Genomic DNA, 240,976 nt, shown 5'->3' on the forward strand with positions numbered 1-240,976 from the left:
CACGGTATGAAATATATAAGGTCAAGTTGGAGCGAAGTCTGCCCTGAGGGCTGGGAACAGGTTGAACAACTCTGGTGATATTGTTCTGTTCCTTTCCTGTGTGATGGGGACTTAATGGAAACCTGCCACTCCCTTTAAGTAAACAGCTCACAGGAAGACAGCAAAGAAAAATCCAGTGTTAGATCAGTACAGGAGCTGATCAGGCACTTAGTGCCTACAGTCCATGCAACAAGTATGACAAGATGGCTTATATTTATACTAGTCAATTACCTGGCATTAGGTAAGTTTTGGACTTAAACCTTCATTTGAAATTGAGCACAAAGCCTTAGAAACCAGAATTAATAAAGGCCTGTCTCTTCATGCTCCTGTTATCATACATTTATGAAAACAGTCAGAGGGAAAGGCGTAAATTTTGACATAGACAGGGGCAGCCCTTCTCCAGAAGGGGATTATGTCAGCAGTGTCAGCCCAGTTCAAAACAGGTCTGGGATAATTTTTCTTGGATTTGGTTTGCATATGTTTGTTCCTGCTGCGTTTGCTTAAATGGTTCGGTGAAATAAAACTTAACTTGAAGTTGACACATTTTGTTACGTTCTCTGTGTGAAACTGTTTAGTTTGGATCAATGTCAGAAGTAGAATAGCAGCCATTGTGGGAAGTGTTTTTTTATGGGTTGATGTTCGGTAGGGAGCCTTGACTTCCATCCTGTGGCTTGTTCTACTGAACATGGCTCAAACTCAAAATACAGTGACAAAGGACAGCCCCCAAAAGCTTGTGGATATCCAAACAGAGCAAAGCATTTGCATCCAGTTTCAAAGAATGGATGAAAATTTCACATTAACCACTGTTGATTCATGAATGCAGATCAAATGCAACCCTAGGTTGATTAGGAGGGAGATCAAGGGTTAGATTGTTCTGTTATTTACAATATTATTTTCTGTCAAGTTCTAATTGGAGCCGGTTATGGAGGATAGTCACTTCCATGAGCGCCACTTGTCAGCTGGATGCAAACCTGCACTCTTCTCTGCTCCCAGTGCCCCCTGTTGGCTGTTGCCCTTGCAGGGTGGGACTTCATTGGTTCAGCCCTCCAGCTAAGTCACCTGGTTAATAGGTGACTGGATGACCCCTTCTGGGGTAACAAAGTTCAACATATGGTTGGCCCTCAACAGGGTCTTTGGCCCCAATTCTGGGCCTGTTTAAACTCCAGCCCCTTTCTCAGGCTTTCAGTAGAGAGTCTTGTCCCCTTTTGGGACTTAGGTCACTTTCTCCGGGCCCAGTAGGGGAACTCAGCCCACCCACTATTCCAGGTCCCAACCCAGGGACCCTATGACAGCAGCCATGTACTGCTTCCCTTAATAGTTGCTGCTGATATTCTCCCTGGGCTGTTTCCCACTCAGTCCCGTCACTTTCACCAGTTACCTTAGGGTTACAGTCCTTGAGTTCTCTCTATCTAATCCCTGGTCGATCAGGGTCTCTCCCAGGTCTCCTTGCCTGGAGAGTTTCTCTGTTTTCCAGCCCTTCCTCACCCTTCTGGTTCCAGCCAGCAACTCATGTACTCAAGCTCTGAAGCTGCTTTTAACTGAGCCTGCTGCACTCTGAGTGGCCACTTCCCTGCAGCCTTTCTCGGCAGGCCTGGAGGACCCACCTTCAATGCTCCTTTCCTGGGGTGGGGTGCAATAGGGCCACAAGGCCTCCAGCAAAGGCCCTCAAAGGGCCTGGTACACCCCATCACACAGGCTGAATAATGACTAGCATTCTTCAGGAAATACAATTGCTATGTTTTTCTTTTTTGATCCATTGTAGCCCCATATATAAGAAATATTAACTTAATCCATATGTACATAAATAAATAGGTAAAGCAGGGAGATATCTTACCTTTGGAGAATAAGGCTAGGATGAAGATTTTGAAGGGTTAGGAATGATTGAAGTGTTGTAAATAATTATAATTATGCTTCTTTCAGAGGGTATTTTGCAAGTGCATCCATTTGATTGCCCATTTTGCTGGTAATACAGAATGCTCCAGTGCTGGGTTATTACCAGCTGAAGGCTGTTGGATGCCTTATATGAAATGAGCTGGTGATCTCAGTCCAGGGGAGCTGCAAGGATTTATTGCAGCAGTTAGTGGTGGCAAAGTGATTTGAAGATGGAAATGCTGTATAAGTGCAAACTATAAATATAGGTTCCTCCGGGGGCAAGTGTCTTTGCCACAAAACTCCCCATCACAGCTGGTGCGAGTTAGTACCCTTGTTAACAGTCTAAGTAGAGAGGCCAAGCATGGAGTTGGGAATGGGGAGTGAATTATCCTCACTCCCTCTCAGGAGTTGGGGCTGAGTCCCACTGCAGGGGAGATGTGATGGCGTTTGCCCTACTGCTCCCTGTGCTGCATTGTGAATTACTTGGCCTACGCACAAAGAGACGATGTTAGTTTTCAAGGCTCTCAAACCAGGACCATCAACAGCACTAAATTTACCCACAACTTCTAAACCAACGAGAGAAGACCTAGTCCTAGATGCATGCAGTCCATTTGAGAGCTCCAGGATGAGAGCCCAGCTACCCTCACCAGTAGCACTGAAAGGCCCCTCTCTGTTTCTTTGGGAACAGGTCTGACAGCCAGCCAGGAGACATGCAGTTATTGGGATGTGATGAGCAACCTGAGTATTGCAGATGCTAATCCTCGCCTGATGAGCGTGCGCCCAGTGACTGACTGGAGAGAGCCCTCTATCGTCAGAATTGATGTCAGCTTACATGCCACCCTGGACTTGGTGAGGGACTCTGTCAGTGCCTGGGTGAAAATTCCTGCATCTTCTTGCCTCAACTCAGGGACCTGCACTGATGCAGCTACACCGCTTGTTGGCCACTGATACTGCGCCAGTGCTATTCCCAAGTGCGGAAGCGGCCTTAATTTCTCTGTGCAACAGATCCTTCTTTTCACCAGCCTGTGTGAACACTCATAACTTTTTCTCTAACACCATTCAGCCACTCCCATTAGCTGCTGGTATCTCAACTTCCTTTTAGGTCTCACTTACCTGTATCTAGCAGTCATTACCCATGCAGGAAATTTTCTGCATCTTTATTAGAGACACAATAGATATGAACTCAGTTCTTTCTCTTCCTCTAGGATGAGAAGTTACAAATCCTTACGTCTCTAGTGAGATTCCAAATGGTGAGGATCATGTTTTTAATTTACCATGTCACTTTATCACACCCACTAAATGTGAATCTTCCCCTAACAATCCATTTCTTTTTTCAGAGCTGGAAAAATCAGTTCCTCACTTGGGATCCCCAAAACTTCTGTGGAATCTCTAAGATCTTCATCCCTGTGGACTCTGTATGGAAGCCTGACCTCTTTGTCTCTGAAATGTAAATTCTCAGTATTAAGTTGAGGAGTGGGGTCCCCTTTCTTTCAGTGTCAAATTGGGGATGAGGCTGTGAATGGCTGGTGAATTATGTGTGTGAGTAACATGCAGTAATTTATTGGGACTCTCGTCAGCTTTTGTATGAATGAAACTACACAAAAATAAACTGCAAGGCATTGCTCTTCTCAACCAGCATTACATACTGCAACTTACTGCTGTGCATTAACTAACAGAACACAACAAATTCATCCTTTCCCCTCTTCCTTCAGTTGCTAGTCGCTATCATTTTAGGCAGCAAAATCGATTATTTGATATGAGTCAAGGAAGTGTCTAAACACTCGTCATTATTACATATGCATGGACCAAAGGCTGTGTTAACTGTCTAGAAGCCCAATGATCTATTCCTTCCCACCTCTCTGTCTCCATTGGCAAAGACCTCTGCGCTCTTCAAGGAGCCAGTGTTGATATTTCCAATGCATTTTTTCTTCTTTAGGACTGAAGATCCTCAATCCCCCACAGTTCCTTTCATGTCCCTCTCCAGTGACGGCACCATCAACCAATGGAAACCAATCAGGATAGTGAGCACTTGCAGCTTGGATATCTACAAGTTTCCATTTGACACCCAGAAGTGCAATCTGACATTTGGTCCCTATGTGCATACAGGTACGTGCAGGGTTGGTGCAGGATGCTGGGGGCTCCATTTAGCATCAGTAACATGGGAAGGGCTGGTGAACAAAGTTGTCACCCTTGGAGACTATTTAGCAGAAATCTAACTGTCATAGAGCACTTATAAATAGCTCCCTGGAGAACTTGTAGACAATTCCTAAAAGGGGTGAGGATTTTGTTCAGTCCCTTCCGAACCAACCCAGAGGATGCTCTTCTTGAAGACACAAAAGTGCTTTGCCCAAACTGGGAATTCATCATGGGCTGACTCAATAGGTGTGGGGCTTCCATTGAGATACACACGCAGCTTGATAAAATGTTCTGCATGAGTCAGCTTTTAGTCTCGCTCAGCACCTTAATTGCCACCTTCCCATTCTTCTGCTAATGGTTTAGGGCCAGATGGTGTCCAATCCTTGCATGAACGTGTGTGGGGGAAAAGGTGCAATGGGCTCCTGTGTGGGTGCCAGGCACAACTGCTTGCCACACTGAAGAAAGCATAGGGACTTCTCCTTCCTGGCACCCTCCAGGGGTGAAGGGCCCTCAAAGATGGAGGGGAGGAGCCATTCCCCTCCCCATCAACAGGTAGACACTGGGACCATCATACTGTACTGTCCTAAGTGTTCCAACATCTCCTTCATGCTGGGGAACTCTGGGATCCCAACAGGAGCTCCCCCTGGCAGTGCTGCTCCTCCTTGTCCAGCATGGCCCTGTGACTCTGGCCCTATCTGCCCTTTAATCTCGCAATGCCATGCTGACTGTGAGAGAGCAGGATGGTGCCAATGCTGTAAGGCTATTTGAGGAGTGACTGCTGGGTGATTGAGCCCTCCACTCATTGACTGAACGTGCCATCTTGGACACCTGCCCATCACGATCCCTGTGGAATATCCCTGCAGGAATGTGCGATGAGATTTTAACTCACACACCTAGGTGATCACTGAGCACATGCCTGTAATGGTTTTTGTCATTGGAAGGAGCCCTTCCAAATGCATCAAAGCAGAAATGAATCATATTCCCTGGGAATGGATTAACCCATATCATTCTCCTTTCTAACTTAAAATAGTTCAGGACATAGTGGTGGTGCCCAAGTCCAACTCCTCTGCAGTTACACAAGCTTCCCAGGAGAATTATGCGAAAAGCGAATGGCTCCTCGGGAAAGTGGATGTTCTGAGCAATAATGTATCCACTGAGGAGAAAGAATGGAGTCAAGTCACATATCAGGTAGGACTGGAAACAACACACACCGCACATGTAGCCTATAGCTAGGGAATTTGATCCCAGATTATAATATATATTTAATAATCTAGTTAGCACAACTGTTGTCTATCCAGCATTAGTCTACTCAAAATCCATCCTACTCCTAATCTAGCCTTTCCACTTGACTTTCTTCTTATAGAGGGAGGAGCTAGGGGAAATCTGTGTATCACAATCACTTTGGAACACAAAGCTGTGTAAAGGAAACTACACAGATTTCCTTATATCACATGGTTATTTCCTTTCTTGGCTCGTTGATGTTAGAAAACATCTTATTGCAATAGATTTTTTATAACTTGCTGGCTTGATGCAAGAATAGGACTGTTTGGCCTTAAAGTCCCACCACAATGATACACACCATTTTATAAATAAAGTTTTTTCAAACTTGTCACCCAAGAAATATTTTTGCCAAATCCCTTGTCCAGCCTTGGTCATCCTTCATCTTGACCAGGGGGTGGACAAATTTTTTGGCCTGAGGGCCACATCGAGGAATAGAAATTGTATGGCGGGCCATGAATGCTCACAAAATTGGGGTTCGGGTGCAGGAGGGGGTGCGGGCTCTGGGGTGGGGCTGGGGATGAGGAGTTCAGGGTGTAGGAGAGTGCTCCGTGTTGGGATCGAGGGGTTCGGAGGATCAGGGCTGGGACAGGATTGTGGGAAGGGGAGCAGGTTCTGGCTGGGGGGGTGGGCTTTGGGGTGGGGCTGGGGATGAGAGGTTTGGGGTGCAGGAGAGTGCTCTGTGCTGGGATCGAGGGGTTCGGAGGGCAGGAGGAGGATCAGGGCTGGGGCAGGGTTGCGGGAAGGGGAGCAGGTTCCGGCTGGGGGAGTGGGCTTTGGGGTGGGGCTGGGGATGAGAGGTTTGGGGTGCAGGAGAGTGCTCTGTGCTGGGATCGAGGGGTTTGGAGAGCGGGAGGGGGATCAGGGCTGGGGCAGAGGGTTGGAGCATGGGGAGAGGCTCAAGGGTGCAGGCTCCGAGCAGTACTTACCTCAAGCGGCTCCCGGAAGCAGTGGCATGTCCCTTCTTCGGCTCCTACGCGTGGAGCAGCCCCTGACCCTCGGAGTGGGGCCATGTCGTGCTGGAGCGGGGCCAAGCCGCGTGATGTGGCCCCCGACCTGGTTCCCCAGAGGGAGCTTGTGGGCTGGCTTAAAATGGCTCGCAGGCTGTAGTTTGCCCACCTCTGATCTTGACTGTTCCAGGCACCTAATCCCTGGCTTTCCACCTCTTGCCTCACCATCTCCAGTCTCTGCTTGACGTTTCCAGTCTCTTTCACTTCTCCAGTCACAGCAATCATCATTGGTTCCCTTTAATTGACCACCTGTCTTTCACTGCATCAAGTATGAGCCACTCACTCTTTCCTTCAAGGCCTTGTATTATTGTCTCCCTCTGGTTTAACCTACATCTCTGCTTTCAGTGCGGTATAGTCTTCCTCCCTTTTTGCTTACTTCATTGCCTGCTTCTGCTCTCAGCTTTGGGCCTACTGTGTTGCTGCGCCTCACTCTGGGAATAACATTGCACCTCCTTTCTTCCCCCTTTCTCTTCTCCTTCAGACACTCCTTTATACTCACTTTGCCCAGGAATCCTTCCTAACCCGATGTCCTCACAACATCATCTCAACAGCTTCTTGTGCTGAAATGTGCCTTTGTGGTTTGTTTTTGTCTATTAGATAGTACATTCTCCAGGGCAGGAATCCTGCCTTATTTGCCTTCTAAAGCACAAGGTAAAAAAGATACATTTCTGGGGCTATATAAATAAACAACAACAACAAAGAGAGACCCAAGCAAAGTCCCGTTCAGGTAGAATGTGTCCATCTTTCTGTTAGAAGAGTGAGGCGGAACGTTTTAGTGCACTGCTCACAAGTGCTGCTCTTTAACAGATAACCATACGGAGGGTACCAATCCTCTATGTCATCAATCTCATAGTCCCTGCCGGTTTCCTGGTGCTTGTGGATGTTGCCAGCATGTTCATACCGATGGAAGGAGGCGAGCGGCTGGGGTTTAAAATAACAGTTGTTCTGGGATTCTCTGTGCTCTTGCTGATATTGAACGATTTGCTTCCCAATTCAGAAGTCACGCCAATCTTGGGTAAGAGCTGCACAGTCTGTCATTACTATTGTGGTTATTCATACTGAAATAGCACCTAAAGCTCAGGCCCCTATTGGACTATGAAACTGTACAAACACATTGTAAGAAACAGCCCCTGAACCCAGAAGTTTACAATCTCAAACCAGGCAAAGAGGGAGGGCGGGGGACACAGAGGCACAGAGCGGAGACATGATTTGTCTAAGGTCACGCAGTAGCTTGGTGCCAAAGGTGGGATTTGAATTCAGGTTTCTGGAATCCCAGTCCACTGTCCTATCAACTGGCCCCCACAAAAAATGTCATGAAGTGCCCTAGGGATCTTGCAGTGCAGATCTAGTTTACCGTTCAGTACTTTTGATGGCCACTATACAAAACTCTAAGATACACAGATACATTGGGTGGGATCCAAGAAGTGAGGTTGCAACACTGAGCGTCGCAGGGCCTAACCTTCAGGTGCCTAGAAAAATCACCGGGACAGCACTACAGTCCTCACAGTTGAGGCTCCTGATGCAGTGAATGGGGAGAGAGAGGCACCAAAGAGCACAGTTCTCAAAAGCCAACACGCTAGAGGCAGAGCCACCTAAGCCAGCCAATGGGAGATGGTGACAACAGGAGTGTGTGCTAAGCCCCAGAGATCCGTACCTTCCTGCAGCCCAGGTTTAGGTGCCTAGCTCTGCTTAGCCATCCGCGTTCAGGAAGCAGCTTCCTGGAGCCAGACAGCTCAGGCGTCTAAGGAGTTGCTTGCAGGAATGAGTTAGGCACCTGCCTTGTGCCACCCAAAGTGGTCAGAGACGGAGGAGATGAGGCTGATGAAGATGACAACTTTTAGCCCAGTGGTTAGTGCACTCACTTGGGATGTGGGAGACCCAGGTTCAATCCCCCCTCTTTGCCAAAAGTGGAGAGAGGATTTGACCGGGGGTCTCAACTCTCAGGAGTATGTTGTAACCACTGAACTATGGGATAGTCTGAGGTGGGATGCCCGCCATCTCTCTGCTGCAGCTGCTCCACTGTGGCTAAATTATTAAATAATGAAGGCATGATTGGAGCAGGGGTCTGGACCTGGGCTCTCCCATCTCCCAAGTGGGTGCCCTTACCTCTAGACTACAGAGTCATTCCCCCACACATTCACTCTCTCTCTCTCTCTCTGGCCCAATGACTGTTCCACTGTGCATACCTACTTAAACAGTCACTGGGCTAGAAAGACAGAGAGAGTAAGTGACTCCATAGCTCAGTGATTAGAGCACTCAAAGAGGTGAGAGACCCCACTGTTCAGATCCTTTCTCCCCCTTAAAAGGGTGGGGGATTGAACCTGGGTCTTGCACATCCCCGGTGAGTGCTCTAACCACTAGGATAAAAGTTATAAGGCAGGCTGCTCCTCTTCTCCCCCCTCCCCTTGGATTTTAAATAGGACCTGATCTGGTATGCACTCTCTGAACACCTACTGGCTCAGGCCCCACATGCATGTTAGGCAGAGGAGGAGCCCCCATCTTTAACTGGCTGATGGATTGCTCTGGGGATTTGCTGGGAGATAGGCATCCGGATGGCTAGAGGGAGGCAGCAGTGCACAAACTCAGAGGCAGAACCAGAGGTGCTGAGGGAACTTTTATCCTGAAAACGTAAGTGCCAAGTGAGTTAGGCACCTACAGGCTTTGGTGGGAGTTTTGTGAATCGCAACGGAGCCAAGGCTGGGACTTTGGCACTTAAGTGCCTTTGTGGATCTGGGCCATTGTGGGTAGGTGACATTCATGATCAAGAAGATGTGCTTATTTTATTGCGATTATTTCCAGGTGTTTTCTGTGCTGTGTGCCTGGTGATCATGATAATCAGCATTGTCGATTCCATCTTTATCTCCTACATGCTGCATCTCTCAGCAGTGCGACCGGATGTGCCCCAGTGGCTGAAGATCTGGGTACTGAAGCATTTGGCTTTCATACTTCGCATTGACACAGGAGAAGTTAGTGAAAGCAATGTTGCGGGAGTCAGGAACACAAACAAAGGTATCCACTGGAGTTAATCCAACAGGGCCAAGCTGGGCACTTAACTCCCGTAGGCTCCTTTGTGCATCTCAGCCATTGACCAGGACTCTCCCCCTCCCAGGATGACTCTGGACTGCAGTTAGTTGTAGATAATGTTTTTTGAATGAGGGCAATGTGTGTTTCCTGCCGGGGGGGGGGGGGGGGGGGGGGGGGGGGGGGCTACTCATTACTTTCCCTCGTTACTAGGAACAATTCTCCCAACCCCTAGATGGCAGCAGAGTCCAGCAGATTAAACAACCAACATTGGTTTTAGCAACAGTACGATATTTTCACAAAGAACATGCCCAGAGATCCAATCTGGTGAGCTCTTGCTGATTTTGTATAGAAAAGAAACAGTGAGATCCAGGTAAGAAGTGACTCGCATGAAATGAGTGAACTCACTTCAGTAGGTAGGCTCTGAAATGGGAGGCAGATTTCATTCACCAGTAACCCGCTGCATAAATGCAGGTTATTAATTGATTAGTTGATTTTGATTTTCATCAACAACAACAGGTGGCTGTGCAGACTAATGGTTAAAGCACAGGCCTGGGCTTGGGGCATCCATTCCTAACTCTGCCACTGTCCTGCTGAGGGCAAGTCACTGAACCACTTTCTTCTTCGGAAGAGAATCAACATTTCCCAAACCATCTCTAATATATTGGAAATAACTGTCCCCCATCAACATCTTAACATACAATTATTTTTCTGGTTGTGATTGTAGCTACTTCTGTGGTGGAAAAAGAAGCAGACATACAAACCAGGAGGTGCTTACAAAAAGAACATGACAGTGCGGAAATTAAACTGCTGAAGAAGGTGCTCCTGGAGCTCTTAATGATCCGTCGTCACATGATCATGAGTAAGAGAGAAGAGGAGGCCAAATCAGAGTGGAATATGGTGGCCTTTGTCCTTGACAGATTCATCCTGATTTGCTACCTCCTAACAGTATTCATTATTTTGATAACAGTTGTGGTAGTTTGGGCTTTCTAAGCTGTTTAACAGGCCATACTTGTAATTTGGGAAAGGCGCTCCTTTTTCTGTGATGTGTCTATAAATCCAAAGTAGATACGTAAATCTGAGATGAACTTGTAAACAGAAGGGTGATAGCTCATTAGCTCTGATTACTGCCCGGAGCTACCTGTGGGTCTCACAGGTTTCCATTCCGGTTTCTAGAGGGTCTTACTATAACAGGCCACAACAACCTCCTCTTGTCTGCTGTGCACCTGGGAAAACACAGCTCCTGTTCCAGTCTAGCTTCAGTTACTACCCAACACAAATAAGTAACCTGGCAGAGGATATCCCAACACTGGCACAGTGATCAAAGCCAACTTCAGCTCTTGGAATGCCTAGCTCAGCCTGGCCCTCCATATGAATGGTGACCTCTTCTCTGTTAGTCTATGCAATGGGGCAGCTATCCCAGCAAAGCTCCAGGAAACCTCTGGTAGTAAGGGACAACACCAGGAACCCTTGAAGCTGGCGGATATGCTGGAGTTCTGGCCACTCCAGGCACTTTTTCCTGGGTCAGTGGAGGTCCATTCCTCACTAACAACGTGTCCCAGAAAGCGTTTCCCTTCAGCACAGCTGGCACATTGCAGGGTGGAGCTTTAGGTTTGCTCCTGGAAACCGCTCTAATACATTACTTGCCCATTCCAGTGCTGTACAAAAGTTCCTGTTCAGATCAGCATGTCGTCCAAGTAAACGGACACCTGAATAGTGGGTTGCTCCATTAACAGCTCAAATGTAGCTGGTGCATTATGTCATCCAAACAGCATGACACAACTCCCACAGGCCCTGTCCCTTGGTAAAGGTGGTCTTCACATGGGGTGACTTTCCCCCCTCACCTTGCCAGCATCCACTCTGTTGGTCCAGTGAAGAGAACCATTTGGATTCTGCTCACGTCTCCAGCATATCGTCAATGTGGGGCATTGGATCTGAGTCCTTGTGGGTCACCTCATTCAAATGTGGGTAATCGACACAGATCTGTGTTGTGCTGTCTTTCTTGCCCACCAGTGCCATGGGGGATAGATAGTCAAGGACTTCTGGATGGTTCAGTAATTCCTGCAGTCGCCATCTCATGAATCTTCCATTCAGTTTCCTCTCAGTGGACCATAGGCAAGTGATGTGGGCCTTCCTTAATAGGTCAGGTATTACCTGTGTTGATCTCATGCTTAACTAGGCTGGTTTGATCCAAATCATCTGCCCCCTTGGGGAATACCCCCTATAATTTCACAACAACTGCCATAAAATCACCCTCTGACTTTGTGTCAGTCGGGCTCCTGCACACTGATGCATCTCCTCTAACACACCTGTCAGAACCCCCAGGGCCTCTGTTCCTGGATGGCATCTATCCTCCTTCCTAACTGTATTAAACTCACATGAAATAGCTGACCCTCAGTTCCAACAGTCAGATACCCAACTAGACCTGCAAAGAGACTGTTAAAGATTCAGACAGTCCAAACCCAGACTCCGAACTGCAGCTACCCACCTTTCCTGGGCCACCTTCATCTCTCCAATTCTAGTTTTCTGCAAGACCTGACCAAGTACTGGGGCCACCTCCCCCATTTCGTTCTTTCACTGCCAACTGGATGGGCCCAATCTCTTTCTTCAGGAAGTATCCCCATTTGTCCAAAACTGCAGGCTAAACGATACTCACAGATGACCCTGTATCAATTAACCCCTTACAGTAAACACCAGTATACCCTGCTTCTATTGGCCTGCATAGGGGGTCATTTCATCACCATCCCATCCTCACATCAATGGAGCAACACAGGATCCCAAATAAATGAGGTGAGATCATATTATCAAAAATCCAATAAACATTTTAATGCAGGCAGTGCCCCCTCAAGACACTTGGAAGCTCCACCCCAAAAGAATGCTTTGTTACCCTTTGCATTCCCCAGCCGCTCTCAAACCACACCCATCTATTTGCCCAAACAGTGGGGGAGGTGAAGCCCTGTATAATACCTTTTGAGTTTTATGTTCCATTGACATCTCTGCTCCAATTTCCATAAAACCAATGACAGCTTTAAAAAGAGAGGACGTGTGATTCCATGAACAGAGAGAGGAGGGGCCTGGAGAGGTCCCATGGGTTCTATTCCCTATGGTCTTTGTCTGAATTGTTGTATGTTGTTGGGCAAAGCACCTAGGATAAAATTTTCAAGTGTGGCTAAGTGACTTTAGAGCTTAAGGGTTTCAGACCATTCAAAATGTATCTGTCTTTGCCTCCAAATCCCTATCTGTAGCAAGGGCATTAATGATACTTATCTAATTAAAGGTTTTTAACATGGATTATGATAATTGGAAGCCATGTAAATTGTAAATGCAAAGTAGTGTTGTGGCTGTGAAGGGGAACACTCACTGCTAGTGCCACCCACGGGTCAGGTTGGGGGTGGCAGGTTGTCTTCCTCTGGAGCGTTCCCCTTTCTTATTACAATTCCACCTTACCATGGTCTGTCCTTTCAGTGACTCAGCCCTCCGGCCAGGTCACACTTTCAAGTTCACCCTTTTCGGGGTACATATAAAGAGTCTGATTATAGGGAATGCTTCAAAATTCAGTGAGAATTCAGGGATTCCTTCTTGGACTGGGGTCTTGTGGTCCATAACCCTTGTACCTTCAGGGTCTTCTCCCAGTTAGGTTCCCCACCGAGGGATAGACTTATATCATTGTCCGTCTTTGGGTCTGGTAGGGGAGCCTGGGCCCATCCTCTCCATCAAGCTCCAATCCAGGGCCCAATGATAGGTAGCTAAATCCTGCACCTTGGGGTCCTATACTGCTACCTCGCTGATCACTTCTACATCTCACGTCCATTTTTTGTAGGCTAGGTCAGATCACTATAGCCTGGCCACAGGCAGCACAAGCCCCTTGTGGTGCTCCTTCTCATTAGTTCATAGTGCAAGTCAGTTTACCTCCACTGTCTGCTACCCTCCTGAGCTGGACTGTTCTTCTTTTGAGCTCCTCCAAGACATGCATGCTTTGCAGGTGTGCAGGGTTGGGCTGCTTGGGCCCAGAGCAGCTACTGAACCCCTTTCTTACTGGTGTGGGGTTTGTTTACCCAGTCACAGTGGCATTTTCACAAAAGAAATTTGGGATTAAATAGTTTCCCACTCTATTGCGTTATAAAATTCATTCTTGGTCAGAGGAACCAAACAATATAGGCCTCAAATAAAGCAAAACCTTTAAGTCCATTTGTATTCAGTAAAGCACTGAAAGAATTATTTAACTTAAAGACCGAAGTCTACGTGACTTAAACACATGTTTAAAGTGTATTGAAGACCCATTGATTTAAGTATGTGCTTAAGTGCTTTGCTTCTCTCTCTCTCACCAAGAGAAATTGGTCTAATTAAAGATATTACCTCAGCCACTTTGTCTTGCTAAACAGGAATGGACTTAAGCATGTGATTGAAATTAAATATGAGCATACGTGTTTTGCTAATTCAGGGCAATACTTGTTACTGTCGCTCACGCTGTAGCACAAGGATAAGGCATTCCTTCAGAATATGAAATTGGTGAAGATGTAACCCTGAAACTAAATGTGAAATACTAGCCTACCTGGACTTTTAAGCCATAGACATTGTACACTGATCATGCTCAGTTCATTTCTTGTTCCTTAAGCTGTCGGTTATTTATGATCACTCCCACACTTCCCTTAGTTTTCTGCAGTTTATGCACCGCCCATCAAAATAAGCAGCAATTGTCTGGACTCTGAGGGACTTCTGGCCAAAGTAACAGAGCCAATACCAAGTCATTGAGAAACATATCGAGGACTCACTATGTACTATAATTGTCAGAGTAAAGATCTATATTGTAACATGACTTTGGGGTGAAGAGAGGCTGCTGGAAAGGAGAGCTGCATATGATCAGCATATAATCTGGCCCCAAAATGAAATGAATACTTTGATTTGATTGTTAGTAAGAATGGTAATATGGAACAAGGGCATGAAGGCAGGATGGCTGATGGAAATGAATGTATAATAATGGAAATTATCACGTGAGGTGGAAGTAAACTCAAAGAGCTTAATATGGTCAAATCGGGGGGAATGGATAATTTCCATCTCAGAATACTGAAGGAACTGGCACATGAGATTGCTAGTCCATTAGCAAGGACTTTTAATATATCAATGTATTTGGGTGTAGTACCATATGACCAAAGAATGGCTAACATCATACCTATATTTAAGAAAAGGGGAAAAAAGGGGATCTTGGCAATTACAGACCTGTTAGTCTAACTTCAGTAGTATGCAAGACTTTGGAACACATTATGAAGAAAAGAATAATTAAATTCATGGAGGTAAACGGAAAAGGGGATGTAATGCAATATAGGTTTATCAAAGGTAGATTGTGCCAGACTAACCTGATTTCCTTCTTTGAGAAAATAACTGATTTCTTTAGATAAGAGAAATGTGGTAGACCTGATATACTTGGATTTCAGTAAAGCATTTGACACAGTATCACATGGGAAATTATTAGTTAAATTAGATAAGATAGGGCTTAGTACAAGAATTGTAAGATGAATGAGGAACTACAAAAGGAGAGACAGCAACAGGTTTTGCTGAAAGGTGAATATCAGACTGGAGGGAGATTACTAGAGGAGTTCCTAAAGAATTGGTCCTGGGACCAATCTTGTTCAATAGTTTTATTAATATCATTGGCACAAAAAGTAAGAGCGCGCTAATGAAATTTACTGATGATACAAAGTTGGGAGGCATCGTCAATACAGATCTGAATATTGTACAGGAAGATCTGGATGATCTTGAAGATGGGAGCAAAAGAAATGGAATGAAATTCAATAGTACAAAGTGTAAGGGTTTTTAGGGTCTAATAATAAGAATTTCTACTACAAGCTGGGGGCTTATCAGTTGTAAGTGACAGAGGAGGAGAAAGAACTAGGTATGTTGGTCGATTGCAGGATGATAAGGAGGCATGAACCACCAATGTGATGTGGCTGCAAAAAAGGCAATCCTAGGATGCATCAGGCAAGGCATTTCCATTAGAGAGAGAGGAAGTATTAATCCCATTGTACAAGACCTCATCTGGAATACTGTGTACAGTTCTGAGCACCTGTGTTCAAGAAACATGAATTCAAACTGGACTAGGTGCAGAGAAGAGTTAGTAGGATGATCAGGAGAATAGAGTGCGTATCTTATGACAGGAGACTAGAAGAGCTTGGCTTGTTTCGTCTAGCAAAAAGAAGACAGAGAGGATATGATTACTTTCTATAAAGAAATTGGGGGAGTGGAGGGAGGGAGTAAACACCGGGGAGGATGAAGGACGTTGGTCTAATTTTCAATGTTGGATTTAGGATGTGAGTGTTGGGTGGTGTTGGTGGTCTGTGATACATGAGAGGTCAGATTGGATGATTTGGTGGTCCCTTCTGACCTTAAACTCTATGACTAAGCAAAGCAACAGCCCCAACTAGTGTGCCATCTATTGGTCAAGCCTCACAGGCAGTAGGCCTTTTTTCAAGTGGGATATTCCTTTACTAATAAGTATTATTTCCCATCTTCCCGCCACACCATCACAGTAAAAGGTGTTGACTGTGAATATCAAATAGAAGAGAAAATGGGAAGATGAGAAAAATTTAGTCTAAAAAAATCCTACTGGGATAGAGCTGGTTAAAAACTACAAAAGTTATTCATGTGAATTTCAGCAAAATTCATCATGTTTTATAACAGTCCATTTTTTTGAATTTTGCATAAAATTGTTTAATCAAAATTAGAATTTTTAGAAAAATATTGCTGCACAAAAAAATCCCACCATGTGACTAAACTGACTAATCAAAATTATCAGTGCAAAAAACAAAACAAAACACTCCCCCCCCCAAAAACAAAAATCTACTAATGATAAATGAACCAAAAAACAACCCTCCCTCTAAAAATGATTCCCTAAAAGATTTTGTCAAAATTTTTTGAAAAGTGAAGTATTTTGAAGCAACTGGAATGTTTCCACAAAAAAAAGTGTTTGTTTAAATGTGGCTGTTTTTTGTTCTTTAGGTAACTAAACAGATTTAGACACTGATTTTCACTTTAATGGACCTATTCACAGTGCATAAAGTTAAGCACATGTATAAGGCTTCGAAAGATAAGGCTTCGAAAGATTAGTTTGAAAAATTCATCCAGATTTACTAGCTTTGTGTTAATATTCTTTTTCATTTATTTATTATTTAAAGTTTTGTGGAGCCAATTGTCTGTTTGGAAAATAACAATTAGACTTCAGTGCAGTTGGTCCTATCCCACACGCCAGCCCCTTGAAATAGGAACTTATTACCACTTATAAATGAAGAGGGAAGGGGGAATGGAGAGATGCCAAAGCAGGACTAAATGAGAAAAAGGAAATGTATTTAATTAGTGTTCTCTGTAAAACTTTACAAATGTACAGCATAGTGCAAAAATGCAGTCTCAATGCATCAACTTCAAGTAAAGTTAACAAAGTGTAAAAAGCCAGGAAATACAGTCACACTTCCTTGCAGGGGAGATTTCAGAAAAATGTTCCTAGGGGTTCCTTTCTACCATGAATTTCCAATCTAATGCCTAGAATAGAACAAGAGGTCTAAAGAAAAAGAGGGACTCTTCCCAGAGTAGCAGCTGGCAGTAGTCGCAGTATAATGTTTGGCAGTATGAAGGCTAGAATCTAACTGTTTATATAAGAGCTTGTTTGGAATTGCTCATTCTTTTGGATTGTGTTTAGTCTATTCCTATTTGCAAGTAGCTATCCTAATATGGTTCATTTTCCTACCACGAATGGATTCTGATTCAGAAAGGTACTTAAGCACGTGCCTAACTTTAAGCATGTGATATCCCATCAACTTCATTGGGATTACTCAGGTGGTTTAAATCAAGCATGTGCTTAATTACTTCACTGAATAAGGGCTTTAGACTGCCACACACACAAAGACCAATTTCAATGGAAGTTGTGTGTAAAGATCCAGGCGATTAAATAGTCCTTGAATAAGGAACCGTCAGTTTGTCAGGTGGAACAAGCTTCCAGCCAATTTTAAGTTTTCTAATAAAAGAAAATAAGTAAACGGAATAAAAATCAACTCAATAAATTTCAGCTCAGTTCATTGCTGAAAATGAGACACAGATAATCAAAGAACCATCTTTACTTCTCAGTATAAATGAATCATACCTGGTCCAACTGGGTATATTTTCTAAATACCAAACTAGTGGGGACTGCCATGGGCTTCCCTGAGTCACAAGCACAGAAATACCAGATGGAATTTATGGAAATGCTGCTACATCACCATTTCTTAAAGGACTGTACCTTGTGGGGTAGTGGATAGAGGTACTCAGTGAAACTCACAATGGTAGCACCCACAGTATTAAGTTAGATGGCCAAAATTTTGTTAACCAGCACAATGTTTCTCAACTCTTGAGCTCTTTATTTATTGATAAATCGATGGAGGAAATGGCTCTGAGGGAAAGTCCATTTAAAATTTGGTGTGTTTTTCCCATTTAGGAGAATTTGACAGCCGTTATACTTTATCTCAATAAATATTTTGGGATGGATTCCACTTGACCATTCAAATTGCTCAGACACATGGTTCGGTACCATGAATCGTCATGGCAGTAAGAGTAGGCAGGGTTCTTCTTTCATTTGACATTGGCATGGCTTATGCCTTTCCTTTCTGTTTCAGCTTGAAGGCCTAAGTTAGGTCTGAATTACTAGATATTTGGGTCAGTAATTCCTCTAGGGAAATGCAACTTATTTAGAAAATTCTGAAATATCTGATACACAGTAAATTTCCGATTCTCCATACTAAATCCCTTGTGTAACACTAGAACTACGGTATGAAAAACAAAGCTCTGCTTTGTTGAGAAACTTAGTCTTCAGAAACCACATGAAAGAGAAGGTTGATTCGAGGTTTGGAGGCTGGTTTAGGTTGGACAAAGAATAGAAGAAAAGCTAGTGGGCAGAGTACACTGTACCTCTCAGCCCTCCTCCCCCCCAAACAGGTATTTGCACTGAAAGTCTCACTCAATCAGGATCCCATTAAAGAAATCTGGGTCCTCTCATTTGCGTATATGAATAAAGCAACAGGCTAGCAAAATCTTATTCAGGGGACTCAGAATAACCTCCAGGTCAATGCGAACACACAGCAGATTAGACTGGATAAGCATGCAAGGTATTGAAACGCCACTGAAAACCAAAATTATATCCAGCCCTTTGTCCTATTTTATCTACTATTCTATATAGGTTATTATACTGCTCTCATCACAGTAGTATCTGAGCGCCTTCCAGAATTGCATTAAGAGATGTGACTAACATCTGTCACATCTGGTTCATTCTGTCTCATCCTCTTCCCAGGGGGAGAATTCTGTGTGCAGTGGAGTGTTGTGGTTTGGTAGGTTTTAAAAAAAAAAATTAAATGTCCATGCTGCTCAGTGCTGATGTTGGAGAAGGCAGGTCAAAGAAGTGCATCTTGCACTTGGAACGGAAGATGGTTTATGATGGTCCTTAGTTTCTATGGGAGTTTCTTTCACAATCTAGGATGGGCCTTCAGAAAAAGTACTATCTCCTGCACAGATTGACATCAACTGAGGGATGTGAAAATTCAGGATATCCTGCTTAAACTGTGAGGATAAGGGAGAGATACGAGTATATCTCATCAAATCAAAAGAAGGAAATGGGTAAAAAAGAAAACACTTTTAGGGGGTGGACCAGTTGCAGGACTGATTTCCTGTAACTAGGCATTCACAAGGCCCCATGCATATACACACTGCTCTTTGCTGCTCCATTGGAATCCATGCATCTGTCTTTATATTACATTAGCCAGTGCGGATTTATTTTTCAATGTCCATGACATAGTTTTATCATTTACTCTACTGTTAAAATCTTAGACGCTTTTCTTACAGAGTATAACAAATGAAGAAGATTAACTGCTTTTGTGAGTAAAGGAAATAACAAACCCTTGCTCCCCACGGGAGTGAGCAATGATTGCAGTTTGTTGCTTGGAAGAAGACTGCCCATTGTAAAATTTGTCTTGGGTAAACACTGGAAAACATTGGGCAGTGCAAACAGTTATGGTGGCTGAGTTTTCCATCAATTCAAAAAAAAAAAAAAAAAAAAGCAACCACTCTTTTGTGTGTTTCTAAGTCACTGTTGTTTCTTTACATTCAAAACTGTAGATGTTTTGTAAGGGAGTAAAAGGCACAATTGTCTTGTAAAGCTAAATAGATCACTAGTTACTTTCAGTTGGAGAGTTCAGGTTTAATGGGATATCTCCTTGGAGACCCACAGAGGACAGATAGGAAGCCATATTTTCAGATGGAATATAAAGAGCTGAACTTTCAGGTAGGTTTACAATGTTGCTCCCGAAGCCTGCTTCACACTCAATGGGAAACTGCTGGGTGCATTCAAGAATGACATCTTTCCCTAGGAATGAAGATAGAAAATGGAAAACATGGTTACCGACAGGCAAACTACTGGTCTTTATTAGCTAAGCGCTGGATCCTAGGAAGTGTTGAATTCCAATAGGAATTGAGGGAGTTCAGGACTTTGCCGGAAGTGCTTGGAAACTTTCAGGACTGGAACTGGGACAGCCCAAAAGCCCATTAAAGTCAGTGGGAGTCTTTCCATTGGCTTCAGCTGACTTTGGGTCGTACTTCAATAGCTGAGATGTGTGGGAATAAGGAAATGGAAAAAGAGGCAAATGGCCTGAGGCCTTTGAGGACTGGGTAAGAACAGCTCCTCTCCCCCACTTATACATGTGCTTTTAGCTTTTTTCCACCTCCACCACTGGAGGCACCCACCAGTTCCAATTTCTCCCTTATTTCACCCCTACTATCCTCACACTGCTACCTGTACAATAAGGACCTTGCAAAGAAGAGACTAGAATCACCAGGCCTTACCAGTACAGACATGCATGTTTCATGCAATATCACCTACAGTGCCAAGGAATTCTGTCTTCAATACATCTGTTTTTTAATTAATTTGTTGCTCATGGAAGCTCCTCGGCTGAGACTAAAGTCACTGGTCTATACCCAACCGCTTTGATACATGGTGGGGGACACTACCAGAAAACCGGAAGGCTCTGTTTAGAGCAGGGGAACAGACGGATTTAATACGTCCTAGCTAACGTATTTCAATTAACATATTTCACGCACCACTGGGCACCTACCATGGGGTCATGGCTGACCAGCTAATACATTTTTAAAACCCTGTCTACACTAGGTCCTAAGTGGTGTTTTAAACACATTTTAAAAACCTCTTTCTACTCTAGACAGAGCGTAAGGCCTTGTTTACACGGGGAAGATTTTTCAATATAACATAAGGTGTGAATTTAAACCAATATAGTTATACTGGTATAGCCGCTCTATGTGGACACCAATTCTGTTCGAAGAGTGCCTTTACTTTGGTTTAACTTATGATATTAGGGAAGGAATTTAAACTAAATTGAAAAAAACGCCACTCTAATTCCAGAATATGAGTGTCCACATGAGGGGGTTATACTGGTATAATTATATCAATATACTTGCCCAGGCAGACAAGTCCTATGATAGAAAGAAATGGTACAGCACAGACAGCAGTAATGCAAGCATTGTGACACTGCTGAACCAATGTGACTCAATCATAGTCTGGAAAGACCGGCTCCAGGGGTAAAACAGAACTTAATTTCCATACCCATTCAGACGTTGGCCTCTCTGCTGAGACTGCTAACAAGGGTTTAAATGAGTGGTATTTATTTTAAAAATAGGGACATATCTCTAGTAGATCAAGAGGACAGGGGAGATTGAGACTATCAACATTTCACCTAGGTCACCACATAGCAATTAGATGGCAATGAACAATCAAAAGGAGACTGGCTACATTCTGAAAGACACCATAGATGTTTGCAGTGTTATTGTAGCCCTGTTGGTTCCAGGATACTAGAGAGACAAGATGGGTAAATATCTTTTACTGGACCAAATTCTGTTGGTGAGAGAGAGAAGCTTACACAGAGCTCTTCTTCAGTTGGTCCAATAAAAGATATTACTTCACCCATCTCGTCTCACCATAGATGTTAGCAGGAATAGCTAGAGATTGGTCATATTTAAATCTTGGCACATCTCCAGTACAGCCTGCTCCATATAGAAGCTATCTTAAACAGTTACTCTTAAAAAGATCATTGAGTAATAATCACTAAACTGAAACACAAAAGTTGCACTACTATAACAAGCCTCTGGTCTGCTAAAGGATCAGTACTGGACATTTCATCTAGCCATTAAAAATGCTTAACCATTAGTTTCATTACTGAATTCCCATTCCTATGTTTGCATGAACAGCTATTGCTGGTACCTGAGCAGGTGGTGTTAAAGTGAGGATTTAACACTTTGGGAGACGGCTCATTTACATTCTTCTCCAGATCCACTGTGAGTTGCTGCATCTTGATGCAAAAATACAAACTACAATGTACAATTATACAAAGACAGGGAGATGGTTAGAACTAGGCTGTTTGTGAAGATCAGTGCTTTATTCATATAGCAAATGATAACACATAGTATTTATACCAGTAATAGAAATTATCATCACTGTCCTCCTAGTCCATTGGGCTGGCCTCTGTTCTAATAAGCAACACAAGAGGAATTGTTAGTAAATTGCCATGCTCCAGTCTACGTAAACCTTAGGTTATCTCAGATTTGGCTTCCGCACCTGGAGAGCTACCCAGCACCAAATATGAGATGTCCTTGGGGAAGCTTTAAATAAAAAAATTACCTGTGGTTGCTTTCTCTCTCCTCTGCCTCTCTATTCCACGTGGAACATGGGGCCAACCTGTGATTGCTACTTACAGCCAATTGGGGTGGGAAAGTGGGATTACCTTGCCCAATCCCACTCTTTTCAGGCTAACTTTGGAAGATGAAAAATGAGGGGTTAAAATTCCTGTGCAACCAAGCATGACTAGCTGGGTTCATATAGCCAGCTGCTAAGATAACATCTCTTAATCACACTATACCATCTAACTAAGGGTCCTTATCTAAAGCCAAATACAACATGCCATCAAACAGAGGTTTTTCAAATTTCTAACTTAACAAAAAAACAAACAATTCCAAGAGTCCTCTCACATTTTCTAAGTTGCGAGGCTGGAAGGTGCCAAGAGAAGAGTTAAAGTTGTTGGAGGCCTAACTTTGAATTTCTTCTCTTTTGGAGCCATCCTGCGAGGTGAATAATGCCCTGTTAACTCCTACTGACTTCACTGCTCAGCAACCCACAGAACAGTAGATCGGGGGGGTTGATGTATCCCCGGATCTCTTCTATGTGCTTGAAGGTGCTTTGAGTAGATTTTGTACTTGCTTGCACTGTCACTCTGGCCATAAAGCTGGTTATATGACTATATGCTCTTTTGTACGCTCAGGGCGTCACCCTAGGAGGCTGCCTGAGGTACTGGAAAATCCGGTTGAGCTGAAGAATTGAATTACTAAGTACACAGCCTTCTTCTGCGTTTGGCTGAATGGAGAAAGCAACCTAGGAGTAGCTGTTGGTCTTTGCTCTTATACAGAGTCCTCCATTTTGAAAGCAAGCTCCCACTCCTGTTGAGCCTTTGCATTACCAACTGGGCCTCCAGAGGCTCTATTTCCCTCCTGACAGCCAGGGGGAAAAAATTTACCTCAGAAAATGGCCAATTATGAAAGAAAAAACAAAAGCCAGCCAACGATGTTGATGTTATGATGATGGAATATTGCCACCTTAGCAGCACTGACACAGAGGAGCGAAATCCTGCCCTCTGGCCCTCTGAGGAGACAAAACAACCTGACTTGCAACTCTGCAGATAAAACTTGTCTGGAGGGTGATATTGTAGCTCTGAAATGCTGCCCCTGGTCTCAAGTTAGGAGAAGAAACCCCAGTAGTGAAACCCAACATCCTCTGACTGTTACATTTCCATCTGTGTGTAATATTACTTTACTGATATTAGCCCCAATGTCAAATTCCAGTCTCACCCTGCCTAATCACATTCCCCCACAGTTTCAACTGTATATATACTCTTCATTTTCTTTCCTAAATGGTTGTGTTACGTGGCTGTGTGCTTTTAAACAATGGCATTATTACACCGCAGGGAGGGCTACATTTCACACATATATTTTGTGAAGCACTTTCACACACATGGCACTATATGCATTTGAGATATTATTTTTCTTCCTTTTAGAATATGTTGTAATTAAATCAGTTTTCCAAACTAAAAGTTAATTAACAGGGGTGAAGGGTCAACAGAAAGACTGGTACTTGGGCAGCTGGTTTCAACTGAAGACCATATAAAAGGCAACTCAGATTCTAGCACATTGCATTTTCATTATCCCAACCAGTCCTCCAAATAAGCTCAGATTTCTTTTGAGTGGGAAATAGAGGTCCAAGTCTATTTTGGATCACATGGGAAGAGTATTGGTGCTCTCAGTTTCATCCCTGGTGAATGCTTACCCACTGGAAAATTCTCCTCCTCCTCCCCATAAAACAATTATTCATTCTCCACTAATGTACCAGCTCTGTTCACAAGAAATGCTGTTTCATATCTGTAGTATTGTTTTCATACAGACACAAATACGCATCCCTTACCGGTGAAAAATTGGCTTCCATGTCAGTCAGATTCCACTCACTCACTGAAAGATTTGGATTAAAGACCTATTGGAAATGAGACATTTATTTTCCTGGTAAAAAGTAAAAGGATTCTACAATGGCTTTATGATTCATATTCTTTTCTGAAGGACTGTCCTAAGACTTTGTAGTTTAGGGCAAGATTTTCAGAAGAGGCTAGCATTCAGCTGCTCCCAATGTGACACTCAATTTAGGATGCTAAGCTCTTTTGAAAATCAGGCCATTAATACTACGTTCTGATTCACTCAGAGAGAGAAGAAAGAAGTTGTATTATTAGCAGAAAAACTCCTACCAAGGAACAATAAGAAGAATAAACAATGATCACTGAATCTTTCCATTAAAATCAAAGGATTTTAATGGAAAGGTTCTATCACCTCTCAAGATTTGGCCCTGAGAGAATAAAGGTGTCCTATTTTGATCTCCATTCTTAATTATCCAAACATGTTTATTATAAGGATAAATATGAAGCATCTAAGAGATCAACTCTTCCCTATATATGGAGCTATTTGAACACTGGTATAAAACAAAATATACAAGGTATGGATGAAACCTAATTGCCAATTTGCAATTAAAAATGTCCCAGGAGTTCCAGACAGGTGAAGACCTTGGTAGGGATAACATGGCCTCAGCAGCACTTCTAAGAACTAGAAGAAAAGGTGAAGATGTAATAGGTCCAAACATAATCTAATTGGACGAGGTGGGACCATACAGGATGCAGAATACTATGAAAAATATTAACTGGACTACTAGAGAATAGTATTAAAACTATTTTTATGTAAGAGTGAGAGTGTTAAAACTATTTTAGATCTTATGACCTTGTCTTAGCCGAATGGATTGTGTTGTGTGATCCCAGGGTATAAGACCTAAGTATATTTGCCTTCACAAGAAATAAAAATGCCTGACAAAGTCTGAAGCTGCTCAAACTTACTGTTACGAGAATACTCTACAGAGGAGATGTCTGTATATACCTAGATAGTTAATAGAGAAGATGCCAGTAGATGGTGCACAAGCATATGCTACATTGTTCACAGTTTTTCTAGGAACGATCCAAGTGATCGTCACACCCAAAAGTGTGCTCTTAACACTCACATCCAAAACGCTGGCAGGTTCCAGATTATACTGCTGGCTTCTCAGCAGCAGCTGCAGGCCTTCTAAACTCAACTCCGTGCCATCCATTGGGTCAGAAATTTCTGTTCTGAGGAAAGAGAAAAGGAAAATGTGTCATCGATAGGAAATAGACACGTTTATATAGAAAATACAATTTATTAACTTCCCAAGGTAAAGCATATGCCCAAATTTTACCTGGCAACCCTACGGGCCATACTCAGCCCTTAGTTATACGAGCTTTTATGGACTAACCCCAGAAGCATGACCCACCAGAATGGGGAGAAGACTAGTGTGACACTAAGCAGTGGAGCCTGCTGTATATCTTCTCAGGGGCCCATGTGTCTGGGAATATATTAATTGGTCACATCTTCTCCGGGGCTCCCAGAGACTGGGCTCCTATGGAGTCTCTGGCAGAATTAAAGCTATCCTCCCTGGAGGAAATTCTGAGGGAGGAGCAGGTGGTTATACCTCTCTCCCCTCCTCCCTCTCCCCCCGGATGGATCCCCTCTAGATCTGAAGTCGGAACGTTGCACACCTTTCTATACCAGGCTCAGTTAATCTGATCCAAGAAGCTTTAACTCCTGTGATTAAATGGTATTTAGGGAAAGAGCCCATTATAGAAGGAGTTTTACAAGCTAACAGAAGAGTGACACCCTGCTAGGGAGGGAATCATAAAAAGCAGCCAAAATCAGGAACTGCTTCACTCCACACCTGCCCTCCTATCTTCTCTTTCCCTTTAGATGATACCCCTCCTAATTATCCTCTCCCTCAAAAAAAATTATGGCATTTACATGACATTGGCTACCATCAAATTGTTCACTCTGCTGGTGTCTTCTACTCCTTCCCCCACCGTGAGTGCCTGTCTTGTCTGTTTAGATTGTAAGCTCTTCAGGGCAGAGACCGTCTGTGTTTGAACAGGGCCTACCAGAATGAAGCCCCATTCTCGGTCAGCTCCCAGGCACCAATACACATGATTTGTAAGAATAATAATAATATAGCTGATGAATTATTATTAACCCTTATGCAAAAGTTCTGTAGAATACAATAGGGTTTAAAATCAACAGGGTTCTAGAGAAATCACTCTACAAACCTACAACATGTAAAAGAACATGAGTTCTTTTTATAGACATTTGTAATTATCCCTTAGAATTCTATAGCAGGGATTTGATTTTCTATTAAATTCTATAAAATTGTGTTTCCCCCCACCATTTTCTCTTAAATTCTATCAGACTTTTCCATAAGAGACCATACAGAAAGTTCCAGGTTTGCAGCCATTCCTGCCCTGTCAGCAGGCGCCATAAACAAGATTTCCATGGATGCCACCATAAACAGATGCCCGAACCCTTATATGGTCACCTTTGGGGAAAAAAAAAACCAGCCTGAATTATTAGTTTGTGTCAGTGTGCCCATGTGTATACCATATAAAAGGGAAGACAAATAGGCTGCAATATATTCTAATTAGAGGGAAAATGAACCAAACAGATTACAAGAGGGAACAAAATTCCAGTAGTGAGTTGAAATAAGGGGACATTCTACATGGCAAGAAAGCACATAGACCAAATGGCATAATTAGGTTAGGTATCCATTTTGTGGCAGGCAAAAAATATTGAGAGGAATGATAGGATAGTTTTGTCTCTAAAATGTCTTCATTGTACATTGTATCTACATTGTAGAGTAGACTCATGCATCATTAGGGTCTGAGCAGTGGAGTCATACTACAATCTTTACCGATATTTAAGAGGGTAAACATCTTCACTGAAAACATTCTGAGCCAAATTCTAACCTTGATTTTATATTGGTGGCTAATGTAATCTCCAACGGCAGCCTTATCTGAGAGCTAATTTGGGACTATACATTAAGAGGAACTATGGAGTTGGCAGGATGTGTTAAAATATGATCAATACAAGGACAGGGTGAGTGTCCTCAGAGGTATCAGATTTTATGTAGACCCTTGTTTGCAGCAGTGGGTCCGATTTCTCTCTCTGAGGCTCCACTGAAGTCAGCGAGTTACAACTGGGATTCACTTAGCCTTCTCTCTTCCCCTTTCCCATGAGAGTTTTCATCCAGCCCAACATGTGGTAAGAACTTTCTTCTCTGGGGCTGCCCAAGTCTTCTCAGATTCACTCAAAACCCGTGTGCCTTTCTGTTCATTTCTTACTGCTCTGTCTACCATGTGGTGGTCAGATGTGACAGGCAGGGCAGTTCTCCTTCTGCTGGTTGGACATGCTTTGTGTTTCCTGACATATCATCCTTACAGCTGAGATTCAAGCCAGAGACCCTTATGGACCATATACAGCAGCTCTTTCAAGAGAGCTACGCAGGATGTCCCCTCTGGCTGAGCCAGGAAGAGTTGTGCTAAAATGCCTTCTCAGCAGGGTACCGGTCTCTGTGTATCTTACAGGTCCTAGTATATTTATCTGCAGTGGCTCCAAGATTCTCAGTGATCCTTCAGAGTTCAGGAGCAGAACTGCATTCGTCTATACCTGGACCTCTTGTGTTCATTAACACACAGCTCTTTGTTCTCCATCCCCATTAACAATTTGGCTTGTCACGTCATTGTTTCAAAATGTGTTTCAAAATCCAGTTATTTATAATGTAAAAACTACTTTTGAGTAACAGTGCCTAGATTTTAATAATCTCTTCCAAATAAAGGATAAAAGACCAATGAATAAATCTTTGGTCCCTGGCATGACAGGCTTGAGCTTTAGTCAAAGATGGTCAGGAATTAAAACACTCAGTCTGACTGAAGACTTGTGGCTACCCACAAACACACTCTGAGGCAAGAGTCAGTGGATGAAGTGATCTTCCCAAAAACATATGGGCTGAGAGCATGGTATCCAAAGAAATAACCTGAATAATGACCTAGGTTGGATCAGTTATTGACTTGTGAGCATTGACTTGTGTGCCAGAGCATGAAGAGATGTTCCCGGCCATCAGGAATGTGATAGATGAGGAGATGAAAGGAGTGCAAACTGAAGGGGGAAGAACCCACATGAGTTCACGGAGCTGGAGAAGGGAGGAAAAAAGAGGAGGACATAACTGGCAGCTCTTTGCTAACGAAACATTCTTCCCGTGATCTAAACCTGTGTCTGATGGCGGTTTCTTATCATCTCTTATCAGATATATTCCCCAGTATGACACAAGAGGATACAATGGGCACAGCATGCTGTGTGAAGCCAGTGCCAGGTTCCACTGGTTTTAGCACTGTACGTTGGCCCTTAGGCCCTTTGCAGCATGGAACTTGCATCACTACAAATGTTATTAGCAGACACGATGTTAGCCAGCCACAAGCCACGTGTAATTGGGTTGCTACCTCTGAGGTACAAAAAAAAACAGGACACCCGGGATAATCCTGAGCCATCAAACTGGACAGCCGGCAGCGTGTACTGAGCTGCCTGACCGTTCTTCCAGGATAATCCTGGGAAAACCTGGACTGGTGGCAACCCTCATGTGCAATGCAGTTGAATGTGCATAGCTGCTGTCCTCCCCTCACCTGTCTAGAGGTGCCCTTCTGCCTCTTCTTTCGGGTTGCTGTGAACTTGCAGACTGTGGCGCCCCGCAGCTCCCTTTGCCTTCTAAAACAGACTGAACCATTGCGACTGGTAACACAGGGGGTTCAGCACAGGCACTACAACCAGGCAGAGAGACATCTGGCTCAGATGTGGCTTTCACTCCAGGGCTAACTGGTTCTTCCTTGATCAGCATGTGGCATTTTCCCCTGAACCAAAGAAAAGTTTCAGCACCACACTCACACATACGTGCCCCAAGGGCTTTGCTATTCGCATGAATAGGAAGGGCAATAGTGGCAAAGGGGCTGTTTCTGTTTTTGATCCAACTGCCATGCAGTGTTTATCCCTCACTGTGGCCAGCTGCACACATGAACTCTGTCTACACCCAAGTTTAATATTTTAACTTTGGGCCTACTGAAGTCAGTAGAAAGACTCCCATTGACTTCAGTGGGCTTCGGAATAAGGACTGGCTTTTCTCAGAGATTTTTCCTTCTTGTGCATGCACATGGCTCTTCTTATTGCCTCTGCCAGGAGAAAATGGGGTGGCCTCTTTTAATCAGCAAGAACTGTCAAAGGCACAACCGCATGCAACACGTGCTGTGCCAGAAGGAAAACACCAACTGGGAAGTCTTAGATTTCAACTGTCAGATCAAGGGAAGGGCACTGACATTTCATTTAACCTCACACACATGTGGGAAATACTACAGGGCAACCACCCTGGTGGTCCTGACCAGTGCTGCCGCCCTGGCTATGTGGCTTTTTCTGTGAGACTGTGTGTTTTACATTTCAGTTCTATATCAGACACTGAGACCACACCGCTAAATGGATTAAAGGAATCCTGGATTATGCTGGAGTCTGCTGCGTTATTGATATTGTGTTAACCTCCCATCGGGAATGCTGCTGCTACTGCATGTTACCTAGAAGCAAGCGTGATCAAGGTGCAGCACATTTCCTGGAGATGTAGGACCAGCTAGAAAGAAATCTTGGTTCAAGGTGCACGAGAGGGTCATTAACATCAGCGGGTCATTAATCTCCAGGGCGTGTCCTGCATTAAGGTTGTTATTAATTATAATTATTATTATTGTTATTATAGTTGAAAATAGGCATATTGGGCCAAATTTTCTGCTGGCATAATTCCATTCGCTTCAACAGAGTTATGCCAGAGGTGAGTATGTCCCATCAGGTATTTTACATATGCGGAGAAGGTGGCAGCCATATGGTACATCTATTTATCACGCTCTTTGGACCACCTCACCTGCACTCTGCCCATATCCTCAGCACTCAGTCTAACATTCCCACCCCTTGGGAAGCTTCAAACAATAGTCCTGTTTCTTTAAATTAACCTGCCAGAGAAATATTTCCCTCTTCTCCTCCCTACTGTGTAACTTCCTCCAATCTAACCCCCGTCTGAGGCCCAGGATGTGGGCAAGATTCAGACACAGCCCAAAGACAGGTTTTCTATAAGTAAAAGTGGCCCTGTTCATTATCTTGCAGCCCTGCAGGATTAGAAACAGGGGTGTAGGTTTTCAAAACTGACTAAAGGATTGAGACACCCATTCTCATTAAAATTCCCACTAGGTCGTCCAAATCCCATAGCTGCCTTGAAAGTCTCAGACAGAAATGTTATCCCATTGGGAATGGAAGATTTCCCCTTTTCCAATGGGGCCAGCCTTCAATTCTAGCCCTTAAAGGATATAAGCCATTAGACTTTCAAATAGTGACATTTTATGAGTAAAAAACTGCTATGTGCCATTTTTAGAAGTTTTTTATAAGCCCTGCACAGCTGGACTCACAGTAACTAAGGTGATTAGCTCTACAGGCAGAGGGATACAAAACCGAACACTGATAAAAAGTGATCAGACTCCACAACTTGCTGCTGTAACACATCTGGCACGTACGACATATGTGATGGGGTGGGATGTTACAAAGGATTCATCAGCACAAATTTGGGATCGTCTGCAGAAATCACACATGGCGAGCACCCATCAAAAGCTCATGCTAATAAAATCTTTATCATGCACCACACCATCATGTATTCATTATATCTCTGACTTGTTATGAGACTTCTCTACAAAAGAGCTATCCCTATATATGTAGATAGTTTATTAATAAAGTGCCAGTAGATGGCACTCAAGAATAAGCAGCATTGTTATATACTGAAAACTGGTTTTAGGGAGCAGATCTTACCTGGAGCACTTAACATGCTTCTAACTAATTTTAGGGATAGCACAGTTCAATCAACATGCATAGGTCTTTTCTAGAGAGTAGCTGCCTTGTCTATTAGCTAGAGAGATTGATTACATAGCTTTCACCATTCCATTCCGTTTGCATGGACATAATTATAGCTTATAATTTCGTCACTGTAATATAAAGCCTCTGAATATCTAAAATGGACACACGTAAGAGATAAGCTATATAGTCTAACTCTGAAATATCTCTGTGTATTTGAATGTTGTAACTTTCTGGAATCTTTGCACGTTGACCTAAAAGTTCTAGAGCACTTATGGCAGTCTTCTCTATTTTCTGGTTATAAGGATGATGTTCAGTTTAGTTCTTCCTCATTTAGTTTTTCCTCATCAAAACCAAATAGAAGCTCTCGCTTTCTTTTTCACTCTGTCTCAAAATAAAACCAACAAATCCAGATATCTTACTCTCTGATTAAGACTGAGACTTCCATTTTCTTGAGGAGAAAGTATCAGTAAAATGTTCTGGATAACTTTTCAAGGAAGTGTGTGGTAGCTCCCAGCACAAAACCGACGACTGATTATTGCAATTTGTGCGCATGCAGGGTCACAACCTGTTTTTTAAAATTACCCACATATGGCAAGTTGCAAACCAGATAAAACACACAGCCACTCTGTAAATATGTGAGGCATGTAGTATTCACCGAGATGCATACGCCATAGTAGAATTAGGCCTACACAATATTCTGATGTAGTTATTTGTGTCCTGGCACAGAGTTCTAAGGGTGTCTCTCGCTTTTGAGTGAGGTATGTAATTCTCAGCTCAAGGAGACATACCCACTCTAGCTTTTTATGGAGCTAATGTGCTAAAAAGAGAGTACAGCCGCAGTGGTGAGAGGGGCTAGCCACCCGAGTATGTGTCTAGTGTCTTGGATAGGTCATGCTGCCATGGCTAGACTATTTTTAACACACTAGCTAGCGTGGGTATGTCTCCCTGAGCTAGGAATTATACCCAGAGCCCAAAGTACAGACACACCCTTAGTTTACGATCACAATAACGTTCTTTACCTGTCATCCTCTGGAGGAGATTGAAGCGACACGACATTTGGTGGTGATGCTTCAGTAACATCCGATATGACTGGCCCTCCAGCAATAGCAGGACTGGTTAAGCACGAGGCAGGTTCTGTAGATGGCTGCAAAAGAAAATACAAAATGATCAGTTTGTGAGACAGCAAGAAGAATTAAAGAAGTTTGTCAGGTCAGTTATACATTGGCTCAGCAAGGGGCAGAGATGGGTTACTTGCTTGTGACAGGGATTCTGGCTCATCTCCACCAAACTCCTTGAACTCCCACACATTGCCTTGTGAGACTCAGCAGCTCGGGACAGCATGAGGCAGTCGATTTCCTGGAGCACCCCCTGAGGTGGTGCAGCTACACCACTCCTACAGGGGAGAGGGGGGCAGCTAAGTGGCAAAATCTAGTCCCTACTACTGGGCATAGCCCCACTGAATTCAATGGAACTACATTTGGTACTAAGCACTATCTCTGGTAGTAAGAGTTTACAGGATTGGGCCCTATGGGCAAATTCCCGCTTCTGTCACTCATGGGAGCAATTCTCTTGCAGTCAATGAGGTGGATGGTGGAATACTCACGTGAGGAAAGTGTATACAGCATCGTAATCACCTCAACCCCTCCCCCACCCACAGGCCTACTACAGTACACCTATGAAATAACTATGCCAATTGGAATGACAGCTCCAGAGGGATTTTAATGTAGGCAGAATGGGATTAGAACATATTTAAATTTTCCAAGACCCCTTAACTTCCCCTTGGTTGAAGGATCCATGAGACCTTTAAATCATTGCAAGCAACCAGGACCTTATTTTTATGTCCCAACAACTCAGTGTAACCCTTTCTCTCTCCAGTTACGTATAGTCTTTGCTTACAGCACCCAGTGCCTGGGAATTCACCTTGTTTAAACAAATGGCATCTATGGCATCTGTTCTGCGCTGGGCAGGGTAATCAAAGCAATCACAGGAGTTATGATGCTATGGATTACGCAGGGCTGTTGTCTTCTCAGCTGGCCAGGAGGCCTCTGTTTCTAGCTGCTCTCTGAACGGCTCCTGCCTTGGAGAGCTAGGAAGAGGCTACGGGCTGCATGTCTATATTGTGACAGACCCAGACCAGTGGGGTACAGGAGTCTGGTAGAGGGCAAATATCCTGGTCACTGGATGAGTAGTTTTCTGTTCCCTGAGTGACCAAAGCAGGGGCTGCACTAGAGTAATCAGGAACCTGCTAGAACCAGTTAAGGCAAGCAGATTAATTAGGACACCTGGAGCCAATTAAGAGGAAGCTGCTAGAATCAATTAAGGCAGGCTAATCAGGGCACCTGGATTTTTAAAAGGAGCTCACTTCAGTTTGTGGTGCGAGTGTGAGGATCTGGGAGCAAGAGGCGCAAGGAGTTGAGAGTGAGCTGCTGGAGGCCTGAGGAGCACAAGCGTTATCAGACACCAGGAGGAAGGGCCTGTGGTAAGAATAAGGAAGGTGTTTGGAGGAGGCCATGGGGAAGTAGCCCAGGGAGTTGTAGCTGTCATGCAGCTGTTCCAGGAGGCACTATAGACAGCTGCAGTCCACAGGGCCCTGGGCTGGAACCCAGAGCAGAGGGCGAGACCGGGTTCCCCCCAAACCTCCCACTTGACCTGGACTGTGGGTTCTTCCAGAGGAGAAGGTCTCTGGGCTGTTCCCAACCCACATGGTGAATCTCTGAGGCAAGAAAATCTGCCAATAAGAGCAGGACCCACCAAGATAGAGGAGGAACTTTGTCACAATATGTAGAGACGTTTTAGGTGGGATCTTTATACTCAGAGTCCAGAGGTGGGATTTTGGGACTCGTGCTCCTTAGTCATTTAGGTGCCACCCCAGGCTGTTAAGGATGGAGTCCCAGCTGGGAGGACCCTAACCATAGAGAAGTAGCCCAGAATATAGTCCCCCCCAAGCCACCCATGGCCAAACACCTGGCTAGAATGACACCGGGTTGTGCTCCAGCTCTATCACCCTCCCTGATCCCATGGGCCTGTGAGTAGTAACCAGGAAATAGCAGCCAGAATCTCTCTCCCCTACTCCAGTCAGAGCCCCCTTCACACTCTCAACCAGTCAGGGAACAGCAGGGAAGGGCAGCCAGAGAGCGGGGTGGGCCCTCTTTCACTGCGGAGTAGTAAATATTCAGATAAATAAAATGTAACTTTGCAAATCTCTCTCTTCACAATGCATTTTTGCCACATTGGGTCACTTTTAAACATTTACTCTCATTTAAAAGAGTTACCTGTGCTAATAGGTGAAATTTCTGTGCATGAACTTTCTCACAATGACACCATGACAAAAAGAAGGAATGAAACAAGGGTCCGTGTTTGAAAGCGAACCTACCGACTGAATGAAATAGGAATCATGAAGAGGGTCCACAGACAAATGTCGGCTGAACTTGGACACTTGTGGCGCTGAGCTTCCATCATCTAACATCAGAGGTCTGTGGCGAGAAGGAGAAAAGATATTTTATCTCAGCCTTGTATTAACTGTCTGCCACCTAAGTATGAGTGCAAGAAACATCTGAACCAGTGGCTGGTATCAGCTGGCAGCTTCTCAACGTGTGTGTCTTATTTTCTTCTGTTGTCAGGTGCTTTCCTGCCTTGGGTCATGGACGGTAAAGTGAAAAGATACAGTGTAAGAGCAGCTTTGGATAGATCATCAAGCACATGGGACCTTTCATGTCCATGCAGAGAACTAGGGTCGCCCAGAGGGGGGGCAAGTGGGGCAATTTGCCTCAGGCCTCCGGCCCCGCAGGTGCTCCCACGAGAGTTTTTCGGGGCCCTTGGAGCGGGGTCCTTCACTCGCTCTGGGGGCCCTGGAAAACTCTTGAGGGGCCTGGGCCCCTGGAGCTTCTTCTGCTCCGGGTCTTCGGTGGCAATTCAGCGGCAGGGGGTCCTTCCGCGCCGGGACCCACCACCGAAATGCCCTGAAGACCCGCGGCGGGGGTCCTTCCACTCTGGGACCCACCGCCGAAGTGCCGGGTTTCAGTGGCGGGGGCCCCTGCTGCTGAAGACCCCAGGACCCCTGAATCCTCTGGGCGGCCCTGCAGAGGACACAGGACCTTGGTTTTCCAGGTCTTATCTGAAAGATCCACACACGGTAAATGACACAGAACTCTATTTATAGCCCACAGAAGACAGAAAATCTGAAACACTCCTACCAGGATTAGAAGTTGCAGTTCCACAGAGGTCTAAGTCCAGTACTTCAAACCTGAGGCTTGGACCACCAAAGCATCCATCCTACTGATTTTCTTTTGCAGAGGTTGCAATATTTATGCTTTTAATAATTTAAATTAAGCGTTGGGAGGGGTTATATGACTAATACTAGAGAAAACCTATTACCTCAGCCACACTATTAAAGGGAAGTTCATTCTCAGTGAAAGCCCTGTCAAGCTACCAGGTTCCAGTGAGACACAATCATCCAGTAGAGACTTCCCAAGAGCAGCTTTCGTCTTTTCACCAGAGGTTTAAAAAGAAAATCTTTTCTCCATTTCATCTTTGTGAGAATTTCTGCAATTTGCCTATTAGATCCAGTTGTCTCTTCTACATTCTGTGCTCTGTTTTGGAGTCTCACCCCCATTCTGCCCAGACATGCAACATAACCCAATGCTCAAGTATTTCAATAAACCAAATTTCAGCTCAGTTAGACTGGAGTCTAAATTTCATGGCAATCCAATCAGTATTACATACATATTTCACTAGAAAGGTAGAAGTCTGATCAGAAATAAGGTATTTATTAATGAATGGAATAGAGAAAATGAATAGAATACATGGGAATGCAACTTTCCAGATAAACCGCAACCTGAATTTTGGAGGACTGGGGGTTAATGCCAAGTGCTGTTTCCCCATCCTCCGTTAAGCTTCCATTCTATACGATGCACAGTACCTCGGCCCCCGAGTCCAGATGACACTCAGGAATTATTTAAAAAGTGACAAGTGATTATGGATCTCTCGATTTTGCAAGGGGTGGGGGAAATGAAATACCTTAACAGGGCTTGATTAGTACAAAATGCTGAGCCCCCATTATCTGAAAATCAGGTCCCTTTAAGGGGTCTCAAGTTGGGACCTTGAAAACGGAGGCAATCAAAACCACTAGACCCTTTTGAAAATTTTGGCTATAATTGATCTCTCTTGGGTACTAAGATATGGCCTTCATCACCATAATACTTGAGCACCTCACACTTATTTAGCCTCACATTACCACTATGAAATAGGGAAGTGTTACCCCCATTTTGCAGATGGGGAACTGAGGCACAGAGAAATTAAGTAACTTGCTTAAGGCCACACAGGATGTTTGTGGCAGAGCTAGGAACCAAGTCCCTGTCCACTACCCTAACAACAGGGCCATCCATCCTTCCTCCCCTAAGAGCCTCTGTGCCTTTCTTTAGATTGCAAGTACCATGGGGCAGGGAATGTCTTTGTTCTGTCTTATACGGTGCTGATCACATTGTCAGTGCTTGATAATAGTAACAAATAATAAATGAGAAAAAGGGCAATGAACAGCTGGAAGTCCGACTGGAAAGATTTCTTAGGTGGAGTCCAGTTGGTTTACTCTGGAAAGAACAATGGGGAACGTTTTGAATTGGTAGACGGGAAACTGACTGTTTCAGGAAACCTTAGCACATTATTTTTTAAAAAGCAGCCAAGCATATTAATCGCCTCGAAAAACAGAACCTGATGCTGAATGGCAGACAGCTGAGCTTGCAAGGGGTTACAAATCCTCCTAACAATGAACTGACCTATAGGTCTAACGTTATAGGTTAGCCCGTTCTTTCTGCATCCTCTTTCCATTGAGTTTCCTCATCATTGCTAATATTTAAAACAAAAACAAACAAACAAACAGCAAAACCCAACATTTGCCTGGCTTCTCCCTCTAATTTTCTTGTTTTAAAGAGAAATTGGCTCTAGTTCTGCTAGATCAGCTGATTGGCTAGTCAAGTGGAGCTCAGAAACACAGGAGGCCTATACGGTTACACCCATTACATCTAGCAATAACAAGTGTGTCTTTATCTCTGTGCATTTCCATGCACTATCTAAACTTTGTAAGTTTTGTAAGTAAAATTATTTTCAAACCAGAGAGGACTACCATCTTCTAGAGGTTATGGTCAGTGCCATAGGCGCTGACTCCATGGGTGCTCCGGTGCTGGAAAAAAATTGGTGGGTGCTCAGCACCCACTGGAGCTCCCCTGTGGCCCTGCCCTGCCCCCCTGCTCCAGCTCGCCTCTGCCTCCTCCGCGAGCGCACCACCGCATCCTGCTTCTCCCTCCTCCCTCCCAGCGCTTGCGCCACGAAACAGCTGATTCGTGGGGCAGGGAAGGAGTGGGGAAGAGGGGGAATGCGGCGCACTGGGGGAAGAGGCGGGGCTGGATCGGGGGCGGAGTTAGGGCTGGGACTTTGGGGATGGGGTTGGAATGGGGGCGGGGCAGGGGCGGGGATGGGAGGGGGCACAGGCACCCACCGGTGCCTGAGAAAGTTGGCACCTATGGTCAGTGCCTGACTTCAATAATGCTACAGCCTCTGTGGTTTGCCTAGGCTTGGTGTAGAATAGGCAATTAGTTTCCCAGACCTGAAGAAGAGCTCTGTGCAAGTTTGAAAGCTTGTCTCTTTCACCAATAGCAGTTGGTCCAATAAAAGACATTACCTCACCCATCTTGTCCCTCTAATATCCCGGGCCCAACATGCCCACCACTACACTGCATACAACATGGAAGCAGGCAGACAGTGCTTACCTCAGGGCTCAATATTTTATTCATTCTTGGACAGACTCCATGACCTTACTGCTAGCTAACTGCAGCTCGAACCCTTCATCGGAGAGATCGCCTGAGTGACTGAGCTGCACTGCCAGGACTTGGGCAGCAGCTGTCCAATGCTTATGCCCACATCTGCAGTCATTCCTGTGCCTGCCTTGTTCCCAACTTGCTCCACCACTGTTCCTGCTCTGCTCCAGCCCTGCTTCCCAACTTGGCTCCGGACCCTTGGGTCCTGGTCCTTGGCTCCGGCTCCTGGATCTTGACTCTGATCACAAGGCCAGTCCATGACACATTCAAAGACAATGTCCTTTCTTAACAAGATGCTTTCATTTAAGAACCACAGCAAGCTACAAAGCAGAGAGCAGAGCCCTTTCCCATGTGCTTGGTATTCTCCTGGCCATGAGCCAGAAAAGATCATTCCTAGTTCCTTCAATTCATCCTAATACACAGAAGTGCTTCCTCTTCTGTCTGAATGCTGTCACTGCAGCTACCATAGGCCATAAATAGAGATGAGTTCAAACTGGAAGACCGGATTTACCTACCCATGAACGTGGAGAAGTTTGTATTTGGGTCTGGATCCAAACTTGACAACTCAGGCCCAGCTCTAATCTTACACAGACTTTACATAGAGGCAGAGAGCATAGACGTGCAAGTTACAGAAGCTCTCAATAAGGGGTGAGTTCTCATAACACTCATAGCCAAGAATTGATACACCAGATTCTCCTCTCACTTACTCCCCCGATACGGTGGTGTACCTTAACTGACTTCAGAGGAGCTACTCCAGATTTATACTGGTTTAAGTGAGAGTGAAATCAGGCCACATCTATCATATTAGCCCATCACTGTGGTAGCCAAGCACTTTGAATGAAATTCACCTGTGCGCCGAGGGCCAGCACGCAGCCCGTTTAAGACCTCAAGATAAAGCCTGAATTTGACCCTCTGCGCAGGGGCGAATTTTACCCTAACAACATAGGCTTATTCCCAAGCATCTATTACAATAATAAAGAGCAAGTCTCACAAGATGTACATGCCATCAATGACTTCCACACAACAGTAATTTACCCTTAAGATTATAGTTGTAGAAGCAGCATCCTAAGTGCAACCTGCACTATTTGATATGCATCCAAGTCCAGCGCCTCTATTTTAATTAATTGATTATTGTAGTTAGCTAGGGCCCAATTCTGCTCCCGTTGATTTCAAATGGGAAAACGTGCATTGGCTTCAAAGGGAGCTGGATCAGGCCTGCAGTTAGTTCGGTTGGCCCTCTTTCAGCTCACTCGGTATTATTAAAATAAAGGTCAGAGCAAGCTGACATGGTGGTTCTCTAAAGGCCACTGAATGAGGAGTGTCAGCAGGTCTGACTCAGCAGTTCTGCCCCATTCATTTGTTATCGCCATGGTGCCCGAGTCAGGTGACTTCCCACCCCACTCTGAGCTGGGCTGGTGTTTTTAATGAAGTGTGAGCATTATCCGTCCGTGTGCGCGCCACACCAGGGTACGTACAGTTTTCTCTTTATCCCAGCGCCGCTGGGGTTTGATTGGAGCTGGCCGAACAGAAACTGAATCAGCTGTTAGGGGAGATCAAAGTCAGGTGTTAATCAGCCGTGGTCCAGCATTCCACACTCCAGAGCACCTTTCTTATCACGTACATTCCCCCATTTTACTGAAACCCCAAAGATATGGGATCTGCCATGCAGAATATACAATCATAGAAATGATGGGCTGGAAGGGTCCTGTGCTGAGGTAGGACCAAGCAGACCATCCCTGGCAGGTGTTTGTCAAACCTGTTCTCTACAGCCTCCAATGACGAGGATTCCACAACGTCCCTTGGAAGCCTGTTCCAGAACTGAAACTACCCTTCGAGTTAGACAGTGTTTCCTAGTATGGGGTGGAATATCCGAATCAGAATGTATGAAATGACCTCATGGACCTGATTTTCAGGTAGAGTTTCCGTGCATGGAACTGTGCACATTCTTTCACTGCCAGGTGCGCATGAACAGGACTAGCTAGTTCACCATGTGCATACACAGTCCCCAACTAACCCCATCATACCTGGTGTATGCGTGCAAGCAAGCACATAATTCCGTGTGCATCAATGCATACAGATCTGCTTGGCCAGAATCAATCTCTATATAAGGTAACGGGCTATTTACAGATTAAAAGGCAATATCCTACGGGTGGTCCTGGACTGGGTGTCTCAGCTACTTCTGCTGGATTTTTAACCCTGTTTTGCTCAAGACACTAACCATAACGCAAGAATGTGTTCGTAGTGAGAAATCCTTCATCAGAGGACGGTTGACTCAAGCCTAATGCAACACTTTCACCGCAGGCCAGGTACAAATTGTGTATTAGCGTCATGTCTTGCATCCATCGCGCGCCTGTTTCTTGCAGTACAAGAAAGAGAGCAGCGAAAATGCATCTACAGTGTGTGTGGGGCTTCTACCATGCCATCGTGTTACAATCAGAACGTGACTCCTCTTTGGTGGAGAGGGAATGACTGTGGGCTTCGCTGTGCCATTTACATGCAGCCCCATGGTGGGGGCTTTGTGGAGCCTCCCCTCCCCTGGGGAAGCTCCAGGAGGAATTCATAGATTTTAAGGCCAGAAGGGACCATTGTGATCATCCAGTCCAACCTCCTCAATAACTCAGACCCTAGAATTTCACCCAATAATTCCCTCTACCAGCCAGATAACTCTGGAGAACTCATCATGGAGCTGCCTGGCAGACTGGAGAGCAGCCACCTGTACACTCCCTGGTGCAACGGGCCAGTTCTGCTGTCCAGCGTGGAGGAGGGACAGCTGATCGGTGCACCTCAGAAATTACACTGAGAGACACAGAGACTGCGGCTGTGTCTGCATGCACAAGGGATGGGGAGGCTCTTTGCATCCTTTCACAGCCTTCTCACTGATGCATCAGGGCTCCATCTGGGTCTGGATTCTTTGCAATCTATGGGAAAACGTGACCTTCCCATCTCTTGGACTGTGCATAAAATGTCATGTGAACCACTCAACAGAAAAGTTGATGCAGGTTTTAAATGAGAAGTCCGAGAAGGAAAAGCACAGCATTGCAGTGCAGCGACTGCAGTTAGAAACCATACAGTTCTGCCTATCTGAGGAGATAACACTGCTGCAGCATCTGTGATAGTCCCTGTTCTTAGCATTGACTTCAGCGGGGGCAGGCTCAAGGATCTTACGCTTCGGGCTAGGTAGTGCAACCTTTTCTCCCCTTGGTGAGTCCCGCCTCGCTCACCAGCCTCAGTGGCATTACTTGTGTGTGTGAGCACTCACCAATGGGAGGAAGGGTTGCATGACCTAGGGAATGTACAGGCTTCGTGACAATTTTACTGTGACTTGCACAAAGACCTGGGGAGAAATTTGGGCAAGCCCAAAAGTCTGTAGTCGACACCCATAGCCCAAGGCATTAATGATGAGGACTATCTCCATACAAAATAGCAAATGCATCAAATGACCCATCTTGCTCCCATTGAAACCAGTGAGAGCTTTGCCCTCGATTTCAATGTAAGCAGGATCAGACTCAAAGTGCCCATGACTCCCCTACATACAGTGCGGCCTAAAGTCACTGTGGTCACTAAGGAGCAATACAAATTCATCTGCTTAAGGATTTTACCCTTCTTTATACATGGGCACAGAGCTAGACACTGAGTCTGAGCTCCCCTAATGCTATCCTAGGGCTGCCTGGCTGTAAAACCAGTTATGGCCAAAGGTGATACAATTCTCCGCCTGTCACGCAGAGCTCCTATTAGCACTCAGGAGAACCATGTGCAGTGCAATTAGGAAAGAGGGAAAATACATACATGGCAATGACAGAGACTGAACAAAATATAATGTAGGCTCTGGACTTAACTACATCTTTCTGATAGTCTGCATAACACAGTTCAATACAACTTTACGGTTATCTGAGCCGAGCTGGGCTGATCGCTACCTTGTTGATCACTTTCTGTTGCTGAGAATGATTCTGCCTGAGAGATACAACTTCCCGCCACAGGACTTCATTCTGTCTGAAAGGGAAACAGAAACATCACACAGGCATCCCCAACCACAGGCCTGGCGTTCGCTGCCGTGGCCGACTGTGTGAGATGTTTATCTTTTCTTAAAACCCCAGATGCTGGAGACGTGATTATCTGAGCGTCTCAACCTTCATATTATATATATTTAAAATAAGTAGTTGGCCTTCCTGGTTGCAGAGAAAGCTTGAAAATACAACCCCCAAAAGGTTCAACAAACGTAAGGCAAATAAAAAGAATCCAAAATCATTTGTGATTTCTGACTGGTTTGCGTTGGCAATACTATACTTCTTTCCACTTCAACTGAAATGGCACTCCTGTAAATTCAATCCCTCCCAACCCCAATGAGACGATATTTCAAAGGCACCTCTCAAATTGGGTCTGCAAATCAAATTGTCCACCTACACACATAGCTTGTATGCACAGGTTTTATGTGAGCAGTTTTATAGGCTTTCTTGAAAATTTGGCCTAAAGGGTCTTCTTTTTAACGCTATGAACTAGTGAATCCAGCACGGAGGCTCCATCCTTAGCGGATGCTTCTGTGCCTTCATTGTGCAGTGGTCTCAGAACAGCCATAATTCTCAGTGCCTTAGAACTTGGCACAAGACAAGTTATAGACAGAGCTGGTCAAGTAATTCACTGGGTAAAAATAGCCAGCGAATAAAGCCCTATTTGCCCACCACTCATTTGTGACTGTATTCTGATACCATTATTTGTAGGGGTTTGTGGAATAGTTTGGAAGTACAATTTTTCAGCCTGTGGGCTGTTTGCAGTCTGTTCATGTTGACTATTCACTTCTCATTATTTGTGGCATGTGATTTTAATTCACTGAATGCAATTTTTAAATTCCTTTTATAAAATTCAAAATGGAAAGGAAGACCAAAACCCAATACTTCATTGGACATAAAACAAATGTTTATAGCACAGAGGGGATTCATTTTAAAGATCGTATTGGATGTGCATGATATAATTCCCAGAGGTCCATAGGTCTTACAAATACTCCCCAGGGTTTGCAACTATGTCACGAAGCAAACACGTAGGAGCAATGTGAATGCGATCAACTCACTGCTTCATGTCCTGCATTTGACACTCCATGTTCTCCTGCTGACTTCTCAGAATCTGGACTTCATAGAGCAACCTGCTGAGATCCTCCTGGCGCATCTTCGTTTCCTCGCTTTTCACAACAGAGACCTGAGAAGAGCACGTGAGGCAGCATTTACTACCGCGAGACGTTATGCACAGGGATGAGAGCTTTGCAATGGTTTCTAAGCAGGAGTATCAGCTACAGCCTGGGCTATTAAGTGATGATATATTGGAACAGGAGACACCCTTTTAAGAGTCCGGGTCATAGCTAGGGGCAGTGGAAAGTAAACAGAGGCTGAAGAGCATGAAAAATTCTTTAATAGTGAGGTCTATTAGGCTAGGGACTAGCATCCTAGTAGCTGTGGTGAAAGACCCATCACTGGAGTTATTTAAAACTGAACTGGACAAAAATGGTACTTTAAGGATCAATCCAGCACTAGCACTAAGGAGATGTACTAGATGATCTACCCAGGCCTTCTACATCCCTAATGTCAGCCATTCTAGGAAGTGAGGTTAGCTAACGGTGCAAGCTTTCTAGCAGCCTTCCATCACCCTGCCCGTTCCTCTAATGACACAATTAGACCCCATGCACATCAGCGCCCCAGGAGAGGAGGTGCAGCTCTCAGTCAATTCCCACCTTCCTTTTGATGTGTTCCAAGAGGTGTTCGTGGCCTTGTAGGAAATAAAGATGCTGGAACTCAGTGTCATCACGTTCAGGCTTGACAAGGCCACCCTGCTCTATATTTACCACTTTCCTGAAGCCATCTAAATGTAAACAGAACTGGTGAGAACCATGTAGATCATATAGATTGGGAAAAACAAAGAATCCCAATGTTTGAATTAGCCTTCCCCCCCATTACCCACTGATTTTCAAGTGTAGTTTCCTTTCCCCTGCTCCTAATTTCTGCCTGAGCGTTGTCCTAGATATTGCAAATATGCTGCAAGGAGCGAACCCTTCATTGGTTAGCTCACATGGTCCTTAACACGCCAGTGGCAGAGATGGGCCAGAGATGCTAATTTGTCTAGCCAAACATGCCTCAAACCCCAAACTGGAGGCACCTGATGCTGAGATGGTAGTACAGTCTCTACAACCAATTCAACCCGGCACCTCTGCTGAATGGGGCTGCTAATTAGTGCCAGTTGTAATGATGGTGACCCTTGTTTGTCACCAACTTGCCCATTAGCACTCATTCCACATGGGCTACTGAACAGATCTATGGATAGAAACAATTTTTTAACCTAGGCTGCATTTAAACTGCTGGCCTACAGGTGAAAGGGCCATTTCTAATCCTCATGTAAACATCCACAGCCCACCTTTACCTTGTAACGCTTTTGTGAAAAATAAAAATGTAATTAAGGCTGGAGTTCATCACCAGGCAGAGGGCAAAGCACCTCTGACATTCTATTTAAGTCCTCAAAATAGGTCATACGCAGTGCCTAGGTGTTGTGCTGGCCTCGGCACAGGGGTGAATTTCACCCCCCTAAATCCAGCACCTACTACTGGGATATTTTGTTACCCAAAAAACACTCTAACGACACAGATCACATGTTCTGTAGTTGCTTGAGGATTTTTAGGAATGGGACATGTGAAATGCTGTTGAAACTTCAACTGGTGCTTCAAAATATTAATACCTTGCAGATGTATTAAAAATAAAGAAAGCACGTGATAGTGTTGCCCCTAGCAGCTAGTCACTGTTTGAGGCCCTGTGGGTGTTGCAGCTGGAAGTTGAAATTGAAGATAAGCTGTGCAGTTTTGTTTATTTACACAGAATGAACCTTTACGCTTGGCAGTTCATAACCCTGGCACTTCTGGGCTTGCTTAGTCACTTATGAAAGTAAAACAATTGCTTGAGCCACGGTACCTCTTTCATTGCAAATTAAGCACTGCATATACCCTTCCCCAAAATGATATTCGGCAAGGCCCCTGGGCAGATTCATGCACTCCTTTTGACTTAGGTCGGGCTTATGCTTACAATTATGTTAACTATAGGGTGAGTTCACCCTAGAGTCTCTGAATCCCATGACAAGGTTTCACCCAGCTGATAACAATAATTTACCTGCCATAGTGAAAAATACTCAATACATCTTAAAATCTATTTTTCTTTCCCCCCCATGAACTGTTCTTCATAGTTTTGGCAAGCCTGGAAGTAACTAAATACTAGGAAGGGCTAGACCAGTTCTTACAAAATCTCCACTCTGATTTTTTGACAAGAGAGATTTAGTAGGAGATTTTCAAAGGTAAAAATTAGTTAGGTGCCATTGACTTTCAGCAAAAGTTGGACACCTAGCTGCCCTTTGTGCCTCTGAAAATCTTTCCTTGGATGCTTGTGTTCACTTATCTAAACCACTTATCTAAACCATACCTGGGACTCTCGGATATTGGCCTAAACTATGAACTATGCCATAATATGCTATATAACAGGGATCGGCAACCTTTCAGAAGTGGTGTGCCGAGTCTTCATTTATTCACTCTAATTTAAGGTTTCGCGTGCCAGTAATACATTTTAACGTTTTTAGAAGGTCTCTTTCTATAAGTCTATAATATATAACTAAATTATTGTTGTCTGTAAAGTAAATAAGGGTTTTTAAATGTTTAAGAAGCTTCATTTAAAATTAAATTAAAATGCAGAGCCCCCCGGACCGGTGGCCAGGACCCAGGCAGTGTGAGTGCCACTGAAATTCAGCTCACGTGCCGCCTTCAGCACGCGTGCCATAGGTTGCCTACCCCTGCCATAGAGCATAGAAGAAAATGTATTACGTGACCAGTCAAGGGCCATATAAAAACTGGTTTTCTAACAAAAATGACCTCCTACTGATGACGGATGAGAACTGTTCTCAGTACAACCAAACCCTGGGCATGGGTGAAGATTGTGCTTTTAAGATTCTGCTACTGGGCAAGAATTTCAATAGGGTTTCTGAAAATTCTGATATAACATGTTATATAAAGCAAATGACAAATTATGTGTCATCAGACTGACTGTAAGCCGAAAACTTTGGAATGGAAACTTTGTTTACAATTAAAGTAATCTGTGTGCTCTAATATAAATACAGCACAAGGAAATCTCACTCCTGCATTCTGGTAACAAGCCTTTTTCATGACCTATGAATTCATCAGAAGCCTTTAATCAATCTGCAGCCTTCTATAACAATTCTTTATCCATATTGCACAACTTTCTGCCTTTACAAGGGAAGGCCTTCATTTAGACACATAATTCAGGCCAAACACAGTTGGCACCATCTCATTTATATTATTGTACATTAGTTGCTGCAGAAATGCTAAATCTTAATATGAAGGGTAAGGCAAAATTATTTAAGAAAAAGAATTTAATCCATATCATTTTTCTTGTGCCCTTCACTGTGAGCCTCTGTGGAACGCGGAGTCTCATATCTGGGTCTTGGCTCTTATACTTAAATTTATCTGTTATTCTTATGCTTATTTTATTCCCTTCTTTCCCAGATGATGTCTCTATTATAGTGCACTCAGGCACCGGAGTTTTACTTACACATGTTCAGCTGCCGGACGAAGCTGGCCATGTTGTTGTGTTTGAAATACTTAGGCAGCACCTCCTTGGCAAACTGACCTTGATCGAAAACGTGGAAGCTGGTGCCATTCTGCAGAGAAGACAGGAAGAAAAGAAAAAATTCACACAGTAATTCTGGAATCCCCAGAGGCATGTGCAAGCCAATGAAATGGGAGATGGCCAGATGGAGTTAATTACTTAGAGCCATGACTGTCAAGGTGATCAGATACAATGAGGTTGAGATGCAATGGTGGCGAGTATGGGGTAGCAGTGTGATCCAGTGGATAGGATACTGAACTCAGGAAACCTGAGCTCTATTCTGGGCTCTGCCACTGGCTTGCAGGATGACCCTGGGCAAGTCACTTCCCTGCTCTGTGCCTCAGTTTCCCCAGCTGCAAAATGGAGATAATGATATGGACTTCCTTTCTAAAGTGCTTTGACATGGACTGAGGGAAAGTTATGCATGGTAGCTATACCTAGACAGATTGCTTCCATGGGACTTTGACTTTAAGGCTTCCTTTCTGTGCAGACGTGAGTATGGCAAAGCCATGCATGCTGGGATGCAAAGTTGAGTGTATGTGCCAGCCAGCGAGAAGGTGGAGGAAGAAACCAGGGTGCCATTTTAGACTTGATTCTGACTCAAAGAGGAACTGGTTGCAAATCAGAAGGTTGAAGACAGCTTGGGTGAAAATGATCATGAAATGATAAATTTCATGATTTTTAGGAAAGGAGCCGCAGAATAGGGACAATAGATTTCCAAAAGGCAGACTTAAACTCAGAGAACTGGTAAGTAAGGCCCCATGGGGGAAAAAATCTAATGGAAAAAGGAGTTCAGGAGAGCAGGGAGTTTTTCAAAGAGACAATATTAAAGGTGCAACAGCAAACTATCCCATGCAAAGGAAAGATAGCAAGAATAGTAAGAGGCCAATATGGCTTCATCAGATTAAAGAATATTTAGGTAAATTGGATATATGCAAGTCAGCAGGGCCTGATGAAATTCATCCTAGGGCATTGAAGGGACTAGCTGAAGTGATCTCAGAACCGTTAGAGATTACCTTCAAGAACTTGGTGAGGTGTCAGAAGACTGGAGAAAGACAAACATATTGCCTATCTTTAAAAAGGAAAACAAAGAGGACCCAGGGAATTATAGACCAGTCAGCCTAACTTCAATACCTGGAAGGATACTGGAGCAAATGATTAAACAATCAATTTGTAAGGACCTAGAGGATAATAAAGACTGACCAGCATGGATTTGTCAAGAAAAAAATCATGCAAAACCAACCTAATTTCCTTTTTTGACAGGGTTACTGGCCTAATGGATGCAGGGAAACAGTAGACATGATATTTATTGATTTCAGTAAGGCATTTGACACAGTGCCACATGACATTCTCATATGCAAATTAGGGAAATATGGTATAGATGAAATTACTATAAGGTGGGTGCATAACTGATTGAAACACCATATTCAAAGTATAGTTATCAATGCTTTGCTACTAAAATAGGGAGACTTATCTAATTGGGTCCTATAAGGGTCTTTCTGGTACTATTCAATAATGACTTGGACAATGGAGTGGAGAATATGCTTCTAAAATTTGTGGGGGAGGGGTTGCAAGCACTTTGGAAGACAGGATTTGAATTGAAAATGACCTTTACAAATTGGTCTGAAATCAACAAGATTAAAAGACAAGTGCAAAGTACTACACTCAGGAAAGAAAAATCAAACGCACAGCTACAAAATGGGGACTAACTGGCTGGGCGGTAGTAGCGACAGTAGAGAGCAACAAAAATGATAAAAGATTTAGAAAACCTGACTTGTGAAGAAAGGTTAAAAAAACGGGGTATGTTTAGTCTTGAAAAGACTGGTGGGGGGAGGGGGAGAAATCTGATAGGCTTTAACTATGTTAATGTCTGTCATAAAGAGGACGGGAATCAATTGCTCACCATGTCCACTGAAGGTAGGACAAAAAGCAATGGGCTTAATCTGCAGAAAAGGAGATTTAGGTTAGATATTAAGAAAAACTTTCTAACTACCTGAGTAGTTAAGCCCTGGAATAGGCTTCGAAGGGAGGTTGCAGAATCCCCATCATTGGAGGTTTTTAAGAACAGGTGGGGCAAACACCTGTCAGGGATGGTCTAGGTTTACTTGGTCCTGCCTCAGCCGAGTGGGCTGGCCTAGATGACCTCATGGTCCCTTCTAGCCCTACATTTCTATGGAAAGAGGGTGCAACGCCTCCACCAGAGTATTGCAGTGAAGTTACGGTAGGTCTACACTATAATCAGAGGTGTGGCAGCACTACATGTAGCCATGCCCAAACTATCTTTGTACTAGCGAGCTTGAATACAAAAGCAATGAAGCAACAGTGCCCGGGACTAGCCACTCAAGTACATACCCAGTGTTAGAGGTGGTCTTCTATAGCCCGTGCTGCCAAAGCTTCAGCGCTATTGTTATTCAAGCTAACTAGATTACGGTGCAGTCATACCTTCGATTGCATGCCCTTATCAGCAGGGCCACTAACTGGGCTGGGATGGACAGTCTCGTCTTTGACATAGTGTTCACCAGCTGCCAAATGGGGAATGTCACACCCCACCGCCCAGTTCTATCAGGAGGGTGGATGCTGAGTGGAGGGAAGGATGCAGGACATTTTTACGCTGCGTTGGACTGTTTTCCAGCTGGAGAACACATTCTGATGAACACCCCTGCATTATTCTTGTCCTCGCTTCTACACTGGACCCACGCATATAGGCCGAACACACTCAATTTTGGGGTAGGCCAGAAGCATAGCACTATACCAGAGATGGGGAAATGATCTGCTATTTAGACAAACAGGTTTACTTGGTCCTGTCTCAGCGCAGGGGGCTGGGTGAGGTGAGCTCCTGCGATTCTCTTCCGGTCCTACATTTCTATGATACTACATCTAACCCTAGATCTCCATGCCCCCATGCTCTTTGTTTTGATTATGCTTCAAGACAACCGTTGATAAGCCACGAATAGTATCCATGCAATGAAGACAGGGGAAGCTAAAACACGGGGAGTGGACTGGGATTCTCTGCTGTGAAAGCAATATGCACACAGTCCTTCATGCTGATGTGGCTGCAGTTTTCCACTGCGGTGTTCAGTATTACCATTAATGGTATCACCTGGGCTTCCTTGTCACAGCCAAACCTATTTTCAACAGAATTATTAACAACCATGATTGGGTCTTTTGATTTTTACACAACAACAATATGCAGAACCCATGTGGACACAGTTGGGTCCCAAATAACCATTTTTACTGACATGCAAGCCTCTCTACATACACAGTGCTGGCTGGACTGGCTGGTTTTTGGCACCTTCTAAAACACAGAACAAGTAAGTGCCACTAGAGGGCTCACAACTGATTTGAAGAGATGCTGCCTTATTTTCTTATATGCTACATATTGTCACTCAAAGGTGGGATACTGCCAAACCCTACTGCCCTAGTCATTTTCCTTATGATTTCTTTGCTGCGGTGGCAGATCTCGGTGTGTGAATGGGGCCTCTCGATCCAGCCTCTTCCATTTGCTATTGCAGTTAAGTCATAACAACAGCTGATTCAAGACTGCAAAGAAAATGCATGTTTGGAAACATGCAATCAAATTCTGACTGGCGGTTCGGCTCAGCCATGTTTGAGCCCCTTATTATTGTCTATTTGCAAATATTTATATAGATGTTTTTTTGTGCAGACAAATATTTGGGAAATGGCTTTCCTTTATTAAAATATAACAGTATTCAAGCATGGACAAGTGTATTCGCTATTCATCATTACTTATTCCTGCTGCTATCCGGTTAAGGACCAGAAGCAATACCATGTGACTTCAGTGAGACATCCGGTACCATGAATAATGTGTAGTGAAAACGAACAATTCGCTAATAATCTATAGGCTGAAATGATTCATAGCAACTTCTCTGTTGATACCTATTAATAGGTTAGCAGAAGCCAGAATTCACTAACATATCCAAAGGTGAAAATTTCAATTTCACTCATTCACATGCTTAATTAAACACACCCTATTTAAAATCCTCTTGATGCTCTTACAGGCTGTAATCACTGACGTGATTGCGATATCACGGATTCAGCACTCTGTCGTCACAGTAAAATAGGTGGGCTAGAAAGGAGCGGGGGGGAGATCAAAAATAATAATGAACCATATGCAAGTGGGTCTGGAAAATTACAAAAAAAAGTGTAAAGAAAAAGCGACTATTTATAGATTAAAAATTTCTCCCCATTATGAAAGCCCTTCTTTAAAGTGAATTATGTATAAACCCTATGATAAAATGAAGTAAGGAAATGGGCCTATAACACAGGATTCATGTGGTGGTTAATGAACAAAATATAACTTTCTGTTTAGAGATAGAAATGCAGCTTACATCCCATCCCATGCATTCGGAATGAAAACTGTGCTGAACAATGTTCCCGTGGCTAAAAACATGACAAAGAGGCTGACATCAAAATATTTTTTTTTAAAGTATGCTTTAATTATAGTTCCTTTTGTGGAAAGTGAGTGTATAAACACAACATACTGGATAATTCTCTGCTGAAAAATAAATCATGTCTATTTGTAACAACTGTTAATAGTTGTGTACAATACGATTTCAAAATGCTAGACAGTCAAACGACGTTAGTCCTTTAATTGCACTTAGCGTTTAAAAGCCCCAAATGATAAACAGTAAGAAACATCACAAAAATAAAACAAACCTATTAAAAATAAAAATAGCCAAACTGCCAATAGATATGCATGTCGCCGTGTCCACATACATACTAGTTCAAGTGCTTAGTAAAAGTGACTAGTGATTTGGGGGTCCAACTTGAGACCCTTTAAAGGAGTTTGATTTTCAGAGGGTTGGCACTTATTTTCAGAAAATCAGGCCCATTTAAGGTGTCAAGCTGGACACCAAAAAAATCAAGGACCCCCTCCTCCCCCCCAAAATCATTAGTCACCTGGAAAATCTTGGCCTGTCTTTAACACAAACAAGCATAATATTCAGTGTGTCTATAAAAGTCTCTCTAAAGAACATTTGCTCTTTTTCAGCTAACGCTGGCAAGGTACTTTGAAAATGTAAAGTGCTAGATAAATGCTACAGAGTTTCATCTTTTAGACGCTATGGACTTGTTTCTGTCCTGCTGTCCCGTGCAGTTTAAGTGACCTCCGGTATTAGCTTTACTTACAGTGCTCCAGCAAATTAGATGGTTTGTTTCAGGATCTTCCACCAGCGTCCACAGTTTAGTCAGGAATGCTGGCACATTACTGGAGTATCCATCCATTGCCAGGGAACTGGGTGAATCTTGCATCGTTTTTCAATGTTTTAGTTACACTAACTCCATCTCTTTCAATATGCCTGTCTCACCGTGCGTGTGGGTAACGGAGACTGAACCATTTAGTTTCATCCAGGTCCAGCTGAGAGTAGGCCCCCACTCAGTCACATCAGCCGTGCTGTTCGCACTCTTAAAAACTCAGCACAATGCAACGGCATCACCAGCCCCAGAGAACAATGCACAGAATTAAAATGCACTGCAGCTGATCGCACAATGCTGTGAATAAACATGCAGCGTCATGCAAAGAGAACACACGCTGTACACCTTAGGCTGGGAGGTTAGCAGATCACTGGAATGAATTAAGAAAACACCTGGCTGGCATGTTTGCAGGATGCCAGGAAGCACCGACACTGGATTGTGAAGGGACAGAGTTTAAACATTAGTTAGGAGCTCCTTGTTTTGAACATTGGCAGCCCCAGATGGGCAAAATCAAGGCTGGTTTTAAGCATGCCAAACCTTAGTCGGGCTGGGCAAAACCAAAGCGGAGTCCCAGGTTATTTGAATCCCAGAGTTCAACGAGCTTTGGATAAACAGCTCTGGATTGGGTGAAAATAGATGATGAAAATAGATAAGCCCCAGGTGCCACAATCTGCTTGATTATTATTCCAGGTGTTTCACCCACTGCGAGTTACGAGCAGTTGGATTCATTTCTCCCAGACTCTGAAGCCCTTATTCATGTTGGGGGGCACTTACTCACGCGAGTACTCTCGTTGGCTTCCATCGGACACGACTTGTTGCTCACTCAGGTAAGTAAAAGCACCACAATCTTGCCCTTTATTTGTTGTGTTAACACAGTCCACTACACGTCGTTTCCTGGGCACTTGATGACAATGTAATCAGAGCCCAGGATCATTTCAAACCAAATCAAGCTTTAAAAAATCTCTCTCCAATATGCACCAGGGATCTCTGACACATTTGACTGATAAACACACCCACACTCACACACACACACACACACTCACACACACACACACACACACCCACACTCACACACACACCAGCTCACGTAGAAGTGGGATTGTGGGATATTTTGTTGAAGTGAGAAGTAACTATCACTCCTGAAAGGCTGACAGCTCCCTTGTGAAAAGACTGAGGAGAACATGAGTGTCATGTCATTAGCATTAGTGCTTTTCCAAAGTGATGCCAGTGGGATAACGAAGGCACAGTTAGATCAGAAATGGTTTTCTTTGAGGTCTTTGCATGAGATACTCAAACCATCATCTGGAAATTGCATTTCAGCGCAAGGAAAAGAATGCTCAGCCAGGAAGATTAATCAGGCATATGTGTTACTATTTTAAGGGTTGTTTCCCTGCCTTTATTTTACATTAGAAATTCAGGCCCTGTCTAGGATGGAAGGTTTGCTGAATGGAGAACTAGTGAAGTGCTGGCACAAGAGCCAAGACAGGGAACATTGGGAATGAGTTTTTAGTCACACTCTTTAAAACGCTTCGGTTTTTGTACATTTTTGCTAGCACCTATTTAACTTAAATGACTAATTAACGTTTTGGATAAATAAAGCCTTTGTTAACGATTCAACAGCCTCACCCCTTCATTTAAGGTGTTCTACAGCACCTAAAACTATGAGGCCCCAACCTGGTTGTCCTGTGGGTGATACCACAATGTAAGTGGTAAATAAATAAATCATCATCATCATCCCCAAGGTCCTCCAGAAATACCCAGAAAGAGCAAACATGACATTCCTGATGTTTCTAAGCTAATTAAAAAGCCGGGGGGGGGGAACCCATAAATATCATGCTGTCTTTATATGTAATAAAGAAACAAACAAATAAACAAAAAAAGCACTAGCCCCTTTCTTTTAAAACCCTTTGCAGATCGTCTTTACGTCTAAATGCTCCGTTTCTACAGCAGTCGGGCTGGGATTGGAGAGAGAACGTTTCTGTGTGTGTCTGTATGTGAGTGCGTAAGTAGCATGGAAACAACAAAAAGAGTTTGCGATAGCCCGAACCAATCCCCCAGGTTCACCCGCCCTGCTTGGAAACACGTCTGTAACGTGGCAGAGTCTGCGGCTCCAGAATAGGCCTTATCAGCCATCAGCAGACCCCCATATAATTTGAAATGGACAATCCGTGAAAAGACAATCATCCTCAACTTTGAGGGATTCCTGATGATGATGATGATGTAGTGTGGGATGTGGTTTTTGAGGCATTATCCTAAAATCTCTGAAACGCCATTCACTTGGAATCTTTGCATCCACATGTTTTTTCCAAACTTGCTTCTAGTCAAAACAGGTACGTCACTGAACTACTGTCGGCTTCCAGGGGTGACGTTCTTTGGTAATCTTGAGAGTGTATCGTTTCAGCCTGGGGCAGTGTACGAGGAAGGTATCTACCACTTCCTGACTAACCACACAGTAACAATGAATCTCTGTTAGATTGACACACTTCCTTGCCAGGTCTATTAGCGAGGAGTTCAAATCGTCCGAGGGGGTCGTGTGGATAACCAGCCTGTTTAAGGTCCTGCTGTAACTGCTGGTGACAAACCTAACGTGGTTCACCATGTACGTAAAAGTATTCAGTTGTAAAGTACCTACGGGTATATTGGGCTTTAGGATCTGGGGTATCTTCCGGGCAGGGACTGTGTGATCAAACTCCAGGTCTACACAGAGTTGAGGATGCTTCTGGACCACGGCAGCCCAAAGCTCTTCAGTGATGACTGGAATATATTTGTCCAAGCGCTCACAAAAAATATCTAAGTGTGTGAAAGCCCCTCTCTCTGGCTTGATCAGTTCTGCAAACACATCATTAGACAGGCTGGCATAGTAGACTCCCAAGGTAGACAACTTAGGACATACATTCAGAACCTCTCTGATGGTTTCTGGCTTCACGTTGCAAACCAGAGTGCGGTTGTTGATGAACAAGCTGCGCAGGTTTGGGCTGCTGGTGGCTATGAGTCCAACAAGCCCATCATCCAGGGTGAACGGCATTCTCCGGAAATCAATATGCTGAAGGTCTATTTGGTTTTCTCTCTGGCATATATTTCGTATGCTCTGCAGGATGTCCTGGCCAGAGTAGAAATAAGGGTTCTCCCCTTTGCACATGATGCACAGCTTCTGCAGCTTGTGGTTCTGCCTGGCCAACAGGTCTAGAATGTGGGTGACGTTCTTCCGATTTATTTCCTTGGACTGATCAAACACAATCTTCAGGTGTTTGATCTGGCTCAGGAACTGGTGTAAACTCTGCAGCATGCCCTCCTCGTTCTCCGAATCACAACTGGAAGAGCGTTATAAACACAGTTAGCGGTTTTGCTGGAGCTGCGACACGTGAGCACAATGTCTATACTTTGAATCGCTGTCCTTTATTATTTACTTATTATTTATCTCCTCCACTGCCTTAGAGATTTGTTCTTACTTGGTTTAGAGGCTCAAGTGCTGGGCTGGGAGTCAGGGGACCTGGGTTTTACTCCCAAGCCAGCCACTGACTTGCTGTGTGATGCTGGACAAGTGACTTCCATGCTCTATGCCTCTGTTTCTCCTCTCAACCATTATCTGTCTAGTCTATTTAGGTTATACGATCTTCAGGATGGACTCTCTCTCACTATGTGTTTATACCGTATATGGCACAATGGAGCCCCAATCTCTGGCTGGTCCACTAGGTGCTATTGTAATACAAATAATAGATAACAATACAGTTAGTTACGGGGCTTGGTCACTATGTACAGACCGAGGAGGTGAGTTCCAGTCTCATACACTAGAGCTCAGATCACCAGCTTCAACAGCACCATGATAATCATTCCAGTGACCTTGGCTGAAGCGTTCCCTTTGCACCTGAATGCAGCCTAGTGTTATAGAGCACAGGTGTGGAATTCAGGAGACCAGCTCTGCCTGCTGTCCCAGGGCAAGTCTTTTCCCCTTTCTGGGCTTCTGTTTCCCACTCTTTAAAATGGGGATAACGACACTGGCCGCCTTTGTAAACACCATGAGATCGGTGGACGAAAAGTGCTATATCAAAGCTAGGTGAGGATTATGATGATGGTATCTCCTTGACACTTTTCAAAGCACATCTAATGCCACGACTTATCCCTTTCCTTGACTTATGATTCTTAATGTGTACTTTAAAAAACAACAACCGTCTAACCCTATTTTCTCTACCACATACACAGCCGCTACTTGTAGGAGGTACTGTTACTTACATAGTTGCATAGATTATAAAGCCTGAAGGGACCATTGTGATCATCTAGTCCAGTGGCTCTCAACCTTTCCAGATGACTGTACCCCTTTCAGGAGTTTGATTTGTCTTAAGTACCCCCAAGTTTCACCTCACTTCAAAAATACTTACTTACAAAGTCAGACATAAAAATACAAGTGTCACAACCACACTGTTACTGAAAAACTGCTCACTCTCTCACTTTTACCATGTAATTATAAAATAAATCAATTGGAATATAAATATTGTACTTACATTTCAACATGCAGTATATACAGCAGTATAAACAAACAGGGGCGCTGGAACAATATGTACAGTGGGGGAGCTGAGAGCCATTAAACCAAACTAAATCCCGTATACAATGGAAACCACTTCAAGGGAGGGAGTGCGGCAGCACCCCTAATACCACTAGTTCCACCACCTCTGTAAACAAGTCTTTGTCCATATGAAATTTTACTTTGTACTGACTTTGCGAGTGCTTTTTATGTAGCCTGTTGTAAAACTAGGCAAATATCTAGATGAGTTGATGCACACCCTGGAAGACCTCTGCATACCCTTGGTTGAGAACCACTGATCTAGTCTGACCTGTATAACACAGGCCACAGGGCTTCCCTGTATTAATTCCTAATTGAACTAGAGCAGATCTTTTAGAAAAACATCCAATCTTGATTTTAAAATTGCTAGTGCTGGAGATTCCACCACCTCTCTTGGTAAGTTGTTCCAATGGTTTATAAGTAGTCACATCTATAGGCTGTCATCAGCAATGTGATTTTTGAATGAAGAACAGTGGTGCTTTAAGATAAACAAGTTGTACTGCGAGATTTATACGAGATGCTGTATGGTTGACTGCACAGATACCTACAAACAGTAGAAACTACCTCCTCTCACCTGATCTCTGTGAAATGCCACACGGAGCTAGTGGAAACAGCTGCAGCCCAATGTTTGCACACTTGGAAGGCTGTGTATCTATCTCGGAGTGACAGGTAGTAAAATATATGGACAAGGATTTCTTCCGGGATGTAGTTCCAAAATTCTGATGTTGGAGCAGGCATCTTTCTGACCCAACAGGCAGCAGCACTGAGAACCACCTTCCAGACAGCAAATAATTCCCTAGACTCCCTGTTGCAGAAAAAGGAAACACATCAACCCAGCCCTAGTTTGATATAATGCTATTACAGTAGGTCAGAATTTTTTCTTACATTTTGAAAATTTCACCATAATTTTGACATTTGTAAAACAAACATCCAGGTGGCAAAGTTTGCAGACGATACAAAATTACTCAAGATAGTTAAGTCCAAAGCGGACTGCAAAGAGTTACAAAGGGATCTCACTAAACTGGGTGACTGGGAAACAAAATAGCAGATGAAATTCAGTGTTGATAAATGGAAAGTACATTGGAAAACATAATCACAACTATACATATAAAATGATGGATTCTAAATTAGCTGCTACCACTCAAGAAAGAGATCTTGGGAGACCTTGTGGATAGTTCTCTGAAAACTTCCACTCAATTTACAGCAGCAGTCAAAAAATCTAACAGTGTTAAGAACCATTAGGAAAGGGATAGATAATAAGACAGAAAATATCATAATGCCACTATATAAATCCATGGTACGTCCACACCTGGAACACTGGTTGCAGTTCTGGTCACCCCATCTCAAAAAAGATATATTGGAATTGGAAAAGGTACAGAAAAGGGCAACAAAAATGATTAAGGGGATGGAAGAGCTTCCATACGAGTGGGGCTGTTCAGCTTGGAAAAGAGATGACTAAAGGGGGACATGAGAGAGGTCTATAAAATCAGGAACGGTGTGGAGAAATAGTGTTATGTACCTCTTCGTGTAACAGAAGACCCAGGGGTCGCCCAGTTAATAGGCAGCAAGGTTTAAAACAAACAAAGGAAATACTTCTCCACACAACGCAGAGCTTGGGGATGCTGTAAAGGCCAAAAGTAGATCTGGGTTCCAAAAACAATTAGATAAGTTCATGGAGGATAGGCCCATCCATAGCTATTAGCCAAGATGGTCAGGGATGCAAACCCATGATCTGGGTGAAGCCTCTGACTGCCAGAAGCTGGGATTGGATGGCAGGGGAGGGATCATTGGATAAATTGCCCTGTTCTGTTCATTCCCTCTAGGGCACCTGGCACTGGCCACTATTGGAAGACAGGATACTGGGCTAGATACTGTTGGTCTGACCCAATATGGCCATTCTTATTTTCTTAAACACAAAAAAAGGAAGTTTAGACAAACTTTGGCCAATTTCCTTCCCCACCCACTCCATTTTCTGACCAAACATAGAAGCTAGTTGAAATTTTTTGTGAATTCCAAATGTCAAAATTCTGGAAAAAAAAGTGAAACATTTCAAACAATATGATTCTTTTCCTCATTACCAGCTCTAAACACAATTAACTTTATATAATGCATTATTTAAAAATAACAATTTTCTACACTGATATTCAAACAGATGGAGGGATTTAGCTCAAACCTGGGGGGAGGGAGGAGAGAAGAAACCCTTGTTTTGGGGACAAGGCCAAGCATGACAAATGTAACCCAAAAGTTGAACTATCCAGTGTATGGCAAGACAAAGAGTTATAATGAAAACTAATTTGTGATTTTGACCACAGCAATTATTAGCTGCAGTTGCTAATATAAGAGATGGCAGTTTGGTATAAGGATTTTATTGTGATGATCACACTAACCAGACATTCATGTACGTGTGTTGCATATTGACATGGGACCTTTTCATTGAATTATGTTTCTGTGTAAATTATGATGCAAGAGAATGAATGCATGGGAAGTACACTGAAATGTAAAGCACAAAACCACACAGACATCTCTGCAATATTATTTCTCAGTCCTGCTTGGAGTATGCTCTGTATCCAGCCACTGTACTGCTACACAAATAAAATTACCTGCTGTAAGTTTTTATTTGACTCTTTTCAACTTTCTCAAGAACAAAGTGGTGGACTTTAAAATGAGAGGCTAAAGTCATGAAAATTGCAGGTTATTTCCCTTTGAGATTACAGCAGCAGAATTGCCAATTCTCGTGATTTTATCGTGAGTCTTGCGATATTTGATTCTTTTCTTGATGCTCCAGCTCCTGGAGTCATGTTGTTATTTTGTGAGAAATTCAGCTTTCATGTGAACAAAAAGGGAAATTTCTAGTCTTAAAAGTTCAAAAACTAGAAGCCAGAGAGAGATCCCAAAATATATATACACATTTTTTAAAAAATCTTGTAATTTTTAAACCACTCATGATTATTTTATGCTTGAGGGTGACAATACTGCAGCAGCCGTGCTCTCTTGTCAGATATCCCACCTGCTTATGCCCTGCCTCTCACCCCATTACTGACTGCCCAGCAATGCGCTCCTGCTTCCTGCCTGGGAGATGCCTTCTTGCTTTCCGTGTTTCCTGCATATGTCTTCTTTATCATCTCTGACAGCTCACCCTCAGCAATCCTACTTTTATCTCAGATTTAATAAACTTTCTCATTATTCCAGCACTTGCCTAAGTACTAAACTACTCATCATCACTCCTCCCCTATACACAACTGTTGTGATTTTATCATGAGTGGTGGTTTTGTTAAAGCCCCAGCTCCTGGAGTCATGTGAAAAATCTCAGTTTTCATTCAAAACATTTCTACACCCCCCATCCCCCATGATTGCACAGAAAAGCTTGAAAGCCTGATCTAGGTGCCCCCTAGAGACTCAGAAACCAGAAAGCAAAGGGGGAAAAAACCCCAAGTATATTCTTTTTATATAATCTCATTTTTTTGGGGGGGGGGAGGAGGGGCTGACTCATGACTTTTGAACTTTTGGGATTGGCAATACCGTCTACTTGTTACGTTCCTGCAGAGCCTAAAGGGTTAATGGCCTGATCTCGGAAAGGCTCCGCCTGGTGGATGTGCATTTGCTCCGGAGTGCCATTAACCCCCCCATCCCACCCAGAGGAGCCAATGTCTGTTCCGGGCTGTGCAGCGCTCACAGCTGCTGGGCGGCCTCCCTGCCTCGCCCCCTAGGGCCGCCGTGGGGGTAAGCGAAGCCGATCAGAGGGGGCGGATCTCCCCAGCCCAGCTGGCCCCAGCCGGAGCAGGGGAAGCAGGCGCTGCCGGGCTGCATTAGCGCCCGGCGGACCTAGCAAAACCCGGAGCCGCTGCAATGGCAGCTTCTCCCTGCAGGGCTGGAGAACAAGGATCCCCCCGAACGTGCATTTATCCCGCCCCTCCACGAGCGGCGAGGGGGTCGATACAGCTCCCCAGGGGGCATTGCGTGGCTAAGGCCCATCCTGGCTTCAGTTCCTCCCCGGGGAAGGAGCACCGCCTACCCGTCCCCGTGCAGCTGTTCTTCCTCTCGGCCTCGGTCACAACTGCTCCGGAGCCTGGGCGGCCCCGCCTCGCTGCCCCCGCCGCTCCCTTGCGGGGGTGGAGCGGCGGAGGGGGGCGGTCTCGCGTGGGAAGGAAATCTCCCGTCCCTGGCCCCGCGGGGAGAGCAGTGCTGTGTTACAGGCTTTGCCCAACATATTCCGGACACTTCCCCGCCCACAATCTCGCCACAGCCCCGTGAGTCACCCGCCGGCCGGCCCCGGAGGAGGAGAGCCCTGGCTGGGCTAAAGTAGTGACACTTCACTGGCGAAGGAAGGAGTGGCCAGGACTGGACCCGTCTCAGCCTTTCTGTGAATCATAGACTATCAGAGCTGGAAGGGACCTCAGGAGGTCATCTAGTCCCACCCCCTGCTCAAAGGCCTTGGCTACACTTGCGAGTTGCAGCGCTGTAAAGGCTCCCCCAGCGCTGTAACTCACGCCCCGTCCACACCGGCATTTGCAGCGCTGTATCTCCGTGGTTGCAGCGCTGCATGTACTCCACCTCTCCGAGAGGAATAGCGAGTGCAGCGCTGCGGTACCAGTGTGGCCGCCCAATGCACTGTGAATGGCCTCCAGAAGTATTTGGCAGTATCCCACAATGCCTGTTCTAGCCACTCTGGTCATCAGTTCAAACTCTACTGCCCTGGCCTCAGGTAACCAACCATGTGACCGACCCTTTACATTCCCCGGGAATTTTAAAAATCCCCTTCCTGTTTGCTCAGCCCGGCGTAGTGTGGAGTGCTAACAGCGAATCTTTCCAGGTGACCATGCCTCCACGCGCCAAGCGAGCCCTAGCATGGAGCAATGGCGAGTTGCTGGACCTCATCAGTGTTTGGGGAGAGGAAGCTGTCCAGTCCCAGCTGCGCTCCAGCCATAGGAATTACGATACCTTCGGGAAGGTATCAAAGGACATGATGGAAAGGGGCCATGACCGGGACACCCTGCAGTGCAGGATTAAAGTCAAGGAGCTGTGGAGTGCCTACCGCAAAGCCCACGATGCAAACGGCCACTCGGGTGCTCCCCGCGCGACCTGCCAATTCTACAAAGAGCTGGATGCAATTCTTGGGGTTAACCCCACCTCTACTCCGAGCACCACCATGGACACTTCAGAGCCGGTGGGGGGGGGGGGGGGAGGAGGAGGAAAACGGGAGTGGTGGTGGTGGGCCGGATGGAGACACCCCGGAATCCCTGGAGCCATGCAGCCAGGAGCTCTTCTTGAGCCAGGAAGAAGGTAGCCAGTCGCAGTGGCTGATACTTGGTGGAGGACAAACAGAAGAGCAGGTTCCCAGTAAACGTGGGTTTTTTTGTTTTTTTGGGGGGAAGGAATTTTTCCGGTGCGGGCTCTTTGGGAGAGGAGGGTTAGGCATGCATGCCTAGATGTGGAATAGTGCATTGATGTGGTTTATCACATCGCGGTAATCGGCCTCGGTATTCTCATTGAATGTCTCATCCAGAACGTGTGCAATGCGCTTGCGCAGGTTTATCGGGAGAGCCACCGTGGTCCTTGTCCCAGCCAGGCTAACGTGTCTGTGCCACTGTGCCGCGAGGGGCGGGGGGACCACTGCTGCACACAGGCAAGCTGCATATGGGCCAGGGCAGAAGCCGCATTGCAGTAGAAGACCCTCCGTTGCTTCCCAGGTCACCCTCAGCAGCGATATATAGTCCAGGACAAACTCCTGTGGAAAATGTTGGGACAGTGTTCAGTATAGGGGACCCCTGAAGCTGTTGGCTCTCCCCAAGGCACAGAAACCCAGAGGACAGTGCAGCCCTGAAACAATCAGTCCCCCTTACTCACCATTTTGAGGCTCCCGTGGGATATGTGTGCTCTGTTTCGGATGGGAAAATTATGCTATTGTGTAGACCTTGTGTGTTTTCTACTCCTTAAGTGCGGGGGGAATCATTACTCTGTCTGGTATAAACAATGCTGCCTCTGTTAAATGTTGCATTTTGCCTATACAGCTGCATCAACCTTGAGACCTCAGCCGTCCCTCTTATCGCCTGCTCAGAGACTGCAAAGACTCAGGAAGAGACTGTGAAAAAGCGAAGAAGACATGCTGCAAGAAGTGATGCGACAATCTATTAAAGAGAATGAGAAAGCACAGAACTGGAGGGAGAGAGAAAGCAGGATCCGCCAGGAAAACGCAGCGCACTGGCGGCAAAGCACTGATAGTCTCATAAGCATCCTGGAGCGCCAAGCAGACGCCATCCAGGAGCTGGTAGCCATGCAGAAAGAGGAGCAGTACTGCAAACGCCACCCCTCCCTACAGTCCTTGGCCCAAAACTCTTTCCATTGTGCCCCACTGTCACCTCCAACCCATTTTCCCCAACTTCCATGTTCTTCACGCCACCCGCTGCCTCCAACACCAGTATCTTCACAACCCAGCCCTGAAAACCACGACCCTTACCCTCTGCACCCAACCCCCATCACCATGCAGTATAGCTGTCCTGAAGTGCAGCACTCACTGCACAGCACACCAGACAGGACATAGGCAAATCTGTGATTGTACCATTCCCCACTCCACCCCATTGTTTCTTTTCAATAAATAATTTTTTTTTCCTTTTCAATAAATGGATTCTTTGGCTTTGAAAACATTCTTTAGTATTGCATAAAGTAAAAGACTCCTTAGTCCAGGCAATAAACAGGCACTGCAAGTCTGCTTGTCTGCTTAGCAGACACTGATTCCTAAAGATTAGAACTACTGCACTTCACGCCCGTGCAGGGCACCAGATATCACTGCTGGTTTTCAGCCTCAAATTGCTCCCTCAAGGCATCCCTAATCCTTGCAGCCCTGCGCTGAGCCCCTGTAATAGCCCTGCTCTCTGGCTGTGCAAATTCAGCCTCCAGGTGTTGAACCTCAGAGGTCCATGCCTGAGTGAAGCTTTCACCCTTCCCTTCACAAATATTATGGAGGGCACAGCACGCGGATATAACCGCGGGGATGCTGTTTTCGGCCAAGTCCAGCTTCCCATACAGAGATCGCCAGCGGCTCTTTAAACGGCCAAAGGCACACTCCACAGTCATTCGGCACCGGCTCAGCCTGTAGTTGAACCGTTCCTTGCTGCTGTCAAGGCTCCCTGTGTAGGGTTTCATGAGCCATGGCATTAACGGGTAAGCGGAATCTCCAAGGATCACAATGGGCATTTCAACTTCCCCACCGTGATCTTCTGCTCTGGGAAAAAAGTCCCGGCCTGCATCTTCCTGAACAGCCAAGAGTTCCGAAAGATGCGTGCGTCATGCGCCTTTCCGGGCCAGCCTGTGTTAATGTCAATGAAACGCCCACGGTGATCCACAAGCGCCTGGAGAACCATAGGGAAATACCTCTTCCGATTAACGTACTCGGATCCTAGGTGGGGTGGTGCCAGAATAGGAATGTGCGTCCCTTCTATCGCCCCTCCACAGTTAGGGAACCCCATTTGTGCAAAGCCATCCACTATTTCCTGCACGTTACCCAGAGTCACGGTTCTTCTGAGTAGGATGTGATTAATGGCATTGCAAACTTGCATCAACACGATTCCAATGGTAGACTTTCCCACTCCAAACTGGTTTGCGACCGACTGGTCGCTGTCTGGAGTTGCCAGCTTCCAGATTGCAATAGCCACCCACTTCTCCACTGGCAGGGCAGCTCTCAGTCTCGTGTCCTTGCACCACAGGGTGGGGGCAAGCTCCTCACACAGTCCCATGAAAGTGGCTTTTCTCATCCGAAAGTTCTGCAGCCACTGCTCGTCATCCCAGACTTCCATGACGATGTGATCCCACCACTCGGTGCTTGTTTCCCGAGCCCAAAAGCGGCGTTCCACGGTGCTGAGCATGTCCGTGAATGCCACAAGCAATTTCGTGTCGTACGCGTTACGCAGCTTGATAGCATCGTCGGACTCCTTATCCTCACTGTCACTTTGGATCTTAAGGAATAGTTCGACAGCCAAACGTGACGTGCTGGCGAGACTCGTCAGCATACGCCTCGGCAGTTCGGACTCCATTTCCCGCAGACAGATCATGCTGCACAGAAACAGTTGAAAGATGGCGCCAAAGGTGGACGGAAACAAAGGGCTTTCTGGGATGCGAAGCGATGCATCACGGGGCATTGGGACAGGACCCAGAATCACCTGCACCCACTCCCCCTTCCCACAACCCACGGCGCCAGAATGGGAAAAGGTGCTCTGTGGGATAGCTGCCCATAATGCACCGTTCCCAATAGCACTGCAATTGCCGCAAATGTGGCCACGACAGTGCGCTGGGCAGCTGTCAGTGTGGACAGACTGCAGCACTTTCCCTACTCAGCTGCACGAAGTCAGGTTTAACTCACAGCGCTGTACAGCTGCAAGTGTAGCCAAGGCCAAAAAGAAGAGCTCTGCGGCGCTGGGAAAGCGTCTCTCTTTCACCTACAGAAGCTGGTCCAACAAAAGAGATCTCACCCACCTGGTCTCGCTCATAATCTGGAACATATGTGACTTCATCGGTGCGTGCCTCAGTTTCCCCCTCTGAAAAACAGCAGTCATTCATTAAATCAGTCAGCTGAAGCTCTGCTATCTGATACTTTTTCAAGGAGCTGCCTGGTCCTCTTAGCCCCTGACTATCTGAACTCACACGACAGACGTTGCACAAGCAGTTTTTAGAACTGGGGTCCTGCTGTATTGTTGCCTTCACAGGGCTGCTATATAAGAATAGGTTTCAGAGTAGCGGCCGTGTTGGTCTGTATCAGCAAAAAGAACGAGAGGTCCTTGTGGCACCTTAGAGACTAACACATTTATTTGGGCATAAGCTTTCGTGGGCTAAAGCCCACTTCATCAGATAGTGTCTGTTAAGCACTTTGAGATCATCGGACGGAAGGTACTAGAAAAAGACAAATCATAACTGTAGTTCTGAAAAGGAAGTGGCAAGCTCTGGATCAACTAATTAAAGACTCAGACATTAACTAGTGTCTTCTTTCCTCTCTTTTTTTCTTGTCTTTTCACACAGAATTTTACCTGCTCAGCAGAACTCGCTGAAGAGAAAGTTGATGTTTGACATTTGTCACCAACACTCCTATTGAAAATTCACCTTTAGTTATCAGGTGGAAATAATAGGCCAGTCAAGTCTGCACTCATTCATGAACCCAGCTGTCTTAGTGTCTTACGCATAAAGCACAGAACTCCTGAGTTCTCTATCCAGCTGTGACACTCATCTGTGAAATAGGGATAATAATACTTACCCACCCCTCATAGGAAGCGCACGCCCCAATCCTGAAACTGGATCCACATTTGGCATTCCTCAGTGCCCTTATGTAGCTTTCAGGATCAGGGTTTTACATTGTAAAGTGCTTTGAGCAACTCAGATGGCGGCTGCTGTAGAACTGCAAGGTTCTGCTATTCCAAATGATCTTTTTGTACCAAGAGGGAGTGTACTTCCTGGAATGGGGTTACTCTATGGAAGGCGGGTCTCAAGAAATCCAGTCAAGGAATACAGGCATACTAGGAATCCCCTCACCTTGTATTAGCACAACGTCCTACACCATGGGCTTAACCCTTTCAAAAACCAGGTGATTTTTATGCTTAGTCTTAATCTCCAAACCAAGGCTGCTGGTGCTGCCAGGCTAACCTACCCTATGGACAGAAAGTTCTGAGACAAGAACTTGCACCATCTTTCTATGATCTGAGGCTAAATAACATAAGTTGCCGCCTATCCTTCAAGTACAGTTTTTAAAAGATAGACATGTGAAGAAAAGATCAGACCGGACTGTTACCTCATATTAGACAACAGCAGAGGAGCCCTCGATGAGCCAGAGAAGATGGGAGTGTACCTGGGCTCACTTTTACAAGGTTCCCTCTTGGGCTTAATTGGGGTAGATTAAGAGGAGGACTTAGTTCACCTGTGGGGTGTTTGGATTCTGCTTGCAGGAGCTCAGGAAGTTTTCCCCTGCAGAATTTTTCTCTGGCAGGCTTTTCCCTACAGGTTCCTTTTCCTTAGCAGAGAAAGCTGTTTGTTCTTCTGTTGTTTATTTGAAAGTATGTTTCACTAGGGATGCTTTGTGACAGATTGTATGAAAGAACTTCCCTGCAGCACAGGCTGGTTGCAATCTTGGCACTAATGAGTTCAAAATAAATTTAAATTTTAAATAAATTAAATTAATGGCAATATCCTATCTTCTAGAACTTGAAGAGACCTTGAAAGGTCATCAAGTCCAGTCCCCTGCCTTCACTAGCAGGACCAAGTACTGATTTTGCCCCAGATTCCTAAGTGGCCCCCTCAAGGATTGAACTCATAACCCTGGGTTTAGTAGGCCAATGCTCAAACCACTAAGCTATTCCTGCAAAATGCTCTGTGTTTGTACAGCTTTGTGCCCAAGATCGGGACCTTATTTCCCTGCCAGTCTAGCTATTATGAGTAGGGCACTCCAGGCTTGGAAGCCAAAAGATTCCTCCACATTCTATGTGAATTCTCTGCTTTTTACTTTCCAACAGTGCATTTTAAGAGATCTGCCCACTTCATCTTAAGCAATGCCGACGTTCGGCTCTTCCCAAGAAGTTTAACGAATACCTAAAATAGGGCTGGTCAAATATTCTCCATCAAAACTGTTTTTATTGATGGAAAATTGGGATTTTGATTAAAGTAGATTTTTGGTGAAAGTGCTTTCTGGAGGAAATTGATTTTTCTCTCAATAATATGAACAAAAACTTTCCAATTTTGGACTGAAATATTTCAGGGTTTTTAAGAAATTTTTGCCAAAAAGTCAAGATTTTCAGTGGAACCTGCCCCCCATTTTCTGACCAGCTCTACTTACAAGCAAACGTGACTTCTAAAGTTCAACCATCACTTCAGTGATAAGAATAAATGCCACGAGGCCCCCTGAATGTTGTATGTTCCGGTGTGACTCAGATCAGTATAGCACATCCCTCGGCCTACGCCACTTCCCGCAGCCCCCATTGGCCTGGAGCGGCGAACCATGGCCAGTGGGAGCCGCAATCGGCCGAACCTGCGGACGCGGCAGGTAAACAAACCGGCCTGGCCCGCCAGGGGCTTTCCCTGAACAAACGGCGGACCGGCTTTGAGAACCACTGCCCTAAGAGATTCACCCAACACCGCCCGGGAGGTCTGTGGCAGAGCAAAGAACACTGGAGACCCAACTTTGGTTCCTTACTTTGCCACAAACCTCCTATGTGATGTTAAGTGAATCGCTGTCTACCCTTCAGTTTCAGGTGTGATTATAGCACATACTCCCATTAGCTTTAATCTAGCTAACGAGGGGGGAAATAGCAGAGAAGATATGTCAGCATGGGTTTCAGCGCAAGCTACCTGCCAGATTACAAGACCGCTGAAGACTGGGGTTCCTGGCCCGTCAGGATCTGTGCTGCCATGTCTTCACTGCTGTTATTACCTACACGCACTAGAGTAAAGTACGCCTCCCTGTGCTAGTTACATCTTAACCTGCAGTGCAGCTGTATCCTTGGGGTATGCCCAGCTCCAGACGGCAATCGCTGGGCATATCTGAGCTAAACGGCATAGCTAGGCTTTAATCTAGCTAGCTCAGGCACCAGACTCGGCAGCGGGGCTGGCCCCGTGAGTATCACGTAGGGATCTGAGGGAGTTTGAACAGCCTGCGCTGAAGCTTGCACTGCCACAGCTTCACCAGTTTGGGACCTGAGCTCGCGAGATGAAAGCAAGTTGTGGTATGTCGCAGTCGCACCCTGTGACAGCAGCCTGGATGTACACGCAAGTCTCAGTTCCCCATGGGTACAATGGGGATAATAGTACTTCCCAACCTCACAGGGTGTTGTGAGGTGCTCAGTAAAGGGGGTGGGGGATAAATACCTGAGATAAAAGCCATAGTAAACGGGCATGAGCTTTTCTCCTTGTCCGTTACATGCACAAATTTAAACAGCTGCTAGCTTATCCGTCCTTTATCCTTCAAAAGGAGCCCAAGTAGCGCATTCTTACCAGTTCCTCGGCCTTTGCACTACGGGCCTTTCCGGTCACTAGGGATGATCCAAAATGTTCCCTGGTCCTTTGCTCCCCTCCACTGGCAACTGTTTTTATACGTGGATTGCTGAGTCTCACAGCTCTTTTCCTGGGGCTGGCTCTCTGGGCTGGCTCTCTTTCACTGCGCTCCTGGTCTGCACAGATCTACCAAGCCGCCCTCTCCTTTCAGAAAGAAAAGATGAGGTCCCTGATCGCCACCAGATTAATTTCTCTGACTTCCTGGGTTAAGGGAAGTCTATCTTCATCTCCGTTAGCAGGTGTTTCACAGATACTGAATCCCTGCTAGGCATCTGATGTCTTGGGCAGTCATTGTTTAAATGATATCTAGCCTAGGGCAAGGAAAAGTATTCAAATAGAACTTCCTGCTTCAGTTACTATGGGATCAGTATCTTGCCCGCCAAGTTCCCGTATATCGTTTCAGTCTGTACTAACAGTCTTATTCCTACAGGAGCGAGTTCTCTGCAAAAGCCAACCTGCTGGCCAGAAACTGTTGCCCTTATCACACAAGTAGCCGAAGGCTGGACTAGTCGGGGGCCTGGTCTTGCAAGGTACTGAGCCCCCTCTGCTCCCATTCAAGCCACCAGGCAATAGGCGCTGAAGGCACTTTGCAAGAAACGCTCCACGCCTTACCGGATTTGGAGCCTACTAAGGCAAAAAGAATTTAGCCCCTCCTTAGCAAACTATCCTCTTGTATCCTGTCATTGCCTCAGGCTGGAGTTCTCATGTAGACCCAGACTTAAGGTCAGAAGGGATCGTCATGATCATCTAGTCTGACCTCCTGCACATTGCAGGCGACAGAACCTCGCCCAGCCCCTCCTGTCATAGACCCCTCACCTCTTTCGTTATAAATCAAGCACTGCCAACTGGTGATTTTATCCTGTGTCTTGAGGTATTTGGTGCTGCTCTGAAAGCGAAGACCCAGCTGCTGAGGTTATATGAGGACATTAGAATCTCAGCGTTCATGCTAAAAGAAGAGGAAGCTCCTAGTCCTTGTGAATTTAGGGAAAAGCCCAACAACCAGCAAGCAAATAACCAACATGTATTTTTTTTTTTTAAAATCTCATGATTTTTAAGCCACTCCTGATTTTTTGGGGTCTGAATCCCAATTTTTGAATCATGGGGTTGGCACTACAGCAACACTACAGCCTTGCCTTCGAATGAAGAGGCCAACGAAGCTCCTCTATCATGACATTGAGAACAATCCATCGGGTGCTCAACACCCATCTTCTGCTGCCTGGTTCCTTAGTGCTCCAGTGTGTGTGTGCAGGAGGAGAAGAAAGAGGGGACTACTTAAAACAACTGTATGCAGAGAGAGAGACTACAGGATTCTCTCCCGAATCCCATGTGCACTCCTATCCCACTGTGACTGGAGTCCCAGGGGAGCCAACTGAGGTCACTCAATTAGGGTGAACTGCAAAGAATGGGGCAGACAATCCCCAAAACAGCTTCTATAATACCTCACTGGTTACCCAGAAGCCAACAACCCAGTTGTCTTAAAGTAACCCAGCCTTAGGCCTCCACCCCAACACCAAAGTCAAATATGATGAGGATTACTGAAAATCTTATGTATCATATAAGAAAGTTCTACCAATCCCAAAGGATCAGACACATTACCTCCCAGGTTAATGAATACTCCAGATCTTACCCAAATATACGCTTACAGCCAATTCTCATTAACTAAACTAAAATTTATTAAAAAAGAAAAGAGAGAGTGTATTGGTTAAAAGATCCGTATACATACAGACATGAGTACAGTTCTTGAGATTAGATTCATAGTAAAGATGGTGAGCTTTGTAGTTGCAAAGAGTTATTTCAGAAATAGTCCATAGCTTATAGTTCAATGTTCATAGGGTGATTCCAGATTAGGACTAGAGATCTCAATCTTGGGTTTAAGATTCCCTTACATGAAGCATCAAGCACATCTGAGATAAAAAGGATCAGGACCCTAGACATTCTTATACAGTTTCAGGTCTTCTTTGACAGCTCGGAGTCCTCAGGCGAACAATAGGCAATTTTGGAAACTTTGGAGTAGACCTGTTTCCTAAGCATCACCGGTAATTAGCTGCACAGATTAACATATGGAAATGTAGCCATTAGGCAGTCTATCACAAACTTTAAACAGACATATAAACAATGACATTATTTCACTCAAGATTCATCTAAATGTTAATATTCCTTTTTGATTTCTGAATATAGTGACAGACAGGAACTGTCTGTTTACATGGCTAACATTTTGTTGACAAATCACTTTTTAGTGAAAAATTTCATTGAAAATAGGTGTGCACCTTTTTCAATATTTTCCTCAAAACATCAATAACCAGTTTAATACAAAAATTGCAGGAGGATTTTAAAAAAACTCAAGAAAAATTAAAACAAAAATAAGGGGTCAGCATCAAAAAAGTTGTTGAAAATAAAACAACTTCAACAACTGGAATTTCTTTCCCCAAAATGGACTTGCATTTCTCACAGTCCTGGTAATTTTTTGTGGCTCTTCAAAGAGGGCATGATTGGGCCCTAGAGCAGGACTAGCGGATGCCCTTTTCTACAGTTCCCTTGTGTGATTTGTATGTTATATTTTTATGAGGAACATAAATGATTATACGTTGGTGCACACAGTTCTGCATTCACTGTGAGGCATGGAAAGCCATTTCACATCAGAGCAAAGAGATCTTAAACTGACAACCCTAAACCCACGTGATTGGTTCACTGAGTCATCTGATGAAAGCAGACAATTCCTTCTTTCACACTCAGTTACAGCCTTCTACTGCTAACCCAGGCACATAGGACTGGCAAGTGCTCTGGCCAATAACATTGATTCCTAAATCTGAAGGGGAGGTACAACCCCAGCACACAGGAAAATGTACTTTCTCAGACATACAGAGTTTGATCTGAGCCTCAAAGTCTTACCATCATGCCAGATCTACCCTTTTCTGTCTTGTAATCCTAATACCAGTAGCAAGGACTTTAAGGAATTTAACACTGCTAAATTGGGGGGCTGGTTTCTCGCCTTCAGCTGCCTCTCAGTAAAGCCACATGACCAGGAGGAATTTTTAGTGACTCTTTCCCTGCTGCTGTGCTCAGAGGCGGAAGTGAAGGGCATCTGAAAGCGTGAGAAGGGGTGTCTGGACAAGGTAAATTACTATGAGTTCTAGGAGGGTGGTTTTTTGGTGGGCGTGACATTTAATGTGGTTTTGCTCTGATCAATCAGCTGTGCTTGCTGTAGAGAAAAATCTGCTGCCAAGAAAGTTCTGGCTTCAGAGAGCTTTCCCTTTCGCCCCCCAAATTCCATCAACGTGAAACTTGCCACACGAGACCCCAAACCAAATGGGGAATTTGTTTTTACAAACGTGTTGAATTTAAAATTAGCTCAATTTTCCCCCTATGAAATCATAAATTAAAATATAAAACCAAAACCAAATCAAAACAAGTACTTTTCCAGGGTCTCCCGCCCGTCGGCTAACTTGCTGGCCTTGGGAAAAAAAGAGAGTTTCATCTTTTGGAACAAATATTTTGTGATCTATCAGTCTGACACGGGGACTCGAATCTTTCTGGTGCTGTCTCTGTTGTCTATAAAATATAGGGCCAAATCAGCTGCTGGTGTAAGTGGGTGAAATGCTATGGAAGTCAATTGAGTGGCACTCATTTACAGCCGCAGGGAATTTGGTCCAGAGATGAAGCGTGACAGGCAGGTATTGCACAGGTGTGATATTGACCAACTGACCTTTTCAGTCAAGGAAAATCAATGCTGGTGAAAATGGGCCAAATTAACAGCCCCGGATCTTGTCCGTTCTACAGAACTGGCATTGAATGAGCAAATCCAGTGCAAACGTCTCGGAGCAGCCCCAGAACCTGTTTAACGTGTGTCCACCAGCTGTTTGTAGCAAGAGGTGGGGCTCAGTCTCCAGGAATCAGTTCTTTGCTTCCTCCTGGCAGGCCAGCAATGCTAGCTGCGGGGTGGCTTTCTGAGACAGGCACTGGTTTACTAGGAACTAAGCCGAGACTCCCCAAACTCATTTCACGGTGGCCCTTGAATTCACAGAGATTTTTTAAAGTCAATGTGTGTTACTGAAGGAAGTCTCCACCCTATTTCCACACTATATTTTTTCACATATTAGTAAGCCAAATCCCACTGATTTTAATAAGCCATTCTGCACTGTTTTGCTGATCCTAACAGGTTTGCTGGAACTGTAACTATGGCTACCTTTCCCTTCCTGAATCTGTGTATTAACAAGACAGGATTAAAAATATTTTCATTGGCGGAGCTCCTAGAAAATGAAATGCCACTCACTGTTCATACCAGCTGTTGGGGTACTATGCCATTTGCTGGGATTATGGAAAGTTAGGATTATTACATTGTGCGAAAGCTATTAACAGGGCATCCTGCTACAGGGAATATTCTGCCGCATAGCAGGAATACTACCCCAAATGAATGACTTCACTCTCAGATCAAAGGGAGAACTATGATGTTTCTGTTTGCATTTTAATCAGGGACCATCTTTTTGTTCTGTTTGTACAGCACCTAGCACAATGGGGTCCTGGTCCAGGACTAGATGCTACAATAGTACAACAATAGTAAAGGCAAATAAGCTAGTTTGATACATAATTTACTGTCCTGAAACACAGTGTGACAAAATTCAGGTCAAAAATCATGTGTTATAATAACTGGAATGGGTCTCTATTGAAACTGACTAAAGCAGAGAACTGAGTCCCTGCTAGCATCATTTCAATTCGGTAACTAACTTGGATATTTAAACTAAAAATGACAGCCGGTGTTCGTTTTTTTCATAAGTATGAACTGACAGGTGACAGATGCAAAAGGTAAGAGATGAGGCAGGAAAGATGATGAATTACATATTGTACAGGTGTACCTACCGGGTGGGATTTTCAAAGCGCTCAGCTTTGGCTTGACTTCTATTTGCGCTCAGTGGCGGAAGTCTAAATGACATTACTGAGAGCACAGGTGGGCCAACACGGAACGCTTTTGAGAAACCCACCTATGCTTGTTAATAAGTTTTCTGGCCATGGAAGTGTGTTCCGTGAAAAAGATGCAAGGGGATGACAAAGTGCCGCTTACCTTCAGAGTTGTTTTTCTCGTGTACAGTGTAATTCCCAGTACCCAGTTTTCTTTATGTTGCCTCTCAGCACAAGTCAGCTGGTGGGATTTTTAAACTTTCTCCTAGGTTGAACTCAGCCTAAGAGAAAGTTTAAAAATCCCACCAGCTGACACGTGCTGAGAGCCAACATAAAGAAAACTGGGTACGTGTTCTGTCGATGACAGCGGAAAGCGCCAAGATTAGAATATTTTTGATTAACTGTAAAACTGCTGAAAAATGCATTTTTCAGGGCACAAAACAACTTGCAAATTCCAGCTGAATTCCACAGATAGCTTGGGCTGGAAAAAATATATGATTAAAAAAAAAGGTCAACAGATCTGGTTTCAACCATTTCAAATGAAATGTTTTGACTTTTTGTTTTTAAAGAGTGGTTCATTAAAATGTGTTTCATTTTTAAAAGTGAAACCAAAAAGTAAAAAAACACCCAGAAGAAAACACCAAACTGATTTTTTTTTTGGGTTGAACTAAATCGGTTGACTCAGCATGAATTTTTTTTCAGTTTGGAAACGAACCCCAAACAACTTCCGTTTCAGTTTAAATTGAACCATTCACTCTCTCCCCCCCCCCCCCCCGCCAGTTCAGCCCCGAACCAAAAAATCTATTGCTTGTTCAACTCTAGTCAGGATACCACATACCCCTTCGGCATCTTGTTTTTGTTTGGGGTTTTTTTTTTTAGTTTTTTTTTGTTCATGTGGAAGGTGACCTATTTCTCTGCACTTTAAATCACACTCTTCTTTTCTCTCCCCTTCCATATACCTAGTTGCCTAAGAAACTGTCTCTCTTTGGGTGACATTTTCAAAAGCACCTAAGTGACTTAGGAACACAAGTCCTTGGGATTTAGACTCCTAAATCACTCTGGCAGTTCTGAAATGTCCATCCTACATACACATAGATATGCACCTCTAGACAGATCAATAGATATTTCAGCACAAATCTCAGGACCAGGAACGCCACCAGCTTTTCTGCTGCCCTAGGCAGCGGAAGGTCCCGCCCCGAAATGTCACCACCCACAGAGGCAGCGGAGGGTCCCGCCACTGAAATACTGCCGCGGTCGCCGCCCTCCAAATTGTAGTGTCCTAGGCGACCACCTAGGTCGCCTAATGGGTTGCGCCGGCCCTGCTCAGGACTGGTTGTTATTTATATTTCAGCAATGTATGAAGGCCCCAGTTGGGGACCCTTGTACAAACACATGCTAAGAGATGGTCCTTGCCCTCCTTGCCTTGGAGAGCGTATGTATCCTACTGATTAGTGTGTGGTACATTCCCCTCCCACCCCATGCACCCAAGCCAGAGAGGATAAGATGCTCTTACAGCCCCCAGCTAGCAAACCTGGCTCTTTAGCGTCTCTATATTCATGCTCCCAGCTCTGGAGTCCCAGGTTCTATCCCTGGTGTGTTAGAAAAAGTTAAACTAGTAGCTACAAAAAAAAAAAAGTTCAGTGTGCCTCAATCAGGTTATTATTAGATACACATTCTCCAGTAGCTGAGGTTTCCTTTCTGCATTGGCAGGGGCTGGACTAGATGATCTGATAGGAATTTTCCATCCCTAGCACCTATGATTTGGGGATTGTTTTGCCTGGAAGTTTTGGTGCATGTTTTTGTCTTTGGTATTAATGTTAGAATTAGCCAACCAAGCTATAGTAGTGATATGAATAAGGTGTGGGACTAAACCGTCTTATCATTTGACTATATACGAGACCTACCAGCCATCTCTGGGGAAGACTGATAGAACATAATGCAAAAGGAACGTTTCTAAGTATCCTGGTGATGCTGATCAAAACACACCAGTGTGGAGACAGGATCCCAAACTACAATTACACCCATTTATAAAAGGGTCTGTGCAAAAGGAGGGAGCCTGTTGTGTCATTCGGGATTGATCCAGACCCCCGCTGATGTGGAGGCAGTATTTCCACTGACCTCAGTTGGGGATGGAGCAGGACTCAACATGCCAATACCTGGAACATCCAATTCTGCCAGGTGTCACGAGGCTGATGTGATGAAGCTATGAATTGGCCACTTTATCTACTCTTCTGACTGCCAAGTTTTCTTCATTTTAACTGACACAGGTTCACTTAGGAGACCGTGCCTGACAATGATGGAGAGATATCAAATTTCCTCTCTGCATGGGGTTGATATTATCTGTTTGGTGTTTATAAAAACATTGCTGATAGTTGTGGTTTGTTCTTCAGCAGTTAAGCCATGCAGTCTGCAACTCGTTCCTATTCCAGGTCATGCAATTGTTCATGGCTTAAATTGGTTTTGCTTTGGAGAGGAGTCCTTTGTATTTATATTTAAGAAGCACCTTCATAGAAGCCCACCTTCTGAGAGCTTGACTGACTCTTGGGCCTCCCACCACAGCTTGCCGCCGTTGAATGGCTTTCCCAGCAAGGCACGTTGTAAAGCTAGGACCGTGGCAAGAAGCATATGTAGAGTTACAAAATGCAAACCTAGTGCCAGTCTCACAGGGAATTTCAGGACTATTTTAAGGGGATTGTTTTGCATGACCTTTTATCAGACATTTCTCTAATTGAAACTGTTCGGTGGTAAATGATTTAAGATATAAGAATGTCACAACAGAGGAGCAGGGAATGAGATTGGAAAGTAGTAAATTCCCATCCTCCTCCCATTCCAGTAGTTCAGCCATGCTGAAAGAGAACTCAGTTCAGTTTCATCCCCTGGGCAAAGTTGACGCGGGCTCTCCAAACTGGGTGACTTGGTGGGTTAGCCAAGCCTAGCAGTGTTTGCCTTCAGGACGCAGAGTGCTATATTCACTGAGCCAGACTCCAACAGTGTGAGCTCAGGACACTGCATGATGCTGATGAAGGTTTCTCATGGTGGAGATGAGAGTACAAAGAACCAAATCCAGCCTCCTCTTTGCAGTATCTAAAGCCTTGAAGTGAAATCCTGCTCCCAATGAAATCAATGACCATCCTGCCCAGTGCCTTCAATGGAGCCAGGATTTTACATTTGGATTTTTATTTTTTTGTGCAGAAGAAAGGAGCTGGGTTCAACCACCTCTCATGCTCATTAGACCTGATCATTAGAGGCCTGATGGGTGAATTCTCAGCAGGTTCTCACCTTTGAACTCAAGGTGTCTCTGAACTAGAAATCTTCAGTGTAGGATATTGAATGACTCTTTCTTTAGTGCACAATATTCAATAGCTCAGTGGTTTGTGCATTGGCCTGCTAAACTCAGGGTTGTGAGTTCAATCCTTGAGGGGGCCATTTAGGGAACTGGGGTAAAAATCTGTCTGGGGATTGGCCCTGCTTAGTGTTTTTTCTCTTATAGCAAAACCACCTATGACTAACATCCTTGTTACAAGCTTTGCTGTGCTTTGTGTGTGTCATGACTGCCAGAACAGACCGTACTCACATACCTGGCATTTTAGGTGCTGAGGATGGCAGACAGTTCTGATCTCTGGATTGGCAGCGCTTATCTATTCCTCCAGTCGACATCTGAGAAGATTGTCCTGCCCTCTCTTTATGGAAGCTCCCACCAGAAATCTAGCGTATTCAAGGCCCTCAAGTTGGCTTTAGCAGGTATGTGTCATTGCAGTGAATACAAATGGAAACATCACAATGTCTTATTTCTTTACTTGCTCCATTAATTTTTAAGGGCTTTGGTGCTTGGGGAAAGGTGACAGATTCACAACACAGGGAATTTTTTAGGAATCTAACTGCAATTTCATGGGTCATGTCTCATCCTTTCCTATTAATTTCATTGAAAACTGTAGACTTCTTAGGGCTTTTACAGAGAAATTCAAGCCATGATCCTGCAAGGCTTGAATTCAAGCACTGAGGCAATCAGAATCCTTGTACGCGCTGGATGACTTACTGTCCAATACAGGGCCGGTGCAACCACTAGGCGAACTAGGCGGCCGCCTAGAGCGCCTAGTGGTTGAGGGCGCCTAAAAGCCTGCTCAGGCGAGGAGGTGGAGTGGAGGTGAGCTGGGGCGCGGGGAGGGCCGCCTGCAGTAATGGGGGGGGGGACGCACAGGGGAACTGCTCCCCGCCCCAGATCACCTCCTCTCTCCCTCCTCTGCTGAGCACACAGCCCCCGCTCTAATTCTCCTCCAATCGGCGCCGCAAGTCTGGGAGGGGAGGAGAATTAGAGCGGCACCGGCGTGCTCAACGGAGGAAGCGGAGCGGAGGTGAGCTGGGGGGGGGTTCCCCGGGTGGGGTTAGCTGCCACAGAGGTGGGGGGGTTCCCTGGGCAGGGGGGGCGGCGGGTTCCCCGGGTGAGAGGTGGGTGGGCTGGGTTAGCTGCCACGGCAGGCGGGGTTAGCTGCTGTGAGGGGGGCTCCTCTGGTGGGGGGGTGGGGGCGTGGTTAGCTGCCGCGAGGGGGCAGGGTTAGTGGGGCGGGGGTGGCGCAAGGTGGAAGTTTCGCCTAGGGCGTGAAACTTCCTTGCACCGGCCCTGGTCTAATAGTAAAGTGAATCCTTCTCTCTCCTTTTCATTGCAGCACTAGGTAAAACTGATGTCACACTGGTTAAATCAGAATTCTGCACTGATAGCACCAGGCATAGACATGTGCACTCTGGATAGATTATTAATAAATTATTTGTGCTACAATAGCACCCAGAGGGCCCAAACGAGATTGGTTGCCATTGCGTTATGTTTTGTATAGACACATAGGAAGAAATTGGAAACTCTTCAGGGAAGGGACTATCTAATAGACAAGAGACAACGGGTGGGAGAAAGGAAGCATTCGTCTCATTTCACAGATGGGAAATTAGTGCACTGAGAGATTAGGACTCCAATGGGGCTACTCACATGCTTAAAATTAAGCATCTGCTCACAAGTGTTTTGCTGGAGCAGGATCAGAAAGCAGAGCACCTTGCAGGATTGAGCCGTAAGGGTTGTGGCTGAGTGGGGAATGGAACCCAGCTCCAATCCAGTGCTTAAGCCACAAAACCATCCTTCCGCTCATATGACCACCCTTCCCAGTATCTTAGCTGTCGATATACCAGAGGGAAGAGATCGCCACTATTCTCAGGTTCCAAATCATTATCTCTGACACTTGGATCACAAAGTTAGCAAATTGCTTAGAGTCCAGATTTTTTTTTTTTTTTTGAACAATCATTGAAACCAAGACAGGACAATTTTAGCCCCGTCCAACGTCAGGGGAGTTTCAACAGAGAGGAATTTGGTCCAGTCTAACTTTTCCTTGCCGTAGACCAGAGCAGCTGGCTACAACCGCTGACCCGACTTTTTATTCCTGGGTTCACAATTGCAGCCCAGTGATGAAACCTCACTTACCCTGCATTAGAAAACGAGACTTGTCAAGGGTGGGAAATTCTGGATATGGGAAAAAATTACCAGTGAAAAAACACCTGGGGCAAATGACCGATAATTTGCTATTGGCTTCCTCTTATCAAACATATTGAGCCGAATCCCTTATTGGTGTAAACAGGCACAGTTACATTGGCTTCGGTGGAGTTGAGCCCTTTTACCCCAACACAGGATTGGCGCTACCAACGGCAGAAGCATCTCAGCTGTGATCCTTCGCAACCTCTTGACTCCCTGGGTAACAACAATTTAAACCAGCTGTCACATTTGTTTTCTCTCCCCAGAACGAACATCTTAGTGTCAATCATTTACTGTACAACCAACTCTCCAGTGTGTCCTTTAACTGGGTTTCTATAACTACAACCTGCCTTTTCTCACCAATCTAACAATCTCGGGCCAGATTCATTGGCGGGCTCCAAATGCTTTGTGCTTCTCCAGCAACACAGAGCAGCAAACAACCTGGCTTGATTGCCTGGTTAGGCCAGGTTTGTGGCTTAACTAAGGCGGGGCAAAGCATCCAGATTGTACTGGCTATATATGTGAACAAGAGCTCTGCCCATTTCTGTATTAACCGCACTACATTCTGCACTGCACAGCCAGACCTAAAGAGGCAATGAGACCTGGGTATTCAGAGCAGATAAGCACAAAGTCATCTCCTACGCAACCGCCATAAAGATAACTTGTACGCAGTTCATGACGACTCTCGTGTTTGTACAGTACCTGCTTACCCAGATCAAACTCTTGGGCAAACTTCAGTTGAATCAACCTCTTTGTACTCTTGATAAATGGAATGAGAAGGCAGAGATACGGGGCAAAGGGCATTTATTTATCAGTAATAACAGCAAATTCAAATGCCTCTCTCCCCAAATGCCCAGTCTTACATCTGTTCCAAACTTGGCCTTGTGATGCAACCTGAAATGCATAAAGGATCTCCATGGTAGATCACAGCAGGGCAAAAGCCTCGTTCTACACATAAAACAAAGAGATCCTAAAGGTGCCGGGGTGAACTGGAGTGCTCTGGACTAATGAGGCAAAAACAGATCCACTTTGACATAGGACATAGGCTGTTGACCCGAGACCCGGCACAGATATTTGTTATCTCGATATAGCTGATTGAAATCAATTGAGAGGTGGGCGAGGGAGGGAGTTGACTTTGGCTAACTACATTGAGGTAAAAAATATCCTTGCCTTGTCTCCATTAGGATTTTACATCGAGTTAACAGACACATCTGTTTGCAGTAAAGACAAAGCCTCAGACAGAGAGGTTTTAGATATAGGGTTTAGATATAGGGTTTATCTTCAGAGCTGCCTCAGGGATCTGGACACAGTTCCAAAATCTCAGCCACTATGTATGAAGACAAACAAGAGAGAGAACAAGAGGATAAAAGGATAATTTCACAGAAGGTGCACGACTGAAACCTTAGTAAGGGTTGGTCTACACTAGAAACTTTTGCCAATATAGCAGTGTCACTTCGGTGGGTGATTTTTAATGACATTTCTATACTGGCAATAGCCCTAGAGTGGACATGGTTATTCTGACAAAGTCTTTTTGCTGGTATAGCTTATTTTGTTCAGGGAACTGGTGTACACTAGACTGGTGATGCCAGTCATATCGAATAGCAATACTGGCAAACCCTTCCTAGTGTAGACAAAGCTGAAGGAGGATTGGGGTTGCAAGCAGGAAGCTGACAGGTAAAATGGTCTGTGGGATCTCACCTATACCTTTATCTCCACAGCAGTCTGGCCATATGAGAGAGGAACACTCCCTCTTTAAGCTCCTCTGAGGTCAAGTCTACCTGCCCCGTAGTTAGAGCTTAAAGTTAATTCATCAGTTTAGCATAGTTAGTTTCTCCCGTTGGGCTTGTGACACCAGCAGAATTACCTGTTGCTGACACCCAGTGCAGCTGTCTATGGATGGTTTAACTGCAAATAGGACAAACTGAGCACATAGCATTGTTACACTTGATTTCCTGGCTGATTGCAGCGCCTCTGTTTTCAGCAATTTTATTTCTCCCACTGCTGACCCCTGCTGTTAGGACTGGGTAATTGTGCTGGTGGAGACAAAGCACCAGAGGGCACCCTGCATTCTACATTAGATATAATGAATGGTCTTTTCCTGTTGCAGGGAGTCAAATAACTCCCCTGTCTGTGAACTGCAATATTAATGGATCGCTAACAGATTCAGCTGTGGGATAATTTGGACTGAATACTTCAGTTCACATGGGTTGCATGCATAGTACATGGTCAGTTAAAGCTTACCTCTTTCCTCCCACTTTCAAATACAAGCTCCCCAACCCAGAATAATTAATAATACAGTCAAACAAAAACACAGAGAAAGGCCGTCGAGGCACAGGTCTGTCACCAAAAGTTCGAGGAGACATACAGTGAGTCCCCACCCAGGCAGAGTTCATGTTGACAATCTGTTTCATGGCAAGAAACTGACACTGCCTGCCATTCTGTGCCAGATTCCACAGGCAGTCTGCATGGCGTCGACATGCTCAAAGTGCACTGCAGTGAGCCGCATCTGATTATCCAGCTTAAATTCTGCGTACGAGAGAACTGCCGCAAATTCCTTCAGAGCTACCGGGCCGGGCTGTTCCGGGAGTCTCTCCAGAAGCACCTCCAAGTCACTCTGTCAATGACAGCCGTACCTGTTCAAGTGGAGCTGAAGGCTGGCAGCGAGCAGCTGGACCACATGCTGAACGAGGAGGAGCGCTGTTTGGACTGTATCTACAAAGAAAAGGTACATTAGAAGGAAGGATGGTCCGGTGGTTAGGGCCCTAGGCTGGGACACAGAAGACCTGGCTTCAAGTCCCTGTTTTGCCATTTATTTCCTGTGTGATCCCGGGCAAGTCACTTAAGGCCAAATATATAAAGATTCTTAGGACCTAAAGATGCAGGTAGGTGCCTAGTGGGATTTTCAGCAGTGCCTAAGTGCCTAACTCCCATTGAAATCAGTGGGAGTTTAGTGACATTTTTCAAAAGTTAGGTGCTTTTGAAAATGCCACAAGGCACTTAAATACCTTTAAAAATCTAGCTGTTAGCCTCTCTTGTGCCTCAGTTTCCCATCTGGACAATGGGGATAATAGCACTGCCCAACCACACAAGGGTGCCATGAGGTAAATACAGGAAAGGCTGTGAGGAGCTCAGACTTTATGGCAATGAGGGCCAGGTAAGTACTGAAGATAAATAAATGACAGGCAGAATATTAAATATTTTGCATGGAATACTTGGCACTTCTCTAGATCCCAGGGTCTCAAAGTGCTGAACAAGCATCTATTAAAGCTCAGCACTGCTGTAAGGCAGGAAATTCTAGTATACCCTGTGTATGGAGGGTAAACTGAGGCACAAACAAGGCTGAATTGTCACATAAGTGAATCAGTAAGAAAGCCCAGCAGTGCCGTGTTACACTCGTGAGACCATCTTTCCCGATGTTGCTTTTGCCTCCCCTACATCTCTTTTGAAAGTAGCGTTTGGAGCAACTCCTAAAAACTGGGGCAAGCACAACCACTATAAATCACAGGTTGTCAGCATGGTTTGAACTGGGACCTTCAGCACCAGGACCCAGACCTCTAAAACCTGAGCTGGTAACAGTAGTAGGCTGCTATCCTTGATGTGGACCCCATCCAGTTGAGAGAGATGCAAGTTTTACATGCGTCATACCAGCAACTGGCTTTAATGGTCTGGCAAATTATTGCTCAGCCTTCCTGAATAGTTTCCAAACCTTGCTAATGATAATAGAGGCTGCTGTCTTGGGATCTTCTTAGCTCACTAGAGTATAGAGCCTTTGAAATAGATTAAATAATTGTATTCAGTCTCCTATTCCTTGCCTCTGTGCTTCCTTTAGATGCTTGTTTCACCTGGAATTTAATTTGGACTAGCTCAAAATGGTAGCTACTAAACATTTTCACTATCCCAAAAACCAGATACCTATTGTACCTATGGGGGGTGGGGGAGGAGGCGCGTGGGATACATCTCTGGATTGCTTTTTTGCAAGGAAATGAAAGGCAAACATGTCATTATGGGAGATAACAAGAGGCTATATTATGCATCTTGTCAGTTTTTGCCTGCTGCTCCTTTCCTGGTCTTTTTGCTGAATTCGCAGACAAGCCAAGAAAAGATGGACTCATTCTCTGCTCGCAAACCTGACTCGAACTGACTCAATTGGTGTAAATCTGAAAAACCCAGCAGCAGAGCATGCGCTCACCTGTGTGTTTGTACCTACATGGTACAACGGACCATTAGCTAAAAGGAAAGACTCGTGTAGTGACTAATCTTCACTCTAATGTGTAGCCTAGTGGTTGAAGTAGGGCACTGGGAGTCCGAACTCCTGGTTAACTCTGGTTTTTTTGCCAGAGTGCCACACTGTTTCATTGACAAGTTTCAGAGTAACAGCAAACTAGACACAATCAACTCCGGTTTGAATAAGGACTGGGAATGGCTGAGCCATTACAAACGTTGACTATCTCCCCTTGTAAGTACTCTCACACTTCTTATCACACTGTCTGTACTCGGCTAGCTTGATTATCACTTCAAAAGTTTTTTTTTTTTTTTTTTTTTTTTAATTAATTGGCCTCTCAGAGTTGGTAAGACAACTCCCACCTGTTTATGCTCTCTGTATGTGTGTATATATATCTCCTCATTATATGTTCCATTCTATATGCATCCGAAGAAGTGGGCTGTAGTCCACGAAAGCTTATGCTCTAATAAATTTGTTAGTCTCTAAGGTGCCACAAGTACTCCTGTTCTTCTTTTTACTGTTTCATTATAATACATACAGGAAGCACTTTGGGCTAGACCAGACAATATGATTCAGTCAGTAATAAGTAGCTGCTGCCCTTAATGATTTTTAAAATAAAATAGAATATTTCAGCTATTATATTATGTCCTATTATGACAATAGGTGGTTGAGGTCCTGAAGAAAATGAAAGAGAACTGAAGAACAGTTCTGCAGAGTACAAAAGCTTGTTTCTCCCACCAACAGAAGTTGGTCCAATAAAAGATATTCCCTCACCTTCCTCGTCTGTCTCATATCCTGGGACCAACATGGCTACTATCACACTGCGAACAACGTATCATGACATGTCAGTAGTAGTAGTGATTTCTGACACGGTATGAAATAATGGAAAATTAACAAAAAATAATATACAAATGAAAAAGTAAATTAAAATAAATTTGGAAATGAAATTTTGCCATTTTGAAACAAAAGTTTGCCTCAATCACAATTATTTGGAAATTCTGTTTCACGAGAAATTTCAAAAAATGTTTGTTTTCGTTCCGGTTCAGAACAAAAAATAAATTTTGAAGTGTCGACATTACCCATGAAACAAATTCTGAGATGCAGCCCGCTCTATTCCTGGCCTGTTTTCCCAGGTCTGCCACTTATTCTTTGAGCCAGATCCTCAACTATTGCAAGTCAACGTAGACTTTCAGTGGAGACTGGAGTTCTGGTGCTCCTAGAATAGCTTCCCTCCACTTTATGATTTATTTATTGAACCTGTGTGGGTGGAAAAATAGGATAGGGGAAAGTTTGGGGAGAAAAGAGCCTTTTAAAAATGAAGATTATTTAGTGCAAATTCATAGACTGTAAACCCATAAGGGACTATTAGATCATCTAGTCTGTCCTCCAGTATATCAGGCCATAGATTTCATCCAGTTACAACTGTATTGAGCCCAGTAACTTGTGTTAGGCAAAGCATGTCTTTCAGAAAGGCATCCGGTGTTGATCTGACAACTTCATGAGAAGGAGACTGCACCACCAATGACTGGCAGTGTTTGCCTTACAGCCCGACCGCCTGAGGGACGAGGAAATTGCCGAGCTGGAGGAATCTTTCAGGAGCCTGACTTGTCGACAGGAGAGCAACAACACGGCCCCTTCAAACAACTGCACCTCTTTGAACTCCTCATCTCTGCCTTATTGTTCAGGGGGGAGCTCTCTGCCCTCAGGAGCCACCTTCATCTTTCAGGAACAACAATTTGGTGAGTGGAATGCGTTACCTAGGGAGGTGGTGGAATCTCCTTCCTTGGAGGTTTTTAAGGCCCGGCTTGACAAAGCCCTGTCTGGGATGATTTAGTTGGGAATTGGTCCTGCTTTGAGCAGGGGGTTGGACTAGATGACCTCCTGAGGTCCCTTCCAACCCTGATATTCTATGATTCTATGAGTGGTTCGAACCAAGCTGTCAGAAACTTAAAGCCGTGGGTCTTTCGCTCTTCAAACCCCAGAAAGGAGAAAGCTTAGAGAACCAAGGCCGGGTCCCGGATGAGTCAAGAATAGAATTGCCCAGATTATGATCATAGGAATGTAGGAGTTGCCATACTGGGTCAGACCCAGGCAGTCCCCAGTTTCTGTATGCGGCCAGACCAGGCGCTGCAGGGTATGTCTACATTGTAGTCAGGAGGTATGATTGTAGCCATACCTGGCTAGCTTTGATGGAGCTAGCTTGTTAAAAACAGCAGCATGGGCCGGCCACTCGAGGACAGTCCAACCCAGGACATATTGGGCAGCTAGCTTGTGCCATCGCATCTACACTGCTCTTGTTATTTCAGCTAACTCATGCTGCAATCACAGCTCCTGACTGCTGCCTAGACATACCCTCAGAGGAAGGCACAAGAAACCCCACAGTAGGCAGTTGTGGGATATAATTTACCCTGAGGGAAAGGTTCTTCCCAACCCCATTAATGAGAGGCTGGTTTATAGTCATAGAGTTAAAGGCCAGAAGAGACCACTAGGTCATCTAACCTGACCTGTACAGGGGTGGCTCTATGTATTTTGCCACCCCAAGCACGGCAGTCAGGCGGACCAAATTGCCGCCAAACCCGTGGGACCGGCGGACCTCCCGCAGGCATGCCGCCGAAGGCAGCCTGACTGCCGCCCTCATGGTGACTGGCAGGCCACTCCCCGCGGCTTGCCGCCCCAGGCACACGCTTGGTGCACTGGTGTCTGGAGCTGCCCCTGCCTGTGTACCACATGTCAGCAGCCGCACACTAAATCCAATAACTGCAATGAGACCAAAGTATCACAGCCCACAGGAGACCAGACTATTCCGTGCTACAGGCAGAGAACAGTGCCCAAGGCCCCCACAATAGGAGGGAAATGATTCAGTGAGAGGTACCCAGATAATCCCGGCAAATGACCTACACATCCACACTGCAGAGGAAGGTGAAAATCCACCAGTCACTGTCCATCTGAGTTGGGGGAAAATTCCTTCCCAGTCTCCCAGATAGTGATCAGCTGGACCCTGAGCAAATGCACAGGAATCAGGCAGCCAAGCACCTAAGAGACAGAGTGAGAGAGAGAGAATGCTTGTGCCACCTTGGAGCCCTGGCCCGTGCCAGCCAGTGTCCCATCTCCAGCCATGGCCTTCCCTGATGCTTATGCCCTGAAGCAGGAGGGTTTATAGCCCACCCAGACTCTTGGGTGCTTTAAACTCCTCACTGCTGTAACTCCGGGTCACACTTGCAGCAGCAGAAAAAGACTGAACGAAAAACAGACTGGGTTTTCCTCTGCAACACGCAAGTGAGGTCAGTCAGGGGCCTATTTTAGCTCTGGGAATAGGAATAAATCACCCCCGTGAGCGACATAAATTACCCTGACATAAGCGCCAGTGTGGACAGCTTCTCCCCTCGCATGGGCTGGAGTAGGTTAGCCAATGGAGAAGCTCTCTCCCATCGCCTTAGAGCAGCTACATTCGAGAGCTTATAGGGGCGCAGCTGTAAACGCTCTAGTGTAGCCGTGCCCTGAATGGCAAAGTAAGAGGAAGATGCTTCCATTTTCAGAGACAAACCCATGCATGAAGTTAGGGCCCCTGAAAATGAGGGACTAATGGCACTGATTGGGCAGATAACCATCCAGGTTTCCCCTCACAGCTCTGCCACTGTACCCCAACTGTTGCAGCACAGCTGTTCCAGTCTAGGCCCTCTCCGGAGCAGAGAGATTTTTGAATGGTCTCAAACTGCAATATGGGTTTGTGGGGTGCACAGCAGAGCCCACCTGGGTCATTGTTCATTGTATGATTTAGCCCCATATAAGGATTTTACAGGTAAAAAGCAGGGTGGGATCTGCCCTCCCTGATTCACTATTTCAGGAGTCAACAGCTATAGAAGGAAGCTGAGAGTGTTTAGAAAAGGAACAGAGAAAAAGATCAGAAATAAGAGCCTGAGGGTTTTAAAAGGGCAAGGGCTGAGAGCAAAAGGTAAAGGGGAACATCTAAGAGAAAAGAAAACCCCATCAAACAAACGTATAGTTCCGCTCCAGTGGGAGACAGCTTAACAATATGTGTAGCCAGGACTGGCCTCACGGGGGCGCTCTAAACACATGGCTGCCTTGGACATCAAGCTGGAAAGGTCTTTATCAAGTACAAACTCCCTCCCGTACATAGGTCACTATCCTCTAGTCTTGATAGCGGGTGCTAGATGCCCGAAACCAGAAGATGGCACATTTTAACAGTCACAAATAATTATTAATAATTGCCACTTAGTGAAGATAGCACTGTCCTTTGGAATGAATGGATGCGGAATGTTCATTAGTATAAATTGTGGACTCAAACCCTTCCCTGCTCAGCAGTCTTTGTAAAACATGAACCCTGCTCTCCTCACATAGTCACTACCTGTAGATCTAAGTTACCTAGGACATGACCTCTGATATTCCCAGACAGGGCGAGGGGAGAAGCGATTCTCAACGGTAATGACTCCTCTGCTGATAGTGAAACACTTATACTTCATTTAAAATCAACATTCAGGATGAATCAGAAACATATACAAATTATATCAGGTCTGCTAATAATGCCACAAACAGCAGCATCCCTTTATATTTTCTATTACAATCAAAGGGACAAATGAAAGGCTGCTAAGAAATGCTAAGAGCAAATTATACACCGCGCTTATAGAGATCCCCATGATCACAGATACTGAATGGTGGATTAGCACTAATGTAAGAATCTGTTATGAACAAACTTCTATGGCAATGATTTCAAAATCTGAAATGTATAACTGGAATCAGCTGGCTTTTTACCCTGGCGGGTATGGGGAAGTTGGTCACAGTATCAGCATTGTGGATTGATTAATGCAGATCAGTTCAGCTGTCATGGCTTCGCTTTCCCCATAGATGCTGATTTGGATGCATTTTCAGTGAGCACAGATCTCTGTGCATAACGCCCTCTTCATGCAGAATTTCCCCCTTTAAATTTAACACTGTCAGGGTGTGGTACGAGGGGGAGGGATAGCTCAGTGGTTTGAGCATTGGCCTGCTAAACCCAGGGCTGTGAGTTCAATCCTTGAGGGGGCCACTTAGGGATCTGGGGCAAAAATCAGTACTTGGTCCTGCTAGTGAAGGCAGGGGGCTGGACTCAATGACCTTTCAAGGTCCATTCCAGTTCTAGGAGATAGGATAGCTCTATTTATTTATTCTATTTTATTTATAGTGCTGTCCCAGGAGCAAGTTAATAAAAACTCCAGCTAACAAAGGGTGGGTACAACTCTAGGATAGAGTTTAATACATTACACCCATGCTAAGTTTTGTCCTTTGGGGGCATTCACCATACTGAGGTCTCTGCTTCACAAAATATTACGTAGACTTTAACATGGCCTTGTGTTGTGCCAGTGCAGTGATGAACTGGGACCCCAACTTGTTAAGCACTTCGTGTTCCCTTTAAGCCAACAGAACACTCACGCCAGATGACCATCAAAAATTTGCCAAGCTCGTGTCGAAGAAATGGAAGCAGGTGGGTAGGTCTTTGCAGAAGAATTGCCGTGCCCTTCGGGATCCTGTCATTGACAACTTGGCCCACGAATATGACCGAGAGGGATTGTATGAGCAAGCGTACCAGCTCCTTCTCAAGTTTATCCAGTCGGAGGGCAAGAGAGCCACATTACAGAGGCTGATTGCAGCCCTGGAGGAAAACAGTCTCATAACCTTAGCAGAGGAACTCCTGGGCCTCCACCCTAGTGAAAACGACACGTCATAGACCAGGGATGGAGATGCCAGTGGAACTTGGATCTTGCCTGTTTCAGACAGTTTCCAAGACTCTTGCCGGCCTCCCAGGAATGCCAAGCTCAGTTAACCACTATGGTATCCTACTAGCGGAGAATGCCCAAGGAAAAGCCGCTGTGCATTTACAAAGCCAGCCTGGGTACTGAATTACTACAGCGCTGACCCACTTCACTGCCAGGAGACAGTGCTGTTTACAGGCTGGGGAGAATAGCTTCCAACTGGCTCCCAGTCACTACCCCCTCGGGCAACATGTTGCAATGCACCTAACAATGCCACAGCCCATGCCTACGGACTGTGTCAACATGGGGAATGTTAAAGAGCAACTGCGGTCTCAGGAAAGTCCTTTGGGAAACATTCTCCAGGTGCTTAGAAATAATTCTGCTCATTGAATATAGTACACACTTGGAGGGGTATTCCCCCCACACACCTTTATTCTTCACAAATAAGGACATTTTATGAAAACAGTAACTCCCCCGCTAAAAAGCTCGTCTACTCTTTCCTTTCTCTTCCCACCTGAAGGCATCTTCGTTACTCGAAGAAAGTTTCAATTCTCCATGCAGCAAACAGCTGCAATGGAACAAACTGCAGGTGGTAAATGAGCAGGAAGAGCAGATGAACTCTTCTTAAAGGTGTACTGCAACGTCAAAACCAACTCAAGCCCCTACCCACGTGCTGAGTGATGCCGCTAAGCAGGTTGCAAGGTCCATTCATCACACCACTGGCTCTCTTTAAAAACTGGCCTTGGCTTGGCTAGAGAGGCCCCAGAATGCAGCACTCTGGGACATCATATACCAGGAGAGTAAGGATTTGCACGGCATCTTTCTTGGGCATGCTGAGATTCTGAGACAGCCAGGAACCAGTGGTGCCCACCTCACATACTCCGGATTTCAAGTGTAAAGTTTGGGAAAGTACAACAAAGGAAGTAGGGTCAACTTCTGCTCTCAGTTAGATCATGACAACCCTCACTGGCTTCAGTAGGTGTGCCCAGGCTGTAACAAGAGCCGAGTTTGTGCCTTAGCCTATAAGGAAATACACAGCCACATATAAGTGAGCCTAAGTAGACACGTATCATGTAAACATCATCATCCAGCTTGCTTTCCTGCGGCAGGTTTCTTGTGGCATCCTGGCCAGTTTTCACTTATCTGTAGGCCTTTTCTTGACTCCATCTAGCCTTCCCCCTCTGGAAATGGTCCCGGAATAGCAGACAGTCCCTTGGGGGACATTTCAGATTTTGCGGGGAGGGTGGATCTGCCAGTGCGTGTACTCATGTCAAGTTACTTGCTCTCCCTCTCAAGGGCAGTGCTTCTCCAACGGGCAAGAGCGGACGTCCTTTTAAACCATTTCATGTTTCATCCTATTCCTATAAAGCACTTCTGTAGCCTTTGGCTGAGACAAAGAAATTCCCTGATCAGGAAGCCTCAGCCCTGGGATCCAGATGTAGGTTCAAATCCAGATGTAGAGTTCACAGGAATACCGCTCCCGCCTGCTAGAATGATACTATGTTTGTCACGGTGGCATCCGAGTGCCTACAACAGGGGTGGCCAACCTGAGCAGGAGCCGAATTTACCAATGTACATTGCCAAAGAGCCCCAGTAATATATCAGCAGCCCCCCATCAGCTCTCCCACCCCACTCCCAGCGCCTCCCACCCACCAGCAGCCCCACCGATCAGCACCTCCCCATCCCTCTCTGCATCTCCCCATCAGCTGTTTCGTGGCATGCAGGAGGCTCAGGGGGGAGGAGCGAGGGCACGGCAGGCTCAGGGGAGGGGGCGGGAAGAGGTGGAGTGGGGGCAGGGCCTGGGGCAGAGCCAGGGATTGAGCAGTGAGCCCCCCCTCCCCCGGCACATTGGAAAGTTGGCGCCTGTAGCTCCAGCCCCGGAGTCGGTGCCTATACAAGGAGCCGTATATTAATTTCTGAAGAGCCGCATGTGGCTCCGGAGAGACAGGTTGGCCACCCCTGGCCTAGAACAAGCTGAGCCTGACCACTCAATTGGAACCTGAGACAGTTTGCCTTTGGATCCGATTCCAAATTCCCCAGGTCATGAGTGTTCACGCGCAGGGTTTGCTAATCCCAAGAGGATATGTGAAGTATAAAATCTGGATATGGGATTTTAGGGTACGATGCTGCTCCCATTCTTTTGCGATTGGCTTCAAAGGGAGCAGGACTGGAACCTCATTGTGGGCCCATCTCCACTAAGCCAGTCAGCAGTCCTGCTGGTCCCTGGCAGGAGAACTGATGTTACAACAAGCCATTTGACGAAGGGCATTTTAACGAGCACAAACTGGAAAATCATTTTTTTTTATATCTATTTTGCAATTGCATTTTACACTAATGGTTCTTAGAAGACAAGACAATATACATGCTGTCCTGTCACTTTTTAATCTAACATTCCTAAGCTATTAGTCGGTAGTCTTACTTAACTGCATACACAGTCTTCTACTCAGATCAGCGCTAGCCCCTCTGGAGAGAAAAACCTTGCCAAGACTCTGCAGTCAAAAAATCTACCATTCTATTCCTCAGAGTCCACCTTAAGTCTGATTTTTTTCATTGCTGTTGCCATTTTACATCCATGGATGGAGCATGCATTAATTTATCATCCCTGTGCTTTTTATTCCTCTGTCAGTGCTAGTCATGTGTGTTCCCTCTTACTCACAGATTTCCTCTCAAAAGTGCATTAGTGTTAGAATTCTTGGCAGCGCATGTAGGATAACATCATTTTTAATAGCATTCACAGGTGTCCTCTTTCAGAGAGGTGAAGTAAGAGGGTTTTCCAGTGGCATGACATAATGGTGCTGTCAGGAGTATGCACAGTGGGTTAGGATCCCTGGGAATGGCTGTATGTCCTAGCATCTTTTCATCAATCATTCCTTCTAGAATCAGCTGACATGCCCTAGACTTGGTGAATTCTGGCCTCAAACCAACACCTGCTTAACCTCCTATCCCACAGCTGTTCTGACTATATGACTTTTAGTACCATCTGGCACTTTGAGCCAAATTCAGACCTAGTGTCAGCAGATGCAACTCTCATGGAAGTCTCTAGGACAAATTCAGCATGTGATGTAATGGTACAGAGTAAGCTGCATTAATTTGGCATTCAGTAGCAGTCCAGTTCTGATCTCACCTCTGTTTTATACCAGTGTGACTTCACTGAAGTCTGTGGAATTACTCCTGATTTACAGGGATGTGCAAAAAGAGTGCAACTTACACAATGAAGGGGAAGAAGAAGTGGCGGCGGAAGGAAAAGAAATTAACAGAAATATGTAGAATACAAGAGTGGGGCTGCTTTACCTCATTCTACAGTATGATGAGTGGAACTGGAGAATGAGGGTCCAGTTTCAGGAGGGACCTAGTTTGGTGAGGCTCCAGGGACTCAGCAATATAAGCTGGGGCCAGGCTGCTACTACACACACACACACACACACACACTAGATCCTCAACATGCAAGGCTGGCCTGTCAACAAGGGTAGTAAAATTCTATTTCCTGTAACTCTGCCTGTCTGCCATGTCACCTTATTGCTAATGAGACACACATCTTCCTGCAAGATGTTTTTCCTGGTGAACTTCCTTCTTCTCCTTTGGGGTGTTAGGTACACACATTTTTTTTTGCACACACTTAAATACCAATTAGGCACAAGTGGGAGGCACAAGTGGGATGCTTCTTTACCACTTACACCAGTCATCTAACGACCACTTGTGCGATGTACTACACCATAGTTGGCATCACTACTGAATTTTTCCCTGCACCTTGACACTGGTCCTATATGTTAAAGGGGAATCTGTGAAGATGTACCTGTGATTTCCTTCAAGGTAAAACATGCTATTATTTTGAATGCCACAGAATGTTAAACACAAATAAAGGCACTAATCAGCTACACAAAAACAAAATAAATGGACAAAATATTAAGCAAACAACAGAGATGAGGCCAAAATAAATTTCCAGGGAAAACTCCAATAGGGCTTTTTTTGTGATACAGATTGTTTTTGTAGTGTTTGCAATGTCTCAAATTTGAAACAGGCTCTTTTCAGTCTGGCAGAGGGAAGACGAGATTGATCCAAACGGGGCTTTAAATGACTTGTTTTGGCATAACTGAGCTAAAGCGTTTACATGGCTGTTAAAGAGGAGGATGAAGTTTTAAATGGCCACCATGTCCACTCTGGCATAAAAGCGTAACTTTTATATGCAGTGTAGTTGTAGCCGTGTGGGTCCCATGATATTAGACAGACAAGGAGGGTGAGGTAATATCTTTTATTGATATTACCTCACCCCCTTGTCTAACTAGATTTATGACTTAAGTAAATCCAACTTTGTTTAAAGGTGTAATGAAAGAGAATATCAATTGGGGAGACAAGGTGGATGAGGTAAATATCTTTTATTGGACCTGCTGCTGGTGAAAGAGACACGCTTTCAAGCTTACAGGGATCAGAGCTTAATGTAAGCTCAAAAGATTGTCTCTCTAATATCCTGGGATCTACACAGCTACAACACCACTGCAAATATCAAATTGGTCATCAGAGGTGTGATTTTCAGAAATCAGTGAGAGTTTGGCATTCAGCACTGCTGAAAAATCACACCCAAGATTAATTCTTCCACTTGAAGGAGAACAGACACTACGGTGGGTGCTTTAGAAACCATGGTAGATGACAGAAAGATACTCCATTCCGGCCTCAGTCCGAGCCCATGCCACGTACTCATGATGGACCGATTTATAATCCAAGAGCTGCGAACAATTCCAAGAATAATGAAAAGTTTTCAGTGTTGCCAATCCCAAGTATTCAGAAATCATGAGTCAGGACCCAGAAATCATGAGATTTTAAAAATAATAAATTTGGAGTTCTTTTTATTTGACATCGGGTATGTGCATTTTTAGGGTTTTATATTTTTCAACCTTATCTCTGCAGTCATGAGGGCTAGAAACTTAAGGTTTGGAGGTTGTGTCCCCCCCCCCCCCACTCCCCAATGTATGCTGAAATTCTGGTATACTCACATGATTCTGGGTCTGGGGCTTTAAGAAAAACACCAAATATGAGACTTGTGATAAAATTGAGAGAGTTGGCAACACTGGGTTTTATAGCCAGGGAGTCACAGAACCATGTAGAAACAATACAGAAGTCAGAGGAAAACATGGCTGAGAACAAGACACATCTTGCACTGTTACTGAGAGGTAGGTTTACAGTTGAGGGCTTATTCAAACAATCAGAATCAGGATGCTCAGATTTTGAACTACCCAGAGCTGAGGCCCTGTTAGAAAGAGGTGAGGGATTCTCTCTTAGACATTACCTGTGCCACTCACCTCAGAGCTGCCTCCTGCCTCAGCATTTAGGTGACAGAAATTGGAAGGGTCACCTTGAGATTCCATGGGCCTTCTTGCTAGGATGCACTAGTCTCTCTCCAGCTTCAAAGGGGAGCCCAGAATATTTGAACCTCAATCCCCACCCCATCAACACCCTCACACACATTTCACTTAAAATTTGAGGAAAAAAATAGATACCATGAACGTGACAATGAAAAGCATGTGAATCCTCTCAAACCGCTTGTTTACTTGGATTGGAAACTCTCTTATAAAAATGTGTCTTTGAAAGGATTGTAATGTTTTGTGCATCAACCCACTAAGACATTAGAAAGACACTGGAGAGGGAAAGAACAGGGTTTCTTCACCGTGAGCCAGGCCCCCAGAGGTTATGACTTCAGTGGAGCTACTGCTTTAGGATCTGGACCTGTGTCTTTTGTTTAAAAATGGACCCACATTTTGGGCAAGTTGAGGTCTGGATCCAAGCTTTGTCGGTTTTCCCTGTCTCTACTAAGGGCTAAACCATGGTTGAAGTTTCCAAGCCAACCAAGTGGATGAGTCACGCAACACTTAGTCAATTGAGTAAGAGCTGTGTGGCTCAATCCCCTCGTCAGGTTTGAAAATCTCAAACTGAAGCTCTGGATTCCGCGGAACCAGCTCCAGATCGAGATGAACAGTTTGCAGCTCCAGTGCTGAGGGATTTCAGCGCTGCAGCATATGCACCCAATTTACAGCCTTTAACCTCAATAGTATTTGTCTTTTATATCGGAAAGTATTCTGTTCTATTTTTTCTGACTTCTTCTATAAAGAAACATGTATTTTTGGTGAATATTGTTTGCATATATCAGATACTATTTTTACAATGTCTTTAGAAAAAGTAGTAAATTAGTTTGGCTTTCTTTGCCTCTGTTTTCATTTCTTACTCAATAAAACCTATTAAAAAGAGGAATATAATCAAGTATGGGAGGTTGCAACAGTAAAAAGGAATGAGGGCACCATGGGAAGCTCTGAGCGAATAACTGCCTTCACCAGCTCTGACAACTTATCCACCTGAAAGATCCTGGAGATACTTAGATTGTCAGCTCTTTGGGACAGGAACTTTTTGTTCTAGGTTAGCACCGCACCTAGTACAATGGGGTCCTGGTCCGTGACTAGGGCTCCGAGGCACTGTGGTGATACAAATAATAATAATAATGAGAATCCTGCTGTCCAGAAACAGGGACGTGCAAAGCCCATGTGGTTTGGGTTCTGGTGACAGCTGTGCAGACATCAATGATTTTTGGTTTGCAGGTTGCTTCTCCCGCACCCCAGTTAAATGCTCTGGTTTCACATCACAACCAAGCTTCACCACCAAGTTCCATAGAGGTTCCACCTATAACACTGATGGGCCTGTCAGCAAATATGACCAGAAGTTGAGGTTTGTTACAAAACTTGAAGACAGGCAAAGTTCCCTTAGTTTCAGTGCCATGATGTAAGTTGTGAGCTACTTACATGGCCCTCATTGACCACAGTATCTGAGCACTTCACAAACGTTAATGAACTTATCCCTGAGAGGTAGGGAATGATCATCTCGGTTTTACAGATGAGAAACTAAGGCATGAGGGGATTAAGTGGCTTCCCCAAGGTCACACAGGAAGTCTTGGCAGAACCAGGAACTGAACCCAGGGTGAAATCCTGTTCCCTGGAAGGTTTACAATTGACTTAAGTGGAGTCAGGATTTTTCCACAGTCCAATACCTTAGCCACAAGACCATCCTTCTTCCACGTATCGCCCTGTTCTAATACTAACCCCATGGATCAATGTATCAGGGGAGGATCTCAGAGTTCAGGGCTCTCTGCCCCAGAGGATTCAGGGGCCCTGGGGCCTTCGGCGGCAGGGGGCCCCCACTACTGAATTGCCACCGAAGACCCAGCACTTCAGCAGCGGGTCCCGGGGTGGAAGGACCCCCCACTGCGGGTCTTCAGGGCACTTCAGTGGTGGGTCCCGGAGCAGAAGGACCCCCCCGCCGCCGAATTGCCACCAAAGACCCGGAGCGGAAGAAGCTCCGGGGGCTCGGGCCCCACGAGAGTTTTCCGGGGCCCCCGGAGCGAGTGAAGGACCCCACTCCAGGGCCCCTGAAAAACTCTCGTGGGGGCCCCTGCGGGGCCTGGGGCAAATTTCCCCACTTGCTCCCCCCTCTGGGTGGCCCTGGTGATGGACGAGAGTGACACATCAACCAAATCTGATCATGAGCAGTTCCGGTTCTCTTTTAGTGGGGTAGGTCTTTGCTCATTTAAAAGCTTCCCATGCCAGACTGAGCCTTCTGCCAACCGTGTCCAGTGACCCTTGAGGGACAAGATGCCATACAGTGGGTTGGAGAACCAGTGTCAGCTCTAAGAATACCCTGTACAGCCCAGCACATGTGATGGGAAACAGTAAATCTGCGAACAGCTAATAAACCCAAATTCTCCTCATTCGTTCCAGTGGGGCTTCTAAACAAGTCCAGCAGTGTGTCAATGTTAGCACGCTCGCCACGTGCTGAGTAACTGAGCACCGCAAAACTCCTTTGTCTATCAAAAGCTCTGGGTGGATCTATTGCCCCTTTGGCCAACAGGCAGTGCTCCTCTGGGTCCTCCATCTGCAGAATGCCTCGGAAAAGCCATGTGCTATTATTTATCTGTACCGCAGTAGCACCAAGGTCCCCCTACCTGAGATTGAGGCCCCCCATGCTGCTAGAAGCTATATGCTCACATTACAAAAATATGACAGTCTCTGCCTCAGAGCATGTGACAATAGACAGCTGAAGAAAACAGACACATCGGAGAGAGGAACAAGGTACAAGGGAAACAATGAATAGGTAGCAGTGTCAGGAGAGAGAGGTCCACCCCGGCCACTGTTCTTCTCCTTACCTTCCAGTCCCTACTGCATGGGTCGCGAAACAGCAGCAGCAGCTACCCACAGAGGAGAGGTAAGACTTAGGAGACTCCCTGTTTATCTTCATCCTGTGGAAGGAAGCAAAGGGACAGGGAGGCCCCAAAACTCACAGGAGGGGAGGAGCAGTGAGTCTATGGCATGCTTCCGTGCAGGGCCGGCTCTAGGTTTTTTGCTGCCCCAAGCAAAAACAATTTTGACTGCCCCCCACCCCAGCCCTGGGCTCTTCCCCCCCCCCCCACCCGCACCCTCTGTCACCACAACCCTGGGATCTCCCCCCCTCCCGCCCCAACTCTGGGCTTCCCGCCACCAGTGCTGACTCCGCCCCCTCCCCCCTCGCCTCCAGCCGGTCCAGCGCTGGCAGGGTTGGGGTAAGCAGCGGGGCTCCCGGGGTAAGCAGCAGGGCTCCCGGGCCGTGCCTCAACCCAGGGTCCCTCCAGCCAGGGTTCCCGCCTCCAGGACTGGCCGGGACCGGGGAGGACAGAGCCGGGGGACCGCCCCAGCAGGGAGCTGAGGAGCCGGGGCAGGGCAGCCCCAGAGGGAGCGGAGCCCCGGAGAGCAGGACGCGGGCAACACACAGCAGCGCCCCGTCCTCTATGGCCCCGCTCCTTCTGCTGCTCCTGGCCGCCCTGCCGCAGTCCCTGGGCGGCTCTGGCCGCTTCACCCAGCCCCGGCTGCGGCGCTGGGGGTGCGGCCACCTTGCGGCACATGCAGGCAGCTCCGTGTGCCCCGAGGGGCGGCCCCCAGCTGAGTGTCCCGCGCTCGGAGCCCGCCCAGCCATAATGTGCGGGTGCTGCTCCCCGACGCGAACCGCAGTGGCCCCAGGGCGCCTCCGGTGCAGGACGGACTGCTGCTGCCAGGGCCGGCTCTAGACTTTTGCCGCCCAAGCGCCAAAAAAAAAAAAAAAAAAAGAGGCTGGCTGGAATGCCGCCCCTGAAAATGTGCTGCCCCAAGCACCTGCTTGGTTTGCTGGTGCCTGGAGCTGGCCCTGCTTCCGTGTCCACTCTGGGTGGCTGGGGCCCAGACGGAGCATTGTAAAAGTAGCAGCAGAGCTAGGGAGCTGCTGCTCCGTGTGGTAGGTAGTGCCTTGTTCCACAAGTGGCTGGCTTCAGGCTGGAAATGCAATGCAGTATCCAGCCAGCTATCAGACTCCAGGGCAGACTCCCAGCATGGCTGTCTATGTCCCCTGGGGCAAAATGAAAATTAGGCACAGCCCTGTCTCTGACTCACAGCTCAGTTCTGCTCCCCCTGGGATCAGTGGGAAGTTTTCCGTTCATTTCCCTGGGGAAAGAATAAGGCCAGGAATGCTAAAGCCTGGGGGAGGGGTGCATTGGTCACATTACTTGTTAATAAGCTGTTCTGTTTCAAGGGACTAAATACTAGCTGAAGTTGCTCAGTTGTACCTGTCCATATTAGAAAGTTTTATGGTATATCACTTTTACACCTGTGTGGTCAGTATTGCTGGTGAAAATGCTTTGGTTGAAATTATTATTACTATTTTATTTATTTATTTATTTTACCAAAAATTGCTTTTTTGGACAATATGAAAATTTTCTGTTTTGTCAAAAATGAAAAAGTAATACTATTAATAAATACTTCTCGGACTCCCTAGCTCTTCTATAGCACTTTTCATCAGTAAATCTCAAAGCACTTCACACAGGAAGTCAGTATTCTTATCCCCATTTTACAGATGGGGAAACTGAGGCACAAGGCGGCACTGTAACTCGCCCATGGTTATTCAGCAGGCCAGTGACTACATGAATTTAGATGCCATTCTAAATTAATGTTTTTGTTTTAATTCCATTTGATGCAAATCAAAAGGGAAAATGGGTTTTCATGTTTTTTGGTCCCTCATTTGATTTAGTCCCCCAGATTTTTTTTCCCACTGGAGAAACCAAAACCAAACATCAATTTTTTCCCCTTTTTTCATTTGAAGCCAGTTGAATCTAAATGAAAATTTTAAGTTAGAAATTCTATACAAAAATATTTGGACAAAAAAAATAAGTCTGTGAAAAATGTTGAACAACCTGAACATGGCTTTGTTGCCTTCAAAATTTTCATGGAAAATAATTGCTGTTTTTTGACCAGACCCGGTGTTCAGTAAAGTGCTTCGCTTGACTTGAGCACAGAGGGAAGGATTAAGTGGTAATAAGAAATCACCACTCTGGTCCCATGTTTTAATCTCCAGCAATTTACATTTTCTGCCCCTTTTATATGAGGCATTAACGCTATTGTTCTAAGAAACATACATGCAATGCCTTCCAGACCTGACAACAGGCTGTGTGATCCATCACTGTACGTACAGTCAAGCAGCCAACCCCTGTTCAGTGCTAGCAAACATCTGCACTCAGAGCTCTCTCTAACTTCCCAAAGCCTGTGTGCTGAGACATCTGCCTAAATCACATGACAAGCATTTGGAAAACTGAGCTCCTTTCCCTAATGCAGTTGCCCCTTTCACCACTACAGTAAGAAAGTGTTTGGAAAGAAGAGACAGAGTGTTGTCACAAGCCACATTAGCACACATACATGCATGGAGGAACTTCTGTGGCTTCTGTAACAAAAATGCCCCCAAATGCAGGAGACTCGGCATTGCTTTGCTCGGCAAGGATTTCCTCAGTTTCAGTTAGAGGCTAAGGAATGTCTCCACTAACTGTCTCCAGATGTGCCTACTTGGCAACCCACTGATGAAACGTTACTGAGGGGACACAGGATCTACACTATCAAATTGGATGTAAGTATCTCGTATTTATGTTTGATCAGGGGGACATGTTATACTAAAGGCAACGCGAACTGGAGACTCTCTTATAGTCAAGCTTTTATTTTAGTCAATCCTACAGTTTTTTGTTCTTCATAAAAGAAACTATGCAGCTCATTTTACTGTGATTTAATATGTACCAGAGCCAGTTAAAATGAACGGTCTCTGGCCAGCTTTGCATATAGGCTTGTGCTTTACTTCACAATAGCAGCATCTTTGCATGTTTTTAGATGTTGTTTTTTATGCAAGACGTTAGGTCTTCTTTATGGGGAGTCTTAGAGTTGCAAGAAGGGCTGTTACATTCCAAATGTAATCGTGTAAAAATATGGGCATGTTATGCTTACAAGACCCTCTTTTTTGGGTTGCACTCACAATTTTTATGCAGCCCTCTTTATCAGAGTTTCAGTGGTGCAATCTTTGGAGCTCAATCCATGTACACATAATTTTGCAAACTGTATCATTGTAAATGTATCTAGATTTCATTAGAATTTAACAGAACGTCACATGTGACCATTTAAACAGCTTTTTTGTCAGACTGTGATACTCTTACTCACACTGTATTTTACTTCATGACCATCCCATTCAAAATGATGGGGCATACTCCCAGAGTAAAGTACTATTATATATCTATTTAGGGACATTGCAATATTCGCATCACAAACTGTAATAGCATTGTAGATCGTTATGGAAGATGCTAATGCGAGAACTTTAAATGAATTTTAGTTGCTGTTCGCCAATGGCAGATCATCAAAAGAAGCCAGATTTATCATTTCATGGGTGATCGGGGAAAGAGGGAGAAGGAAAGAAAGCAAGTGATGCAGATTGTTGGGGGAGAAACAGAGGTTTAGCAGATGTCTCTTATTTTGAGTATCAAGAACACCCATACACTTATGTTCACTATACTATAAACGCTGTAGCATTATTCTGGAGCTTAGGGGGCATGTGGGTCAAAGTTTTCAAAAACAGGAAGCTAAAGGCAGGCTCCTAATTCCATATTAAGCTGTGTGGCAAGGCACCTCCTTCGTTTCGCCAGACTTAGCACTTCTGCCCCTGGCGATGGTGGGCCTGGGGTAATCAGCCCCACTCAGGACAGGGTTTGCCTCCCTCCTTCTGTGCTTCCTTGGTCCCTGAGGGTTGGCCTAAGGGGTGACCCTCCACCAAACAAAAAGGAAACAGTCTCAAACACAAAACCCCAGGGGGTACCTTTCGCTGCCTGCTCGCTGGTGCAGGGTGTCATCCTGTTGGTTGCCCTGGGGTGTCAGCCCTTCCCCTAGCAGGCATTCAGGTTTGGCTGTTTCCCCTATGGAAGGAGCACAGCCTCTCAGCCTGGAGTAACTTATTTCCCTGCCGCCTCTAGCCTGGCAGCTGCTTGTCTCTGTCTCTTCCTCTTTTCTCTGCCCAGAGGAGGGGATTTTAAAGGCCTCAGGCAGCCCTTAATTGCATTCAGGGGTCCCTAACTGACCTGAGATAACCCCTTCTCAGGGGGCCTTTAACATTCCAGGGCTAACATCTCGGCCTTCCCAGACCCTCTTGCATTTCCTCCCCTTGTGTCCCACCCCGACACTAAATGGCGGGACCTAATGTCATCTGTTGAGGGTGAAGAACCCCGGTGGGCCAGCCTATATTCCACCTTGGCCCTATGGCCCGCCAGGGATATCGGTTGGCGGCTCCTACATGGAGCTGTGCTGTGAGCACGGGCATGTACCTGCCGCGGTTCGCGTCCCTTCCCGATACTTGGCCCTTTTGCAGCATGAGGGAGACCCTGGCGTACGCCTCTCTTGAGTGTGCCAGACTGCAGCCCCTATTCCGGCTCCTAGACCTCCTTTGACGTTTTTTGGCTGCTCTTCTCCCCGCATCTTCTTATATATGCACACCCTGTCCATGGCCCCACAAAGTCATGGGACCTCCTCGTCAACTTCCTCTTAACGATGGCCAAAGTGGCCATCTATAACACCAGGGAGAGGAGGTTGGCTGAGGGGGTTCTCTGCAACTGTGTGGCCTACTTCCGTTCTTCTCTCCGCTCACGTATCCAGGCAGAGTTCCTCTGGGCAGCGTCCACTGGCTCCCTTGACAACTTTGGGAAGCAGTGGGCACGCTCCAGGGTTCTCTGCTCGGTGTCCCCGTCAGGTTCCCTACTTTTGACACTTTGACCCACACACCTGTTATTTTTTTTCAGTTGCCCCCCATAATTATTTGAGTCGCAGGCTCAGCGGATCCTCCCCATAGGCTGGGGAGGGGGGTGGAGGGACCTTGCACCCGCCCACCTCTCAGAACCCAGTATGAAGAGACCCTCTTGCAGCCGTCCGGCCTGACTTTGTCACAACTGCTATGACAAGTGGCCCAATTCTCCAAAGTGCTGGGCACCTCTGGGCTTCAGCGGGAGCTGCTGGGCACTAAGCAGGTCTGACACTCAGACCATTGTTCCTACGTAGGAGCCTAAGGACAGATTTACACACCCACCTCGAACACGGACATTTATAAAAATCTTGGCCATATGCTGCAAACCACCTGGACTTCTCTTACATCTCAGGTTAACAAAACAAACCAACCCACCTTTGATGAAAGGAGCAGCCAATAATTGCTGGATGTGGAGTTTATTCTAATATTACACACCAAGGGCCGGATTGGGAAGGCCCCCTAAGGGGTGATTCACAGCACCAGGGACTTTCCCTTTCTCTCTCACTCCTCATTCTTCAGTAGCCTGCAGACGTGCCTGTCATAATTTCAGAATGGCAGTGCTGGTACTTGGAAGTGCACCGGAACTGCTCTGTCAGCATGCCCCCTGCCCCAGGGCACATGATGCCCCGAAAAGGGTAGTGGGGGACAGGGTCATGGCCTCCCAATCTGCATCAGCCTATGCACTGGACCACGACTGGCTGCCCTGAGCCTGCCCTCTTGCTCTGCCACCAGGGACACTGGGTGCCCCGAAGGTTGTGGAGGCAGGTGAGGAGGGTCAATTGCCCCACAACCCGGTCTGGCACTAATGCACAGGGTGGGCCAGCCACACTATGGGCAGAAAGATGGAGCAATCCCAGACCACTTGGGGGAGAAGGTGGTTGTGGTCCCAGAGGCACAATCTCTCCTCAACCTTCCCATGCGGTGGGGCAGCCCAGCAGCACCTGCTGCTCAGGGCGTGGTGAAATACTGTAATAGCCCCTACAGACCAAGGCCTGTGAATGGCACATGTCAGAGACACAGAAATAGCGCCCGATCCTGTAACCCTCACTCATACAAGGCCGATCTGTGTGAGCCCAAGCCCTTGTGAGCACCCTGAATCGTGGTGGCTTCAGTGGGAGTCATGGGCCCTCAGCAAATGCAGATCCAGGGCTCCAGGGTTGGGCCCAACAGCTGCAACTTGGGTTTTCCCCTCCCCCCCATTTAATTTTGGGTTTATTTTACAATATTTTGCAATCAGAAAACTGCTCTGGAGGCAGCAACTGCTTTCCAGGTTTTGCATTTGATAAGCTGATTGAATACAACATTTGGAAACTACAAACCGATAGCCAGATAGCTTTGCCTCCGAAACGTACCCAGCTAGCCTCCGAAACCATTTGAGAGCTTTCCTCAAAATCCAATTTGTGTATCAGTGGCATTGAAAAGGAATGACTAATAGAACTGAGAGGTGAAATGAGAGGCTCTGTGATGAAATCTGACCCACCAGAAAAAGGAAAAAAACGGCTTGAAAACTAATGGGATTAATTGCACTTCATAGGATTATTGCCAATGGACAAATTAATGAGAATTGTAGCATCCTGTCCTGCAATAATCTTGATTATATCAGTTAAAGTGTGCTAGCGTGAGAGGCAGCTCACACAGGGGTTTTGTAAGGTCTTTTGGGTAGGCACCATTCTCTTTGTTCTGTGTATATACAGTGCTTAGCCCCAGGGTCTCTAGGTGTCACAGCAATACCAATAGTAAATATCAATAACAAGAGTTGTACATTTTAAAGGTCCAGAGCTCTGCAGAAGGGTCACCCTGGACAAACCACATCTCCTTTCATGGCCGAAGGCTTAAAACTCCTGGCCTGCTCATGCGTGGGGTTTAATAGTAACAGCACAATGCCAATACTATCTGCCATAGTGGCGCCCAGGGCTAGTACTATAGTAGTACTCATTATTTGTATTGTGGTAGCACCTATGAGATCTATTCATGGACCAGGACCCCCATCGTGCTAGGAGCTGATCAAAGCCCACTAAAGTAAATGGCAGACTTTCCGCTGAGTTCCAGGGGCTTTGGATCAGGCCCCCGGCTTACTGGAAAAAACTGTTTAAACATGTTCAGCTAAAAAAAGCACATTTTCAAAGTTTGTTTATGGATTTATAAACTTCAGGGACCTTCATGAGGCTGTTTTTTTTAATAAGTTAGTTTACTGACTTCCTTTGCCAGGGCTTTATACTACATTTGCCTGGCTTCCCAACAGGCTGTATTACAAAGCATCTCGTTCCTAACTCAGCCGAGATCAAACCACAACGCTTTGCTTTGCAATGGTATAACTTCAAATTAGACCTCCTCCCGAGGTACCCTTTCATGCACGTAGATAAGTCCTCATGGCACCACAGCCATTTGTATTATAAACTTTGATGAGGTTTGTGACTTTGTCTGAAGAAACCCAATAAACACTGGGACTTGGCATGTGAGAGTCAAGGCCAGAAAAAAAGCGTACTGGCATTTTTGTCAAACACTTCGGACGCTTTACGGTGATTTTAATTTGGGAGCAGCAGCTTAGTTTGCAGAAAAGACCATTTAAGTTTATATATATATATTTTTTTTTGTGGAGAGAGAGTAGTGAGTGTGTGTGTGCGCGCGCGCGCATGTGTGTGTTAAAATTTGCTCCTGCCAAAGACGTTTCAGCTACTCATGTCAGAATTAACACTGTGCTGAGAACTAGAACTGCTCTGAAGGGACCAAACATGGGCCTCGTCCAGTTGACAAAACTGCACTAATGGAACTAATCTGTGATTTAAAAAACAATGTAGTAAAACCAATGTGAACCAGGCTATTTACAGACTCTCTTATCTCAGTGTAAACCAGACTTATTGTGGTTTAGTTTAAGTCAGTTAGCAATCCAGTAGGAATCTATTTAACCTAAACCAAACCAGCTCCCTAACAGATGTGTCCACACATGGGTCTCTACTGGGTGACAACTAATTTAATCAGTGCGACTGTCTGTGTAGACAAGGCCTAAGTCTAATCAGAGAGTGGGATCAAGGTACAGGACATAGTTATACTGATCTGCTCCCCAGAAGGTGAGTGATACATAGTTGAGGAAGGAGTTTTTGAGGGAATGGTTTTCTTTTCTTTTCTTCTCAGGTTGCTCCCTCAACCAAGCCATGGTGCTTTCCTCAGACTGGAAATGCAAGGGAAAGGATGGCTATGTTGATCCATGGGATGGCTATGTTCATCCATGGCATGAAAAGTCTGTCTACTAGGTTACAAGGGAATACCCTCCTGGGTTCTTATCTGTCCTAATAGGACTAAGGAGCCCAAAGATTTTCTCTGAGGGGATGTTTGGGTATGGAGGTACAAAGACTTGCGAAGAACAGCGCCATCTGTGGGGCATTGCTGGTAAGAATTGAAGCAATGGTTGATGGGGAAACCGAGGTTGGGTGGGGACTATAAAGGCCTGTGACAGGGCTGATGAGGTGGTCTGACAGTGTCCCACAGGATAGGTCTTGGCCCTATGCTATTTAACACCTTTATCAATGACCTGAAAGAAAACAAAATCATTACTGATAAAGTTTGCAGATTACACAAAATTGGGGGAGGGGTGGTAAATAACGAAGAGGAAAGGTCACTGATTCAGAGCGGTCTAGATCGCTTGGTAAACTGGGCGCGAGCAAACAATATGCATCTTAATATGGCTAAATGTAAACATACATTTGGAAACAGAATGAGGGACTCTATCCTGTGAAGCAGTGACTCAGAAAAAGATTTGGGGATCATGGGGGCTAATCAGTGATGCTATGGCCAAAAGAACGAATGTGATCCCAGGAGGCATAAACAGGAGACTCTCAAGTAGGAGTAGAGAGGTTATTTTACTTCTATATCTGGCACTGGTACAACCACTTCTGGAATACTGTATCCAGTTCTGGGGTCCACAATTCAAGAAGGATATTGATAAATTGGAGAGGGTTCAGAAGAAACCCATGAGAATGATTAACGGATTAGAAAACATGCTTTATAGTGAGACTCAAGGAGTTCAATCTATTTAGCTTAACAAAGACAAGGTGAAGGGGTGATTTGATTACATCCATGAATACCTGCATGAGGAACTAATAATTAAATAATGGGCTCTTCACGGGGCCGGCACAACCCATTAGGCGACCTAGGCAGTCGCCTAGGGCGCTACAATTTGGAGGGCAGCAACCGCAGTGGTATTTCGGCAGCGGGACCTTCCGCTGCCTCTGTCGGGGGTGGCATTTCAGGGCGGGACCTTCCGCCACCTAGGGCAGCAGAAAAGCTGGCGGCACTCCTGGCTCTTCAATGGAGCCAATAAAGGTATGGCTTGATCCTCATGGCTGGAAGTTGAAGCTAGGAAAATTCAGACTGGAAATAAAGGTGTAAATTTTTAACAGTGAGAGTAATTAACCATTGGAGCAATTTACCAAGGGTCATGGTGGATTCTCCATCCCTGATAATTTTGAAATCAAGATGGGAGGTTTCCTTAAAAGCTCTGCTCTAGGAATTATTTTGGGGAAGCTCTATGGCCTGTGTTATACAGGAGGTCAGACTAAATCACCACAACGGTCCCTTCTGGCCTTAGAATCTCTGGCTCCAGAGCTTCCCAGCCTGTTCTGGGAAATGTTGCATAGTTCCATGGCTTGGTCTTATTTCTGGCAAGGCTTTTATCTGTTTAGTTATTCTGAGTGGAGGGAAGGGAGGATGTGATGTTGGTGGAAGGAAAATTTAATAACCTGCTGTTTTAAAACCAATGAGACTGGCTCCTGCATGGAACTTTTCCAAACCCCCCAAATCTCTCATACTCTGCAAATAAAGCATGACTTGAAACCTGTCCAAGAGTCACATCAGGCGAGATTGCTCACAGTCTGAGTAAACAGGCTCTGCACTCAGGAAGGTATGGGACTGAGAGACTGAATCCTGGCCAGGTGGTGTAGAGCAAAGCAGAGGCCACTGTTACAGGATGCCTAGGGACAGAGCAGACACTGCTTTGACACATGCTTGTGCCAACACATTAGCACCACCGCGCTCTCCTCTCTCCCTTCCAGCAGAGGATGCAGCACAACTGGAGGGGAGCTTATCATGTCTCTCTTGGATGCAGCATCCTGCCATCCTTCCCCCATGTTATTTCACCCACTTGAAAAGGGCTAGAAGCTTTCTGGAACCTAGTCCTAGTATGCTGTGTCTGATCACAGTCTGCTCACACACAGGTTAGCAGGGCACAGAACTGAGCTCTCTGACCCTTGGGGAGGCTAGAGAGACAGTATCTTCCTGGAAATAAAAAAAACCTGATTCTTTGCTTTAAAAAAAAAAAAAAAAAAAAAGTCTCTGGCTTCCAGTTCACAATAAAAATCTACGTTGGTCTCTGTTGTTCCTTATTTGTAGGACGATTTTGTTTGTTTTAAACAGATTTGGGCCCAATATAACCCGATATTATAGGGATAACAGAAACATGGTGGAATTGTAGTCATGACTGGAGTATAGGTATTGAAGGCTAAGTGCTGTTTAGGAAAGACAGAAATAAAGGCAAAGGTGCTGGAGTAGCATTGTATATCAATGATGAGGTAGACTGTAAAGAAATAAGAAGGAATGGAATGGATAATACAGAGTCTGTCTGGGCAAAAATCACATTGGGGAAGAAAGCTACTAGAGCCTCCCCTGGGATAGTGCTTGGGTGTGCTACAGACAACCGGGATCCGATTTGGATATGGATAGAAACCTTTTTAATGAAGTAAATACTAATTGGAATTGTGTGATCATGGGAGACCTTAACTTCCCAGATATAGACTGGAGGACAAGTGCTACCCTGTTTCCCCGAAAATAAGACATCCTCCGAAAATAAGGCCTACTTACAGTTTTGCCTCTCGTTGTAATATAAGGCATCCCCCTGATAATAAGACCTCCCCGATAATAAGGCATCCACCGATAATAAGGCATTTTTCATTTCTGAAAAATAAGACATCCCCTGAAAATAAGACCTAGCGCATCTTTGGGAGCAAAAATTAATATAAGACACTGTCTTATTTTCGGGGAAACAGGGTAGTAATAATAATAGAGCTCAGATTTTCCTGGATGCAATAGCTGATGGATTTCGTCACCAAGTAGTTGCTGAACCAACAAGAGGGGATGCCATTTTAGATTTGGTTTTGGTGAGTAGTGAAGACCTCATAGAAGAAACGGTTGTAGGGGACAACCTTGGTTTGAGCAATCATGAGCTAATTCAGTTCAAACTAAATGGAAGGATAAACAAAAATAGATCTGTGACTAGGGTTTTTGATTTCAAAAGGGTTAACTTAAAAAAATTAAGGAAATGAGTTAGGGAAGTGGACTGAAGAACTTGTGGATCTAAAGGTGGAGGAGGCCTGGAATTACTTCAAGTCAAAGTTGCAGAAACTATCAGAAACCTGCATTCCAAGAAAGGGAAAAAAATTCATAGGCAGGAGTTGTAGACCAAGCATCTCACAGAGGTGATTAAGAAAAAGCAGAAAGCCTACAAGGAGTGGAAGATGGGAGGGATCAACAAGGAAAGCTACCTTGAGGTCAGAACATGTAGGGATAAAGTGAGAAAGGCCAAAAGCCATGTAGAGTTGGACCTTGCAACGGGAATTAAAACCAATAGTAAAAGGTTCTATAGCCATATAAATAAGAAAAAAACAAAGAAAGAAGAAGTGGGACCGCTAAACACTGAGGATGGAGTGGAGGTTAAGGATAATCTAGGCCAATATCTAAACAAATACTTTGCCTCAGTCTTTAATGAGGCTAATGAGGTGCTTAGGGATAATTGTAGGATGACAAATGGGAATGAGGATATGGAGGTAGAGATTACCACATCTGCGGTAGAAGCCAAACTCAAACAGCTTAATGAGACTAAATCGGGGGGCCCAGATAATCTTCATCCAAGACTATTAAGGGACCTGGCACATGAAATTGCAAGTCCATTAGCAAGAATTTTTAATGACTCTGTAAACTCAGAGGTTGTACCGTATGACTGGAGAATTGCTAACACAGTTCCTATTTTTAAGAAAGGGGGGGGAAAAGTGATCCAGGTAACTACAGGCCTGTTAGTTTGACATCTGTAGCATGCAAGGTCTTGGAAAAAAATTTGAAGGAGAAAGTAGTTAAGGACATTGAGATCAATGGTAATTGGGACAAAATACAACCTGGTTTTACAAAAGGTAGATCGTGCCAAACCAACCTGATCTCCTTCTTTGAGAAGGTAACAGATTTTTTAGACAAAGGAAATGCAGTGGATCTAATTTACCTAGATTTCAGTAAGGCATTTCATACGGTTCCACATGGGGAATTATTAGTTAAATTGGAAAAGATGGGGATCAATATGAAAACTGAAAGGTGGATAAGGAACTGGTTAAAGGGGAGACAACAATGGGTCATACTGAAAGGTGAACTGTCAGGCTGGAGGGAGGTTATTAGTGGAGTTCCTCAGGGATCGGTTTTGGGACCAATCTTATTTATTCTTTTTATTACTGACCTTGGCACAAAAAGTGGGAGTGTGCTAATAAAGTTTGCGGATGACGAAGCTGGGAGGTATTGCCAATACAGAGAAGGACCGGGATATCCTACAGGAAGATCTGGATGACCTTGTTAAACTGGAGTAATAGTAATAGGATGAAATTTAATAGTGAAAAGTGCAAGGTCATGCATTTAGGGATTAATAACAAGAATTTTTGTTATAAGCTGGGGATTCATCAGTTGGAAGTAACAGAGGAGGAGAAGGACCTCGGAGTATTGGTTGATCACAGGATGATTATGAGCCGCCAATGTGATATGGCTGTGAAAAAAGCTAATGCGTCTTGGGATGCATCAGGCGGCATATTTCCAGTAGAGATAAGGAGGTGTTAGTACCGTTACACAAGGCACTGGTGAGACCTCATCTGGAATACTGTGTGCAGTTCTGGTCTCCCACGTTTAAGAAGGATGAATTCAAACGGGAACAGGTACAGAGAAGGACTACTAGGATGATCTGAGGAATGGAAAACCTGTCTTATGAAAGGAGACTCAAAGAGCTTGGCTTGTTTAGCCTAATCAAAAGAAGGCTGAGGGGAGATATGATTGCTCTCTTTAAATACATCAGAGGGATAAATACCAGGGAGGGAGAGGAATTATTTAAGCTCAGTACTAGTGTGGACACAAGAACAAATGGATATAAACTGGCCATCAGGAAGTTTAGACTTGAAATTAGACAAAGGTTTCTAACCATCAGAGGAGTGAATTTCTGGAACAGCTTTCCAAGGGTAGTAGTGACGGCAAAAGACATATCTGGCTTCAAGACTAAGCTTGATAAGTTTATGGAGGGGATGGTATGATGGGATAGCCTAATTTTGGCAATTAATTGATCTTTGACTATTAGCGGTAAATATGCCCAATGGCCTGTGATGGGATGTTAGATGGGATCTGAGTTACTATAGAGAATTCTTTCCTGGGTGTCTGGCTGGTGAGTCTTGCCCACATGCTCAGGGTTTAGCTGATCACCATATTTGGGGTCGGGAAGGAATTTTCCTCCAGGGCAGATTGGCAGAGGCCCTGGGGGCGTGGGGCACGGGTCACTTGCTGGAGGATTCTCTGCACCTTGAAGTCTTTAAACCATGATTTAAGGACTTCAACAGCTCAGACATAGGTTAGGGGTTTGTTACAGGAGTGGGTGGGTGAGATTCTGTGGCCTGCGTTGTGCAGGATGTCAGACTAGACAATCATAATGGTCCCTTCTGACCTTAAAGTCTATAATATGAAGTGGGTTTGGCCCAGAAAGCTTACCATGGAGCCTTTTCCAGATCTTCACTTTGAGTGGTGGGCGAGTTGGTTCCAGCGTCGAATGGGCTCGGATCCTGCTCTGCAGTCGCGCTGTGAAAGGAGGCATTCTGTCCCTGGAAAAAGATTAAGCTTCCTCTTTTCTCTCCTCATCTACCTTTGAAAGAAATCTAGGGAGTGTCAGTGAACGGAACCAGAATTGCTAGAGAGTTTCAGAACAGCGTTTTAGCAGAAGTTCCAAAAGAGCTCACAGGTTGCTGCGCTGAGACGAGAGAAACCTGCAATCCTTTTAACAGCTGGAAGGTCCCTTTTAAAGCAAACACAAACTGGTGAACAAAACAATAATCAGCACTTGAATTCTCAACCTGCTTTAACAGGCAGATAATTCTCGTTATCCCCATTTTACAAGTGGGGGAAAGTGAAACACAGAGTGGGCACACGACTTGCTCAGGGTCATCCAGCAGATCTGTGGTAGAGCCAGGACTAGAACCCAAGGTTCCTGAGTCCCCGTACAGTGAAATGAATCGGCATTTCAAGGGAAAGATTGCACAATGCATTTAAAAGTGTAACGGTTCAGTGCAGCCTGGCGGGCGATTGACAGCTCTAGGGGTTCTTTTAATTTTTTGCATGGGAATCTTGCTGCATGCTGTGAGCCTCACACTGAAATCCTTCCGCACCCAGAATCTATAGGTGCTCACTTCCTGCACAGGTGGGTGCAGTATAGAACTCTACAGGACCATCAGTTCAGGCCACGCATCCAGTGCACAAAGTCACCGCAGAGTACAACTCAGCTACACATCTGGATCTGGCCAGGGGTGTTTATTAACTTGCTTGAAGTAATTCCTCCTATTGCTATTTCCGTTCTTTGAGAAGGAGGGTTACTTTCTTCCACCCCTTTGTCCTGGAGGGACAGACTCTCATGCGTTCTGCTTTTTGCTTTGCTGCTTAAGGGGAACGAGACTAACCAGCGGATGCATTTCTGGCTGGTTTTAATGGATTGCTACAACAGACAATGCAGTCTGATTCTCTCACAGTTTAATATGCTGTAAAACAATGCATGCTTTGTTTAGACATTTTAGAAGGAAATTAAGACTCACCAGGGCCTAGGACCCACCAAAACAGCAGTGGTCCCTTCCTAAAGCCACTGCACATCACTGTCCTTAGCAGCACGCTTTCCGGCCTGCTGGAAGCCCAGGGCTAATCTGCCCCTGTGCAGATGTATACAATATGCATCAGGGCAGCATATTCTTTTCCTTGTTGGAGGGCCTAGCAGTGAAGGGTAGGTGACTGTAGCCTCTGTGTAATTGGGAACACAGCTGAATCAACTAGGTAATTCATACAAATCACCTGCCAAGAGAAACCTTTACAAACAACTCTGACTTCCTAGACAGCAGCTTCATAGCCGGCAAGCGGGCCGGTATCGTTCTAACACATACCCACAGACTCCCTGCGGTTGCAGTAAGTCTGGTGTGGTTTTCCAGGTGCTTATTCTGGGCCTGCAGTGCAAGTTCTAGCTCTCTCCACAGAATTAGTGTCTTGGTGACTATGGGGCCCAGTGCCTCCATTTGACCTACAACACTTTCCTCTATCCCAAGTAGGGGGAGAAAGAAGCTGACAATCAGAGGCACTGCAGAGCTTTGCCGTGGATCCAGGGAGATATCGGAGTACAGCACTCCCACCACGACCAGAGGCTTTGGAGACTCAGAGGAGACTAGGATGGGCTCAGTAGGGAGTACGTGAGGGTTAAAAGAGAAGCCTCCTCTATAAGGAAAAGAGCAGGTTAAGGAATGTTTAGATAAGTTAGATGTATTCAAGTTGCAGGGTCTGGTGAAATTCATCCTAGGGTAATTAAGGAACTAGCTGGAGCCATCTCCAAATCATTCGTAATTATCTTCAAGAAATAATTGAGGATGGGTGAGGTCCCAGAGGACAGGAGAAGGGCAAACATAGCACCTATCTTTAAAAACAGGGAACAAAGAGGACCTTGGGAATTATAGACCAGTCAACCTAACTTCAATACCTGGAAAGATACTGGAAAAAATTATTAAACAATCAGTTTGTAAGCAGATAGAGGATAATAGCGTGATAAGGAATAGCCAGCACGGACTTGTCAAGAACAAATCCTGCCAAGCCAACCTAATTTCCTTCTTTGAAAGGGTTCCTGGCCTAGTGGATAAGTAGGAAGCAGATGTATCTTTATTTTAGTAAGGCTTTTGACAGTCTCATAGGACGTTCTCATAAGCAAAGTAAGGAAACGTGGTCCAGCTTAATTCACTATAAGGTGGGTGCACAACTGGTTGCAAGACCGTACTCAAAGAGTGGATATCAATGGTTCGCTGTCCAATTGGAAGGATGTATCTAGTGGCGTCTTGCAGGGGTCAGTCCTGAGTCGGGTACTAGTCAATATTTTCTTTAATGACTTGGGTAATGGAGTGGAGAGTTTGCTTATAAAATTTGCCAATAACACCAAGCTGGTAGAGGTTGCAGACACTTTGGTGAACAGGATTAGAATTCAAAACAACTTTGATACATTGGAGAATTGGTCTGAATTAAACCAGATGAAATTAAATAAAGATAAATGCAAAGTACTTCACTTAGGAAGGAAAAATCAAATGCACCACTACAAAATAGGGAAGAGCTGGCCAGGTGGTAGTACTGCTGAAAAAGGATTTGGGGAGGACAGTGGATCACATATTGAATACTAGTCAACAATGTAATGCAGTTGTGAAACAGGCTAATATCATTCCAGGGTGCATTAGTAGCAGTGTTGTATGTAAGACTTGGGAGGTAATTGTCCTGCTGTATTCAGCACTGGTGAGGCCTCAGCTGGAGTACTGTGTCCTTTCTGAGTGCCACACTTGGGAAAAGATGTGGACATTTTGGAGAGTCCAGCGGAGACCAGCAGAAATGATAAAAGGGTTTAGAGAACCTGACCTATGAGGAAAGCGTTAAAAAATGGGCATGTTTAGTCTTGAGAAAAGGATGACTGAGGGGGACCTGATAAGTCTTCAGGTATGTTAAGGACTGTTATAAAGGGGACTCTGATCAATTGTTCTCCATGCCCACTGAAGGTAGGACAAGAAGTAATGGGCTTAATCTGCGGCCAGGGAGATTTAGGTTTGATATTAGGAAAAACTTTCCAACTCTAAGGGTAGTTAAGCTCTGGAATAGGCTTCCAAGGGAGGTGGAATCATTGATCTTTTTAAGAACAGGTTGGACAAACACATGTCAGGGATGGCCTGTCAGTGGCTCTCCACTTTTCCAGACTACTGTACCCCTTTCAGGAGTCTGATTTGTCTTTGCATACCCCCAAATTACACCTCACTTCAAAACTACTTGCTTACAAAATCAGACACAAAAACACAGAAATGTCACAGCCACACTATCACTGAAAAATTGCTTGTCTTTCTCATTTTTACCATATAATTATAACATAAATCGATTGGGATATAAATATTGTACTTACATCTCGGTGTATAGTATATAGAGCAGTATAAATAAGCCATCGTCTGTGTGAAATTTTAGTTTGTACTGACTTCGCTGGTGCTTTTTCTGGAGCCTGTTGTAAAACTAGTCAAATATCTAGATGAGTTGACGTACCCCTGGTTGAGAACCACTGATCTAGGTTTACTTGGTCCTGCCTCAGCACAGGGACTGGACTTGACTTCTCAAGGTCCCTTCCAGCCCCACATCTCTATGATTTCTATTATTTCAATTTCTTCTATCTTCATCATTCTTCGTGCACGTCCCTCTCCATTCTCAGCTCTTTAAAATGCCCGATACAAACACTTAGATGGTTTTTCCTGTTCTCTCTTTGCACTGGGGTTAACTGTTGTGTTCTATAGTCATCTCCAACTACCCTAACTCTCTGTCCCTCAAGCAAGCAAAGCTGGCTAGATGTCCCGGAGACTGATTTCACTGCTATTCAAGCAGAGGCCACGTAACTCATCCAGCCCCCTTGCATCTCAGGGGAAGCTCGATGCTCTGTCACCCCTCCCAGCTACTGGTTCACCTCTGCAATCCTGTGGCTTCTTGCATCATTTGAGCTAAAGGAATGGTAGAGCTTCTGAGATCACCTGTACAGTCCTCCCCCTCAACTCCACATGCCCAGGTCTCCATTGCCATCTATGCCTTTTGCCAACAAGCTGCTGGCCTCATTGCTGGCTCTGGTGAGAAAAGCAACTCTCCCCAGCAGTTGTCGTAAACCATCCGACCTGAAGGTCACATCCCGAGTTTGTGCTCCCAGAGTGAAATCTGGGCCCCACTGAAGTCAATGAGAGTTTTGTCATTGATTTGGCTGGGGGAAAGGGGGGTGGGCGGCTAAGATTTCACCCCTGATAGGCAACACACTTCCCTGGTTGCAGGAAATACGGCCAACCCCACACCATTTAAACAAATGTCCTGTGACGCCATCAAGAAATTCTACACCAGATCTGCTGATTCTCTTCCAATGCCACCTGAGGGGCAGCAAGAGGGAAGGCTAGGAGGTATCCCTTGCCCGTCCTTTTTCACAGCAGTGGTAGGGGTGGCTGCAGATCCAACAGCCTGTCTGGTGGGACCCCCAACCATCTATTTCAAGATTTCACATTCACTGCGGGGAGGGGGGTTGCAAGAAATCTGACTGGGCAGAGCTTGGCAATGGACCCTCAGGCTTCTCTAGCTTTTCCAGCTAGCCATAGAGGGCTGGGGGGGGGGGTCTGGTTTTGCTGGCAGAGCAGCCTGAGTGATACAAAACCATCCCTACTGTCATAGCTTGAACCTACCAGTTTCAGCTAGTCCCAGGAGTGAGAAGCTGGACCCGGATAGCAAAACCTGCTCTTCCAACATGGAAGCACATCGTACTATTAAGTCCGTTACCCCACAGCCACGCTCTTGCTGCAGGCTTGTGCACCAAGGGGTAAGGCTTTTCTGTTGCTTTGATATCCCCCTAGTTTTTCTGATGCTGAGTGGTGATGAATACTCAAGAAATATAAAGGGATCTGCAGGACTCTTCAGCATCTTGTTGGCCAAGATCAGTAACAGGACCTAGAGAGCTTTTCCCACACTGACAAATTCAAACAGAGCTGACTCCTGGCTAATAGCCAAGGCCAGGATGAGTGCTGTAAAAATATCCAACATTAACACAAAGGTCCATATCATTTGATATAGGATCAGGGCTAGCAATTCCTTTTAAATTAGAAGTTTATATTCAGCATTAATCGGTTTTATTTGAGCATTATATTGCTGTATCTCAGAGTCCTTTCCTTCAGTAAATGAAAACACAGAGGGATTGGGCCATCAGCCCATGCATGGAACAATCCAAGATTTTTTTTTGGCTCCTTCACAAGGATTCTATTGCCAGACTCCACAGTTTTGGCAGGATAAATCTGTAAGTCATGGAAATTTCTAGCTTCATGACACACACACATTTTATTCCAAGTCCTAGTTGATAAAATTAAATGCAGTAAAGAGCCAGTTTTTTTTATCCAAGTCCTTCATTAGCATCTGGAATCTGAAAGCTGATGTAAGATCAGACATTTACACAAAAGAAAAAAAAATCCTCTCTCAACTGGGGAAGGAGACGGGATTTTATGAAAAACACAGCCGGCTTTTAACTTGATCTGAGATACGTAATCACTTGCCAATATAGCTTGGATTTTCTCATAGAAGGACCAATCCGGAAAGGCACTGAACAGCCTTAACTCATTCTAAAGTCAGTAGTTTTGGAGCTTAAATCCCATTGGCAGTCAATAGGGTTTAGGCACTTTGGAGCCTAACTCCCTTTTAAAATGGGTAGCAATGCCTAAGCACCTTCAAAAATCTGGGCCTTCGAGGCTTATAAGTCAGCACCAGCACCTTAAACTGTCCCTGCAAACCCAGAGGCAGCCAGTGCAGACCTCAGAGCACTAGAGTAACACGTTGACAGTGAGATCACCAGTGACAGGGTGATAAACTTAAAAGAAAATGAGGTCTTGTACCTAAAGGGAATCCTGTGCTAATTATCAGGAATAGAAAAGCCACCTCTTGCCACATTCACACTGCTCATGCCATTAGAAGACAGCTGAAGTGGATATCCTGTATATTATGTATGGTGTGTATAAACTATGCTTTCATTCCAATTGTATTTCAGATTTCGCCCCACACAGAGCACATTGCAGACGTCTAGTTGCAAGGTAATAAAGGCATGGATGAGGGACGGGAGGTCTACACACAACAGAAAAGGGCATAACTTCAAAGCCAGACATAGATGAAAAAACCCAAACCCATGCTGGTCACTGCAAATACCACCTGTTCTACACACAGTAGCTGGAGATCTTGCCCGACCCTGGATTGTGTATTGATTGACCAAATGCAGGTGCACATCCTGTCAAGGGACAAATATCAGCTCTCCCACACCTCCTACCCACCAATACCGCCTCAGATGTATTTGGTTTGAGCCTCAGCCAGATAATTCTCATGCATGCTGTGATCTCCAGACAGACAAAGTGCTTGACTGGCTTTCACTGGGTCAGAGGAGATGTAGATGAAGACCTGGGTTGTCTTCAGCATACTGCAGGCACCATAGCTCACGCCGTCTCACTGAAGGCTAATGGCACCTCTTTGAATGAGAGGGGTGATATGGTGGAACCACTGGCACCCTAACATGAGAGCACTCTTGGGGAAGAAAAATAACTTCCTCCAAATCCCCGAGATCTCTCTGACAGAAAGGGAACAGAACCACTTAAGAACAGCCCCATCCACTCCTCGGAGGGCCTGTGAGAAAGCTGGGGCTTGATGCGAGAATTACTGAGTGAAATTCAAACTGAGTGACATATGCTGGAAGTCTCATGTTGCCAGTACTAAAACATCCTTTGAATTGCTAAACATTATAGATGACTATTTCCTTAATGCTCTATATTGGACCTCCTCATGACAGAGAAATTGATCATAGAACTAGGTGCATGCGATCATGACTTGATTACATTTCTTATGTGCAAACAGAATAAAGTCCCAACCTGTAATTAATATATATTAATATATATATATACACACACACACACACACACACACACACACACACACTTGGGGCTCCAGAGGGGCCAGTTTCAGAAAGCTGAAAACATTGGAGTCAAATTAGCTGGCAGAAAAAATTGAAACAGAAAAATATGAATGATAACTGGGAACAGCGTCAGAACACTTCACTAAATTTCCAAAAAGCCCCAACCAAGAAGGAAGGCTATACTTGTTTAAAAACAAACCAACAAACAGCCTGACTAGGAGGGAAAGTTAAATCAGCAATTAAAAAAACAATGTATGACAATAAAAAAGGGGATGCTGATAGCAGTGAATAGAAATAGAAGCTAGAATCCGTAGAAAATTGATAAGGGAAGCAAAAGGACACAAGGCGACCTCTATGGCCAGCAAAGCTATGGAGTTTTTAAGTATATCAGGAACAAAAGGAACCATAACAATAGTAGTTGTCCATTACTAGATGGAAATAGTAGACTAATCAACCACAATAGAGATACGACAGACGTGGTCAATAAATATTTCTGGTCTGTATTTGGGAAAAAGCCAGAGGATGTATATATATAGGATGATGATGATTGAATAATCTCAATTCCAACTGTAACTAAGGAGGATTTTAAACACCAACTCTTAAAGTGACATTTTTAAATGAGTAGGTTTGGATAACTTGCATCAAAGAGTTTTAAGAGAGCAGGCTGAGGAGCACCGATGGACAGTTAATGTGGATTTTTAATAACTCTGGAACACTTTTGAAGTTCTAGAGGACTGGAAAAAAGCTAATTTTGTGACAATATTTAAAAAGAGTAGATGGGATGACTTGTCAGCCTGGCATCAATCCCGGGCAAAATAATGGAATGGCTGATCCAGGATTTGATTAGTAAAGGATGAAAAGAGGGTAATATAATTAATGCCAATCAACTTGGGTGTATGGAAAATAAATCTTGTCAAACGAAATTGACGTTTATTTTTGCTCAGCTTACAAGTTTGGTTGATAAAGATAATAATGTTGATGTAATAGACTTCAGTAAGACATTTGACTTGGTATGCACAACATTCTGATTAAGGAACTAGAATGAGACAAAATTAACATGGCACACACTAAACGGACTAAGAACTGGCTAACTGAGAGGTCTCAAAATATAATGTTAAATGGGGAATCATCATTGAGCGGGTGTGTTTCTAGAGGGATCCCACAGGCATCAATTTTTGGTTAAGCAGAAGGTCAGACTAGATGATCATTCATAATGGTACCTTCTGGCCTTAAAAATCTATGAATGTAAATTATGGCAACTATGGGATTTGTAATCAGATATTTTAATATTGTGTGTGTGAGAATGTGTATCAATCATAATGATCTTTTAAAAAAAATTCCACTGGTGTAGATAGTTCTCAGATTCTGATCACCACTTCCCTCTGAGTGTGTAGGGCTTAAATAAATAGATACACCCTTCTCTGGGGAGAAAGGGAACCAATTGCTCCTAAGAATAGTTGGAACAACTCTCGTCGTCAATTTCTTCTGTTCCACTTAGTTATTTAGCTGCTGTGGGAAACAATGTGGCTACGTGTACTGTGGTGAAAAAGGATCTGTGTCTGTTCCAGCTATAGACACGTGACCAATTCTTTCCCTCGACTATATTTAGATATTGCTTTCTGCATCCTTGTAACTCTTATTTTTCTTCTTGCAGTTTAGTTACTAATCTAACTGAATAGAACAGCGGTTCTCAAACTGTGGGTTGGGACCTCAGAGTGGGTCACGACTCTGTTTTAATGGGGTCGCCAGGGCTGGCGTTAGACTTGCTGGGACTGGGGCCGAAGCCAAAATCTAAACCCTATCACCCAGGGCTGAAGCCTTCAAGCTGCCTTCAGCTGCCAGATTTGTGTCTTTGCTTTTGAATGACTTGAAGGAGACTTAATATTAAATGGCTTCTTTAGTTCTTATCAAGGGTTTTATTTATATGAGACAAGAAGAATGGTTTTGATCATAGTTTTGCTCTATGTTCTTCTAGGACACAATGGTGGGATCTTTTGTGGTTTTGGAGAGGGGGTGAATCAATCATGTATCAGCGGAGAGGTTTTAAGAAGAAGTTGGGTTTCCCATAGATAACTTGAACAGCAACATGGTCTAGAGGTCAGAGCAAATGACTGGAAGTCAGGCCCTCCTGAGTTCAACTCCTAGCTCCGTTACTGGTTTGCTGTCTAGCTCTTGGTAAAGCACTTAATGGGTCCCCGCATTGCCATTGGTGAAACAAGAATATTAATACCTCCCTCCTGGGTGTCTTGTGATTATTAAATTATTTTTTACCAGAGTTCCTTGAAGATGTTAAATGCTCTGCACTAATGTACAATGTGTTTATTTGCAGATGGACATGGGTTTTGAACAGCTCACCAAGCACAGCTTTTAACACTCCTTACAAGAAGTGTGGAGACAATGAGAGTTCGGCTCAAAGGGGATGCGATCTGCACCCTTTTCCTGGTGGTAGTGCTTTGCTCTTTACTCTATTCCCAGTTGGAGCGTACTTCCCCAACAGGAAACAGGGAGCAAATGCACAAGAAACCTTCACCAACGCAGAAGATCTTCCCAGACCCCGAAGCCCCCAAGTGGCATCCTCAAGCGGAGGTGACATTTGGCCGACCCAGAATCATTGCTATTGCTAAAGATGCAGAGGTGGCAAGTAAAAAGACCCAAACTACCACTTCACCACCTCTGACTCATTCTGCCTTTGACTTCAAGCGCTACCTTCTAAACAAGGACAATCGGAACTTTGATCTTCTCATTAACCAGCCCAAGAAATGCCTGAAAACACCCGGAGGTCCCTTCCTGCTTATAGCCATCAAATCGGTGGTTGAGGACTTTGACAGACGCGAGATCGTCCGTAAGACCTGGGGTAGGGAGGGTTTGGTGAACGGGGTGCAGGTTCAAAGAGTTTTCCTCCTGGGAATACCAAAGAATAAGACAGCACTTGCAACATGGGAGATTCTTGTCCACCAGGAGAGTCTGATGTATCAGGACATTTTACTCTGGGACTTTCTGGATACTTTCTTCAATCTGACCCTGAAAGAGATCCACTTCCTGAACTGGGCTGACGAGTTTTGTTCTAGTGTGAAGTTCATTTTTAAAGGGGATGCTGATGTTTTTGTCAATGTGGAGAACATCATTGACTTCCTCGAGAGACATGACCCTGCAGAAGACCTCTTTGTTGGGGACATCATCTACAATGCTCACCCAATCCGGGTACAGAAAAGTAAATACTACATCCCAGAAACGATGTACGGGCTAGGCACATACCCACTCTATGCAGGGGGAGGGGGCTTCTTATTGTCCAGCAGCACCATGAAAAAGCTCTTCCAGGCTTGCAAAGAGGTGGAGCTCTTCCCCATTGACGATGTCTTTTTGGGCATGTGCTTGCAGAGAATCAATCTCAAACCTGTTTTGCATGAAGGATTCAAGACGTTTGGCATCGTGAAACCCTCAGCTGCCCCGCACCTGCAGACGTTTGACCCCTGCTTTTACAAAGATCTCATGGTAGTCCACAGTCTAAAAGTAGCCGAAATCTGGCTAATGTGGAATCTGCTTCACAGCCCACGGCTTTCCTGCACCCAGAAGAAGCAGGTGAAGAAGCCTTTCCAATGGAAGAGGAAAAAAACTGAAGCAATGACGGACAGCAGCCTTCTGATAAAGCAGGCTAAGCATGGCAGAAGTAGGTGATGAACCAAGCTCAGAAGAACCTTGCGTGGTTGCAACCCAACACGCTGATTTAGCGCGTCTCGTGTAAACTATTAGGAGACAAGGCCACCCTATTGCAGACGACATTTGCCAGAATTCCACATCTGCACAAACTATATGCAGTAGGATTTTTTCCCTTAACCTTATTCCAAGTAATTCACAAAACTAGATTTAATTTATTATTATTTATTAGTATCGCAGTAGAGCTTAAATACCCCCAGTTAGGACTATTGTGCTATACAAACACACACACAAACACACAGTAAAAGACAGCCCCAAAGAGCTTAACATCTAATTTGAGACTTAACATGATAAGTGACCATAAAAGGAGCAGGGTAGGGTGGGAGATGAGGACAAGCGTTGTGAAGATAAAAAAAAAACCCATTGCTACATAGGTCTGGGATTACTGAGAGCCAGCAAGAACCACCAAATTGTGCACTAGCTAAAGTAAAGAAAATCAGCTCTCCCCAACTGATGCACGAACCAAACCACCATCGGCTGGCACCTTGGAGGTGTTACAGCGGAGATGGGTCTTGAAGGAGAAGAGGGCAGTGGCATTATGGATTAATTCAGGGAGGGGGCTCCATGCAGAATGGGAGAAGGAGAGGAGACAAAATTGGAAGCGGGCTTTGCCAGCAGACCAGAGGATGGGTGAGGGGGCAACATGATCAGAGACCTGCAGGTAGTAGGAAGGGTCAGAGCTGTGAACGGCCTTGAAGGTGAGGATAAAAAGTTTCATGTTATAAATTGATTTACAGTCAATGGAAGCTGAAAATCATCTGACAACAGCTGATCATCTTCTCACCTTGATGGTCCAGATCCTCCATTTCAGACCTCCGCTGATGAACAGAGCAATGGCAAATGCATACTTCTGCCCCATGTGTCTCTCATTGTGTTCTTTGATCTGGAAGAAATTACTGACATACAGGACTAGTTTATAGAGATTCAGGCCTTTTGTGTATTGAATGCAGTCAAATATGAGAAGGAGCTGGGCCTTTTCAGACACTGGGGGAAAAAAATACCCTTCAGACACAAAGCCTTTGAAATAAAAGCTCTTCAGGACATTGCAGCAAAACACAAGCAAACAACTTTCTGCCATTAGGTGACATTCAATTTATCATTCAAAGTTTTTGAATAAGCATTTACACTTTTGGAGAGGATCACTGTATTGCTTGATTCAACACAGCCTGGACAGCATTTTAGCACTTGAAACATTTTATTTTCTGATCACAGGTAACTTTAAAAATAAGTACTTACTGGCCAGCACAAGTAGGAAGTGAATCTCTTAAAGAGGATTAGGAAAGGCCTTTTGATCCAGGAAGTTATAGGCCCAGATGCACAGCTGAAAAGCTGAAACTATGATTGTTAATTTAGGCACCTAACTCTCTTTGAAATCAATGAGAGTGAGACCCCTAAATACTTTTCAGCCTTAAGCATATACACCTCTACCCGATATAACGCTGTCCTCGGGAGCCAAAAAATCTTACCACATTATAGGTGAAACCACGTTATATCGAACTTGCTTTGATCCACCGGAGAGCGCAGCCCCACCACCCCTGGAGCACTGCTTTACCGTGTTATATCCAAATTTGTGTTATATCGGGGTAGAGGTGTACTTAAATCCATCCTTATTGAGGAGAGAACTTAAGAATGTGCTTAAGTCCCACTGACTTTAAGCCGATGTGTAAGGGCTGTCCTGCAGAGGGCTGTTTTTCCTGGTTTGGGGCCTATCCCATAGGTGCCTTTCTCAGCTGCAGGACAGTGCACAGTACCAGGTTTTTTTGTTTTTCCATTTGCTGTACCATGGTGTCAATTCTAACTTTCACTATGCAGCACAGTTGGAGGGGAGGGAGTCCGGTAACCTCGATTGATGCGCTGTAGTGCTTACTGATGAAGTGAAGTGATGTGTTATCTCTTGGTTAGAAAGGGACCTTATAATAATGTACTTTCAGGAGAATTGTCAACTGGGGATCTGTTTCTGTGATATGCTGGCAGTTTTGGGAATAAATACCTTACGTATAAAGTGTTCACACAAAAAACATTGATGAAATGTACGGTAGTTCTGCAGAGACTGGAAATCAGTCCCAGTCTTGGCTGTAAAACCATCACACGAGGTTGGTAAACGTGCCATATCCATTTATTTATGAACCGCACAGAAAAGCTTTATCTGGTGATCAGTTTGATAGCTGGGCAATTATTTCTATTGCAATTAAAAGACAGTATATGAACGTGCCTGTCCACTTATCAAGATGAATATGGGGTGTGTGGTTTAGTAAAACTAATGCACGCTTGTATTTCTGAGGAGAGAAAGAACTTGATGACATTGTTAGTTGTCTTGGATACCACAGACAATTTTTTCTAATGGCAGTTTTTCACACTTACAAAAGAAAATCATGCTTAGCTTACCTCATGATTTCTTACCACATAACTAGTCAGGGTCCAGCTGTCCTTTCCTTCAAGCTGGGATGCAGAAGTAGACTGGCTCCTTCCTCTCACACAGTTTCCATAGCTGCAGCCCACTTGTAATGTAGTGGGCAGAGTATCCATTGGATTCAATGTAAACCCTGCCCCCTAATATGATGGAGGCAGAATTATAAGGAGGGTTTTGCAGAAGAAGGAGCTAGGGAACTGCCTTGACAGAAGGGGTCTTGTTTTGGCCCTAGCTGAAAAGGAGGGGGAAACACAGCTAGAAGACTGGCAGAGCTGCCTGGGACAGAGAAAGGCTTGCATTCAGCAACTGCGCACATGGCCTGAGGGCTGGCAGGGGTAGAACTGGCACATTCTCCTGGCCTCCATTTTCCCAGTCTTTAGAATGTCTCATTTCTTCACTTAAGACACACTAGGGCTGTTATCTGTAGCAGCGCCAGAAAGTCCTTTTTATTTGTCAAAGCTTTCTGGGTTGCTCATTCAGTTTGAGTTTAAAGCAGTCCATATGCTTGTAAAATGTCAGCATCAAGATACAAATTTATACCAAAATAAAAATCGCCTTACCTGTGTAATTATCACAAATTCCCACATGAAAAAAATAGATCCAGTCATCCAGTATAAAACACATCTATTAACACCCCCCAAGGCTCTAACTCTCCTACTTTGATCAGGCTGATGAGCCTTTCATAACAGACCAAGATCCCAGCCCCCATGATTTGTCTTGGTCAATATTTTGCCCTGCAGGCTACCTGGAAGGACTCTACCCCCTCATGGTAGTCTAAGGACCTCAGGTTGAGAACCGCTCCTAAGCAATGTGGGAGCCAGTTTTTCTGAAAGGGAGGCCCTAGGTCCTTGTGTAAGGATAATGCACTGAGGGAGGCAGCTTTAGGAAAGGAGACCAATTTTTGGCTTGGAAGAACGTAGCTATGGTAAGTAAAGAGAATCTGTTAGTTTGAAGGCACACACATCAATAGCAGAGTGTACGACACTTTGCCAGGCAGCTGAGATTCTAAAGTTTAGCTTTTGTTTTAAGAGGGATGTGGGAGGGAGGAATTTACAAAACCTAGTGAATTTTATATATATCTGTGTGTGCCTCAAAGTTTTTAAGCTAGTGAATCTACCTAAAATCCATATTTAGGTGCTTAAGTTTGGCTCAGTTTCCAGAGCTGTTGAGCATCCACAACTCCCACAGAAACTAAGAGGTGTTCAGAGATGTTCAGCAACTTCCGAAAGGAGGCCATTTTCCTTAGGTGCCTAAATATTGATTTAAGGTGCGTAACGTCAGGCACACAAGTTTGAACATACGTTTCCCATGAAGCCAGCTTCTTTCGGTGTTCTCCTGAAGTGCTGGAGCCCTAACCCCCTCCCCCACAAGGTGCATGATGTGCACAAGAATCAGAAACTGGCCCTGCCACTTTCCCTCTCCAAGCAAAACGAACGGCAAAGAGTAAATTAAAAAACACACACTTGGTGAAAGACAACAAACTTGTCCAAAACACCATCCAAAATTAGACTTTCAACAGGGCTTTGTTTTACGAAAAGCCACCTGGGTCTCTGAAAATGGACTGAATGCACCAACAAAGCCTTTCCCCACACGTTTGAAGCCAGGCATGACTCTTGGCAAGGAATGAAGAATACGGTGAGAGGTGTGTTCTAACAGTAGCTAGAGATGCAAGCTGACTTCCGCGAGACCAAGGCAAACATCTGAAGTTAATATAGTACAAAGGGTTTTATTGAGTCTCAGGGATCCACACACAGACCAGCCATTTTCACACTATACGTAAGTATCCAGGTGGGGCTGGTTTAGTGAGCGGAGTGGGATTGGACCCCACATTCAGCACCTCTAAGTCTGCCTGTCTCCAGGGTTGTAAACTGGATGTGGAGGCGCATGCCAAGATCTAGCACTGGGTTGTGTTGATGGTTGCTTAGATGTCATACAAAAGAAAGCCAGAGAAGTTTCTGAAGCGAGCTGGTGTTATTCTCTGCTTGGTGTCTATTGCCTATTTTCTAACTGCTGGTCTGTCTCAAGCAGATAGAACAGAGCAGCCTCTGGAGAGTATAAAAAGGACAATCAGGTTAAAAAAAAATCATTTAAACCTAAAACCTCTGTGGCCCAATTTTCAGAGGACCTGAGCACCTCAACTGGCTTCTGCTTCAGGTTTTGAAAACCAGCCCAGCAAGCTTCCTTCGGTATGTTACTAACACTACATTAAACAATAAAAATGGCAGGACTTGTAAAATCGAACTTGCTTTTCACTACTTCTGCTGTTTATGTCCATTGTGCAAGCTGAATGCAATGCAAATGTGTGTCAGCCTCAGGCACTAGCAAAGTGCTGCTGGGTTTAGGCAGCAAACGGTAAAGGGAACTGGAGAAATACGAACAGGAACTGCTTTCACTGGAGTCCTTTGAAGACCACCACTCACTCATAGCTTCTCCTTTGGTTCTGTACTGCCTAACACTGTCCCTTCAACTCACCCCCCCACTAGGCTCATGGACTGTGTCTAACAGCTCCTTCCTGTCCCCCTTTGGCGAGGTCAGTCACCAGGCCAATGGAAGAACCAAGTTGATGCATGTCCCGGGGGGATGTCAAGAACCTAGGGAGCCTGCCAGCGTCCAGATGAGCCACTCCCACACCCCCTCTTTAAGACAGGAGGGCAGCATGGACCTGGTGGCAGTAAGATCCCAAAGAACAGTAGGGTCGAAGTGACTTAGACTGGCCACAACAAGAACTGCTTAGGAGACAAGGGAGTGACATAGGAAGGGACAGTGGAAGCGGGGCTGGGAGGGAGACTACCAGAGACTCACATGTGAGAGAAGTGGGGAAACCCTGCTGGTATGGGGCCTAGCACATTGGGGCTCCAATCCTGACACAGACAAAAGTGGGAGTGGGTTAAAGCAAGCAAGGGTTGGCCTGGGGTGGGCTTGTTCCACCAGTCTAAACTGATTTTATTACATCTGTACAAACTCCCATTATAGGACCCCTTAAACTGATTAAAAAAAAACATTTAAACCTGTTTAATTTGGTAATTTATTGAATTAAGCTAACCTGGTATAGTGTCTCTACATTAGGAGTTTGCACTGATGTAGTGAAAGCCGTTTAGTTACATCAGCACAGGTGTCAGATGTCTACACCGAGGTGGGGTGTGAGTCCCATCTCAAGTAGACATACTTATGTTAGCTCTGATCCAATTAACATAGGAAAACCAGTGTAGCTGTGATGGGACGAGCAATAGGAGGGGACATACTACCCAAGATGCTAAGTATACACTCAGAGCAGTGAGCCCCTTCTGCCACACCAGCTAAGTTGTATTTTTAGCACACTAGCTCCATCCCAGCTAGTGCAGGCGCGTCTCCTGTGCTGGGAATGACACCCTCAGCTTGAAGTGTAGACGCAACCTCAGGACTTGGCTTTCTCAGGGTAACTTAGCAGCAGGGAAACCAACCGTTCAGAGTATCAAGCTCCACTTTGATAAGCTGGTGTCTCACCCTGAATATCACCCATAACTAAGGCTAAGTTTGTGTCACGGATATTTTTAGTAAATCATGGACAGGTCACAGGCAATAAACAGAAATTCTTGGAAGCCCGTGACCTATCCCTGACTTTCACTAAAAATATCCCCGACAAAAGGCGTAGGTGGGTTCAGCACCCACTGCTGCTGGGGCTCCCGGATCCCCCACCGCTGCGGCTGGGTCCCCCCCACCAAGGCGGGGTCTGGAAGCTCCAGCCCCAGGGCAGAAAATGCCACGGAGGTCAAACGAAGTCACGGATTCCATGACTTAATCGTAGCCTTACCCATAACATTTGGGATGCCTATAAAAAAAAAAAAAACACATGGAAAATTCTCTGTGAAGTGCATTAATCATGGAATGAAACTGATCATACTGATCCAGTCAAGAAATTCCAATCTAGATTGGAATTTTTAGAACCCTTACAGTAGATTCCAAGACTGTAATCATACACAGTGCTTTAAAATGGTTAAACTGAGTGTGCATATGTCCACACATATGTAGAACTGGGGGGGAAAGAATAATTAAATTTAGGGCACATGTTTTGACCCAAAAGCAGAGGTTTAATGTTTTAACCCCACTTTCAAACGGGTCAGTCTGTAAGGGAAATGGCACCTTGCCTTTAAAATAGTGCAGACCATGGGAGGATATGGTTGTGACCCATCAAGAGAAATAGTTTGCTGCTGAATAAAGGATGGATTACTGTCCATTGGGGATGTGGAACCAGGTTAACAGCTGGGAAGCGGCTTTACATTCCTTGTGGCTGAAATTCACTCAGGTACAGCAGAGAGAGAATGATGCACCACTTAAGTCACACCCGAGTCCTCGAAATAATGCATAGGTTTCCTGCAGGCCATTTGCACAGGTGTACATTTCATCACGTGAGTCAGTTATGGCTTGGGATTGATCAAAGTCCCTCTATCTCATCCGCTCTTTGTCCTGTTTCAACACCAAAGACAACATTTCTACCTTCCTTTCCCCTTTCTTCCTTATTTTAGGTGATTATATTTAACTCTGAAGCATCTTGGAATGTAGTGTGCATGAAGGGAGTGACTTGGAATGGAGCTGTATTGTATTTTATTGCAATTATCTCACTATTTGGGCTTCCACCACACAGAACCATGATATTTTGCTCTGACTTGGTGAAAAGCCCATGTGATCGCACCACAATAAAGAAGAGTATTTGTCTCAGTGCATAAGATGCAATACTGGTGCTTATAAAAAGTGATAACCCTCAATTTCAAGCACTAGACTAAACGGTGTTACAAAGAACAGCTTTTTCAATAACAGATTAGCAAAAAATTCCTCCACTAAAGAGCTGTAAAATGTCATCAATCTGTAAGTGCTTTTGCTACATTAAATGGTGTCTTGGAGCTAGTCTTCATATTCTAGAGCAAAAAAACTTTAGATTAAAGAGCAGTCTAGGGCAGAGCCAAAGGCAAGACTTCAGCTGTGCAAGCTTATGCTTGTGCACAGTTCGTGGACTGCTCAGGCAAGCATAAAACCTTGATACGGAAGGCAGGCTTGGATTTGCAAAAGAGCCTAAATGAGTTAGGTGGCCAAATTCCATTGAATTCCAATAGGAGTTGGGAGCCAACATGCATAGGCTCCCTTTGAAAATGCCAGCTGGAATCTTTGTCTTTTGAACCAGGCTCTGATAATGATGAATCACCATCTGACCATGATGCCGAGCTGTAGGAAAGATTTATGCAGTTCTGAAATGGGAGCAATTAGTGCATTTATCAGTTAGAACACACTGCCTGACTATTCCTTTCAGCATGAAATCGGTTTAGAACTAGAGGTAAAATGGTTCTTGGCAACAGAAAGTTGGGTTTTCCTGATGGGAAGCACATTGCTGGAAACAGAGTGCACCCAGTGCACCCAGATCTATTAACCCTGCTTGTCTTACTCATGTGAGTAGTCTAGTGAAGTCAATGGGCTGCTTGCAGAAGTAAGGAGAGTAGGATTTGGTCCCATATCTGATAAGGAGGACAGGAGGATCAGCTTTATAGAGAGGGAACTGGGAAAAGGTCAGCACTGTGGGAGTTGCTACACACAAGTCAGGCAAAAGGGCTACTCATGAAACGAGGCAGCAACACATGCTGGAGAGAGCTGCACTTGGGAACTGATTGATTAGAGAAATAAGATTGTATTTCACATTAGTTGTATACATTTTCTATTTGGCAAAATAAATAAAAGAAGGGGCTAATTTATACCTCATAAGCAGCAGTGGGCTGTGGAGGCCAGAGAGTGCAAGGCCTGTGTAAAGGCATAAATGGCTCCAGAGAGAGCGAAGCACGAGATGGACTTTGACACATTTAGGATGTAGCTGTTTTCTGCAGCACAGCCATCCAGGTGCTGTCCGGCGCTCAGGGACCACAGACACCCCCTCTAGGTGAGTCAGAACTGCCAGAAGCTCCAATCCTCATATACCTTGCACACCAGAAGATAAATTATGACCAGATGCCATGCCATCTCCCCTAATGCACCTACTTTAGGGACAAGCATCTTTTGGCCCAAGACAAACAGCAGCAAATAAAGAAACAGATATTAAAGAGAAAAGGGTTACAAACAGCTACTACAAAGAAAGCTGCTTCATTTTTGGCCTCCCTCACACCATTTTTAAGGCCCCTCTCTCCCCCTCCAGCCAAACATCCTCAACTCAACTGATCAGCGGCAGGCGCCTGGTAAAGTCAAGAAAGACAAGTTGCTGTCCCCATCCCCACTCATTTTAACTATTTGGTGTGAGCTTCTCTATAGCAGATCCCTCAGCCTGCAGATCAGGTCATTAAAAGCATTCCTGATGAACCTGTACTGGCCTCTTACTATTCTTCCTCTTTCCTTCAGGATCGTTTGCAGTTGTGCCTTTAATACTGCCGCCTTGAGAAACTGCCAGCTCTCCTGAACTCCTATTTTCCTTAGATTTTCTTCCCATGGAACCTAACCTACCAGTTCTCGGAGTCTGTTCAAGTCTGCTTTTTGGAAATCCATTGTCCCTATTCTGCTACTCTCACTCCTTCCTTTCCTTAGAATCATGAAATCTGTCATTTCAAGATCACTTTCACCCAAATTGCCTTCCACCTTCAGATTCGCTACTGATTCCTCCCTGTTGGTCAGAATAAAGTCTAAAATGGCTGTCCCCCTGGTTACTTCCTCCATCTTCTGAAATAAAAAGTTGTCCCCAGTACATTCCAAGAACTTATTGGAAATTCTGTGTTTTGCCTTACTGTTTCCAACAGATGGCTGGCAGTTAAAGTCCCCCATTACTACTACATTGTATATTTTGGGTATTTCTTATTTTTTTCTAGCAATATCTCATCAACCTCCTTTTCCTGATTTGGTGGTCTATAATAGACCCCTGTCATATTACCCCCCCCCCTTTTTTTTTTAGCCTTTTTATCTTTATTAGAGACTCTCTAACTGGTCTGCCTCCCATTTCCTTCTGGGCCTCAGACCAAGTGTATATATTCATGTATAATGTAACCCCTTCTCTCTGTGCTTCCTAAACAAGCTATACACCGCTATACCAATATTCCAGTCATGAGATTTATCCCATCCAGTCTGTGTGATGCCAATTAAGTAAAAATGTAGGTTATGTACTAATATTTATTTCTATTTCTTTCTGTTTATTCCTCATACTCCTAGCATTTGCGTATAGACATGTAAGACATTGAGCAGTTTCTCCCACTGATTTCCCTGTTGTGGCTTATGACCATTGTGATGGGGATTGTCACCCCTGGGGTGCAGTTTGGGAGCCGTGGGAACCTCTACGCCCCTCTAAACCACCCAGCTGGGCTGGCCCTGCTCACACTGCTTCGTTGGAGATAGGGCCTGGAAAAGTTGGCTGTATCACCCAACACGACAACAGGTGGTGTCACACACACACCTGAGTTACCTGAGTGCTTTACCTAAGCCACTCAAAGACAGGCAGCCAATTTCTCAGCTCCCTGGGTATAAACCCAGAATTATACTGTCTTACAGTGCACAGGGATCTGTATAATGTGAGCTCATTAATAAAGTTCGCCTTTCCCTCGATGTGGGAAAGATATGCAACAGCCATTGCTCACAGAGCTGAGATTTTCCCCAGACACTTCTCTTAAAGGCACACTGGTTTAGATCAAGCATAAAACAAGGTTATTAACTACAGAAAGATAAATTTTAAGTGATTATAAATGACAGCAAACAGATCAAAGCAGATTACCTAGCAAATAAACAAAACTGCAAACTAAGCCTAAAATACTAGATAGGGTGAGAAATTGCTAATTCAAATCCTGACTGATGATACAAGCAGTCCACCAAGTTTCCATACACAGGCTAGAAATACCTTTAGTCTGGGTCCAGCACTTCCCCCAGTTCAGTCTCTGTTCCTCAGGTTCCAGGAGTTCTCATGTGGGAAGTGAGACCAAGAGATAATGTCACACCTCACCTTATACAGCTTTTCCATATGGTGGGAACCCTTTGTTCCACACTCAGTTTCCAGTCCAGCTTGTGGAAAAATACAGGTACCAAAATGGAGTTTAGTGTCATGTGGTCTGGTCACATGACCTAGCATGTCCTGCTGTGTCATAGCAGCCATTCCCCACAGGCTGGCTGAAACATGTACAGGAAGGTTAACCAGGTGGGCCATACGCTTCTCCTAAGGCCTATTGTTTCCCCTGATGGTTCATTACCCTGAACAGGCCCTTTATAACCAGCTGTCTAGAGTGGAAGCACTTCGCCTAGTGGGTGTCACCCAGGTGTAACCACATTTGAAATACAGATAGATAGTCAATATTCATAACTTTAGATAAAAAAAATTATACATGCACACAAATAGGATAATCATATTCAGCAAATCATAACTTTTCCAATGATACCTCACAAGACATATCTCGTACCAGATGTATAATTATACAACTATGATGAATATGGGGTGCAGTGGCACAACTATAATGTAGTTTTCTGTGCACCCTCCCCCAAACATCTAGCCTTCTGCTTATGATAGTTTTTTTATGCTGACCTGTGGTCTGCTGCCACCTGCCCCCTTTTAATCTAGTTTAAAATCCTCCTCATTTGGCTGGCAAGTTGGTGAGCAAAGATGCTTTCCCCTTTTTAGTCAGGTGGACTCCATCTCTTCCCAGCAGATCTTCTCGGAACAGCGTCCCATGGTCAAAGAAGCCGACTCCTCCCGTTGACATCATCTGTGCAGCCATGCATTCATATCCAGGATGTGCGTATTCCCGCATGGGCCCTTACACTCAACCATGAGGATGGATGAGAACACAGCCTGTGTCCTCCCCTCCCCCTTGCTCCCAGAGCACTGTATCACTGCTGATCTGCTTGGGGTCAAACTAGGCAATATCTGCTCATCCCATCTCCTAGAACTGGAAGGGACCTTGAAAGGTCATCGAGTCCAGCCCCCTGCCTTCACTAGCAGGACCAAGTACTGATTTTGCCCCAGATCCCCAAGTGGCCCCCTCAAGGATTGAACTCACAACCCTGGGTTTAGCAGGCCAATGCTCAAACCACTGAGCTATCCCTCCCCCCCATGCTCATGCGGATGAACAGCATGGGGTAGTGGTTAGAGCAACAGATGAGCCTCGGCAAACTTTCTGTAACATCTGGGACGTGGGCTCCAGGCAGGCAGCACGTCTCCTGAGACATGTCAGGTTGGCAGAAGGATGCTTCCATCCCTTTCAGAAGGATGTGCCATGGAAGAGCGAAAGTCTATATTTCTCTATCAGATGGTGAGAATATTGCTAACATCCCCCCGCCCCAGGACAGAACTTGGAGTCTCATGCAGGTCAATTTTCAAAAAAGATTTAAGAAAGTTAACTAATAATAAGCAATCATATTTTAGCTTTATATTTAGGAACATACATGAATTTATACAGCACCTTTTATTCGACTATCTTGAAGTGCTCTATAAACACGTTTCAAAACTCTGTGAGGTAGCTAAGTTCTGAAATAAACACATTTTCATAAGGGTAAACTAAAGTGCAGCTAGTTTAAGTGACTTTTGTCCAAGTTTACACAAGCCAGTGCTAGAGATTGGAGCAGACCCTGGAATCTTTATTTCCAACTCCCTGGTAAAATTATCCTGCATATAAGAAGTAAATGATATGAAATAAAGCAGAAGCATTCACCACTTTATTACAAAAACACCCAGCAACTGTATGCAACACAAAACAGTAACTGAGAGTCGTATTTTATTTGTCTTTCAGTGTACATGCTCATTATGTATTCTGTTTAATTTACAGAAGGGCTATGTAAACCAAAATGAAAATTAGAGAGGAAACAAGGAAATAGATTGAGGTGTAGAATTTTCTCAGCAAGCAATGATCACAGGAAACAGCACAGATTGAATAGGAATTCAACAAGAGTAACACCTAAGAATAACGAAGGTAAACAGTAACTTTTTCCTTAGATAGATTCTCAGTGGGGCTTTTTTGTTTTAGTAAAACACTCTAGAATGTCACAGTATACAGGAAGACTAAATGGCAAAGAATATCATACGCACAAACACACACACACACACACACCCCAAATCACATTTATCCCTGCTACTGGTCCAGGATCCAAAACACTAGTTAACATTCTATTTCCTATCTCCCATTCATCAATAAACTATACAGGATTACACTGTACATGGTGTTAAAATTACAAAAATGTCATATTTACAAAATCTGTACACACATTGTAAAACTCACAAAATCGTTGTCTATGTATCACAAGTTGCTACACCAAAATATTAAAAATGGGACAAAATTATACATTTCTCTTTTCCATTTTTAAAAAGGGTTAATATTTCAAAGAACACACACTATTTTCTCCAATAAGACTGTAAGAGAACTACAAACCCAAAGCATCCACTTGAGATAAAATGCAGTGAGCAGCATTTCCTGACTAGAGAAAAGCCTATATCCTGTTTCCTGGGGGTGGGGTGTGCAGTTAGATTATATATACAGAGATGGTGAAACTAGATTGAGGATGTCTTTGGCTAAAACTTTGGCATTAAATAAAAGTTATAGTTCAGAAGACATGGGAAGAGGTTTGTTGGTGCTGAAGAAGTTGGGGAATTTTTCTTTCAATAATCTACATACTCACTACAAATTCTCTTTCCTTTCTCCTTTTCTACAGGAAATGGGGAGGAGCTAGGGGTTTGGAACAAACATATTCCAATACATTTGTAGATGAGGCAACTGCATTTTCTTTTATGGGATGGATTTTCTTTTTCTTTTTAAGTACGAAGAAAAATGGTATCAAAGAAAAACCTCTTTCAATCACAGGAATAATCTCTTCCAGATTTTGGGGTTTTTTTGGGAAACGGCATATGGAAAAAAAGTTAGTAAACCAGGCATGGCAGAAAAACAATTGCTTCAGCATGTCAAGTAAATATTAGTGCAGGAAGGTGGACTATTCATCAATCCACCACATAAATAAGCTTAATGCGCAGCGTACATTAAATAACTATCACACCCCGTACACAGATGCTCCTCAGTGAAGATAATGTTTATCAAGTCATTAAAGTGTATGTAGTGCAAATGTTACACAACCAAGTATTATGCACATGCTACTTGCTTGTTCTGAAGTTACACAAAGATGTGGTGCCTGAAATCATGGACATATATACACCCTTGTCACACTTGGTACCATGTCTTAAGCCACAGAAATATCCATGTGTTTATATTTGTGTGTGTGTGTGTGTGTGTGTATATACATATGTATTTATATATATATATATATATATATAATGTATGTATATATACTTGGTTTCTTAAAATAGGACCACCACATCAATACAGTAACACAAACACAGACTAATATCAATACCTGTTTCCAGATGCTCCAAGGCTCAGAAAGTTTGTGCTTCTAATTCTTGCAGTCATTAATGCTCCTTCTGCCAGCTCAGGAAGGATAGACAGTCTCTTCGGGTCTGTGCTGTGCAGGAGACGGCCAACCGAGAGAAGTAAAATGACAACACAGGCATCTAGCTGCTTTCCTCCATCACTAGTTCCATGCCTTATGATGAAGGGTTGAGAGAATTTCCCCTCCGCACCGCGCATGGACGGGAGGAATTTTATTTTGAAAAAAAATCATACCATGCTTTCCATATAAGTGGCAGTAAATCAAGGCACGCTGTACTAGTTTTGTAGCATTTAGATTAGCTGATTTTGAAGGTGATGCTTCATTGAGGAAGGTCCGAAGTTCTCAACTGGCTGCTGGGCCTTGCTGGGCCGTACAAAGTAACAGATGCTATGTGATTATTCTGCATCACCTGCAAAAGGAGGGCACAGAAAAAGAGAAATTAAAAAAAAATCCCATAAGCCAAAGGGAACTCAGAAAGTTGCCAGTGACACAGTTACAGCATTTATATGCTTGAATGTAGAGCTATAAAAAAAAAATTAAGCAACTGATAGGTGGAATTAAAACACTTAAAGATCTTTGCCAATTCTAGAAAATTACTACTAAATTTCCGGGCGTCATTTAGAGTCACACTTGCTTAACACGGGCACTCACCACCACCCAAAAGCATTTAGTTATAACTAAGCACGTCTCTCAATAGCATGAGTCATGGATGACAAGGCAGATGCACCAGACTTAAACACGAGAGAGGGATTAAACCTGGGGAGAGGGTTGGTAAATGTCCCACTTGTGCCATATTCCCTGATATTACAGCTGCTCTCGAATGCTGGCTCGCATAGGTATACAGGAAAGACAAAAAGCTGCATTAAAATCCAGAAGCAAACTCCACACCATCTTCTCCCACCCAAACAAATTTGAAAGTTTTTTTTCCTAACCTCAAAGATCATTCGCTGCAGTCCAAAACAAAACGTTGATCCAAATGGGTTAGTATTGTTTGGAGAGGACGACCTTAAAGAAGAAGAAGAAAAAAAAAAAAAGTGTGCATAAGAGGTTGGAATTTCTTAATGTGAAACAATAGCCACCTGTGATTATGTGGTAAGTTTATCACATTTCTCTTATGCCAAGATTATTTAAATTGGGAGGGATTACATTGGTCTGTGCTATGATGCTACGCTGCTTTTGGATTTCAAACGGGTCACTCCTCAGAGTGGTGCTGAAGTATGGGGGGGACCTAGGAGGACCTAGTGGGACAAAATAAGCAGTTATTAGTGACTGCAGGAGACCACTCTTATTCAACCAAGGCTGGAAAGGAAAAACTGAATAGAAACCAAGTAACAAAGAAGGAGCAGCTCAAGAAAACTAGACCTTTTTTAACTAAACCTTTTTGTGCATGCACACATGTGTGCATCTCTCCCCCATTCCTTTTTCAAGTAAAAATTACGAGGAAGCCTACTTTTAAAGGTATCTTCTGCACCATGTATATTAATCTAGTAATTTTAATATATTGAATCTCTAGCAAAGTAGTTATTTATGTCTGAAGTGACATGCCTAATTAAATTTAGTTACCTTTAAAAAAAACAATGCATTTCTTGACTTTCACATACGCTTCATAAACATTTAAGTTATACAAAGAACTAAACTCGGTTTTGTTTTTAAGAGAATTGCAGCAGTTAGTCAATATGGGCCCAATCCAAAGCCCCTCTGAAGTCAAAGGAAAGACTCCCATTGACTGCAATGGACTTTAGGTCAGATTCTTAAAACACCTGGAAAAATCTAAATTTTAAAGACTTGTTTATACTGTAGTTTCAGCATTGCTAGGACTGATTTCTGGGTACAATTTTCTTCCAGATATAGTCTATTAGTAAGTTCTGGCTTCCTCTACAATTGGTGAATTTCTTTAACTGAATGCAACATAGCAAATATCATATCATCAGATGGTAATGCATATTATATTGATTTGAACCAGTGACCTATGATGAAAGGGTCCATATGTCATCACTAATTCTCTGGGCCATCCAATCTCTCAACTACTCATTTTACACTGGAACGACAGGATTGTATCCGAATTAATTAAATTTAAGGGGAAAGTGTCCACAAAGAGAACAGGTTCCTTAATTTAAAAAGACAGCCCCAAATTTTTCAATAAATAAGTGAAGTCTAAATTATTCTGCCTACTACTAAAATGCTTATATTAGTGAATATGCTGGATTACAAAGAGATATTGTCAAATGAATACTTCTATGCACTTTCACAGACTCAAAATTGTGTAAAATTACTCATATCCCAGAACTGGATGAGAACTACTTAAACTGACACTATTGTATAGATTTAGGCAGATTTACAATTGAACATGTGCATGCATGCTAGATTGCAAGCTCTTGGGAGCAGAGACTGTGTCATGCCATATGTTTATACACTGCCCTCCAGAACAGGCTGCTGCTACTCTTGATTAAAGTTATTTGGGCACACCCACAATACAAAAATAATGTATGTTATTTGTTAACATACACACCCACCCACTATGTTCTATATATACTCTCCAACAACAGAGGATGGATTTTGGCATTTAAAAGAATTGCTGGAATTCCATTGGTCCATATTACAGATTCTTGATTTCCCCAAATGGTAGTGAGCTTTCCTAGCTAGAGGAAGCAGAGCTGATGCTTCAGCAGCAAAGAGGTGGCATAAATCCGGATGATAATTACTACCAGACCTATCCTTGTGGTAATCATCTGTCAGCAGCTCACTTCCCGCCAACCATACAGGATAACAAGACACACAGCATCTTTACCTATGAAGTACCACTGGCTTTTCCACAGGATGTCCCAGAAGATCCTGAATACTATCCCACTGTAATCACATTAAAAGGGTGTTAGAATAAGAGTCACATGAAAGCTTTTCTTTAAACAAAGGAGGAGGCTCATGCACATTTTGGTTGTAGTGTTGGTGCAAACCACAAGGCAGCACGGAGTGCCATGAACTATGAAGGTTATGTTTAGAGAGTGTTTTGTGATTGGAGCCAGCAGAACCTGCAGCTAGGAGACTGCTCCGAGTTTAAAACTAGTTTCCATGTTAGGCGGAAATTGGACTTTAATTGAAAAAAATAAAATAATGAAATACTATTGTAACCTCTGTGGGTTTGATGGCAGAAACACAAAGCACTGTGTCCATCATTTTAAGGAGATATTTCAAAGAATAAGGCATCTGAAATTTCCCACAGGAAGGCCCTCTCTTGGAACTTTGCTGAGATCAAGTTAGCATCACTGCCTTCCCTCACTCACAAAAGCCTCTGTTTGGTTCAGCATGCAAGACAGGCGCAGTGTTTATTTGACTGAGAATTCCCAGTACTATCCACTATTGTGGCATGACAGCTTATGAAGCGATGGCTTTATATTGAAGGGATGTAACAATGCAGTGAAGCACTGAAGTATATCAAATAATTCAATCAGAAAGCAAAGGAGGATACAGGCCTCCTGCCTTCAGTAAAGCCATCAATGCTCTGCACCGTCATTTAGATATTCCAATTACCATAACACCTGGGTTCACTTCACAGGCCCAGTCTCATTCCCTAGGCTGGCAGGAAACAAAAGTGCTGCAGGGTAGAAGTGTGTGGTGTTGCTGAACAGCCCTCACTCCCGAAGCCAATTGAGTTGCATTTATGCCCACCTGGATGTCAAAGGCATCTCTGTATGTGTAGTGGAAGCTTTTCTACTTAATGTTTTTCTTGCCCTGCTTGGTAAAACACATGATGTATTTAACCAAAAAGAATTATTTACTGTTATCTGGTGGATTTTTGTTTACACTGTTTTCAGAAGGTTTGAATGACCAGTTATTCTTTACGCAATAGAAACCACTGTCAAAAGTTCATTACAAAGTGCAGACAACCCCCAAAGCAAGTGCCAAAAAAAAAAATAAAAAAAAAAAAAATTCAAAGGTGTATTCTGAAACAAGTACCTAGGTAAATGAAATTCCTAAGAGTGCAGAGTTATCTTGTCACTACTCTAGACATATTTAATTAATCTGTATGTTACTGTCAAATCCATCCATGTAAAATTATTTCTAGCTAAACTCCTGATTTGCACCATTAATATTACATTTCAAAGGTATCTCTAATCATTCTAACACTTAGCTGCCTTAAAATGGGAAACATAACATAATTTACTGGAAGACAAAGCCCAAGGTTTGACTGCACTATATTTCTGACTGTGTTAAGAGTAAAAAGTCTGAACTACAACAATTTCACTGAAAAAATCCAAATCCATAAAAAAGTTAAAATTAAATTTTGGTGGGAGGAGAGTAATTTGAACTCTCTTATTTTAAAAACCATCTTTCTATATTGCTATGATTTCTACAACACGCGGTCAGAGTTCCGCACACTCAGCAGCCAAGCAATTTATACTGGCAACTGTTCTGGTTGGTTTTCTGAAGACTCACCTTGCTGTATGTTGTGCATGTTTCAGTCTGTGAATCCGCGCTCTCTGTGGAAGGTAAACAAAAAATGCTCTTCTGGAAATTACATTTGAACTGGTCCTTTCTTTGAAATGTATCCAATATGAGAGTTTGAAAAATGATTTCAGAGATCAGGGAACTTGAAAGCATCACACAAAGCGGTCAAAACATCACAAAACAAAAAAATCCCACTGATTAAACATAAATCCACTAGATTAAATAATAACTCTGGAGACACAGATTTGCCCATTCACTATTTTAAAAAATAACCTTTAAAGCTTAAATGGCTTCTAAGAGAAAAAAGGCAATATAGGAGTGAAAGGAACAAGACATTATTTATTTCTCTGTGCACTGAATTGACTTGTCAAAACTGTACAGTGTTGGGTAATATGCATAGCAGCAGCAACAAATCAACTCGTGTGGATGAGCTACTTTGCAAAGACTAAGCACTATATGTATGTAAGAAGCCGACAAACCCTCAGATTTGACCCAGTCATTCTCAAACCAAAACCGGTTTAAGTGCTCCCTACATTTAAAAAAAAAAAAAAAAAGATAAAACCCCAAGCCACACCTTTGTGGAACGCTCCTCCCCAAAACCATTATGAATATATGGGCACAAGTTGTGCCAACCTCTGCTTTTCAGGCTGGCTCTATTTATATGAACTGGTAGAACTGAAGTGTACAAGAACTCCGCTCTCTGAAGAGCAGAAAAAGCAAGAATCTTGGGAATTTTAATTCCTTGTTTCTCAAAAGAATGAAAAAAGACAGAATGGAGGAACAGCATCACATATGCTTTGCAGTCCCAACAAACCAGGCGCTCCAAATTGCTTGCTGGCCATTTTTCCAGCCTACACATGTATTTCCTTTCATCTCTGGACTTTTTAAAATGGAAAACATCTTCTCTGGGGGCAACCATGAAGTGTTCTTTAATCAGACCAAAGGCCCATTTATATTGCCACTCACCACCAAGCAAGTGGTTCCTAATACAGCTGGGTTCAGTGTTTAAGTAATATGCCCACTGTACCAATGAACTGTCAGCGATAGAATTGCACTGCACATTGCTAGCCCATGGAAGGGTTTACAGACTCTTCAATGGGCTTCATGCTATCAAGGTTTCAGTGTGGTGGGTGCGTGTTGGGGAAAGAAAAGGGTGAATAAAAGAAATCAAATATATCCATAATAGAGGCACAAAACAACTTGGACTGAATACAAGTACTCAGAAATGGGAGTGTGAAATACTGCACAAGAGCCTTAGGAAAACATATTTAAATAGGAAGTGAAGGAAAGTAAGTGCTGGTACTCTCAGGTACATCATAAATTTGATTTTCATTTAAACACACACGAGTGTACACCCCATCCCTCTTCCTTTCCCTTATTTTTATCCCAACTCAGATTCTCGCTGATGTGACTTCCATCAAAGCACTGTGCAGGTGAGTACTTTCATGGGAGACAATCAATGTTGTCAATGGGTACGATGACAAAGGGATCTCTGGTAGCAGTTTAGCAAGCATCCTAGATCTTTTCTAGGATATCAAAGCCCCAGTTCAACAAGGTACTTACACACATGCCTAGCTATGTTATGCAGAAGGTTAAACTAGACTATCATAAAAGACTCTTTTGGCCTTAAAATTTATGATTCTTTAAGCATGCAAGTATCCCCGTACTTTAAAGAGATTAATCACATGCTTAAAAGTTAGGCACATTTTTAAGTACCTTGCTGAATAAGGGCCCGTGTGCAACAAGAGACTTAGGAGGCAAAGTCTTAAACTCTTCCTGAGCCTGGAGATTCCCAGACAATAGTTACATAGAGACATATGCCACATACTGTAGAGTTATAGTTATTTTTCTGAATAACTCAAATTACATTAAATATAATAAACAGATCTTGTGAGTGGTGAAGGGAAAGGAGTTTTATGAGTGACTATCAAGATAACAGCTTAAAAATTCAACAACAAAGGTAGATTGGAAGGATCAGATCAGATTCACATTGCCCTACAACTTTCGGGCCTTAATGAACAACATAATTCATGTTAACCAAGATGCAGCAGCACTCCTCCAGGAAACTAGCAATGCTATGTTATAGTCACACACCTGTAGGCCTGGTCAGGGTAAAGAAAGTTCGCCTAAGAATGAAGCTGGAGTGGCCAGAGAACTAACATCTTTAAATAGTTTCCTTACTACACATACTAGAAAACGGTTCAAAAGATCTCCTTCCTACTATCGTCAGCACTTCTATTATCTTCTGTTGTTTGAGACTATATTTGAAGTGAAAATTGGTCCACTCTTTTCCCTTTTGTATTTTCTTTTACAAACCCATGGAGCAAGAGGATGGATTACTGACCTCGCTTAACGGCTAGTGGAATCTTGAATTCACAACGATGGTATCTAGAACATTGAAATTGTAAAGCTGTTACAAAACACAGGAATCAACAAACTAGGTAGCATAAACTGACGTAGAAATTATTTAGTGAGCAGTTTACTATGACTAAGGGCACATCCACACTGCCCCACAGTTCGGACACGGTGTGCAAATAGCAGTGCACACCACAGTGCTGCACTGTAACACTCTCATGTGGATGCTGCGGGCATGAACTTGAGGTATGCACTACTGTAGTCAAGATAGCTACAGAGATTAGAAGTGTGGGGAAAAAAAACCCCACACCTCTAACTGAAATAGCTATATCAGCAAAAGTCCTAGCCACAGTTATAATTGCAAAAAAATCCTTTTGCTACTACAGCTTATTTCATTCAGCGAGCTGGTATAAGCTACATTGGCAAAATAACTCTGTTGATATAAACTGCGTGTCCCCAAGAGGGTTTGCTGGTATCACTATACCAGAAACCCTTCCTAGGGTAGACGAAGCCTATGAAATCATAGACTGATGTGGAAAATATGATGTCAGAGGTTTATATCATCAGATGGGGAATAAACAGTATTTGCAAATCATTCTTTTTTGTCATACAGAGACAGGGAATGAAAAATTCTAGAAAAAAATTACAAATAAAATATACCCGTTTCTAAACAACATTTGCCAGAAGACAACACCACCTCTTCAAAGCAGGAAAAAAAATGCTGGGAATACTTACAGGAGAATACCATGTTAGTGGTTAGATTATGTGACCTCACTGTTCTCTGTCCTCTTGTCAACAGCCAGGCTCTCTACAGACTATTGCAACATCCACCACACTCCAGTGTATTCGTTTTTATAGTTTAACAGCTAAAACTTCCCAAACGCTGTTTTGTTTCTACTTGTCAAATATACAAAGTCCACCTTGCACAAACATTGCTTGTGAGTGAACTAATAACTAAGGTATTTGGAGTCAAGTTTAAAAATTTGCTAACGCTCATGGCTATCCTCTCTAAAAATGTATGTACCGTACTCTCTATCAACACTGTGATGTTTTATTATTAAACATTTCGTGGAATGTGACTTTGAAGTAGTGCTTGCTGTCCCTCATAAGTCTCTTTCTAATGCATACTTATTAATGCACAAGAGTTAAAAACCAGAGCTAAAAAGTGTCCTAACAACGGTGGCCTGAAATCCTTCCAAGTTCCCACTAGATAAATCGAAGCTGCTCAACAGAAACTACAGGAACTATAGAAGGCTGACACAGGATTTACTACTCGTAGATTTTGCATTTTCACAGACTACTTCTCTATACTCACATGTTAAAGTTGTAATGACCAGGATAATTTGTATGCAGGACAAATTTCTTCACTTTGTGAGTATTTGCATCAAAAAGAATATCCTGTAGAAGACAAAGGAGATAGACATGAGCAAAACAGTTTGGTTGGGGAATGTAGTTTTTCCTCAATATGCAGTAAGGAGGGTCTAACTATATATTAAAAGTAAAACCAAACAAAACAAAAAAAGCCTTTACAATATAAGAGTGACATTTTATGTATCAATTCAAATCTGTATTTCTTCCAGCAAGTGCATATGCAACTATAATTATATGGCTAGTTTGATGCTGTAATTGCTAATGTTAGCAGTTTCTCGGAGCAAGTCTATTTTATCTGCCTATTATAGTTCACTTTACATTGATGCAAGATGGAAAGTCAACATGCTTCTGATACAAATTACTTGAGATGCTAAAATGAAGATGAACATGGGAGGAAAATTTGTTACAAATGCCACAGAAATACAAAAAATCAAAGTCAGGCATGGGAATGGTGAAATAGTATCTGGTGGGGTAGAGAAGGCTAGATTTCAGCAACAAGGGTCTCAGTTCCTATGCATTAGGGGTAGCACGTGATAAAAGTGTTGGGGGGGGGGAATGCCAGACAAACACTCAAGAACCACTCCATGGATTGTGGGAAAATGGTAAAATATCATTGTTCAAGTCTGACTTAATTTGAGCATTTGCAATCCCATTTTTCATATTCAAAGATTCTGAGGCAGCCACCGAGAGTTTTGCACAATGTTAGTACTTGTATCAAACACCAACTTGAGATACTTAGTCATTCTAAAGGGTACATTGGATGGCTGATTCAAATTTAAAATGGCTTATTTATGGAAGTCTTCAACTTACCACTCCAAGCGTGAAGTAATTAAAAAAGTAGTCATTGCACTTTGATGGAACTTGCTTATGGGGGGAGGGTGAATGAATTTTCATCTGCAAAGAAACCCACATATAGATTTATCAGTGCTTACCATAGCTAACGTATTATCAATGCGTTTACTTTAAAAACAATTTTTCAAGGTCTGGTTTCACACTGCATCCACACATTTTCCCTCAAATTCAAATTGTAAATTATCTTTGTGCAAAAGTATCTTATATTTTAATACTGTGAGAAGTCTATACAATCTGGGCTATGTACAACCCAAACTTCTGAGGGGTTCCATTTCAATTAGGAGATAAGGGAATTTTATCAGAAGTCAGCTCCTAATGTCTTCAACAGGAGGTGCTGGGATTGCCTAGCACAGAAATAAGATTATACTACTGGCATTATATGAATAGCAAATAAAAAGATGACTCAAAATTAAAGGAATCCACCTGTAAATACTCTGTTCTCATCATGTTAACACACCATATATATCCCTGCACCCAGAAGTGAGAGATGGGCAAAGACCACTGAAAATGCCTCCTCCTGGCAGTAAAGTGAGAAGAGAAGATATCAAAGTCTTCCAAGTATCTGTGAAAAACGTATCCTATTGCCTAATACTGAGAAAGGTTCATATGCCTCTATCGACACCTTTCAGTGAAATAAAGGATGAGGCAGGAGGAATCCACAAAGAGTTTAATAGTGAAAACTGCTGTGGAGTAATGTTCCCTCTAATTTTTGACAGGCCGTGTGCGCAAAAAGTTTCTTCTGTGAAAATGTTTGTGTGCGCGGTGTTTCGCCGTGCGCACGGTGTTTAGGATCTGTGTGCGTGCGCACACAGGCACAGCTTAGAGGGAACAGTCCTGTGGAGGTAGCTTTAAATAAATATAACTGATAATTAGTTTAAAAACGTAAAGTCTCATGCTTACTGAAGGATCACCAACTGCTGGCAATAGTTGGATCTGACATAAGGCGTGTGTGTGTCTATTATATACATAAATAGTGAGTATGTTTTTTCATATTATAAACATAAAGAACACACACAAATTTTACCTAAAAGTTATCTTTAATTTTCATTAAAAAGAAGAAATTACCCAGAAACCAGCACACAGTTGTTAGGACTTGTCCATATTCAAAGTTGCACCAGTTTACATTGGTTTTTAACAGATTAACTTAAATCCAGTGCAAGACAGTGTAGGCACCTGTAGTTTGATTTAAATAAGGTTTATACAGCAATTTAAATTGATTCCTTACTAAATTAAACTAAACCCATATAAATCAGGTTTAAATCAGATTAAGAGAGTGCCCAGCCTGTGTTTTTCACCTGTTTAAAATCAGTTCAAAAAACCCACAGCACCTTTAAACTGCAGCAATTCTGAATATAGACATGGGCCTAGAATTAGGAATGCCTTTTCCTACCTTGTCTTCTGACTTGTAAAAGACTTTGTGCGGAGACCCCAAAGTGCTCAGCACATCTTGGCACGAATCACCAAAGTACACACAGCGCTCAAATACCCGCATCTTGGCATCAGCTAATAAGCCTGGGCCACAGCCTGAAGAATGGGGAACAACAGCCTAATGTTCATAACTCCTCGATCACAAAACTACACAAAGAATGAATAATCACAAATCCCAGCACCTAGTTAGTTAAGGGGATGGAATGCAAAGAAGTTCCTTTAAGATAATTTTGCTGTACTGAATTCAGTTCTTAATTCTGATGGCAGTTTACACACAAAAAGGTCTCATCTAGGTAATGTGGTTAACTGTCACGGACCCATATCGTAATGGCTAAATTCACTGAGTGCTATTCCCTGAGAAATAGATTGAGAAGAACTCTTCCCCTAGCTCTTTTCATTTTACAACATGCAGTTTACTTATTTGCACTCAAATTTGATCAATTCGTACCAAGTATAAGTGCCAGCAGTTAGCTATGTCCGTAAGAAGTTTAACTGCAGTACTGGAAGCATATTGGGAGTATGGTTTTAAAGGTTATACAATAGTGTGTAATCTGACCAGCCAAAAAAAGTAAGGCCCATGCAATAGAATTCTTTGTCAGTACTGTTTTAGGCCAAATAAATATACCGTATATACTCGATCATAAGCCGGTTCGTTTATAAGCTGACCCCCCCCCCCAAAATGGATAAGTAAAAATGGAAAATTTTTATGACCTGTTCATAAGCCGACCCTATAATTCAGGGGTCAGCAAACTTTGGCTCCCGGGCCATCAGGATAAGCCACTGGTGGGCTGAGATGGTTTGTTTACCTCAAGCGTCCGCAGGCACGGAGGTAAACCTAAGTAAACAAAGTGTCCTGGCGCGCCAGCTGCTAACCCTGATGGGCTGGGACCGCAACTGATGGAGAAATTGTTTTGGGGGGAAAAGCTGGGGATCAGGGGAGTAACCCCTGTGAACACCCCCCCATATGACCCCACCCCTAGCCCAGGACCCCCACACTCTCCCCATCCCATCCCTTCCCACCTTATCTGGGGAGGATGTCTCTGGCCTGGCTGGAGCTGCTCCAGCAGGCCAGACCGGGCGGCGCGGCCACAGCATGTTCCAGTGGGCTGGGCCGGGTGGCACGGCCACAGTGTGCTCCGGCACCCGGGCGGCGCGGCCGCAGCCTGTTCTGGGGGGTGGGGCCGAGCAGCACGGCTGCAGCCGGCCAGCCCCAGAGCTGCAGCTGCTTCGGAAACTGGGGGGAGAGCAGCACGGCCAGAAGCAGAGAGACTCTGGCGCCACCTCTTCCCTTCTGGCTCTGCTGGGCTGTGCTGTCTCTCCTTGCTCCTTGTTGGGTGAAGGGGCTGTGTCCCTCCTCTCCCTTTCTATACCCGTTCATAAGCCGACCCCCTTTTCTGATGCTTCCCCTTTTTACTAAAAAAATTCGGCTTATGAACGAGTATATATGGTAGATCACATTCTCACCTGAGCGTTTCTAGCTTTTATTAGATACACAGTAAGTAAATTCCTATATACACAAAGCTTATTTAAATAAGTGCACTGAATCATAGCTACATAGGATGTATGGTTGAAACATTGTTTGAAATTATGAAACGAGTGACTGTATATATAATGTTCCATTGCTTCTACTTTGCTGCATAGGCATTACAACTCAAGGTATTTTCAACCAAAGTAGCTTAAATCCAAAACAAATAAACAACCTCCCCCAAACAAAAATCAGATTAACAAATCAGGAAATTAATTTCTTTATATATTAGATGACACTGAAGTTCAATATACAGGAATTAAAGTTTTAGATCATCTGGTTGCTGGATAGGTATAAATAGGCAATTCACAAGGCAAGTTTAATTGTACTATGTCGCCAATGGCTCCAACCTGAATCCCATGACCAAAAGTTCTCTACAGTTCTTAACAATCACTTAACTAAGGCAATCATGGTGTGAAAGGGTGCTGAACCATGACATAGAGGCCATAGAAGTAGTATTTGCCTATCTGACTATGTCTTCACAGGCCTCCTGGGGAGCCTAAGATACCACATGGCCAGCTAACATGGCTTCAGAAGTACGAGGATGCAACCTAACAGGGCTTTTCAAATGTGTTAATAAGACACACCCACCCCCACACCCATCTTGACATACCTGCTATGTCTAGCTAGTGGTTGGGCAGGGATAAAGTCAAGGATAAACATGCCTTGCCTCTAAGAGAAAAATTTTAAATGTAATGCTGAGAGGGTAATTAGTATTTTTATTTATGATTTCCAGAAGTGGTTTTTCAATTCATGGAGAATTCAGTTTTTCTTACCAAACAGCTCTCTCACCATAATTGAGAAAGTTTTCCTGAGAGCCAAGAGAAGGCCAGCTAGTGCTGCCTCCTGGTCTGTGATATCTCATAAGTACTATAAAGAGAAGGAAACCCAATCAAGCCAGCTTTGATTTCTTCAGCAAGAGTTACTGTAAGTTAACTCGCCTACACAGGAACTAATTCTAGAACGGGTGGGGAATGAACTAACTGAAGGAACTCAGTTCAGCTAGGACAGAATGATACATGGCAAGTTTGTCCTTTATCAAGTTCTAGAAGTCTGACAGCTAATATAACATTTGAATAAAGATTTTATTTGTTGCTAACATCATTTCCTTTAAATCTCAGGTATGTATGTTATCTAGACATGACACTCTACCTTAAAAGTATCCAATTTTTCAAAACCATTTATATTATCTGGATAATATAGCTAACTCCTTCCCTACTACACCAGGATATATGATCCCTGTCCTAGGCAGCTCTCCATTATCTTCCTCTGTAAAGACAGAAGCAAAGTAACTTTAACAAATCTGCTACATTTTTATTCATTGTTTCTTACTCCTCATTTTTTTAAAGCTTTCCCTCCCCCCATTTTTTACCTTATGTGTACTAGGAATATATGAGAGTTCTCTCAACATGACCGTGTCTGAAAAAGTCATAACACTGAGAAAATAAACCCTGCTACTTGAAAGAAGACTTTGAAATAAACTGAACATATTTTTTGACAATATTTTAAAGCCCTTTAAAGGAGCAGTCACTTATTGGCATCTCTTAGCAGGCAGTAAACCTTTCTTCTTATTCTATAAGTCCAGCCATTAAGAGAACATGGGGTAAATACCTAATCAACTCATGTCACTTGTAATGCCACCTCCATTGAATTTAGAAAGACAGTGGCATTGTGTAGTGCTGGTGTTACAATGTACAGGGCACACACCTACCTGAGGTTTCTTTGTTTCTGACAGGGTTTTCCTATGACAGACAGCATCTGTTTATTTTTCTGGGCATATACACAGAATAAAACAAGTTCCACTGCCAGCAAGAAACTCCATGAACTTGGAATTGAAAGAAGTTTCCACAGCCATCTGTGATTTCTCCATGGGTGTGGATATGCAGCAACAGTAAGACACTATTTCATAGAGAGTTTAAAATAAGATGTGCAAAATATTTTGAAACTCACCTATGAAAATATAATAAGCTAGCTAACGCATATTTCATTCAAATTTGTCCCTCCTTTCCAGACTAAAAGTGAGGGCAACACAACATCTATTCTCAGTAATACCTGCAGTGAGTAAGCGGAGCCGTAAACCTGAGGGTCCAGTTCCATCTCTCAGAACATCAACGTTCTCTGCATACACATTACCAAGGAAACAGCTGAGGGGCATGAGGGGAGCCCTGGAACAGTTAGATCAGATATAACAAAAAGAAACACTGGAAATGCTCAAGCTTAAAATTTTCTGCTAACTCTCCAATGACAGAAGCTAGTACAATACATTAAAGCAAAGCATACTAGTGTTGACATGGGAGAGCCTAACTCACCTGGAATGAAGGGGCTGAAGTAACTTTTGAGACAGTCAACTTTAAAAAAGCTCACATTGTCTACAGCCTTGTTAAGCAGCACAATAAATAAAAATACAACATGAAAGATTGGGTCCTTTACTAATTAAAAACCAATTCAAAAGGATATAGAAATTACAGCCGCTGCATCCAGCTCTTGGACTTTATAATTATATATTTCATATTATACCAGAACATATTGTTTCAGACAGTTTTTGGTTTCAAATGTATTTCTTGTGAAAATAAGGGCCATATTGTGCTTATACATGCTTAACTCACAGCTGCTGCTAGAACTAAACAACATCTGTGTGCAACGGGGAGGCTTCTATACATGACACTGCCAGCACCTCTTACTCTCCAGCTCTAGTATTCCTGCTAGTCCAGTCTTGGACCATTCCTGAATACAGATGGCTGAGTGTACTGATTTCTGAGTGAAGGTTTGTTGATGTGAGTTAGCATCTAAAGTCTATTTTAAGATCATAAAACACGTGTCTCCTAGTCCCTAGATTTTAATTGATTCATGTTGTCATTTGTCACCATTTCTAAATGTCAAAGTATCTGAATTATTTTAAAGGGGCACCATCAGCATGAACTCTAGACAATTAACATTTTTTGAAGAAGTTTAAGCTGCACCATCTGTTCCTCAGTTCACTTGCCAATTTTCCTTTTTAAATCTCTTTCAGTTATAATCACCTAATTAATTGCAACAGTAGCAGGTAAGGAATTTACAGAAAGGCAATATACTTTTAAGAGAGTATGTGTACTTCCCTTAAAGTTATTTTTCCCCAATAATGTGAATTTTTCTGTGCCTGTGTGAATATATGACTTGCCTGTTAGTCTTCCCCTGGTATTAATAACAATACTTTCTTTAGCAAAAGCTAAAAACAAAAACTTGTTTTAGCAAAACAAATGGCGTTATTAGTGTTGGTATGTATATGTATGAGGAGAAAGCAAAAATTGACAGAAATCCCTTTGTTTCCCATCTTGTCTAAGAAATGCCCAGGAAGAAAAATACTTTCAGAAATACGGAACCTTGAAGTAACGGTAACAGGACAGTATTGCTTAATATGAAACAATTAAATGCCATGTCATATATGAATGTAACAGTTCATTCAGATAGGAAAAAAAAAGACACAAGGATTCATTCTCCTATTGATAAGGGATTTATATAAGTAACTCCCATTCACACTCACGGGAGTTAGACACACAAATCCCTTGAGCATCAATGGGAAGGAAATAAACCATATATGACACATTATTCATACGCTAAATAAGCCCGGAGATTGCTATTTTATTATTTGTATTGCTGTAAAGCTTAAGGGCCCTAATCAAAAATTGAGGCCCCACTGACACTCATAGACATATGAGGCCCCATTGACACTACAAACAAATAGCAAAAATATTGTTCCTTGCCCCAGTCAGCTTGACTTAGCTAAATAAAGGGCATTAGTGTACATGCAAACTGTGTAAGTACTTCTCACTCCTGGAGAAGAGTTTCCTTCGGTCTCACTTGCTTCTTCCATACTACCCCACCTATCCTCCGAGCATAATTTTGATCTTAGTTGATTTAGGAATTGTCTACACTGCACTGAAGTGAGGACTACAGGGGTGTGAATTGCTTCGCTCTAAACTGCCCCATATGGCTGCTGGCATGAACTAAAAAGGTGCCTAGTTCACGTGAACTTAATCCTCTTTCAAACAGGAGTATGTTAACGTGAACTAGGCACCTTTTCGTTCATGTCAGCATCTGTACATCTTACCATATGGGGCAGTAAGTCCAACACTTGCATGCACTCTACAGTTCACATTCCAGTAGTCTGCACTGCAGCACAGTGTACACATAACCTTAGATTAGTGCAACTAATCCAAATGGATTTACACCAGATTCACACCAGTGTAAATCAGATCAGAATTTAGCCTTGTTTCATAGGAGAGTATGTGCTCTGTGCGCAACATCTAGACATATTTGAAGAAGCATTACCACAAAATAATGTATTTGGCACCATCCAAAGAAAGGAACAAATGGAACTAGACACTGAATTTCTTATACATTTAGCATTCATATAAGTCTAAACAAATAAATACACGTGAAGGAGAAAAAAAAACATTTTAGATATTGGTTAACCACCCTTGACAATTCAGCTATACATACTTGGTATCCTGCAGGCTGTTTCCATTGTAGATGTACATACGTTTCACAGTTGCACCATGGGGAATTTGCAGAGAAGCTAGGCCATGAGCAAAGTTAGGCTGTGGATATATAAAAACATTCTAACTGACTATTATATACTGTATGACAAACAGATACATTGCTCTAAAAACACATATTTCCATTCAAAATATTGCACCAGACAACTGTATTTGTAAACACAGACTGTACATCTCTAGTTATAGTTAACCGGAATGTCTGTACACCACAACTGCAGGAAAAAAAGCCACTGGAAAATGTTAGCTTGTACTACATTGCTCATTGATGCTCATGGTGGGATGGAAAAGCTCAATTATTTTACCTACCCTCTGCAAGATGGCTATAGTTTTTAAGTTCCCTAACATAAGCCACACATATACCCAAGACACTCTAGTTCAGGACTAGTGTTTGAAAAAGTTTACTGGCTCTGAAAGCATTTGTTCTGGTATGCTACAGTATTTATGGAAAATTGTACATGTGGGTGACACTTTTTTTTTTTAAATCTTATCAACCTTTTGTCGTATTATTCATCCTTGCTTTCTAAAATCTGTTAATTGCTCCCCAAAAATTTAAGAATTAAGGCTTGTACCTCTGCTGGTTTGGAGAATGCCTTTGTCAGAGAAAATACTTTGACTTATCTGGTTCCTTTCAGTATTCTTTTCTTATCCAACCCCTCCAACATAATTCAATGTTATTCATGTATGGATAATTTTTCAATGATTTTCAAGTCTTGTTGTTAAAGAAGAGTGGTGCTGAAGAAGGAAATCTCATACTGTCCTAGGTGAGTCTGATTATAGGTATGCATATTGAACATACACCTCACCTATAAAAAATGGTCTCTGCAACACTATTCAAACACACACTACTAGCTTTGGAAAGGAAAATAATTTGTCATGCTATGTTGTTCCCTGGCATAACATACAGACACAGAAACAACACACACTGAAAAAAATAAATTTGCAAAAGAGTCTCCTATTTTAACTGTTTTACTTCAATAGTACCTCACCTAAACTAAACACGTCAACGTTTTTTAATATGAAAAATTATTTTGTAAGAAAAAACAGGAAATGTAACAGGAGTTTGGAGTCATCGTGGATAGTTCTCTGAAGATGTCCACGCAGTGTGCAGAGGCGGTCAAGAAAACAAACAGGATGTTAGGAATCATTAAAAAGGGGATAGAGAATAAGACTGAGAATATATTTTTGCCCTTATATAAATCAATGGTACGCCCACATCTTGAATACTCGTACAGATGTGGTCTCCTCATCTCAAAAAAGATATACTGGCACTAGAAAAAGTTCAGAGAAGGGCAACTAAAATGATTAGAGGTTTGGAGAGGGTCCCATATGAAGATAGATTAAAGAGGCTAGGACTTTTCAGCTTGGAAAAGAGGAGACTGTAGGGGGATATGATAGAGGTATATAAAATCATGAGTGATGTGGAGAAAGTGGATAAGGAAAAGTTATTTACTTATTCCCATAATACAAGAACTAGGGGTCACCAAATGAAATTAATAGGCAGCAGGTTTAAAACAAATAAAAGGAAGTTCTTCTTCACACAGCGCACAGTCAACTTGAGGAACTCCTTGCCTGAGGAGGTTGTGAAGGCTAGGACTATAACAGCGTTTAAAAGAGAACTGGATAAATTCATGGAGGTTAAGTCCATTAATGGCTATTAGCCACGATGGGTAAGGAATGGTGTCCCTAGCCTCTGTTTGTCAGAGGGTGGAGATGGATGGCAGGAGAGAGATCACTTGATCATTACCTGTTAGGTTCACTCCCTCTGGGGCACCTGGCATTGGCCACTGTCGGTAGACAGGATACTGGGCTAGATGGACCTTTTGTCTGACCCAGTACGGCCGTTCTTATGTAATAATTGACCTTTCACTATACCTCTATCATTTCACACACTGTCTCCTTTCTAACGTAATTAGTCCTAACAATCTGGAATTCTAAGAAAAGGGGAAACCAAATTAATAGTATTTAAGGAAAATGACGGTTAATGTCATTTTAATATGTTCAGTGTTATTCTCTAGTCATTTCTAAATACAGACGAACTTCTTGATTGCCTTTTGCCTACACCGAGCCAAAGTTTTCACTGCGTTTTCCCACAAGGAAGCTTACAGGTGTTTTTTACCCAACGTGCATCAAAAGTTCAAAGTGTTCTTTACAATATGTAGCAGTACTTTGCAACAGACATGACATTCACTGCTTTGTGAGATCTTTCTGGATTTCCATACAATCCTTCCTAATCCGCAAACAAACAACTGTCATCTGCAAATTTCACTTCAAGGATGTTTCGATGGGGGAACTCCATTGCTGATCTCCTTCCATGCTGATCATTTATTCAGAATTTTTGTTTTCTACCTCTACAACAATTTATAATCTATAGAAGAGCTTCACCTCTCATCATACGAAAACTTAGTAACCTTAATAGCCTCTCGTGAGTAACTTTGTGAAAGGCTTTGAAAGTAAAAATCAATTCTAGCTTTTATTTTGGAGACTCCTGTTAAAGAACTCTAATGGTGTTGAGAGGCACAATCTTCCCAGTCAAGACATGCTCTTATTAGGTGTTTTGTAACTACCCTTAATTATTTTTCCAGTCAGTCAGTCAAAGTTGGTACTGAAATAAGCTGCATAGGTCTGCAATGGTTAAGAGCTTTCCTAGCAGCTCTTTTTAAAAAAAAATATAGGCACAACATTGGCTATTCTCCAGTCTCCTGGTATAATACCTGATAAAAATAAAATCTTTCATTCAGCAGTTCAGACAGCTCATTCTTACATTCCTTCCGAACTCTTGGGTGAATGCCATCCGATACTGGTGGGGTATTGCAATTTAGTTTCTCAATTTGTTCCAATGCTTTTTTTGACACCTCATTTGCTGACACTATTTTAATGATCTGCAAAGAATACTTTTGGGTAGGTATCTCCCTATTCTCTTACTTGTTGAAGACTCATACAAAAGTCATTAAGCTTCTTGGCAATGCCCTTAACCTCTAAATCCAGGGGTCTCAAACTCAATTTACCTTAGGGTCAGTGCCAGTCCTCAAATCCTCCCAGCGGGCCAATAATGTCACTCATGCCACCCAGAACCTGCCCCCCAAAACTCCGCCCCCCACCTGCCTAAGACTCTGGGAGGGAGTTTGGGTGGGGGAGGAGGTCTGGGGTAGGGGATTGGGGTGCAGGCTCTGGGAGGGAGTTTGGGTGCAGAATGGGTGAGAGGTTGGGCTCTGGGTGCGAGTTTGGGTGGGGGAGAGGGTCTGGGGTGCAAGCTCTGGGATGGAGTTTGGGTGCGGCATGCAGGCTCTGGGCTGGGGCAGGGGTGCAGGAGGAGGGGGTGGGGTTGCAGGCTCTGGGCTGGGGCAGGGGTGCAGGCTCTGGGAGAGAGTTTGGGAGCAGGAGGGGGTATGTGGGGCGAGGGTGGGGATGCAAGCTCTGGGAGGGGCGAGAGAGTGCGGCGCTTACATGAGGCTCCAAGGCGGGGCGGACTGGGGGGCCTCCGTGTGCTGCTGCCCCCAGGCATCGTCCCCGCAGCTTCTTATTGGCTGCAGGGGTACTCGGAGCGGGGGCAGCACATGGAGGCACAGCCCCTCCCCGGGGCCATAGGGAGGGGCCGGCAGTCACTGGAGGAAGCAGGCTCAGCTCCGCTGCACTGCCGGGGCCCCTGGGGAGGAGTGCCTGGGGGTGGCAGGTGGGGCCAAGGGAGAGACCCGGCCCCAAAACTGCTGGAGCCCCGCGGGCCGCAGATAGCCCGTGGGCTTGGAGTTTGAGACCCCTACTCTAAATGCTCTCTCTACATATAGCCAGCCTACTGATCTAGGAATTTGCTGATATAATGAGAACATATGCCACTATATTGGCTAACCTATGCCCCCATTTCCAGTTTTGTCATGGAATCCAACACTGTACAATATGAATTGCCTTTAGGTGATGAGAATGGATCACACAATAGAGGGTATTTTCATTAACACAGAAGTGAGTTATACATATGCCTCCATTAGCATTACCACAGTAGGTCTGAGCTTGCTTTCAGTGAAGTCAGTGTTATATCTGCCACCGGCTTCAATGGCTATACGATTAGGCCCACTTAAGCATTTAGTAACCTATCAAAACATTTAGTGAATAAGGAAACCTGCATAGCATAACACACGTAATTTTGATTTCCAGACTTTCCTATCTAGTAAGTGTATTTTATGCACCCTGTTCTAATTAGCTGCACAATCACTTTGGAGGAATTCAAACAGAATTTATAGATCATTTGAGATTAACTAAAGCAAAGCAAGGCTTACTTTAACTGAAATATTTGAGATATTAATTGGGTGTTCACATTTGAGAAGCAAACTTTAGAGATTCGGCTCAATAATGAAAATGCTATTCCCTATTAGTTTTGGAAGCAAATCCTCCATCCACACCCTCCTGCTAAAAGCCAGGCATGATCTTTGGCTTTGAAATGATTATGCTCAAGGTAAGAAAATGGGTCAGAGCACAATTTAAGATTTAAATTTCATCCAGCTGAAGGGTTTGTTTTGCTTGCAGGCAAGACTATTTTGCAATGGTTACAAAGACAAAAAACAAACAAGCAGAGTATCTATTAACTAAGAATGATTCCTGACCTCGTACTTTGGAGTTTCAGCCCATGAGTCCAATTGAAAAGAAAAAGACAGTCCTCTGAAATTGAGGTGAAAGAGTTGTTCAGCTGAGTTGTACACTGGAAAAAGAAAGAAAATGGAATTACAGAAACAGACAGTAATTTCTCTAGTTCAGATCTAGCAGCACTTTGTATCACTTCAGTCTGCTGTTTCTGCATGCTCCTGACTCGGCAAAATAGCCGAGAAGAATAAAATACCATGACATGATATGGAATTTTAAGGTCTCACATCACAGAAACGTTCCCCGTAAACCACGTACACATGGAACAACCTTGAATATACAGTATGTCACAAATCTTGCTGCTCAGCCCCCAGGTCAGGTGACAGGCACCCAGCCACACTCCCTACAACACACACAATGGCAGGAGGGTTGACTCTGGACCATGTGAACGCCAGGCCATGGCAAGGAAGAGGCTTCATGTGAGATTTTGCTCTCTATCACGAGAGGGGGAAGGCTCCTATGGTTACAGAGCATGTGCCAGTGAGAGGCAGCATGTCACTTGCTTCTTCCCCTACCTTGCAAGAAGGCAAGTTCCCCGTCACATCTGGGCCTGCTGCCCTCAGGAGCTCCAGAGACCTCAGGAGCAGGAGTTGTATCCCCTTATCTTTCCCAGGGACCCTGCCCACCAGAACCTGCCCCCATCATACACATTCCAGGGAAGACCAACACCCCAAGAATTGTCCTTACGCTCCTCCTGCCACATTCACCCTTGATGGCCACCCACCCCCACCCAGCTCCCTGAGAATCCTCCCCAAATTGACTCTCATTGGGTATCCCCCAAATCCTCCCTCCTCTCTCTCAAACGCTCCAAATACCCCCCATCATACCATCATAAACACTGCCAGCCCTGGTGGTGGGGTTGATTCTGCCTCCAGGATCCCTTTCGTTCCATGGGGCTGAGCAGAGAGGATGCGCCCTTCCTACCCATGGCCCCGCAGACTCTGCCCCTCCTGGTGCTCCCCACTCCTGGTGCTCAGGCTCATGTGCTCTCCCGACAGTCTATATCAGGGGTCTCAAACACGCAGCCCATGGGCCGCATGCAGCCCGCGGAACTCTTCCCTGCGGCCTGCCAAGCTCCCCCCCCCCCCCCCCGAGTTATTTTATGTGGCAGCTAAGCTCCCTGCTTGCTGCTCCCCAATGTTTGGGGGCCGGGTCTTTCCCCCGGCCCCACCTGCCACCCCCACGCATCTCCCCCGAGTGTCCCCCGGGCTCACTTGCTACCCCTTCACTGCCCCAGAGCCTGCAGCTCATGCTGACTCCACTCCGCTCTGCTGGCTTCCGGCATCAGGTCCTAGTGCCCCCCTCCACTATGGCCAGGGCAGGTTGCCCTTCCTCTTCCCTTCTGCTCTAGTTCTGAGCCTCTCCAATGCCCCAAACCCCTCATCCCCAGCCCCACAGCCCTCACCCCTGCACCCCCTCCTATCCCCAAACTCCATCCCAGAGCCTGCACCCCCTACCCCCTGCCCCAGCCCCCAAACTCCATCCCAGAGCCTGCACCCCAGACCCCCTCCCCCACCCAAACTCCCTCCCAGAGCCCTAGGCAGGTGGGGGTGGAGTTTGGGGGGGGCAGGTTCTGGGCACCACCAAAATTTCTACAAACCTGCCACCCCTGGAAGAGGCAGAGCAGGGGTGGAGTGGTGGTCCAGCCCAGTGCAGTGGGGGGGCTTTAACAGAAGTAAAGCTAACTAAGTGCGTGTTTTGTCCTTTGAGTGAGGTGCATTACTGTTGGTGGCGCTTAGCACTTTCCAGGAGGGAGGGGGAGGAGCAGGGAGCCGCGCGCTCGGGGGAGGAGGTGGAGTGAGGGCGGGGCCGGGGTCAGTGAGCGGGGGTGTCAGTGATGCAGCCCTCGGGCCAATGCACTAGTCCTCATGTGGCGCTCGTGGCCATTTGAGTTTGAGAGCCCTGGTCTAGATCATGCCAAGCCAGAAGGTCTTGATCTCTAAGGGGGGTGGGGACTGGATCTCCCCCATTTTTCTGGGGCTGCTCATGGCAGAACTGGGCCACTGCCCGCCAGGGAAATTGGCCCTGGGGTGTGCAGTGTTAGGGATGGTTTCAGCCGGGGGAATGGGGTCTGGGGGGTGGGAGGGGTAGGGCTACAGGTGCCAGCCAGGGGAGCAGGGCCTGAGGGAGGAGGTGGTGGCTGGCTATGGTGTTCCCCACATTTTTTTCCAAGTCTTCTTACACTAAACTAACTTGCTGCTGCGTTGCTACAGCTGTATACAGTACATCCCATGTTTCCAGGTGCCAATTCCTCTGGCTGACACCAGCCCTGCCACCTCACCCAGCCTCAGGACCTGCGCCCTAACAAGCATACATTTGCCCAGGGACAAAAATATTGTGCAGTGGCGTCTGTAGCCCGCTCGGGCCAAAGACAATTTAGAGGGAACTCTGCATCACAGTAAACAAATTATAAGTGAAGTGTCTCAAAACGGGGAGTGGAGAAGAAGGGAATGCTTTCATAGGGAAGTCACGATATCTTAAGAAGTAATGTATAAAGAGAAATAACTAAAGAAATGGCCATCCAAGACTCTAAACACCCTAACACATTGTTAACAATACAATTAAATCTCAATAGCATTAAAATAGTTCATTCAACAGGAACTCAGCCAGTCAGTCACCAATCCCATCCCCCCCAACACCCTCCTTCCCATCCCTCTTCATTATAGGAAGCATGACCTTGGCCCTCTACAAAAATCCTATCAAACAGACGTTTTGCACTGTGCCCAGATAGTCATGAAATTCACTACTTTGAACCAGAGGTGTGTGGGGGGTCTCTTTGTATACACACATTTAGTCTCAGGGCCTTCACAATGAAGGCTCTGCCACTGCTTCCTCTCAAAGTGGGTCCAGCTCAAGCACCCCTTCCTTATCTGTAAAATGGGGATAACGAGACCTACCACCTTTGTAAAGCGCTTTGAAATCTACTAATAGCAAGCGCTATTGAAGAGCTAGCTATACCACAGCTGTGGTGGAATGGCACACGGAGAGAGGTAATCCATCCACTAGGATTGTCCCAGGCCATTTAGGACTTTATAGGGCATAACCACAGTCATTAAAAGCAGCATCAACCAGAAACAAAGTCTGCCAGTCAGTTTGCATAGGATGTTACTAAATATAGAACACAGACGAGTTCTGGCAGTCATGGGCCCTAATTTACTGGAAAGGATTACTTAACACTTGCTGTAAATGGTGAGGACAACAATAGTGGCAAAAGCAACCTTCCTGTTTACTGTCACTGGATGATGATCTTATGAAAATTAGCATCAAACAAAGCTGGTGCACAATTTTTCTTAGCAAGCATACAAATATGTCAGAAAGCTCCAGATGTGTTGTTACGCTGCAATTTTAAAGTGCCTGAATGCAGATTTACATGGCCATACAGCGAGTTAGATAAACAAGTCTTACAGCTGTAGAAATATTTTTATGGTCCATGGTATCACGTCATAGGTTTGCGAGATCTCTTTTTCTCCCTTAAACATTTTCCAATAACTGCATTCATATAGTGTTACAGCTTGATTTATATACAGAAAATCAAGGACATTCACAGTGTAAAGGCTACAACTCTTCCAGCCTTCACTTACTCCAATTTGGTATCCAATTACTGCAGGGTCTCTATCCAATTATATCCCTGGCACCATTACATGGTTAAAGGAATATAATTCAATACAGATCCTGCAGAGCCTTCCACACCCCTTAATCTCTGCAATAAGAAGCTATCCAAGAAGCTGCCAGCAGAGCGGTAAGACTGCAAGAGATGGGGATATACATGCCTACAAACCATAGAGTGTGTTGGTACTAGCCGATGGAGGACCAGCCTGGAGCGTGGCAACTGGATTGAGCATAAGGCCAAAAGAGAGACATGAGAAAGGATGCCCTCAATGGTATTTTGCCTATTCTGACACAAGCCCCAGTCCCCAGTTATGGGAGGAATTATTTCACTGTTACGGCTGCACTCGGTTTTGGTTGTCCAACGCTTCTCCCCAACAGGTAATTCAACTCTAGTTACCCTTTGCCCTGGGAGTTGCAGTAATCATTGTTTCTTTTCATCACCTATCAAAAACAGTGGGTAATGTACTTCTGTTCTGTTGGATTTCCCTTTTCTTCAGTGATTCTATATAGTAGAAGGTTGGGTAAATGATCAAGAAAGGAGCAAATGCCTATGGAGAACAAACTATCAAGAATACAAAGGGGCAACCTTATGAGATAGAACTCAGTTTCAGCAGAAGTTTTGAAGGGGGGTATTGGGCCCATTTGGGGAATTTGTCTGTTTACAATCTGTACTTTATTTCTCTCATTTCTTCTGTACACTGATTTGTGGGAATGAGCGACAGGGGATGGATCACTTGATGATTGCCTGTTCTGTTCATTCCCTCTGGGGCACCTGGCACTGGCCACTGTTGGTAGACAGGATAGTAGGCTAGATGGACCTTTGGTCTGACCCAGCAGGGCCATTCTGATGTTCTTGTGTGTTTGTGTTAATAAATTAGAACGCCACACCTTGAAGTCAGTGTGATTCATGCTGGGAGCGCTGAGAATCCTGCTGACCACATCACATGACAATGTCATCTGTTTACATGGATCCAGTGACACCTGTGCAGGTGCCAAGAAGGTCTGGCTGCTGTTCCAATCTCCAGACTGGAGAGTGGCCATAAGGAGCTACTGAAGCATCCGGTGTTCTTACCCTGGGTATGGGAGGCATCTCACTCCCCACCCACTTTTCTGCATTTATCCAAACATCGTCCAGTTAACCAGGCACTGAGACTTAGGGCATCACTACGCGAACACTTACTGAGTGGCAAGCTCAGGTATATATATGTACAGCACTCCAGCACACTGCCTGCGTGGACTTGCTGATGCACGATAAATGTTCCCCAGGGCACAGTGACATACTGTTGCTTGAAGCTTGTAGTGCGCATCAGCAGGATCGACGGGACAGTTAGTGCACGGCATGCTAGAGCTTCACACCCTAACTTGCTGCACAGTAAGAGTTTGTGTAGACATGGCCTGAGAAAATTCTCTCTCCACCTAAGCTAGACAGGAATAAAGGAAAAAATCTTAGAAGTTCCTTATTATTGTGGGTTCAAGTGAGCCCACTAATGCTACGTGAACATACTATTATCGGGCCACATATATTTCACATTCTTTTAGTTAACTAAGCAGGCCAACTTTCAAATTTAAATATAATGGGAATATCTTGTAAAGTATAAGAATGTGACAACTCTCTGAAAAACAACATAATTCATTTCAATTGAGATCAGAAGGCTTTATCGGCTTCTCATATGAAAACATGGCATATTCTTTAGAACAGTTTGTCATTCTTAATGTTAACCAAGAGATGAATTCATTTGGATGAAGCCAGTAAGTGAAGTCTACTTGTGATGATCTCAGAAATACCATAGCCTACCTCCTGGATGTGTTGCTCCAAACGATTGATCAATCTGTTCTATGGTTGGAGCAATTGCCTGAGAGTTAAAATGGACACCACTGAAAAAGAAAATGAAAGCCACTGAATCATCATTAAGGAGTGGGCTACTAGTTGGGGTTCATTAGTTAAAATCATTTAGATACAAAAATAAGAATGCTCAGAAAACTCATTTTTCAAGGGAAAATTATGTTACATTCATCTCACATAGCAATCCAATACCAGAGAAAACACCTCATGTTTACTAAGGTAAGGAGAATTAAATTCTGTATACACTCGTTCATTAGACCTTTTGTTTATAAGCAGACCCCCCAAGATGGTTAGGCAAAAATAGCAAAAACTGTATGACCCTTTCATAAGCCGACCCTATATTTCAGGGGTTGGCAAACTTTGGCTCCCGGCCCATCAGCGTAAGCCGCTTGCAGTTCAGGACGTTTTGTTTACCTGGAGCGTCTGCAGGCATGGAGCCCCTCAGTTCTCCCAGTGTCCGCGGTTCGCTGTTCCCAGTCAATGGGAGCTGCGGGAAGTGGCGTGCCACTTCCCACAGCTCCCATTGGCTGGGAACAGCGAACCGCGGACACTGGGAGAACTGAGGGGCTCCATGCCTGCAGACGCTCCAGGTAAACAAAACAACAATGTATTAGATATTCAATTCAATGATTCCATAGAGATTAAAATCATCAAATTTTGATGTAGACCCATTTATAAGCCGACCCCCACTACTTTGGGGTCACTCACTTTGTTGCTTCTGTCAGTCAACCTCACTGCACACACCAGGGGCTCCTTACATTGATCTTCGAGCCACCCTCCCATTTCCTTCTATTTTAGGAGGTTCCCTGCAACCCTCTATCCTCTCCCTTATGCCTGGGGCTGTGTGTGTCCCCATTCTCCCCCAGGCAGTTTTACTTTGTACCGCTCCCCCATTCCCCCACGCCAGTGTCTGCCATTCCTATTCTCCTTTTCTCTTTTTCAGGGTGTCAACATTGGTATACCACCTGGGAGGATGGGCAGATTTAAGACGAGGGGGTCTATTAAAGATTCGCTGTAATTTTGGAATTGATTGGAGGCTATGTTCAAAAGTTAGTGTTACATCTAAACAAAGAAATGCTGTGAAGTTGAGTTTTTGGCCTCACAAGCTCAGCCAAAAAACTATATGAATTTTTTGTAATGGAAGGGAAATAATTCTTAAAGCCAAATTCTATTCTTTGTTACTCCTTCATAACTTTACTGATGTCAGTGTAGTTACTCTGAATGAGTATCAGGAGTAAGGAAGCAGGGTTTGGCCCTTAGACTTCTATAAAAAGATAATACGGGATTTATAAAATCAGACTCTACCTTCATACACATAGTATGAAAAGTTCCCAAGTTTGCAGCTTTTTTGAGTTTTGCTTTGGTGAGAAGAATTTGACCCTGATTTCATCATTTGACACCACTGCTTGGGGGATAGACTAAATTTCCTTTGCGGTCCCTTCTAACCCTATAATTCTATGATTGCTACAAGAAATTTGGAAAGAAGAAGGGTATTACAGCCATTTTATATAACAAAGAGGTTTGAAGGGACAGCCATGTGGGAGAGCGAGCACTGATTTCTTTTCCAAAAAAAAAAATCTTTCAGTTAAATTGAACTATTGCAAACATCTGCGGGTATTTCTACAATCATTCTGTGTACGTGGCTTCCCAACCTTCAAGTCCCATTACAAAAAAGTCTTGATAAGTTCTGTTTCAGGTTCAGCCCTGGAGCTCAAGAAACTCAGAGGAAAAATATAGACAATGACATTTCCATACTCATAAGGTGGGCTTTTGAGAATAAGAAAAAGATGTACTTTTGATTTTATCAAAGAAATTCTGCCTTTGGTTTGCATAAACCATTTCAATAGTATGTCCACTAAAATATTTCACAAGGATCATTTTTTTTATTATGATAACTAACCTTTGATAATTATGGGATACAGGCTTTAAAATAAAAAAAAAAAAATCTAGATACAATACCACATACTGTATGTGGCAGTGGGATGCTGTTCAGTTTATTTTACCTAATTAACATTCCCTACCACCACATTTACACTTGCAAAATAATCCGTGAATGGAACACACAAGATGAAAAATTGATGGCAACCAGAAAAAAGCCGGATTCCCAGAAAAATGGGTGTCGCTGCCAGTCACTAACACAAGCACTAAATACCACCCAGACTTCTACATCCACCTAATACATCTCCAAATAACTCCCATAATGCGTGTCTGTGTGGAACATGAAACCTCAACTGTATTGTGTAAGCCTTCTTTTCTCTCCCCTGCCTGATGTCATATCTGTCCCTAGATTTTAAGGGTCCTTGAGAGAGAGTCTGTAAATTTTTAGTCCATGCCCACCTTTCGTGCTACATATACATGTTTAATAATACCATAAGTTGAGAGCAGGAAGTCTACAAACCTTAGAAGAAACAGGGGATTGGTAATGTACACAGGGAATATGCTTAGGAATCTTATCTGAATTTTGTTCTCACTGTTAGAGTAGCATATAAATAATTGAAAACTCTTCCCCAGTTAAACAGAATAATTATAATAAACGTAAGCAACAAAATACAGTATAACTGACCCAAACCAATCCTATTGGCACCACAAAAATACTGATCCAACATGCATCATGCCTACCAACCTTAAACACTTAGACTCCTGTTCAAAATGTACCCAGAACTCATTTCTGTTGAGAACATGTTCTTTAATTTGATATATTATGAGAATATTGCCTATAATTTTTACTTCTGAATAATTAAATTAACTTCTGATGAAAAAATATGCAACTGTTTTCCTGAAGATAAATTAATGAGACAAAAATTCAGTGCAGTCCAGTAATTATGACTGGAGTGAAAAAGAGATGGTAACTAATATATCATGTGTGACCCAATGGTACGCGATAATCTTAAATCACTTACCAATATTTTAACTTCACCTTAGTCAAGTCATAAACTTCAATCACCTGAAAGACAGAAAATAGAAAAAATTATTGCAGTTCCACAGGATTTTGAAATAGGATATTTAGGGCAGACTACTGACCCAAGTTAAAAGTTATTACTGCAAGTTCACCTTCTCTAGTGGAAATCTGTTTGGTTTTAACTGAATCAAGACAGATTAGAGCAGTGGTGGGCAACCCGCGGCCCGTCGGGCTAATCTGTGGATGGGCTGCGAGACAGTTTGTTTACATTGACCGTCCACAGGCACGGCCGCCCGCAGCTCCCAGTGGCCGCAGTGCGCCGTTCCCGGCCAATCGGAGCTGCAAGAATCAGCGCGGGCCGCAGGGACGTGCTGGCCGACGCTTCCCACAGCTCCCATTGGCCAGGAACGGTGAACTGCGGGCGGCCATGCCTGTGGACGGTCAATGTAAACAAACTGTCTCGTGGTGGATTACCCTGACGGGCCACGTGTGGTCGCAGGTTGCCCACCACTGGATTAGAGACACAAGATGGGTGAGGTAATATTTTTTTGGGGGACCAACTTCTGTTGGTGAAAGAGACAAGCTTTCGAGCTACACAGAGCTCTTCTTCAGGTCCTGGAGTTAGTCCAATAAAAGATATTACCTCAGCCACCTCGTCTCTCTAATATTCTGGGACCAAGATAGCTACAACAACACTGCAAACAAATCAAGATAGATTAGTGAGCATCAATTTTCAGAGTTTATCACAGTTCTAAAACAATCACCAAAAAAACCTCAATCATGTAACTGACTCTACGAAGGTGGATCCTTGCATCTGCATGGAACCTGCTGACTTCAATGGGAATCTGTGTGAATGGATCTTTTTGGCAGATTGGGGGCTAAAGTAGTATCTACAGAGCAACTTCTTTTAAGCAACCTCTGAAGGAAGTGACAGTAAATGGTTACCAAATGGAGGTGGTCTCCTAATGGAAGTGCAACAGATGTGCCATCAATGCATTTGAAGATTCTTTGGGTTGGACTCCTCAGACTGCCTAAAAATGGTGGTTCCTTGTACAGCTTTCACTATATTTAAACTCCTCTCTCATTTTTTCACTCAGCAAAGTGATTTGCGGCAGATATAAAAGTTTTAATTTTCACTGTAAACACACAAGACGCCTATCCAAAGGCTTTAGGTGCTGTAACAGACACTTAAAATAGCCATCCATAAAAAAGGGTAACAACAGACCAGAGGCATAATAACTCTTAATATTTTTGTTTTATGTACATATATTGTTTTTGTTTAATTTAGAGCTCTCCTCAGAACCTCCACTATGAGGGCCTGATCCTGCATTCATTACTGCAGACTCTTGCACCTAGATGGATTCCTGTTGATCTCGATGAGTCTCCTTGGGGAACAGGAATCTGCACTAATGGCTCCTGATGCTAGATTGGGCCTAAAGCAGATTTTCAGTGACTAAAAAGGGATTAAACTTGGCCCCCTCCATCCCCGCAGGCTCTCTCCTAAATTTAGATACCTTTCTTCCTGTGCCAGCAGCTGCAGAGAGAAAGAGAGAGGATGGTGTCTAACTGCTGTGGGAAAAACAGGGAGCCTTGTGCTGCCCTGGATAATCCTTAATGAAGCTTTAACAGAAGCACTCCCTCTGTGGCTGGAGGAAATGCTACTGTGGACACAGGGTCATGGAGGATAAAGGGGAACCCCCAGGAAATCTCCCATCATAAGTAGTACTGAGAATTTTGGAGAGACTTTTAAAAACTCTACTATGCTGCCTATTAACTGAACACACATGGTTTTAAATTCATATAAATGCCACCGACCAAGATGGAAGTCTTGTTTTAGCAATTTGTTTGGTGAATATCCCTATATAAAATATTCTAATGTACATTTAAAACTACACACAACATTCTGTATAAAAGTACTTCATGTTTAATGGTATACTGTTGACTCATAAGAAAATGAAAGTTTCCTCAAGCAAAATGACAAGTATATAGGAAAAAGCCCATACACTTTAGACAACTAAGAAGCTGAGTACGAAACACATTTTTATTGGCAAACTCAACTTCAAAAAACAAACAAAACCCAATGAACAAGCATTTCTCTCCTGTCCATTAAAGCAAGTTTATATATAAATATAGTTGCCCTAGTTCTGCTTCTTAAAATCCTGGATACTTTGTATTATTAGAATTTGATTCAACCCTTCGAGATTGCCTGCTACGATCTAATAGATGCCCCAGTAAGAATAAAGATCATTTAAATGGCATTACTGTGAGTCAGTACTGGTCCTATTTTTTTTTTTTAATTCTATTTTCTTAAATCTTCCACATGCTTATTTTGCACATAGACACCTCTGGAAGTGAAGGGAAAAATATCTAGCCTAACTCAAGAATGGAAAATACTCAGAAGCTTCTTATGAGTGCCGGAATCAAAGGCTGCTGCCTGGCTAAAACAATTCACGATCCAGGAATATAATAAAGGATGAATCAAAGAACACAGAAAGAGCACAGTCAGCTAAGGGAACAGTGTGTTCGGTCAATGAGCTCCAGGTCAGCAAGAGGCATTGACAGCTGTCAAAAAAGTGCCAATTCATCATCAATAGGCTTGACATAATTCAATGTTTTTTATTATCGCAATGGATGACACTGGTGTTTATTTTAATCACTTTTTACTTTTATAAATTTAAATTTTCAAAGTTGGGCAAAATTATGGCTTTTAAGCTTTTTCTCTTTTTTACTGATTTAAGTTTTCACATTATGGGAGGAGTCAAACAATTATTGCATGACAGACACTGAGAATCAACAAGTTAAAGTTTTATAACCATTAAAACACAAGTTGTCAACATCACATCAAATATACTAAGTACAATATTCTTAAAAATCAAACTCCAATAAGTTCTCAAGCAAAATTTCTCTTACTATGCCTATCTGTAAATTTCAGTTATCACTGATGGAAATATTTTTAACTGGTTTGTGTGTGTACTGTGAAATTGACATTTACCAATAAAAATCCAATTCTTCCAAGCCTAATCAAATCATCATCCCATTATTCAAACTCAAAATCTATTAATGTCTAGCACACAATTATTAACTGCAGGTAAGAGAAAGAAACAGGCTCTATTTTGGAATATTTATAGATAATTATGCAGTCCAGCAATACCCAGTGCATTTACATAAGCTCACAGTCATTGCAGACACACCCACAGAAGAAATACTGCAATAAGCCATAAGGCTAAGGCAGGACTTTTTAAAAACTAGCTTAGCTACTATTGACAAAGCAACCATGGTATTTATTCCACTGCCCATACAAGCAGATGTGTAATCAGCAGCATTCAAACCCAATTATTGATCAATCTCTGCATAATCAAGAAGCTTTTGGCTTGAATTTGAGAATGGTCAGTAGTTTAAACAATTTACTATAATCTAATATTCAAAGAATTTTAGAGCATTTACAGGTTGAATATTTAATACTTTACAGGGCTTGTAGAATTTGCAAGGCAACAGGAAACGACAGCATAGTGGAAGTCTAGCTCCTTCCCTAGCTGAATGGGAGTGGGGGGTGGTGAGAGGAGGAAGGTACTTGGACTCATACTAGAGTGCTATCCCTAAAAGTTGGTCCAGGGCACCATGCTTCATTTCAGCCTCTGGGTAATACATACAACAGACTTAAAGACCCCTGCATCCCTCTGGTTGCTGGAAGGCACAGAGAGGTGTCTTCCCACCCACAGAGGCACAGAACGCATCTCATGGATATTGCCACTATTCCCTCAGCCTCCTAACTCTGCCATTCTACCTTCTAGAAGCCTTTATTTATTCTCATCTTCCCCATGACCAGCTCTAATAGCTGCATACTATTCAAGTAACAGCAGAGTGAAGTGACATGATTTTTGTCAGTTTCACTGCTGAACATTGGGTTCTGAACCATGGAGAAACTAAAATGAATCATGTCATCTTTACAGCAGGCTCTAATAATCCCCACCTAAAACAAATTCTTCTTAAAACAAGTCTGATTACTGTACTAAGAAGTGATCTGAAATAAATGTGTGCGCGACACAGAATATGTCCCAAGCAGCTTTATAAATATCAGTTAAATTTCACAAAATACTTATTGTATCCTTTTACAATTGTACAGTTTGCACAATTTACAACAGAACTGTTGACCCTCTAAGATTAGAGACCAAAATGCATTTTTGCTGGACCACTAAACCAGATCAGTTTGTTTAACCCTGCTATTTTTAAACAAATGGGTAGTAGGAGGATAATTTAAACACATAAGAGTGAGGAAGAATAGAAGGGAAACTCCTGAATATGTGCTATTGGTCTCCAAATGACGTTGATCCCACCCTCTGAAAAACTGAAGTGAGAGATTTGGGGGTGGCGGGAGAGAAGGAGCTGCTTTATTCATTAAAAATGAGATTCAGAGGCTCAGATAAATGGCAAGAAATGAGATGTATAATTGAAGTGATTATTTCAGTCTTATCAAGCTCAGTTTCTTTAAAGAAATTATGCTACTGAAAAGAGTTTCTACAGTCAAGCAACAGCCCACATTGGGAAAACGCAGCTCCTTCTGACAGAAAAACAGCTTTAAAACATCCTGTTAATAACCCTAACGTCACTTCCGCTGTTTGAATATCAATGAGACTTCTGTGTTAAAGACAGCAAGATCCCATTAATACAGGAAGGATTTCATAAACAGAAGCTTCCACAATTCAATTATAAACTATAATCCGGCCCATTCTGAAGGAGGAAAAATATCTGACCACATCTCATTTCATTTCCATTGACTCTTAATGGAAAATTAGTCTGAAAAATGCAAATGTTAACTTATTTTTAACATTTAAGGTATACATCTAACAATTATAAAATATATGAATGCATAATGGTATTGAACTACAAAGAAATCTTAAATTTAGTTAAAAATAATCCAAATTAATAGCGAGTCACAAATATTTAGTCCATTAGAATATCTTGCATTTCAGTTGATTAACTTCCTCCCCTCAGCTGTCTGTAGTGGCTTTAAAGTGATTTTTGTGCTCATGAGAAGTCTAAATTGAAAGCTTGGAGAGCACAGTTCTCTATAGACAGAACAGGAACAGGGAAGGGTAGAGAAAACAAGGTTCCATAGAGCAGCAGTTCTCAATCAGGGGCCCCTAGGGGGCCTCAGGCAGTTTTCAGGGGGGCCTCCAAGCAGGGCCAGCATTAGACTCGCTGGGGCCCACGGCAGAAAGCTGAAGCTCCACTGCATGGGGCTGAAGCCCAGGAACCTGAGCCCCGCCACCCGGGGCTGAAGCTGAAGCCTGAGCAATGTAGTGTAGCTTCATGGGAGCCCCTGTGGCATGGGCCCCAACCTTGCTACTCCCTAGCGTCGTCCTGGCTTTTTTATGCAGAAAAACAGTTATTGCGACACAGGTGGGCCGTGGAGTTCTTATAGCATGTGGGGGGCGGGGGGGGGCTCAGAAAGAAAAAACTTGAGAACCCCGCCATATATCACCCTTAATGGTGGTTGGAAGGGTGATGTGAGGCAGCCTCTCCTGGAGGAACCACTGTCAGGGTTGACAGTGTAGATCACTAATCATGTTCACACAGTACTTCTCTTTTGTACAGGTGATGCCAAGTAGCATGGCAATTTGTGCCAAATGGGTAGGGATTTTCTATCCACACATTGTCCACTAGAAACATGGTAGGGTGTCACAAAGTTGCTTCAGAAAGACTACTGAATGGCCAACACTGACTGTTGGTCAGAATTTGGGGCAGAACTTGAATTGGTGACTCAGTGAAAGGCTCAATACCCCACAACCAATACACAGCTATGGTGTTTTAATTGAGAAAGCCTTTTTATTTTGTAATAACCTAATCAAATCTCTACAGAGTCGCACACCTGTACTTGTCCATTTGCTTGGCTGAACCATGTCACCTCAATAGCAGCATTTTCTCTGTTTCTCCTAAATTCTATGAGTAGGGTAGATGTAACCAGCCTGGCTTCTAGTAAATGTGATGAAACTGCAAAGCATTCGTGGGAGATGCATCTCTTTGAGCACAGCATCACTTAACGATACTGCAGGGAGCATTGATGGAATGATGATCTCAGTCTTTGGTACAAATGCCAATTCAGTATAAGCTGAACTCCATGGAGGAGTACCTGTTTATTTGAATTTGGTCTTCTGAGATGCCACATGACTACAGGTGCACTAGTGGCTACATGAGTATACCATGAATTTAGTTCAGCTGAAAGCAAGAATTAGGGGATAAAAAAATGTTTATATGGATAAAATGGAAGCAAAGAATAAAAGGGCGAATGGAAAAAAACACACCACCACACATCCACCCCGACTGCAATAATGCAGGATCTGATCTCAGCCATTTTTAGCATATGCCCAATTTGGAACAAAGTAGGGAAGAGAGGTCACATTGGATCACTCTTGAAAATGCCCAATATATTTCAAAATATTAAGATATTCTGTATTTACAGTTTGACCATTAAAACACAGCGATAGTCTTGTACTGCAAGAGTGTGTTAAAGTTGGCATATAAACACTATGTAAAAATAAAAGGATTTGTTAACTTAAGTAATTTTAAGAATAGGTTAGAATCTATTTTAGTTACTTTTTTTGTACCTTAAGTCTCTGATTGAAAGCATCAAACAGCAGTTTGATTCCGTCCTGAGTCAGGTTAAGGATGAGGTCATGGCTAAGAGGAGACTGTAAAACAAAAACAGTAGAATCATTTAGATGAAAAGCTGATTGTTGCCACATATATAAAAAGCAAAGAAAAATATTTTTCCCAAATGGTCAATTCAATTGGCATGGCAACCAATTGTTTTGTTCTATGTATACGCCTAAACCAAAGTACATGTGGCCTACCCGCTTCAGTTTTTCTATTTAATGAATCAGAAGTGTTGTTGATAAGTTCACACCTTGCATGAACTCACAACCAAGTAGGAATACAGCTTTCTTGCTGCTTTTACAGATGGAAAAAGGGCCATTGAAACTGACATTTTAGGCTTAGAGTGAAAAATTGGAACACATCATGTAGGAGAGTTTGTTGCACTCAGCACTGGTGGGCCCATCTTATGAACAGAAAACTGAAGAGCCTCTCCTCAGCAATGATTACATATTATACTTAAGAAAGTGATATGCACTTCAAATATCAAAGAATATCATAACCAGTCTGGGTAAGGTTCTAAATGGAATATTTCAGACCCTAGTGCTGCAAATCTACGTTTCCTTAGTTACTGAGAGTCATAACTAGGTGCCTAAATAAAAGCCCACTGAAGTGAACAGATATTTGACTGGGTTCAATGAGTTTTGGATCAGACTCTAAGGCTGTCTCTATTTTCAGTGGTACACTGTGATAGCAGTTCTCTACTGCCAACATAGTCCAGGCATACTCAGTAAATTGCCTCTAGCACAGCCAGTCTGACCACATACCCCCCATTCCCGCACGCGCATGCACACACACAATGAAACCCACCTTTCCAACTTCTCCCTGCAGGGGGAGAAGGTTGGTAGGTAGGCAAAGGCAGCCAACAACACTAGAATTCACAACCTAAGATAATGCCCAGCACCACGAGTCTTGCTGTGAATCCTGCCCCTCTGGAGGAACTCAAATGGGGGGACAGTACTACGAGAAGTTGACTTAACACAAACAGACTGTCATGGCAGCAGAAGGGAGAGCTATATCCACAGCATATCTACGATGTTTAGTCAGATTAAATAATTAACGTAAGCCAACTGTACAGGCCTCCTGATGAGAGAAATTAGTACTGTTTTTGTAAAATATAAATAAGGTTTACTATACATCAGAATTTCATCGTTTTAAAACCAAATTTCTCATGAACAACCGACGATAGATGCTTTATGCCGCTGAAAAACTTCAGGGATACACTTTCATTGCTATCCCTGATTGATATCTAGTAAACTAACCTGAAAACTGCCATAGGTCCACAACTGAACAGAGCGAATCCTGGATCTCAGACCAATGTGATTTTAAATCCCTTCGCCTATTTAATTCAGGCTCCTATCTAATCCAGTTTTTAAATAAAAGTCGAAGGTGCAACATAAATGCGGTTTATTCCATGACTGTTTTGTAGTTAGACCAAAGGTGGTTTGAAATATTTTATGTACTGTATATTTTCCCTATGATTTGTTTTAACTGCTACTATAAAAATATACAAGAGTCCTCTCTCCAGAAATGCCGCATAGGATTTGTCTTCCTTTATGGAGACAAATTTTGGGGCTTTTAATCAACTGACAATGCCCCTTTAACTATGAGAAGGGGAAACGGAAAATACTTTATCACGGGAGGGGGAGAGACAGACTCAGGAATGCCATCAGAAACTCCAACAGCAAGCATTCTTGCTCTTCACTCCTCAAATGATCATAAATATAGAAATGTCTTTATAGTATCGTATTTCCTGAGGAAAAATGTTTGATAGGTACAGTACCAAAGATAAAGATATTCAGATCATTGGGAATGGTGCTAAACACATTTGTATTTAGATTATAACCACTCCATAGTAAGTATCTCATCCACCCTTACAGAAAACCAGTTCTACCCAAGCAATAAGGTAGCTGGCAGAAAGTAAACATGCAAATATGCAATGTTGTCTAGAATTAGGAGGTACTTAAGCATGTCATATATCAAGAGAGAAGACTATCAGTGCCAGCATTCGAGCCTTTCTGATGCTGTAGAAAATTAATTCAGAGAGCTTACACACATAGTTAAGAACATGCATTGTGTTATGACGAAGACATATTAAATAACTTTTCCGAATGTGTGTGATGGGCTCTGCATTCCAAAGATTTTAGTACATATCCAGGAAATTAAGCAAATTGAGTTCTACGGTTCTAGGCAGGATGTTTATAAATTTAATTCAGGCTTAGTGTGAAAGCTGAAAACATTATTAACGAGGGAAAACAAAGATCTGAGAGAAGGCTTGGTAATTACCACAGCCTGCAGCTCATCTTCCCTTCTGGCAGATTTTATGGCCAGGAGAAAGAAATTTGGGGGACACAAGTTAAATTAATGTGATTTTTAGTACTCAAAGTGAAACTTCAGATATGACAGAAAATCCTAGGAGGTGGTTGGGATTAACCCTTCCCAAAAGGAGGGGATTTCTATACAATACCATTCCACATAAGTCCATGGGAAATGGAAGGTATTACTATATTCTGACGGTATAAAATGGAGGGGGAGATTTATAAAGGCACAAATGGGAGTTAGGTGCTCAGCTCCCATTGACAGTTTAGAAATAAAGATACTAAATATCCATAGATCAAAATTCACCAGCAATAAAACCCCAGAATTAAGCTTTGTCCTCAATTTACAGTTACAGAGACAGGTTCATAAAGCTTTCCTGCTGCATTTCAGGCTTCCCATGTTTGTTAAGATCAGACCTTTAATATGAACAGAGCTGGCTGAATTTGAGAAGAGTTGGAGTTTCAGGATAGTAGTCTAGATGCTCAAATATTTTAAGCTATTATGTCCTATTGTTTAAACATATATTTAAAAAAAACATCATGGGGAAGATGAGTTATTCTCAATGTTTAAATTCAGGTATATGAACATAACTCTTTTTGACCAGACAACATAAGAGACACTTCATCAAGGCCCTGAAACCAAGTGACCACACCAGCAGATCCCTGCACCCATGAAGCCCTACTGAAATCAATGAGGATCTGCCCCAGGACAAGGTTGGGCCCACATGCAGTCAGTTGCAGAGCTGGGGCTTAATTAATGTAAGTGCTTAGTATGGAGTGGTTATAAACTAAACACGTGTTTAGAACCACTCCCAAAGCTCAAAATACTTTTATCTTTGGTACTGTACCTATCAAACATTTTTCCTCAGGAAACATGATCCCATAAAGACATTTCTATATTTATGATCATTTGAGGAGTGAAGATGAACAAAGGTCTTTGAGGAAAGATCCCTGGTCAGCCTCAGCATAATCTTTCTAAAAGCACAAAGCACAATCAACAATATGTTATGTTTTCTAGCACTGGGATATTAATCCTTGTATTACACCACATCATAGAACGAAACAAGGATTACATTATTCTTCTAAATAAACCCAGAAGATATTCTGCAGTGAACTGTACTGACAGGGGTTGAGAAAATGTGGGACACAAACTAATGCTGTTACTAACCACTGTCATACAGATGGTCTAGTCTATTATTTGTAATGGGCTACATTTCTAATTTGCAAAGTAAATATGTAGCCATTATGAAAGCCATAAATCTATATTACCTGGAAAGAAAAAAAAAGGATAAAACTCATTTAATTAATGAGATATGTATCTGGCAGTAAACCAAAGAGTCAGGATTCTCCCTTGATTATTTTTGTACTCCTATGTCAGAAGATCTCTTGTTCAGTCTTTAGATTGTTGATACAAATTCAAATTGTAACAGATTTAGTTAAGGACAATGTGAAAAAGTCTTATAATCTACTGCTTCCTTAAAACAACAGGACACATTACAAGCTTATTGTAGCTGAGAACAGGCAACTCATATATATTTTCACGGTATTTGGTATCCTCACCTCCCTTCCTCACACTCCCCCCAAAACTAGAGAAGTTCAAAAATGTATTTTATTGCACCTAGTTAATAGATTTTGCCTCCAGTACACTACAGAATGCAAAGCAGGAGGGACATCAAAAGCATAGGAACTAATGTAACACTGGATAATGTTTAAATCATGCAAAAGCATGATTAAGACATCTAGGTGTTTTAAATTACTGCACCTGCTTTTGCAAGCAGAACTGCTGATGCACAGAAGAGCAGGAGCAGCATTTCCAATGGGCTCATCATCACTGCATCAGACAGGACTGGAGAAAGTGAGAAGCATCTCACCATTACAAAATATTACAACACTTGACAGAAACAATGCACAAAGATTGGAAGATCACTACCCAGCTATTTAAAGAGCAGGGCTGTAGAAGTCCTTTCCAACAGTATAAAAACTAAACTCAGTTTCAAAACAGCCATTACTTGTTTAAATCCTTTTATATCGAGAGTCAGAACCACTCAATATAGCAACCTTAGCAATAAACTCCCCTTTCTCAACGCACTATTTTCCAGAACTCCCCATCCTACTAAAACGTATCAACATAAAAAAGTAGCATTCACCAAAGAAAGAATGATTGGTGCCTGAAAATTCCAAGCTATAGCAATATCATGCCATAACAACGAATCCTAGGAGCTGAAAAAATATTTTGATTACCCTCCTCAAAGAGTTTATTCAAAAAACACACACAATATTTAACTAGCCACTTTTAAAAGCCACACACTTCAGGATGAGTGATATTAGACAACAGCCACAACATGTGGCGGAACTATATACAGCGTGTAGCATTACACAACACTGACACACCGTCATATCGTATTGCTTAGTTATCACAAAGTTATTACTTGAACAACCTGGCAAGGTCATTCTCTACTCACCTGCTCACTGTAGAGAACCTGGACGTTTTTGATAATACGACAGTGTTTCTGAAGAATTGCTACAGCTTGAGCCAATGGCATTCCTGTAAATAAACACAAGTCATATTTCTCGAATTTGTCCACACAGATATGGGTTGAAGCGGAGGTAAAATTGGCTCATCGCCTAAAAGAAGCAAGTTGCAGCATAAGGATTTGCAAACAATAACAAAAGCCTACTTCACTTGTGACCTCAGCAGTGTTTCTGGAACAGAAAGGTCTGTGCTTATCCACCAAACAATAAAGTTCTTCCACTCAAAAAATACAGACTGATTGTCTCCAACAAGGGCAAAATAAAAAGCCAAAGTTTATGCAGAAAGAGTCCACATTTTTCTTACATGTATACAGCAATTTTCTATTTGAACCACCTTTATTGGTGGATTTAATTCTCCAATAATGTGTCTAAGGGCCTGATCCAAAGCCCATTACACACCATTATTTCTAAAATAAATTATTTTTGCAGTCAAGTACACTATGCAAGTTAAGGTAAGCATGTGGTTTAATGGTAAGAGCCTGCTGCAATTCAGTTTCTAACAGCTCAGTATAGACTTTAAACTAGATAATCTCGTTTTCTCGGTTGATGTTACATAGCCATTACTACATAGGCCTGGTCTACACTAAGAGTTTAGGTCGAATTTAGCAGCGTTAAATCGAATTAACCCTGCACCCATCCACACAACGAAGCCACTTACTTCAACATAAAGGGCTCTTAAAATTGATTTCTGTACTGTTCACCGACGAGGGGAGTAGCGCCGAAATCGACATTGCCATTTTGAATTAGGATCAGTGTGGCAGCAATTCGACGGTATTGGCCTCCGGGAGCTATCCCACAGTGCACCATTGTGACCACTCTGGACAGCAATCTGAACTCGGATGCACTGGCCAGGTAGACAGGAAAAGCCCTGCGAACTTTTGAATTTCATTTCCTGTTTGCCCAGCGTGGAGAGCACAGGTGACCACGCAGAGCTCATCAGCACAGGTAACCATGCAGTCCGAGAATCGAAAAAGAGCACCAGCATGGACCATATGGGAGGTACTGGATCTGATCGCAATATGGGGAGAGGATTCCGTGCTAGCAGAACTACGTTCCAAAAGACAAAATGCCAAAACATTTGAAAAAATCTCCAAGGGCATGATGGAGAGAGGCCACAATAGGGACTCACTACAGTGCCGCGTGAAAGTTAAGGAGCTCAGACAAGCATACCAGAAAACCAAAGAAGCAAACGGAAAGTCCGGGTCAGAGCCGCAGACATGCCGCTTCTACACTGAGCTGCATGCAATTCCGGGCGGGGGCAGAGGGGGGGTCGCCACCACTACCCCACCTCTGACCGTGGATTCTGAGGAGGGGGTAATCTCAGCCATGCTTGAGGATTCTGCGGATGGGGAAGATGAGGAGGAGGAGGAGGACGAGCTTGTGGAGAGCACACAGCACTCCGTTCTCCCCAACAGCCAGGATCTTTTTCTCAGCCTGACTGAAGTACCCTCCCAACCCTCCCAAGGCAGTATCCCAGACCATGAAGCCATGGAAGGGACCTCTGGTGAGTGTACCTTTGTAAATATAAAACATGGTTTTAAAGTAAGCTTTTTAAAATGATTAATTTGCCCTGAGGACTTGGGATGCATTCGTGGCCAGTACAGCTAATGGAAAAGTCTGTTAACGTGTCTGGGGATGGAGCAGAAATCCTCCAGGGACATCTCCATGAAGCTCTCCTGGAGGTACTCCAAAAGCCTTTCCACAAGGTTTCTGGGCAGTGCAGTCTTATTCCGTCCTCCATGGTAGGACACTTGACCACGCCATGCTAGTAGCAAGTAATCTGGTATCATTGCATGACAAAGCCTGGCAGCGTACGGTCCCGGTGTTTGCTGGCATTCAAGCAACATCCGTTCTTTATCTCGCTGTGTTATCCTCAGGAGAGTGATATCGTTCATGGTAACCTGGTTGAAATACGGGAATTTAATTAAGGGGACAGAGGTGGCCGTTCCTACTGGGCTGTTTGCCTGTGGCTGAAAAGAAATCCTTTCCTGCAGTTAGCCAAGCGCGGGGGGAAGAGGGGGAAGAATTGGCGAATTGGCGCTGAGCTTTTCGCGTTTGGCTAGCAGGGATCTTCCCTTTTATGAAGGCTGCAGAAGCCGAAAGACAACGGCTTACCATGGCCGCACGCAAGCCGAATTCTGTTGCCCGGACCTGCGTCTGTGATCTCTAACACATCTCAACCCAGAATTCCAATAGGCGGGGGAGACTGCAGAAACTATGGGATAGCTACCCACAGTGCAACGCTCCAGAAGTCGACGCTAGCCTTGGTACATGGACGCACGCCGCTGAATTAATGTGCTTAGTGTGGCCGCATGCACTCTACTTATACAATCGGCTGCCAAAAATCAAATTCTGTAAATTCAGAGTAATCCCGTAGTGTAGACATACCCATAGAGAAGAGGGTAGTGTCAGCTCCTCTTCAGCAATGTGGTCAAAACTTTTGTTGTATCTTTTAATGAAACGTGATCATGTGTAAACAAGTTGTACATATATTCCTGGGTCCAACATCACAATTCGGCAGCTAAAAAAGCTTATAAACCCATACAGAAATATAATTGATTGCTACATGTCAATTCAGCTTTTAGAGTTCTGATTTGTTATTTATTTTAGCTCCTTGCCTCTTTCTAAATTATTTTCTTATTTCTAATTTTTAAATTTGAAATAAAGCGAAGTATCCGTATTCAGGACAACATACCATGGGATGTGTTATTTTGGTCAGACTATATCTTATACTCTAAATGTAAATTTTTAATTGACAGATATAAATTACACCTTAAATGTAAGTAAGGCACTATTCTCGGTATAGAATCAGCTATGTAACATCAACCCCTAAAACAAGAGATGAAAGACCTTGTCTATATTAGAAAAACAACTATATCTACAGTAGAACCTCAGAGGTACGAACACCTCAGGAATGGAGGTTGTTCGTAATTCCAAAATGTTTTTAACTCTGAACAAAACATTATGGCTGTTCTTTCAAAAGTTTACAACTGAACATTGACTTAATACAGCTTTGAAACTCCACTATACAGAAGAAATATGGTGCTTTTAATCATCTTAATTTAAATGAAACAAGCACAGAAACAGTTTCCTTACATTGTCAAACATTTTTTTTTAAACTTTCCCTTTTTTCCCCCATAGTTTATATTTAAACACAGTACTTTAATGCATTTGCCCCCCCCTTTTTTGTCTCTGCTGCTCCTGGTTGCGTACTTGCAGTTCCAAATGAGGTGTGCGGTTGACCGGTCAGTTTGTAACTCCAGTGTTCCTAACTCTGAGGTTCTACTGTAATTTGTTGCCAGGTCAGTTCCACCATAGCAATAGTGGAAGCTGTAGCAGAGATGTGATGCAGACATTTTTACCACCGTGTTGTTAAAACCTTTGTCTCAGTCTTCTCCCCGCCGCTGCTGTCGCTGGTGGAGAATTCTGGGTGCAAGATTTTACAGAATAGGCAAATTTGAAGATGACTAATCAAACATAAGTACTGGATACAAATTTTGCTGCAAAGTTGTTCCCTGGAGTACACGTCAGTGAGAAGAACAAATTTCTTCATAAATGGCAGATTGTACTCCCAGGAGATATAAAAAGAAATACTCACTATCTGACATTTAAATTATTTTAAATAAGAACAGACAAGCTGACCCACAATGGCAGTGCTCTCAGCTGCTGTGTGGGATACTCAGATTGAACTTCAAACCTCATGCTCTCGCCTATGATCATCAGAGGCTGGGTGTGTTAAAGAGGCTGCATAATCAGTCCTTGAATGGAACAAATAAGCTTTTCCAACACTTAATGCACAAAAAATTAGTAAGTTATATGGGGGTGTAGGGTGGGAAGAAGTTCTAAATCCTCCTTAAGAGCAAACAGGAGCAAAGGAGGTGAGAAAGTTTTGTACATTTCAATGTTAATACTGTATCAACATCAACTAGAGCATGGCAAAGCTACAAGCAGCAGTAGTGATATGTATACCAGGAATAGTTTGTAGGAGGACCTAAACAAAGGTGGGGAATGACCTTCCCCTCTCTTGCAGTAGACAAGAAAGCCAAGGGAGGGGCAGATTAACCAAGTACCTCCACCCCTGAAACACCTACACCTACAAGCCAGTAGACTCTGTGGTGAAAGAAGAGGACAGTAAACAGAGAATGCTGTTTCTCCAGCGTGCTATCTGGCAGGGTTTGGGAGGTAGAGGTGGCTTCCAATTTATTAGCTAGTAACCAGTCACATTCCAATATGGAAGATGGAGACCACAAGCCGAGTCCAGTGTCAGCACCCTGGTATCCCAGCAGCCTTTACTATTCCAGCAGCCAGGACAGCAAGGCTGACTTCTCACAACGCATTGCCCATGGATAGTGGGCCCCCTCTGGCTATTAAGTGTCTGGGAAATTTTCTAAGCCCCACCTCTGTGTGTGTGGGGGGAGGTGAGGTGTGGGGAGGGAAAGCAAAGATGAAAACAGGAGAAAACAGACACTGAGGTCAGTGCAGGAAAAGATGAACCATGACTGATAGAAAATACATGAGTGAAACTAAGAAGGGAAAGAAGTATAACAAAAGCAAGAGAAATGTAAGTGAATTATTTTAAGTATATCAAATAGAAAGTTTATGTTGTCTATGGAACTATTATATGCAGTACACCCAGGAAGAGAATCCAAGGTCTTGTCTACATAATTTTCCTGGTGTACACATCTCACACTAACCATCTCCACTAGTGGTTTAACACACAAAGCCCAAGTCATCAGCATTTCAAGAACCCCGTAACTAATTTTGCCCAGAACAGGTATAGACAACATGATGCTCAAAATATCAGGAGCAGCCAGCAATCCATTTACAGTATGGGTCCCAACATTGCTACAACTGGTGGAACTGAAACAATTTTTAGCAACAGTGGGAAATTTGACAAGATATTCCTAAAGTAGACAGAGCTTAAGTGTCTTGACTGCCAGTTAGTCCCCTACTCTAATCTACCTGGCCACACTAATTATATATTACACACTCATATGGCAGAGCTCTGTTTGTATTAGGAACTATAACGATGAATTTCCTGTTGTGTGTGCATGTATATGTAATCTCAACTTTAAGGTGGCATTAGCAGGTTTGTTTGCATTTTTGGTGAGGGAGGTTGAAGGGCATTTTATTTCCATGAGCTTGTTTGTTTTTCTTTCCTTTATAAAAACAATGAGTGCCCACACACCGAAATAAACCTGTGCAGTGTGATAACTATTTTGAAGTAGCTTTTACTGAACTTCAGATAATACAAACACAAAAAAGATCAGTTAAGTTAGGCAGGGCTGAACCAACAGTGAGCTAGCTATACCAACATGTTATTAGTATAGCGAGAGCACTGATATCTGAGCTCCAACAAGGGGTGTCTTAGGCAGAATACATAGCATACAACTAATCTGAAGACGACAACCATGTATTTACTTTGTGATAAGATTCAAATCATTGCACACTGAAATAAATGCACGACAAGTTTATTTCTGTATTTTCAGGTACACAATACATCAGTGGTCACCAACCAGTCGATCGCGATCAACCCTAGAGGATCTCCCAGTCGATCTCCAGTGATGCACCAGGGCAGCCGCTAAGGCAGTCTCCCTGCCTGTCCTGGCCCCATGCCACTCCCGGAAGCGGCCAGCGCAGACCTGGGGACGGGGTGGCAGGGGTCTCCCTCCACGCGCTCTCCTGCCTGCAAGCACCGCCCCCGCAGCTCCCATTGGATAGGAATGGGGAGCTGCAGCCAATGGGAGCTGTGGGGGTGGTGCTTGCAGAGAGGGGCAGCATGCAGAGCCACGTGCCCCCGAAACACCCCAGGGGGCCGCAGGGGCGCGTTAACACCTTCGGGGAGCAGCATGGGGCCAGTGTAGGCAGGGAGCCTGCCTTAGTCTCACTGTGCCGCCGACCGGGAGCCGCCCAAGGTAAGTGCCACCCGGCGGGAGGCTACATGCCAACCCTGAGCCCATTCCCAGAGCTAGCACCCCATACCTCCTCCCGCACCCCGAACCCACTCCTGAACCCCAAGCACCTGCCCCAGCCCAGAGCCCCCTCCCAGAGCCAGCACCCCACACCCTCTCCTGCACCCCAACATTCTGCCCCAGCCAGGAGCCCTCTCCTGCATCCAAACTCCCTCCCAGAGCTTGTACCCCTCACCCCCTCCTGCACCCCAACTGCCTTCCCCAGGCTCAGCCCAGAGCCCCTTCCCACACTGCAAACCCCTCGGCCCCAGCCCAGAGCCCGCACCTCCTCCCAAACTCCAACCCCCGTCTCAACCTGGTGAAAGTGAGTGAGGGTGGGGGAGAGCGAGCAATGGAGAGGGAGGGGATGGAGTGAGCGGGACAGGGCCTTGGGGAAGGGGCAGGGAGATCCTGGGTGGCCCTTAAATTCAAAAAGTGATCTTGGGCGTAAAAAGGTTGGAAACCACTGCAACTGTGTGTGTAAATGTATAAATACTCCTCCATTTATTTCAGTGATTATTTGGATATACAAATATTGGGTTAATCAAATTAGTTGTACAATAAAAATAGTAAACAGTCGAAATACTGCACAAGCTGCTAGTTTTCAGATGTAGGAACTCGAGCCTTGCAAACTGAAAGCTAAGTATAGGCCAAATCTTTGAGCTTTTCAAGGCTCACATCCTGCAAAGAATTACACACATTTTATGCAATGCAGGTCTAGTCACAACTCATACAATTAAACATATGCATAAGTCTTTGTAGGATCAGAGCCAAAATGAATTAGCTTTTGACTTAGGAGAGTAAAAATATATACATATACATTACATATATATATACATATTCTACATCTTTTCTTCCCCTCACCCCATATACTAGTGACTTCAAATGGTCAAGGAGAATTTTATGAAACGTTATAAAAAAGAACTTCACTCTTTGGACTGAGAACGAGCATGGAAAATGTCAGCTTTCAAGAACAATTCAGAAAGACAATGTATTGAGAGGCAAGTGTGGCTTTGAACAGGCTTAACTGCATTGCTGCTACCATAATCATAATATACCCATTTAGCAGCTGCTTACCAAAAAGACAATTGCCTAATATAGACACGAAACCAAAACCTTTTCCGCTTATCAGTTCATGTCTGAAACAACAGCTTCTGTATTGTTTAAAAGTGCCGAAAATACTGGCCCCCATCTGCAGCTCTCTCTATACCAGTACTCCCACCACTGTTATCCCAGTGGTTCAGAACCAGCAATAGCAACGTTGGGGAATTACAGGCAAAGCAGTATGGTGCAGAAACTCCTAACACACACACACGATTGTAGAATAACCTCATAACTGCTTACAATTAGTAATGTAGTAATGTTTAAATGCTGATCGCTTATTACTAAAATATAGTTTGAAAAGTCAATCATTTGTAGGAGGACCCACAACATATAAAAATCTACTGCTACACTTAAGTGCCTCAAATTAGTTCTGAACACCATCAACTAAATTTGGATTGGTTGTAAGAGTTCTCTCGGATACACTGCTGGGGGGAAGAGAAGAGGAATCTACCAAAGAAATGGACTGTATAGAACCACTGGAAGCAGAAAGGCTTATTATGTGACCTTGGGCAAACATTTAAACTCTGTTTCCTCATTGGTAAAATGGAAATGCCACAATTCAGTTATCCCAATGAGGATGTTGTGACGTTTAAATAGTATTTGTAAAGTGCTTAGCAATCCTGGTACAAAAATCACTCTATAAATGTAAAGTATTAGTAAGTTTTTGAGCAGGCTGATGTCACTTGATTGATATTACCCAGACTATGATCAGTACATCTAGGTCATCTCCTCCAGGTGTTACTCAAAATGACTGGTCCAAAATAGCAACAAGAGGCTTTGGAGGAAGTATGAATATAAGGAAATGCAGATGATAAATAAAACATGAGTCAGTCTAAGAGCATCCTTAAAAACAAACATGAAGTATTCTTACATATATACATTAATATTCTCAGTATTATATAAGAGTTAGCATTACTTTGCCTTGTTAAAATAACTGCCAAAAACAAAAGAGACAAAACAAAGTCTTGAGGAATTCATCTTCAGTAATTCAGAATAACGCTAGAAGCATTAGGGAAACCTCTGGCCGTCGTTACTTCTTATTAGCACAGCATGGAAAAATGTGATAACAAGGCAAATGCCAAGCACAGGACTTACCCAAGGTGAATTCCCATTGTTCATTCCCAAGAGATCGCTCGGGAACCACTTCTAGATCTAGCATTGGCTCTGCCAGAGTATCGGCCCAGTAGTCACACAGCAGATCACAATGTTACAGCAGCTGGACCTGTGTTGGAGCATGACAAAAACACCTAATTTACAATCCTCATCTGACTCTCAGGGAACAACCCAAACCAACATGCAATTATCCCCCTCCATCCTCCAAGATCTGATGGAGAAATCACTGCTCATGTCTGGCTTTCTCTCTTCTTTGGGATCTTATTCCATTCCCTCCCTCGTCTCTGTCATCAGACCCCATGCAAGTCTAGCTAAGGCCTGGTCTACACCTCAGACTTAGGTTGACTTAGCTACATCACTCAGGGCTGTGAAAAATCATGCCCCCAGTGACACAGTTAGGTCAACCTAACCTCCCATGTAGATGCAGCTATGATGATGGAATTATTCTGTCTACCTAGTTTTGCCTCCCAGGGCAAGTCTACACTACAAAATTAAATTGACTTAAGTTACATCAACGTACAGCCACTGCAGTAATTGAATCGGTTTTATACATGCACACTATGCTCGTCAGCGGCACATGTCTTCACCAAGAGCACTTACACCAATTTAACTGCCAGCATTGGGCATCGTGGGATGGTTTCTGAAAGGCAGCAATACTCGATGTAAGCAACACAGTGTCTACACAGACGCTGTATCAACCTAACTACATCGACTTAATCATTACGCCTCCCGAGGAGGTCAAGTTATTAAGTCAGTGTAGTGGGCGAGTTATATCGGTCGGAGCTACATTTTAGTGTAGATGCGCAGAGTTAGTTTGGCCCAAACTGCCTTACAGCAACATAACTGTGTAGTGCCGAACATGCCTCAGATCGGTGGATTACCTATATCCACAGAAACCGCCCCCTCCAGTGACAGGAAGCATCTACACTGCAGCTATTCAGAGGCACAGTGGCGCTGTAGTGTAGACATACCCTTAGATTGACAGTTTTTTGGGGTAGGACTGTTTGGACAGTATATTTATTTCACTAGAGCGCCTTACATACCTACGACACTATATAGCTATTAAATAACAGATACTACAACGATGTTCATAAGAAATTCACAGATAAAAGCTGCTGGAAAACAGATGGGAAAAACTGGGCTGTCTCATTCCTTCTGGTTTTGCTGCAAGGATGAGAAGAAATCCAAGTTGGGTCGCTGAATCGTAGGCAAACCACAGGGCTCCCACACAGTGCAAGATCCCAGTTTTAAGGCTACCCTGCTGATCCTTCTGTGTGCCCCATCCCCAGAGTCCTTTCTGGCACCCTCCACTTCCCTGATGGGCCCTTGCCATTGGAGAACAGCCTTCCCCCAATTCTTCATGGGCCCCCCCGAAAACAGGGCCACGACCCTCCACCTTTCTACACTGTAAGTGCTTTGGGGCTAGGACTGTCTTTTACTACAAGTCTGTAGAGTGCCCAGTTGACTTATGGCCTTTAGCGCTACCGTCACAGAAACGTCGGCCAGACAGTCCCCCCAACTCCACGCCAGCTCCCCCCAACCCCACAGATCCCCTCACTCCACGCCAGCCCCCCTCAACCCCCACAGATCCCCCAACCCCCACAGATCCCCCCACTCCACGCCAGCCCCCCCGAATCCCCACAGATCCCCCCAACCCCACAGATCCCCCCACTCCACGCCAGCCCCCCCGAATCCCCACAGATCCCCCCACTCCACGCCAGCCCCCCCCAACCCCCCCCAACCCCCACAGATCCCCCAACCCCCACAGATCCCCCCACTCCACGCCAGCCCCCCCGAATCCCCACAGATCCCCCCACTCCACGCCAGCCCCCCGAAGCCCCACAGATCCCCCCAACCCCCACTCGCCTCACCACCCGCTAGAATAGCGCCCGGGAGACCCTCACACCGGGGCCAAGAGCCCCCCCCCCCGGGAACAGCGGCTCCAGGGCCCCTCACTCCCCAGGCCCTGCGCCCCCCACCCCAGAACGGGCCCAAGGTCCCCCCGCCCGCAGCGCCAGCTCGCCCGCAGCGAGGAGCAGCTCCCGGCCGCCGCGCTCATCCCGCTCCGGGAAAAGGGGGACCGGCCCCCCCCCGATGTGTGCGCGGGGGTGGAGGGCGCCCCCGCCGGGGCATTAACACCTCCTCCCCCCGCTCCGAAGGGCCGCGACTCACCTCACTTGCGGCTGCTGAAAAAGTCCTTTGCAACGGCCCGTCAGGCGAGACCGCCCCGGGTGGGCGGGGCCGGGGCTGGGGACTGACGCGGGCGGGGCCGCGTGCGTGTGCGCGCGCGTGCGAGAGGCGCGAGGCCGGGGCTTAGAGCCCGTCTCTGGGGCTGGGGAGCGCGTTCGCGTCCCGACTGTGCCACAGACGCGCTGTGCAGCCTTGGCCAACTCACCTAGCCTAGGCACCTACCCTGGGGGCCGGGCCCCAAAACCAGGGGAACCACTAGGGGAAAGGGAAGGCAAGGCTGGGATAAGGGGAGGGAGGTGGGGAAAAAGAGGCAGGGAGAAGGGGAAACAAGGTGTTGTGGGGATAACAGAGAAAGGGGGCCAGACCCCTCCAAGAGGGGTGGGAGGGGGAACCATGTCCCCTCTGAGGGGATGGTTGGACCAAGGAGATCTATGGTGGGGGATTGGGGACAGCACCTCATTTTAGCATTGTCAGCTCCCCAGCATTAAAAAATCAGGAATCTGTCCCCCAAAATCCTGAGATTGGTTTAAAAATCAGGCAATTTATCTATTTGTTTGCTTTCTGGTTTCTGGGGCTTTGGGGTGCACTTGGGTCACATCACATTTTCAGGCTTTCCTCGGCAGACAGAAGGGCTAGAAACAGACATCAGTTTAAAATGCAGGGAGTCTCCTGCGCTTTCTGTTGTGCAGCCAGGGCCGGCTCCAGGCACCAGCTTCTCAAGCAGGTGCTTGGGGCGGCCGTTCCGGACAGGGGCGGCAGTTCCAGGTATTCGGCGGCAATTCGGCGGAGGGTCCGTGACTCTGCCTGGGAGTGAAGGACCTCCCGCCGAATTGCCGCCGCAGATCGCGACTTTTTTTTTTTTTTTTTTTTTGGTTTTGGCTGCTTGGGGTGGCCAAAACCCTGGAGCCGGCCCTGTGTGCAGCAGCCGGGACTTTAAGAAACACACCAAAAAAATAGCAGGAGACTTGCGATTTTGGCACCCCTGTTGTTCTTCCAAACAGAGCAGCGTGGTGAGGCTGCCCTTTATTTTAACAGAAGAGGGGGATGGAGGCAGTGAGCCCCAGCAAGCAATGATCCAGCTTCAGGGAAGCAGAAGATTTAATAATTAGAGTTGCCAGGCCTGTTCTAATGTTACTGCTCCTCAGGGTATCGCTACAGTGCGTCTAGGAGTGAGCCTCCCAGCCTAAGGTTGCAGACTTGGGTTAGTGTGCTAAAGTAGGGTTACCATCAGGGCCGGCTCCAGGCACCAGCTGTTTTAAGGTGCCACCAGACTCCTTGTTGTTTTTATCCCATCCTGGTAGATGATGACCTGGTCTTGATTATACTCATTACCTTCCTTTTGGATTGTAGCAACGCATACCTGGACATGAAGCCATCAGTGCTTAGGAAACTCCAACTAGTACAGAACACTGCAGCACATTTCCTCCACAACATGGGCTACCACAAGCACATCAGACCCATCTTCTGCTCTCTACACTGGCTTCCCATAAAATGTCAAATCAAAGACAAGGTCTTGGTCCTTATCTTCAAGCTTCTCAATGGCCTGGGCCCAGGATACCTAAAAGGCCATCTAAAGCTCCAGGATAAGGACCATGGTCAACAACTCCACTCCTCAGGCACAACAGAACTTTCTACCAAGGGTAAAGCTCATCTGTGTGCATGAGACAGAGCTTTCTTGGGAGCATCCAGACTGGGGAACGAATTCCCGCACAAACAAAGGACCAAAACAAACCTCACCACCTTCCATCCCGAGTGCATGGTGCACCTCTTTGACCTGCCTTCTCTAATAGAAACACAGCGCAACACGTACACAGAAAAATAAAATAACTCTTCCAAACCAAGACACACCGCTGCACACAATTCTCCCCCAGGGGAGAGGATGAGAGAAAGAATGAACCATATGTGAGAGATGTTATTAACCCACTTAATGCACTATTGGAAGGTGTTTGGATACAACAGTGACGAGCACAGTATAAGAGCCTTTGCAGAATAACATAGGGTCTTTCTCTAATTAGTGTTAGTGCTAGAGATGGGTTTAACAAAAAACGATTCACACACCCTCAATCTTTAGGGAAGTTCAGATCCAGATTTGTGCTTTGCAGGATGGATCCATCTCTTATTAACTCCATATTTAGGAAGTCTAACCATTGCTAGGAACATGAAGTCGTAAAGACTGGGTTAGTCTTCATAGCATGAGGCTGGTGTCTGCCATGGGAAATTAATCCATTCTCAATTGTAGTAAACTGAACTGCCGAGTTTGTATTCATGTCACTGAGACTGTTTATGTTCACTACCAGTCCATAAACTGTTATTGGTCAGACTTGACAGTGGATTATGTCTTGGTGAAAAGAATAGTCCATAGATCAAGACCCGTTATCTAAAGATAAATAAAAGAGATTAAATGAGACATTTTTCCTAAATTCACACCCCAGTGTATTTTGGGGAGATAAATAAAGCAATAGCGGGGGGGTTGGAGAAGGGTGGGCCAGAAGACTCCATGGCACCGTCTCACTAAAATAACTACATCTGTCAGCTAAATGGGCAGTGCTATTATATTTATATATGTAGTTTCCAGAGAGAGTTATTCAGATGTTAAGGCCTTGGATATTTTCCAAATGATTTACTCTCTGGCCAGATGAACTGAAATGTAGTTAGCAAGGGAACCAAAAACACCCTAGTCCACTGCCATAGCTAGCATTTTAATTCTTCACTGTGTCACATGGTCTCAAATGCTGAGGCAAAAAGAATGGCTTAGGGGAAGTGACTTGACAGGAGTTGTGTTTTAATTTCCTTTGTAAAAACTTGTGATCCACATTTCTCCCGCATTGCCTTTCTGAGGGCCTCACACCATTCCCCTCAACAGGCATTCTGAGAACGGATTAGAGAATTCTGTAACAATTTTCAATGTGTTTAAATTGCTTCTAATGTCTCAGACTTATCATGCTGTAAAATTACCTGATGGATGGATGACGATATGTTTCCAGATTTGTCCCGGAGTAATACGAACCTCCAGTGCCTGGAAACACCCCGGCCCCCCTAACAGCCCCCCCAGAACCCCTTCCCCGCTCTCCCCCTCCTCCACAGCCTCAGCACGCCGCTCAGGCGGGGCAGAGCCAGACACCTGCTCTAAGCTGAGCGGCACGGTAAGGGGGCCGGGAAGTTGGAGAAGGGGGGCAGTCAGGGGACAGGGAGCGGGGCGGGGGGTTGGATGGGTCAGGAGTTCTGGGGGGGCTGTCAGGGGAGCAGGGGTATGGAGAGAGGTCAAGGCAGGCAGGGAGCAGAGGGGGTTGGATGGGTTGAGAGTTCTGAGGGTCCTGTCAGGGGGCGGGGAGCAGTTGGATAGGGCATGGGAGTCCCGGGGGTCTGATGGGGGTGGGACTGTGAATATAGGGTGGGGGTGTGGATAAGGGTCGGGGCAGTCAGGGGACAGGTAGGGTCCTAGGGGGCAGTTAGGGTGGGGGGTTCTCAGGAGGGGGCAGTCAGGGGACAAGAAGCAGGGAGGCTTAGATAGAGGGTGGAGTCCTAGGGGGCAGTTAGTGGCAGGGATCCCAGGAGGGGGCAGTCAGGGGACAAGGAGCAGGGGGAGGATGGGGGCTCTGAGGGGGGCAGTCAGGGGGTGGGAAGTGGGAGGGAGTGGATGGGGGCTCCCCCCCCAGTGTCCTCTTTTTTGATTGTGGAAATATGGTAACCCTAGCTAAAGATAGTGGTGTAGATGTTGTAACTTGGGCTCTGAAGCTTGGGGGAGTTCGGAGCCCGAGCTCCAGTCCAAGTTGTGTTAGTGATCTTGTGTTAGCTAATATGAGGTAAGAACACACCTTTTTTCCTAAGGTGGATGAACGCTAGAGTGGTTTAAGGTTATGCATTTAGTTAAACCTGTGCAATTCTGACTGTGTGTAGGAAAAAGGTGTTTTTTTATGATGAGAACCAACCTGTGGTAGCTAAAATTGTAAAATCCTAGCATAGGCAGGGAAAGGTGAGTTGTATTTTGATGTAGCTGGTTGAGAAGAATCCTAGGGTCCCAACTTCCTCCGAAATTGGAGGAGGGAGGATGGATGTCTTCTGAGGAGCCTCATTATCAGTTCACTTTAACATGCACAAATAGCCTTTAGGGTGACCAGAGGGCAAATGTGAAAAATCGGGATGGGAGTGGGGGATAATAGGAGCCTATATAAGAAAAAGACCCAAAAATCGGGGCTGTCTCTATAAAATTGGGACATCTGGTCACTCTAGACCAAGGCAATGGAGAAGGGTTGCAGGCTGTGTGCTGATAGAAGTCCTATGGAAAGGAGAGTATCATGATATTATTCTCTGTATTTCAGGGGTCACACCTCACCAGCAGATTGATCTCCAACCTTCACAAGCTCTTTCTGAAACAGCAAAATCTAGAAGGACCAAATAAACAAGGTTTCATTCTATCCTCTCAGTCGTTGCAAGGTGAAAACAAAACAGTTCTATGGCCTCGTCTACTTCTGTATCTGCACTATAGAATGTGTTTATAAAAATCAAATGGACTTCAGGGACTAATCCTGCACTAACAGGGAGATGGACTAATTAACCTAATACTGTAGGTCTTTTCCATCTCTTAATTTGCATGATTTTGTGACATCATAAACCGTTCCACAAAGTAACATGCAGCTCACCATTCCAAGAACTTAATTTTTATACAGCTTCTCAGGAGAAAATATCCTGGAAGGATGTTGTGCTTGCTGACCTCACGTTGACCAGAATTTCAGATGCCCTGAGGCAGGACCTTTAAAATGCTCTTTGTCATGCGTATAGGGTAGTAAAGACATGTTTTTGGAGAAAGGTTTTTATTTTAATCCTTCCGGCAGTACTTAAAGTGGGAGGAGCTGAGCTCTAGATTTTTTCCTAGCAGGTGCTAAGTAGCAGCAATTTAAAAAAAACCTAACTAGCTCCTTTGAAATAAAGTGTAGATATTGTATGAATTCAATCTCTGGGCTGTTCCAAGAATTTACCTTTCAGAGTTTTAGTCTAAAATCAAAACTTTGCTAAAAAGTGTTAAAAACAGCTGACATTTCAACTGTGATCAGCTGACTACCAGTGGTCCATGGAGCTTTTGTGGGATGTCCACCTAGCTGGCAGGTCATGTGATACTGACTTTTCCTTGTTTCTAGCAATACTACACATATCAGGTTCATCACTGCAAGAGAAAAGTTGGAAATGGGTAGATCTAGGGGTTATTAATACAGAAGGAGGAGGGGAAACAGGAGACTCCCGGGGACAGAGTAATCCGCAGGGTAGGAGTTGCTAGTGGGAGAAGAATGTCTAAGGGGAGAAGAAACCCAGGCCACGTGTCCACGGTTAGGAAGAAAGAAGGGAACCAGGCAGCATGCATAAGGGGAGAGGAGGACAAGGTGGCAAGGGGCGAGAGGAACAAAACAGATTTAAATGGGCTAAATAGGCAATTCAGGTTCAGTAAGATTTTACATTATATTGCTTTGAGTACTATCCTCTTGTGAGAGGGAAATGGGTAAGGGAAGATGTCCTGGCACGTATTCTAACTATGCGCATTTCTTTGAAAATCTACCCCTCGTAGATAGTGGTATTACTCAGTGCCGTAACAGGGCTTACTGCATAGGGATGGGTGCTGTCCTTCAGATGAGACATGAAACCACACTCCCTTCTGGGGCTAAGAAGAAGTTAAAGAGCTCGTCACGTATTTTGAAATAGATTAAAGTGATAACCCCATTGTCTTAGCCAAGAGTTTCTTGATAAAACGTGTATTAATGCCCAAGGCTGGAAATTATTAATATTGAGCCCATAATAGCTGTGGCATTTGCTTCCACAGTCCTACATTACCACCAAAACCTCATCACTTTGTAAAGCACTTTGAGAAGCTTTTGCATTAAAGGGTTTGTAGAACACAAATGCTCCATTCTTTTATTCCTTTAAGGAACAGTAGGCATGATGAAATTCCTCTTCCTCCTAATTTTGTATCAAAGCTACTCCTAAAACAGATTCTGCTGATGAAACCATAGTCTAGACAACAAATCATTACCTTAAATATAATAGTTTATGACACACTTTCACCAACGGCCACACAAGGATCAAAACATTTGAAAGGGACTTACTGAACCAACCAAATAAGGAACAGATATGGCCTATAAAATAATAATGCTGCAATTCAGAAGCAAAGATCTATTGAAAAAGATTAGATGGTGACCAATTGTGGAATGGAAAATTCAAATAACTTTGCCTAAATGTTATACAAAAAGACATCCAGCAGCGAGTGTAGACTTGGCTATAGCAAACAAACATCGTTTATATTCAAGAACTGGCATGAATTAAAAGGCCTCTCAGTCTTTTCTTCATGCTGACAGCTGCACTGCACCTGCCTCTTTGGTTCCAGCTAACCCACCTGGCTCTTTGGATACACACAAACAATTCCCAGAACATCATATCTTTAAATAAGAATCTCTGCAAGACAAATGGTGCATGAGTGTATATCCATACACACCTACACCTCTTGCTCTTTCTAATTCTTGACATAGGCAAGATTTACATCTCGCTGGATGGATTGTGCCAAAATAAACCACAGTTAAACTTTATTTAATAAAAAAAGATGCACCCATTAATGTACAAGAGAAAGCGTGTGAGAGAGAAATTAAAAGTATTCTATAAGGTTACTGGAGCTACACTAGGAAAGAATCTTGCCAATGATTTCAGTGGAAGTAAGAATAGGCCCATAGTTGACAAATATATAGATAAAGTTCAGACGGATAATTTTTATCCTGGTGGAGTCTGCATCTCCTGCCACTGCTCGTGGCAGGTCAGGTGAGACTGAGGCAACTTCCTCTGTCACTGCAAAGCTCTCTTGCTATGGAGGTCCAAAGGAATACAGGCTGATACTCTTTACTGGCAATGCAGATAAAGTGGGCATAGCCCTTTGCCTCTCTCAGTATAGAGCAGGGGTAGGCAACCTATGGCATGAGTGCCGATTTTCAGTGGTCTTTTATTGCAGCGTAGACAAACCCAGAAAGTTCACCTGGGACTGACAGACAAAGGGACAAAGACAGAGAGGAAACCAAGATGTTTCCTTCAGCAGCAGGCTCAAGGGAGCTCTGGCTTGTCCAGTATCCACTATGTCTTCACCTTTGTTTCTCTATGCTAATGTAAGGACTTCCTGGTGCTGTGTTCCATAACTATAAACCCTAGGCTGCCTGGTACCACTGCAAATACTTGCTGAGATTCACTGATCTCCGAAGAGAGCAAAAGGTCTCTGACCAGGAGTCTCTCTCAGTTGGACTCACTGGGCAGAGCTCACGCTGTGAAACAGGAGTGCTGAAGCCTAGATCTCAGTCTCAGAGGCACTGGGGCCACATGACCTTCCATTAAGGAAGAGTGGAACCCCTTGGGGGTGAGGCACAGATCCTGTATCTGCCCTTTCAATATGTATATTGAGGTAGTGCCCAGCCACTAGACTATGTCCATTTTACCCATTGTCTTTGGTAGTCCCTGAATGCTCCCCCCGCATTACCACTCCCACATCTAGCCAGAATAAAAAAAAGGAAAATTAACACAAATTATTACCAGGGCCGGCTCTAGGTTTTTTGCCGCCCCAAGCAACAAAATTTTTGGCTGCCCTCCCACCCCAGCCCTGGGCTCTCCCCACCCCTCCCCCGCACCTCCTGCCACCTCAGCACTGGGCTCTCCCCCCCACCCCACCCGTACCCCCTGCCACCCCAACTCTGGGCTTCCCCCCACCAGCGCTGACTCCGCCCGCTCCCCCCTGGCCTCCAGTCGGTCCAGCACTGGCAGGGTTGGGGTAAGCAGCGGGGCTCCCGGGCCGTGCCTCAGCCCAGGGTCCCTCCAGCTGGGGCTCCCGCCTCCAGCCGAGACTGGGGAGCACAGAGCTGGGGACCGCCCCGGCAGGGGGCTGAGGAGCCGGGGCAGGGCAGCCCCAGAGGGAGTAGAGCCACAGAGAGCAGGACGCGGGCACCACACAGTAGTGCCCCACCCTCTATGGTCCCGCTCCTGCGGCTGCTCCTGGCCGCCCTGCCGCAGTCCCTGAGCGGCTCTGGCTGCTTCGCCCAGCCCCGGCTGCGGCGCTGGGGGGGCGGCCGCCCTATGGCACCTGCAGGCAGCTCCGTGTGCCCCGAGGGGCGGCCCCCAGCCGAGTGTCCCGCGCTCAGAGCCCGCCCGGCCATAAGGTGCGGGTGCTGCTCCTAGACGCGAACCACAGCAGCCCCAGGGCGCCCCCGGTGCAGGACGCGCTGCTGCTGCCAGGGCCGGCTCTAGGTTTTTGCCGCCCAAGCGCCTAAAAAAAAAAAAAAAAAAGAGTCTGGCTGGAATGCCGCCCCTGAAAATGTGCTGCCCCAAGCACCTGCTTGGTTTGCTGGTGCCTGGAGCTGGCCCTGATTATTACAACCCAAGATTCAGAACTAAAACAAACCAAATGCAGTGTCGCAAATACAGCACCGGTATGACAGGATATCCTCAGCACATCACACTTGATCCCATTTGGAGACATTACAATTCTCAAGTGTAGAAATAACGAAGGCATCAGAGAGTCACATCTGAGACAAGGAGGTGTCATTTCTTTGCTAGCAGAAGATAAAAAACAGGTCACTGACATGATCTGGGAATTTAGGAGCAGTGATGAGTCTAATAAGACTGAGGTTACAGGCCTCTTTTGACAGTGATGGGACAAAATTTTAGAGTATATATATATATATATATATATATATATATATATATACACACACACACACATTTAGATAGCATCTCACCATTAGACTACATACAACACCGGTAGGATAATTAGATCAGGTGTATTTGTATAACTGCCAGCTGATGTTACAATTTCTTCCTGCTTGTCATGTCAGCTGGACATGCTATCTGCTAAGTCATTTCATTATTTTGTGATGCCAGGCCAGGCCAAGATTTTTAACAGCTTCACTGTAAGGAGTCTGGTGGCACCTTAAAGACTAACAGATTTATTTGGGCATAAACTTTTGTGGGTTAAAAACCCACTTCTTCAGATGTATGGAGTGAAAATTACAGATGCAGGCATTATATACTGACACATGAAGAGCAGGGAGTTACCTCACAAGTGGAGAACCAGTGTTGACAGGGCCAATTCAATCAGGGTGGATGTAGTCCGCTCCCAATAATTGATGAGGAGGTGCCAATTCCAGGAGAGGAAAAGCTGCTTTTGTTGTGAGCCATCCACTCCCAGTCCCTATTCAAGCCCAAATTAATGGTGTTAAATTTGCAAATGAATTTTAGTTCTGCAGTTTCTCTTTGAAGTCTGTTTCTGAAGTTTTTTTGTTCAAATTTGGCTACTTTTAAATCTGTTATAGAATGTCCAGGAAGATTGAAGTGTTCTCCTACTGGCTTTTATATGTTACCATTCCTGAGTCCAATTTGTGTCCATTTATTCTTTTACGTAGAGACTGTCTGGTTTGGCCAATGTACATGGCAGAGGGGCATTGCTGGCACATGATGGCATATATAACATTGGTAGATGTGCAGGTGAATGAGTCCCTGATGGTGTGGCTGATGTGGTTGGGTCCTCTGATGGTGTCGCTAGAGTAGATATGGGGACAGAGTAGGTAACGAGGTTTGTTACAGGGATTGGTTCCTGGTTTAGTGTTTCTGCGGTGTGGTGTGTAGTTGCTGGCGAGTATTTGCTTCAGGTTGGGGGGCTATCTGTAAGCAAGGACTGGCCTGCCTCCTAAGGTCTGGATACAGATTAACAATGCTACCCCCTGATACTCTATCACTATGCATTTCCATTTAAGAAGCATTACAGCATTCCTCTTGTGGTGCAGCTGCATTAAGATACTTGTATATAGGTTTGTGAAGGGGTCTGCTCCTCACAGGCACCACCTATGGTTAGGCCACAACTTGTGTCCACCCCTTCCACGGTACATGAGGAGTCCAATCAAGACTAGTCCCACTGTACAGAAAGGGGCTCCAGGCCTCACCTAGCTAAAATCCCAGAGTCAGGACTCCCCAGGATAGGGGGGTCTTCCTAGTCTTTGGTGACTAGTATCAGGGATAGGCTGTTTGTTTCCAGCCCCAACAGGGGGTGGGTACAAGAATCCAGGCCCACCCTGTCCATCAGGTTCCAATCCAGGACCCAGAGGTAAGCAGCTGAGTCCTGAACCCTGGAGTGCTATGTGGGTGCCTCCCTGGATCACTGCCTACCAGCCTCCTCATACAAGAGGGAAAAACAAGGACATGTAAACAAAACAAATCAAGGAATAGGTCTCTGACCTTGCAAAAGTCCAGAGTCCTTTTCCCTCAGCAGGTCAGATAGACCATCAATAGTCAGGAGCTCTGTCAGATGGACTTCCCACAGTGCTCCTCAGGCAGCCCACAAGTAAGCAACAACCTGCTCCCTTTTAAGCTCCTCTCTGAGCCTGGGCAAGTTGCAGGTGTGGCAGGGCGGAGCTACCTGGGCTCAGAGCAGTTTCTTAACCCCTCCCTCTCCAGTGTGGGGTTTTACACCCCATCCCAATGTGTAGAATATAACACTTGTGTCTTAAATAAATGTTGTCAGGAAGCAAATAGAGTAAACTGAGGGAAATCTACTGACAATTCATCTGGGAAAAACTCAATGCAAACAGAAGGCTGCGGAACAAAGTCTTAGAGGAAAGAATTAAGCAAAAACTGAGCAAATGCAGGCAAAGTTATTGAAAAGAGATGACGAATGACTCGGAAAGAGAAGAGTATTAAACCAGGGTCATCACTTAAGCAATGTGATTTGAGAAAGCAGAGGCTGCACCAATGATGTCCCTCTTTTCTTCCAAGGCAAACTACGGTCCATAGTAAACCACTCAAGGCTATTACTGCCAGGCATACCACAATGATGATCTACAGATAACTTTAGTTAATTGAAAGTTGGATTTGTTGCCTGCATTGGTCTGTTATTGAGAGGTTTTTGGAATGGTTTAATAGAATTTCTCTTTGGTGCCATGCCAATGCCAGCCGGCAAGGTTATACATACTTATCGGTGTTGATGGGTTAGAGAGCACTAGTGACATTCACCAAATCTGCTGTGGGTGTGAATTAGTGCGAGCCTTAGATGGGGTAATGTGCCCTTTTGGTGTTTTCATGTGTGTAGTGACTAAGGAGTTAAATTGTGCTTTCTAGACCCCTGCATCCTGTAGCTTCCCGAAGTCAGCATTAATATGCAGGTATCAGTCCCATACAGCAACAGAATGATGTATTTGGCCTTTTCACCATTTTAGATGCTTGCCATTGAACCAGTAATTTACTGCCTCTGATGCTATGTCAGACAGGATGAGATTTCAGAGGATATTATTCATTTAAAAAAAAAAATAAAACCTTCAGTAGAGGTGCTCTATCTTAATCCAGCAATGAATTTGGCTTTCTAGGTCTGGGGGTATACAGAACATGCAGATTTAGCCGACAGCACTTTTTCTCCCATTTATTTTACAAATATAATCCCTAGAGAACACGCACGTTCAGACACTGATAATTTGCTCTTCCTTAGCATGTTATTTTTCTCCGTTATAACGGTCAGAGCATCTGCAACATTCTGGCCACATTCAGCTCTGATTTACACCATATACAATCCCCCTGTAGTCATGAAATGATTAGGGAGCAGGTCAGGAAGCTGCTTTCCCCTCTCTGGGAACAGACGGTGCGAGCAACATTATCCGAACTGAGTTCATAATTGGCATGTATTGAGACAGAGCCTCTGTAGAATGCAGCAACCGTAATTTCTTCCAGTCTCCTGAATTACATGTTAAGAGACATAGAGCAGGCACCAGAGCCCGAGGACTGAGAACCCATTACAGGCAAGTCTCTAAGAACAGCCACTTGGTAACGAGAAGAAGTGGAGAAGGGAGAGCAAGGCCATTTTAACTCCACACTCAGTGGTCACCACAGCCGGTGAGACCACCCGCTCAGGGATTTTCTGGTTGTGAAATGGATTCTTGTTCTACTTCGGTGTTGAGTTTGTTTTTGTGGTTTCTTTACTGATCTCCCTCTGATGTGCCGGGAGCACAAGTGGGTGGGTGAGGGAGACACATTGCAGTAGCGTGCTAAAAGGACTCCGCCCAGGATTTTTTAAAAGGACCTGATGGGAACATTTTCCTCTGGGGAAGCTTCTCAAACATTTCACAGTCTGTCTCCTGAGGCTTTGGCACAGCGTTTCCCTGGGTTGGCAGCTTGTGCTCCTTTTGCAAATAAAGTTTTCCATGTTTATTTTAGGGTCTGATCCTGCATTCCTTATTCAGGCTGAACTCCCATTGGAGTAAGATGGCAGTAGGATCAGGGTCTTGATTGCTCTTGTGTCCACAGATAATTTTGTTCTGGGGCATCTGTCTGCTGGATACAAAAGAACGTGTGTCTGTCCACGCAGGGTGGGATTTTCAAAAGCGCTCAATGTTGGTCTAACTCCGCTGGCATTGAAGACAATGGGAGTTTTACTGTTGCTTTCAGTGGCCACAACGCGAGGCCAATGCTGAGTGCTTTTGAAAACTCCCATCCATAGTTTTGCCGGGGATTAACGATGAAAGAGACTACACGCCAATACATGGAACTCTTATTGCTTGTTTGTAAGACACACGTCTGATGCTTCTGCTACATTTTTCAACCTGCTTTATTTCCACAAAGGGCCTATAAATCATGTCTGACGAGCTTGTTGTTGTATTATGAGCAGACAGATAATCTCCCCACAATCAATCTAGTCTGTCTCAGTGGACTAACAGGTGGTTTATAATCCAACTGTGTATCCAGTAATCTGGTTCTGTCTCCAATCTGATTTGATGCTCACCATATTCAATGGTGATTAGAAAGAGAACATCCCACTTTAAATCTGTTTATACTCCTTGGGCATACTCTTGTTTACAGAATTGAAGTAGCATTGTTCTTATGTTCAGGATATTGGAGCAATGTTCTACCCTGTTCCCACTTAGTCTACTGTATGTGATGGTTACAAACTCCAGAATGGCAAAACATGCCTTACAGTGCCAACAAATTATGTAAATATCATTATGCTCCAACAGAATATGCATGCGCTATTGATAGAATGGTTGTAACTAAAAGCACCTTTTCCTAGCTTTTGGGTTTGAGTGGTCATCTGGGATAAGCACTGGGCCTGTCGTTTTCTTGTGGAAGCAGAAGACCCAGGTTTCAGAGAGGTGTTTATATTTAGCAATATATAAACAACATGATGGAGGAAATCAGATCCCCTACGCTCTGTCTGCCCCCATGTCTCTTTCTAGTCCACCTCCTGTTAGATACCTGTAGGTTCCACAAGATGGTGCAATGAAGCAGGTTTGTTACTGTATGCACACACACATTTCTTTATGAATCCTGGGCCAAATATATTCCAGGGGATGGCTGGGTATAACCCACTGTATTTTCTGGAAGTGTAGTGACGTCCAATTTTACTGTTTGAGACCTGGCTTGTTGGGCCCATAGATTTACCTGTCTTTAGCCCATACACAGGTTTTACATCTTGTGTGTGGATTTATCACTACAGTCTGGGAAGCATACCAGATGCAAAGACCTCTACCTCTGTGTGTGGGGAGAGGGCATTGGGGGTGGGGGAAGGGTCTGACCATCTTTAGATTCTCCATGGTTCTCTAGTAGTTCTCATTTCCTCCTAGGAAAGCATTTCTTTAATCAGAGCTTCCGAGGCCATATTACTGGAATCCATCTCAGTATTAAGTCCCTCCTGAGAGGTTCTAACAGGGGGTGGGTTCACTGAGGCCAACTCCAGTTGGGTCCCTAGTGAAATGATCTTCAAGCCATAAGAGGCCATCTTCTCCTCTAATTGTGACTCCATCAAATTAGCAGTTATAGCTGTGAACAGCTTTCCCAATTGGTTCCACTGCAGGAAGTGATGCACAGGTATTAGTTGTGGATCAGGAAGGAGAATGAGGAGATTTTGTGAGGACACCATTACCCCTAGACTCATTCCCCACTGCCCCCCACTCTCTCGGAGTCTAATAAGATCACTGGTGCTGACCCAGTTTTTCATGGTATGTGTGCTGCCTGCCAGCAATGAGATAAATATCAATAATCCTGAACTGCACAAAGCAAATACAGCAGCAGAGAAGTGCAGTTCACAGTTCACAAGGGAAAGTCAGTTCCCCATCAGCAGCACAGCCAGCAAGTTTTATTCAGCGAGTCTGCAGAGGTTTTGTTGTCTTGGACCCCTCCTGCGGGAAAATCTCTGGAAGTATCTGAGTTCTGCCATCAGTACCAAGAGATTGGAATGGGAGGCCTGTTTCAGAACATTCTGTGGCCCTCTTTTGGTTACAAACCAAATAATCGGCCTTGCCCAATCCCCTCTATTTTAGGTGAACACACATTAATTGAAATACTGGCTCTAATTTTGCTGTGTCACAACAGTGCAGCTCCCCTGCGCTGCTGCTGTAAATGGAATAGCGGCTGTATACCAGAGAGGAGAATTTGCTCCCTTATCTTAGAGTTGCTACAAACTGATAAGTAGCAAGAGAGAAAAACGTCCTACAAGGTAAAAAGTCTCATCCCTCTCTGAGTAACTCATGGCCCTTAAATATCTGAATCTGGGAGCTAACAACTTCCAATCGTTACAATGAGGGTAGCCCTGGAGATTGTAGTTGCCAGGCCTGATCCACAGCTGGTTTAAATGGATGTAGAATCATAGAATATCAGGGTTGGAGGGGACCTCAGGAGGTCATCTAGTCCAACTGCTTGCTCAAAGCAGGACAAATCCCCAATCTCTAACTAGCCCCCTTGAGGATTGAACTCACAACCCTGGGTTTAGCAGGCCAATGCTCAAACCACTGAGCTATTCCATTGACTTAAAGGGGGCTGTGTCCATTTACAGAAGCTGAGAATCTGTAAGTGACGCCACATGTGGCATCCAGGGCTTGAAGTTAATATTTTCTCGCTGACTGCATATCACGTGTACCCAGTGTGGGGGAGGAATTTTCCCCTCCCTAACAGCCTGCCCTGCAAACTCAACCTGGGATCCTCCCATCCTGCTCCTCACCAATAATAGAGATAATTAACAATTCTGCTGCTGACACATGAGCCCGAACAGAGCTATATATATTGTTCTTCCAGAGCAGTGTTAGCACTGCAGGGCTAATGAAAGCAAAGAGGAGTGAAATCTTTGTTTAGTCAATAACATAAGCCCATCGGAGTGGGATTTTCAAAGTCACCCAGCTTCCAAAGCTGAACTCCCTTTGAAAAGGCCAGCTCATGTACTCAGAGGCAGTGATGTTTTTACGCAGTCCCTTTGCTGACCAAAGCTGCCCCTTAAGTACTTTTTCAAAGTGGACTCTTTATAAATTGAAAGATCCCCAAAAGAGGGTTTAGTTTGCTTCCCCGTTTGTCAGTGATGTTACAGCCACCTGGGTGAGAAAGCAGGAGGCACTTAGCAAAATAAGAGGCACAGCAGATCAACAGTAAATGCCAGAGCTGGACATCATAGGCTGAGAAAATGGCTTTGTTCTAATAATTGTATTTTAAAATGCCTGTCCTTAGGTTGCAGAGCTGTCAAAGCAGAGTAGCTCTGAATATACACAGTATGGGGTGAGCCCCTGGGAAATGAGCCTTTCCTTGAAGTCTGCTGAACATTGTGCCACTTATTATTCATGTCTCACTTTTTTATTGAAAACTAGAAGAATGATAGAAGGGACTAAGGTGCTACTTTTTTTTCCTGTCAACCCTGTGGAAGGTGTTTATTGGATCAAAAGAAATATTAGCACCCCCCTTTCTAATAATAAGAGTTGATTGTCTGTGATAATTCGTTCTGAGCTGTGGTATAGTACTCAAGCGAATCAGAACACAGGCTGGCAATACCTGTTGAGTGAACTCATACAACTAATTACAGAGTTACACATCAGATGTCTAAGCTACATAGGTCCATGTGACCATCCAGGCCAAGGGATTAGTGATTTTGGGTGCCTCATTTTTCAAGGACCCAAGTGGAGATTACTTTAAGGGCTTGTGGTTGTGATTGCCAGTTAACTAGCTTTTACATTCCTGTTAGTTTAGACACACCACAGATGTTCCAGGGCAGAAATGTTTGTGGTTTACCCGACCATGAGTATTCTTTCTCTTAGTTTATTCCTCTTCTCAACCAACTCTGTGAGATTCCACTCGAATAAGCTCAGTGGGTTGACGCTAGCTTCTTCCAAACAAGAAACAGCAAGCCCTTAAAGCATCTAACCTTTCATTGGAAGTGGAATCACACCTGGTCATGACTTCTTGAGTCAACTGCGCAGCTTTGGTAGCAAAAGAATAGAAATCCGTGAATTAGTCTGACTGCGATGAGGTCCCCTGCAGAGGATGGCTCCAGCAAACAGACCCTTGATGCGAAGCTGCAGAATGTGTGAGTATCATCCCGAGCTATACAGCCCAGCTTCTAAGACCTTTTCATGTCTGAGTAGCTCCGCTGTCTCCCAGCGGCATGCTATGCCATCTTGTGCAGTGACACTTTCCTAGCAGGTCCACATATGCCTCTGCAGTGGTGTTTCTGTGCACAGGCTGCTGAAAGCCTGGACAAGAAACACACATTGTTCTCCTTGTCTAAGGGATGGGCTGTTGATTCCAGAAAGCGCTGTGGGGTGCTGCTTTGAGTGCACAATAGGAAAAATCCTAAAAAAAGAGAGGACCATTTTGTAATCACATCGATAGACTTGACCTTACACCTGAATGAATGAATGCTGTATATGTCTGCCTGGTGTTATCTGCTTGTAGGAAGAAGGTTCTTGTAAGAAGCTTGATTCTAATCTCCAATTACTTATTAAGTAACCATCATTACACTGAGTGAGTACAATGGCCATTGTGGGGGGAGAAGATCACTCAGTTTTATCAATTCCCTGCGGATGATCACTGCACTTTTCATTTGTCCCCCCTCCCTTTAGGTTTTTGCTTTCATATCTCTATTTCACTCCTAATTTATAATTGCTTTCAGCATCCTGAATTTGGTACCCATGTGGGACTCTCTACAGCATATATACCACATTACACACAAAGAACTGACCTATACATTATTAAGGGTGCAAAGGCAAGCACTCAAAAGCTAGGAAAGGCCACTATTAAGGCTGTCCGTGAGACCTTAATGTGTGTGCCTGCATTATGATATGGTCCTTAATTATGGGGTCACGTGCTATTTTTCTACAGGACCCCCTGCCTCATTCAGCTCACAGGATGGATGGTGCTCCCTTTCTGAGTGGCGATTCAGTATTTTGTTTTCGCATTATTCAATGGGTGGTCCCAGGCTTTATCTACATCACACTACTGAAATCCTGCTTTGAAGACGGAATTATTCATTTTCTCATGGGCTTTTCGATGGTGCCCATCATTATAGTATCTGAGTTCTTCAGAGACGGTACTGAATGTTTGTTCACAACACCCCTCTGAGATGAGGGAGTATTATCTCCATTTTACACACGGGGAACTGAGGGACAGAGGTTAAGGTCAAAATAGGAGCGCTGTGGCAGACGGAAGAAAAGAATGCAGGGCCACGTTCATCTGCCTTAAGCATGAGATCGTCCTTTCTTTTCCTGCTCTCCTCGGCCTCATTCACTACACACCTTCCAAGTTCTGTGACAAATAAGGCAGGGGTTCTACAGACAATTGTCTCCTTCGCCACACAGCCACGATTCAGCCACAGAGCCAGTCCACCCTGCGCACTGACTCAGGCAGGGGTCCTGTTGAAAAAAATAGTGTGTGATTCTATAATTATAGACAGCTATAAGCCTGAAAAGGGGCCAATGTATGAATCTGCCAGGGTGCCAGTTCATTTTAAAAGCTGAAATCAAACAAAGTTTGCCAATATAATAGAATGCAATAGGATAACCCCATTTTATGGAGTCCGGGGAGAATTAGCTTACTTATTTAACATTGAATTCTTTTCAGGTCAACTTTTAACTTGACAGTATTTCTCAAATCAGGACACTGGTTTATTTTTAACCAACTAACAATTTATTAATTCACCCAGAACCACATTCATATATATTCAACTGTTCACCACTCAAATGTAGACAAAGCCAATTGTGTATTACACAGATCATATAATCTTGCAAGCAATGATCACAGACTCAAGATGAAGCTCGGTATAATTATATCAAAGAACAAACCAAATTACCAAGATTTCTTCTTACATTCACTTAACAATTCTCAAGACTTTAGAACCTAACATTTATCACACTTCCCGAGGGTGCACTTATCTTTAAGGCATTTTGTAGAGTATGGTTACTTCTCTTTGACTAGACTGGTCCAAGAGGAAATACTCTCAATTAACCATTTTAGGTTCTATTCTTGGGGAGCGGAACGGCCAACCTTGGCTGATTTGTGGGTCCTTAGACACTGTATCTCACATGATGTGGACCATTTTCTTATTGTCTTTATAGGCGGATCCTATTCTGGGATAAAAAGAGGTGGATGGTTTTTCTAATTCTTTTTGAGGCTGAGAAGGAATCATTGGCTATTAATCATCCAAGGCATAGCTGTTCCATAGATCCCTTACACAGTGTCATAATGCATATGCACAAGTCTCTCTGCTTTTGCATAGTGCTAATTAAATACCTTGTTAATGAGTTTTAGAAATCAAAGCCTTAACATCCACCCCACGTGACACTCCCAGACTGGAGTTGTCAAAGCAACAGTATGATTTTGGAAGACCCGACTCCTGATTTTTAAACACATGGGTTGGCAATACTGAATGCCACCTGCTGAAAATAGATTCAGACTGCTGCCCAATGCGGCACAATGCACCGTTAAGTGGCAGTGCCCTTGGAGTGCAGAGGCTGCTGATTGCACTGTAGTGATTCCCATCCAGCCCCCTGGAGCCTCCACTTCACAGTGCATTAGTAACTCTGGCTAGACTAGTAGGGTATTGTGAATCAGTGTGGACACAGCGTCTCTTTTCTATTTCTGCAAAGCTGGAAGCCTGCCTAGTTATAGACACACAGATAAACGATGAGCAACCTGCCCCAGAGAGTTCACAGCATATAGCTAGGAAAGCAGCCTCTCCCCTGAGCGGGAACCAAGTGAAGTAAGCAGGATGTGTTGTAACTAGATGCGTGCAGATTCCACTCCCTGACCAACTGCCCTTTCATGACTAAAGTCAATTCCCTGAGTGTCAGCAACATTTGGGGTGCTGCTCCCAGGAGTCAGCCTAATTTGGGGGGAATGTTACTCACCAGTGGGCTGGAGGATGGGGGACCATTTCTTGCAGAGGAAGAAGAGGGTAACCACCTCTGCGGCTCTGCTCGGCCAGCCAGTCCAGCATGCTTCTGCAAAGAGCAGTAACTGGAGGGGAGGGGTAAATGGTGAGCATTCAACTTGCGTTGTGGAGATTGGGCAGTGCCAGTTGCCCAGTGCCTGAGGGGCAGCCACAACTGGGGGAGGCCCACCAGAACCATCAGAAAGCAGCATACCGATGCAGACACTATGGCAACGCAGCATGCTGGCGTCTGGCAGGTTGCTAAGGGAGGGGTTGGGGGAAACGGGATTTTACTTTGTTTCTGGACATCGGAGTGTCACTCCTACGCACGAGGAAGAGGTTCTAGCATGTCTCACACAGAGCAGAGCACGAGGGCAGGCAGGCCATTCTGCCACGCTGCACTGAGGCTGGGAGAGAGGTTGGGTGTCAGGCTGTGTCCACCATATTCCCTGCCTCATGTCCTCTGTCCTTTTCTTCTCAACTCATCCCCTTCACGCCACTTCTTTCACCCCCCCACCTACCCACAGAATCGCCAATCAACACGGATTTTTTTAACGAACAGGTTTTCACGATACCCTGAACATTCAGCTAAATTCACAGTCACGCACATGGAGCTCACATCACCTTCCTTCCTCTTCAGCTTTGTGTTCTCACGTGATGTCCGCTCTTCCTGTGGTGTGCCAGGTCTTTGGGGCAGGGACCATGTTTGTGAAGCGCTGAACACGCGTTGGGCATTGTGGGGGTAGGTTTGTGGGTGCTCAGCACCCACCATCCAGGCTGGATTTCCAAAAGAGCTCCGCTTCCATTCCAGCACCAAATCAAATGGTCACATTTTCAGGAATGCTCAGCGTCGAGCAGCTCCCGTTGTGACATCTGCGGCCAGACATCAGCACCCATCGCGCACAGCTCTGTGGACACATCTGGCCTTATTCTGGTGCCCAAAGAGGAGCTGGGCCCCTCAGAAGAAAAGAAAAAAAAATGTCTGCCACCATTCAAGCGGAGTCAAATCGGATGGGAAAAAAATTTCCTTGGGGAAGATTTTGATGAAAATATTTAATTGTTTTTGGAATGAATATCGTCAGAACTTCAAAGAGAACGTTTGGGTTTCGGTTAGTGACATCTTTTTATAACTGAAGAATGTTGGCAATGGATTTTTGGCGGGGGAGGAGAGGGGAAAAATTCAATTAACTCAAAAACCCATTTTCCCGTTAAAAAATGTTTGGACAGAAAATTTTCAGCCCTTCTGAAAATCTGACCCTAGACAACAGGTGTCACTGCCTCCCCCATGGCTTTTCAAAGGGTTTGTTATCTGATTTCTCAGGATCCTAAGCGTCTCTCCCATGTAGTGGAGTCAGCACATATAAACAAGGTGCACATGCACTGAGCAGCCAGAGAGCACTGTAGTTTTTGCAGTCAATTCATTTGCTAACAGTAAAGGAGAAAGACCTGTGTCAGTGACCCTCCCTTGGTTCTTTTCGCATTGGTAAGGGGAAAGGGTGACTTTTCAGTGAGCAGGGTTCTTTTCTCACGCCAGCTGTTCTAAAAAAGTGAAATATAAAAGGGGACAGAGTCTCTTTCCGCTGGTTTGTGCTCTACCAGGAGTGTAGTTCACAGCCATCAGCTGCAGTTTAGTATAATTCACCATTCACACTTCCCAGGTAACCTATGCCATTCTCTCCCCTATTAAGGAAAGAGACATCAGAACTGGTTTCTTGCTCAGACATCAATAGGAGGACGCCTCGCCTGGCATCTGGCTGTGGCAGGTGGTATAGCTTGGCCTTGCACAATGTGTTTGCATGCTGTGGCTCTCACTCTCTTCCCCTGGTCCACATTGAGAGGATTCCTACTCCACATTCTTGGGATGCAGGCACATCCCCGCTCTCCTGAGACAAAGCTTTCATTGTGCCTCACAGCTGATTTGGGCCCCACTCCCCAGGACGTTCTGACCAATATTGAGAGTTGTTGAATTACAATAGAGAAGGGACAACCCCACTCAGCTGCTGCCAGATGGCCAGATGATTAGTGGGCAGCGTTCTAATAGATTTTGAAGTGTGCCCCTATTGAGCTGGTGGTTATGAGATTAGGGAGTGTGTCAACTTGATGTCCATCCAGGCATGAAGGTTAACATAGAGTCTAACCTCTGTCATAAAGAGCAAGGTTTCTTTCAGACAAGATCCTCTGACAGCACGTATGTTAAAATAAAATAATTAATTAAAATAATGGTGATTCTGATTCTAGAACATAAGAACGGCCATACTGGGTCATACCAGAGGTCCATCTAGCCCAGTATCCTGTCTTCTGACAGTGGCCAATGCCAGGTGCCCCAGAGGGAATGAACAGAACAGGTGATCATCAAGTGATCTATCGCATCGCCCTGGTGTAAGATTGGACACAACCGAGAATGAGGAGCTCGGCCATCTGCCTCCAAGCCAGGTATTAGTAATGGGAGATGACTCACCAAGATGGCACGCACCCCTTAGCAAGGGATGTAGAACGGAACCTGTCTTCCTGCCCTTTGTATTTGAACAATACACGGAAATCAACAGATGAGACATCTGCAATTGGAGTACTGGTGTTTCTGCAACTGAACGACAGGGAGCCAGGCAGGCAGGCAGGCACTGCTTGGACGGAATAGCACCCACATTTCACTCAAGTTCTTCTATTCCTGCCTGCTCTATCGCCTAAGGAGCCGTGGCTTCCATTGCTCTCCCTTGAAGAGTTTTGTAATGGACGTTAAGCAGTGAGTCAAGGCTGGTCTTGAGAGTGGTTACGCACACGAAAGAGAAGGTGACTGGAGACAAGCGTGGAAAGAGCCTTCTGGTGAATGGAGACCGCTGCTTGGCTGTTGTCACATGCTTCGCTACTCTGCAAGGGGCTCGGGGAATTGTGCTGCTGCTCTGCCCATCACATTGTTGAGAGTGATATTCCTCCCACTGAATAGTCCCTACCTCCCTCTGGAATCACAGCAGCAAATAATCCACCCTTCCATCCCGGGCTTCACACGCCATGGGTTGGCTCCCTGGCTGATTGCTTTCAGTGGCTCTGCACCTGTAGACATAGCACACTGCCATGGGAGAGGCTTAGGAAGTGACGAGAGATGTCCAAGACATGCTGCTTGATTGTGAACGAGGATCATGGCAGAGATTTGACTCAAGTGGTAAAAGCAGCAACTGGGGACCGTCTTACCGAGGGCGTCTTCATCATCACTGCTATAGTAAAGCTGCTGTAACACAAGAGTGCCTGTTCAGCGACTGAGCTGTCAGGCAGGGCTGCACATCTAGCCCCACACAACACAAGAAAGGTTCCCTCCATGGTTTTGGCCGCAGTTGCTGCCATTCGGTTTTCTGGCCCCACTTAGGAAACGTCAGTGCTGGCGCTGCTCATCTGTCCATGGTGTGTGAGGAGAGACGGACGCAGCTAAGCCACCCAGCACTTGTGTTTCTAAGCCCTGTACAAAATCCAGTCGTAGCTGCAGGCGGCTAGATACTGGATGAAGATGAGTCGGTGAATGGAAGTGTTCAGTGCTTTGTCTTGTGGGGCGGGAGGGGCATTTTCTGGGGCACGGGGGGAAGAGAGGAGGTAGATTTGGGATTACAGGTTAGCCCACTATCAACAGAAATGTACCTTGGACATTAGAGTCTAGATGGATTGAAATAAAAGTTGCCGTGGGCCAAAGAAGGGGCATACGCAGAATATCGGGTTTAGAAGAGTCATTCAGGGCAGCAGTTGGGCTCCTGCCTGTGTGCTAGCCTCAGCCAGTATATAAAGCACCTGCCCCGAATAACTCCAGGCACCTGGGCCAGTGTTTACCATATACACAAACACGAGACAGCGAGTTGCCTGGAGAAACCCATCTCCCCAAACAACCACCTCCCACACCAAACCACTCTACCTCCCTGAGCCTTCCCCTTCCATACAAGCCACAGCAGAGGAAGCCAGCACCACGTTAGACAACAAGGCTCCCCGAGTGCTTATCTCCCGCCTTCCGTTCCAACAAAGGCCTGTCAGAAAAGAGAGAAGAGTTGGTAGAAGAGAAAAACCCACCCACCCCTTTATTACTAATGAGGCAACACATTGCAAGTTACCTTCCAGTAGCAGCAGTTTCTCTCGGAAGAAGTATTAGTGAAGACCTTCTGATTGCTGCCCATAGCTAGCTCAGAGATCTTAGTTATTATTTTTATTCCATAGCCCAGGATGGCCCAGGATGCCATTGTGCTAGGCGCTGTACAAACACAGTGCCTCTCAGAGCATTTGTGGCTACTCACATGGGGCTAGGTGCTCAAAAGATCTTGGCAGCCAGGTTTTCAAGGACTCGGCCCTCAGGCCCCGTATGGGCCATGTTTTCAAGAACTCAACATCCAACATATCCCCTAGCATGCTGAGCTCTTTTGGGAACTCTGCAGGTGCATCAAAGGCATTGGTTTTGGGACACCAATAGCCGTTCTAGCATCCAGATTCATAATATTAAATCTTGCTGTAAAGGCTAAGGCTGGTCAGGCTGTCTATGAGATATGTGACCCCCAGTCGTGACTCACCTTACACAGCCGGACAGGTGTCCCAATTCTTTGTTTTGCCACTGGCTTCATCTGGGAACTCCAGCCACGTTGCATTCAGTAGGCTTCAAGGGGAATTGGCTTATTGAAGAAGACCAAACCATGGTGGGTTGCAGGGGGATAGGCATGTGAAATTAGTGCATCTTCACCTAGTCCAGATGCTGCTGCCAGATCTCAGCTGGTTTCTGCTTGAACCACCTAGAAGTCTGTAGCTACATATGCTACTGCTAAGAGTGGACAAGCAGGTGACGGTGAGTCCAGTTGTCTCACTGCAGAGGGAATTGTTCGGCTACAAGGATAGTCTGACAAGAAATCCTGAAGGGTGGGCTGGGGTCTGTTTCTCTAGGATGATCAGCGGCACCCTCCTGCTCCCCACTTGCTGGGGGTGGCCCAGCCCAGTTCTTCTAATGGTGGCAGTGAAATGAACTGAAATAAATCTCTCACTGAGTGACCGACAGGCACCAGCTGCAGCCCCCGCAGCTGCCCTACATCCTGTCCTGCAGCTGAAACTATGGAGTTTGGTGCACATGGAGCTCCCACGCTGGGACTCCTCAGAGCGAGCCTTGGCATGGCAGAGAACTCCTCAGCCCCCTGGCAAGACGAGGACCCACCAGGAGGACACATACCCAGAGAGCACTGAGAGAGGGAGAGCAAGTCCCTCCCCAATCATTTGCACCAGCTAAGGCACAGCTGGGGGTGATTGGAAAATTAGTTACTGCAGGAAAAAACGACACCCAGAGGGACTCCTGCTGATGACAACTCAGGTCTGCATCTGCTGAATGCACTGCCTTCAGAATCACCGGGCTCTGCCTCACACCATCCAGACCAACAGACAGAGGAAGTCCTAATTCAGCTCTGGTTTTGCTCCAGCACTCAATGCCAAGCCTGCCGTGCTTGCCTTTGGCTTCCTCTGGCTGTCACCAACCAAACTGCCTATTAACAAAGCAATATCTTTTCCAGCCGATGATTTAAGCACGCTCACAGCTGTTACATTGGCTTCCCACATTCTCCTGGAGAACTGCTCCCTGGAGGAGCCAAGTGCTGAACGCTGGGGCTCTGTGGACCTCCAGTGGCTATTTGGATTCCCCACAGCTATGATGTAGTTGTCAGCGGGAGATGTGACTGGATGACTTCCTGATGTCGTCCACATGCTTCCTTGGGTCCTGCTTTTCACAGATGCCTAGAGCTATGGAAGTGATGTAAATGCTGTCTGAGGTGCAAGCTGTGACAAAGTGGGACTGTTCTTAATGTTTCCTCTGAATACCTTGTGGGTGCCTCAGTTTCCCCTATGCATTTCTTAAGTCTCTAGGGGGTGAGATTGTTGCAGAGCAAAGGGCCGGTGCACATAAATGGCCGGCACTCTGTCTCCTGGCAACTAATGGCTGTGGCCCTTCCCTCCTGCAAGGAGATAGCTACAGGTGTTGGAGAACAAAGATCAGGTGACCTCCTGGCCCAGGAAAGGAACAAAGCCCAGAGAGAGGAGGGGCTGGAGGGCGAGTCAGTTTGGGGCTGGCTGGGGATGAGGAGTGAAGTGCAGTCGTGGTTGTCTGGCTCACTACCCCCCAGAATGGACCCGGCTGAGGGGTCCTGTTCCCTGTACCTACAAGCTCTGTTTTAGACCGTGTTCTTGTCATCTAATAAACCTCTGTTTTATTGGCTGGCTAAGAGTCACGTCCGACTGCGAAGTGGGGGTGCGTGCAGGACCCTCTGGCTTCCCCAGGACCCCGCCTGGGTGGACTCGCTGTGGGAAGCGCACGGAGGGGCAGAGGATGCTGAATGCTCAGGAACCTAGGTCAGACCCAGGAAGGTGAAGCCACGTGAGCTTCTTGCCCTGAAGACAGTCTGCTCACAGAAAGGAGACTTCACCAGAGTCCTGCCTGGCTTTGTAGGGAGCAGTTCCAGAGCATCGCCCGGGAAATCTGTGACACAAGCTCTCTAATCAACGGACATTTCCTAGGTCACACTGAGGTGGGGAGTATACTAGAGACAAGGTATTTTACTGATCCATTAAAAAATCCCTTGTCCTGCGTGGGCGGACAGGTAGAATTTTTCAAATCTAATCTCTATGTGTACGTACATGGGAAAGGAGTGGTTTGAATGTGTGACTGGGAGTCAGGAATTCTGGAGTCTGAGTCCATCTCTGACACTAATTCACCTTATGACACATCCCCTAAACTATCCGCTTCAGTTTGCCCATCTGCTAATCGTGTTATTTACCAGCAATAGCTCCCTGGGCTGTTGAGGACGGGTTGGTTAACCCTGCAATATGCTTTAGAGTCAGTGCTGAGTATGTGCTTGTCTTCAGTCGCGTTGTATGAAAAGCCTCACTCCATAAACTCTTTCCACATCAAAGGAGTTGCTGACTCGGATCCTCCTGCAGTTTCAGCTTTGGTGCAGTCACATATTTTCCCATTCTCCCCAGTGAAATTGGTTTCTCTTCTGGCACCCAAACTGAGTTCAGCTGAGTGAGATTAAGAGCTCCGGCCACTATCCCAGATGGAGGCAAACTCAATAGTTTCAATTTAGGATTTTTTATCTTAGAAAATGAGAATTTTCTTTCCACGTTGCTCAAACAGCTGAGTAATATCGGGGGGAGAGACACTGGAACTGGGCGGCTGAGACCAGTTGGATTATGGTAATGTCTGTCTTTAGCCCAGTGCTCTCACTCCTTTAATAAGTGAGGTTCAGACTTTCAGAAGTAGTGTTGGGGCCAGAGTCTTTCCTGCTTCTCCACCTTTCTAGCTCCGCACAGGGACTGGAGAATGGCAGCAGCATGCTGTGCATTTACACCAGTGCAAAGCAGCACTTTGCACTGGTGTTAATGATTGGGCAAGGCGCGGGCAAGAGGAAAATCGGCTGGTGGGGCTTTAAAAAAAACCACCACCACCTCTTTAGAATTCTTGTTTAGATCCTTGCGGGCTCGTCTGTTTCACACCCTGGACTCAGGGGGTGTGAAGCTGCCTCTCCCCTCCCCTACTGTGCCAAGTGCAGCTCAGGTGTGACTCAGCATCTAGGCCAACGTGTCATGATGTCCCCTCGTGCGAGGTAGGTGTAAAATGCTACCCCAGTGTAAATGATGGGAGCATTCTGATTGGGCCTCTTTCATTACACACAAGGCGCGTGCTATTTACTGTGTCCCAATGCCTGGAGAGAAAATCATGGGCCAGACCCTCAGCTGGCAGAAATCGATGGAGCTCCATTGATTCGAATGGCGCTCTACCAATATACGCTGGATGAGGATATAGCCCCAGGCTTTTATTTGGCAGTGCTATCAGATTAGGTTTCTGTTTTGGAAGAGGGATATGTTACCAACTTAACAGGAAGCATGCTCCATCTCCCTCTACCTCCAGCCCCAGCGTTGCCAACACTTGTGATTTTGGTGGAAGACTCCTGATATTTGGTGGTTTTTTTCCCCTTAAAGCCCCAGTTCCTGGACTCAGGTAATTATGTGAGAACCTCAGCTCCTAGGAGTCATAATTCATAGAATCAGAGACTTTAAGGTCAGAAGGGACCATTATGATTGTCTAGTCTGACCTCCTGCACAATGCAGGCCACAGAATCTCACCCACCCACTCCTGTAACAAACCCCTAACCTATGTCTGGGCCATTGAAGTCCTCAAATCATGTTTAAAGACTTCAAGGTGCAGAGAATCCTCCAGCAAGTGACCCATGTCCCACGCTGCAGAGGAAGGCGCAAAACCCCCAGGGCTTCTGCCAATCTGCCCTGGAGGAAAATTCCTTCCCGACCCGAAATATGGCGCTCAGCTAAACCCTGAGCATGTAGGCAACACTCACCAGCCAGACACCCAGGAAAGAATTCTCTGTAGTAACTTAGATCCCATCTAACATCCCATCACAGGCCATTGGGCATATTTACCGCTAATAGACAAAGATCAATTAATTGCCAAAATTAGGCTATCCCATCATACCATTCCCTCCATAAACTTATCAAGCTTAGTCTTGAAGTCAGATATGTCTTTTGCCCTCACTACTCCCCTTGGAAGGCTGTTCCAGAACGTCACTCGTCCTCTGATGGTTAGAAACCTTCTTCTAATTTCAAGTCTAAACTTCCTGATGGCCAGTTTATATCCATTTGTTCTTGTGTCCACATTGGTACCAAGCTTAAATAATTCCTCTCCCTCCCTGGTATTTATTCCTCTAATATATTTATAGAGAGTGATCATATCTCCCCTCAGCCTTCTTTTGTAATTGTGGACAAACACTTGTAAACGTGACCTGTGTGTAATCTAAAGGCTCAGAAACTAGAAGCCAAAGGAAAAGACTCTGAAATGTGTTATTAGCAACAAATCTCATGATTTTTTGAGCCTGATTCATGATTTTTGAACACTAGGGGTTGATGTTACTGCATCCAGGCAAGCTGACGGGAGCAGGAAGTATGCAGTGTTGTTGTAGCCAGGTTGATCCCAGGATATTAGAGAGACAACCCACTGGACACACTAGAGCAGGACGGTCGATCTGGGATGATCTGCGTTCAGCCCTGCTAAGCGTTTGACACTCAAACACATTTTGAGTTGGGATTTTAGTTGTGGGAATTTGTGGACTTTTTTTCTGTTGGCTTCTAGTTCCTGAGCCTCTGGGTTACTCACAAGTCACATTTGCAAGCTTTTGTCCACAACCGCAAGGAGTTTGAAGAAACTTTCCTTCTTCAAAAATGTAAGCAGAGAGTCTCACTTACAAAAAAGTGCCAGGGACTCTTTGAGCTGGCAGGACTGAGGTATTGCAGCTTGTTTGTCCTCGCTCAGGAAGGTCCTGCCACTTTATATGCCTGTCACGTGCCATGCGCTCGAGACCAAGGTTGCTCCATAAATAATCATCATCACTGGAGAGACAGCGGAGGAGAGAACATCAGTTCAGCGCTGACTCTGAGGGAAGAGCACCACCTGCTGAACACCAACAACCGTTATTCCTCAGACTAAGATACAGTAATGGGAACAGGGAATTCATGTGACGCACTGTTTGGAGATAGGGTTGCCAGGCGTCTGGTTTTTTACCGGAATGCCCGGTCGAAAAGGGACTCTGGCAGCTCCGGTCAGCAGCACAGCAGGGCTAAGGCAGGCTCCCTGCCTGCCCTGGCTCCGTGCAGCCCCCTGAAGCAGCTGGCATATCTGGCTCCTAGGGGTAGGGGTGGCCACAGCAGCACTGCGCACTGCCCCCGCCCCAAACGCCAGCTCTGCAGCTCCAATTGGCTGGGAACCACGGCCAATGAGAGCTGTGGGGGCGGCGGCTGTGGGCATGGGCAGCACGCAGAGCCCCCTGGCCCCTCCGCTTAGGAGCTGGACATGCCAGCCATTTCCGGGAGCCGCTGGAGGTAAGCGCTGCCCAGCCAGAGCCCTCACCCGCTCCTGCCCCCACACCCCTTGCTACAGCCCTGAGCCCCCTCCCGAACCCAAACCCCCTTCCGCATCCCAAACCTTTGCCCCAGCCCTGAGCCCCCCTCACACCCCAACCCCCTCCCAGAGCCTGCACCCCGCACCCCAACCCCCTGCCCCAGGTCAGAGCCCCCTCCCTCACCCCAACTCCCTCCTGGAGCCAGCACACCACACCCCCCCCTGCACTCCAGAGCCCCTCCTGCGCCCCAAATCCCTCATCCCCAGCCCCACCCCAGAGCCCACACCTCATCCGGAGCCCTCACCCCCTCGTGCACCTGAACCCCCTGCCCCACCCCGGTGAAAGTGAGTGAGGGTGGGGGACAGCAAGTGATGGAAGGAGGGGAGATGGGGGGGGGCAGGGCCTTGGAGAAGGAGTGGGGCAAGGGTGTTTGAGTTTGTGTGGTTAGAAAATTAGCAACCCTATTTGGAGAAATGAGACAAGCCCCCTGATAAATAAGTGTCCAGGTGGGACTTTGGAAATGTGCATCAACTGGTGGCAGAGCTTGAATTACACCATGAAACAGCCTCATGCATTATTCAGGCTTCGGTTAGAACCAGACCGAAGAGCAGATCTTTACTTATTATTATTCTTTGTACGACAAGAGCCCTTTATGGCCTCAGCTGAGACAAAGGGACCCAGATTCAGGGTGCAGCCCCTGCCCCAAAGAGCTTACAATTTAATAGACATGAGGGGAAACAGAGGCACAGCAAGGTAACGTGACTTGGCCTAAGTCATACGCCAGGCCAGTGATGTAGCTGGAGTCGAGTCCAAGTCTCCCGAGGGCTGGCACAGTGCACTGAACCTCGCTGCCACTAGAGTAATGGCGCTTTTGTAGCCATGTCACTTATGCTGGAGGCAATGAATTTAATGGCAGTCACATCTCTGCTTCAATGGGGGAAATGTTGCTTGGAAGGAGCTGAGGCTGATGTTGGCTGGCTTAAGAAGCTCTGTTAGTCCTAGAGGAGCCACCTTGCCTGCATTTTTTACTAGCTCTGCTTCCCCCTTCTCTCCATTTGAGATGAAGTAAAGACCGCTTGGATGTTCTCAATCTGCCAGGAACAGTCTCCATTCTCAGCCAAGCTTAACATGGGCAGAATTTGCTGAGTAAGCATCCATAGGAGGTGGGGGGTGGGGTGTGTGTGTGTGGGGGGGGGGGGGGGGGAAGAACTAGCTGCTACCAAGCAATTTGCCTGGACAACTCTGCCACTTACAGATGTTTTAATTTTTTAAATAAAGTGGTTGCTTTTTTGTTTTGTAATGAAAGGACCTTTGCTCCTTTACTCATGAGAAAGCCACACTTCACCGAGCTGGAGCCAGAACACAGCTGCGTCCCCAAATAGCGAGGGCCGGTTGTAAAGCTTTAGTATGTGGAGTGTGCGTGCACACAGGTGGGTCCGGAGGGGTGTGTGTGTGTGTGTGTGGGGATGCAGATATGCATGGAGGGGGAGGTTATGTTTGTATTTGGATCTGCACTGGGGGAGGGGGGGGTTGCACAGAACTTGGGTGCCTGGGTGGCTCCGCATGGATGCGTGTGTCTATGCATATGCACACTGGAGCTCCTGTGCACGTGGGAAGACTCTCTTTTACATTAGCTAATGAAGACCAGCGCTGCCTCTTCTGATGAATATTTCCTGCTCTCTGTGATCTCGCTCCCTGCCATCCAGAATTTGAATAGCCCCTTCCCTGCACCTGCTTAGCTTTTTCAAAGAGCAAAATCACATAGAACCTGCTGGTGGGTGTGGCTGCCAGTGAGCATGAAGACAAGGGAGCAGGGGCAGCTGGGAAGATGTGGACGGAAAAACATTAGGGACCCAAGGGCCACATGTTGCCAAGCAGTGCACAGCCTGTATGCTGACCTTCGCTGTAGGGATGGGGGAGAAGAATCCTCTGCATGCCTGGCCTTAAACAGGGCTAGAGCCCAGGTCTACTGACTCCCAGTCCAGTGCTCTGTGCACTAGCCCTGGATGTCTTCTGAGCTTTCTGTTATAGCTCCATATTTCCTTTTGTCCCGCAGCCCCATCCGCTCCCACACAAGTGCTGTCCCAGTGGTAGTGATTGACATTGGGCCTGCTGATTCTCAGAGGTGGGATTCCATACATTAAAGAGCTAGCGCCCCCCTTACTCAGCCATGGTTTCTTCTCCTGGTAGGTGGGGCATTTTGGATCTGTGTTACTCATGACAACACCTCTAAGCTGTGGCTGCTGAGACCTAAGGTCAGTCACATCCTACAAGTAATGGTGCTTTGCTGGGGAAGGAATCGAGTCTGATTCAGGACAAATTCATTCTTTCAATCCCACAACCCAAGCAATCTTAGGCCTGAGTACGGTAACCCCCCACTCCCCCCGTGAATCTGCAGCCATCTTAGCGTTGTGTCAAAAGGCCTGTTACCCAACCAATAATTGATCCTCGGAACTCCCACAGTTTCCAGCTTGTCCTGAGCCTTCAGTTGGCTGGGCTATATTAAATATGGCCATTGGCTCCAAAAAGGGTGAAGAAGAGGAAGTGATGAACAACTCCCCTACAATTCACAGAGGCTCACTGCTGTTTTACCACTCGTAATACTCCAGCTCTGAGCCCGAGCTTCCCACAAATAGCATGCCTGAGAAAACCACCCTGGTGGCCCAATCCTGGGAGATATACAGTACCCGCAGCTCCCACTGACTTCAACGGGTGTTGAAGGCACTCTGCATTATGCAGGATCAGGCCCTTGCTACCGAAAATTCAACCACTGGGTTGAGGCAACGTTTGGACTGCTCCAAGCACAGCTGAAAAAGATCTTGGGCTAAGTCCAACGCTCAGGCTCCGATTCAAGAAAGCACCAAACTATGCGCTTAAGCGTCAGGAAGGAAAACACAAGCTTGATGTCTCTGTTGAATAGGGACAGACTTGAGCCCACGCTTTGCTGAATCAGGGCCTTGGAGACAATAGTGTAAATCCACAGCGACGTTATTAATGCCACTGGATTAAGACTAGTTTAATTGAGAGTGGCACCTAACCAGCTGAGTACCTACCTGGCCCTTGGCTGGCACTGAACATGAGTGAGACAAGCTGGACACTAGACGGTTATGCGTCAGAGAGACTGGGAGAGAAGCGAGTGGGGGAGGAGGGTTACAACGCTGTGAGCTGGTCCCCCGAACATGAGGAACAGCACCAAGAGCGAGGGTGAGCCTGAATTCCAGTAAACTGCAGCGGAACTCTTCCAGGCAGGCTTTATTTCCACCGGGAAAGCGGCCATTCCACTATGGGCACAACAGGAAATAAATAAATTCAGACAGCAATTCATTAAAAGTGCGCTGACTCCCAGGCTAGCAAGATCATGGGCCTTTTTAACCCGCCACGGGGCTAGATCCTGCACTTCCAGATTTACATCAATGTACGTACCAATCCAGTGGAGTTGCTTCTAGTTTATCACTTAGATCAGAACCTGGCCTCAGGAGATTTAATGAAATAAAGCCAAAGATCCCCAAGGGAGCTTCCTATTTGTTTAAATAGGGAGCTTGCTTGAGAGCTGGGTTCCCTCTGCTCTCCCATCTCCTCATAAGAAAGCCTTTTACTAGGGTTACCATATCCAGCAAATAAAAAAAGAGGACCCTCCACGGGCCCTGGCCCCGCCCATTTCCCCACCCCAGCCCCGCCCCAACTCCACCTCTTCCCCGCCCTAACTCTGCCCCCTCCTCCCTCCCACTCCCAGCCATGAGGAAAGGGCTGCCCGAGTGCTACCGGCTTCACGGTTTGCCGGGCAGCCCCTAGACCCTGCGCCCCCGGCTGGCGCTTCCCCAGCGCAGCTGGAGCCCGGGAGGGGAAGCGCCCAGCCGGGGGCGCAGGGTCTGGAGGCTGCCCGACAAACCGTGAAGCCGGTAGCACTTGGGCTTCGGGCAGCCCCCTTGCCTCTGGACCCTGCGCCCCCAGCCGGGCACTTTCCCTCCTGGGCTCCGGCGGCGCAGGGTCTGGAGGCATGGGGGCTGCCCGAAGCTGGTAACGCTCGGGCAGGCCGGCTCTTAAACAGAGCTGAAGAGTCAGGGTAGGAGCAGAGCCGCCATTTTCCCGGACATGTTCGGCTTTTTGGCAATTCCCCCCGGACAGGGGTTTGAGTGCCAAAAAGCCGGACATGTCGGGGAAAAAAGAGGACGTATGGTAACCCTCCTTTTACACTGGCCAGATTTAGAGGCGTTTCCAAAGCAAGTGAATGTCTACATTCCACAGAACTGAAATTGACAATAAAAAGACTTCAGAGGTTCCCACAGGCCGATGGCTCCAGCAACGTCAAAACATCTGGGAGCAAATGTAAATCAGCAACATGCATGTCAATGCTATGTTTTCAACAAGTAACATTCCCAAAGCCCGCTACAAGGCCCAGGCGTTTAATCATCTGCAGCAGACCATATGCATTGTAGGTATGAACGGCAGCTCAAAGGAGAAGAAATCAGGGGGCAAACGTGTTGGCCGGGGGGCAGTGTTGGCCAGACAATTAAATGATTCAATTGCAAATAATCCCTGGCTGTAGAATTTCTCCAAATATGCTTTGAACTTGACCAACCCTTGCCAGGACAGATCATGGAGGCGATGCCCTAGATGGCCGTTTCTTTACTGAGCTCCTCGACAATCCAGCTAGGTTTTTATACCAGGGTTACTGCCATACAATACAAATATTGTAATTCGTTTTATAATAGCACCCACAGGCCCCCAACTCAGAGCAGGGCTCCAATGTGCCAGGTACTCTCCTTATACACAGTAAGACTCCCGGGCTCCGAAAAGCGCACATTTTAAGTAGACAAGACAGGCAAAAGAAGGCTTATTATCCCCATTTTCCCAGCGACTTGGGCAGGCTCCCCCCGTTTGGAACTGAATTCCAATCTCAGGAGCCCAAGCCCAGTGCGCACCGCACAAGACCAACCTTCTGCGCTGAAAGTATAGTGCCACAGGGCACTTAATACCCATCAGAAGGGCAGACAAGAGGCTTCTAAGTCTCATTCAGAGACATTTTTACGTCTTTTGCCCTTAGAAACAGAAATCTGTGATCGTATTAAAGGACAATTAAATTGAGCGCCGAACAGGAATCAAGAAGGCAGCAGAGGAACATTAGCGGGTCTGCTCCGCAACTGCCCTGTCAATCTGTTTCCGATTTCAACGGAATCCATCCTCCCGCCCGTCAACGGGCTCAGGAAAACCGAATCCGACCGCTCTGGAGCAGTAGCATCAACATCTGCTTATGAAACTCTTTAGATCCACCATCTCACCCTGGGCGGCAGCTTGGGCTTTGTGGCTGGGGGCCAAACACGGGGACTGGAATCGAAGAAGAAAAATTTCTAAGATGTAAATCATAAAAGTAAGAAAATAGCGGTGGGCGGGGCTTTTAACCACAAAACAGCAGCTCCTCTAAAATGCTTGCTGCTGTGCCGATTTCCCCTGTAATGCGTTTCCACTCATGGCCATTACAATTATATCCATTTCACAGAACTTGGCCCCTCTAGATATATTTAAAGCTATGAGTCATGCAGAGTTAGATCTAAATTTGTACGTTTCATTTGAAACAGATGTACAAGTTTCTCTTTATTTTAAAGAAAGTTTACTTTAGAAATAATACATATTGCCTGCGGGCTCAGATATGATCTGCTCTGTGCACATTAAAGGGGAAGTGTGGGTACAAAATTCCATCTCCACTTCTAGCCGTCTTCAATAGACTAGAACTTGGTACGGCTCACACCCCAGACATCGGGTCTGACACACTGTGAAACTAATTCAGCTCTCTCTGGATTACTCAGTACAAACCCACTGAGAGATTTGTTATTGATATCGTGAGATGTTCCTTCTAGCAAAGCAACACGCAGCGCTTTACTCTCTTCTGTAGCTACTGAGGTGTTTTCCCTTATCAGCAGGTCGATGCACAAATTCACTCCAATGCAGAGGGTCAGAATACAAAGCAGATGCACTGATTTCTATAAGTCCCACTTAGGTCCCCTTATTCTGAAAACTTAAGTGAGATTCACAAGGTGCATAGACTTTATGCTGGTCCTCTGCACAAGGGTGAATTTCCTCTATAGCGCATTTCCTGCAGTTCCAACATTAAAATGAGGGAAACACAGGAGAACCCCACATCCGGCATGTGCATCTTTAACTCTGTGACATTCCAGGGTGCAATCTAGCCAGTGAGGGTCTGTGTCACCCGTGCCCTGCAACCTGGGGTGCCTGACAGTGCTTTCTGCTGTAGCTCCCAGACGGGCCACTCACAAACAGCCTGTCAGCATGCAGATCACATCCGGAGTGTCTGTGTTAAAGCCACAGCCCTGGTCCAGCAGCGCTGAGCCCAGCAGCCTGTCAGCAAACACCCAGCCACACACTGGCTTTCAGCAGCTGTGGTTACTATTGCAGGGTGATCCCAACACACTCCCAGTCCCGAATTTCTCCCCCTCCCCCCCGAAATGTGTGTTCTGCACTGTCCAGCCTTCTTCTGGACAGTTCGAATATTTTAGGTCTATTGTCCCTGTAAGAGAACAACATACAACAACTCTTTTAAACAGAGTTACCACGCAGCCCAGTTTAACCACAACACTGGATTAATTTTAATTAAAAATAAAACAAGTTTATTTAACACAATAAGCTGGGATTTTAAGTGAGTGCAAGCATAGGCATTCAAGTTAGAAATGGTTACAAGAGAAATAAAAATAAAATGCTTCCTTAGACTAAAACTTTACAAATGAGGCTTGGTTCAAGGTAAGGTTCTTACCACGTGCTCCCAACATTACTGACCAATCTGCAAGTTCAATCCTTGAGGGGGCCATTTAGGGAACTGGGGTAAAAATCTGTCTGGGGATTGGCCCTGCTTTGAGCAGGGGGTGGGACTAGATGACCTCCTGAGGTCCCTTCCAACCCTGATAGTCTGATTTCTTGCCACCTGTTCCTGCTGAAATGCAGCTTTTTTTTGCCTCCTTTCTTCCCCCTCTTGCTGTGTAAGGACTCTGTTTACAGCTTATATGCAAACTGAGGCAAACACCCATCCCTTTGTTTAAGGCAGGCCGGCTTGACCTAACTGGGGCAACATGAGTTTGAACATGTGCCTTTAACATCATACGGGGGGGATTTTATACCTCTGACCATAAGGTTGCTACACACATTTCACTCTGATATTTTTGACCAGTGAGTTATTAGTTTTTCAAGTGATATCTCACAAGGCATATTTTGCACAACGATTATTACCATAGGGTGCCGGGTGTGTCACCCTGTCTGGTGTGGCTCATGACGGTGAGTGCCTACATCAGGGCAGACTCAAAAACAGGCCAGATACCTCAAACTGGTGGTGCGTTCTATAATTAGATTTCACTAAGCCAGTAACAAATGTGAACTCCTGGATCACTATACCTGTCTCACCATGGAGTCACAGACAGTCCCCTTAGCCTCTCTAGTCAATATTGCCACCCAAACAAACTGGATTTTGTGATAAATGGTCACTTACACCAAAAATCACACAATATTCAGATTGCTTCCAGTCCCAAGAAACCAGGCACTTACTCCCAATTAACTGGTACCCGAGATCGCATACCAAAGACAATGCCTGTAGCCAATCCTGTAATGAAGGTTTATTGACTAGGAAAGAGAAATGAGTGAGTTATTGACAGGTTAAAGTAACCAAACATATGCACAAATGAGTTACAGTCTAAATCCTAAGAGCGACGGAGTTGTAGTGATCTGTCAATTCAAAGCGTCTTTCAGGGCGACCCAGGAGGCACCCCCAATGGATCTCTGGCTTCAGTTTAGTGTCTCTGGCCCTGAGAGAGTTCAAACAGCGAAGAGATGGAAAATCTTCACATCAACTGTTATTTCCCTCTTCCAGCATTCAAAGCAATGCATGAACCACTCCATGGATGGATGGGGCAATTAACAAAGCTTTTGGTCTTATAATGGCCCACCCCTCCTCCTGGATGGCTGGAGAGGATGGTTCCCACACCTGGGTTCTCAAGTTTTTCAAAGTTATAAAGCAAAACTTACATATTTTCTTATAGCCTGGAATACCAACATCACAAGTGTGATAAATGCATATAGCAATTTACAAGCATTTCATAGAGTCTAAATGCTAAATACCTTCCTATAAGACCAAACCTATTTTGAGCAAAACTAACATACAGCTATGAGTTTGTCAGGTCTTAGCTAATGCCTGCAGCCAGGGCTGGCTCCAGGGTTTTTGCTGCCCCAAGCAGCTCCCCCCCCGCCCCCCCCCCCAAAAAAAACAAAAACCCCACAATTTGCAATCTGCAGCAATTCGGCGGGAGATCCTTCACTCCGAGCGGGATTGAGGGACCCTCCGGCGAATTGCCACCGAATAGCTGGACATGCCACCCCCCTCTGGAGTGGCCTGGGCAAGAGCAAACATCTGGCCTGCCAGCGTCACATGGTGTGACTAAAGTGGTACATTTGATCACAGACTCCGCCAGGAAAATTTAACAGAACAAGGTCTCTCATTGTCCTGCATGAAAAAGATGAAACATTATCAATGTAAGTCAACAAATATAATATTTGTCTACTCCTGGAATCTAAGGCCTTGTCTAAACTAGGGGATTTTAGCAAAAAACCCTCCCACCATTGTTATCATGCCAGTGCTACTGAGGGAAGCAACTTTGGGAGCTCTAATGTAGGTGGGGGTAAAGAGTGAGGTCTGGCTTGGGGAAAAGGGAGGTTCCCATCTAGCTGCTGTGCCCCCCAGATAACCTAGAAAATTAGCCAGTTTCCTGATGACAGCATCGTGGGTACTGATGAGTTTCTTGCGGGGTTAAAATGACACCACCCATTTGAAATCTAGACAATTATATAAAGGCGTTGGAGGTGGTTTCAGGTCCTCCACCAGCCCCAGATTCTCCTGGTCAGTTTTACAATCATGTGACTCTTCCATGTGTCACGGGATTGCTGGCCCCTTTAAGGGGAATCTGGGCCCAGGCTACCTGAGATGATTTAAGAAGCCCATCTAGGCAGTTAATTCGAGAACAAGTACCTGGGCCTGATAAAAGGCCATCAGGGCTAAGTTACATGGGTGCTCACAAAGAGACTCTGTCCCAAAGGAGAGATGGCCCCAGGATTGAGAACCGCAGGCCCCAGGAGGAGGACTGGGAAGGCCTGGGAAGAGACTGTAGTTCAAGATTATTTTAGATTTAATAAAATAGAACCCTAGCAGGGGAATTTTTTGTCTTACATCCCTTTGGACTGTGTGGAGTTCTTAAAAGAGCCCTGAGAGAAGGGAAACTGAGGCAGAGAGTGCCTGCAATGCCATATGAGCTCAGCAGGGGGCTCTACAGGGCCGGCACGCCCTAGGGGACACAGGCTGCACAGGTGCTGAGAGCCACTGAATCAAACTGCAAACCCTGCATATGATGGAAACCACTTCAACTTCAAGCCAGGGGGTGTAGCAGCACCCCCCCACACACACACACTCCGAGTTCCAGCACCTATGCCTGTCTGCAAAAATAAAAATAAATGAATGAATAAAACAGCACAAACAAGGGAAACTGACTAATTATATTGGGGGGAACAATGTAATTGCTTAACATGCTCTCAAAGGCAGGAAACACATTGGAAAAAAAAAAAAAAAAAAAAAAGAATATTCTTCCCAGCACATCTCTTCCACTTACAGTCATCTGGAACGCTCCTTGTGGGCAGCAGTGTGATTTGTAGGTGGATAGTGGCCCATTAAGAAGTCAGCCAATTGCATGCAAACCGGGGTATCTGCGCAGCCTTCGTCAGCAAACACTGTTCTGTAAAACCATCCTTCCTCGCTGCGCTTTTCTCAGGCCTCCCCTGAGAACCTTGCCCCTACAGTAATTTAGGGAGTTGTGTGGCAGGGAATGAAACTTTCTGAATGAGAGGCCAAGCTAAGGACATGACATCACAACCCATGAGCTAATCTAGCAACAAACAGCCTCAGACACTCGGGCTCAACCATTTACAGCTCCAGAGGGACCAGGACTGACCGAAGGAGAGCCAGCCAAGAGCACAGTGGCAAACACAGCGCCAGATTGTGGCTTCTCAAGCCACTGCTGCTGAAGGAGTGTGTGAGGAGGGGATGCGGCTCCAACGCTGGGGCTGGAGGCATGGTAGAGACCACATGCAGACAGAACGCCTCTGGGTGAGCACGTGCAGGAGTAGCCACCACTACGCTCTGTAACAGAGCGTTCCCCCTTCCCTGCACCTCCAGTCCTGATCTGCCAGCCAGTGCAGGACCCCGCCATCCTCCCCTGGTGCTCAGGGAGTGCAAGCAGGGGAAAGGGGATTCTAGTGGCTCACTGTGCAACAGCACCAGGAGAGAAGGGTCACGATGCCTTCCCTTCCCCCACACCCACCCAGGAGAACCAGAATCTGACCTTTGACTTCCATTGCTGCAGACTCATAATCGGGTCATGTGTTTAGATCTGCTCAGAGATCCTGGGATTCAGCCTCCACGGCTTTATCCCTTGTGCAGCCATTCACTCCCCGGCAAGATACTGCCACTCTGGTTTACCTCGACGTGCTGGAAGTGTGAATGACCGCACAAGGGATAGGGCCCTTGTTCTCCCAGTGGCCCTATCAGACCAAAGGCACTGTAGAGATTTGGCTAGGTAATTCCCATTCATTTCCACTGGAACCTGGACGCCCAAATCACACAGGTGACTTTGAGAATCTAAACCTTAAGGTTGAATTAAGGGGGGAAATTGCTTATTAAATGTTATTTGCAAATCTTAGCCTGATTTCCAGAGAGAAATTTCACCCTGCAGCATGCACGTGGCTAGAGAGATATTACGTGCCTTTCTTTTTTTGTTAAAGTAAATGTAAAACAATAGTTTGAAACTCCCTCTTAGGTGGCATTCTCTCTTTTGACTGCAAAATGTCTGGCAAGATGCCATGAGTACACTATTCTAAAAGCAGCCCATTCAGGCCAGGAATGTGCGTGTTTCCCATAGAAGTAGAATTTGCCTTTTTTTAATACTGGTGAAAGGTGATAGATCAACACAGAACACAAGCACTGGTCCATCCCTTGCCTTTGAAGGTCCACTTCACCTGGTGAGAGGGTCAATCCAGTCTCCATGCAGTCTCTCTGCTGAGATTGCCACCAAATGTACCAATGGCAAGCTGTGGCTTCGTCACTTGGCCACCTCTCCTACAATCCAGCTGAAGTGAGGCCACCAACTCCTTCTACCACATAGTTCTCAGATGATAACTTTCAGTTCAGTGACCAAAGCCAGAGTTGAGCAGAGGATCGAACCTGAAGGGGGGTTCCAAAGAAGATGGAGCTCAGCTGTTCTCAGTGGTGGCAGATGACAGAACAAGGAGCAATGGTTTCAAGTTGCAGTGTGGGAGGTTTAGGTTGGATACTAGGAAACACTATTTCACTAGGAGAGTGGTGAAGCAATGGAATGGGTTACCTAGGGAGGTGGTGGAATCTCCATCCTTAGAGGTTTTAAGGCCTGGCTTGACAAAGCCCTGGCTGGGATGATTTAGTCGGGGTTGGTCCTGCTTTGAGCAGGGGATTGGACTAGATGACCTCCTGAGGTCTCTTCCAACCCTAATCTTCTATGAAAGCGTCTATTTCAGGGCCAATCCAACACCCCCTGAAGACAGCAGGGCCTTTCAATGGGCACTCAATCAAATTCTTAATCACCTGTCTCATGAGCAACCCAGTCTACCTGGTAGGATTCTTATAAAATATCCATAGCCACTTAAGAATTGTTTCTATAGGAAATGGACCCCTTATAATAAAAGCTTTGGTCTCCTTGCAAATAATTAGCATTTATCAATACTTTTCAGGAGAAAGTTGTTTAAAAGGGCAAGAAATGAAAAGAAAGGGGAGATTTTACCATAATAGAGCAGATTAGGTTAAATGGATAGAACATGTCTAAGGATAGAACAAGAAGCAATGGGTTTAAACTGCAGCAAGGGAGGTCTAGGTTGGACATTAGGAAAAAGTTCCTAACTGTCAGGGTGGTTAAACACTGGAATAAATTGCCTAGGGAGGTTGTGGAATCTCCATCTCTGGAGATATTTAAGAGTAGGTTAGATAAATGTCTCTCAGGGATGGTCTAGACAGTATTTGGTCCTGCCATGCGGGCAGGGGACTGGACTCGATGACCTCTCGAGGTCCCTTCCAGTCCTAGAATCTATGTGAGCAAAGTTGCTCCAGAGATCTGTAGATCACAACCCATGCCATAAATGGGAGGGTTAGCAAACAAGAAATCTCTGTTCAAAATGCAAAATCTAAACACAAGTGAGACGAGGCACATCGGTCACAGCTCTATTAAAGTCAAGGCAACGGGGCAATCACACAAGTGAGTCTTTGGTTCAATCACACTAAGTATAGCAGATTAAAATAGGGGCAGATCATCAATACAATAACGAAGAAAGATTTTCAAGGGGACTATTATCCATAACAAGCAGAATGATCTGAAGCACTTGTTACAGCATAATGTGAGTCGAGAGATATTCCTAGCACAAGATTTGTTCTTGTCACAATCAACAGTCTTCATTACTTGGTAGCGAATGCTGCCCCTCTCTGGATTCCTCTAACAAAGACATGGAACAAAATAATGCTTATGCCAGTCAATTTTGAGATCTCATAGTGAACATAGCAGGAGGAGAGATGCTGCTCGTGGCTGCAGGATCCAGGGGCTTTTTCATTTGCGCACACAGAGCAATGAGCAAGCCCCAAAAGAACTGGAGCCAGCCAAAGCTGATCTCAGAGTATCCACGCCCTGCTCTCCCATTGAACTCACGCAATACTCAGTGGGAGTTGCTCACATTCTGCAGTGAGAAAATGGGGCCCAGGAATGGCTCAAACTGTCACAGACTCGGTGTTTAATTTGTCCCAGGATTGAACACCGGCGCCTCCGGGCCTGGCAGTTCATAGCCCCAGCACCTCTGGGCCTGGCAGTTCGTAGGCCCGGCGCCTCCGGGCTCGGCAGTTCGTAGGCCCAGCACCTCCGGGCTTACCACATCAGTTATGAAAGTAAAACAATTGCTTGAGCCCCGGCATCTCTTTCATTACAAATTGAGCCCTGCATAGACACCGCAGCCCACCCCGCCACAGCCACATGGCTATTTTTAGCATGCTAGCTTGAATGGAGCTAGCACACATGTCTACCCAAGCTGTGTCCCACACTGTCCAGCTGCTGCGTAGACAGACCCCTAGCCCTTACCTGGAATAGACCTGCGGTATTAGGCCGTGCAATTCATCTCCCTGACAGCAGAGCCCTCACTTACCTTGCTGCATGCACTTGGTGCTAAAGTTCTGAATTTTACTCAGCGGTGGGGTGGGATATTAGCACTGCTAGGGGAGGGGTGAAAGGGAGAACAGTTCTTCTCTCTCTAATCTATTTAACGTGCTATCGCTATGGTGTCTGATCACCTGGTATCTTTTTTTAATGCCTGCCACTTTAAAAATCCTCACTCTCGCTTTTCAATGGGAGCATGCTCTGTGCAGGGTACGTTATGGAAGGGAAGACACAGCACTTTAGTAACGAATGTAAGGTGGATGGTTTACTGAGACTGCTGGACTCAGATTCACTTGGTGGTTTTCTCCGGCTCTCTAGCTCAGACTAACGCAACTTCTGCTGCGTTAAAATCTAGTGATTTTAGTTCCTTGGCAGCCCCTCATGTTCCAAATTCTTTGGAACATTTTCCATTGTTCCTGGCTGACACTGGAGACTTGCAAGTACCAGATGTATTGATGAGTGGCTGAACAGTGGCCTCACAAGGTCAGTTATTGGAGGCGACAGGATGATGGTGGGGGACTGGTGATGATTTCCGTTGATGGAGTTCAACCCAGCAGCTCCCCCTCACAGCTTATCTTGCAATTACTTATGGAAAATCCTCAACACATCATCAATCACCATGTGACAACTCAAACTGTCAAAGGAAGTGCAGTCAGAACGAGGAACTGAGAGTGCAGACTCCTGGGTTTCTATTCTTACCAATTCCCTGCAGGACGTCGGGAAAGTCACTTGGTCTTGGTAAATTGGGGATAATAGTATCTACTTCACAGGGGTGTCATGGGGCTTTGTAAAGTACTTGAGACCCCTGGTGAAAGGAACAGCAGCTCTACCAAGTGTTATCACTTTAACCAGACTGGACCAGACGGTGGGCTCCGTTTCTAACCAGAAGGCAATGTTCGCAGTGGCGGAGGTCCATACCCTAAAATGAATTGGATGAGTTCTCCTGTGAAAAAAGCAGCAATGTAAGTTACAATCGTTTTAGAAAGTGAGTCACGTGCTTCACAAGCCAACTGATAGTGTGTCCTTGTGGTCACACAAGATGTGCTTTTGCAAAACATAACTGAAAGCAGAACTAAAAAGAGGATGTCTCTTCTGTGTGGGAATATCCTGTTAAGTAGTTCACTTACGGGGGCTTATACCATTGTGGCTGCGGCGTATTTAGGAATCAATTCTGCACGTCTAGGTTGCTCAACAATAGCGAAGTCGAATCCTAGCAAACTGTCAACAACAAACAACAAAATCATGTCTGACCTGAGGCTGAGAAATCTGAGCTCAGAGGAAAATTCGAGCAGAAAGGGTGAAGAACCCGAAACAAAGGTTTAGTATGAAAATGCTTCCTTGATTTCTGCCATTTCACGAGCACGATGCTCTGTATGGATCATCGATTCATAGATTCCAAGGCCAGAAGAGAGAATTGTGATCGTCTAGTCTGACCCCCTGTATAAGACACATCAGAGAATTTCCCCCAAATAATTCCTAGAACAGATCTCTTAGAAAAATACCCAGTCTTGATTTCAAAATTATTAGTGATGGAGAATTCACCACGACCCCTATTAAATTGTTCCAATGATTCATTACTCTCACTATTAAAAATTTACGCCTTATTTCCAGGCTGAATTTGTCTAGCTTCATTTTCCAGCCATTGGATCATGTTACACCTTTGTCTGCTAGACTGAGGAGCCCTCTATTAGCAAATCTTTGTTTCTCAGGGTACGTCTTCACTACCCGCCATATCGGCGGGTAGCAATCGATTTATCTGGGATCGATATATCGCCTCTTGTTAAGACGTGATATATCGATCCCCGAACGCGCTCACTGTCGACTCCGGAACTCCACCAGAGCAAGCGGCAGTAGCGCAGTCGACGGGGGAGCCGCGGCCGTCAATCCCGCGCCGTGTGGACCCCAGGTAATTCGATCCAAGATACTTTGACTTCAGCTATGCTATTCGTGTAGCTGAAGTTGCGTATCTTGGATCGATCCCCCCCCCAAGTGTAGACCAGCCCTAAGGTAGGTGCTTATGGACTGCGATTAAGTCACCCATCACCTTCTTTGTTAAGCTTAACAGACTGAGCTCCTTGAGTCGAAGTGTGTGCAAAGTAATGTACCTGTTGATGGATAACAGGCTAGTTTATTGCAAAGATTTTTTTAGGCTCCCATTTCTCTTCTACTTGAGCATCATTAAAGTTAAAACAACAACAACACACACACTTCACTTAATCATTAAACACATTCTGCCCTAAGTCATCTGCTACCTGCCAACCCACAAAGCACACCTGACTGGGAACCCTGCAATTAAGAGAAAACTCCATGGGGTTGGGGTGAGGGAGAACTGTTAGAGGCAACAGATTCTCATGGAGCCGCCAGAGGAAGGAAATTCCAGAGACATACAGGCTCTGGCAAGGACGCTGTACTGCCAGCTTCCCAGTGTTCAGCCTTGGGGACAGGTGGAGAGAGATTGGCAGGCCCAGAGAGTTACACAGGTCTCAGGACACCTGGGGCTTCATGGAGGAGAATCAGCAACTTAAATTGCACTGAGAAGCTGCTGGGTAACCCGTGCAGTGGCCTTAAAAGGTAAGAGGCTGCATTCTGCACCGTGCAGGAATGAGAACTTAAGCAACCGCATGGTTTCTAAGACTGCCTCCCTTTTGCAGTAGCATTGTCACTGCCACAGGTGTCCCAGGGGAGAAGGGTTAGATTTGGATGCAAATCATTTTATTTTCAGTGGGAAGGGAGGGGAGCTTTTTGCTCTCTCTCTAGGAAGATGACGTGTCATTCTGTGCAATCTCCCACCCCGCCCAAATGTCTCCAGTCTTCTCCAGGCTTTCGGATATCTAGGGAGAATTTCATCCTGATCCAAGAGGTACCACCAAGAGCTTCCTCTAAATCTGACACCATGACTACATCATGAGGTCCACCATCGAAAAGCTATTCCGGGCACATTATTTATAACTGCGGCAGCCAGAGGCCCCAGATGAGATCTGGGCCCCACGGTGCTAAGTGAGAGAGTCCCTGCCTAAAACATTTACAGTCTGAACTGACATAACAGATAAATGGCGGGAGGGAAACTGAGACACAGAGAAGGGATGTGACTTGTCAGGTCAGTTACAGAGCCAGAAAAAGATCAGGTCTCCTGACTTCCAAGGCAGTGCCTGCCAGTGGAGATCACTGCCTCTTCCCTCTCCACGCCCCAGCTCAGAAGGCCAGGCACATCGTATCCATGTGAATCTAGGTCCCCTGAATTCACACCCTACACACTTCTGCAATAATATTTGTATGAAATATGCCTTGTGAGGTACCATATGAAAGCGAATACCCTGCTGGTCATTAATATCATTGCAAAGTGCATGTGTCAATGGTATATGTGACGTTAGGGATTCCCTCTGATGATGTCACTAGAACATGTTTAAGACCAGACAGCCTAGCCTATGTAAAGGTGATAAACAGGCCTGTTCTAAACAAAGGAACGTGGGTTTACCTCATTTGATATATTACCAGTAAAAAAAAAAAAAGCCACTGAGATGAACCAGTGGGCGTTAGCCTGAGCCTAAAACAATCAAGATGGCTTCTGTATCCCAGAGAGAGACAGGAGACAGATTCTCCAGCAGGCCTTCCTAACATGTACGACAAAGACATCCCTTTGGGGATATAAGGAACACAGAGACTCTCCATCTTTATGGAGAAACCAAGAAACCAAGCCATTTGGTCTCTGTGATGGGTCCTGGTCTGGCCGGCAACGGCTGGAAAGGAGACTAGGGGTGAGAGAAACCATCTTGAACAAAGATTTTAGATGAGTTTTTTCCCCCACTTTTATTGGCTTGTAACCATCTCTACCTTTTTCTCTCACTTAGCATCACTTCGTCCAAGCTCCTCTGTTCATAAACTTGTTGGGTGTTCCTTATAAATCATCAGGACTGCGTAAGTTAAATAAAGCGTGTGCTTCCAGAAAGCTGACAGCTTGGACTGTTTGTCTCGGTAAAGGCAGCGAACCAAACCCTTTCTCTAGGAGGGTCCAGTGAGAGGGACTGGTCCCTGCAGTAGGATGATTTTGGGGGGAATTTGGGGCTGGAAGGATACTAAGGTCAGCCTGCAAGGAGTAATTGGGTCAGGCAAGCCTGGGTGAAGCTTGTGGGCTGCTGGCAGGATGCTGGAATCAGAGATCTGGACCAAAGTTTCACAGCCACAAGACACTCAAGGTTACAAGACAGACAGTGACCAACCCCCTTATTGGCCTGGATGAGCCCCAAAACGTCACACCCCACCAACATCTGAATGTCATCTACATTGGGGGAATCTCTGCTGGCACGTAAGTGTTCCAGCAGGTAGCTTAACGTGCTGCCCCAGCTTTACTAGTCTGATACCACATCCATCACCTGTCTGTACGAATTCCAGTTTGGGGTGTGTTGGTTGGTGTCTCCCTCTTGCACGCACACCCCCCTCTGGATGATATTGTGTAAGCTAAATTAAATCTAGCAGGCCACTGATAACAAACAAGAAGCCAGAATGGTTTGATCATCTTAGGTGCGTAATGTAATACCAAATAGCATGCAAAAGGCATTAATTGACTTAGCTCCTCTGACAAATTTGAAATTGTAGTTAAATAATAAAAAAAAAAAGATTGCTAAGTGATTGATGCTGCTGTTTCTTGTGAGTACTCCTGTTGAAACAGAAACACACACCCTGGCCTGATTGCCCTCTCACCTATACTGGGTTTTACACCATTGTCACTCTATTGACTTAATAGATTCAGATATTCTAGGACTGGAAGGGGCCTCGAGAGGTCATCGAGTCCAGTCCCCTGCCCTCATGGCAGGACCAAATACTGTCTAGACCATCCCTGATAGACATTTATCTAACCTACTCTTAAATATCTCCAGAGATGGAGATTCCACAACCTCCCTAGGCAATTTATTCCAGTGTTTAACCACCCTGACAGTTAGGAACTTTTTCCTAATGTCCAACCTAAACCTCCCTTGCTGCAGTTTAAGCCCATTACTTCTTGTTCTATCCTTAGAGGCTAAGGTGAACAAGTTTTCTCCCTCCTCCTTATGACATCCTTTTAGATACCTGAAAACTGCTATCATGTCCCCTCTCAGTCTTCTCTTTTCCAAACTAAACAAACCCAATTCTTTCAGCCTTCCTTCATAGGTCATGTTCTCAAGACCTTTAATCATTCTTGTTGCTCTTCTCTGGACCCTCTCCAATTTCTCCACATCTTTCTTGAAATGCGGTGCCCAGAACTGGACACAATACTCCAGTTGAGGCCTAACCAGCGCAGAGTAGAGCGGAAGAATGACTTCTCGTGTCTTGCTCACAACACGCTTGTTAATACATCCCAGAATCGTGTTTGCTTTTTTTACAACAGCATCACACTGTTGACTCATATCTAGCTTGTGGTCCACTATAACCCCTAGATCCCTTTCTGCCATACTCCTTTCTAGACAGTCTCTTTCCATTCAGTGTGTGTGAAACTGATTTACCCCATGCAGCTGAGTGCAGAATCAGTATATTAGGGATTTTTAAGGATCCTATGTTGCCCTTAGGCAGAGTCTAACAGTGAGTTTAACACATTTGTACAGATCTGTGCATCACAAATGTTCTACAGACTCTTCCCAGTAGATCTTATTCAGCCCACCACAAATAATTCAATCACTCTTATTCCAACATCACTGTCTGTATCTGGTTGGAAAATGACAAACACATCCAGGGGATGTGTCACATGAAGAAATACAGGCAAGTGACATCTCCAAATCCTGGATAAGAAAAAAAGGGGAATGGAGGTGGGGCAGGAGGAGGGGGGGGGGAGAGAAAGAAACCCAGTGATGTGCATCAAGCTATGAATAAACTTCCCCATCCTCCTACCTGAGCTTCAGGGAGACAAGAATCAGCCCATGTTGCCAGGACTGTATGAAATATTAACTGAATATTGCACCTATGAGTTACAATGATGAACCCAACTGAAAAAAACCTAGAAATGCAAAAAACACGGCTTGCCAATTCTTCCCTTCTTCTCTCCACTAACTCCTGGAGTGAAATCCTACCCATCCCAGAGAAACTGCAGTTGCAAGATGCTGTCTTTCACGCATGAACATCCTCCAATCGTAAACAAAGCGCTCGCTTAAAGGTTATCAGCTGTCAATGCCAGAACCCAGCTTGCAAGCTCAGGCTTTTAAATCTTCCCTCTCTTTTTTATTGGATGGCATCTTTAGATTAAAGAATATTTTAAAGAACTTCCAACAGCTGTGTACAGTTTCTACTTTTCTGCTACCTTTGCTTTTAATCAGTTTATTTTAAATCAGCCAGGTTGGCTAGAAGACAGCGTAACCCAGACCTGATACCCAGATAGCCTTCCTCCACAAAGCCTGGCACAGCCAGGGAGTAACTGTGGGCCAAGGCTTTCAAAGACTGGTTATAGTTAGGTGTCTAAATAAATTGCCTGAATTTCAAGAGTGGGAAACACTAACTTTAATAGGAGGGGCTGGGTGTTCAGCACTGTGGAACATCCGGCTGGGTGGAAATCTAAACATGAAGTTTCTTTTTTAAAATCTTGGCCCAGTGAGCGAGATGGTGCATTGTTTATGGCGCTATCTTGGAATGTGGATGACCTTGGCTCAATTCCCTGCTCACCACAGGATTCCGTGTGCCCTGAGGGCTAATCCCTAGCTGCGAAATGGGGATAATAATACAGCCAACTCTGGATAAAGGATAAAGACATCAAAAATGGCAAGATGCTCAGATACTATGATAACAGAAACCATGTAAGTACATAAGAGAGAATTTCTGTATAATTGTGGAGGCTAATATTGTCTGGCCCCTTTCAGCAGTGCAAGCCATTAATCCCAACACTTCACAATTCTAAAGAGCCTTTTGTCAGAGGATCTTAAAGCACTTACATCTACCAACACATAAAACGTTACCATAAACCTGTGAAAAGAGGTGCACTGCCCAGTGGGCCATTTCTGGGGTGGAACACAGCTGCTGTTAGAAACAGAGAGTGGTGGAAAAATTAGGATAGAAAGTGAAGATCATCATCTCCAACTGAAGATACGGGAAGTGTTTAGTTAGGAAAGATGACTTACCTAAGATATAGGGTGGGGGTCCTGATGTTTACACCCCTCCTTATATGGAAAAAGTAAGGATCTTTCTATATACAAAATATATAAGAATATATAAGAATGGAGAGAGATAAATTGCTGGATCCTCTAAGAATCTATACTGGGACCTCTGCTGTTCATAAATGATCTAGAAAAGGGGATGAACAGTGAGATGGCAAAATCTGCAGATGACAAAGTTACTCAAAGATGACTGCAAAGAGTTACAAAGGGATCTCACAAAACTGGGTGACTGGTCAACAAAATGGCAGATGAAATTCAATGTTGATAAATGCAAATTAATGTGCACTAGAAAAAATAATCCCAACGATACAAAATAATGGGGTCTAAATTAGCTGTTAATTCTCAGGGAAGAGATCTTCTAGTCATGGTGGCTAGTTCTCTGAAAACATCCGCTCCATGTACAGCAACTGTGAAAAAAGCTAACAGAACCTTAGGAATCATTTGTAAGGAGATAGTTAATAAAACAGAAAAATATAATAATGCAACTATAAATCCCTGGTATACCCACCTCTTGACTACTGAATGCAATTCTGGTCAGTCCATCTCAAAAAAAGATATATTTGAATTGGAAAAGGTACAGAGAAGGGCAACAAAAATGATTAGGGGGCTGGAACAGCCATATGAGAGATTAATAAGACTGGGACTGTTCAGTTTAGAATAGAGATGACTAAGGGGGGATACAATAGATGTCTATAATATGAAGGTGTGGAGAACGTGAATAAGGAAGTGTTATTTACCCCTTCATGTGACACATGAACCAGCAATCACTCGATGAAATTAATAGGCAGCAGTTTAAACATACACAAGGAAGTACTTCTTCACACAATGCACAGTCACCCTGCAGCACTTGTTCCTATGCGATGTTGTGAAGGCCAAAAGTATAACTGGTATTATCTAAGTATTAGATAACCTAATGGAGGATAGGTCCATCAATCGCTATTAGTCAAGATGGTCAGAGATCCAACTCCATGCTCTGGGTGCCAATAAGCCTCTAACTGCCAGAAGCTGCGACTGGGTAACAGGGGATAACACTCATAATTGTCTTGTTCTGTTCATTCCCTATAAAGCAACTGGCACTGGCCAGCATCAGAGACAGGATATTGGGCTAGAATGATGGACCACTGCTCTGAGCCAGTATGGCCGTTATGTTCTGTTCTCTACACACCCTCTACCCCTAAAATAAATTGTTGGCATTAACCCAAATACAGTAGAACTACTTTTTATTATCTCAAAAATAACTAATGATGTTTTGTACCACCAGCGTAATTGCATAAAACTGCATTTTTCAATAACTTGAGTATTTTTTTTTCGTTTGACCAATTGTGACAGATTGACAGTATCCTATAATAGCCTGGACAAACCTTATTGAGTTTAATTTCTTTGGAGTCCATTGTATTAGAAATGCAATTGTCTCTGTGTTGTTCAGGAACTTTATGTATTTCCACTGGGAGAGTAAAGAAAAGAACAGCATCATGGTGATTAGGCAAATTCACACAGGTTGTATCATCTCCAGAGAAACACCTCCACCGTGTGAAGCGGTCTGCCTATACTAGTTCAAACTTGATTCCCCAGGGTCCAAGAGACAAAGAAATTTGGATGAATAACCAGGTTTTAAACTGATCCAGCAAACAGACAGAACTTCTGGTGTAAGGGTGTCCCAATCTTAGGGAAAGGCTAGAAGGATAAATCACCACCCAGAGCCCTTGTCAATGTGGCCAGTGATCTCTGGGAAGCTTATTAGCATACGTGTAGGTTCTTTTATTGTTTTTAATATATTTTCTATATACACCTCTACCCAGATATAAAGCGACCTGATATAACATGAATTCGGATATAATGTGGTAAAGCAGTGCTCCGGGGGGGGGGGGGGGGGTGAGGGGGGCTGCGCGCTTCGGCGGATCAAAGCAAGTTCAATATAACACGGTTTCACCTATAACGTGGTAAGATTTTTTGGCTCCCGAGGACAGCGTTATATCGGGGCAGAGGTGTAATCCTGTCTACCTTAAGAATAAATCCTCTTGCTTAGATACAGAAATGTGGTGGCGGACAGCTGTAGCAGTTACACCATAGACCATCTTTGAGGAGAGAAATGAAGCTGGCCTATTTAGGCAGTCTATCTTTTGCTGGGAAAAGTCACAGTACAGCCAGGGAGCTGTGGAGCCTGGAACTACCCTGGGCAGTAAGGGGAGAGATGCCTATCTCCACCCAAGAGAGGCAATACCCGGAGAGGCCACAAGTCTGGGAGTGGGTTCCCTTGCTGACCAATGAAGGGAGACTACTAGGGCAATTACTCTGAACTATGATGATTTAGATGTTAGAACAAAGATGATAAGCTGAGGTGTCAGGGTAAGGGGGGCTGGGAAGGAGGCTGAGGAATCAGTGTGGAGGAAGCCATCAGCTCACTTTTTCTCTTGCATGTGATAGATCTATTGAAATCACGTCCAGTCCGACAGCACATAGGATAGTTGTTGAGCTCAAATAATTTACTCGCAAATACAAAGGGGAAGAAATATTTGGTGCTAAGAAGCAACTCCTGCATTTCTTTTCTTTGCAAGTCACCAGTTTCCATCCTTTAGGATTTTTATATCTAGATGCCATATGGGCATCGTCTCATTTCCTGTGGTGAATAAGTCTGTAAGAAAACTTATTGCTAAACCTGTGTGTTTAAACAGATGGCAGAATCCACTTCATCTGCCTCCTTCCTTTAAATCCATTTCACCTGTCTCCAGCTAATTTGTCACATACAAACAATTAGTTCATGCTTTCCCTTGGAGATCTTTCTGAGCAAGAATGAAAAAGCAGCATTTGGTCCCCATTGGCAGCACAAGGAGCAGAAAGTCTGAATCAGTCTTAAAATATGCAGGTTACTAAAAGGATCAGTATCAGCCACATGCCACAGATGTGTACTGAGGCAGGAGACTAAAAGCCAAATGCGTCCAGCAACCAAGACATTGAGTTATCACACACTACTTGACTAACTAGAGCCTTCTCCTGAACTCACACATAGAACTCGGATAGGACCCGATCGAAAGACTGCCATTGACTTCAATGGGCTTTGGCTCTGGTCCCATCAAGAATATTCTTACCTTTTTCATTGAAACTCCCCGCACTCCCAGCATGCAAATGTTTGGCTTTTTCGTTTTGATGCTCATCTGGAAAGGGATTTAAAGCATGTCCATCTGCTCCAAGATTTCTCTTAATGGCTATGTGTTAGCTGACAGTTAACCTGCCAGTTTGAAATGTGTGAAGGGGGAGGTTATGGAAGTCAGTAATATTAGTTTTCTAATTGTTAAAGCCATTAACTTAAATGGCTTTTAAAAAAGGTTAGCCCAAGCAGTTCCAAGCTGTGCAGTGGCTTATTTATGCTTCACTATGTACATCTCAAATTGTCATTGGTCAAATTGCAGGACAAAGATCCAAACTAAGGGATGAGAATAATAGCGCAGAAAACTTACAGTGATACTGCATTAGTTACATTTACACACACATTTCCTGCAACTCATTTTCTGGATTCTGCATTTAGGATGCAAATAATTTACAAGTATCAGAGGGGTAGCCGTGTTAGTCTGGATCTACAAAAACAACAAGGAGTCTGGTGGCACCTTAAAGACTAAGGGATTTATTTGGGCATAAGCTTTCACGGGTAAATACCCACTTCATCAGACGCATGCTCCAATACATCTGTTAGTCTATGAGGTGCCACAGGACTGTCGTTTTTTTACAAATAATTTACATTAATAAATGGTAAAATTAATGAGTTAGTTAAATAAATTGCCCCCACATAAAAATAGGATAGACTATTAAATACACAGGATAGTGTCCCAAATTTATGCAGCAAGAAAAAAAACTGGAAAGAGACCTAAGTATGCGACAGACTATGTGACATCATCTGAAAATTGGTTTTGTATTGGATTATCTAAGTATTCTTGGACTCTTTCCAAAACTAGTCCCCCCCCATTTACTTCTGAGTCCTTCATTTAAAGGAAATTGATCATCATCATGTAAAGGATTGTATAATTCACAGAAGAACAGTTCATTGTTTTCATTGACAAAGAGCAATTTTACTAATAGCCTAGTTAAAAGGTGGTTAGGTGAAGTAAGATCACACAGGGCCAGGTGTTTAAACTGCCACTCCCTTCAAAGGAAAATACAGCACTATACTTTTACAAACTACAAACAAGTAAATAGACTAGTAACCAATCATTCTTAACTCTCTCGGAGCAGGAAGGTGCAGTGACTGGTAAGACCTCGAACATGGAAAGAGAAAAATTATCTGATTAACCAGTAACCTTTGCTTTTTCAGATGGAGAAATTGTTCAAGACCTCCAAAACCAGTATTCTTCCTCCTCCTGCCCCTGAGTAGTAATATCACCAGCCCTATTTTCTGCTTTTGGGAACAAAACTGGCCTTTTCCCCCCTACACATCTCAGACCTGCATTAGGACAGCTTTTGACATCCTCCTGCAGGAAACTTGCCAGTGGATCTTCTACGTACAGTAGAACATCCAAAGGGTAGGCTACATATACCAAATTTCACTCCATAGTTGAGGATACATTGAGATTGTCACTTAAAGCAGGAATTAAACAGCTTTACACATGAACAACATTGTGTTTCCTTACTAAAGCTGAGCAAATGATTGATGGAGGGGAGAGTGGGGCTCACTGGCAGTTAAAAATAATACAATTTGGTTCTGATTGAACAGAATGTGAAAGATCTGAAAAATTTTGTTCAAGCCAAAACATTGTTTTCAAAGGACTAGATTCACAAAATGCCAAGAGGAGAATGTTCCCGTATAAGCTTTTGCCCAGTGGTTAGAGCATTCACCCGGGATGTGGGAAACCCAGGCTCAATTCCCCCCTCTACCTGATGTGGGGAAGAGATCTGACGCTGGGTCTCCCTCGCCCTAACCACCAGGCAATGGGATAATAATTACAGTGTTGCCAACTCTAATGATTTTGTCACAAGTCTCATGATCATTATTGTTTTCCTTAAAGCCCCAGCCCCTGAGGTCAAATGGATGTGTGATTTCAGCCTTCACTTTTAAAGGAAAAGTTTCTAACCCTCGTGGCTGTGGAGAAAGCTTCAAAATGTGATCCCAATGTACCCTAAACACTCAAATAGAAGGTAAATAAAAAAAAGCCCCCAAATCATGACTTTTGAACATTTGGGGTTGGCAATGCCGATTGCATAATCACTGGAGCTGGTGCAGGAACTTTGGGTCTTCCATCTCCCAGCTGAATGCCCCATGCACCAGGCTGTAGAGCCTCTCTCTCTCTCTCTCTCTCTGGCCTTTAAACTTCCAGATTCTCCTAGGGCACTGTACTACTTTTTCAAATGGATCCTGCAAGCTGGAAGGTTTTGGTTTTTTTAAAGCCACTGAATTTGGAAGTATGGATTAATGGTTC

The 240,976-nt window shown here is 44.6% G+C and overlaps 7 protein-coding genes across 13 annotated transcripts; 4 read left to right on the plus strand and 3 right to left on the minus strand.

Moving 5' to 3' along the window:
* Nucleotides 1-202: 202 nt before the first annotated feature.
* LOC128848793 (5-hydroxytryptamine receptor 3A-like) lies at nt 203-12,647 on the plus strand. 2 transcript variants are annotated; one of them, XM_054048954.1, is made up of 9 exons: nt 203-280; nt 2,600-2,760; nt 3,117-3,161; nt 3,249-3,358; nt 3,848-4,017; nt 5,078-5,235; nt 7,143-7,350; nt 9,135-9,344; nt 10,084-12,647. In XM_054048954.1, exons 1-9 carry the CDS (start codon nt 235-237, stop codon nt 10,347-10,349), a joined length of 1,374 nt encoding a protein of 457 aa, XP_053904929.1. In that variant the 5' UTR covers nt 203-234; the 3' UTR covers nt 10,350-12,647. The 2 variants fall into 2 exon arrangements, with proteins under 2 accessions (XP_053904929.1, XP_053904930.1); XM_054048955.1 differs by having other exon boundaries at nt 9,135-9,256; nt 10,084-10,270.
* Nucleotides 12,648-16,673: 4,026 nt separating this feature from the next.
* Nucleotides 16,674-51,486, minus strand: HSF4 (heat shock transcription factor 4). Its single transcript, XM_054048644.1, has 13 exons — nt 51,364-51,486; nt 46,159-46,267; nt 43,293-43,420; nt 42,639-42,763; nt 41,491-41,566; nt 39,052-39,116; nt 34,141-34,240; nt 31,787-31,911; nt 28,520-28,744; nt 25,009-25,114; nt 23,881-23,946; nt 21,634-21,721; nt 16,674-19,731 (listed from the first exon to the last, which is right to left on the minus strand). The coding sequence occupies exons 1-13, from the start codon at nt 51,484-51,486 to the stop codon at nt 19,538-19,540; spliced, it is 1,530 nt and encodes a 509-aa protein (XP_053904619.1). The 3' UTR covers nt 16,674-19,537.
* Nucleotides 51,487-53,761: 2,275 nt separating this feature from the next.
* FBXL8 (F-box and leucine rich repeat protein 8) lies at nt 53,762-99,170 on the minus strand. Of its 2 annotated transcripts, none has more exons than XM_054048640.1 (3): nt 99,004-99,170; nt 56,562-56,792; nt 53,762-54,740 (listed from the first exon to the last, which is right to left on the minus strand). In XM_054048640.1, exons 1-3 carry the CDS (start codon nt 99,168-99,170, stop codon nt 53,765-53,767), a joined length of 1,374 nt encoding a protein of 457 aa, XP_053904615.1. In that variant the 3' UTR covers nt 53,762-53,764. The 2 variants fall into 2 exon arrangements, with proteins under 2 accessions (XP_053904615.1, XP_053904614.1); XM_054048639.1 differs by lacking the exon at nt 99,004-99,170 and adding an exon at nt 60,000-60,083.
* Nucleotides 59,662-62,596, plus strand: LOC128848613 (zinc finger and SCAN domain-containing protein 29-like). 3 transcript variants are annotated; one of them, XM_054048642.1, is made up of 3 exons: nt 59,662-59,707; nt 60,798-61,267; nt 61,996-62,596. In XM_054048642.1, exons 2-3 carry the CDS (start codon nt 60,804-60,806, stop codon nt 62,117-62,119), a joined length of 588 nt encoding a protein of 195 aa, XP_053904617.1. In that variant the 5' UTR covers nt 59,662-59,707; nt 60,798-60,803; the 3' UTR covers nt 62,120-62,596. The 3 variants fall into 3 exon arrangements, 1 of the variants encoding a protein (XP_053904617.1); XR_008447080.1 differs by lacking the exon at nt 59,662-59,707 and having other exon boundaries at nt 61,180-61,330; XR_008447081.1 differs by lacking the exon at nt 59,662-59,707 and having other exon boundaries at nt 61,181-61,317.
* TRADD (TNFRSF1A associated via death domain) lies at nt 70,979-94,568 on the plus strand. Its single transcript, XM_054048641.1, has 5 exons — nt 70,979-71,121; nt 76,492-76,642; nt 80,858-81,135; nt 84,179-84,371; nt 88,044-94,568. The coding sequence occupies exons 2-5, from the start codon at nt 76,501-76,503 to the stop codon at nt 88,352-88,354; spliced, it is 924 nt and encodes a 307-aa protein (XP_053904616.1). The 5' UTR covers nt 70,979-71,121; nt 76,492-76,500; the 3' UTR covers nt 88,355-94,568.
* Nucleotides 99,171-99,226: 56 nt separating the features above from the next.
* On the plus strand, nt 99,227-125,713 carry B3GNT9 (UDP-GlcNAc:betaGal beta-1,3-N-acetylglucosaminyltransferase 9). Of its 2 annotated transcripts, XM_054048638.1 has the most exons (3): nt 99,252-99,311; nt 116,389-116,431; nt 119,627-125,713. In XM_054048638.1, exon 3 carries the CDS (start codon nt 119,695-119,697, stop codon nt 120,970-120,972), a length of 1,278 nt encoding a protein of 425 aa, XP_053904613.1. In that variant the 5' UTR covers nt 99,252-99,311; nt 116,389-116,431; nt 119,627-119,694; the 3' UTR covers nt 120,973-125,713. The 2 variants fall into 2 exon arrangements, with proteins under 2 accessions (XP_053904612.1, XP_053904613.1); XM_054048637.1 differs by lacking the exon at nt 116,389-116,431 and having other exon boundaries at nt 99,227-99,311.
* Nucleotides 125,714-133,032: 7,319 nt separating this feature from the next.
* Nucleotides 133,033-186,173, minus strand: PHAF1 (phagosome assembly factor 1). 2 transcript variants are annotated; one of them, XM_054048832.1, is made up of 17 exons: nt 186,104-186,173; nt 183,914-184,040; nt 175,694-175,776; nt 170,868-170,951; nt 164,264-164,307; nt 161,316-161,395; nt 155,875-155,969; nt 151,227-151,324; nt 148,800-148,912; nt 145,185-145,318; nt 143,753-143,836; nt 142,887-142,969; nt 141,561-141,604; nt 139,205-139,248; nt 137,562-137,620; nt 135,706-135,778; nt 133,033-135,182 (listed from the first exon to the last, which is right to left on the minus strand). In XM_054048832.1, the coding sequence occupies exons 2-17, from the start codon at nt 183,975-183,977 to the stop codon at nt 135,093-135,095; spliced, it is 1,272 nt and encodes a 423-aa protein (XP_053904807.1). In that variant the 5' UTR covers nt 183,978-184,040; nt 186,104-186,173; the 3' UTR covers nt 133,033-135,092. The 2 variants fall into 2 exon arrangements, with proteins under 2 accessions (XP_053904807.1, XP_053904806.1); XM_054048831.1 differs by lacking the exon at nt 186,104-186,173 and adding an exon at nt 184,975-185,434.
* Nucleotides 186,174-240,976: the final 54,803 nt, after the last annotated feature.

This window comes from Malaclemys terrapin, chromosome 14 (genome assembly GCF_027887155.1).
Source record: "Malaclemys terrapin pileata isolate rMalTer1 chromosome 14, rMalTer1.hap1, whole genome shotgun sequence".
NCBI lineage: Eukaryota > Metazoa > Chordata > Testudines > Emydidae > Malaclemys > Malaclemys terrapin.

Bases quoted from the DNA above. Each gene is read 5' to 3' on its own strand.
- B3GNT9 (XM_054048637.1), top strand. From the start codon at position 119,695: ATGAGAGTTCGGCTCAAAGGGGATGCGATCTGCACCCTTTTCCTGGTG.
- TRADD (XM_054048641.1), top strand. From the start codon at position 76,501: ATGGCAGACAGTTCTGATCTCTGGATTGGCAGCGCTTATCTATTCCTC. The intron at 76,643-80,857 runs GTATGTGTCATT...ATTCTGTGCCAG, and splicing joins CCTCAAGTTGGCTTTAGCAG to ATTCCACAGGCAGTCTGCAT. The intron at 81,136-84,178 runs GTACATTAGAAG...TTTGCCTTACAG, and splicing joins ACTGTATCTACAAAGAAAAG to CCCGACCGCCTGAGGGACGA.
- PHAF1 (XM_054048832.1), bottom strand. From the start codon at position 183,977: ATGCTAGATCTAGAAGTGGTTCCCGAGCGATCTCTTGGGAATGAACAA. The intron at 148,913-151,226 runs GTATGTATAGCT...TAACTGTTCCAG, and splicing joins AACAGCCTGCAGGATACCAA to GGCTCCCCTCATGCCCCTCA. The intron at 137,621-139,204 runs GTGAGTCTTCAG...ATGTGATTACAG, and splicing joins CATGCACAACATACAGCAAG to TGGGATAGTATTCAGGATCT.
- FBXL8 (XM_054048640.1), bottom strand. From the start codon at position 99,170: ATGCCGAGTCTCCTGCATTTGGGGGCATTTTTGTTACAGAAGCCACAG. The intron at 56,793-99,003 runs GTTTTCCAAATG...TTTCTGCAACAG, and splicing joins GCATTAGGGAAAGGAGCTCA to GGAGTCTAGGGAATTATTTG. The intron at 54,741-56,561 runs GTGAGAGGAGGT...ACGCTCTTCCAG, and splicing joins TGGCATTTCACAGAGATCAG to TTGTGATTCGGAGAACGAGG.
- HSF4 (XM_054048644.1), bottom strand. From the start codon at position 51,486: ATGCAAGATTCACCCAGTTCCCTGGCAATGGATGGATACTCCAGTAAT. The intron at 31,912-34,140 runs GTAGGTTCGCTT...TTTCTTTTGCAG, and splicing joins ATTCCTATTTCATTCAGTCG to CCATCTACAGAACCTGCCTC. The intron at 21,722-23,880 runs GTAAGGGATGCG...TTTTGCATCAAG, and splicing joins TGGAAGCCAATTTTTCACCG to ATGCAGCAACTCACAGTGGA.
- LOC128848613 (XM_054048642.1), top strand. From the start codon at position 60,804: ATGCCTCCACGCGCCAAGCGAGCCCTAGCATGGAGCAATGGCGAGTTG. The intron at 61,268-61,995 runs GTAGCCAGTCGC...TTGCCTATACAG, and splicing joins CTTCTTGAGCCAGGAAGAAG to CTGCATCAACCTTGAGACCT.
- LOC128848793 (XM_054048954.1), top strand. From the start codon at position 235: ATGACAAGATGGCTTATATTTATACTAGTCAATTACCTGGCATTAG. The intron at 3,359-3,847 runs GTAAATTCTCAG...TTTCTTCTTTAG, and splicing joins GACCTCTTTGTCTCTGAAAT to GACTGAAGATCCTCAATCCC. The intron at 7,351-9,134 runs GTAAGAGCTGCA...GATTATTTCCAG, and splicing joins AGAAGTCACGCCAATCTTGG to GTGTTTTCTGTGCTGTGTGC.